The sequence below is a fragment of the Callospermophilus lateralis genome, chromosome 2 (assembly GCF_048772815.1).
Source record: "Callospermophilus lateralis isolate mCalLat2 chromosome 2, mCalLat2.hap1, whole genome shotgun sequence".
NCBI classification, from domain to species: domain Eukaryota; kingdom Metazoa; phylum Chordata; class Mammalia; order Rodentia; family Sciuridae; genus Callospermophilus; species Callospermophilus lateralis.
Genome location: NC_135306.1, coordinates 134,277,605 through 134,565,962, shown reverse-complemented (window position 1 = coordinate 134,565,962; position 288,358 = coordinate 134,277,605). Strand labels below are relative to the sequence as shown.

Below are 288,358 nucleotides of genomic sequence, written 5' to 3'. Positions count from 1 at the left end.
AAAGAATTCAGGATATACATGCTGCAGATGATCTGGAGTCTCAAGGAAGACATTAGACAGCAAAATCAGACAATGAAAGATCACTTCGACCACTTCGACAATGTATTACATAAACAAATCCAAGAAGCAAAAGATCAACTATACAGGGAGATAGAGGTAATAAAAAACAAACAAACAGAAATCCTAGAAATGCAGGAAGCAATAAACCAACTTAAAAACTCAATTGAGAATACTACCAGCAGAGTAGAACACTTAGAAGATAGAACATCAGACAATGAAGACAAAGTATTTCAACTTGAAAAGAACATAGACAGCTCAGCAAGACTGTTAAGAAATGAGCAGAACATCCAAGAAATATGGGATAATATAAAGAGACCAAACTTAAGAGTCATTGGGATACGGGAAGGTATAGAGGTCCAAACCAAAGGAATGAGCAATCTATTCAATGAAATAATATGAGAAAACTTCCCAGACTTGAAGAATGAGACAGAATCCCAAATCCTAGAAGCCTACAGGACGCCGAATGTGCAAAATCATAAGAGATCCACACCTAGACACATTATAATGAAGATGCCCAAATACAGAATAAGGAGAGAATTATAAAAGCTACAAGAGAAAGGAAGCAGATTACATTTAGGGGTAAACCAATCAGGATAACAGCTGATCTTTCAACACAGACTCTGAAAGCTAGAAGATCCTGGAATAAAATATTTCAAACACTGAAAGAAAATGGGTTCCAACCAAGAATCGTGTATCCAGAGAAATTAAGCTTCAGGATGGAAGATGAAATTAAAACCTTCCACGGTAAACAAAAGTTAAAAGAATTTGCAGCTAGAAAACCATGTCTTCAAAACATCCTCGGCAAAACATTACAGGAAGAGGAAATGGAAAATAACAATGAAAACCAACAGTGGGAGGTAGGACAGTAAAGGGGGGGAAAATAATCAAAAGGGAAAACAAATCATGTTTAGTAACATAAATAAACAAATATGGCTGGAAGAACAACCTATATCTCAATAATAACCCTAAATGTTAATGGCTTAAACGCACCAATTAAGAGACACAGGCTAGTAGAATGGATCACAAAACAAGACCCAACAATATTCTGCCTACAGGAGACACATTTGATAGGAAAAGACATACATAGACTGAAGGTGAAAGGTTGGGAAAAATCATATCACACATATGGACTTCGGAAACAAGCAGGAGTGTCCATACTCATATCAAATAAAATAGATTTCAAGCCAAAGGTAATCAAAAGGGATAAAGAGGGACACTACATACTGCTCAAGGGAACCATACACCAACAAGACATAACAATCATAAATATATATGCCCCAAACAATGGTGCAGCTATGTTCATCAAGCAAACTCTTCTCAAGTTTAAGAGTCTAATAGACCACCATACAATAATCATGGGAGACTTCAACACACCTCTCTCACCACTGGACAGATCTTCCAAACAAAAGTTAAATAAGGAAACTATAGAACTCAATAACACAATTAATATCCTAGACTTAATTGATATATATAGAATATACCACCCAACATCAAGCAGTTACACTTTTTTCTCAGCAGCACATGGATCCTTCTCAAAAATACATCATATATTATGTCACAGGGCAACTCTTAGACAATATAAAGGAGTAGAGATAATACCATGCATCTTATCTGATCATAATGGAATGAAACTGAAAATCAACGATAAAAGAAGGAAGGAAAAATCATGCATCACTTGGATAATGAACAATAGGTTACTGAATGATCAATGGGATATAGAAGACATCAAGGAGGAAATTAAAAAATTCTTAGAGATAAATGAAAACACAGACACAACATATCGGAATCTATGGGACACATTGAAAGCAGTTCTAAGAGGAAAATTCATTGCTTGGAGTTTATTCCTTAAAAAAAGAAAAAAACCAACAAATAAATGATCTCATACTTCATCTCAAAATCCTAGAAAAAGAAGAGCAAAACAACAGCAAAAGAAGTAGAAGGCAAGAAATAATTAAAATCAGAGCTGAAATTAATGAAATTGAAACAAAAGAAACAATTGAAAAGATTGACAAAACTAAAAGTTGGTTCTTTGAAAAAATAAATAAAATCGACAGACCCTTAGCCATGCTAACGAAGAGAACAAGAGAGATAAGTCAAATTACTAGCATATGGGATGAAAAAGGCAATATCACAACAGACACTTCAGAAATACAGAAGATAATCAGAAACTATTTTGAATCCTTATACTCCAATAAAATAGAAGATAGTGAAGGCATCGATAAATTTCTTAAGTCATATGACCTACCCAGATTGAGTCAGGATGTTATAGACAACCTAAACTGACCAAAATCAATTGAGGAAATAGAAGAAACCATCAAAAGACTACCAACTAAGAAAATCCCAGGACCGGATGGGTATACAGCAGAGTTTTACAAAACCTTTAAAGAGGAACTAATACCAATACTTTTCAAGCTATTTCAGGAAATAGAAAAAGAGGGAGAACTTCCAAATTCATTCTACGAGGCCAACATCACCCTGATTCCTAAACCAGACAAAGACACTTCAAAGAAAGAAAACTACAGACCAATATCTTTAATGAACCTAGATGCAAAAATCCTCAATAAAATTCTGGCGAATCAGATTCAAAAACATATCAAAAAAATTGTGCACCATGATCAAGTAGGATTCATCCCTGGGATGCAAGGCTGGTTCAATATATGGAAATCAATAAATGTTATTCACCACATCAATAGACTTAAAAATAAGAACCATATGATCATCTCGATAGATGCAGAAAAAGCATTCGACAAAGTACAGCATCCCTTTATGTTCAAAACGCTAGAAAAACTAGGGATAACAGGAACTTACCTCAACATTGTAAAAGCAATCTATGCTAAGCCTCAGGCTAGCATCATTCTGAATGAAGAAAAATTGAAGGCATTCCCTCTAAAATCTGCAACAAGACAGGGATGACCTCTCTCACCACTTCTGTTCAACATAGTTCTCGAATCACTGGCCAGAGCAATTAGACGAAAGAAATTAAAGGCATAAAAATAGGAAAAGAAGAACTCAAATTATCACTATTTGCAGATGACATGATTCTATACCTAGCAGACCCAAAAGGGTCTACAAAGAAACTATTAGAGCTAATAAATGAATTCAGCAAAGTGGCAGGATATAAAATCAACATGTATAAATCAAAGGCATTCCTGTATATCAGCGACAAATCCTCTGAAATGGAAATGAGGACAACCACTCCATTCACAATATCCTCAAAAAAAAAAAAAAATAATAAAATACTTGGGAATCAACCTAACAAAAGAGGTGAAAGACTTATACAATGAAAACCTCAGAACCCTAAAGAGAGAAATAGAAGAAGATCTTAGAAGATGGAAAAATATACCCTGTTCATGGATAGGTAGAACTAACATCATCAAAATGGCGATATTACCAAAAGTTCTCTATAGGTTTAATGCAATGCCAATCAAAATCCCAACGGCATTTCTTGTAGAAATAGATAAAGCAATCATGAAATTCATATGGAAAAATAAAAGACCCAGAATAGCAAAAGCAATTCTAAGCAGGAAGTGTGAATCAGGCCGTATAGCGATACCAGATTTCAAACTATACTACAGAGCTATAGTAACAAAAACAGCATAGTACTGGTACCAAAAGAGGCGGGTGGACAAATGGTACAGAATAGAGGACACAGAAACCAATCCACAAAACTACAACTATCTTATATTTGATAAAGGGGCTAAAAGCATGCAATGGAGGAAGGATAGCATCTTCAACAAATGGTGCTCGGAAAACTGGAAATCCATATGCAACAAAATGAAACTGAATCCCTTTCTCTCGTTATGCACAAAAGTTAACTCAAAATGGATCAAGGAGCTTGATATCAAATCAGAGACACGGCATCTGATAGAAGAAAAAGTTGGCTAAGATCTACATACTGTGGGGTCGGGCTCCAAATTCCTCAATAGGACACCCATAGCACAAGAGTTAATAACTAGAATCAACAAATGGGACTTACTCAAACTAAAATTTTTTTCTCAGCAAAAGAAACAATAAGAGAGGTAAATAGGGAGCCTACATCCTGGGAACAAATCTTTACTCCTCACACTTCAGATAGAGCCCTAATATCCAGAGTATACAAAGAACTCAAAAAATTAGACAACAAGATAACAAATAACCCAATCAACAAATGGGCCAAGGACCTGAACAGACACTTCTCAGAGGAGGACATACAATCAATCAACAAGTACTTGAAAAAATGCTCACCATCTCTAGCAGTCAGAGAAATGCAAGTCAAAACCACCCTAAGATACCATCTCACTCCAGTAAGATTGGCAGCCATATTGAAGTCAAACAACAACAAGTGCTGGCGAGGTTGTGGGGAAAAGGGTACACTTGTTCATTGTTGGTGGGACTGCAAATTGGTGCAGCCAATCTGGAAAGCAGTATGGAGATTTCTTGGAAAGCTGGGAATGGAATCACCATTTGACCCAGCTATTCCCCTTCTCGGTCTATTCCCTAAAGACCTAAAAAGAGCATGCTACAGGGACATTGCTACATCGATGTTCATAGCAGCACAATTCACAATAGCTAGACTGTGGAACCAACCTAGATGCCCTTCAATGGACGAATGGATAAAAAAAAAAGTGGCATTTATACACAATGGAGTATTACTCTGCATTAAAAAATGACAAAATCATAGAATTTGGAGGGAAATGGATGGCATTAGGGCAGATTATGCTAAGTGAAGCCAGCCAATCCCTAAAAAACAAATGCCAAATGTCTTCTTTGATATAAGGAGAGTAACTAAGAACAGAGTAGGGACAAAGAGCATGAGAAGAAGATTAACATTAAACAGGGATGAGAGGTGGGAGGGAAAGGGAGAGAGAAGGGAAATTGCATGGAAATGGAAGGAGACCCTCAGGGTTATACAAAATTACATACAAGAGGAAGCGAGGAGAAAGGGAAAAATAATACAAGGGGTAGATATGAACTGCAGTAGAGGGGGTAGAGAGAGAAGAGGGGAGGATAGGGGAGGGGAGGGGTGATAGTAAAGGATAGGAAAGGCAGCAGAATACAACAGACACTAGTATGGCAATATATAAATCAATGGAAGTGTAACTGATGTGATTCTGCAATCTGTATACGGGGTAAAAATGGGAGTTCATAACCCACTTGAATCAAAGTGTGAAATATGATATATCAAGAACTATGTAATGTTTTGAACAACCAACAATAAAAAAATAAAAATAAAAATAAAAAAAGAAAAAAAAAGAAAACAAATCTATACAAAAACAAAACTAACAAATATATATGAGAAAAGAGGCATTGGAAAAAGAATTAACTGTGTTTCATCTTAAACTTTTATTACATTATTACTATCCTGTATGGTGGCTACTAAATCTGCATTTTGCATATGATAAAACAGTTTTAGAGGTTGAGTGACTTGCTGAAAATCATATAACTTCAAAAGGCATTACTGAAATGTGGATCTGATTCCGTATCTGACATAGATTGTCTCCTGTGAATGACCAAGGTGATAGAGTCTCTTGGCATCAAATGTATTTGTTGGACCTCTTTTCAAAGAAACTATAAGGAGAAGGATGTGGTAGACATGTTGCGGTACTATTCACACTCATTTGCTGCCCAGCTGTGAGGGTGCCATTAGCTCTTAATTTGTCAGCAACTTCATGGTCTATTTTAGCTGCAGAGTTGCCTTCAGAATCTGAGGCAGATGCATCACAGCATGAGTTCTTCCTCTGCCAGATATTATTTCCTTTCCCTTCATTCTTTTCCCTTCATTTCATAGGTATTGATCCCTAATGAATCCCTTACACCCCAATCTAGAACACTGCATCTTCATCCAAAGAAACAATTTTATTACAGTTGATAACACAAGTGGCCCAAGTAAGCAGATAATGAGGGATTTGGGAGCTGGATAAAACACCACCTTTTTGGCAAGTGAATATCCCATTGGTCAGAATAGGTATAGTATAGATGGCCACTCTGACACTCTGATTCTTATGGTGGTGAATTGTGATGAGGTGCCAGTGAAAGGAAATGTACTGTGAATATAATGCATTAGGCTTTTGAGAGGTACGGAGGAAATGGTAGCTATAGAGATAATGACAATTATGTTATTGTATTATTGATGTGTTACAGAAAGATGATAAGAGCTGACTTGAGTAACATGCTATTGACAACCAGAAGGTCTTCCTGGTTTCATCAATGAAACACTTATTTCCATTAGCAATGGAATGGAGAAAGCCAAAGACCAATTCTAGAACTTAGCAGAATGGATACTCTTAAAAGACAAGTTAAGTGCACAACTAAAGGTTTCTTATGTCCAGTGGAGGGATCTGGTGGGCAAAAACCTATGACCCTAATATTTGGGAGAGGATTTCAGTGAGTATGCTTTCAAATACATTGATATGCTGCTGAAAAATTTTATCCTTCCTGATTGAGAGTTAGAATACCATGAGAAGTCTAATCCAAGGCAAAAATTCAATGCGTAATTTTTCAGGCCTATCTTAAGGGAATTACAAAGCTTTGCCTTTTGGAGAAAGCTGCACTAGTCTTTCCAGAGGTGGTGCACACAAGAACTCAGGCCAATGATGCTCAAACTCATATCTATATTTGAACCAAGGTACTTCCAGCAAGAATCCTTATGGGAGGGTTGCCAAAGAGTGCTTTGGCTTAGGTATTTTCTTAACTTTGAGTAAGTACCTATTCACTTCTAGCCTTTACCCCTCTTCCTATCTCCAGACCATATACCAGAAAGATGTAAAAGGCTTTTTTTTGTTGTTCAGTTTTTCTTGGCAATGAGATGATCCCCCATTCCCATTTACCCTATGTCCTCTTGACATCTATTGGGTGTTTTTTTGTGGGAAAAAAATTCAACATTGAAATGTCAGTGTCTCTCTGTTTCCCTTTTGCTTGGGCTAGAGCAGTAAATGAATAAAGTCTTCATTTTTCTACTTTCAGTGTGGCATATTGTTCTAATTGACCACTTTAATAGTTACTTGCATGACAAAATATATACGGTGAGCATTGGGTACAATCACATATAATAGAATCCTTGAAAAGTGAGAAGCTTCCCATGGAGCATTTGGCCAGCCTTGCCATGGCTCTTTCTTGAGTAATACTAATGGATTCTTTAGGAAAACTTCAGTTCTTTGGGAGATTGTCTATCTTTCCTTTTGACCCAATTCAGTAAACTCACTTAGTAGGTCAAAGTAAAATGTCCTAGAGTAGAATAGATGGACAGCTACAAAACTTTCCTTAACTTGTAGTAGCAGATGAAACCAGGATAGATTGCTAGGAAGCTTAGAGCAATTTCCCAATTAAAATTACTCAGTAGTAATCTCCCCATTACCCAAACTGGGAATGATATAGTTTGCAGTAGAGCAAGATTCCTAAATTAGTCCTTTAGCCTATGAGTTGATGGAAATTGTAGTTGGAAAGGCCAAGTGGATGTCCTTGAAATTCTTCTCCTTTTTAGCTAATAAGTAATTAAAAATAATATTCATTGTGGGAGATGATGAGGGTGGAAGTTTATGATTTAAGAATTAAAAGAATATAAGGATGATTAACCTTAGCATATCTAAGTTAAATTCACCAGAATGTCTCTTATAGAAACAGATCCTGAAAAGTAACTACAAACTATAAGTTCAACCAAGCAATAATCAAAAGTTTAGGTGCTGTAGCAGATATGAGTTCTTTACTAGAGCAGATCAATATTGCTTTAAAATGCCATCTCAGTGTCTGCTTCTAGAGAACCCAAATTACAACAAAGAGAGACTTGGTGATTTTTATTCTCATCTCATTGAAAGCCAATAGAGATATGGTATAGAGTTCTACAAAAATGTAAATGTGACTCTCAATCTTCTATAGCTTCCAGATGTTAGAACCAATTGAGAATATACATATATATATGTATATGTACATATAATATATATATATTATGTATATACACACATAGCACAATATGTTTATATGCATATACCTATATATAGAATAGAATACATGTATATAAATATATATTCAAGTAAATAAAATATACATTTACATATTCACATCCAGGGTTGCTATTATAAGCTGATTATTCATACCCTCTTTCTGGTCATTGTTACTTATGTAATACAGCATGTGTGAAGTATCAATACTAAGCTATCAGATAAACATGAATCTTAAGCAATTTACAAGGTATTGAGTTCATTATGCTTTCCTTCAACGTATTTTAGACTTATGTGTATGTTACATTATTGCTTGGTTGCATTTTCTTTATGATGTTAAAGAAAAAGTTAGGCTAACTCAAGATGCTTCCTGCCATCTGGGGGTCTAAGAATAACTGAACACTTAGAGGCTTTAAGAGGAAAACCAGAAGGGCTCTTATGTGCTAATCATAAAGGAATCTGACATCAGTCACTTATTTTTATGAATGAATATCTGAGCTGTAAGCATGGCAGATAACTTACATTTATTTCTTCAGTCAGAGTCATCCTGCCATTGCATTCTTTATCTAGAGAACTATGAACATTTTTCTACCTTGTAGAATAATTGTGTATTTTCCAGCATTTGGCTGTTTCATTACTGATACCTCTCAGTGTATTTCTGATTATCCTCCTTTGAACTGTTTGCCAGCAACAGTAAATAGGGCTGCTGCATAGGTGTGTCAATCTGAGGAAAGGGGTGCCTTTCTGTGTGATTCATTAGGCCAAAGATGGCACTTTTTTTTTGTTCACACAAAGGTGTTTTATATACTAATATTGACTTTACCCTTGAGTTGGTTCAAGCAATCAAATTGCTAGTTGACATTTATTTTTAATAATAAAAATAAATCAGGCTTTTATAATTTCTACTTGTAATTTGAGATAATATTATTTCAAAATGAGTAAAATCTTAAAAGCAAAATTTTAAAAGTCAGGTTTTCCTTTATTAATCTTTTCTTCTTTGAAATTTTACACTTTATTAGCTTATTTTTATGTGAAATATTAGCTCCTGATTTCATAGCTTCTTCATTGGGCCTTTCTAGACAATTCAAGCTCCAGTTACTAGTAATAACAGAATTATACAAGTAATTTACTCTTTTTCATGTAAATTACAAGCTCAAATGTACATTCATTAAAAAAACTTGTATATTCTAACCCTGAGGAAAGATAGTATCAATGATGTGGAACTTTGACAGGCAAAGGGAGAAGGAAATCTTATGTGTATTTTGTCATAAGGAAGTGACATCTGTCACTTTTTCACCCCTAAAAGCCCTTAAGCACCAGATCCAATATGGCATGAAAACAAAGGTTTTCATTTGTTAACATATAGAATAATGTCAGAATCTAGCACTTAAATATTGTGACATAATATAGTAAAGCCCTTTAAGCACTCTGCCTCAAACTTGAAAAAAAAATTAAATTTTCTAAATTATGTTTTCATTAGGTTTTTATTTCTCCTATAAAAACTATGCCTCAATGAAAAAAAGACTTTTCCTGCAATGTGTCAAAGGATCTGGGAAGTAGAAAACAGCATTTACTTAAAAAAAATTGTTATAAGAGTAAATTTAATTATATGAAATAATGTGTGTTTCAGGTATTATCCTTGGAACATAATTTATGCAGATTTAATATAACAAACAATTAAATTTTACTTTGTTTTCCTCTTGCCTTTTCTTTGACATTAAAAGTAGTCCATACCAATTTGAGAGATTGTCACTAAACAAAAGAAGCAAACATTTTTATTTTTTTCTATGGTACTTTTTCTGTTAAATCCAATATTTTAAAGCTTTCCAATGTTTTTAGAAATGCTTTCCAATATTTATTTATCATCAAATAACTTAAATTTAATGAATTATTGTAAAATCATACTCTAAGATAATAATAGAAGCAGAATGATGAATTGGTACTACTAGTTTTAGGAGTCTGAACCACTTTTGAGATGAGAAACGTCAACTATAATGGGAGAAATATGAATATTATATTGGCTATATAACCTGCTTATTATTTGCATGCATATGGATTAACATAATTCCATGTCAATATTGTTAATATTCAGGGCTGGAGTTGCAGTTCAGTGGTAGAGCGCTTGCCTAGCGTGTGGGAGGCACTGAGTTTGATCCTCAAAACCACAAAGATAAATAAATAAAATAAAGATATAGTGTCCATCTATAACTAAAAATACCTTTTAAAAAAAGAATGCATGAGGGTTTCACTCTCTCTACATACTCATTAGCATGTTAGTTTAAAAAATATTGTTAATATTCAAATCTATATTCAATGTATTTTAGTAATTTGTTGCATTAATATCACAAGTCAATCATATGTAAATCTTAAGAGTAAAGAGTTAAGATAAAGGTACACAAATTAAAAAGTAATTATTTTATTCTATCCAGAGAAAATATACACTAAAAACTAGGCATTTATTTCTCTTTGATCTGCTATAGAAAGGAGGTATTATAGCATCAGAAATCACAGCCTTTTGAGAGACGGAATGAGTGGGATTTTGAGTTTCAAATGAGGTGATGACTAGATACAGGCAGAACTGTGTGCTTATAATGAATGAACATGAAGGGAAGATTATGCTTTATCCCAGAAGATATGATTTTTTTTATGGAACCCATTCTGCCTTTTGCTATAACCAAACATAAAAAAGAAAAAAGTCATTACTCAGGCTTCTACATAATTCAATAAGTTGATTTGACTCTGGATGTTGCTTTGAGTGAGATCCCAATTTTAATCTCAGGAGTAAATGCAATATTTATTTATTTACTTATTTTCTTATGATTCTATTTTGTTTTTAAGGTTGAGAATTCATAATATTTATGTTTGTTTTTAATTCATGAAAAATATTTTAATAGTTTAATCTACAAGAATATTCTTTTTCCGAAACTTAATAAAAACTCTCATTTTCTGCTGATGGTAATGCCAAAAGGATACAGACACTTTTGAAGAAAGTTTGGTAGCTTATTAAATAAACCAGTCAAACCATATAATAATTGCATTGCTAAACCTTTAGTCAGATAATTTGAAAAATTATATCCACACAAAAACTTTCACACAAATGTTCAAATCACTTTTATTCATAATCAACAAAAATTGGACGCAACCAAGACAGCCTTCAGTGTGTGAATACATAAACAAAATGCGATAAATCCAAAAACTGTAATACTTTTTGGAAATAGACAAGAATATACTAGTGAGCCATGTAGAAACAAGCACGAACTCTGGAGACATTTTGCCAAATGAAAGAAATCAATCTGAAATTATAACTGTACAGTTCTATTTATATGTCATTCTAGAAAGGCAAAACTATAGTGATGGTAAATAGTAGCCACTAGGTATTTGGAAAGGGTTTGAATAGGTAAATTTCAGGTGTGTTTTTGTTTTGTTTTGTTTTTTAAAGGGTGCTTTAAATATTATAAAACTATTTTAAAGGGTGCTTTAACTATTGATACTATAATGGTGACATATATGACATCATGCATTCATTTAAACTAATAAAACCTTATAGCACAAAAGCTTATCTTTTTTAAAAAATATTCTAATTTGTTATATATGATGGCAGAATGCATTTTAATTCATATTACATATATGTAGAACAATTTTCATATCTCTGGTTGTACAGAGCGTAGAGTCACACCATTCGTGTCTTCATACATGTACTTAGAGTAATGATGTCCATCTTATTCCACTGCCTTTCCTACCCCATGCCCCTTCCCTTCCCTTTCCTCCCCTTTGCCCTATCTAGAGTTTTTCTATTCTTCACATGCTCCACCCCCATCCTGATTATGAATCATCATCCTTATATCAGAGAAAACATTAGGCAATTGTTTTATTTGGAATTGGCTTACTTCATTTAGCATTATATTCTCCAATTCCACCCATTTACCTGCAAATGCCATGTTTTTATTTTTTTAATACTGAATAATATTCCATTGTGTAAATATACCACATTTTCTTTATCCATTCATCTACTGAAGGGCATTTAGGTTTATTACACAGTTTAGCTATTGTGAAATGTGTTGCTATAAACATTGATGTGGCTGCATCCCTGTATTATGCTGTTTTTAAGTCTTTGGGATATAGACAGAGGAGTGGGATAGCTTTGATTTCCTTAATAAGACTCATATAGCACAAGAATTAAAATTAAGAATCAATAAGTGGGATGGATTCAAACTAAAATCTTTTCAGCAAAAGAAACAATCAGTGAGGTGAATAGAGAGCCTACAGAATGGGAGCAAATCTTTACCACAGGCACATCAGCTACAGCACTAATTTCTAGGATACATAAAGCACTCAAAAGTTTTTAACACCAAAAAACCAAATAACCCAATCAATAAGTGGGCCAAGGAACTGAACAGACACTTCTCAGAAGATAATATACAACCAACCAACAATATATGGAAAATGTTCAACATCTCTAGTAATTAGAGAAATTCCAATCAAAACTACTCTAAATTTTTATTTCACTACAGTCAGAATGTCAGCTATTAAAAATACAAACAACAAGGATGTGGATTGCTGGTGGGACTGCAAAATTTTGCAATTAATGTGGGAAGCAGTATGGAAATTCCTTGGAAAACTTGAAATGGAACCACCATTTGACCCAGCTATCCCACAAAAGCTTATCTTAATGTATATACATTATTTATAATGTATAGTGTAATGATGTATAACTAAATGTTTTAGAAAATTGGGGATTTCAGTATGTCATTCAAACTGGATTGGTCAGAGATATTCAGAAAAACAGAATCATTGGATGGAGAGCTACATAGATAAAGATTTATTTTGAGGAATTACTTGCTCACATGATTATGGAGGCTGAGATATCTCAAGATCTGCAGTCAGTAAGCTGAAGACTCAGGACAGTTGTTGGTGTAAATTGCAGTCTGAATCCAAAGACCTGAGTATTGGAGGAGCCAGTGGTCTAAGTTCTAGTAAAGAGGCCAGCAGGCTCAAGGTCAGAAATATGTTGATATTTCAATTGAATTGGAAAAGACCACATCTCTACTCAAATAATCAGTCAGAAGAAGTTCCCACTAACTCAGTTTTTTTTTTATTCTAATCACATCTTCTCAACTTATGCTGGAAAGACTGTGATACTTAGTCTACTAATTCAAATATTTATATCATCCAGAAATACCCTTCCTAATACAATCAGAGTAATGTTTGATGAAATGTTTGGCAGCCTGTGGCCTAATCAAATTGACACATAGAACAACAAAGTATTCATCCTTTATGTAAATTTATTTCAACTGGGGGTGCTGACAGTTGTGGTTAAAAGTATCATCAGTAGAGATAAAAGAAAATAATGGAATGTTATAAAGACAAAACTGTAATGTGTGTTTATATTTTTCTATAATTTAGTTAATAACATTTATTGATATCCTATTATATTCCAGGTACTTTACTCAGGGTTTACACGTATTTTCTTATTTTGTGATCCTCCCAACACTACCATGAGGTTATGTATAATTTCCTGAGGCTGCTGTAACAAACTCTTACAAATTTAGTTACCTACACCAACCAGGAGTTATTCTCTTGAGTTTCTGAGGATGGAAATCTGGAATCAAGGTATCAGCAGGGTCATACATCTTCTCTTCAGGCTCCAAGGGAGAGTTCTTCATTACCCACTTCTGTTTCTGGTGGCTTCAGGCACTCTGTGGCTGGTGTCTGCATAACTGGAATCTCTATTTCCATTTTCACATTTCTGTCCTCCTTTGCATCCTCTCGTCTTTTTCTTCTGTCTCTTATAGAGACATGTCATTGGATTTACAAATGAACTCACATTTATAGGTTCTAGAGGTTAGGGCATGGACATATCTTGTCATGGGCCACCATTTAACAGAAACAGTCCCATTTTATAAAGATAGAATCTAATTAAGTTTTAAAATTTGAAATAACTTCCCTAAGGTCACATAGGGAGGTGGTGACAGCATTATGATTTTTAGAGCCCAAACATGTAATCACTATTCTATATAACCTACAATCTAATTATCACTAAATTAACATTTGCTAACTAAATTAATTAATAGAGAAGGTGAAAGAAAAAAAAAAACACTTTGTGCTAGTTATTGGGGAGGCTTTTAGAAAATGTGGTGGATAATTCTTTCTTACAGGAGTGTGGTTGTAATCCCAAGGTGAGAACATGTTCTATTTTTTAGAAATACAAAAGGAAATAAAGCAAAGTGCCTAAAATTTATATTTGAATAAACCTGAATTCTCCTCCATTTTTCCATTCAGTTATTATTTATTTACTCAACTCATGGTAACTGATAAACCTGTATGCTATATACATTTCAACCCATAAAAAAACCAAAACAACAACAACAACAACAACAACAACAACAAAAACAGGGTGGTGAAGTAGCCAGGGGTTCTTAAACCAGTTTGTCTGAATTTGAATTCCAACTTTGTTACTTATGAGAGTTATTTAAAACTTATGTTTTAGTTTTTCATTTAAATAAAGGGGATAAAGGCAACACATAAAATTTTTGTGAGGATTAGATTAATGCACATAAAACATTGAGAAAGCACACAGTAAGTGCTTGCTATATGATTGCTATCATTACCCATTGAATGTGAGCTCCATGGGGGAAGGAATTTTTGTCTTTAATTTACCACTCCCTCCACAAAACATGGCACAGAAATGCTCAATTAATGTTTATTAAATGGAATAAAAGACTGTTTTGAATTATGTATATGCTATGTGCCCTGTGCTAGACATAGGTGATGGAAGGAGAATAAGATATCATCCTTGCTGTTTAGGGGCTTTCAGAAGTTTGAATCTTGCCTCTTCTACTTATGCCCTGCTCCTTATTACCTTTGCTCTTCATGTGCTTGTTGCTGGTGGTAACTCTCAAGCACATATAGTTAGATTATCCTCTGATAATAGAAAACACTCATTCTTCATAAAAGAAGATTAAAAAGAAAGACAGGGTGGATCTAGTTGCACAACTGAGAGTTCTTTTGGGTGGCTCCTACTTTCTCTGTGAAATACAAACATACATAGGTTAAAGGGGCTGATATGAAGAAGTGTTAGATACTGTTAGTCCTCCATAACACTCATGTGCTCCCATACTTCCTTTCTATATAGGTCCAGTGGTTAGATGCATTAAGGGATCTGCATTCTGGCCAGTGTAAATGTAAATGGACATGATATATTCTGAACCAGATAAACTTTTCATGAAGAAATCTCTTCTTTCTCTGAATTTCAATTGTTAAAAGATTTTGAGTATGTATAGGACATTGGGTTTGTTATTGAACTATTTCCAGAGTTTCAGATTCACTCTTTTGTGCACTGCTTTGTTATACCAGAGTGAGGTCTTGTCTTTGCCAAATGAGTATGTTAGGTTGTGCCCATTAGGGAATGTTAAATAGAGTCCAAAAGGGAGGAAGAAGGGAGAAAGGATTTCCTTTGAATTTTCTTTCTATTTCTGTTGGTGTTGCACTAATAATAGTGCCCCTTCACCTTAAGAGTAGTAGCAGTAGTAGTAGTAGTAGTAGTAGTTATTGTTAATCTCCAGTCTTTTTGGACACATCTCATTGTGGCTTTCAGAAGTAAGTGCAAATAATGACCTATCTCTGCTGTTTGAGTCCTAACTCCACACATCAAACTTCTAGGTTCTATAACTCTGACCTCTCACCTTTGGTCTCTAATCTAGGAACAGTTTGTATCCTGATGAGCAATCTTTGTTTCCTTAGGGTTCCGTTGTTTTTTTTTTTTTTTTTCAATTTTCCAACATTTATTTAACCTATTCCTTATAAGAGATTCTGGATCAGTTTCTAGTGCTGTTTATTTTGTTAGAATGGGGATTAGAAGAGTAAAATTTTGGATCTCTACCCAACGTGTGCAGGAGGAAACTGTGCAGGCATAGAGAAGGAGAAGAATGACTGGTCTGTGGCCACTGAACTACCAATGTGTGGTTTTCCTGGACTGCATCCATCTAGAGACAACATCGAGGACTGAGAAGACCATCACAAAGGTCCCTGTAGGCCTGGTTACACCTGGTGAGGTATTTGTAACCTGCAGGGACACTACAAGATTATAGGATAGAAACTGTAATACCTCAGATTCACACTGCTAGAGATGAAGACATATGAACAACATGAAAAAACAAGAGAAGAAAATGCCCCAAACAAACCAAGATGGTACAATAACAGAATCCATTGACAGCACAGTAGATGAAATGTCAAAGAAGGAGTTTAGAATATACATAAGTAAAATGATGTGTGAAACACAGAATAATAAAAGAGAGCAAATAAGGCAACAATTGATCACTTCAACAAAGAGATAAGAGAGCTAATACAGGTAGCAAAAGAGATACTCTAAAAAAAAAAAAGAAAGAAAGAAAACAGAAATCCTTGAAATAAAGGAGACAATAAACAAAATAAAAAATTTAATAGAAAGTATGACCAATAGACTAGATCAATTGGAAGACAAAACCCCAGGCAATGAAGACTAAATATATAATCTTGAAAATAAAGTTTACTGCACAATGAAGATGGAAGACACCGTGAATAGATTGTCCAAGAATTATGGGATCACATCAAAAGACTAAATCTAAGATTTATTGGGATAGAGGAAGGCACATAAATACAAACCAAAGGAATGCACAATCTCTTCAATGAAATAATATCAGAAAATTTTCCAAACATAAAGAATGAATTGGAACATGAAATACATGAGGCTTACAGGACATCAAATGCACAAAACTACAAAAGATCCACATCAAGGCACATTATAATGAAAATGCCTAGCATACAGAATAAGAACAGTATTTTAAAAGCCACAAGAGAAAAGTTTCAGACTATATACAGGGGAAAAGCAATTTGGATCTCAGCAAAATTCTCAAACCAGACCCTCAAAGCTAGGAGATCCTGGAACAACATAAACCAAGCTCTTAAAGAAAATGGATGCCAACCAAGAATCTTAAATCCAGAAAAACTAAGCTTCAGATTTGATGATGAAATAAAAACCTTCCATAATAAGCCAAGTTAAAAGAATTTACAATAAGAAAGCTTGCACTTGCTATTTTGCTAAGCTTGAACAGTCTTAGCAAAATATTTCACAAGGAGAAAATAAAAAACAATAAAAAACAGCAAAGGGAGAAACTGCATAAAGGAAAAGTCAATCAAAGGAGAAACCAAGTCAAGTTAAAACCAAAGGAGAGAGATAACTTAAATACTAAAATGTGTGAAGAAAAAGAAATATCACAATAGACACTATAGAAGTACAGAAGATAATTAGAAACTATTTGAAAACTCATACTCCAGTAAAATAAAAATTCAAAATAAAAAATTCTAGACAAATATCTAGAGGCATATGATCTGCCCAAACTAAATCAGAACATACACAATTTAAACAGATCAATTTCAAACAAGGAAATAGAAGAAACTATCAACAGCTTACCAACCAAGAAAAGCCTGGGACCAAACAGATTCTCAGCTGAGTTCTACAAGACTTTCAAAAAAGAATTAATACCAATACTCTTCAAAGAATCTCATAAAATTGAAAATGAGGTAACCCTACCAAATTCTTTCTATGAGGCTAGAATCACCCTGATTTTAAAACCAGACAAAGACACGTGAAAGAAAGAAAACTTCAGACCAATATCTCTGGTGAACATAGATGCAAAAATTGTCAATAAAATTCTGGTGAATTGTATACAAAAACATATTTAAAAAATAGTGCACCACAGTAAAGTGAGGTTCATCCCAGGGATGCAGGGTTGGTTCAATATACAGATGGTTGGTTCAATAAACATAATTCATCACAACAATAGACTTAAAGACAAGAATCATATGATTTTCTCAATAGATGCTGAGAAAGTATTTGACAAAATACAGCATTTCTTCATGTTCAAAACACTAGAAAAATTAGAGATAGTAAGAACATATCTCAACATTGTAAAAGCTATCTATGCTAACCCCAAGGCCAACATCATTCTAAAAGAAGAAAAATTAAAAGCATTCCTTCTAAAAACTGGAAGAAGACACCAATGTCCTCTGTCACCACCTCTATTCAACATAGTCCTTCAAACTCTAGCTAGAGCAGTCATATAGAGAGAAATTAAATGAATATACATAGGAAAACAAGAACTCAAATTATCGCTATTTGCTGATACTATGATTCTATATTTAGAAAGATCCAAAAATTTCACCAGAAAAATTCTAGAACTCATAAGTGAATTCAGCAAAGTAGCAGGATATAAAGTCAATACCCATAAATCAAATGCATTTCTATACATAAGTGATGAAGCCACTGAAAGAGAAATTAGGAAAAATACCCCATTCACAATAGCCTCAAAAAAATTAATATACTTGGGAATCAATGTAACAAAAGAAGTGAAAGACTTCTACAATGAAAACTACAGAACACTAAAGAAAGAAATTAAAGAAGACTTCAGAAGATGGAAAGATCTCCTATGATCTTGGATAGGTAGAATTAATATAGACAAAACAGTCATACTATCAAAACTGTTATACAGACTTTATGTAATTCCTATAAAAATTCCAATGACATTCTTCATAGAACTAGAAAAAGCAATTATGAAATTTATCTGGAAAAATAAGAGAACCAGAATAGCCAAGGCAGTCCTTAGCAAGAATAGTGAAATAGAAAGCATCACAATACCAGACCTTAAACTATAATACAGAGCAATAGTAACAAAAACAGCATGGTAATGGTGACAGAATAGACATGTAGACCAATGGTTCAAAATAGAAGACACAGAGACAAACCCACATAAATATAGTTATTTCATACTAGACAAAGGTGCCAAAAATATACATTGGAGAACAGATAACCTATTCAACAAATGGTGCTAAGAAAATTGGAAATCCATATGTAGCAGAATGAAATTGAACAGCTCTCTCTTGCCCTACACAAATATCAACTCAAAGTGGATCAAATACTTAGACACTGGAACTAAGACCCTACCCCTAATAGACAAAGTTGGCCCAAATCTTCACCATGTTGGCTCTGTAACTGACTTCCTAAAAAAGATTCCTAAATCGGAAGAAATAAAATTTTTTAAAAAATCAATGAATAGAATGGATTAAAACTAAAAAGCTTCTTCTAAGCAAAGGAAACAATCAATAGCATGATGAGAGAGCCTACAGAATTGGAAAAAATCTTTACCACATGAACCTCAGCACACTAATCTCCAGGATATATAAAGAACTCAAAAACTTAAAAAAAAAAAAAAAAAAAAAACAATCAATCAATGGGCTAAGGTACTGAACAGACACTTTACAAAAGAAGAAATATAATCAATCAACAAACATATGAAAAAATTTTCATCATCTCTAGTAATTAGAGAAATACAAATCAAAACTACTCTAAAATTTTATTTCACTCTAGTCATAATGGCAATTATCAAGAATACAAGCAAAAATAAATGTTGGTGAGGCTGTGGGGAAAAAGGTACATTCCTACATGGTTGGTGGACTGCAAATTGGTGCAGCCATTATTGAAAGCACATGGATATATCTCAGAAAACTTGGAATGGATCTACCATTTGACCCAGCTATCCCACTCCTCAGTTTATACCCAAGGGACTTAAAATTAGCATACTGTGATGCAGTCACATAAATGTTTATAGCAGCTCAATTCACATTAGCTAAACTATGGAATCAACCTACATGCCCTTCAACCAATGAATGGATAAAGAAAATGTGGTATATATGTACCATGGAATATTATTCAGCCTTAAAGAAGAATGAAATTATGGCATTTGTGTGTAAATGAATGGAACTGGAGAATATCATGCTAAGTGAAATAAACAAATCCCTAAAAACCAAAAGTTGAATGTTTTCTCTGATAAGGTGATTCGGATCCATAGTGTGGTGGCAGGGGTGGGGGATAGGGAAGAATGAAGAAACTTTGTTTTGTGTATAGGGGAGTGAGGTGGGGTTGTGGGGATGGGAAAGATGGTAGAAAGAGACAGTTATTATTATCCTATATACATGTTTGATTACATTAGTGGAGTGACTCTGAATCATGTATAGGCAGAGGAATGAGAAGTTGTACTACATTTGTGAAGTATATGTCAAAATGGTTTCTATTGTAAAATAAATAAATATTTAAAAGAAGAGTGAACTTTAAAAATGGTAAGGGCCCTATCTCTTGAATCACTGCTTGGACAAAAGTTGCTTTGGGCAGCCATTGTACATGGGCGTCCCATAACACTGATTAGGTTAAGTCTCTGAGTGCCTGATTTGAGAAGTAGAGAGATAGTGTTAAATGTTAGGTACAGAATGTGAAAGTTAATTAACTTAATGGTTGTACTAAGTTTTCCAGGTTCTGGTTAAATAATTCGAATTGCACTTTCCTACCAGAGTAGTACTTAGCTGTCCAGGTCAGTCACTGAGAAGGCAAGCGGATAAATTCATCAAAGTTTGAGTTTCTGCTTGTTAAATGGCATAGGAAGAAAAATGAGAAAAGGAAAAAGTAATGAAGTACAAAACAGTTTTTTTCTTGTGATCTTTTATTTGAAAATCAATATATATCCTTTATGGTGTATGTACATTTATTGGGAATTCCCTTCATGTGTGTGTGTGTGTGTGTGTGTGTGTGTGTGTGTTTAGTAGGGTCTTACTATATTGCCTAGATTGGTCTGAAACTCCTGAGCCCAGGGTCCTCCTAGTTTAGCCTCCTAAGTAATGGTATTTTAGGTATGTTCTACCACCCCATAAATTTTTTATACTTTTTAAATTTAGATTTCACTTGGTACACTTTGATAGTTGACAGGTTAGTAGATCTTACTAGTTTTTACATTTTTTAAAAATTAAAAATATATGTTAGATGGACCAGTTTAAAATATAAATACAAATATTAAAACATTGATCTGCCTGATCAATAATAAACTTTAAGAGTTTTTAAATAGCCTTGACTATTGTTTTGCAAGTCTGTATTTGTAAAACTTTTTTTATTTGGTTTGAAGAAATTTTAGATTTTGTTAGAGAAATACCCTACTTTGAATTGATTTTGATAAAACTGCATGGAATAATGTATACATACCAACAATTTACATTAATATGAAGAATATTAAAATACAGTTAAAATAGGAGCAATATCTGACAGATGTAGTAACCCTGGGAATATTTAATTTTACATTTCATATCAATCTGTACAGATACTATTCACAGGAGTTGAAATTTAGGTTATGTCAGTGAACCAGATGGAAGGGCATTTTTCTTTAGTCATGAGGCAAAGTTAAAAGTAAGACTGTTGGGGCTGGGGATGTGGCTCAAGCGGTAGCGCGCTCGCCTGGTGTGCGTGCGGCCCGGGTTCGATCCTCAGCACCACATACAAACAAAGATGTTGTGTCCGCCGAGAACTAAAAAATAAATATTAAAAAATTCTCTCTCTCTCTCTCTCTCTCTCTCTCTCTCTCTCTCTCCCACTCTCTCTTAAAAAAAAACAGTAAGACTGTCACAGAGTATGTCATCAGCCCATCACACCACAGACTCCAGTGAGAATTTTCATTATGCATAATGCAGGGCACCTAACCATTCTTATTTCACTTCTTTTCAATACATATCCAATTCAATGAGAAGAAATTCAGAACAAAATATGCTTTCCTTATGCCCTAGAGCATACCAATGTCAATTCAAAGTGATTATTATATTACAAGTTGGTAATATACTATGCATGTTTATATGAAAGATTCTATTACAGAATGCAGCCATAAAATAGATTTTCAACAAAACTACGCAAAAGAAAATATCAACAATATTGAAATGAAACGTTCATAAAATTCTGCCAACTATTGTGGCACTGACAGTTTTGACCCTTTTAAAAAAATCAATCATTTGCATCAGCTATATTTGGCACATGCAATAATGTACTGCAACTTTATATTTAATTGTGCAATAGGGTTAGAGTTCCTTGTAGCTTGTGTATATTGTAAATATCAAGAGTTTAGCATTTGTTTTAGTGACACAAAAGTTAACAAGCTAATAAAATATCTATGGGACAAACACCTCAATTTTTAAAAAAATTGCCGCAGTCCAGCTGCAACAAAATAACCAGGGGGTGACGAGCAACTTGTGTAGATTGATACAGCAGGAGTGGGAGCCATTTATTGTAGGACAGGAATGATATATATACATTACACCCAGCTTATCTTAATTAACATAAACTAGATACAGCAGTCAACCAATAAAGGAATCTCCACACTTAATGGATCCCTTGCGTTACTTCACAAACCACGCCTTCTGGCAAAATGCCAGGCGCCATCCTGACTTGTTTACAGACCCTAACATTTCCCTCTTTTGTTTAATTTAAATAACTACCATCGTGGTTTTTACACAAACACCATAAATAATCTGCTACAAGCAGAAGGGGAGGATACAAAATGCCACAATACCAAGCCAATTGATGGTTCCATGCAAGAAGCCCTTGGAAAAATTATACCAGCAATGACACTGTTAACAAAGATACCAAGTTACAATTTGTTGTAGATTACAGTTTGTTGTCTCAGTCCAGGTAAAGCAGTGTCTCAATAGATTAACTCATAGTTCAGGTAAATCACAGTCCAGGTAAATTCTGCAGGGAGCTAGCTTAAATCACAGTCCAGGTAAGTTCTGCAGGCAGCTAGCTTGATCCAAAGTCTCCTCCGGTTCTCAGAAACACTGGAAATTCTTCCACCCTCACACTGGAAATTCTTCCACCCTCGTCCTCATGGTCATTGGGATGAAGGCAGGAACTCTGGCAATGATGTTAAAGAATCCTGTAGTATTCCAGCAGGCACTAAGAAAACAACCTTCTGAACAATTTAGTACATTATCTCAAGGTTTTTTACATGTGAAATAAGCCTTAATAGTGCTCATTACCCATTAGCTTCCAGGTGTGGGAGAACCATTGTAGTTACTGGCCTTGGAAATGATCAAACTTCAGGGATGTGGGCTGTCTTCTGTCTGCAGCGTCCCAGGCAGCCCCAGATGGCCCCTGGGGAGTGTCCCGGATTCAAACTGCCACTGGGCACAGGGAGCAAGAGCCTGTGAGACTGTGCCTCCGGGTCAGGTTTGGATTTGGGCTCTAGAAGTGGCGTCTAGCTCAGGGAGGGGGGAGGTGCAGGGAAGAGCCTGCTGCCGCCACTTGGAAAGTCCTTGCTGCGCCATGACTGGCTCACACACGTGGCAGCCGCTGATTTGTTACCACACTCTGGTAACAAAAAGTATTCAGTAATAGCCTTTTGCTGCAACTTTTTTCCTGATAATCCATCGTCCTCTGAACTTTCTTCTTCTTTCTGACTAGAGTTCTTGGGCTTTTATCAACACATGCCCTAACTATTTTTGGTTCCATTGGGGTGCCTCTTTCCCTTATCAATTTACTTAACACCACTTCCATATTTTCATCACAAAGACAATACAATACACTGAGACAAAACAAGACACAAACATACTGCATCAGTCTTCTCCATTTTCTCAAAATGGCCATTTTTCCTCTCTCCCTATTGCCTAGGGAAGAGCAGATTTGCTCCTGTCCTATCTACGGATGGGCAGCTTTTTTTCGCCACTTACCCCTGAGTGTCCTGGGGCTCCGGTACAGGCCACCATCTGCCACAGTATGGCTGCAGCAAAATAACCGGAGGGGTGACGAGCAACTTGTGTAGTGGGAGTGGGAGCCGTTTATTGTAGGACAGGAGGGGTATATATACATTACACACAGCTTATCTTAATTAACATAAACTAGATACAGCAGTCAACCAATAAGGAATCTCCACACTTAATGGCTCGCTGGTGTTACTTCACAAACCACTCCCTCTGGCAAAATGCCAGGCGCCATCTTGACTTGTTTACAGACCCTAACAAAAAATATCAACTGGAAATTAGATATAGAGATGTGTGTGTATACATACTCTTTAGCACATGGATAGGAAACTTTCCTCCTTTTCTCATCATTGGCCTTTATTTGCAAATAAAAATAGAGCTAATTTGAACATCAAATAATCATTGACAGTTGGAATAATAATAACTAAAAGCATATATCTTCAACTTGTAATACCTTATATTTTAATTAATCTATTCATTTATTATTTCTATATACAATTAAATGTGTCTAATACCATAGTTTCTTTCTGATGTATGTTTGTACTCATTGCCTTATTTATCTACTCTCTTTTCAGTTACAATGTAACTTATTCTGAAACAATTTTTTACCATTGAAATTTTTAAAAGTCTCCTTTTTATTTTTTGGAGGACTGTAGGAGTATATTATAAAAAGAAGAACATGGATTGTTCTATAATTTTCATCTGTATTAAATGATTATTGCAGAATTTTTTATACCACTAAGCATCAGTGTGATTTAATCACCATGAATTATGTCCTTTTATCTATTATTTTAAGAACTTCTAGAATCCCATTGAGTAATAAAAAATGTCTATAATTTGCAAGGCTAATTTGTATCAGACAAGACATTTTATACATTATGAAATGTATAAAAAAGAGCTATAAAATAGACACTTTGTATACAATATTTTGAATTCTCCAGAATTCTCTTCAAAGTAATTTTTGTTCCATTTGGCATATAAAGAAGCAACAATAAACATATTGCCCATAATATTCTGCCTACTGTGCAACAGAACTGGACCACTTGCTCTTTTGTCTCCTGAATTCTTTAATATATACTGTCACTACTTTGTTCCAGGTAATAAATTTGACCTTTTCTTGTGAGAAGTTTATGTCTTAAATTGAATTTGTCTTTCATTCTGACCCATTTTAGGAGAATCTTTGAAACAGACTGGCTTTCCCAAACTTTAGTGGAATGTTTCCTTATAAGAACACTTGGCATGGGTCAATATTTCTACAGGTATGTGGTTCTCCTAGCAGGGATTTTGAAGCTAATAAATTTGAACTGCTTTAAATTCATAACCCGCCTGGCCACGCTACCCCTTCTGCCAGACTAGGCTAGTGGGCCACAAGTACCTTCAGAATACTCTTTAATACATAAAAAATGTAAATTGTTTCAGTTTTAATTATGTGGTGGCTAACACCAGTGGCAGGGCAGGGAAAGACAGAAAAAGTGAGAGATTGATTTGATTTATTAAGGCAAGATACTTTAAAATACAAATAATCTGGCATTCATCAAACCTGTGTATTCCCAAAGAAATGAGAAAAATTTATTTTGGTATTTTTTTTAGTATTCTGAAATTTTACAAAAAACTTGTGGCATCTTATAAAAAATGAGGCTCACATGTAACAAGAGCATTTAAATATTGGTTTTCAAGTGGCTTCTAATCCTGTGTCAAATCTTGACACCTTCTATTTCGTAGTGCTTGAAACTCCTTCATGAAATAGAGTCAAGGAATTGAATATAAGTGTCCTGCATAGTTGTTATTATCCCCTTGGATATTCATATGAAAACAACATATTATTCCATAGAAGTTTCTCAGAACCGTATGTTAACATTATAGTTACTCTCTACTCTTTGTGAACTGTGCCTTCCACACTGAGAGCTTTAAAGTCTTATTGAGTAGCCTCAGAAAAATGTTCATAAATGTGATTACCAGCAAAAGTGTGATGATTCTCTTGACCATTCTCACTTTTTCTCATTCTTTGAAATATTGAATATAGGAAGCCTGTATTTATTAACCTTTTCTACTCAATTTTAGTCTATTTAATCCAGGTCCACTGAAATTGGGATTAGAAAAACAAAGTTCTCTACTTTCTACCTGTGGGGTATTTGATTCCCAATGTATCAGTTTCTTCATCACTGGAGTGAAGACAGAAATATTAATGCTGCCCACCTTACAGGTTTAGTAGGCAGTCCAATGTAATGGTCAAATACAGACTTCTTAGAAATTTTACATATGTGACTTTGGCAAACTATTTAATGCATTTGAGCCACAGTCACTTTATCAAAATAAATAAATAAATAAAAATGTGTATCACCCTTGAGAAAAATCAAAATGAAATTTGTATAGTACTTAACAGAGAGCCTTTATAAACAGTAACATTTTTTATAAGTATATAATATGTAATCTTAATTTTTATAATTTATAACTGGATTATTTTTTTAAATTATGGCATTTAAACTCATGTATAAAAAAGAGCTATAAAATTAGTTGAATATTTCTGACAGATAAAGTAGATATGTAGTTGAGATATTGGTACTTCTGGATGAAGAAAATCTAAAGCAACCATCAAAAATGAAGTGGAAGAATTTGAGATTTTGGAAATGCATATGAAGTAGGGCACATAGGTGAAGAAGCTCATTTCACATTTGGATCTCAATAATATCTGTCATTTCAAGGATAGTATTGACAACTCCAAGGATCAGTTTGTGGATTAAATGAGATAATATACACCAGCATCCCTCATATTTTTGCCTTTTATTAGTGGCTCAATAAATGTTGTTGCTTTTGTCTATAAGTTGCTTGAGGGGAAAGACCATGACTTTTTCTCTTTACTTCTCAAACCCAGTGCCTTTACAGACTAGATGTTTAATACAGTTTCCTAGCAGTTGCAGTTTATTCACCACTAAATGGATTGTACTTGTTCAGACAGTATAGTTGATTTCTTTGTTCTATTCTATTTATTCAGTCAAGCCACACTAAGCAGCTACTGTGTGATGGGTATTGTGCTAAATATTAGATACTCTAAAATGAATATGTCAAAACAGAGTTCCCACCTTTGAGAAAGTAATAATAGCGTAGTATGAGAAATACATATCTACACAAATACTTGCAATATACTTGCAAACACTTCATGTTATAGATGGCTCTCTTGGGGCCATGATCATTTATTGTATTGTTGTTACTTTAATAGAGCTCCAAGTTGTTTGCTACTATTTAATATATGTATTATAACTTCTTGGCCCTTTTGACTTTGGCAGAATAGAAAGTAATGGTTAGTTTTGATTTATCTTTCTCATTTACAAACTCTATCTTTTCCCCACAGGCATTTTTATAAATATTTTTAGGAATAATTCAGATACACTATTTATTTTTTTTTGAGATACTGTTTTTCCAATTTGTAATAAAATGCCATAGACAAGCTTTTTTGGTATAAATGAACATTTTCTTAAGACTAATGCCTTGATTCATAATTATACAAATAATATTTGTGCCTAATATTCATATTGTATTTAAGCAATCCAAGCACAATTTCCTTTTGAAAATCGAAGTGCATAAAGTTTTATAATGTAATGCACTCATTCCCTGCCTCAACCTTCGCATTTCTCAAAATCTGCTTCTGAGGCAAATCTTGTCATGTCTTATTAGTTGCCTCTAATAATTTTCTCTGTATTTATAAGTAAAATGCTTGTTTTGTTTCTTAATTTATCAACTTAAAAATTACTTTCTGACTTCTTCCTTCAAAAGTTGAAGATTAAACTCTTGAATCCACACATGTTATGGTAGATGTCAGTTTAGTGCTTTAGCCTATAGTATTTGTGGACTCAGATTTTACACCTTGCTATGTTCACACACAAAAAACTATCATCCTTAACTGACTCTGAGGTTGTCCATATAGCTTGCTTTTACATGATATTCTGGCACAATTGGTGCAAGGAGAGGCTTGTAAAAGCATTGAGACAATTCTATATGACCTCTCTTGGATTCCTGCCAATTCCATGAGAATGAGTTAAATACAGCCTACTGAGAGATGAACGACTTTGTAAACTGAGTGGTGTGAGCTACATCCTTTTTTCAACCTTCAAGCTCTTAGATCATCAGACAACTGACTGAAGACATGAGTGAATCCATTTGTTAAAAGCAGAAAGGTTCCACCTACCTGTGTTAGCATAAAATGTTTTTAGAAATGTGTTTTGGGATGAAATATATTCCATCGTTTCACTCTCCAAATATGTTTTTATTAGATGATTTATTCTATCTCCTTCCTCTTCCCCCACCTTGTCTCCTGCTCTAACCCAAAATTGTTACTTTCTATATATGTGCTTCATTCTGGGACTTCTACTTTTTTGCCTTCCTAGATTTAATATTCTACCATTACCAGGAATCTATGAATTTTTATTTTTGATTCACTCCTTTGATTTGGAATTTGGAATTTCTGTCCATGTGTGCATGTGAGATATATACTCTGATAGCTCAAAAGTCCAGAATTATATTTATTATATATCAACTAACTTCTTATTTTGATTTCCTTAGTTGGAATTTTTTTCAAAAATATTTGAAAGCATTTTTTAAGAACTCATAAAGCTATTTAGACATCCTACTATTATTCTTAGTCTTATTTTTTTTCAATATAACATATAAAATTTAGATTTTTTTCCCTCTGGATTTATTCATTGTTCCATCCTTGAAAAAGGATGTACCTTCCTTTGAAAAAGTATCCATGGTGAAAGGTAGAATGGATTGATACCAACACGACAGCAAAAGTAGAATGTAGGTGCACAAAAGAGTAACAGAAAGGTAAAAATAAAGTTATTTTAAAAATATATAAAAGAAATACTTTTGTCACATACGGGTTAGAAATAACTTATTAAGCAAAATTTTAAAAGCATAAACTTTTACATAAAAATATTGATTTGCTGATGTCTCTTGTGGCTGCAGCGGCTGGAGGAGGGCCCTCAAAGCTGGCTCTCAGGACAGCCCGGGCCAGCTGTGCAGGGCAGGTGGGGGCGGCGCTGTTCTGCCTCAGGCTGCTTGGCCTTGAGCTGTACCTGGTGCCGGTGGCGGCTGCCTGATCTGGCTGGCCAAGGGGCTACTGCAGCCCGGGGCGTGGCAATTCTTTGCGGTCAGCACGCAGAGGCAGAGGCAGAGGCTCCTCTCACCTCTGGCCAAGTCAACAGTAAACGGAAACCTCCTACAGATTCCGACCCTGCTCCAAGGACCCGACCCCGCCAAACTGCTCCTGATAGGCAGCAACTTGGCGCAAGCCTGGCCCTCAGCAGTCTGCCGCCACACTTGTTGAAGCGTCCGGTTGCCACCTGCCCGCCTGCTCCTCGCTGTCCACGGCCCAGTGGGTCCAGACTTAACCCCGACTCCTCTCCTCTGATTCTCCAGGAGGCCTGTGCCCTGGGATGCCTTTGTAAAATAACCCCTTGAGGAAGCTATCCAATCCAGCAGGGCCAATATTCCTTGCTGGGGGTACTGCCCACAGTGTGCTAGAGTCGTTGTCACAAGAAGACTGAGCTCTCCTGGGAACTCACAGATGGTGTGTAACCCAGTCAAGGTGAAGATGGCCCCTCCGGATTGCAAGCTAACTCATTCTCCAATACCAGAGCGGTTAATAATGCAACACTGCCCTCACCATTAAGTAACGTCCAGACCCGTGTGCTGGGAGGGAGACTGTAACTGAACGTCCTCAAAGAGAGGAAGAATAGGATTGTGGAGGAGGAAAACCAAATATTTATTGGTGGTCAGGTGAATCAGAGAAGGCACTCTGATAGCAGTGGGAGTGGACCTTCAATTTTTGAGCTCCTGGGGACCAATGGAGTCCCTGCTTCTTTTGAGCCTAAGCCTGGGTCTCTAAAGAGAGGTCTTACTTCCCAGAGCTCAGAACACCACTTGAACAACCAATCACTTGCACCTCTTCTGTGGTCTCCCTGACAAGCTTGTGTACAGGTGGCATTCTTAGCTCCACCCTCAATGTTCCTATAGTTCTACCCTAGGCATCTTACAGATCTAGAAGAGGAGTGGTTTCACTGTCTCCCCCTTCTCTAGCCCAGCTTCCTCCTGCTCCCAGACACTTGGAGAAGCCAGCCAAGAAAACAAGAGGAGCCATGTCAGCATTCCAGTTCCTGGACTCCACTGGTGGTGGAGAAGGAGTCCCAGGGAGAGAGGGTTGTAGACATGACCCCTCGGAAGCAATAGAACTCATGGACTTCCCCATCTACACCTGGCAACTCTGGACAGTAGAAACAGAAGGTCCGGCTGCTACCCTCTAGACGAGCTGAACAGCTGACCTTGCCTCTACCTCCTCAGCTTGGTTATTCACTCACTGCTGAGGACCTTGACCTAGAAAAGAAAGCTTCGCTCCAGTGGTTCAACAAGGTCTTGGAGACAGGCTGATGTTCCTCCGACCTCCATCAATGAGAACCCACCGGCCACTCAGACTTCTTTCACTTTCACCCTGCCTGCTGTGTGTACTACTTCCCTCCAGCCTCAGGTGCCAACCACAAGCCTAAAAAAGATGCAGAGTCCCTCAGGCCATCCCTCCCAGAATCTGATGGAATGGCAACCACCATGGCCCCTTCATCTCTGAAGACACCCAGCTTTTTGGCCTCTCTTGGATCTTCATCACCAACCACTTTCTTGGGGCTGGCCCCTGCTTCCTTCACAGCACCTGCCACTGACACTAAGTCACCTCCATCCCTTCAAGCCCATACATCTGCCAAAGAGAAGTGGGGTGCCTGCCCTGTCCTCCACCCCCAAGCAAGCCATGCTGTTTGGCATGTCCAGCAGCTGCCCTCTGATCCTTCTCTGGCCTCCCCAGCTATGTCTTCAGATTCTCCCCTGTTCAAGCCCATTTTTGTGACACTACCTAAAAGTTAGAGCCAGAGCAAAGACCCCTTGCCATTCTGCCCCTTCATCACAGCCATGCTTCTTCCAACTCCATCTTCCCCAGAATGCCCAACACTGCCATCCCAACTTTTGTGACCTGGAGCCACCCACGTCTGTGCCCTTGCCTTCTCCCTTTTCCTTCAAGCCAACAACTGCTGCAACTGCTAATATAGCCCTAGCTGCTTGTTTCTTTTCTGGCCTGGCCACAGCCACCTCTGCCATGGCTTCTGCCACCACTGCCAGTGAGTTCACAAACTCTGCTTCCGCACCTGCTTTTTGCTTTGGGATCAGCAATGTGGCCAGCACTGGGAGCAGAATAACTGGCAGGCTCCCACCTCTCAACTCTTCCCCTTTGAGGCGCCCCCTGCCCCTGCTGCCAGCTTTTCCTCAGCCATGGGCTCTATATTCCAGTTTGGCAATCCCCCATGCCATTGTCCACAGCAGTCACCACCTTTGGCCAGTCCCTGTCTTGTGCTGTTGAGAGTGTTTGCTTTGGCAGCAGCAGCACTGATTACTTCAGTGGCTTCAGCAGCTCCCTGGCAAGCTCAGTCCCAGCCACCACCAACCAGCCCACACTGACTTTCAATAACATGACCACTCCTGCATTCAATATTCCCTTTGTCTGGAATGCCAAGCCCCCTGTCCCAGCATACCCATCAATCACCCCTTCATCCCTAGCCCATATTCAAGGCTGAGGATGGGCAGCAACAGAAGTCCTCCAAGCTAGGTCTTGCCCCAAACTTTGGCAGCTTGTTCACTTTTGGGAACTACATGGCCCCTGTCCCATCTGCAGTGCCAGCACCAGCATCTCCCCAGCTGGCTTTTGGCAGCTCAGCACAGTCAGTTTTTGGCTTGAAAACCATGGCCTTTGGCGCCCCTGCCAGCATGCAGCAAGCCTTTGGCAGCACTATGGCAGTTTTGGTGCAGCCACCACCTCTGGCTTGTGAGGTACCACCCAGACCACCTTCAGTGGCTCCAGTGTCTCAGTGTTTGGTCACTCAACTCCATTCCCTTTCATGTTCAGGGAATGAGCAGCCCAAGCTGCCAGTGGGGGCTTCGGGCTCAGTGTGGCTGCCCCAGAACCCAGCTCTACATCTGGGGCATTCAGTTTTGGAGCTGGACACAGTGATACCACAGGCACCACCACCCGCTTTGGGGGACAGGCCTTGAGTCAGAATGCTCTGGGTACACCCAACCATAGCACATCCTTTGGCCTCAAGGTGGCTGGCTCACCTGAGAGCAAACCTCTGTTTGAAGGCACCCCTTCACACCTACCTTTAGGCAGTGCTCTCCAACTGGTGGACTCTGCACAGTGGGCAGCAGCCTCTTCTTTGGGGCTTCCCTAATACCCACCCAAGTCTTTGTTGGAGTCAGGACTCTTGGATCAGCAGCTCCTTTATTTTCCTTTAGTATGGAATACAAGATCCCAGGGACTCCACCTCCACTGCAGGCCCAAAGGCAGCGCATCCACAAGAAATAGCCCCTGTCTTCCGTTTTCCTGCTCTTGCCAAAATCTGGACCTTAGCGCCTGCTAGGAAGTGTCTCTGACTCTTTGTGCTATAAAACAGAACTACCCTAGATCTCTGGCTTCAGCCACCAGGGTAGTGGTAGCAGTCCTGAGGCCCTTTCCCTTCTAGAGGAAGTGGGAGCCTCTGGGCAGGGCAGGCTGGGGAAGGCCAAAGCCCAATACCTGTACTTGAACAGTTGCACTGGTGAGGCTAGAGAACTAAAGAGACATTGTGAATACTGTCTGCTCACTTCCCTGACTCCTTTAGTGTGTCACTTAGTCAGGTGGCCTCCCTTCCCGCCTTTTCCCCTATAGTCATCCTTACCAGAGGGTGTGCAATTGCACTCACTTAAATCTCTGTTACATTTGGTGTGACTGGGGAAAATGGATTATCTTTAGGCTTTACCTGCTTGGTTAGTGTATGAGAAGTGGTTCTCTTTTTCTCACCCCTTTTGGGGACTCTTATTTCCCCATTGCTTGCTGCTTTGTCCCTTACTCCCCTACAGGATTTATTCCTTTTTAAATGAACTTGAATTTAGCTTCACCTTAGAGACTCCAGTAGGTGATGCTCCTGCTGCCTCCTTTCACCCTGCCAAGTCTGAGTGAAGTTTTGTCTTTTTCCCTCTTCCAATTTGGCCCCTATAAAGCTTTATGGCTCAAGACTGTTAGTCTGGCAGAGCCATGAGCAAAACCCATGCTCCAGGAGAAAAACTCATGCTTTCAGCTGCCTTCTCCAACTTTCTGGCTTCACTGGCTATTGTCTGCCTCCAAGATTTTATGCCCCACACCTTGTCCTGTGTTACTCTGTTTGAAGCCCATGTCTGTTGCTCTTTGAATAGAGTTTGGAGGAAGAATTGTGTGTGTGGCCACAAGCTGGTAGTGTCAGACTTAACTGTCTTAAGTCTCCCGGCCTGCCCAATCAAAATGGCACCACTTGAGGGCCACATTGCTGACGCCTGAGTTTTCCAGTGGTGTTTGGATTTTAAGGGATGGCAGCCCAGGGGATGGGGCCTTAGGGAAGCAAAGACCCTTTCCTACCACCATTTCTCTTCCACCATTTCTCTTCTACCTTCCTGACCTCACTAGGTAAGATGACCCCCCTCCCCCCATATGTCCAAACTATGCCAATGAACCCTTCCCTGAACTCTTGTACCTTAGTTCTTTCCCAAACAGGGCCTTCTCCAACCCTTCCCTTCCCTTTTCTCCCCTGGTTCCAAAACCACACTCCCCAGGGCCCAGTGCCTTGCTGCCATGCCCATCTTCTTTGGAAGAAGTATGAATGTGTTTGTCCAAATTAGAATAAAATATGTAAACATTTTTTTCACAAAATACAAATTCTTTTTTGTATTTAAATAAAAGCACTGATTTGCATTTCTTTGATGCTTAGTGATATTGAGCATTTTTTAAAATGTATTCATTAGTCATTTTTATATATTATTCTGGGCACTGTGTATTCAGTTGATTAGTCCTTTTTGAGTTGGATTTTTTGTTTGTTTTTGGTGATCTTAGAGTTCCATTTTTTTATTCTATGGATAAAACTTTTAATAATGTACAGCTCATTCTTCATTCTTGCATTAAAATAAAAGAGTTCCATTATTACAATTTATTTACATTTGCATAGTGAAGAGCTAAAGTGTCTAAGTGGCTATTTCACAGTCATTTCTAATAAAATGTACAAAAAACAAACAGAAGTACCAGGAATACAGGTTGGGGGCCTTTATGGCGTAAGAATGGGCTTGGGCTTAGTCTGTAATCTAGAATCCAGAGGTGCAGGATGCCCTATGGATCAGGGAGTGAAAAACCCAGCTTCAGTTTCTCCCTAACTTTCACTTAGGTTAACAGTGGTGGGTGTGGAAATTTCCCAAAAAACTACTGTCTTCCCCAGAGGTACAGGAGCTAGACTGCATGTGTGGTGACAGCAGAAAGGACCCCTGGGGAGTGTGTAAGTGGTTTCGGAGACACTGGGTAGATGTGTGTTGGCAGATCCCAAAGGCTAATTGAGACTTGGGGTACAGTAGCCTAAGTTCCATCACCACCTGTAACTACCACATTTCTGCTGCAGGGCAGATAAGAAGGACACAACAGAGGTGGGGAAATAAGGACCCCCGGATGACCCAACTGGTATTCAAGGAATATTTTTAGTGGCCAGTAAATTTGCCCAAGGATTAGAAGAAGATATCCTTTAATGCAAGAAAAAAAGCAATACATCAGGAAAATAAATGGAAAAAAACAGTAGCACAGGGAGACCAAGGACAGGGAGAAGGCTCTCCCTCCTCCCCAGGCTTTGGCCCAGAATTGCTGAGTTGGAGGCAGGTATGCTTTTTGGCTGCATACATAATGTAACTCCCCTGGGGCAGGAGGGGACCTCAGAATGAAAGTAGTGCTTTGGGATCCCACCTGTGGTTCTAAACCCCAGGCGTCACTACACACCAGTAGTCTCTCTTTGCAAAAGAGTTGGGATTTCCTTAGAGTTCCTTAAAATTCTGAATGTCAATACCTTTTTGGTTATACCATTTATAAATATTTTCTCCTATTTTGTAGATTGTCTCATTGTCTTGTTTCCTTTGCTGTGCAAAAACTTCTTAGTTTGATGTAATTCCATTTGTGTATTTTTACTTTTATTACCTCTACTTTTGGGGTCTAATCTGAAAAATCATTGCCTACACCAATGTCTTGAAGTGTCTTCCCTGTGTTTTCTTGTAGTAATTCAATATCTTCCCATTTAAGATGTATTCCTTTGACCCATTTTATTTTTTTAATGTGAAACCAGCCAAACACAGATGCATACCACATGTTATCACTCATTTATGGAACCCAATAAATCAACCTTATAGAACTGTAACAGAATAGTGACTCTATAGATGAGAAAGGGTAGGAGGAGGGAGGATAGAAAGAAATTCAGTAAGCTGCACAAAAACCATAGAATCACTCTTGGATATTTTTTAGTGCAGTAGGGTAATTATTGGCCAAGAAAACCTATAATGTATTTCAAAACGACTAGAAAAAAGATAAAATTCTCCAAACATAAAAATGATTAATGATTGAAGACACAGAAATCCTCGTTACCCTGATTCAGTTGACAACACATTTTATACTTGTATTGAATTACTTTAAAATGTACCCCATTAAGATATACAGATTTTTTTGAAGGTTTAATTTGGTTAAATTAGAAGTTTTTGTTCACTAAAAGATGCTATAGAAAAATTAATAGACGACACATGTGAATAAGATTTTTGTAATGTTCAAAAGGAAATGAAATCAGAATATCAAATATTTAAGAAGTCATGCATTCAACATGAAAAATCAGTAATATCATCAGGACAAGGGATAAGTTATGTGAAAAAGATTTAATGACAAAATAAAAATCTATAGACAGATTAAGAGATACTCAAAATTATTAGTAAAAAATTTGAATTTTACAACTTCAGTGCAATATTCCCTGCTGCTATTAGATCCTCCGAATTAAAAAGCTGAACAATGCTAAGTATACGTCAAGATTTTGTGGTACAGAATTATCACACCCTGATAATGTAAGTTCAGACTGTGTAGTCATGGAAGCAGTGAAGACAAATATACCAATACTATTTGATCCAGTAATGGTGGTCATTAGAGTGACAGGAATTCTAAATAGATTGATAGAGGCATGTAAAAACATGCTCATGGAAGAATATAGAAACAATGTTTACAGTGGTCCACAAGTGTAGCTGGATAAATAAAATGTGGGAGATGCTCAACATAGAATATTATGCATAAGGTAGAAGTAATAGATTGCATGTATATATTATTGCATATGTAAAATTTAGAAGCATAGTACTCAAGAGTTAAAAGAAATCAAGTTAAATATATAACAAAATAAACTTTTTATAAAACTATCTCATCTAACCTAATGTCATCTCATCTCTATCTCTCCATTATATGAACTCATTCCTTCTTATACCTGCAAAGAAATAGGTGCCTGTAACTAACAAATCACTTAGAGGCTTGGCATGACTTTTGATTCATCTCTTTTTCTAATGAAATTTAGATTATTAGTTATTGAACTTTTGATATGAACAATATTTACTTTTTGTATGCTTCATAAAATTTAATTTTATATTTGATGTTGCAATATACCCTAAACTAAGACCATGAAAATTTCAGTAAATATTTACTGAACATATATTATGTTCTAAGCACTATGGCAAATTCTGAGACTATAACAAAGAATAAGACAGGCAAAAAACTTGGCTTCTTGAAGGTTACATAATTTTTTTTGTGTGTGTGTGTGTGTTTTGGGAGGATATATAAATATTTACTCATGCTATGAATACTTTTGACTATTTACTTTGGTTTTGGCACTGGGATTATAATGAGAAAAAGTGACATGGTCCTTGCACACTGAGTTTGCATAATTAATTGTTTACAATTTTGCTTGATATTAGTGAAAGTAATCATCTCTTTCATGAGATCTTTTAGAATTTTATTGGTAATTTTGATATTTCACTTATATTTTTTTCTCTAGTTGTTTGTCTATTGAAACATATCTTGTGATAAACTTAATGTACATCTATCTTAGGTTGAGACTTGTCTGGACACATTTGGGTATGTTTGGTGGATTGTGGGCTGCTGCACAGCAAGTCTTTGAATACAATCTTAAAGATATTTGAGAAAGAGAAATCAGCTTAAATATGTAGAGAAACTCAGTCAAATAGACAAGCCACCAAACAAATATTAATTTGTCTTTTTATAAATTTTTAGACGCAGATTTGTATAATCACATGAGAATACAGGCTATAAGCATTTTTCATTCAAAAAATTGAGATATTGACTGAGGCATCCATAGGGTTTTTTTATTGTCAGGGTTCAAAGTATGTCATCAAGTGGGGGAGTCACTCTCCCCATGTCTAATCAGAACATAGGCTTTTGAAAAAGTTGTGGACTCTAGAGAACAGTTTGTCACAGAATTACACATTGAACATCAGCTGAAACAAAAATGGTATCCAGTGAGGGCCAGAAACTCCTTACTGGAAGCAGCTCAATGACAGTTCCCAGAGGCACTATGAGTCCATCTGTCCCTTCCTTCCTTAGCAGGGGTTACCACACTAAATGGTGCAGCATGGGAGGAGAGGAAGAACTTGGGCAGTGTCAAGTAGATTTAGACAGGATTTATTCCTAACTACATACAAAACATCCCAGGATACAGATTCTTCTTGTCTTCTGTCTAGTTTTGAAAAACTTGTTTAGAAGTTAGAAGTCCTTGATCAGCAGGTAGCAGGTAGAAGAACAAACAATTCTATAGATATATGAAGATTCTTATTTTTCCTTGTTGACTAAGGTTCATCAGTAGCAGCTTCTGGGAGTAGTACCAACTTTTCAATCTTCTACCATAGTATATACTAAGTATTCAAATAATTGTTAATGAGGGTATTTTCAAGGAAAAAAAGATTGGCTGTTTTGTAAAAATTTTAAGAAATACATAGAAAAATTTTTGAAAAGAGTATTTGATTTAATGTGAGGATTTGAAACTTTAAGAGAAAAACAAGACAAAGAGTTATCCTCCAGACAAGCCAAGGAAGTAGGTGACATTCTAACATAGTCTCCATGGAAATTTCAGAATTATACTATATATGGCTGCAAGTGAGTATTAGAATCATTAAACATAATAAATAAAGGAGAATACTCCTCCCATTTTATTCTAGGTCATAATTTCAGATCATAGTTTCAGTAAGTAGGATGGGCTTGTTTCAAATACATTTAATATAAGAAAAGAAAATTCATTTTGAGACAGAAGTAGTCAATATTGAGGTTGCACTGTGACACCTCAGAGGGTAAAGTATGGTGGCATTTTTTATAGGAGATAAAACTTTAAAGACTGAACTTCAAGTTCATAATGTCAAAAAGACAATAAATGACACCTTTCCTTAGAATAAAAGATTGAGGATTATAATAATTTTCATTATTTACTCCATAAGCAGTCTATTTGGCACTCTCCCTTTGTGTTTGATTGCCATGTTTCATGATTACAACCTGAGGAATGATGGTGCTATGTAGTAAGAGACAATAGGTAAATGTACTTTTTACCCTTTTCTTAAACAATAGCTATAATGTAACTGAAATTAATTTAGAAAACTTATTTTGAAACATACATGCATGTATTGTAAAGGTCAGGCGAGCGTCGGAGGAAGAGACCACCAAGAGACTATCTCATGCAAAGGGTTTATTGGGATTCCAGCATGCTGGGGCTCAGAGCTCACTTGAATAGTGCAAAGAGAGAGAGAGAGAGAGCCCTGAGAACAGCTTAAGCAGAGCTTATATACTTTCCTTGGAGAGGGCAGGGAGGGAAGTTACATTCTGCAGTTTGGCAGTTGGGGACAGCACATTCTGGGAACAAGATTAGCAAACAGTTCTTAAGATTTCAACAGTGTTTTGTTAAGCATACAGAAAAACGGAGTGACAAGTACCTGTTTTATTAACCTTTCATTATAAATGCAAGTGATGAGGTTTCAAGGCTTCTTTAACCTCAATGACATCTCTACAGAGAATCTGACTCTGAAAGTCATATCCCTTTTATTGAATCTTTATTTTACAATGAAACATCACTTCCTTGTAATATGATATTAGACAACCTTTTAAGCTAAAAATTGAGTGCTTATATAAGTCCTTATTCAGGTTCTTGTTTCAGAAAAAAAAATAAAGGAGGATAATTTGCAGGAGTTAGGAAAGTTAGGTAGTACAACACAGAGAATGAAATTAGGTCTTTAATGACTGGCAGCTAAACTCCATGAGATTTAGTAAAATGCCTACTGAATGTTAGAAAAATGTTTATAATGAAGGAAGAAATGGCATTTACTGAGGCAGCCTACATGATGATGGCATTGTAATTTAAGAACCAGTAAGAGGGGCTGGGATATAGCTCAGAGGGAGAATGCTTGCTTACCATGTGGGAAGTCAAAAGTTCAAAATGATCAGAGAGTGGGATGAACTTCAAGTTAACATTAACTAACTCCTATTCCCACAAAAAGGGCCTTTACAGAATATATAAGAAAGTCCTTCTGGCAAATATTAACAGAATTCTTGGCATGTTCCTTTAAAGAAAATAACATGGCCTAGATTTAACAGTTATCCTTATCACCTGGTAAAAAAATTCTTAATAGTAGTTATTCTTAAGATGCACATAATCTGAACTATACTCACAGTAGCCTGTCCATCATACATCTGCTTCTAAACTCACCATCACGACTGGCTTCTTAGATGTATGTGCTGTGCAATTGCACAGGGCCTTTGTTAGAAGGATTCCACACTTGGTTTAATGTTCAGCTGTTTTCATCCTGAAATTCTTAGTAATTTTTGAACAAGGAGCCCTGCATTTTTATTTGGCAATGGGCACTAAAAATTCCCTTTATCACTATTTATATTTATAAATTATATCCCCAGTTGGAAACCAGTAACTGCATACTCTCTTGAATTGCCAAGAATCTTTTAAAAAATTAGAAGAAGCAGAAAGTCTTGTTAGGACTGGCAGTATACTAATGATGAGATTTCATCACTTTATTCATTCTGGGTTAGTATCAAAAAATGGCACGACATTATGACCTCACATTCTCCTTAATAAGGATATCCTTTTCTCTCCCCTTTCCCATGTGATCAATCCCCCCCCTTTACATTCCATTTGTTTCATAGATAGTCTTAAGGTATGAGGATTTCATTCTTTCCTCTCCTCTAGGGCCATCTTTCTCTCTTGCCCTGCTTTATAGAAGCTTCACATATGATTTTAGCTATGAATTTCAAAATTCTAACTCTTTTATTCTTTAGAACAATTTAGCAAGAAACATTTTATTATACTTCAGTATGATTTTATGAATTTCTTGTTCTATGCTTACCTAAGCAGGTATTTATGTTTTCTCAGAAAGATGAGTCAGTTTTCTTTGAATCTCAATTTGTTCAAGGTGGTTAAATGAGTATTTTTCTCATTTTGCATTAATTCATTCGATATCTATATATCAATTGATCTATCATCTTTATATCCCTTCTCTTTCGTTGATCTGAAAATCATTTTTCTTATGGCCAACTTGTTATTGTTATCACTGAGTCTTTCAGATTATGTAATCTAATCCAATCTCCTCACCCTATGGATAGAAATGAGTTGACATAACCTGAAGAGAAATTAAGCATTCTTCTAAAGAAATTAATACCTGGGATGAAATCAGACATTGTTGCTTTTTATGACCATTCTACCTCTTTGTTGCTATTTTTACACAAAGACTTATTGTTTTTATTAAATGAGGGCAATAAAGAAGGCAGAAAGCTGAAATAGAAAATTTAAGTCTATACACACTACTGAAGTCCAAACCTCTTATGGTTTGGATCTGGAATGTATCTCAAAATCTCAAGTGTTCAGAGATGGGGCTTCTGGTTAAGTGGTTGGATCATGAGAGTTCTGACCTTAACATTGGACAAATCCATTAATGGACCACTGGGAGGTGGGATTTAGTTGGAGTAAGTAGATCACTAGGGACATGCTCTGGAAGAGTTTATCTTTTCTCTGTTCTACACTTTTCTCTTTCCTCTGCTTTCTGGCTGCCATCAATTGAGCAGCTGTCATCTACTGATGTCTCCACCATGATGTTCTGCTGTGCTTCTAGCCCAAAGCAATGGAGCTGGTCAACATGAAATGAAATCTCTGAAACTGTGAGTCAAATAACTCTTTTCTCCTATTGCTTTTCTCAGGTATTTATTATAGCAATGCAAAGGTGACTAAAACACATCTATCCTTCAAGTTTATACTTAAGTTTGAGTGCTCTCTAACCTTCATAGAGATTTATGTCTTCCTTTTCAATTCTCCAAGTTTGTTATTCTAAATACCTTTATATTAGTTAGGGGTATAATCACAAAGAAAACTACTGGTTATGCTTCAAAAGAAGCAAATAAATTTATTGGAATTATGTTATGAAGATCACATAAATGTTAGAGAATCAGGTTCATGTAGAAGACAAGAACTGTTGAATAGGAATGACTTCCCTATGGTATGAAGACTGGATTTTTTTTATTGGTGGGCATTTGTTACTACAAAATACCTTACTCTGTGCTGCTATACTCAATTCCACTGTAGCTTCAGTGAATTAACTCTAATTCTAAATGTTATATCAATACCCAGACCCTCAGATAACTCTCAGACCACACATTGCCATTCCAATTAAGCCTTTATTGCTGGCCAATGGCGGACACTCTACTCTGAAAGTGAGATAGTCAGAATGACATACCCCCTTCAGTTTGGCCTCATATTTAAGCCAAAAAAACAGAAAAGGGACATTTGGGGGTTTAGCCAATGAAATCAAGCCAAGTTACAGAAGTGATTTCAGTCAGGCGGAGGGAAGCTTAGCCAATCAAAATAAGCCCAGTTACCCCAGTTACAGAAATAGGAGTTTGCAGTTAGATAGTTCCTGTTCTTCCTCTTAGTACTGCTTTCATAGTGTCCCAGAGATTTTGATATATTGTGTCTATGTTCTCATTTACCTCTAAGAATTTTTTAATCTCCTCCTTGATGGGTCTTCTGTAACCCTTTGTTCATTCAGTAGCATATTGTTAAGTCTCCAGGTAATAGAGAAATTTTTATTTTTTATTTTGTTGTTGATTACCAATTTCATTCCATTATGATCTGATAGAATGCATAGCAGTATATCTACTTTTTTGTATTTGCTAAGAGTTGCTTTGTGGCATAGTATATGGTCTATTTTAGAGAAGGATCCATGTGCTGCTGAGAAGAAAGATTATTGGTTTGATGCAGTTTGAAATATTCTACACATGTCAGTTAAGTCTAAGTTATTGATTGTGTTATTGAGTGCTATAGTTTCTTTATTTAAATTTTGTTTGGAAGATCTATCCAGTGGTGAGAAAGGTGTGTTAAAGTCACCCAAGATTATTGTGTTGTGGTCAATTTGACTCTTAAACTTGAGAAGAGTTTGTTTGATGAATATAGTTGCACCATTGTTTGTTATTGGAACATATATATTAATGATTGTTATGTCTTGTTGGTGTATGGTTCCCTTGAATGTTTACATTTATCCCTTTTCATTAACTTTGGCTTGAAGTCTACTTTATTTGCTATGAGTATAGGAACCCCTGCTTGCTTCCACAGTCCATGTGAATGGTATGATTTTCCCCAACCTTTCACCTTCAGTCTGTGTATGTCTTTTCCTATCAGATGAGTCTCCTATAGGCAGCATATTGTTGGGTCATTTTTTTTTAATCCAATCTGCTAGTCTATGTCTTTTGATTACTGATTTTAAGCCATTAACATTTAGGGTTACTATTGAGACATGGTTTGTACTTCCAGCCATATTTGTTTATTTTTGTTATTTAACTTGACTTGGTTTTCCTCTTTGACAAACAAAAATAAGTATTGTAGAAGATGTGGGGAAAAAGTACACTCATACATTGTTGGTAGGACTGCAAATTGGTACAGCCAATATGGAAAGCAGGATGGAGATTCCTCGGAAATCTGGGAATGGAATCACCATTTGACCTAGCTATCCCTCTCCTCTAATACCCAAAGGACTTAAAAACAGCATACTACAGGGACACAGCCACATCAATGTTTGTAGTAGCACAATTCACAATAGCTAAACTGTGGAGTCAAACTAGATGCCCTTCAGTGGATGAATGGATTAAACAATGTGGCATATATACACAATGGAATTTTACTCAGCATTAAAAAAGAACAAAATCATAGCATTTGCAGGTAAATGGACGGCTATGAGAAGATAATGCTAAGTGAAGTCAGCCAATTCCAAAAAACCAAATGCTGCATGTTTTCTCTGATATATGTTTACCTGACTCATAGTGGGGTAGGGAAGTGGAGAGCATGGGAGGATTGGATGAATTCTAGATAGGGAAGAGGGGTGGGAAGGAAAGGGAGGGGGCAGGGGTTTAGTAAGGGTGGTGGAATGTGATGGATATCATCATTATCCAAAGTACATGTATGAAGACTCAAATTGGGTGTCAACATACTTTATGTATAAACAGATATGAAAAATTATGGTATATATGTGTAATAAGTATTGTAATGCAAAAAAAAAACACAAAGCACATGTATAAAAGCATGAATTAGTGTGAGCATACTCTGTATACAGAGATAAGAAAAATTGTACTCTATATGTGTAATAAGAATACTGCATGATAGATGTGATTCTGCAATCTGTACACTCAGAAAAATGAGAAATTATATCCCATCTGATTCAATGTATGATATGTCAAGGTCATTGTACTGTCATGTGTAACTAATTAAAACAAACAAACAAAAAAAGAATTGTAATGCATTCCGCTGTCATGTATTTTTTAAAAAATGAAACAGTAAAACTAAAAAAAAAAAAAAAGGATAGTTCTGTGTTCTTAAGGATTTCCACAAAAAAAGGAAAAAACAACTTGCCCCAGTCATGACCTTTCTAATTGTCATGGCTATTCCACAAAATGGAGTTACTAAACAAAATGGAGTCACTATAGTCAAGACTTCTATCTCATCATAAATAAGATTTTGCTTACTTCCTCAAGATTCCAATTCCTGGGTGGGAGCATCTACTTAGCTGTGGTAAAGTATTATGGCCATGCTCTAAGTTGTGCTAAGACTAGCCACTGAAAAAATATAACTATTGAACACTTGAATTGTGGTAGTTTGAACTGAAATGGACTATACATGCAAAATGCACAATAGATTTCAAAGACAGTCTGGAAATATAAAAACAATATAAAAGATATCAATAAAAAAGATCTCTACATAAAAATTTATGTGGATTGTATACTGCAATGACAATACTTAAATATAACATATTACTATTCTAATATTATGTTGATAATATCATTATAAAATTATATTAAGGTTATTTTAATCCTTGTGGCTTCTAGAAAATTTTAAATTACATATGTGATTCATATTTATAGTTCAATTTGTATTTCTATTAAATAGTGCTTTGTGTCCTCATGTTTTAATTCAAATATTATCATACCCCTTATGGGATTTTACCAAATAAAAAGAGGATTCACATTCATCCACAATCAGTTAAGCCAGTTTTTCATATTGTGGTTACTACCTATCTCTTTCTGGAGCGTGCAAAACCATTATACACAATTTTTATTATTTATATGAATCCTTCAATGTATGTTATAGTGTTGAAATCACTGATCTTCATTAAATGTTGCTGAATTTTCTGTTTATGTTTGTGACATTATAGGAAGACTTAAATATTTTAGAATCCATAATTGTAATAAATTACATACAACAATAAAATGAGCTCTTAGAATTTGAGAAATAGAAGTGTTATGACAAGGTAACATGTGTACTGTAATTACATCTGCATCTGTAGAAGAAGGTTGAGGAAAGAATGCCTGGTTTTCACAAGATACTTTCACTTATAATACAACCTATTATGCTTGACAGTCAGTCTTATGTAGAAGATCTTGTGTTCATTCTATAGATTGGCTAATGAGGAAGCTCACTAACTTTGTTAAGATTACTGTCTTAGTCCTCTTGTGCTGCCCTGACAAAACACCACTGATTGGGTAATTTGTAAACAATAGAAATTGATTACTCATAATTCTGGAGAGTGGGAAGTTCAAGATCAAGGTGCCATCAGTCTGCTGTCTGGTGAGGGCTGCTCTTGGAGTCTAGATATTGACTTGTTTTATATTCTCTGAAAGAGACAAGCACTGTGTCCTCCTGTGGCAGAAGGAAGGGATAAACTTCCTCTTCTGGCCCTTCCACAAGGTGTTAATCCATTCCTAAGGACAAAGACTCCATGGCCTAATTACATTCTAAAGACCCCACCTCTTTAAAATGTTGCATTTGGGATTAAATTTCAACATAAATTTTGGAGTGATATATTCAAATCATAGCAGTTACAGAAACCCTTCAATTGGCAAGACTAGATTTGAATCCAGTTTTGTCAGACTTTAGCTCAGGTCCTTTCCATTGAACTCTGTAACTCATAAGATGAAATTTAAATTTCTTATGTTCATTTTTTCATTCTTAAAATGTCTTAAACAGATTACCTTTGGGAAAAATATCTATAGTGATATCAAAGACTACATGAACATCACAAAGAAATTTTGCTGGGAAACATTTAACCAGAAATACTCTGTCTTCAGTTTTCTTGTAAACTGGTTTTAAATTAGGGATAAAATACATAAGGAAACATAATTTGAGTATTTTTGAGCCCTAATGCCTGAATATATCTTGAGATTTCTTGAAATTCTGAAACACAGCTGGGTAATGTATCTTGGCATAATTTATTTTTCTAAAGTCACTCACACCTGTTTCTATTTTCAATGCATTGGGTTTTTTGGATTTATTTTTCACAAAAAGCACTTATGCCGAGTCAGAATTCATCCTGCTCTAAATGAAGAAATCCCTAAGGTTCACAATGAATATGGCAACATAGCAATGGTTTGTGCTCTGATTAAAGCAAATTATTTTTATATGACATTCATTTAAACAGTATAATATTCATTTCATGTTCTGGAAGTAATTTTTAGTGAGGTTTTTGCCATCTCCATTAATGATGAAGTAATGGAGGATTCAGATGGAGATTTAAACATTTCTGGATTTAAATTTCTCATTAATATGGCATTTTAAAAACAGATAGCATTGTGCCCACGTATGGTGAGGGGAATTTCTTTTTCAGGCTATAAGATCATATTTCTGTGCTTGTAACACATAAGTGTAGTCATGTACTCCTATGATAGAAACTAAAATCTATTTTAGGGATCTTATAATTAAAACCAGTATTTTCCAAAGTATTCCATTACTAGTTAATATATTTTCTCTCTCAAGGGAAAAGTACAACAAAAACCTTAAGTGAACTTTTGTTGATTTAAATTGTTGGTTTGGAAGTAACAACAAAACCAATTCAAACTATTAAAACCTGAAAAAGATGATATCAACCGGAGATGCAAATCATCAGTTCATTTGCTTTTTCTCTCTCTGGCCTTTACTTATTACTCTTATGTTGAACATTCTCTCAGGACAACTTGCACACAAGTTGTAAGGTACACATTCTTGAGGTTAGCAACCAGAAAAGATAAAGGCTTCTTCCTCTTCCAACTCAAGACCGAAAATGCTATTGAAAATGCTATTGAAGAGCTTTGATGGACTCAGGTTGGGTCATAGGTCCACTATTAGATCAATGTTTGTGCATGAAATGTGGATACATGTTCCCATCTGTGACCAATAAGTAGAAAGAGACTTGAGCAGAATGAATGTCTGTGAAAATGATGTTAGAAGATAAAACTATAACAGGAATCAAAACATATGAAGTAACTTCTGTATCATAGGAAATCTCAGAATCTTTGATATTTTTAAATGAATTATAAATTTATAAACATGGAGAACATTTAATGCCATATTTTCCAAACATTTAAATTGAAATCAGAGGCACTCTACTACTGAGCTATATCCCAAGCCTCTTTTTAATTTATTATTAATTTCAAAACAGAATCTCACTAAGTTGTCAAGGCAGGCCTTGACCTTGTGATCCTCCTGCCTCAGTCTCTCAAGTAGGGAATTATTCATGAGCTACCACACCAAACTGGAAATTTTATTTTAATGGAAATTTGTGTGAGATTAGTATGTTACATGCCCACAGATTTAGTCACAGAACTAGTTTCTTTATTGAGCAAATCATCCCTTATGAGTTCCTGCTACTGAGTGGAGGGTCTGACTAGGGTATGTGTATATAGAGTAAGCATGTGGGTGTGGGTAAATTAAACTGTCAATCAAAAGTATCTCCTATTTTCTCACAGTTAAATAGTCTCCTTTAATAAGTTTGTCTCTCTGAGTGAAAGGTTCAATTAAATCACCTTCCTTTCTCTTCAAGTTGGCATCTGACTATATAGGCGTGGAGCTAGACGTATGGTCTCTTGGCAACAGGGTCTGAGCTTTCCCCTCTGGGTTCTTTTTCTTTCTTTCTTTCTTTTTTTTTCTTTTCTTTTTTTAAATTTTTTTATTAGCTACACACGATATTACAATGATCTTGGCAATTCACACATTTGAATCATTGGGGTATAATTTCTCATTTTTCTGATTGTACAGCTTGCAGAATCACACTAGTCATAGAGTCACCTATATACATACAGCAATCATAATGTCTATTCTATTCTGCTGCCCTTCCTATCCCCCCTACTCCTCCCCTCCCTTAACGTTTTATTTTGAGACATAGTCTTGCTAAGTTGCTTAGTGCCTTGCGCAGTTGCTGAGGCTGGCCTCAAACTTGAAATCTTCCTGCCTTAGCTTCCTAATTGCTGGGATTATAGGCATGCACTGACATGTGCAGCTTCCTCTGGATTCTTTTTTTTTTTTTAGTTGGACACAATATCTTTATTTTATTTTTATGTGGTGTTGAGGATCAAATCCAGTGCCTCACGCACACCAGACAAGCGTGCTACTACTTGAGCCACACCCCAACCTCCTCTGGATTCTTGACAGCCTCTTTTGTGGGGTGTCTACTATAGTGCCTCACTTCATTTCACTGGGGCTTGCTGAGGTATGGCTGCAACTTTAGATCTTAATATTTGGCCCTGTAGAAATTTCTTTCTTTTTCTAATTGGTGCTACCTCAGTTCTTTGTGCATATGATATCAAAATGTCTTTTTTTGAGTCCCTTGCCAAGGCTATCTATTCTATAATTATAAGTCACCTCTGCCTTTCCTATGGTCACTCTATGGGAGGAACTTTGGTTCTTATTCAGCTACTTTTCACATATTCCTCATCTTGCCCATCTTGGGACATCTGAGTAAATAGATCTGGAGCCATTTTTCACTACAGCAGAGTTGAAGATATTTGAGGAGTGTAGACTTTGGACTTCTTATTGTCAACTTTTCATTGTTGCTATCACATATCCTGGAGCTGTATCACTTACATCAGCATACGTTAATGCATCATCGCCTGTATCTCTTGTTTGTGTTCCTTATTTGAACCCCTCCTCCCTCCTAATTTCTCTCCACTAGCCTTCTTATTCATGCTTTCAATGCAGAATCAGCTCAAAAAGTTTAAGGATCATTTTCTTTTATTGAAAACTTAGTTCTCTATTCTGTTTTGAAATTTGGAGGGAATAATGTGAGATCTATGTATTGATTCAACCTAAAGGACTACTTTGTCTTAGGTAGAATTTACTTTTATCCTGAGGATACCAATGATATTGACTGAATGGTTTGGAGGGTACACAGTAACAGAAATTTATAATTCATAAAAGCATATATGAAAAATTTCAAAAGAATGTTATCATTGCTATAAATTAGTCATAGCACATACTTTGGGGTATGCTGACCTAGTCTAATCTATTAATCAACTAATGAGAAAAGACAGCTCAAGAGATATGCTTTGATTTTGCAATGTCAAACAAATCTTTAGAGGGTCAGGGCTAGAATTCAAATCTCCTATTGACAGATCTTCTTGTCCCCCACTTAACCTTTTTAATTTGTCTCTTGGATATGGTCCTTCATAACATATTGAATTAGTAGCATGAAGAGTTATTAACATCTTTGACCTTTCCAGAAGATTTAAAATGGAAGAGAGATGGAAATGAACACAGAGTGGAGAAGTTTTTTTTTCTAGATAATAGTAGACTTTATAGTATATATGATTTTATAGTAGTTGTGTTCAGATGTCCTTTTGTGCTTTGCTTTTATAAACTCAATCATTTCTCACACCAATCTAATGATTTAAAAACTATTATTGCTTCAACTTTCCAAATAAGCAAGTTGATGAACAACTTGATTTCTGTCACAAAGCAAGTGTGAAGTGAACCTAAGTTGTCTTGTTCTGGAACCCATGCTCTATTATTTGTATTTACTGCTTCTGACAGGGCTCTGGAGGAAACATCTAAGACTTCCTCTTCATTTAAGTTTTACATTTCTCAGGGATCTTCAGATCTAAATGAAGGTGAAATAAACAATGGCTATAATTACTTCGTTAATTCAATTTTGGGAGCATTTCCTACAGTTCAGATAGGGATCCAGTGAGTTGTAGTTCAACATTAGTTGGATTTCCTTTTATTTCATGCCCCATAATTTAAGCTATTTTTAATAAAATTGGATTTAGCAAGTAGTGATATTAAGGGAAAACTTAACTTCTAAAAATGTAAAGTATCAGCATTAGTTTATCATGTTATTTTAGAATGTCTAATATCATGGTTTAAGACCACCCCCCACCCCCACCAGACCCTAAGCTTTCTCACCTCAGTATCTCTATAATATTTGGTGGATAACAAGCAATGCTGTCAAAGGAATGGATGCAGTTGAGATTCTTCATTTGAGTATTGTAGCTTGAAAATTGCTCCTGACAACCACCACCAAGTAGATACCTGTCTGCAAACTTCTTGAATGCTGAATTTCCATTGTGATCAGGTGGTAAAGCTTAGGAAAACAAGTCAGATTTGAATCCTTAACATTTCAGCATAGGACTTTTCCAAGATATGAGCTCATCACCATTTTTCATCCAAAAATGGAAATCACCTTTCTCCTTGTGGTCCAATTCTTTACCCTCCCTTCCTCCTTCCCTTGCTGGTCCACCTTTCCTCTCTTTCTGCCTTCTTCCCTTCCTCTCTTCCTTTCTTCCTTCTTTTTCAATTTATATTTTTGGAAGAGTCATACAACAATGGAGGTAGAGAAACTATTTTAACAAATTATGAAATGTAATATGAGAAAAATATTGTTGTGTTACCCTGAAGACCTTGGATTTGGCAAACATGGCACAAATAACAGCACCACCTCTTATTTCCTATGCTTTTCTCCTGAATCTCATTATCTTCATCTGTAAAATGGAAATAATATCTCTTCCTAGGTTTCTCTGTGAATAAAATAGAGAAAATAACTGTCACATTAACTTTTACTGTTTCATAAGATTTTCTTTTATTTGGGAGAATAAGGATTTTCTTTGATTAAAGTGGAGTTATTGTTGATAGTGTAAAATTTTGAAGAAGTGAATAAAGTCTTAACTCTGATTTTTAAATAATGAGAATAAATGTAGATTATATCATTGAATTTATTAGACAACTTTCAATTTGGTAGCCCATATCATTAGAGCTTGTGTCTATTTTTCAAAATAACTCAAATGTTATTTGCGCTTTCAAGATTTTTTCTTTTTTTCTCATTTCTCAGTGTTAAGGGTAGGTTGTGAGTTTATTTTGGGTGCTTTACTGTTAGAATTTCTGTAAAATTTAAATAGTTGTATTTTAATGGGAAAATTGTAAGAAATTAGTGTGTCACAAATTCGGAACAGAAAATTACCATAACTATATGCATCTCAAATAGCTTACTATACCTAATTTAATAAATTCTTAAATATTTGCCTCTTCCTCAAGGTATATACCTATCATCATATCATATAATGTCAATTTTTTGTCATAATTATTTCAGTGTATTATCCTGACTAAAAATACTCGTATCTTGGCTGTACATTATCTCAATAGTGTTAGCTTCTTGAGATAGAAAACCATGTCCTCAGAAGGAGATTGCTCTTTTGAGTCATTTACTTCTATTATCTATTCACCAAAGTGGGTTGGATGGACCCTGCTGCATGTGTCCCTTTCTCTGTAACTACCTGTTTTTTTTTTTTCCTATTCAGTTCCATTTGTTTGAAGGGATATTTACTGAGTACCCACACATCATTTCTAGTGGTACAATCTGGGATAGGAATAAAAAGAAAATTCATGCCTTGGAAGATACTTCCATACAGTGAGAGAGATAAACAAGGGTTATTACTGTTCCATTGAGTTTTTTACATTGTTAAACTTGATTACTTACAAAGTTAGGCACATAGTAGGTGGTCAAATTTGGTGACAAATTACTTTATGTCTTTGTGTTTCAGAGTTTTCAGCTAGGAAGATAACAGAGTCTGCCTCATAGAGTTATGGTAAAGAATGAATCAGTTAAGTAAGTAAGCAACTGAACAGTGACACTTAATTAATCCTCAATAAATATGAGCTGTTATTTGATTATAGTACATACTGCAGTGCGTTTGAATGAGGAATATTAGCAGAGTGATGTTGGTCTGAATTGTGTGTTGGAGTAGGTGATAATTTTGCTTGGCATGGAAAATTAGGCACTAATCAAATAGGAGAATCAGGAAGTCATTTAGAAATGTGGATAAGAGAAGAATTGGCAAAGTTCAGGTTTTCTGAAAACATTAAATCACAAATAAGTTAAAAAAATTGTCATCAAATCTTCTAGTTCATAAGCGGAGTAGCCATTTGAACCCAGTAGTTTGATTCAAAAGCTCAGGCTCTTAATCTCTACTACATGACATCTTGTGTTATCTAGAAGAGTAAAGAAATGTGTAGTGTATACTGAATGACTTCAAAGCCAGTGGGGGTTGTATTGTGGTGAAGCAGATGTTAGGATTTGAAGGATAGAGGGGGAACTAATTAGAAGAACAGTTTTTGAATTGTCATCTTATTCTATAGGAGATGGGGATAAAATAGTGTTTTGCTAATGATATGATTGGTAACATTTGAGAATTAAACATATCTAGATTAATAGGTAGAAAAACAGGCCTAAAGTGGTGGGGTACAGAAGAAATAACAATAGAAAAACAGCTTATTTAGAAGAAAAAATGGAAACTTAAAGCTATCTTAAATCTTATGAAGATTTATTATGTAGAAAATGGTGGCCAGATGTTTTCCATCCCTAATGAGATACACCACAGGAAATTGCCTTAAATTGCATTAGGAGGATTGGATTCTATAAGAGAAATGTTAGATTTGAGAGTGGAAGGAGAAGAGTGGTTACAAAGGGAATGTGGTCCCCTTCACTCTTAGAGAAAGATTCCATATCTTAAAAGAAAGAAAGAAAGAAACAAAGAAACAAAAAAGGCAAAACAAATCCCACTTAATTTACAAAAATCTTTTAGGGGCTTCTATGAGGGTGGTCTACTAAACATTTTCCTGATAAAGGATATTCCAAAATCACCTTTAGTCAAAAGAATGAATTTCTTTAGAGGATAATTAAGCTTGAGATTGGGTAATTTAAGGAAGTTTTGGTATTCCTTTCCAAGAATTTTTTTTTAAGAACAGGATATTATTTCTGTGTGAAATGATTTACTTAACTTTCCCTAGAGATGCATCAATCATTTTGATGGGGACAGTCTTCTCAATAAATTTAATGTAGAAACTTTTAGCATCATTTTACATAGGAAAAACTAACATTTAATGACTTGGCATCAAAAGCAACTTGTATGTGGTAGAGCCAATACCTAAACTCCCAAAATTGGGGGATCCAGTGCTAAAACATTAAGTTAAGCTACACCTTGAATCAAACTACAGGCTTAGTTGTGGTTACAGGCAGGCCCAGCATCAGGAACACAGAGCAGATAATCAATTGGGCTATTCCAAAGAACCTGACTTCCCAAATAAAGCAGTCAATTCTTGTATAAGTCAGTAGTCTATTATCCTGATCTCTGAGATATTAAACAATATTCATTCATTCTGTTAACTATGGAAAAATGTGGAGCATATATTTATGTGCTAGGCCCTCTTCTAGGCGCTTGGATATAGCAAAGAATGAGGAAGGTTCTTGCCCTCATAGTGCTTAGAATTTAGAGATTATAAATAGGTAATAATAATGATTGCCAACATTTATTGACTCTGTTATATGTCCTAGACACTGTCCTCAGATTATATAACTTAATAGTATCCTATTAACCTTTTTGCTATTAGCTGAAACATGGAAAAGTTAAATAACTTAGCTTATATGAGACAGCCTGGTTGTCAACTTTATGCTTTAAATGATATTCTCATGCTAAAAATTTTGATTAATGTTGATCTTAAAAAGATTCAACTGCCAACTCCAACTCTATAACAAAGTAAAAACAGGGCAAAAAGAGAGCCAATGTTTTGGAAGAGCAAAAGATGTAGGCAATGTTAATTTTACATTGTCTTATTACAAAATTTGTTTGAGGAAGAGGATGTAGCTTGGTGATGCTTGCCTTGGAATATACCAAACCCTGGGTTTAGTCCCTAGCATTGCAGAAAAAAAAAGAAAAGAAAAGAAAATGCCTTTATAAGTTTGTACGTTGACAAACAAATTAAGGAATTAAAAACAAGGAAGAACTAGCCATGTGAAAATCTGCCTGAAGAGCTTTTGAGACAGAAAAATCAGCAATACCCAGAACCTGATGTGAGAGTGACCTCTTTACATTTACAGAATGCATTGCTAAGGTAGAATGATAGAAGAATGGCATGAAATGACACTAGAAAAAATTGCAGTGACCAAATCATGTTCTATTAAGGTAACGATTCTTTTATCTCTTCTAAAACAATGGACCAAAGCATTGGAGAGTTTTAAGCAAGAGCAGAGTGGGGTTGAGATTTTTAAATTTTTAAAAGATAAGTTTGGCTTTTTTGTGAAAAGAATACTGCTAGAATAATATTTTTAAAATAATACTGTTAGGAGTAAAAAGTAGAGGATCATTATTATCCAAAGTGCAGGTATGAATACACAAATTGGTGTGAATATACTTTGTATACAACCAGAGATGGGAAAAATTGTGCTCTATATGTGTAATAAGAATTGAATGCATTCTGCTGTCATATATAAATAAAAAGATAATGAATAAAGAAACTGTGATACACACACACAATGGAATATTACTCAGCATTAAAAGAGAATAAAATCATGGCATTTGCAGATAAATAGATGGAGTTGGAGAATATCATATTAAGCAAAGTAAGCCAATCCCCAAAAGCCAAAGTCTGAATATTCTCTCTGATAAGTGGATGCTGATCCATGATGGGGGAGGATGGAAAAAATGGAGGAACTTTGGGCAAAAGGGGAGACAGAAGGGGAAGGGGTATGGGGGTAGGAAAGATGGTGGAATGTGATGGACATTATTACCTTATGTATATATATTTTTTTAATTTTATTTTTTTATTGTTTATTCAAAACATTACAAAGATTGCAGAATCACATCGGTTACACATCCACATTTTTACATAATACCATAATAGTAACTGTTGTATTCTGCTACCTTTCCTATCCTCTACTATCCCCCCTCCCCTCCCCTCCTATCTTCTCTCTCTACCCCATCTACTGTAATTCATTTCTCTCCTTATTTTTTTCCCATTCCCCTCACAAACTCTTATATGTAATTTTGTATAACAATGAGGGTCTCCTTCCATTGCCAAGCAATTTCCCTTTTCTCTCCCTTTCCCTCCCACTTCATGACTCTGCTTAATGTTAATCTTTTCCTCCTGCTCTTCCTCCCTGCTCTGTTCTTGGTTGCTCTCATTATATCAAAGAAGACATTTGGCATTTGTTTTTTAGGGATTGGCTAGCTTCACTTAGCATAATCTGCTCTAGTGCCACCCATTTCCCTGCAAATTCCATGATTTTGTCATTTCTTAGTGCTGCATAGTACTCCATTGTGTATAAATGCCACATTTTTTTATCCATTCATCTATTGAGGGGCATCGGGGTTGGTTCCACAGTCTAGCTATTGTGAATTGTGCTGCTATGAACATCGATGTGGCAGTATCCCTGTAGTACGCTCTTTTGAGGTCTTCAGGGAATAGTCCGAGAAGGGCAATAGCTGGGTCAAATGGTGGTTCCATTCCCAGCTTTCCCAGGAATCTCTATACTGCTTTCCATATTGGCCTCACCATTTTGCAGTCCCACCAGCAATGTATAAGAGTACCCTTTTCCCCACATCCTCGCCAGCACTTGTTATTGTTCGACTTCATAATGGCTGCCAATCTTACTGGAGTGAGATGGTATCTTAGGGTGGTTTTGATTTGCATTTCTCTGACTGCTAGAGATGGTGAGCATTTTTTCATGTACTTGTTGATTGATTGTATGTCCTCCTCTGAGAAGTGTCTGTTCAGGTCTTTGGCCCATTTGTTGATTGGGTTATTTGTTTTCTTATTGTTTAATTTTTTGAGTTCTTTGTATACTCTGGATATTAGGGCTCTATCTGAAGTGTGAGGAGTAAAAATTTGTTCCCATGATGTAGGCTCCCTATTTACCTCTCTTATTGTTTCTCTTGCTGAGAAAAAACTTTTTAGTTTAAGTAAGTCCCATTTGTTGATTCTTGTTTTTAACTCTTGTGCTATGGGTGTCCTATTAAGGAATTTGGAGCCCGACCCCACAATATGTAGATCGGAGCCAACCTTTTCATCTATCAGAAGCATAGTCTCTGATTTGATATCAAGGTCCTTGATCCATTTTGAGTTAACTTTTGTGCATGGCGAGAGGAGGGGATTCAGTTTCATTTTATTGCATATGGATTTCCAGTTTTCCCAGCACCATTTGTTGAAGATGCTATCCTTCCTCCATTGCATGCTTTTAGCCCCTCTATCGAATACAAGATAGTTGTAATTTTGTGGATTGGTTTCTGTGTCCTCTATTCTATACCATTGGTCCACCCGCCTGTTTTGGTACCAGTACCATGCTGTTTTTGTTACTATTGCTTTGTAGTACAGTTTGAAATCTGGTATCGCTACACCTCCTGATTCACACTTCCTGCTTAGAATTGCTTTTGCTATTCTGGGTCTTTTATTTTTCCATATGATTTTCATGATTGCTTTATCTATTTCTACAAGAAATGCCGTTGGGATTTTGATTGGCATTGCATTGAACCTATAGAGAACTTTTGGTAATATTGCCATTTTGATGATGTTAGTTCTGCCTATCCATGAACAGGGTATATTTTTCCATCTTCTGAGATCTTCTTCTATTTCTCTCTTTAGGGTTCTGTAGTTTTCATTGTATAAGTCTTTCACCTCTTTTGTTAGGTTGATTCCCAAGTATTTTATTTTTTTTTGAGGATATTGTGAATGGGGTAGATGTCCTCATTTCCAGTTCAGAAGATTTGTCGCTGATATACAGGAATGCCTTTGATTTATGCGTGTTGATTTTATATCCAGCCACTTTGCTGAATTCATTTATTAGCTCTAGTAGTTTCTTTGTAGACCCTTTTGTGTCTTCTAGGTATAGGATCATATCATCTGCAAATAGTGATAATTTAAGTTCTTCTTTTCCTATTTTTATGCCTTTAATTTCTTTCGTCTGTCTAATTGCTCTGGCCAGTGTTTCGAGAACTATATTGAATAGAAGTGGTGAGAGAGGGCATCCCTGTCTTGTTCCAGATTTTAGAGGGAATGCCTTCAGTTTTTTTCCATTTAGAATGATGCTAGCCTGAGGCTTAGCATATATAGCTTTTATAATTTTGAGGTAAGTTCCTGTTATCCCTAGTTTTTCTAATGTTTTGAACATAAAGGGATGCTGTACTTTGTCGAATGCTTTTTCTGCATCCACCGAGATGATCATATGGTTCTTATCTTTAAGTCTATTGATGTGGTGAATAACGTTTATTGATTTCCGTATATTGAACCAGCCTTGCATCCCAGGGATGAATCCTACTTGATCATGGTGCACAATCTTTTTGATATGTTTTTGTATACGATTTGCCAGAATTTTATTGAGGATTTTTGCATCTAAATTCATTAGGGATATTGGTCTGTAGTTTTCTTTCTTTGAGGTGTCCTTCTCTGGTTTGGGAATCAGGGTGATATTGGCCTCATAGAATGAATTTGGGAGTTCTCCCTCTTTTTCTATCTCCTGAAATAGATTATGGAGTATTGGTATTAGTTCCTCTTTAAATGTTTTGAAAAACTCTGCTGTATATCCATCCGGTCCTGGGCTTTTCTTGGTTGGTAGTCTTTTGATGGCTTCTTCTATTTCCTCCCTTGATATTGATCTGTTTAGGTTGTTTATATCTTCCTGATTCAATCTGGGTAGTTCATATGTCTCAAGGAATTTATCTATGCCTTCACTATCTTCTATTTTATTAGAGTATAGGGTTTCAAAATAATTTCTAATTATCGTCTGTATTTCTGAATTGTCTGTTGTGATGTTGCCTTTTTCATCCCGTAAGCTAGTAATTTGGGTTCTCTCTCTTCTTCTCTTTATTAGTGTGGCTAGTGGTCTATCAATCTTATTTATTTTTTCAAAGAACCAACTTTTAGTTTTGTCAATTTTTTCGATTGTTTCTTTTGTTTCGATTTCATTGATTTCTGCTCTAATTTTAATTATTTCTTGCCTTCTACTGTATTTGCTGCTGATTTGTTCTTCTTTTTCTAAGGCTTTGAGGTGTAGTATGAGGTCATTTATTTGTTGGCTTTTCCTTCTTTTAAGGAATGAACTCCATGAAATGAATTTTCCTCTTAGTACTGCTTTCATAGTGTCCCAAAGATTTCGATATGTTGTTTCTGAGTTTTCGTTTACCTCTAAGAATTTTTTAATTTCCTCTTTGATGTCTTCTGTAACCCTTTGTTCATTCAGTAGCATATTGTTTAATCTCCATGTGATGTAGGGTTTTTCCTTTCTCATTTTATTATTGATTTCCAATTTCATTCCATTATGATCAGATAAAATGCATGGTAGTATCTCAACTCCTTTGTAATTGCTAAGCTTTGCCCTGTGACATAATATATGGTCTATTTTTGAGAAGGATCCATGTGCTGCTGAGAAGAAAGTGTATCCGCTTGATGTTGGGTGGTATATTCTGTATATATCAATTAAGTCTAAGTTATTTATTGTATTATTGAGCTCTATGGTTTCTTTATTCAATTTTTGTTTGGAAGATCTGTCCATTGGTGAGAGAGGTGTATTAAAATCTCCCATAATTATTGTGTTGTGGTCTATTAGACTCTTGAACTTGAGAAGAGTTTGTTTGATGAACGTAGCTGCACCATTGTTTGGGGCATATATATTAATGATCATCAAGTCTTGTTGGTGTATGGTTCCCTTGAGCAGTATGTATTGTCCTTGTTTATCCCTTTTGATTAACTTTGGCTTGAAGTCTATTTTATTTGATACAAGTATGGACACCCCTGCTTGCTTCCGGGGTCCGTATGAATGATATGATTTTTCCCAACCTTTCACCTTCAGTCTGTGTATGTCTTTTCCTATCAGATGAGTCTCCTGTAGGCAGCATATTGTTGGATCTTTTTTTTTAATCCATTCTACTAGCCTATGTCTTTTGATTGGTGTATTTAAGCCATTAACATTTAGGGTTACTATTGAGATATGGTTTGTATTTCCAGCCATATTTGGTTATGTATGATACTTAACATGATTAGTTTTTCCTCTATGCTTAGTTTTTCCTTTATTGTACTACCTCCCGTTGTTGGTTTTCATTGTTATTTTTCATTTCCTCTTCCTGTAATGTTTTGCCAAGGATGTTTTGAAGAGCTGGTTTTCTAGCTGCAAATTCTTTTAACTTTTGCTTATCGTGGAAGATTTTTATTTCATCTTCAATCCTGAAGCTTAATTTCGCTGGATACATGATTCTTGGTTGGAACCCTTTTTCTTTCAGCGTTTGAAATATGTTGTTCCAGGATCTTCTAGCTTTCAGAGTCTGTGTTGAAAGATCAGCAGTTATCCTGATTGGTTTACCCTTAAATGTAATCTGCTTCCTCTCTCTTGTGGCTTTTAAGATTCTCTCCTTATTCTGTATGTTGGGCATCTTCATTATTATATGTCTTGGTGTGGATCTCTTATGATTTTGTATATTCGGTGTCCTGTAGGCTTCTAGTATTTGGATTTCTTTTTCACTCTTTAAGTCTGGGAAGTTTTCTAGTATTATTTCATTGAATAGATTACTCATTCCCTTGGTTTGGACCTCTGTACCCTCTTGTATCCCAATAACTCTTAGGTTTGGTTTCTTGATGTTATCCCATAATTCTTGGATGTTCTGCTCATGATTTCTTAACATTCTCGCTGAGCTGTCTATGTTCTTTTCAAGTTGAAAAACTTTGTCTTCGTTGTCTGAAGTTCTATCTTCCAAGTGTTCTACTCTGCTGGTAATACTCTCATTTGAGTTTTTAATTTGGTTTATTGTTTCCTGCATTTCCAGGATTTCTGTTTGTTTGTTTTTTATATCCTCTATCTCCCTATAGAGTTGATCTTTTGCTTCTTGGATTTGTTTATGTAATTCATTGTCAAAGTGATTTTTCATTGTCTGAATTTGATGAATAATGTCTTCCTTGAGACTCCAGATCATCTGAAGCATGTATATCCTGAACTCTTTGTCTGACATTCCATCAGCTGCAGATATTACCTCATCTAATGTTGAATTGACCTGTATTGTTTGTGGTCCTTTCTTTCCTTGTCTTTTCATACTGCTCATGATTCTTTCTAGCTTTGTGAAACTGTTGAGCTAATGTTTTTCCCCTTATATATTTGTATTATTCTTGAATAGCTCCAATATCCCTCTTTTTCGGAGAAAGACAATGTTAACAGATCCCAATATCAACAGTACATTATCTAAGGACAAGTTTTCATTATTAATACATTTATAGTTAGATTCTAAGACTATAGATATTGGATTTAATTATTACTTAAGAATATATTCCTTAGTTTCATAAAAGGCGTACCATATCTGGTGGCATATAGAAAACTTAATTTCAGAAGAAGGATGTTATACTTAAAGAGAAAGGAGTGAGGGAATGAGGTTAAACTAACTTAGCACCTTTGGAGAACTCTAACCACTCGACTGGTAATTTATGGAAGAATGTATAGACTCAACCTCCTATTTAGATAGTTACCCTATGTATAGATAGCAAAAGTTAGGAGATTGAAAGTGGTATAGAGAGAATATGAATTAAAAAAAAAGAAAAGAAAAGAAATAACAAGGAAGAAAAGAGAAATAAGAGAAGGGAAAGGGAAGTAAGATAGAAATACAGAAAAAAAAATGGGGGGGAGGTGGGGTATATGCAATTCCTCTATATTATATTACTTTGGTAATTCAGTTGTTCATGCTCAGTTCTTGGTTTCACATATGCTGAAGTTGTGGAAGAGAGAGAAGAAAAGAGAAAGAGAGGGAAAAAAAAAAGTCTCTCAGAACACTGTTTTCCTTGCTTCCAGTAGGTGGCGTTGTCTATTCCTAGTTTGAGCCTCTGTATTCAGGGTGGTGGGTATAGCCAGTGTGAAGGGAAATGAGCTTCCACCTGTATCTTCCCTACTCTAGTCTCTGAGGTAGAAACCAGGTGCCTCTACAGTTGTTGTTTTGTGTTGATAGCTACAATCCCCAAAAGCTTGTGGGAAATATTTTGAGTTATCGCAGCTAAGGGTGGGGGAGTTGGAAACCGGGTACCTGGATCAGCCGCAACTGTGCTGGTAGCCACACCCACTTTGATGGGTTTTAAGGGTTGATGGGCTTCCTGGAGACTAGCGCTCGGGGCGGGACCGGACTTTCTCCTCTGGTCTGGCTGAGCGGCTGGCGCCTTCCTGCTCCGGTCTGGCTGGCGGCTGGCGCCTTCCTGCTACGGTCTGGCTGGGCGGCTGTCGCGGCTTCCTGCTCCGGTCTGGCTGGGTGGCTGTCGCGGCTTCCTGCTGCCTTATGTATATTTTTGACTGCACATAGGTGCAACACTACATCGAGTACAATCAGAGAAATAAAAAGTTGTGCTGTAAAAAAAAAAGAGTAGGAGCAAGAAGAGCAGGAATAAGTCCACTGAAGATACACAGGCAATAGATAATCATAACAGACCACTGTAACTAGTCATAATTTTACTGTACAGGTTTGGAGATAAAGTCAGCCCTTTATATCTGCGGATCCTACATCTGTGATTCAACAAACAAAATATCAAAAGTTTTTGAAAAAAATTTTGTCTGTATAGATATTTTTTCCTTATTCTCTTAATATAATACAATGACTACATAGCATTTACATTGTATTGAGCATTTTTAGTACTCTAGAGTTGATTTTGAAGTATTTGAGAGGATATGTTTAGGTTAAATATAAATTCAACATTTCAAACAAAGAAATTGAGCATCTGTGGATTTTAGTATCTTCAAAGGTTCATGGAACAAGTTCCCTGAGGATAGCAAGAAATGACTATATATAATTTCAGACACATGATTTTCATTGTGAGTAGCCAATGCCAAGTGTAAATTATTCCTAAACTTGGGAAAAGTAATTTACCAAACTTCCAACCTCAGTTTATTTTCCAACATGACCTTACAATGAAAGATAATTCTAATTTTCTTGTTCACTTTGGGAGATTCAAAGTGTCAATCCCACCTCTCATATCCTGATTTAAAATACCACTGCTAATTCAAAAATGTAGAGTAATAAAATACTTCTAGATATTTTACTTATCAATCAAGTACTACTAGATAATTCATATTAAAAGTTTCCAAAATGCCAACAAATAGATTATAAATTTGCATTTAAAGTTCTCTCAAAACTACCCCCTGCTCTGTCCTTTGAATCCCAAAACATGTCTCACCATAATTAATAAGATTAAGAGGATTATAGGTGTGATTATAGGAATGATTTGCATGTGGGATAACCAACTGAAATGGAGACCTTTCCTAAGCATGGGCAGCACCAACCAATAGGATGAATAAAAGTTGGAATAAAAATTGGAAGCAGCAGCTGGTGCAAGCTCCATTATTCTTGAAGGGGTTCTTGATTACTGCTTTGATCATCTGAGGAGATCAGACTCTTGCTTCTTTACTCTTCCAAAGTGGACTCTGACAGTTATTCTCCAGAAATCTTTGATCTTGAACTAGGGTAGCACCATTGAGCCTCTTGTTCTGGAGCTTCAGCCTTTTGGACTGTACAGCTACTGGTTCTTCCAGCTCTCCAGCCTGCAGACAGCCATTGGAGACTATCAAGCTTCTGGTAGCATAAGTTAACCTAATAAGTCCCCTTTTTAGAATTATACTTCCTGTTAATTCTGTTCCTCTCGAGAACCCTAACACATATGCTTTCTCTCATATGTGGAAGCTATAGTAAAATAAAGGAAAGGGGAAGAGAAAGATAGGATATCATAAAAAATTAGTAATTAGAACAATTAGTAATGTAGAAGAAGTAGACAGAGAAGCAGAATGGATGATTGTATAAGTTGAGTCAAGGAAGAATAAATTCTTAAAATTATATCATATGCATATGTAAGTATTTCACAGGAATTTTGCCTTTATATAATCAATTAAAAGAACCAACAAATATAAATAAATAGAGAAGCACAAGGAAATCTAATAGAGTAGATTCTAATGGAGTACATGAAGGAGAATGTGGGGAGGGGGGACAGGAGGAAAATGGGAGGGTAAAGAAAGAGGATCATGAACTGAAAACGAATTCTATGCATGTATGAGTTTGTTGGAATGAGCCCAATTCCTATGTATAACTATAGAGCTCTACTGAGATAAAAAAATAAAAATAAATGGGCAAAAACATGAACATACACTTAACTGGAGAGGAATTAAATGATCAAGAAGCAAATGAAAAGGTGTTAAACATCATAAACATTAGGAAAATAAGATGTAAAACCATGCTGAAATATTACTGTACACTTATCAGTATAATAGATAAGTACAAACTATGACTTCAAATGCTGCAATGATATAGAAGAATGCAATTACTTTGCTGATGGGGTGCAGAATGGTAGAGTCAGAAGTGGAAAAATTAAAGATGTTATATCTGTAATTACCTTGTAATTCAATAATTATACTTTTAGGTGTTTATTCCATAGAAATAAAAACTTATATTCATATAGATACCCATTCCATGATGTTTATAGGAGCTTTATTTGAAATAAGTCTAAATTGGAAACTACCTAGATATCCTTCTGTTGGTGAATGACACATGCATACTATAGATATTACAAACAATAACAAATGAACCATATTCTGCAGGCATAACTTACTATGTTTCACTTCATGTTATTGTGATTCATAGAATCTATTGTCTAACAAATAGCAAGTAAGCCTGTGGGCCCAGTTTTTCCAACAGTATGTACCCACTTTATGTCTGTCACAGTTTGATAACTCTCACAATTTTTCAAAGTTTTTCATAATTTCTTTATCTGTTATGGTGATCTCTGATCTTCAATGTTATTATTATGATTGTTTTGGGAGTTGTACACATATAAGATGGTGAACTTATTTGATAAGTTGCACACATATAAGATGGTGAACTTATTGTGTATGTTCTCACTGCTCCAACAATTAGCCTTTCCCTTATCTCTCTACCTCTCCTTGGGCTGTCCTTTTTCAACAGTATCGAAACTAGGCCTTTTTATAACTCTAAAATGGATTCTAAGTTCTATAGTGAAATGATGTATCACATGTCTCTCATTTTAAATAAAAAAACTAGAAAGCTGTGTGATGGTGTGTACTTTTATCTTAGCTATTTCATAGGCTGAAGCAGAAGGATAGTGTGTTTGAAGTCCATCTGGGCAATGTAGTGAAACCCTGTGCCCACAAATAAAACAAAAACAAAATAATAACAAAAACAACAATAAAAAACAAAACCCAAAAACCTTGAAGTGATAAAGCTTAGTGAGAAAGTATAGCTAGTCTTTCTGCATCTAGCCTTTCTGCATCTTAACTTTTCATAGAAAAGTTCTTGAAAAAATTAGCTGTTTCACAATATAAGCATGCAAGGCAATACAGCAAATACTAATGTAGAAGCTGCAGCAAGTTATCCAGAAAATCTAGCTAAGATAATTGAAGAAAGTAGCCACACTCACAAATAGATTTTCAGTGCAGACACAATAGCCTTTCATTGGAAGGAGCTGCCATCCAGGACTTTCATAGCCGGAGAGAAGAAATCACTTCAAAGCTTCAGAGGATGGGCTTTGTCCTGTGTTAGGGGCTAATGCAGCTAGTGATGTTAAATTGAAGCCAATGCTTCTTTACTATGCTTAAAATCATAGGCCTTTAAGAATCATACTAAGACTACTCCATCTGTGATCTGTAAATGGAGTGATAAAGCCTGAATGACAGTTCATTTATTTACAGCATGGTTTGATGAATGTATTAAGTCTACTATTGAGATCTGTGGCTCAGAAAAAAAGTTTGATTTCACAATAATACTGCTTATTGACAATCAGTCTAGTCACCCAAGAGCTTTGATGAAGATGTACAATGAGATTAATGTGTTTTTATGCTTGATAATACAACATCTATTCTGTAGTCCATTAATTGAAGAGTAATTTTTACCTTCAAATCTTATTATTTAAGAAACATATTTCATAAGGTTAAGTCTGCCACAGATGATCATTCCTGTGATAGATCTTGGCATTCAACTGAAAAATCTTCTGAAAAGAATTCACAATTATAGATGCCATTAAAAACATTCATGATCTGTGATAGAAGGTCAAAATATCAAACTTAGCAGAAATTTTGAAGAAGTTGATTCAACTCTAATGAATGACTTTGAAGGGTTCAAAACTTTAGTAGAGGAAGTAATTGCAGATGTGGCAGAAATAATGAGAGAACGAGAATTACAAGCGTAGCCTGAGGATGTGTATTATTTGCTATGATGTCATGATCAAACTTCAATGGGTAAAAAATTGCTTTGTATGGATAAGTCAAAGTAAAGAAAGTTGTTTCTGGAGATGAAATAAACTTCTGGTGAATGTGCTCTAAACATTGTTGAAATGACAAGAAAAGATTTAGAATATTACATGAACTTAGTTGATAAAGTAGTGGCAGAATGTTAGAGGACTGACTCCAATTTTGAAAGAAGTCTATATGGGTAATATGTTGCCAGAGAACACTGCATGATATAGAGAAATATTTCATGAACAAGTCAATCAATGTGGCAGGCTCCATTGTTGTCTTATTTTAAGAAATTTTCAAATTCACCCTTACCTTTGCAACTGCTGCCTTGATCAGTCAGCAGCCATCCAACACAGAGGCAAGACCTTCCATCAGCAAAGGCATTACAACTAATTGAAGGCTTAGATTATTTTTAGTATGCATAGCAATGAATTATTCTTATATTAAGGTATGTGCACTCCTACTTTATATGCAATGCTATTTATTGCATATTTAATAGACTTACAGTATAATGTAAACATAACTTTTATATGCACTGGGAAATGAAAATAGTGTGCAGCTCACTTTATTACTATATTCACATTATTGTTGTCATCTGAAATCAAACACAATTTATCTCCAAACTATGTCTGCGTTTCAAATGTATAAATAGCTTCACTTGTAATATATGGAGGAAAAATTGCCAACTTCCTTGACTAGCTCTAGAACTCTTATTTTGATAATATACTATTAAGTTAAAGGTGGATCAAATTTAAACTATTTAAATTTATTAATAGTTTTCTCTTTTCATAAAGTACTGATTAGCAGTTCTGAAATTAAATGTATCTTTTAAGACTTAGCTAATGAGCATATATTTTTGGATAGTGGTAGTAATATTTCTCACTGTTCAAAAAAGAATCGCAAATATGGAAGAAAAAATACTCAAATGAACTTCTGACATTTGATTGAAATTTGAGGTACAAATGTGAATCCTTAGATAGATAAAATAGTACTATTTTATTATTTAGAGATGGATATTTAGAGAGAGATACAAAGCACTCAGATTTTGAATTTTAAGTCCCAATCTCCACTAAAATTATCTAGCCTCATTGGAAACATGACTGATTCCAGAGTCAGGCCTAGAAGAGTTCATGATAAACCTAGAATATCTCTCTGTATGGGAAAGTAAGAAAGTATTGAAAAATATATATAGGAACATGTCAAAAAGCACAGATGTTGTTAAAATGGGATAGTGTTGGTAAAATCTAGGTTAGGTTGAATATCAAAATAAATATATTGATGGATTATAATTTACAGAAATTAGAATCCATTGTCCTTTATACAACAAAATGAATAAATGGTACATGTAGCTGTTTTGCTGTTGTAATGTTAAGAGCTTCCTGTGGTGTGTAGGAAGCCCATTGTCCAAAGTTTCTATTAAACAGACAAGCTTGAAGATTACAGCACTGGTGAAACATTAAAATTATCTTGCTATGCTCAGAATCATTTATCCCTGGGAGCCTGCATCTGAGACTCAAGATTAAAAACTGAATGGCTCTGTGGCTAGCATAGAACCCCAGATCGAATATAGCATCACCGTAGCAACTGGGCTATTTCAATTGGCACCTTTGCTTGGAGAATTTTCCCAGAGGGGCATCATCTCTATCACAGGACAGTTTCAAAACTGGTAATTCAGTCACTGCTTCTGGCGTCTCCCCCTTTTTTATTTTTAAATTAAAGTGATTGGCTATTATTTGAAGTTCTTGGATGTCTTCTCAAAAGGCGTGGCAACCCCTTTTTATAACACAAAAGAAAATTAGTAGCAAAAACATAATTCCAAAAATTTATTATACTGTTTTAACATGATAGCATATTTTAGTTGAGTATTTGTTTAGCAAGCCATGCAGAATTCACAGGATCATTCTGACTTTCTTGAATGTACTAAATGTGATTATGTAACACCATAAGATCCAGACCATAATTATTTCCTGCCAAATGTCCATTAGATGATTTTTAACTTTCTCCCAATACCATTGAGAAGCATTATACTTTACTGCTATAACACTAACATTTGTAGTTAGCATGGTAGCGAAGCCTCTGTCTGATTTTAATAGTGGCAAGTACATTTCCTATATTAATGACTATTGCTCCAAAGGAATTTAATTTAGTCTCTAACTTGTCATCAATATCTGCCTGGTTTTACAGGTTGGAAGTGTTCTGAGCCAAATCATTAAGAGAGTGAGCATTTTGAATGCTTTTGGATAAGGCTCTAGTGGAAGTCCTGGAAGAGACCAAAACAGATATCAAAGAGACTATTCCAAATACAGTAAGACCGAGAACATGCCAGTGTCTTCCTAACTGGGCATGAATCTGTTGTAGGGCTTAAATTCCAGTATCAGAATATCAGGGCTCTGAAATATTAGCTGTGGTCATAATAAAAGAGGGTTGATGTAACATAAGTACTTCCCATCTTCTATTTTACCTAGTAAGTAATGCAATTAGTCAGACAAATTATGTAATATTTTCCCCCTGTCCTGTTTACTTGTATGTTTACATAAATTGAAACCTAAGGGGATTTTACATAGGCCCACAGGTCATACTAGGGAGCCACTTGAAAGCTCTTGTTCTCAAGATTAGGTAGGAGGCCACCTGTAAAATTAATGAAATAAAGTGTGACTATTTACTAGTACCATAGATCTCTTTGTATGCCACCACCACTGAAGGTCAGAACATTACTTATAAATCCTCCAGGGGTCATGAATTTTTGATGTGACTGTCCCCTGTCAACTCTGTAAGACCAATACAAAATATATCTACTATTGCCATATACATTATGCCATACTAGCCAAATGTTGGCATACTTCATCCATTTAGGAAAGGCATCAATTCTCTAGTTGTGTGATTAGGACAGTAGGGTATTGGTGGATGCTCCATGAGAAACACAGTTATGTCATTGGGAATTCCCATTTTTATAATTGTCTGTATATACATTGTCACATTCCAAGGGCTACCTTAGGTCCCCCATGTGCTTTCTTAGATCCTCTGAGTCCACTTTTAAATAGCCAGTATATTCATTGTGGGACCAATATGTAGAAACACTCACACTATATCCAATATAATTATGAACAGGGGTAATACATTTATCTGAAAAGCCTTCCATCATGTGTATATCATTAGTAAATACTGAAATGGAGTCTCCAGTTCACCCAGCTAAGTGTACTAAAAGTGGATCTGGGAAGTAAGTCCAATAGGTTTCTCCATGAACCCTACTATTTATGAGTATATTAGACTGAAAGGAACTAGAGGCCACTAACACTCTATATATGATTTATTAAGAGAAAAACTATTAAACAAAAAATGAAAGTGGTATTTTGTATTTGTCTCAGTCTGGTGGGATAAAAATACTCTGAAGTAGGAACCAGGAAAACTAGAATCAAATATATTTATTTTTTCATTTGTTTTTTGTTGGCTAAAATAAAAGAAGCCATGAAGGACAAGTTGTCCAAAGCCTTTCTAACTCATCCACAAGAAACCAACTGAATGGAACATTTAATATTAGTTCCTTTTGACTATATTTACTAATAAAAGTGATTTGGAAATGAAAGCTTCTTGAGACATAATACATTTTTTTATTTTAAGAGTAATTTTATTATTGTATAAATATAGACAATAAAAAGCCAAAAACAAATTAAAATCTGAAATAGCAACTTAATATTTTGATTGAGAATTTTTGATCTTTTGTTCTATAAATGAACACTTAGTAACCCAATGATCCTAGGTACATTGGTGAACACCTCTAAACATTAATTTCCTTATTTTTTAGTGAAGATAATATCCCACACTTGGATAGTTTTGATATTTTAAAAAAGTGATGCACATAAAGCAACATATGAGTGTCTTCCACATCTTGAGTATTCAATAAATAGTATTTATTATTCCTAATATTAATGTGAGTACGTAAGTTTCATCCAACTTGGGAACTTATGTGGTGAGACCTGCAAAAAAATTGTGAGACAATGTACAACAGTATAAATACTTTAACTTTTTGGATATATTGGGGTATATGTTATCTTAAATATGTAGCTTGAGTTATGAAATTAAGAACATACATATTTACAGTGTTTTGTAGTTTTGCTTTTTTTAAAATGTGTGTTAATGGGTAAACAATTTATATTTATATTACACCAGCAGAGTTCAAGATTGCCTCTCTCAATTCTATGCACAAATACATATTGAATATTTACTATGTTCTAGGTCTCTTCTAAAAGTGAGAGTTTCAGAAATTGGCAAAACACACAAAATCCTTTGCATTTTTACAGTTTACTCACCACATGGAGTTTATGTTCTTGTGTTGACAAATAAATTCAAAAAATAAAAGAAATGGAGAAGGCATAGAAGAGAAATTATTCAATTTCAATGTGTTTGTCTTATTTGGATCTTGATTCAAACACATGAAATTTTAAAAATATTATGTATTATTGAAGTATATAACTTGATGTTATAAAATACATATATACATATATGTATAGTAAAATGGTTACCATAATGGGTAAATTAATTTGTAATCAAATGATTATAAATGAACATATCTGTCAATGCACATAGTTACCCAACCCTCCCCATGGCAAGAGCTGCTATAATCTACTCATTTAACAAAGTGCTGAATACAATTTACTATTACTAATTATGGTCTTCATGTTGTGCGTTAGATCTTTTGACTTATTCATCCTTATATTTCCTACTTTTCATACTTTGAATTAAAGTCATCATATTCACCTGCTTCACCAGCTATGACTCTGAAAAACTCCATATTTTTTCCTCTATCTGTATTTATTTTACTTTTTTCTTTTTCTTTAGATTTCACATTTAAGATTTTGAATTCTTTTCCTGTGACTGACTTATTTCACTTAGTACAATGCCTTTAAGTTCCATCCATATTATGGCAAATGGCAGGATTTCATTTTGTAGGAATGAATGATATTCCATTATGTGTATTGTGTATCTCCATAGTTTCTTCATCCATTCATCAATTGATAAATGTCTGAGTCAAGATGAGTAATGAGAATGTGCATGAGTTGGTAATTGCTGAACATGGGTGATAACTCCATGCAGTTCATGATATTTTGTCTATTTGAAAATTCTTCATAAAATCACTAAAAATTACAGCCATCAATTATTAAAAGTAATTGTTACTTTATTTTCCTTTGAATGCCATTAAACATAGATATTTTCTTCAATTATGAGCCATTTTTACTGATGTTTTCAGAAAATATATACACATTTATCACTATTACAAATCAGTATGTCTCATACAGCTATGCATTTTATTCTACATATCCTTATTTTTTAACAATTATAAAGATTTTAGTTTTTTCTCATCAATACTTACAGTAAAATTCAAGAATACATTTGGCAACTATTGGATATACAATCTTATATGTCTAGGACATGCTCAAATTTTTATTTCTGTTGTGTAGCCATCCTCTGGATATGCATGGACAAGCCTTTTGTTTTCTTATGATTTTCTAAACATATTTCTCAGCAAAAAGTCTAGTGAGAGAAAAGATTTCAGCATGTTCCTGAACATTGTTGGATTAAAATTGCTTTTCAACATCCTGAGGATTTATGCTTATACCTTTTGGGAACAAATTGTTCTGACTCATTGGCTAGTTCTACAAATTGCCAAAATGGTAGAGAAGACGTAAGTTAGGCTACTCTGGGCACCTGAGATACCATCATTTTTTCTTTTTCTTTTTTAACTACTGAATTTTGAGTTTAGTAAGAAGTTATTTTATTCACCATTTTAAAACCATACAATTAATTTCATACCTGAAAAATATGAGTGCTACATATTTTATCCCTTTTCTATGCACTTTTGCCAGGAAAATTCGAGTGAATGTATGTCCATTCATACACGAATCAAAAAAGGAGTAATTATGGTTATTGTAATGAAAAACAGTGGAAATAAAAATATGAACAAATTATGCCATTTCAATGTAAATTTTAAGAAAAGACAAAAGGGGAAAGGTATAGTTGTCAAGCAGCAAAACAGAAGCTGTGGAAACTGGATAGGAAGGACAATCTTCTATGTGAAAAGAGACTAGAGGCAGATAAATAATCTATCTTCTCATTCAGAGTCTGGATTTCTCCCTGTTTATGTAGAAGCAGGAATGAGATCTGATAATAGGAAAAAAATATTATTCATAACAGTAATAAGACTCAAAATTTATTGAGTGCTAATTATGAGCCCAGAATTAACTGTGTTATACATTTTCTATGACACAGAATTAACTGTGTCATACATTTTCTACTATAATTCTTATCCTGAGTACAATGTTCAGCAAGGACACGTACAACTCTGAGTCTTTTACTTGTGCTTTCCTAGTGCTCAGGGATCAGGCACAGGTAAAATCCCAGGGTTTGCTACTTTCCTCACTTTCAAGGTGACTGTGAGTGCTGTGTATATTCAAATACTTTTGAAAAACAGTTTCCAAGAGGCTACTCCAAACACCAAGAGAATTCCAAGGGAGGCAAAAAATAGGCAAACTTCTGAGCTAATCCCTCAGTGAAGTACCAGACAGGTAAAAATTCACAGCTATTATTAACAAGGCCCATAGGGGTTTGTAGACTTATAGGCAACATTACTATAGTACTCATTAAATTTAATCTGTAAATTTTGAATTTGCTATAATGTGCTATAATGAGCGGGTGTATCTAAAGTTAGACAATATATGATCCCCTTCCAGTGTATGCACTCTGAATTTTTCAGTAAGTGGATGCCATTATTATTATTATTATTATTATTATTATTATTATTTATGGAATAATGTGCTTTTTCTTCTCCAACAATACTATATTGAAGGCATAGAATGGAATACTTACTTCTGAGCAAGTTGATCTAGAGTTAACAGCTACTCTTATACATGACTAATTAACTAAAAAAGATACATATTGCTTCTGTTCATATCATTCTCATGTTCCTCATTATTATATTCATCAGCAGGACCAGATTTGCCTATCAGTTACTTAGTAGTGAATTCTGAGGGATAAGAATCAGTTACTATCCCCAAATACCACGCTACCAGCTTTGTCAAGATGTCTAACATATTCTTTGGGTTAAAGCACTAAAGACTTTCACCAAAGGTAAAAACAAGGTAAATTAATCATTTATATTCTTTCTTAGTCATAATTGCCAAGTTTGGCTAATATTCCTATTGACCATGGAGTTGACTATTAGAATATAAAAAAATGCCAATCCCTAAATCTTCAAAGATGAGTTGGAAATCTGAATAGAAGCACTTGTTTTTTTCATTCCAGTGGATCTAGGGTGTATTTACTGATAAAACACTGGGAGAGTGAGAGAATAGGAACTAGTGTATTTATTTTGGGTATGAAGGATTCAATACTTGAATTAAGAGCTTACACATTATTGGAAGAATGGAAAAACAAAGGGCAGAAAGCTAAACCTGAAAATCAGGGAACCAGACACCAAACGGATTGAATCAGTGGAAATAAAATCATTTAGTTCCGTTATATGCCATTTGCAGTTAGACATTCCTCTGAAACATATGTTCTGTATCCAGAGGGTCAGGGTTCAAATTCTGACTCCATTACATAGCCAATATACTATACTGGACAATTAAGTTTTGATTTTCTATCTTCCAAATTTTCTGATAATAGCCTACCATTTTGACACAGATATTGTGAAAATTAATATAGCATTAAAGCACTTGATTTTGTGCATAATGCACTAAAGACTCAATATCTACTGCCTAATATAGGACACAATTTAATAAATACTAATAAAAATAAATGAGATACTATTATTTTATACTATAGAAATATCTGAAGCATAAATCTTGGGGATGTTAACAATAAACTACTTTTATTAATTTTTCAAAAAGTGAATCTTTCCATACAACAAAATTAACATGAACTATAGTCACTCATTTAATGCCTTCAGCTCTGTGAAAAATATGTTCAGGTGTTCTAATGTTCAGGTACTTCTAATAAGTAAAATCCCTAGAACCAAGGTACACCTACTCCTGCTGCCTACCAGAATAGCTAAGTCAGCTGACATCAATATTGTGCAAATTTTAATAACAATCAGAGAGATTAATTACTCCTGTTGATTGAATCACACTACTGATGATCTTTCATTATTAAAAATATTTCAATCCTTAATTATACTATAAATGTAAATCAATAAATGTAAATTCTGTTCTTTTTAAAGGTATAATTTCTGTCTGAAGTGTAGATTTAAGAATTTCAAATCCATCAAAGCAACTTTTAATTAGTCAATTTATCAGAAAGAGATTCTGTAAAACAGTGTTTCTCTCTCTGGAGCACAGAGGACAGCCTCAAAGCACAATTTACATTTCTATATTCCCAAGTATATGATTCTACTTAGGCACTTATTTATTTTTTTAAAAATTAAGAACTTTTATTCTTCAAAGGGAACTACCAAGAAAGTGAAATATAACCCACAGAATAGGAAAGTATTCAAAAATCATATATATGATAATAGTCTAGCATCAAGAATTCATAAACTATTCTTACAACTGAACAATAAATAAATATTTAACCAATTTAAAATGGGGAAAGGATTTGAACAGACATTTTTCCAAAGAATATAGACAAATGGCCGATAAGCACTTGAAGAGATTCTCAATATTATTAGTCATCAGGGAAATGCAAATTAGAGTCACAATGAGATATCACTTTGTATGCATCAGGATGATTCTAGTCACAAAGACAGAATAAGTGCTGGGGAGATATGGAGAAATTGGCCCCTCCTCATAGTGTTGGTGGGAATGTTAATGATGCAGCTGCTTTGGAAAACAGATTGGACAATTCCTCAAAAAACTAAACATAGAGGTATCATATAAGACATCAGTTCCACTCCTGGTTATATACCCCACAGAACTGGAAACACAAATAATATCTGTACATGAATGTTTACAGCAGAATCATTATAGCCAGCCTAAAAGCCCATCAGTTCATGAATGGATAAGCAATAAACACAATATGATATATTCATACAATTGAATACTATTTGTACTTAGGCACTTATGTAATACAAACTAAATCTAATTTAATTAGCTAATTTTCTGTGGCAACTGATATTGTATAGGTAGCTAATATCCATGAATAAACCATAACTTATCATTTACTTCTCTATAATCAGTAAGATTCCATAGTATTGTTACTGTGTTAGTTTAGGTACCACACTAACTATTTCATTTTTTAAAATTCCAAACTTATAGAAGTAATAAAGGAATGAGATTAAGGGCTAGTATTATCTATGTACTTTATCATTTACTATCACAATTTCATACTCATTAGTTTTTAGATGCTATAGTTTTTGAAAACCTTTGTGGAAAACTAATTTCCTCTTGTTTTGTATAGATTCAGTATTTTTGGTTTTGGTAGCAAGAAGTATTTAAAATTAAAATGGTCCTACTTTTCAAAATGCATTTTCCAAAATGTTTGTAAGTAAATTGATTGTGTCTACATAGCACTGATATGCTTTTAATTCATTGGTGAAGAGTATTTGAACTATCTAATTTTCTATTAAATATGCAAATTTTGTTCTACATTCATTTTAAATATGGTTTTAGGTATTATAACAAAAATGCCATTATTTTAGGAAGTCATTATATAATGAATTATTATGTTTCCTTTAACAAATGTCATAAAATGATGTATAATAGAAGTAGTATTTCAGTCAGTGAATCAAATTTAAATATTTCATATTCTGATCCCAAAGTGCTAGTTACTGGAGACACCAAGTCATGAAAGTCATGTTCCATGTCATTAAGTTCCTCATATCCTAGTTGAGAAAACAAGTTTATAAATATGTTATGACAAAACTGGTGAGCAAACTTTAAGGTGGCCCTCATAATACTCACTACCTGGTGTTCCTATTCTTATAAACAAGTCCTGTGGCTTGTTTTTAACTGTAAAAAAATTACAAAGGTGACAGGCTATGACACCTGTGAATTCATCATTGTTATATAAATTACTTATTGCAACAAGGAATTTTTTTTTAAACCAGATATTGAATCCAGGGATGCTTAACCACTGAGCCACATCCCTAGCCCTTTTTTATTATTTTGAAACAGGGTTTCAATAAGTTGCTCAGGGCCTTTTAAGTTGCTGAGACTGACTTTGAACTCGCTGTCCTCCTGTCTCAGCCTCTCCAGCTGCTGGGATTACAGGCCAATGCCACCAGGCCCAGGCAAGACTTATTGTTTGCCCTTGTTTTTTTTTTTTTTTTTGCTGTTTAGCCACAATGAAGTTATGACAAAAGAGTGAGCTTAGAAGCAGAGTCTTCCCCACTGGACATCCAGATGAGAATCAAGGTCCTCTTGCCACCTTGATAATATTTTTTCATGGGCACCCAGCTAGGCTGTGCCCTGAATCCTGACCCATATAGACTGTTAGAAAATGTGTGACTTTTGAAGCTGCTAAATTTGTGGGAAATTGTTATGCAGCACATAACAAATTAACTAATTAATTTGTTAGATATCTTCATAAACAGCCTCTTATTGTTATAGGAGTCATAGCACTTGTACTGAAATCAGATTTTAGGATCAGAATTTCTGTAGAATGTGACACTGGAACTTAGACTAGATATATCAGATTTACATGATAGGAAACCATTAATATAATCTGAACCAAGAAACAGATGATCAGATTTATATGGAAAATTGACTTAGAACATGTAAACAAGTCAAAACCAATTCTAGCTTTAAGAACAAACATTGAAAAAATGAGAAACTACTGGTTCCTCCCTCTAACATCCCTCAATGTTCATTCACTCTAAGGACTTCCACAAGGTTCTTGCATCCTTGTTTGCAATCTACTTATTTACCTAGCACTCTAAGGGACTGTTAGTTTCCCATGGGCTTAAACCATGTCTTATTCACTTTTGTTTCTTCAGAGGCTATAATGGTACCTGAGATATGATTTATATTGGTGTATGATAAATTGTTATTGGCTGAATAGACCATTCAGGAATGACTCAGGGGAAGTTGAGAGTAAATTTAGAAAAGAGAGAAAGAGCAAGAATTTCTACAAAAACTTGAAACAAATTATAAAGCAGTTGATTTTTCTCCTTTGTATAAGACTGTAATAGAATGAGTATACTACTTTTATAATTTTATTTAAAACATTGTACCTTAAGCATGAAAAAGGGAAACAATAGGCACTAAGAAATTTCAAATCAAGCACAATGTATCCAACAAACTTTGAAGTTCATGATAGGAGGTAAATTATAAGGAAATCACAAATAGACCAGTGATAAAGAAATCTTCTAAAAATAAATTTTTATTATAAACTTCTGGGAAGTTGTTATAGTACATTTGAACCTTTTTCTATTTGAATAATATTCTTTGAAAACTCACATGACAAAGTCTCATTCTCCCTTACTCTTTTTTTTTGCAACTGCTCTGGTATAGTCCAGCCACTTTTCCTTTTGCATCTGTATTATTGCAATTGCATCCTGCCTGACACCCTCATGTAAAAACTGGAATAATATTTTGGAAAGATAATGGATTTTAAGTCAAACAGACACATTATTGAAGCTCAGCCCTCTATCTCTTGGTCAAATGGACTAATTCCTTTAAATTTCTCTTAATTTTTGAGAACATACTACCAATTTGTAAGAATTATCGATTATGTAACCTTTATATAACCTTAATTATAATAAATATAATCCCTGTACATTAATAATTGCTTCTGATTTTTCTCCAGTTAAGTCAATGCAAATGGAATAGGTAGATAATTCCCAAAAGGGACCCTTGGTAGCATAGGACAGAAGCAAGACTAGGATCTACTTAGGCTTCATCTATGATCTTGTCTATATTTTCTGGGTGACTTTGGCCATGTTATTTAATCTCTTTAAGATTAAATTTATTCATCTATAAAGTAGAGGTGTTGTGAGAATTTAATGATGAGAAATGAATGTTAAGGATCTTAACTGTAAGCCTGAACTAAGTATACACTAAATAAAAGCTTTGAGAATATCTGTGCAGTGATGTTTCTAAAATCTAATAAAGAGTAAGAAATGAAAAACTAGTTCATGACTTTAAGGAGTTTAAAAATTAAAGCAAAAGCAAGAGGGCTATGTCTAATTTTTCCTAAATATATTTTTAATCTTATTATACCTTTCCTTTAAAAATACTAAATATTCTTAAGAAACTATCAAGTACACATGAAGAACAGCTTTAAAACAAAAGTGACCAGAGAGTAAGCATACCAAAATGGGTCTTACACAGTTTATTCAATAAACTGATATGTGTTGAAATTCCCATGGATAGAAGCAAAGAGGCATCCTACGAAGGCATAGTCATTGGCTCCAGCAGCTTTTTCCCAGTCTCTTTGTCCTTGTAATAATATGACAGAGATTCTTATTTTGCAAGGTTTTTAATTGTGTTAAAAGATAGGACAAGTGACACCTACCAGTACTTCAATTCTAACTCATTTCTCCCACTCCTTGCCCTCCATAGAGAAGAGGGGTGCATCAGTCTAATGCAGTTTAATTATAGCCAATAAGATCATTCTGACCTTGTTGACATGAAAACAATCTTCTTCTAGCAATGAGAGTTCATGTTGAAAACTCTTGGGGAAAAAAATTGACATGAATCTTTAATTCTTCTTTAATTCTGAATCTTTAACCAACCAATCTCTTCTCTTGAATTTTGTCATTCTACTGATCTTTGTGTAATCTGATAATACAGTTGAGTTTCTCCATCTTTAAATATACAAACAACAATTTGGATGGAAATAATGTACAGTCAGCATTTAGTGAAATGCCTGGTATGTCCTTAATCAATATTTAAATAATAAAAATATAAAGAATTATATGCTTATGATACTATGCTAAGACCGCCAGCTATTAATTCTTTTGATATTCACCCATTAATACACATTTACCAATTATTTATTAAAATATTTCCACATGCTACACATTCTGGGTATTAAAGTTAGAGAATTGAGTAATTTATGCCTTCATGTGTCTTAAATTCTGATATAGAGGAGTAGATATAATTTTAACTGCAGTTAAAAAATAGAAACTTGTTTTTTTCAAAGCACATTTTTTTTCATGTAAAATGATGATTATATAGGTATATCTTCACTATTTTCTACAGATTGTGAAGTCGAATTGTTTCTCATAGACATTATAGAACAGAGAAACAGAATCATGCACATATCCAGCAAAATTTTTTTTGAGTAATTAGCAGATTGTGGGTGCTGAGCTGAGATGCTGAGAGTGCAAGATCTAATAACATGTATATTACCCTCAAGTTTTATGCAGATAGGTGGCCAAACAGTTTAATAAATTTTTATAAAATTATTCCTACCTTTGGCTAAGAACTCTCAATGCAACATGGTATGAGGGAGATTTGAATCATTTAAGTTAGTGTTCTTCTATGTTCAGTCAAGCACTGAACATATTAAATAATATGATTATTATTATTAATAATAATAGTATTAAATAATAAGACTAATAATGACCTTGTTATCTATAAAACATAATATTTAATATCTAGTTTATACCAACTACACTGAAGACAATCATGAAATGTGATAAAAGTTGTTTCCTTTCTTTCATATTAAAAAAATAGCATTATGGACTTCGAAAAAATTTTTGGCTATGGTTCAATCTAAACTAGTGCTGTAAATGGGTAAAAATGAGTATAAGGCATTCCACTATTGTCATGTATTAAAAAATAAATAAATAAAAATAAATAAACTTGTCAAAAGTCAGAAGTAAGCTTTCTATCATTACCATCATTAATTCTAAGAAGTTCTAGAAATGAAATTATACACATATGTAATTTTAAACTTCTTGACTATGGTAAATTTAAGAGCAATTTAACTGTCACAGCAGGAATCACAGATAATATAGAATAAAAGTATGAGAACAATGAGATACCATCATTACTGATAAGTACAGTCTAAAATTAGCTGATGTAGTGAATTCAAGCATGAATGCTCAGCTGTACCTTCTACCTTTGAGAATTGTTTACCATAATCCAGTTTCAGCGAGCTTATTATTAGCTATCACTTTTGCAAACTTTAGTCACTGTTGAGATGAATTTTTCTTGTATACTTCTGAAACTAGTTCTCTCATAATTTCATATTAAAAGATTGTATATATTTGTTGAATTATATATTTGTGAAAATAATTTACATGGTTTTAGTGTCCTTTATGTTAGTACATGATACACACAGTAGGTGTTCCAGAAAGATTTTGGAATCAGTGAAAAATGTTAGTTCTCTCACTAGAGATTGAACCCTGGGGGTGCTTTACCACTATGCTACATCTCTAGTCCTTTTTTCTGTTTTTATTCTTTCTTGTTCTTTTTAGTTTTGAGGCAAGATCTCACAAAGTTGCTGAGAGTAGCCTAAAATGTGTGATCGTCCAGCCTCAACCTTAATTTGTTACAATTGTAGGTGTGTCAGTGGATCTTGTCTTCTTTCACTGTTTATTATTATTATTATTATTATTATTATTATTATTATTATCATCATCATCATCATCATCATCATCATTTCACTATTTATTATTACTTTATATTTCTTTGTCTTTCATATTCCTATTGATCAACTCCTGCTCCATGGACCCCCAAAATTCTTACCTTGTTGAATAGTCAGTGGCAATTTAGATGGAATTAAGTGTTTTGTGCAACAATAAAGTGGTCACTTTTGCTTCAGGTAATAGTTAAAATTTAAGAACCCTCTTTAAGAAGAATGCACATATTCTTATATACACAATATTTGTTTATTTCCAAGTTCATCATTACATTAAAAAGTCATAAGTTTCTCTATATGTATGATATAAATTGTAATGCATTCTGCTGTCATACATAACAAATTAGAATAATAAAAAAACTAATGTGGTACTACTGTGTTCATTTAAATTATCCCAAGAGATGAGACTTATTAGAAAAATATGTAGCTTTTGAAGGGTTTTGCCTACAAATAGGTTATGAGGTTCATCATATTGGGATAATAGATTGTGAAAAATATGTAAATTTGGGGGGATTTTATAGGTTCAAAATGAGAAGGCAACAACAAGTGGAGGAGAAATTGAGTAAGTGGCTTAAGGTAGCAGAGTTATGTTTGGTAAAGACCCAGGGCTCTTATAATTCAATTTTATAATTCAATAACACAATGACAATGAGGTACAGTTTACATATTGTTTGTAGGATCAAATTCTGTCAATTCCCAGACAAATATTTCAAACTAATTTGTCATGAAGAATGCCTTCTGGAGTGAACTTTTATAAGTCACTGTGACTTAAGAAAGTTTATAAAATGGTTTTAAGTGATATTGAATTCTGCCACTTGCTCCAGAGGACTTGTAGCAACTTTCTGATCTTATTTTATCTCAATATTCTCATTTCTAAGTTTACAGTATTAATATTCAACAATAATACCTCACAGTGTTATAATAATTATAAGGAATTCAGTGCTAAAGCATGATTGTTCTACATAATGTTAGTTTGATAATTTGTACCTAAAGAAATCAGAAATGTGTTTTGTTTTTAATTTTGTGAGTGTCAAGCACAAATAATAAAATAATTTTTTCTTTTAGCCAGGTTCTTTGTACTCAAAGCAGAAATTGACTCTGCTGTTAGATGATGTATGATATGTAAGAAATACATTACCTATAGGCAAGTTCCCTTGAGGGTTTTTCTGAGAGACTAGGACAAGATCTCATACTCATTTTCAAGAAAGTACTATTTCATTATTAAAATAGTCCATAAATTGAATCAATTCAAAATCGCATAGAAGATTGATGTAACCTTAAAAATAAAGTGCTTCTTTGTGGAGGAGGATTAAATATTAGTTAAATTGTATAATACCTGCCACAAAAATAAGTGGGGTTACTAAACAAATAATTACATTTTAATTCAATATGCATCTCAGAGTTGAAATTAACTTTACATAAAAGAGGTTTATGGTATGGTATAAGATATGAAGGAAAAGTGAGGAAACCTTAAATGTTGTTTTCATTTCATCTCAACTAAAGAAGGAGACAGATGAAATCAAAGGCTTGCTTTGGTAACGTCTGCTCAATTTGAATGGCTAATGTATGGGAAGTTGGCTCAGACAGAACTGTGAACTGTTCAAGTACAAAAGCAAAAGGATCATGGACACAGGTAGCATTCTAAGAGGAGAAATCTGGAGGTGTTGATAAGAATGGAAGTACAGGAATTACTTACTTGTGGAAAATTAATAAATAAGGAGATATTATGAAGGTAATCTTAAAATGGCAAAAAAGTTATTTTCTTCTGAGATTTATAGTTTATTTATATTGACATCTTATTTGCTGTAGTTTTTGTTACTCTCTATGGACCCTTTTAGATTATATTTTTTGTGACTTTTAAGAGGTATAATATTATGTTTATGTTTATATTTTTATTGAAAAAATAAACAAAATTGACTATGCTGTTTGAATGTCTCTGAGGATTGGGCAGTTTATGCTTGGGCCCTTTTCCTGATTTATCACACTATTAGATGTAACAAAAGGGAAAATTATAGGACTGCTCCTGAGTTACAGGGCAAATATCTTGAAGCCTCCTGCAGGCAGGTATGTGGGAAAAGTTTTACTGAAACACTAAAATGATCCCACTCCTATAGATGGAATTGTGTGTAGTTTTTGATTCTATGTCATTATTTTTTCATTTCCAACAGGCAATATCAAAAGTACTTAAATGTCTCACACAATTATCATTATAGTCAAATTAGTTTTCTTTAAAAATATATGAAAAGATAAAAATAATTTTCCCAGTTAAGAATAGCCTTGGAAAACATCATATGAGACTTTAACATAATAGCAAATGTTTGATTTACTCTGGTGACGTGATGTGTCTGGTACCACACACACTCACCAGAGAAGATTGAGCGAAGTCCTTGATTCTTTCTTGTTCTGAAATACTGTTCATTCTTTGGACATATATTATAAAACTGGTCTATCTTTTAGAATGTTTATAAAGTATTTATGAAGTTGTGATAATACTTAAAGTCTTGTTACTCAGAACATGCCTAAATATTTCACTTGAAACACTTTAAAATCTCTCCAGGTTTATTTCATTAGAAATTAAAAGAGGGCTAGGAATATATCTCAATAGTAGGAACTTGCCTGGCATATGTGGGACCCAGTGTTCAGTCCCCAGTGCTGCCAAAAAAATTCATAAAAATATTTTTCTTGCTCCCTAATATTTCATAACACATGCTTTTATTTCCTCCTTAAAAATAGCTTTATTTTTTCCAGCAATAAAATAAAACTAATAAATCATAAAAATTAAAATAATAAAATGTATAAAATAAAGGTTATCACTCTAAGTACTTTGGTTATTATAGATTTAATCCTATGAATAATTAAATTAAAATATTTATATAAACCTTATTTTATATATACATATATTCTTAATATACACACACACTACACACACACACACACACTCACACACCCCATATATATTATTATTCTATCAAGGATATCTGGTCATACCAGTAAATAGAAATCTAGATTATGGATGTCTGATTTATAGTTTGCTGTAATAACTTACATATTCATTCACTTGTAGGGTGTATACTTAGGTTTTATCCCTCTTATTAGTATTGTGCAGTTGACTTTGATTATCAAACATATAACCACATTGTTTTTACCTGTATGCCTTTGGTTGAATTACAAGAAATAAAATTTCTAGGTCAAAAAATACATAATTTAAAATAAATTTTGATATAGAAATTCAGTATCTGAAGTAGCAATCAATACAGTATAAAAGCTCTCTCTAACATGTCTTGACTAAATTTTCTAAAAGATTTTGTTTTACTTTTGAATATCCAACATCTCAGTAGCATTGAAGATAATCATAATATGCCACATCAAAATATGGCACCTTAGATGGTAGAATGTGATGGACATCAGTATCCAAAGTACATGTATGAAGACACAAATTGGGGTCAACATACAACCAGAAATATTAAAAAAAAGATGCTGCATATATGTAACAAGAATTGTAATGCAGGGGCTGGGGATGTGGCTCAAGCTGTAGCACACAGCACTGGGTTCAACCCTCAGCACCACATACAAATAAAGATGTTATGTCCGCTAAAAACTAAAAAATAAATATTAAAAAAGTCTCTCTCTCTCTCTCTCTCTCTCTCTCTCTCTCTCTCTCTCTCTCTCTTTCTCTTTAAAAAAAAAGAATTGTAATGCATTCTGCTGTCATTTATTTTTTTTAAGTAAAAAAAATGGCACCTTAGTATTTGGGTTATTTGAAATTAAAAGGAATTGAGAAGCAGCAGTAAATCTCTGTCCTCTCTTTTCTTGCCTAAAAGAATGTAGATTTCTCTTTGTAAAGATGACAAAAATTTATGCTTGCAAAGGCATTCTCCCATATCAGGAAGACTGAAAAGAGCACCTAAGTTGATTCTGCATAACAGAAATTTGTTAAAAAATATTTTTTAGCTGTAGATGTACACACTACCTATTTAGTTTTTATGTGGTGCTGAGACTTACAAATGCTAGGCAAGCACTCTACCACTGAGCCACAACCCCAGCCCACATAATAGAAATTTTAAATGAGTCTTATTCACTGTATATTTTCTAGTCACTTTCACAATATTTATACCCTTTGTTAAAATGGTACCTAAGCTCTGAGAATATCCACTTTAGATTTTCACTTCTCTTCTGTGAAACCCCATGTACACAGATTAAAAATAAAATTTGTATGACATTATTGTTATTCTGCATTTTTTTTCTAATTTGTAGGCCTCAGATATTGTCATCAGAGGGTAAAGAATATATTTCCTCCTTTACAGCATAAAGTTCCTTGTGTGATGCCACAAGGTTAAATGAAGAATGGCAAAGCTGAAAAAAAAGTAAAGAGCTTTAAAAATAAAGTTCAAATTGAAAGTGTCTTGTTAGCTTATCTCAAGATAACTATTATTCCAGTGTACTACAAGATCTAAAGTTGATAATAGATAAGAAAGAAAATACTTTCCTCCTCCTTTCACTTGCTTTCTCCCTTGCTTTCTTTTTTTTCTTTTTTCTTTTTTTTTAAGTGTAGGCAGAGATGCAAAGTCTTTAATCCTGCTTTTTGGAACCCTTTGGACATTTGCAGTCATATATATATATATATATATATATATATATATATATATATATATATACAAATATCTTTATTTTATTTTATTTTTATGTTGGGCTGAAGATCAAACCCAATGCTTCACACATGCAGTTGAGCACGCTACCACTTGAGCCACATCCCCAGCCCTATATTGAAAACTATTCTTAAAAACACCTGAAATTTTTAGGTGCTGGATTTTAAAAAGACAAATTATGCATGCCTTTTTTTTCTCTAGAAGCTTACAACTGGTGCTATAAAAGCAGTGCAACAAAACAAACAACAACTTTAATAATAGATGCCTCCTTTACTGTATAACCTCATGGGTGGCAAAAAGGGTCATTCCATTGCAATGGTGTTTCCTGTGCAAAGAACAAAGGTTTTAGTGTCTGGCAGATGAGAGTTTGAAGTTGGCCTCATCCACTTGTCAGTCATCCAACCTGAGGAAAGTCTCTTAACTCTTGCTGAGCCTCATGATCCTCATTTGCAAAACAGGGAGAATGATACAATCTCTTAGACATTTTTTGAGAATAAAGTATGTTTAGAGACTGCAAATTTGTGCAGTCAATATGGAAGTCAGTATGGAGATTTCTTGGAAAATTTGGAATGGAATCACCATTTCCCTCTCCTTGGTCTATACCCAAAGGACTTAAAAACAGCATACTACAGGGACACAGCCACATCGATGTTTATACCAGCACAATTCACAATAGATAAACTGTGGAACCAACTTAGATGTCCTTCAATAGATGAATGGATAAACAAATGTGGCATATATACACAATGAAATATTAATCAGCAATAAAAAAAATAAAATCATGGCATTTGCAGGAAAATGGATGGAGTTAGAGAAGATAATGCTAAGTGAAGTTAGCCAATCCCCCAAAACCAAATGTCAATTGTTCTCTTTGATATAAGGAGGCTGATTCATAGTGGGATAAGGAGCAGGAGCATGGGTGGAATAGATGAACTCTAGATAGGGCAGAGGGGTTGGAGGGGAAGGGAGGGGGCATGGGATTATTAATGATGGTGGAATGTGATGATTATTATTATCCAAAGTTCAGGTATGAAGACATGAATTAGTGTGAATATACTGTGTATATAAACAGAGATATGAAAAATTGTGTTCTTTATGTGTAATAAGAATTATAATGCATTCCGCTGTCATATATAAATAAAAAAATTCAATAAATATAACTATAAAAAAGAGAACATCGCTTAGGGCCTTTTTTTGTATTTAGTAGATGCTATTTTATTCTTTAGTTTAGATATGTTTGAAATTCCCCAGAGAACACTGTAGAATGTTAGGAGTGGTGAGATTTGAAAGATTAAAAATGATTCTTTGTCTAAAAGTTAAAGGAACAGCCAAAACTAAACAAAACTTGGGGCTTCTAATAGGCAGTAATTTCAAGGAGTTAAAACAGTGACTAGTTCAGAGTCATACAAATTGAAAGTAAAAAAAACTCAGAGTACAATGCATATATATGATTAAGATTGATTTTTAGTAGTTATCATCTCATTTCAAAATTCACATTACCTTAGAGACAGATAACATCTTACTTCTAGTACTCAGTTATAATTTTGTGTTACTGTTTATAGACTCACTAAAATATTTCCTGAGTAGATAGTCAGAACTTTTATACTTGATGTTAAAGTTGGAAAATACTACATCCTTTGGAGGGAATGCCCTCAGAAAGAAGGATACATTTGAATTGTCAAAGGACTAAAGAAAAACCTTGTGGTAGACTCTTATCCTATGCTACTGCATTACTCTTTTCAAATCCTATAATAATAATGTGTATACCAGTGGCAATATGTCTCTTCTGAAGATAGTTTGAGGTTTAGTGAGAAAAATAATAATAAACAATAAAGCCAGCATTTCAAACCCACTGAGTTTCTCATCAAAACCCATGAATTTCCCATTATTTCATAATACTTTCAAGCCAAGATTGACAAACTAATGAACAGTTCTGTTGGAGGCAAACATTGCTGCTCCATCTAGGTTTAGTCCCTATTATAAAAGTTATATACGTTTATAAGAACCAGAAGAAGTCAGTAACTTAAGAAAGGATCACAGTCAAAAAAATAATTAAACCTAATGGTTAAGATGAGATATTGACCTTGACATCTATCAGAACAGACTTCCTTAAGTTTTGCTCTCTCCATTTTCCTTCATTCTCATTGTCTCCACCAGAGGCATATTAGTTTGGTTTTATACCTTTTAAAATTTTTATTTAGCCATATGTGCTTTATGAAACATATTCACCTCTTCTTGTCAGTTTCTCTGATCCCAAAGGCAATCCCCAAGTAAAATTAGAGGAGACTAAGTTTTTTTTTATTTTTTATTTTCTGGGATTGAAGTTACAGCACTAATTTTAGGTAGATTGGTGGAGAAGATGAAGGCAAACAGGGAGCTTAAGGGCATGGCACCATCATTGTGATGGCAATTTCTCTCCTGCATATGCTACCTACAGTAAGTCTTCATGGGTAAACTGAGCAAGAAGACGTCTGGGTAGGGCTTTTCATTTTAGGGCTTCCTGGACCAGTGTTTACTATATATTCAACTTTTCTGTAAAAATCTGTTTATTTTCTGATTACTTCTGTGGAATAAGTGCAGTCACCACGATCATCCACAATCAAAGGTTGAAGACATTTTTTTTTTCATATAAGGAGTACACAGAAAAGAAATCGTCCCCAACTTCAAGGAGTTTATTATAGAGTCAATCAATATCCATTCTTCCCTTATATACCTTGTGTCTTAGTGTATAGAACTGACATTTAGTGGGTGCTGTGGAAGGTTATGTCACTGTTCACCATGCAATCTGACTTAGTTGCTGTAATGCCACAGCATGTGAAGATTATAATGTGTTTTCCTGTTTAACCAAGAATAGCTATGTGACTTTCTGTAGTTCACAAAATTCTGGCAGACATGACATATCTCTTTCCAAAAACGACCTTAAGAAATAATATTTGGTTCACCAATCTCCCCCGCTCCAATCTTTCCCTCTTCCTCCCCCTGCTGGGAATCAAACCCAGGGGCTTGCTTATGCTACAGGAGTACTGTGGCACTGAGCTACATTTCTAGTCCCACCATTGTTCGCTTTTCTCTGCATTAAAGATCATGGAAGAATACATTGAGATAAAATCTCCATCAAATAGGTTCAATGGTAACAACATTAATCACACTTTTGATGAACTGGGATTGGACACAGGTGTGAGTAAAAGGTATGTATTTATTTTGTGTGTTACTGGGGATTGAACCCAGGGGTTGTGCTCTATCACTGAGCTATATCTCCATACATTTTATTTTATTTTTTCATTTTATGTTTTTGAGACAGGGTCTTGTTGTGTTACCTAGAATGCCTTCAAACTTGTGATTCCACTGCCTCACCCTCTGGAGTAGGTGAGATTACAAGCTTATACTCATGCCCAGAGTCAAAGGTATATTTTATTATTTTTAGACATTGAGCTTTCAGGCTTCTTATCATTGCAGCCTAACTTCACTAGTCCTGACTGACCAAGCACCTAATTAATATTTACTGATAAATAAAAAAGAATGAGCCAGTTTTCAAGGTCTAATAATATTAATTAACTTGTTATTTCCTATAGAAAGTTCAAAACTGAATACTGCATTTTTTGCAAAAATTGCAATCTACAATTAATATACTAATAAAAATAATTTATAAATTATAAGTATGCTATAAATAATAATTACACGTTGGGATCAGTGGAAGTTTCATTTATCAGCCACTAAAAGGGTCTAGAGAGTTCCACAATTAGAATGTGAAAATAAAGGTATTTATTTACTAATTGTTTAAATATTCACTAAGTGCCTACTGTGAACCACGCAATTTTTTCAACATTTCCTATTATTCAAAAATGTGGCATGTACATCTGCTGAGTGGTTATTTTTTTCTTTTTATACCTGGTCCTGGAAGGTTAATTCTACACTGTCATTTAAGGAAGAGATTGTATTTTTACCCATTCCATTTTTTCCCTTACCCATACAGGATAGATTCCTGCTGGGAGACATTTACACTTAAAGACACTCTGATTATTAAAGCATATTTGATAGTTTAAATGTTAGCTGAGAGAGTCATTAAAGTTTACATGTTCACTGATAAGGGCCAGCCAATTTACTCTGCAGAACAGAAGTTTATTAAACCAAGGAGTCAAGAAAAGTCAAAGGTAGTAGATCCCGAGGACAGATCGTTGGTTATGGGTATCTTGGGAATGGAAGGCTCTGGTCCTGAATGGAACAGAAGAAATGGAAGAACCAGCAGGAAGAAAATTGATAATTTAGACCAAATTTATTTAATTTGAATCTATTTAAGAATTTTCACATCCCAAACTGAATTCTATTGAGCTAATCAGAAAATCAGAATCAACTTTGCATGGGAATAATCGAAGTAAACAATTCTAGAAAAATTAGGAAGGTGAGATACATATGGTGGTTCTTTTGGATGTGACCTGGAAATCCCTTGGGCATCTACTGTTAGATGGTGTAGCAGGTCCTCCTTTGGCCTCCTTGTCTAGTTCCCCCTGAGCAGGCAAGCTTCCATGATTTTCCCTACAGCTGGGAGTGACACTGATATGATTACTAGATGTGGCTAACAATCTCTTCGCCAGGGAATTCACCAGAGAAGTTCTACCCACCCCTCTCAGTTCTTTTCAAATTTTACCTGTTACAAGTGTCTTTTCTGATGCCTTGAGCTTGATATCAAATTTTTATCAAATAATTATAAACTTTCAAATACCACTATTAATCTCATATATCCTTTACAATGGCACAGGAAGTACAAAAAGGGTAACTTTTTTGAGTTTGAGATAACCCTCAAGACTCAGCATAATTCTATAAACATTATTATTATTATCTGACCTTAATTTCTTGCTTGACATATGATGTTATAATTTTAAGGCTATGAGAAACATGGTTAAAGACATAGTACTTATTATTTGAAAAAGTGAAATTTATTCTGATGGTCAAAATTGAATTTAAAGTGATACTGGAAATCAATATTTTAAAATTCCAGTAATATGAACTATCAGAGAATTTTTTTATGATTTGAAAAGACATTGTATCTTCAGAAACAAAATTCTCATCATCCTCTAGAAAATTCTAATATTTTAGAATGGCTTTAGTCCATTTGTGAATGTTTTTGTTTATTTCCTTGAGTCTCTATACTTTTTTTTCCAGAGAATCAAACATGTAAGCCTTTCCATTAAAATTTAAAGTAACACTCAAAGACATATTGAAACCATTATTGTTTGGTCCCTGACAGTTGCTGTGGTCATGACTGATGTATTTGCTTATCTTGGTAACAGCAATCATGTTATTGAAGGACAACAATGATTTAAATACTCTAAACTGAAAATAACATGGTTAAAGCCATATTTAATGTTCATATGTGTTTTTATTTTATTTTATTATTTTTGGCATCTTGTGTACAGATCCATCTGTTAGATGACAGAGTGCCTCTATACAAAGTAGTATGCCGGTTTCATTGTGGCAATAATGCTAATTAAGAGTGGATCTCAGGAGACAAGCTGCCTAATGTTACAAGTACCATCTTCTTGTTGAATCTTATCTTTGTTTCTGGATTGCCCCACTGTGTATGTAAGCCTTCTTAAATCAATTCACTTCCTGTATTTTCTTTCTTTTTTCCTCTTTTTGCTAGGGAATGATTGCTTGGACATAGGCTATAAATACAAAATTAAGAGACATATTAAATGGCCAGACTTAAAGGATATTATAAGCAATGCACATTTGAAAGAAAATTATCAATGAAATCACATACATTTTAGAAAGATAATAAGTAATTTTACTTTAGGTTGCAACTTTTCTTCTTTTCCTTTCTTATTATCTTGGAATGCTTGCTACAAATGCAGAGCTCAAACATATATAAACAGAACAAGCTATTAAATGCATAAAGACATAGAGACAAATGAATAATCAATAATTTAAATCATTATAGGCACAAAATTGATCAACTGAAAATGCAACACACCAGAGATTAGATTCCTAGACTATAGGTTAAAAGGTCAGGAAGAAATTGAATGAGATGTCACTGACTTGGGGAAAGATAATCGTAAAGACTGCTTTAGACACTGACGGCTAAATAGTACTGAAATTACTCATTTATTTTAATGAGTTTTAGAAAGTCAATTGAAATCAGTATAGATTTATAAAGCATTTATTTGTGCTAGATTTAAGTCATGGGGAGCTCTGAGGAACAGATTAGAATAAACCTCATGATGGCCCTAAGGAACATATAAAGTAATGGGTTAAGTTTTAAAAAGAAGCTATTACTTTTGATACAAGATGGAATGGTATTTATGCTAAATAAATGGAAAAACATCTTCTGAAGGCATAAAGATTTCCTTCAGAAGAAATCTTTGGTATTGTTTCACCATGGAAGGTTTCAAAGAAAAGGTTGCAGAGGAGTCATGTCTAAAGAAACAGTGAATTTAGGGAAACAGCAAATACATGCAAATGGAGATTCTTGTTCACAGGATAGCTGTGAAGGTTCACATGCTTAGTGGCATGAATCACACTGAAGTCTTGGAGATTTTCTCAGAGGAGCATTGTGAGGGCAGTTGTGAACTTAGTGTGGGTAGTGGAGATTCAACATGTTAGTATAGACAGTTAATTTGTCACCAGCTGGAAAACCACATTGGACAGGTAAAACCTGAGTGACAGAATTGAGGTAGGAGACTGTTTTGGGTAGAAGAGTTATTGGAATAGAATTCCTCTTTTGTATTACCTGCTATCTTTAAGGTACACGTTTTTAAAGCCATCCACTTAAGTTTGTGTGAGCAGAATGCCGCAAAATGAAAAAGAAATATGAACATAAAATGCAAATTAACTAGACAAATAGATCTTAATAGAAGACTAAGAGTTGTAAATGTGATGCACAACCTCACATACTCATAGAATGAGAAAAAGAGAGAAGCTTTATATTAAATGTAAATGATAATGATATAAAATCAATATATGCACTTATATTTCTTGATATAATAGCCACTGGGTGTAATTATATTTTTTATACTTCTTAGAAGTAAATATATTGAATATACTAGAATTTTTCTATCTGACACTTTAGGAATGATTTACAGAAAATGCTTGTGGAAGAGGAGATATATTTTTTAAAACTTGGCAAAATAACTTATTTTTAAAAACCCAAGCACTCTAACAGTACAAATGAGGAAAAGGAAAATATAAGAGTAGGTAGCAGCTAGTCAGGGATTGAAAAGAGGTCTTTAAAACTTCTGTCTGCTTTTACCAAATTGTAGGTTAAAACTTGTCTGAATGATATCATTCTCTTAAAAGTGAATAAACTGCCTAAGAGAGTTTGTCTGAGCCAGAAGGTACCCAATAGAGACTGAAGTGGAAGAATTAGATAATAGATGTGCTTGCCTTGACAATGGGTAATTCTGTGAAAATTCAAGGTCTTCTACTATTGTTAATTAATAGCTTTATGAAATCCCACCTCAGTTTTCTTGCTATAGGCTTTGCTTTTTCTGCTTCTCTATTCTCATCTCAGGTAAGCCAAGTGTATTAGAATTTTATGCATGGTGGAGGTGTGTCCATGGAGAAGTCTATTTGGAGTAAGCAGATTTGATTTACAAGAAGCACAAATTGTATTATGCAAATGTTCTATTAAAATTGTCCTAAAATTGAATTTAAATTACACCTTTCCAACATGGAATTAGGCATTGAAAATAAGAAGAGGTCTGAAATGCACTGGGCACTGATAGCTCTTTGTGCTCCAGTTTTACAGCCAGAGGAAGTATTGGGTTGCAAAAGCATTTAGAGGACAGAATCAGATGAAAAAGTATCTAATATGAAATGAGTGGCTGAATGACCCTTAATAGCTAATACAACCTTTGAAAAGCATGTTTTTCTGTCCATATTTAGGTAATCTTATTGCATATTTAAATCACAATTACCTCATTGTATTGCTACAATGCTCCCCTCCCCTCCTTAGGAGGGCACTGTCCATATAGTAATGTAGAAATTTCTTTCTACTCTGCTGATGAGGCCCATTTAACTGGCTACCTAAAAAGTATCTTGTTTGTCTGAAGGTCATTACCTGCCTTATCTTTCTGGAGAATCTGCATTATTTAAGTTATAAGCCTCTTCATCATTATAATGTACAAATATAAAAGCACTGCATTTTAGGTGGAATTGACTATTATGAAAAGCTGTGATACTCTTTAAAAAATTTCAGTTTTTAAAGTCACTTAAATTATGCCAATTTTTAATTTTTATTGGTGCATTTTAATTATACATAATAGTAGAATTTTTTGTTATATTGGTACATGCACACATTGGGACAATATGATTTGGTCAGTTTTGTTCCCTACTACTTCCTTTTGCCCTCCCATCCTTCTTCTCCCTGGTGTATCTCCTCTACTTGTCTCGCTTCTATATTCATGAGACCTCCATTAATTTGTTTTTCCTTTTTTCTGTCTAGTTTCCACATATGAGAGAAAACATGATGACCCTTGACTTTCTGAGTTTGACTTATTTTGCTTATTGTGCTCTCAAATTCCAATAATTTTCCTTCAAATAATAAGTGAAATTATGCCAATATTCTTTTCAATTAGATATAGATATCATGCTTTTCTTAAAAAGAGGCAGTCTTTGGAGTATAGCCCCCATTTTTATCCTTTCTCTAGTTATCTCTGAATTTGTCTTTGCGGGCAACACAGCCAATGAAGTCCTCTCTGATATGTTGGGATATGAAAGGACACTTGCCATCATCTCTGTTTCTCCTGTAGCTGCCGGTGATTCTTATCTTCTATTGCTCAGGGATCTTATAATCAGCGTAACTATTGGGGAAGTCATGCATATATGGAGACTTTGATATGGGAAAATAGTGCAGGAATATCTCACATTCTACTACTCACCAAAGATGTTCATAACAGTTATAAAAAAGACATTTACTGACATCTGAAGGAATAAGGTCTTTATTAAATAACAAACTATTCAATTTCTTCTAGCATCAGGGAGTTTTGTCAAATAGGGACGTTGTTAGTTTAGTTGGTAACATCAGATCTTTATGGACATAATAATTTTATTCCTCAATTGAATTATTTTCTACCTTTATGCAATGGCAATAGTGCAAATAACTACATGCTGGTAAATGTGCAATTTCATTACTAGAGAGGAAGTTCCAGGTACTGTTCATTAACTTAGTTATTCAGAGTCATTCCAAGTTCCAGGCCCTGTTCAGGAACTATGCTTACAAAGATGAAGCACCTGTTCTCAAGAAGCTCAAGTTCCAATGAGGAAAAAAGATGCACACACAAATTATCATGTTGTATGAAATGATATATATATATATATATATATATATATATATATATATATATATATATATACTGTGAAGCATGGAAGAGTGCAACTTCCTGTTGTCTTTTACCTTTCCGCATCTATCATTTGTTCATCATCCATGCTCTCAAATTTTTCATCACTGACAGCTGTGCTAATTCTCTTGGTAGCTGCTCTCAGAGTGTTGCTGAGTAACTATAGGAAAAAAAACATCTTTGTAGGCACAACTGGGAGACTCTATTTTGATCAAAGAGATTGGACTTACTAATTTAAACATTTGAAGGACAATATAAAATACTTAGTATTCAAGAGTTCCTTTCAAAATATCTTGGCAACTTTACTGTCAAAGCTAACCAAGAATAAATGGTTATTCTTTTAACCATTTCCTTTCATATCTGTGTTCCTGCCTGACAGAATTGTCTCATTTTAGGATGCTGGTAAAGAGAAGGACCTCATGACTTGGGTGTGATTCTGGTCTGTTTCATAGCATAAAGAGTTGATCCTGGAATTTTCATGAGCATAGATGAGCTATAATAGAACAACACAATAATACACTCAAATGACAACTCAACAATGCAGTTACCATATTAACATTCCCTCCTTCCCTCTGCCATTTACAAACAAACATGCAAAAATTTTCTGATTTCTTGTGTCTCTTTGCAAATTTCTTCTAAGTAGAATGCCTGGTTCCTGACACTAGCTGTATTAACTGGCTAAAACTTTATTTTCTAGTCTAGAAGTAAACCTTCAAAGATTTTTGCCATGTAAATGTGTGTTTACATAGAGTCATAGATTCATGCAGTGGAGAAAGCAATGTGTTTTATTTCAGGTTCTAGTCATTTTGAGACTGTAGAGAAGAAAGAGAAGGGACCTTAACCTTAAGAGAGTTAAGTGAGGCATACAGTAATGTCTAAGAAGAGTAGGGAAGGCTGTTCCAAAGCCCTGTAGAACTCAAGAAGGCTTATGACTCTATCATTAGCTTCACAGTTTCCTATAGCAATGACACTGATTGGATAGTGCCCAATTGTCTTAGACTGCTAGTTTCAGTAGTGATCAACACTCTCCTTTTATGTATCCTGTTGGTTGTAGAGCTGACCATTTTTGAGATAAGCCAGGCTTTTGAGTGTGAACTACACCAAAAGTCTGAGGAGCGAGTATTCAGAGGCCTAATTGCAAAAGAGAGAGTAATTAGCTCTTTTAAATTTTACCAAGTCTACTCAAAACAGAGCATTGACTTCTAGTTCAAACCAAATATTATTTTCGACTTTCATCATCTAAATGACATCTACTACCTGTAATAATCTTGAGACTGAAAAATAAAAAAGCTCAGTATATTGCAAAGTAATGTTTTCATGAGGGAAATAGGAGGGCTGAACACACTATAGAGCGTGAATATATATGCATTTCCAGCACGTCTTTTCCATTTTGATGAAATAAATAAAATTGTAATACCTAAGATAATCTAAATTGTTTACCCTTTTCAGTTTGTTACAGTTTAGATGTGAGGTGTCCCTCAAAAGCTTATTCATGACACAATGCAAGATGGTTTAGAGGTGAAGTGATTGGGTTATACATTTTAAACTAATCATTGCATTAATCCTTTGATAAAAATTAACTGGGTGGTAACTACAGGCAAGTAGGGTGTGGCTAGAGGAGGTGACTAGATGGGGGCTTGTCCTTGGGTTTATTAAGTCTATGCTACTCATTACTCTAACTTGAATCAGTAATAGGAATAATGAGCAGCATAGACTTAATGGCTTGAAAACATAGTTGGGGCTATTACTTATTAGACATTTATAAACTGAATTTATATTTACATTTTTGAAAGCCATGTCTAAAATATCATAGTGTAACTATAAGAAAAAAATCTCTGGTAATTTCCATGTGATATAACTTTCCAAAACATGTCTCTAAATTAATTTTACCTGAGTCTATGAGTTTGTTTCTCCTCATCCCAAACTTCACACATTCTTTAAACTCCATCACTAAGTTTCCTCATGTCCAAAGTAGGAACACACACAAAAAATAATACTTAAATTTTAAGGATAATGTGAAGATTAAATTAAGGAAGTCAAGTGAAAATTATTCTGTGAACTGCACATTGAAATAAAAATGTATTTCTGTAATTTCTGTCATTGAAGTGTTAACATATTATAAGGCACACAAGGGACAAGTCTTATTTAGCAGCTGTCTTGTAACTCTTAAGTAAATTTATTTATCATGTGTTTATTGAGAAATTTATAGCCTCTAGAGAATTTTCTATGAGAGTGCTGCTTTTGAGAGATCATTTATTTTCTTTTATTTCTCTGGCTAGTTGAATTCTCCATAAACAAATAATGTCTGTGATTGGTTAGCTAAGAAGTAACCAAATTCTCCAGGGATTTGCTATATTATAGATTCAGTGCTTAGAAAATTTTAACTTAAAAGTGGAAAATAATCTTTACCTAGAGTTATCTCCTTCAAGTTCCTTCTTCAGAAGCGATTTCTATCTTGATATTTACCAAGCATTGTTGTCTTCTCTTCCTGCATATTTTTTCAGCTAAATTAAACTATATGTACCTTACTGCCATTTTGTTCTGGCATCTTGGTTTCTACATTTTAATTTTGATTGGTGGCAATGAAATGATACTAATAATTGTCTTAGTTTAAATGTTCTCAAATGGTATAATTGAGAATTTTTTTGTAATTTTACAATGAAACACTTTTTTTTGGTTTGCACTTGCACTTCAAATTTTCTTACAGATGTAAATAAAGCTTCATAATTGAGAATTTTTAATAGAAATTATGTTCATATCATTGAGAAATAGATTATCTACAGCAGGAATTAGTTTTAAAATAAGCATCCATTCTAAAGCTGCAGTTTTAGACAGTATTCTTCAAATATGAATGAAAAATGCTGAAGACAAAATATATTTTCTTAGAATAATTTTTTTTCTTTTTTGTTTTTTTTCCTTTTTATGCAGTATCTTAGCCTTTATAGTTCTTTAAGGATGTGACTTCACAATTATTACAAATATGTAGAGGGAACTATAATAGAAGTGGTGAGTATTTGAAATAAGGAAATGGCAGCATTACAAAATTTCGACAAATAGCAGATAAATTTATTTTACATTCTGTAAAGTAATAAGCTATGTTCAGCCACTTCTAGCATTAAATCCAAAACTTACCATCATGCCATGAGAATCCCTTTTGCTCTTCCTTTCTTTTGCTATAAAACCAGGATAAAATCTAAGTTTCATGGCAAATAGGCAATGCATATATTCAAGAGCAAGAAGTCTTTGATAGTGGTATTAAAGCACATATAAATTTATTTTTAATGAGTAAACAATCAGTATAAGACTTCCAATTTTACCTTGTTAACTCATTATTTCAGAATAATGTTCTCTGATTTTTACATTTAAACTATAAAGAAACAGACTGATAAGTCATTGGATTGGTCATGCTGTGCTAGAGAGTTTATTATAGAAACAGTTTGAAATAAAGGTGGGCAAGAAATGCCTTTTAGTAAGTCAAGAAAATATTTGGACAGATATTTTCTGAGAAAAGAGAATATCTATTATCAAGCAGAGTTGATTAATGATAGAAGTGAATGACTGTGCCTAACTAGATTATTACTCATAATTGTTCATAACATTTTTGCTGAGCATAATGGCACATAAAGTTATCTTTTTCCTTATAAAGTTTTGCTTTAAAGGTAAATTTTCACCTTAAAATACTTTTGGGATCCATAGATCAAAATCAAAACCTTTATATTTTGTTGTATTTTGTATAGAAAATAATTAAACTGCCATTTTCCACATGTTCTTTCGATATTATTTTTCACTAACATTTGCCTGTATTTTATGTAAAAATATTCTGAGGGCTCATAAATATAAGGGATGCGTATTGTATGTGATATTTCTTTGGAGATGAAGAAATTTTTAATAACCACTCATATTAGCTATTGCCATGGGTAATGATAAAAGAGGAAATGGAGGCAAGGATTATAGATGATCTTTTGAAAGAATTTTGTTGCAATGACAATAAGTCATTGTGTAATAATAATAAAATAGTAAATATAAAAATAAATATGTTAATTTATGCAGTAAGGTCATAATGGAGATGAAAACAAAAGAAATCCAATGTAAAGTTAGACTTTCAATAGATGGTGAAAAAAAATTGGGCATCTATATGCCAAACAATAAAAAAGAAGAAAATAACAAACTATAACTTGTACCATACAAAAAAAATCAATAGAAAATAGATCATAGATCTACATGTATCACATTAAAACTATAAACATTATACAAGAAAAATAGGAGAAAATCTTTGTGTGTTTGGCCAAAGCAAAGATTTGTTAGTACATCAAAAGCATGATTTATAAAAAGAAAATAAGATAATTAGATTCATGAAAGTTAACAAATCAAAGGGTAAAGAAACAAGCTCTGAGTCAGAGAACATCGTACACAACTCATATCAGATAATGTAGAATATATAGAAAACTCTCAAACACAAAGTCACATCCATGTACATAACTCTCAAATTCAATAACCAGAAATTAAAACAAAAAAAAATTACAAAAATGGGGCAAAAGCTTTGAATAGTCATTTTTCTAAGAAAGATACACAGAAAATAGACACATAGGAAAGGTGATCAACACATTAGCCATGGAGAAAATGTAAATTAAACCCAATAGACATTACAGCATACAAATTAGAAAAAAATAAGTGTATCTGACCAAACGAAGTACTAATAAAAGTAAAGAGCAAGTAGAACTCTTACATATTTTTTTGGTGGGAATACATAATGTCATAGACACTTCAGAAAAAATAGTTTGACAGTTTCTTATAGAGTTCAACATAGATTTATCATAAACCCTGGTCATCCTACCCCTAGTTATTTATCCCAGAAAATTCAAAAGTCATGATCTTTCAAAATCTGCATATGAATGTTTATGGAATTTTATTCCTAACAATCCCAAATTGGAAATAATCTGAATTTCTTCCTCTGGTGAATGGATAAAATATGGAATATTCATACAATAAAGTATTATTTAGCAATAAAAATGGAAAAAAGAAACTACTGGTATGCAACAACATGAATGAACCTTCAGTTATGGTGAGCAAAAGAAGCCCAAATCATTATAGTACACGGTATAATGATTCCATTTAAATGACATTTTAGAAAAAGCAAAAAAATAATAAAAAAAGTGTTTTGGTGGTCGAATTGTTCTTTCCATATTTTCATTACAGAGAGGTTTATATGGGTACCTAAGCATGAGGGGCACCCATACAACATTCTGTTCTTGCTCCAGGTTTCATTGAGTACCCTAATATTAGTAAATTCTGAAGAGGTGTTTTGAACCCAAGCAATTCTTTTATTTTAAGGAACAAGTACAGGGCAAACTTAGGTTAATAAACACATTAACCTGCCCCATTATGGGAATAAGAAATTAAAATCATATCTTCAATAGAGTCAGACAAAAAGAATAATCAAAGAGGACTCTTCAGTGAAAGTTTAGTTTCTCATCAAAACAAATATAACCCCTGGACAGAGAGCCACCAATGGTACCCTCTTTGGGAACCCTCCCATGTTGTGGGAGCTTTCTTGCTTGTTTCTGATAAATCTGCTATGAAATTCTCACCCTCTGGCATCTGTGTACTTCATTCTTCAGTTGTGTGAGACAAGAACCCTCCAGAGCTCACATGATCCTGTGTTACAATGTCATATGGAAAGCAAATAGTTGATAATAGAAAAGTTTGTCTTCACAGTTTTATTCTAGTTATTAAATATAAAAAAGAATGATAGAATGTTACTGTTTTCAACACTTGGTAGATCTGGTTATTTGTTGTTGAAGGCTTCTAACATAATACAAGGAGAATCCAACATGTATAATTGCCTCCTGAAGGAAGAGTGCACATCCCTTGTAAAGTTATCCTGCTATAAAAGAATTAAAAAGTTCAATAAATGTAATCACATCTTTATATCCAGCAACCAATTTATGAGAAATATGGAGAAAAGGAACATGTTAAACTATACCTTGCATGAACAATCAGCAAAATCCAGATTATGGGAAAATCTATAGTTTTTAAAAAATAAATAGTAAAATAAATAAAAACAAAGATGGAAGGGAAACTGTGATTCAAAAGAGAACAAAAGGACACATTAACCAAGTTTAATATATAAACCTTATTGAATTCTTATCAAATGGTTATAAAAATGATAATTAAGATACAATGGAAAAATTTCCCATTGACCAATTATTTCATATTATGATTATCTTTAAAAAAGTAATGACCTTTTCAGCACTGAAGCCAGTGAATAGTAAAATCTGGTATCAGGGGAACTTCCAATGGCAATCCTCCTGGTTAAGATTGTCCATATTCATGTGAATTTCTATTTGACTCTGCCAAAAAGGTCGCACACAGCACCAGAGATGGTGTAAACTGCTGTTGCCACCTAGTCACACAGACTCCCAGAGATGGTAGAGCTTCCCAAGATGCCAATCAATATGTGGACTGCAAGACAATATGAAGCAAGACTCCACCGCTAAAACCTTATCCCTGCCTTTGATGTACCCCCTTAAATAAACTATGGGAGCCATTTTTTTAGTTATTCAGCTCCAGCTCCAGTGTGGACTGAATCTATCAGATGCTCCATGCTTTTTAAAACTACAAAAAAAAAAAAAAAGCAATGGCATCAAAGTTTTTAAAATAAATTTTATCATTTGGAAATAGACAATTATTTGCAATTGAAATTATATGGTGCTCTGGTTTGCATCAAAACATTTTGGAAATGGAGAAAATGACTCTGGGATTCATGATAAATAAAATTGGCTATGAGCTGGTAAGCATAGGAGTTGAATGCAAGAGTTCCTTTATATTCTCCTGTCTCCTTTTGGATATGTTAAAATTTTTTCACAGTAAAACTAACTTGTAAAGGAAAAGGAAGAACAAAAAGAAAGGAGAGATACAGGAAGAAAGGATGGTGTTTGAGAAGCCACAATGATGTTTCACTTTATACATTCAGTATTTCAGGCAAAAAGGGATGGCCTAGTTTTCAGCTACTTTCCTAACCACTTCTCTGCCAGGCACTGGAGCCTTGATTGCCTTGAGACACAAGTCCGGGGTATGGTAGTAGAACGGGAGCTGGAGGAGACAGGGATATTTACTTTAGGCAACAGGCTGTGAATTCACTGGGACTGTTCTAGGAGCAGAGAAAAATTAATTAGTGTCAAAACTCTTCAAAGGCATTGTGCTTATTGTATTCACAAAAGAAAGTAACATTCTAAGCTAGATATTATCAATCTTCACTTTGCTATATTTTATTTTATTTCACAAGATTACTAGTAACATGCTCATTTCACCCATCCTGTTGTCAAATGACAAAGAACACCAAATTATATTTTATTATGTTAAATAAATCTTTGGATAGATCCTTTAGCAAAAATTTAGTTGTTCAATATTTATTAAGTATTTTTAAAAAGCTATGGAAACTATAGCAATGTACTTTCTATGGATGGTAAGAGACATGCAGAGACAGTTGTGCAGACTTTATCATTGGAGTTTGGGTTTCTTCCATCAATTTTTGCCCAGATTAAAAAAATTCAGATTAATTTATTGTAAGTAAATAAACAAAACAAAACAAAACAAGAATGAAGCAAAACCTTAAGAAGCTGGTTGAATGGAACTATTTCTAATATCTAACCTTGGGGAGACCGACATTACATGCAGACTTTTCTGAGTGTGCCCAGGGCACTTTGGTGATACTGGTTACAGTGCAATTTTTGGAGTCCCTACTGCTATCTTAATCAATTGTATGTCTTTGGGAAAGTTATTTAAATTCTTTGTCCTAACCTTTCCTCACCCGGTCATTAAAGCTACTGCAGGGCAATGAAAGGAGAAGCAAAGATTTTAGAGCTGGAAAATAACCTGATTTCCTCTCAAGGTCAAAAATGGCCTCTGTAATCGTGAAATTTATTTAGTGAGTATTCCCAGTTTTCTAGTTCCTTTTCACTTGCAGGAGAAATGAGACTCTTTGACAACAACAAAGGCAACTTCAAGATGATAAATGACTGAGATTCCAGTGTCATTCAGACAATCAAGGCTAACTAACTGGAATTCATTCAGCTGCTATTTCAGCTGACCAAACCAGAAACTAACCAGGTGTGCCTGTCTACTGTGCTGTCTCTACTGTACCTGCTCTGACTTTGCTAAAAGAAGAAATAGATAAAAAATATTAGCAACTAATTTTCAAAAGGTGTCTTAAAACTTGCAGCCTAATTTATAGACTAGAGCAGAATTAAAGAAGAAAAAGTCTCCTACCAAGGTATGTTCACACGTTTGTGTGTGTGTGTGTGTGTGTGTCTTTTGTTTGTTTTTTTGTGGTGCTGGGGATCAAACCCAGGGCCTTGTGCATGCAAGGCAAGAACTCTGCCAACTGAGCTAATTCCCAAGCCCAGTATATTCATATATTTATACTCTGAGTTGGATTGGTTTTGATATGAGTCCACACCTGACAGAAATGTCAATCACAAAAATGTTTCATCAATGCATGGATTCTTATTCAGAGACTTGCTAAGGCAGATTTGGCACCACCCTTTTCTTTTCTTTATTTTTTTTTCTGGGGGATGTGGGGTGGTTCTGGGGATTGAATTCAGGGGCCCTTGACCACTGAGCCAATCCTCAGCCCTATTTTGTATTTTTTATGTAGAGACAGGGTCTCATTGAGTTGCTTAGTGCCTCACCATTGAGAGGCTGGTTTTGAACTCGCAATCCTCCTGACTCACCCTTCGGAGCCTTTGGAATTACAAGAGTTCAGGCTGGCACCATCTTTTTGACCTGTATTTCATTAATATTGACAAAATACCTGCTTAAATTCCTTTCCCACTAACCACAATTGCACACATAGTAAAAGTGGTAATCACTGTGGGAAAGCATGAAATTTCCTTTCCTCTAAAAGAAAAGGCAGTGTTGTAAATTTTAAAAAGATGCTAATTAGTTGGTTAAAATTATAAATCATCAGAGTTAAAATGTTCTCTCTATCAGAAAAAAATGCAATTTGACATATGGTATTAAAAATATGCAAGGAAGGATTTTCCTGTGCTATTTTCTGCAGTTGGAGTTTGGATTTAGATTTTTTTGTGTGTGAATTTCCAAGTGTTTGAATTATGCAAGCTGGTTGACTAAGTGTCCTTAAACATTCAGAAGACAAGTTTTTTTCAGAGTATAATAAAAATAAATATTTTTGGAAATATATATAAAAATTTGCAGTTTCAATTTTCAGCAATTTGAGGAAATGTAAGAAACTATTTTAGTTAAATTTATATGTTTAGAGCTGTTTAATATAGAGATTGCTTGAGAACAACAAGAGAAAAAGAAGATAGAAAAGAAAAACACTAAGGTAAAAATAAGAAAAGTAATTTTTACGTTAAAAAACAATTCAAAGAATAACGCTAGATAAGTTTACATTTGGGTATTCATTCATCTTATTATAATTTTAAGCATGGATTAATTCTATTAGCATACACCTAATTTAGGAAATAACTGATGAACATCACAATAAGTATTTGCATGTTCTAAGAACATTTAGCACCTCTCAGTGAGGCCTATTCTATGGAAAGAAAGAATGATGAATAGAAATGTAATTCCCCATTACTAATTGTTATTTTTACAAAGCCTAAATTTAAAATAGTCACATAACATCTTACTTTAAAATAGCATTTCTAGCTGGGTGTGATGGCACATGCCTATAATTCCAGCGGCTCCAGAGGCTAATGCAGGAGGATCCAGACATTAAAGCCAACCTCAGCAAAAGTGAGGTGCTAAGCAACTTAATAAGACTCTGTCTCTAAATCAAATACAAAATAGGGCTGGGGATATGGCTCAGTGGTTGAGTGCCCCTGAGTTCAATCCCTGGTATTCCTTCTCCCCAAAAAAGAGTAGCATTTTTTTTAACCTCAGACTTTATATTAACTGGGTGTTCTTAGGGCTGTTAAGATGTCTTGGTATAAAGCATTTCTTTAATTAATCAGTCTTAGAAATTAGGGATCTGATTCAGATTAAAAGTAATTTTCCCCTTAATCTAAAGCCATTTCTTTGACTTCAACTTGCATATATAATCCAATTATAGCTTGTGTTTTTAGGTCATAAATATCTATTACCTATGGATTAAAAATTATATAAAGAACACCTGGTCAATTTTGTCTATAAAACACTTATTTTGGCCATGTTCTCTTAGCAATAATAATTGTAATGATGTTTACACTTCTGAATAAAAATGCATGTTCATTTTCCAGACTAAAGGGATTATTTCAACATCACTCAGGTCTTCACCTATTTTATCAAAGGGTAATATCTGTTCTGAGAATCGAATTCTCTAATCCATTTGGATTGTTTCCTTCACTCTCAGTTAAAACAAAACAAAACAAAAAACTCTTTCTTCTGTCTTTTTATTTTACTTTTAATCAAACCTGATTCAAAGATTTGGTTATATGATATTTTATTAAAATTGCATAGAATTTCCCTTAGCACATCTTCAATATTATATCATTTAGGTCTTTTTAGGTTGCATATGACAGAAAATTCAACTCAAACTGCTTTATCTAGCATGTTATTTTATTTTGGTTTACATAACCAAATACAAAGGTAGTATTGTGTTCAAAGGAGGCTAAGTAGAATTCAAGATATTCTAACAGAACCTAATGCTTCTCTATCAATTCTCTACTCATTTTTTTTAATGTGTACTTTCTTCTTAAGGAAGTGTTGACTAGTGGTCACACCAACTCTTGTCTATTCCATTTGATTCAAGTTCTTTAGAAGAGAGTATCTGCTTTTATGTTATTTTATTTTTCAAAGTATATTGCAAGCATATATGGAAATAAGTACATATTATCCCCCCCTTGATTATGCAAGTGGCAGCATAGAATACATACTGTTCTGAATCTTGCTTTCTGCAATAGCATTTCAAAATGCTACTGCTTACATTAAAACAATTCTTTTAGCAGAGTGTTAGCAATACTGTGCAGGAATGAAAGTTGCTTTAGCAGACTAGCATTGATTCCTAATAGATGACAACCTTTCTTTAAATATCATACATACAGGTCATGTATATGACAAATTCATTATGACAGCTTGTCCTGTTTGTTTTAACCATATTACAGAATGGTCTGAGCCTTAAAAAAATTATAGCTGGAGGTGAGTGAGTTCATACTGACAATTAGCACATCTTCAGGTGAAGTTGTGCTATAACATTTGCTGCAATGGAGTTTGAATTCTCAAAATATACACATGCTTCTTTAAAAATTTTTTTTAGTTGTTGATAGGCACAAAATTTATTTTGTTATGTGTTGCTTATGATCAAACTCAGTGCCTCACACACACTAGGCAACCACTCTACCACTTACCTACAACCTCAGTTCCCCATATTGTTTTAAATTGAGGCTTTCAAAACTTTGTTATCAATTATTTTCCCATTTATCAATTATTTTCCCATTTTTTAAGTCAGAGGAAATAGACTTATAGGATTTGTCTTCAGCACACATCTGTACTATATGCTTGCTGGAGGCTGGACCCTGCCTGGAATGTTATAAGGACTAACATGGGGAAGGGCACAGAGTGACATTTGTCCTCAAGCAATGGGCAGCCTAGTTATTTAATAAAATACCAAGAGATTTTTTAAAACCTGGGATAAGCTCTGGATAACTTCTTCAGTTCTATGCTCATTGGATTATGATGTAATATGTTAGAGTTGGAAAAGAATTTAGAAATGGCTTGGCCCAATCCCAGTTTTATTCCACAAGTTTTATCAAAACTCTCCTTGATCACAGCACTTTTTACTAGACTGCATATCCATCCTTGAAATAATTACTATAGCTGGAACATGAAGTATGGTTTTAGTTTAAGACAAAAATACCCCAATTCTGAGAGTTATGCTTCAGGTCAACTTCTCTGAAAATAACTAGACTGATAATATTAGAGTAGTAAATTCTCACTAGAAGTGAGAATGCATTTGTAAGCAAAATAACCAACACAGTTTCGGTACCACAATGAAAAATACAAATAACTGGGATGGAAGCAGACCTCAAATCATCAGCAAGCTTTTCTTTATTCCAAAACAGAGCCAATCAATCATATATGAGAGAGCTCATTTTTCAGGTAGGGAAATGGCCCCTGGGGTTACAGAAGGAGTCTTGAGTTTTACAGTTTACTGTAGGAATTACTTAAGGGTCTTCTCTCAGTATGGCAGCAGGGAGATTTTAGGTTTTACCTTGGGAACTATCCACGGCTGTCCCCTGCAATAGATTGCCCAAAGCACAGGACATTTATCTCCACTTTACTAGGAAGATCCCTCACAGTAGCCCTGGAGATGGGCATAACCCATTGGGAACTGGACAGCCAACCTTCTACCTTTTTTGGTGAAGAACATTCTAAGGAAAGCCTTTTGATGTTCACCGATTTAAGCAAGTGTGGTCTCCATTTTGCCCCTTTTTAGTGTGGAAACTCAATCTAGCCTGTCCCCGCCCCCACTTCTTGAAAATATTTTCCGTGTCCTGTGGTTTTTCATCATTCTACTTAGCTTTTATTTTGCAGTCAGCCCATTCCCCGAGGAGAACCCCATTTCCACCACCCAGCAGGGACGTGGGTGGGAGGTTACAATGAGGGTGAATTTATTATTGGAGACTGAGGCAGGATGTGTTGATTTCTGCAGTCAGGAAAGAAATTGTAAAAAGTCAGAAACTATTGTCATTGGGAAAATCTCAGAGCTTGGTATTCACTGCTGATCTTCCTTCCTCTGGAACCCATTGTGACTTAGAGCTTCACTATTTGCTTTTCTCCTTGCAGAACTCATCAGCAATAGGAATGGGTAAAAGTCCAGGGCCCAGCGTTTCAGTATCCATCTCCTCCCTTCAGGACCCATTGTGGTTGGGAAGGGATAAATGCCTGCTTTTGGTGGAGATGCTGGGAAAAACCCTGGAAGGGATGAAAGTTTGCTTTTACTCCCAGGACCCATTATTACTGGAAAAGGATTTACTGGGAGAGGTTCAATGTTTGGCTAATTTTCCTCCCTCTTCCCTAACCATGCTGTCTTTCCATTTTACCCGGGGCTGTCTTGTAGGAATATTATTTTCCATAACCCTTCCATGCTCATTTGTCAAGGAATGTTTATTCATAAAAGCTATATTGTATATATTTTATAAGCTATATTTTCATCATATTTCAATGTTTCATATTTTTATTTCTTAATTATGCGAAGGATATTTACAAAGAAGTTAAAAATGAATCTCACCATCATGTACATCCACAAGACACTAATTAAATTTTAAAAAATATCAGTTAAATAACATAAAGATTAGTAGATGGAAGGGAGCGGGGAGGCAAGGAGGTGAGGGAAAGGGGCAGTACTGGGGACTGAATTAGAACAAATTATATTCCATGCTTTTATAATTATGTCAAAATGAAGCCTATTGTCATGTATAACTAAAAGGGCCAATAAAAAGATTTTCACCATTAAAAAATAAACATAAAGGGGTGCTGTATTTTGTCATATGCTTTTTCTGCATCTATTGAGATGATCATATGATTCTTTAAGTATATTGATGTGATGAATTGAAACACTAGAAAAACTAGGGATAACAGGACCATATCTCAACATCGTAAAGGCTATCTATGCTAAGCCTCAGGCCAACATCATTCTAAATGGAGAAAAATTGAAGGCATTCTCTCACCACTTCTATTCAACATAGTTCTTGAAATACTGGTCAGAGCAATTAGACAGATGAAATAAATTAAAGGACTATGTATAGGCAAAGAAGAACTTAAATTAGCTCTATTTGCTGACAATATGATTCTATACCTAGAAGACCCAAAAGACTTCACAAGGAAAGTTCTGGAACTAATAAATGAATTCAGCAAAGTAGCAGGATATAAAATCAACACCCATAAATCAGAGGCATTTCTGTATATCAGTGACAAATCCTCTGAGAAGGAAATGAGGAAAACTACCCCATTCACAATATTCTCAAAAAAAAAAAAAGATACTTGGGAATCAACTTAACAAAAGAGGTGAAAGATCTATGCAATGGAAACTACAGAACACTAAAGAGAGAAATAAAAAAAAAGACCTTAGAAGATGGAAGAATCTACCTCACTCTTGGATAGGCAGAATTAATATTATCAAAATGACCATTCTACCAAAAGCACTAAACAGATTTAATGCAATTCCAATCAAAATCCCGATGGCATTCCTCAAAGAAATAGAAAAAGCAATCATGAAATTCATCTGGAAAAATAAGAGACCCATAATAGCTAAAGCAATCCTAATCAGGAAGAGTGAAGCAGGTGGTATTATTATACCAGACCTTAAACTATACTACTGAGCAACAAAAACAGCATGGTTGTGACATCAAAACAGGCCGGTAGACCAATAGTAAAGAATAGAAAACACAGAAACCAACCCACAAAGTTACAATTATCTTATACTGGACAAAGGTGCCAAAAACATGCATTGGAGAAAAGATAGCCTCTTCAACAAATGGTCCTGGGAAAACTGGAAATCCATATGCAACAAAATGAAATTAAACCCCTATCTCTCATCATGAACAAAACTCAACTCAAAATGTATCAAGAACCTAGAAATTAAACCAGAGACTCTGTGTTTATAGAAGAAAAAGTAGGCTCTAATCTTCATCATGTGGGATTAGGCCCCCACTTCCTTAATAAGACTTCTATAGTGCAAGAATTAAAACTAAGAATCAATAAGTGGGATGGACTCAAACTAAAACATTTCTTCTCAGCAAAAGAGATGATCTGTGAGGTGAACAGAGAGCCTACAACCTGGGAGCAAATTTTTACCCCTCGCACATCAGATAGAGCACTAATCTCTAGAGTATATAAAGAACTCAAAAAGCTAAACACCAAAAAAAGCAAATAACCCAATCAACAAATGGGCTAAGGACCTGAACAGACACTTCTCAGAAGAGGATGTACAATCAACCAATAAATATATGAATAAATGTTCATGATCACTAGCAATCAGAGAAATGCAAATCAAAACCACTCTAAGATATCATCTCAATCCAGTCAGAATGGCAGCTAGTATGAAGGCAAACGCCAATAAGTGTTGTAGAGGATGTGAGGGAGAAAGCTACACTCATACATTGCTGGTCAGACTGTAAACTGGTGCAGCCAATTTGGAAAGCAGTATGGAGATTACTTGGAAAACTGGGTATGGAACCACCATTTGACCCAGCTATTCCTCTCCTCAGACTATACCCAAAGGACTTAAAAACAGCATACTACAGGGACACAGCCACATAAATGTTTATAGCAGCACAATTCACAATAGGTAAACTGTGGAGCCAACCTAGATGTCCTTCAGTGGATAAATGGATAAAAAATGTGGCATATATACACAATGGAATTTTACTCAGCTTTAAAAAAGAACAAAACCATGGCATTTGCAGACAAATGGATGGCATTGGAGAAGATAATCCCCCCAAAACAAATACCTAATGTTTTTTCTGATATAGGGAGGTTGACTTATAGTGGGATAGGGAGAGAGACCATGGAGGAATAGATGAATTCAAGATAGGGAAGAGGGGTGGGAGGAAAAGGGAGGGGGGTTTAGGGGAGTAACAAGGATGGTGGAATGTAATGGTTGTCATTATACAAAGTACATGTATGAAGGCTTGAATTCGATGTCAACATACTTTATATACAAACAGAAATACAAAAAGCATGGTATTTATGTGTATTAAGATTTGTAATGCAATAAATAAATAAATAATATTACCTTAGATTAGGTAGAGGGAAGTGAAAGGAGGGGAAGGCAAGGATGTGGGGATAAGAAAAATAGTATAATGAAACAGACATTATTACTGTATGTATGAATGAATATTACTGTATGACCAATATTATTCTACAATATGTATAATCAGAAAAATGAGAAATTATATTTTACCTATGTATGATACATAAAAGTATATAAGTGCATTCTACTATCATGTATAACTAATTAAAACAAATTTAAAAAGTTAAAAAATTAAAAAATTAAAAAAAATTCAAGTGATGGAGTATATAGTCTGCTCAGGCTCTCATAAAAAATTTCATAGTCAGAATGGCTTAAATAGCAGAAACAAATATTCTCACAGCTCTGGAGTCTGAAAATTAGAGATTAAGGAGCCAGCAGGGCTGGTGTCTGAGAGGATTCTTCCTTTGGGTTGCATATGGCTGCCTTCTCTGTGTGTATACTTGGTCTTTCCTTGGTGCCTGTGTGGGATTGTTTGGGGTAGTCTACTCTCTGGTGTCTTTTCTTATGCTAATTCTATAAAACTCAAGTCTTACCCTTATGATCTCATTCAACCTCAAGAACTACCTTAGAGGCCCATACATGTAAATTTATTCCTTTAACATATGAAATTTGGGGGAATATAATCATTCAGCCCATAATATAAGATTTTTGCTTGGTCACCTATATAATCTATTTCCAGATTCATTATGTTTATTTTTTCACATTAAATGTAGTATGGTTTTAAAGAAGACAAATTCTGCAGCCAAGCAACTTTGCACTATCACTAACTAGTTTTTATTTCTTTAGTATCTTACTTCAGCATTTTACTTACTATTTCTTTACTCTAGTTTCCTTATCTGTAAATTGTTGATAGTAACAATACTTACCTCATTGGGTATAGAGGATTCGAAGGACATAAACTGTTTCCACCATGTGAAAAATGGTTAATAAGTGTTACTCTTCCTTCTTCTTCTCCTCTTTCTTCTCATTCTCCTATTCTTCTTTCTCCTTTTCATCTTCTTTCTCTCTTATTCATTTTATTATTATTAATTTGGAAACTACTATTTCTAGGGTTTTTTTTTTATTTTTTCTTGAGCTTTTCTTTACAGTGTAATATTTGTTTGATAGACTATTCAGGTAAAAGTATATTGTTTTACCAATGATGGTTTGAGTACAAAATAGCTCAACCTTATTAATTATATTTTTTTCAGGTATCCTTTTTTTATTACTTAATTTTTTTTGCCTAAACTATCATAGGCCAAGAAAGCTCAGTTTCAATCATTTTAGTAAAATAGAGCCATGAATTTCATGAATTTCTGGTAGCTTTTGCTTTATATTTTTTGATTCCACATATGGTGCCTGAAAGAATATGTTAGTTTTGGGGGCAAAGTGTTTAATAATCTACTACCTGTTCTCAGATAGATGCCTAGGGAGAAGAGATAGCCCTGTAAGTTCTCTTGTAAGTTCCTGGTAAGCAGATCTGACACACACAGTAATGTTATTGCTAATGAAGATAACTAAAGGGTCTTCTCTGTGAAATAATTTTAGTGCAATTAATACTTGTTGTGGTTGGCCAAATGGCTCTCCAAACATGCCCTTGTTTTAATACCTGGAATGTGCATATAGATTAAGCTACATGGCCAAAGGGACTTTGTACATGAAAATAAAGTTAAAATATGGTGATTATCCTGGACTATCTTCCTGAGTCCAATCTAACCACAACAGACCATAAAAACAGATAACTTTCTGTAGTTTTAAGTAGAGGACACAGAAAGAGGCAGAAATAATGTAGTGGAAGGGAAGGGGAGGGAGGATGTGGAAAGGGTCAGCCTCAGGGAGAGGCCTTTAAAGAAAACCTTAATTGGAGCCCATTACCTATCCTATCTTATTCAATAATACCTCTTTTTTATCACTAAACAGGGGGCTACTAATGCAATATTTATGTAAATTGGCTCTTTTTTAGTACATTAAATGTAAAACAAGTTTTGAATTTACTTTGATGTAAATGAAACGCTTTGGGACTATATTTATGTAGGGCATTGGCTTTTCTGATTCTTGGTTTCTCCAGGATCAGTCTCTTATGTGATATGCTTATCAGAAAAAAATGTGAAAAACCTGGGTCAAATTATTATTTCCAAAATAAATGCCAAAATGTTATCATCCCAGAAATAGTTTTTTTAATAGCTTCTGCCTTTTTAGCTTCTGAAAGAAGGTACTATAATTTAATAAAACAGATATTTCAAAAAAGTCTAATCAAATTCCAAAACACAGAAATGCCTAACGTTAGGGAGAACTTGACTTAGGCGACACTAGTTTGAAATATATTCTCTACTTTTGTACAACTGTCGCCTCAAGGTCACTCTGGCCCAGAAAAACCATTAGCCTGACATAAACTCCAGACAATACCATGTAAGGAGAATTGTTACCTAGGACTGAACTCCTGAGGAACACCCTGTCCTGTTGGACATGGAACAGGATCGACTATAAAGAATGGTGGTGAGAGTCACAAGAACACTTCAATGATAAACCCCTAGCAAGGGTCAAGCTGCAAAATTCCCTAGCCCCTCTGCTTCTCTATAATGTCCCTAGGCTGTAAGCTGAAGACAAGCTCCAGTCTCACTGGGAACCCCCTCCACAGGTTTATCCCAAATAAAACTGTTACTGTTGAGCAGCCTCTCCTCTTTCTTTGTTTCCTTCATTGGATTCTTTCCTTACACTTAAAATGCTTCATTGTTTTCTCCTTGCCTACAGGATATATTTTAAACTTTTATATATTTTCCAAAATGCTTTTCAAGATGATTTTTAACCAGTTCCTCAGTAACTCCTACTTTTGTATTTTAAAATTTCACCACCTGCGACTGCTCACCATTCCTTGTCATGCACTGTATGTCTCCCTGCCTTTATTAACGTTATTTTCTCTGTGTAGAATGCCCTTTTTCTTCTTTTTTAATGTGTGGTACAGTCATTTAGATACTTTTAAACACCAATACTATAAAGCCTTAACCAAATTTTTCTCCCCAAATGATTATTTTTATGCCTTTATCATACCTTTTCTCTTTTATGCACCCTCATTTCTCTTTTATGTACATGTTTGTTCTGTTCTCTTCACTCACTGCAAGATAGGACAAAAGCTATCTGTAGTCTATTTTGTTTCCCATCAAAAATAACAAGAGTCTGCACTTGATATATATTTAACAGCTATTCAATTAAAATTGCATGAATTAATGTTTTTTATGTTAACATTCTTTACTTGTTTCCCAGAAAACTAAATTCTTTTGATTGCATCAACAGTCTCTACTGCTTTAGCTTATCTTCCTTGCTTCTTAACTAATGAATGAATAATGTGGAGGGGGGATTTCATTACTTATCTCCTCCCTTGCTATGTCACACTGTGGGCTGTGTCCTGCTACTGAAGGTCATAACTCATGTTTTGTTGCTCATTGCTACAGGTACTTTATTTGATCTTTAGTACCTACTCCCTGTACTTGTCCCATCAAGCTTAGTGGTGATAAATTATTCCCTCATCGCTAGCCCAGGACACTGCACCTTCATTTGCTGCTCACACTTCTAAAATCACTTTATTACATTTCCCTAAATTACCTTAATTTTCTCAACTAACTCACATTTTGCTATATTGCCTGTATATGAATACTTCTTCAAACCCTGATAACAGTCACTGGATAGCCATCCTGCTCCTGTAAGTTTTAAAGGGATTGTATGAAAGCACTGAGACCTTGAGGTATGGTAAACACATATTTTGTCAGCTACATAAGAAATTTATGAATTTTAGGTCATAGAATTCTGTAAAGCTTTCTAGAGGAAGCATCCCTTGTCTCCTCCTACAGTTGGGTGAATCAGCTTCTCCAATTACACAAAATCATTTGGTGATCCTGTTTGGGAGAGTTACTTCACAGTGGCATGCCTACTTTTCAGGACATGGTCCCATCACCCTTCATTGCCACTCCATGCATAATGGTAAGACCAAATATATTTCAGATAGTAGCACATAAGTCCCGATATACAAAGTGGTAATGCTATACACTGAACAGTGTGAAAACCTTACTGACTTATCTCATTAGAAGTCTAGGGAGCTCATATGTGAATGGATTTTAAGAATGTAAGACTGAGGAAATGAAATATAGTTTGATGAGGCTGCATTAATTGATACTGGCACACTCATCCATAAAGAGGGATATAATATGCTGGTTCAAGGACCTTGAGGAGCCCTTAGTATTTATTATGTTTACCTTAAAAATTGTAGACACAGCAGGGATTTATTATCAATGATATTGAAATGATGGAAATTTCTTTCATAAGGTAGAATTTCATATGGTCTTTGATAATTTTTAATGAATCTATCATGTGCAACATGCTCTCTACTCTTTAACCATATCATCTGACAGGTCCCAGAAGGCAATCCCTTCACCAGAGTGTCAGAAAATACATTGAAAAAGGAAAGTCACATCTGTAAGTGCTCTTGGAGGCTGTCTTGTGTGGTTCAGAGCTGTCGGTGGAGGTCAGTGCAATACAATTACACTTCCTGACTTCAATGGGGATAATAAAATCCCAGGATGGAGAGGCTAGGTGGATCACTTACATCTAAAAGACACACTGGACAGAGTTGCCACAATAATCCCTACTGGGCTGGAGAGATCATGAAAATGTCTCACTCAAAGAGACCTCTCATAATTGCTGAATGATCACGTGTGTGTGTGTGTGTGTGTGTGTGTGTGTGTATAATTGAGGTAAGTTAGGTTTATATACAGCATAAATCAAAAGTAGTTCCCTGAAAGCCTCTATTCAAAACATTTTCATCAATTAATCAATATATAACCTTATTTTATGTTTCCATTTAAAGGCACTCTATTTAATACATACTGTTACTTCATTAACATTGAAATCATGCCCAATAGCACTATAATTCATACCCATATAAAGCTTTTCTTACACACTTATTTTCTGCATAAGGCATCATAATCTTCATATAATAATCTTCTTGAACCTAGAACTGGAGACTACATCATTCCTCAATGCTTTGAGGACATTATAAGCATCAAAATTGCCAACAAAAGCATAAAATTGTGGAAAACATGACACTAAATATATTGTGAAAAGGAAGCTTATTTATATATGAAAGCTGAAAAAAGAAGGCAAAAATTTACCTAGTTCAAAACAGCTAGGAATGCAGCCTTTGAGTAGCTCAAATTTTTGCTGCCATGAGCACATTGACAAATGACTGCAAAAGCCTTGTAAGTATTGTTTTAGTGGTTACAAATACATTTTTAGTGGGTAGGTAAATTTGCAAATAAAGAATTCATGAAAAATGAGGATCAACTACACACACACACACACACACACACACACACGCATGCACACATTATTTGAGGTCTAATGGGAAGTAAACTAATTCATTTTGCCATAGTTAGGATTCATAGCCTTTTTCCTAGTTCTCAGAACTAAGGCAGTTCATGTACCAGGGGTCCATTTGTTAAGGTAGAAGATAAGCGTATTTGAAGAAAATCACTGTAAGCTGTAACTCTTTAACTTTTCCCTGGAAGAATTTGTACCCATTTCATAGTGTGGCTATGCACCCATGAAAATGAAACGTCTAGAATTTTTAGGGCTCAATAGATATTCATTTTGAATGTATGCTAATCCCCAATGGCACTGTGATCAATCAGTCAAGCAAATGCTTATTAAGGTCAAGAGATGAATCCTAGACCAACTCTGTCTAACAGTTGGTCCAAAGGGATTGTGAATGCATCCTGTGATTATTTTCATTTCTAGAATGTATAGAAGAAATAGACATAAAGGAAAACTCACAGAACCCTTACATGGGTTTCTTGGCCCACATAGTGAAGGCAGTAATGATAGAAAAGGCCCAGAGGAAATACCTGGGCTTGTTTCCGCCTTAGCCAGGCTGTAAAGAAATAGCCCGATCCTGTGAGGTGAATGTATTATTTTTTGCCATTTTATAAGGTTTAAAAGATTCAGGGCTGAATAATCTTTCAAAATTCACATTCAACTCATCTGAAGATTAAGTAGATTCTCCCAGTTAATCAGGGTTAATGCCAATCACTGCTGGGTCTTAGCTGTGTTTTTATTATTAAATTATACCACAAAGCAAACAAACAATAAGTTCTGAAACCTGGGATACAGCAAATGGCCTAGAAAATGCTCCCCAAGACCTGTTAAAAATGATAATCATAATAATCAGGTTCATTCTACATATAAAACAAAATTACTTCACAATATCTCTACTATGTTAATTCTCATTTTTTGTCATAGCAAATTCTAGTAATATTTGCTCATCTTCATGTTTCAGAGAACATTGCTGGTACTAAAGATGGTGAGCAGAAGTGGTAACTACCTAGTTGCATTAGTAAGACAAAGGTATACCTGAGTACAGATGAAATTTGCAAGAATTTACAGCACTGCCATGATGATACAGCATTAGAGGTCTGGCAGCATGGTGCACTTTTGTACATCATGAGTCACATTAATGAATGCACAACCTCAAAACATGATAAGTGAGGGATACTTTTTGGTTGTGTTTTTGGGTTTTGAAAGCAACATGCATCATATTGTTTTATTTTTATTTTGTTTTTTGCTATGCCTTATTGGTAACAAGTAAGATTGAAAATTCTACTGTGGGTAGGGAGGAAGCAAAAAGTTTGAATCATATCAAGCTGTGATGCAAGCTTCATATAACTTGGGTCTTGGAGCTTAGCTTACCTAATAAAACTGAAAGTGCCTATGGCAGAGAGAAATGCTATATAAAATGTTCAGTAAACCAGAACAGGAAAATCAGGGTGCTGATTGTGAGGAATTTTCATATAAACCCAGGCCTTTTTTCATCAGTAACTATTTCATTTGAAAATCAGGTGGATATTCAATATCTCATGGTTACTAAATACTTAATCAAAACACAAAAGGCACCATGTGAGCTAAGGCATCACTAGACATTATATGACATACTGCATTATATGTAAGTTAAAAAAAATGGTATATTAAGTTTATGTCTTAGCAAGTGCAGAAAGTACAAATAACCACTTGAGCAGTGGCTTAGATTCTTGTGCTGCAGTGTACAGCTTTTATCTCAACCCATATCTATTGCCACATGGGTATTTCCCTGCAATTTCTGATATGCCAGCTCCAATTAGATGTAGATAGGCACTGTACCTATTCAAGGGTGGCCCAGAAAGCGGGTGGTGAAGGGTAGTCCTTTTTGTTTTATGTCTCTGTCTACTCTGTGTGAAGGAGGGATGACCCAAGATACTAATCTATATAAATTCAATAAAAAGTTAAGATAGGTTCATTAGTGACAGTAAAAACAGGATTAGAAAATTGATGATAACAATTTAATGAGTGATGTTTTGATGGCCATTTTGAAATAGGCAGAGAATGTCAAGATATTCATGTCTAATGTAAATGTCCATTTACTGTACATGTGTTCTGTGTATGTCAGAAAGCCTCTTTCTCTAACCACTCCACTTACTAATAAGTCTGTGTACAAAATACCATTATAACAGGGATAGAGGCTATGCATCTGTTTAAAAACATACATTTACTCTTATTAAGACTAATCTGACTTTGAAAATCGCTAAATCCCCAATCTGCCAAAGGCAGATGCTTGTGCTGAAGCTTTTATATATGGAGAAACCACTGACCAATAAGGCAGATTGTTTTGTTTGACCTTAACCTTCACAGATGGAGAATAGCAGGAGTATCAGAAATCAATATTGAGCCAGGCACAGTATTACATGCCTGTAACCTCAGCAACTCGGGAGGCTAAGGCAGGAGGACAGCAAGTTTAAAGCAAGCCTCAGCAACTTAGTGAGATCCTAAGCAACTTAGCACGACCCTGTCTCAAAAATTTAAAAAGTTTAAAAAGATTTTGGTATGTGGCTTGATGGTTAAGCACCCTGGGTTCAATCCCTGCGTTAAAAAAAAGAAAAGAAAGAAATTACTGTTGATAGATATAGGCATATATTCTATATTCACAATTTTTATCTTCTGTGGTTATGTCAGCAACACCATTTGTAGACCTAAAAATTTTTTATTCATTGTCATTGCATTCCATGCAACATCTCTTTGACCAAGGAACTTGTATTCTGAATAGCAAGGCAAAGACATCATAGCTACACAATTCACTATTTTTACAATTGAACCAGAAACAGTTGGATCAAATAGAACATTTTAATGGTCTCCTAGTATTCAGTTATAGTGTCAGCTTGTTAACCATTTCACTAAGTTTGTGATGCTGTCTCATAAGATTTAATACCTTTAACCAGTATTCAATATTTTTACGTATTGTAAATTCTGCCCTTAATTATATTATATAAGTCTGGGGATTGAGGTGACACCAGAAATAACACAAAGTTTGGAATATGTAGTACAAGGAAGTCTGATTATCGAATTAGAATTTATAAGAAGCTGCAGATGAAAGGATTGTGGAGGCTCTGTTTTGTTGCTTAGTATTCTCCATTTCCCATTTCCTCCTGTGGTCACTGACTCACATTTTCAGTTTCTGGGAGGAGTGTGTGCAGATTGCCATTCTGGACATCATTTGTGCACATGCAGATCCTTTCTTCACTCTTCACTCTGCTTTCTGCTCCAGAATGTGGTCTATATGGATCATATAAACTAGGAAGCTATTCCTCTCTCTTCCAATTGGGCTTGATAAATGAGTTATCAGCTGAGAGATTATAGAGTGAATATCTTCTAATATACTCTAAAGTAAATACACTCTATTTAAGTTAGAGTGCCAATACCCTGGGCTCTCTCTACAGAATCATTGGAAATTGACTGATTTCCCTTTCAGAATGTCACAGTTCTTTTCTGGTGGTCCTTGTTGCAGCTGCTGCCACTTGTCACATAACCATCTCTCTGGTCTATTGAGGCCTATAGGGGTAATATGTCTGTGGTTGCTCTCTTTGGGGGTACTTTGTCCTACCGTGTTGAGTTTTATAACCTTACCTACATCTTTATCAATAGTTTCTGTATTATATGCTTACGTTGTTCTCTTTGAGCATGCCAATTCATTTCTGAAGGGTCCCAAACTTGTTCCCTTATCAATATCTATAAAATAAAATCAGCATACAATAAAGAAAGATTGGAGATCCTTTATAGTGATTTTGTTTATACAAATAAATACTTTTTCAAACATTTTAATGCAAATTAAAATTTGACAATAAAATAGTAAGAAATTAAGTTTCAAATAATAAAACCTTTTTTATGGTGCTATTTTTCATATAGAGGCTTTTATCCTTATTTGTTTCTTAATGAATTTGGAAGAAGAAATGGTATAAATAATAAAATCCAAGGAGAAGCAAACTTTGGGGAATTATTGAGTCTGTCACTCAATGTACTTTGTTATCCATTTAATCTTTACCTCTTCTTTTTTTATATTCTAATTCTTGTGCTTCTCATTGCTTCTAATCTTTTTATTCCTTTTTTCCATTTTGTTGACTTTGCCTAAAGTTATGATTACACTGAGTTGAATTAAGTTCTTCCAATTAGTGCAATTATTTCAATTAGTATTTTGATCTTTTATGTATCTGATCACTGGTCCAGAAAATAGATATCTTTTATCTGATCAAAAAGGAGGTGTAGGGCTGTGGATGCAGTTCAGTGGTAGAATGCTTGCTTAGTGTTCATAGGCCCTGGATTCAATCCCCAAGACTGCAAAAGAAAAAAGATGGTGAGGAGGATGCAGAAGGCGATTTGTATTTCACCTAAATCATTTTCTTCTTTAATATTAGGGGTACTAAGATATAATTTCATAAATTTTATACTTTTCAAATGATAGAAAGAAAAACATTATACTGAAATATGAGATACAGAAAAACCAAATGGAATGATTATTTTCAACTATACTTATTTTTCATAGAGTTTTCAGAGTTTTAATCCATTATTATGGCACAATGAATTTGATTTTATGTTTTCCTTTTCTTCTTCCTCCCTGAAAAATATTATTTACTACATAAGTAAAATAAATCAATAGCAAAAAAGATCCATTTTTAAGCGACTGTAATCTTAGTGTGTCAAATTTATCATGTTATGAAAAATTTATATTCATTCTTCTTTCCATATTTTTGTTAAAAATATTATAGTTGTACATGATAGTGGAATTTGTTGCTATATATATTCATACATGCACACAATATAACAATATGATTTGGCCAATGTCATTCCCCAGTATTTCCTCTTTCCTTCCCCTCATCCCTCTCCCTGGTCCCTTTCTTCTACTCTACTGATCTCCCTTTGATTTTCATGACTCTCATGTATATTTATTCTTTATTAGAGCTTTTAGAGACAATAAATTTCTGAAAAATGCACAGGTTACATTCACTTAATCAATTAACCACAAATATTTTGAAGATAGATTGTAGCTTAGTTCAGATAATGGTGTTGTCTTTCTGCTACTATTTCCTGGTAGAGGCTGGGAAACAATGATGACATTTATTTCGGACAAGTGAATAACAACACTAGCAAGAGGAGTCTTATTGTGCTTACGACATCAGCTCACTTTATCTATTTAAATAAGACTTCAAGTTGTTTTATTCCTATTTTGAAAATTTAGAAAATGGGAACACAGGGAAAGTAAGAAGCCAGATTGAAAGTATACAATCCTATGATATAGGTCGGTAATGAAAACTTAATTATTGAAAAACTTAATTAATGAAAACTTAACATCTGAAAGATACACTCTACTCAAATGCGATAAGAATTATTTAACTGGGAGACTTGGAGGTGTCATTTCAGCCTTAACTTTCTCATATTCTAATTATCACCACACTCATACTAAGATATTTCCTTTTGCTGTGGTTGTACTTAAAGTGATGGGCATATTTATCATATGTACACTATCATTAAGTATGCCACTAATCTTAACTACCTATTATACTAAACTTACTGGTAACAATAAAATTTTTACTTTATACTATTCTTCTCAACTAAAGTAACAGTTAAATATTAGTTTTATGCCATGACTACTTTTTATATAGGGAAATCAAACAAGAAAATAAACAACATTAAATGGCTTAACAAATTGAAATTCCTAAAGAAAGTCACCAAAGCAATTAATATATGTATCTAAGTCAATGAAGACAATCATTTTATGGTATACCAGAATAAACAAGTGATTCAGCTAACTCATGGAAGAATAGATGTCAATTCTTCTAACCAGATAATTATGGTGCTGGCTCTCCAGAGTTGGTAGTTTTAAATTGAAACTGCAAAACAAACAAACAAACAACATTACAACAGTATGATTTTAACAATATACTTAGACTTTTAAATTAAGTATATTACCTCAGAGGTAATTTAATTCTTTATACTATATGTAAAAATATAGGCAATAGATATGTATGTAATTAAACTTAGAAACTTCAAACTTCAAACTTAAAATTTATCTACAAACAAGATATTTGTATAGTTGATATGGTTAAAATATGTTGATTATTGCCTTAGGTCATTTTATTAGGGAAAAAAGGATGTAAGAGGCAAGGAAAATGAGATCTAAGATAAACAAAGATATCAATATCCATCCATTCAGTTAAGTTAGATTTGAAATTTTCAGATTTGAAAATTCCTCTAACTTATCATTTACATATAATGTATTATGAGATAACTTTGCTCTCTTTCAGTGTATTTTTTATCTGATTTTGACCTTTCCACAACATTGTTCCAAAACATATCTTTCTAAATTATTTGATTTTTTCTTTTAAAAATTTCTGAAAAATTTTTTCAATATTTGGTGTTTTTATACTGCCTAATGATAGAAGGAACTCTTAGCATGTTGTTTGATGATTTCTGGTTTTACATCTGCCAGTAAAAATTGCACTAGATAAACTTAATTAGGCAAGAAACTTTATTCAAGACTTGCAAGAGAGAAAAAGTTCAGGACTTCAGTCAACTCCACTGATACAAAGGGCTGGAACATTTTTAAAAGCTTGCATTGGCTTGAGGAATCATAGAGCATTTGTGTTTGCTAATTGGACTTACCCAGAGGAAAAGTTACTTTCTCCTATCTTAATGAAGGGATCTACTTTTACAGTTCAGAAAGAAGCTGTTAAAGTTATACTCCTGTCCTCCCACAGAAACTAGAGCTAAGAATGCTATTCTCCTTAAGGAGGATTACCTACAGAGGGATGGCTCCTGGGTCATTGACACAAACATTGCTGAATTGAAAAGTGGCTAGAGATTTTTAAAAAATTTGCATCTCAAAGGATCAGAGAAAGAATTTACAACTACAGATTTAAATAAATGCTTTGAGAGAAGTTTGTCAAGTTCCCAGGTCAGGAAGCACTTCTGAAACTTCTTCAAGTTGATAAGAATGCGAAGGCTTTCTTGTCACCTCCAATCCCTAGCTTTCTCTAGTTATACTCAACTAGTTATGATTCTCTGAATGTGACACATACTGTCTTATTTGAATATCCAGATTTTTCAAAATCCTTTTCTTATGTAGAACCTATTCAAAAGCTCTCAACAGTTTTCTTTGCTTGTATGATATGGATACACTCTTCAACAAAGTCTATGAGCCTTTCCCACCTGCCCATAACTAGAGCTTTGGGTTGTCTCATAATGCTTTCCTGCAATGCTCTGCTCCACTACAGTGATATTGTTGAGGTTTGGGTCATTTTTAAAATCACCTTTGGAGTGCATTATATTTTCTTGTATCTGCCTTTGTACATACAATGCTCTTTATTGACTCTAAAATTTGCCTGATTAACTCCACCAATTTTAAGCAAGATTTCCTTAGGTTACATTTGGATACTAATTTATATGTTTTCATAAACTATCTTTTAAAAATATGCTACAGTTTGTAACTACATTTTAATTAAAGAGATAACATAAATCATTTGTCTCCTATATTAGATTGTGTAGTCAGGTCATTGTTGTGATCAAAATATATGACAAGTACAACTTCAAGGAGGAAAAGTTTATTTTGGGCACACAGTTTCAGAGTCCAGTCATGGTTGGCCAACTCCATTATTCTGTGCCTAGGGTGAGGCAAAATATCATGGCAGAAGAATCTAAAAGACAGAATCTGTTCAACTCATGGCAACTAGGAGGGAGAGAGATGGGAAGAAAGAGTGTGTGCATCAGAAGCTAGGGGCAAGAGATAATACCAAAGGGCACACTCCCAGTCATTTACTTCCTCTAGCCATGCCTTATCTCCTTACAGTTATCACCCAGTAGTCCATTTGGATTATTAATGATGAAGTAACATCTTTTATCATTGCCTAAAACCCCAAATATGAACCTTGCTGTATTTGGGATTATGCTTTAGGAGACATTTCTGAATCCAAATCATAACAGAGTCTAAGAGATCATGAGTTAAATATTTGCTAAAAATTTAATCTCCATTATATATTCCAGTCCTTAAAACAGTTTCCATGTCACCAAAACAAAACACAAGATGAATAAAAAATAAGAGTATGAATCCTTCCAAGATCAATTTGAATTCAATTTTCTTAAATTTTTCCTCCCTATTCAATGACAGAGTAAAGCATTACTCCATTTGAGTTCCTCCTAATCACTGTACATAAATTCAAACAATATCATTACATTGTATGATTATGTAGAGTCCAACCACTTTCATATATATATATATATATATATGCATATATATATATATATATAATTCATTTGTTCTAATCAGTTATACATGAAATTATATACAAATGAAGAACAATTTTTAAATTCTCTGTACACAAAGTAGGGTCTCATCATCTGTACAGTCATACATGTACCCAAGGTAATCTTGTCCAACTTATTCCACCATCTTGCCTATGCCTATGCTCCTTTCCTATCTTTCCCTCTCCTTTGCCCAATACAAAGTTTCTCCACTCATCCCATGCCCATCCCCATTAAGGTTTAGCATCCACTTATCAGAGAGAACATTTGGCCTTTGTTTTTTAGGATTGGCTTACTTTGCATATCATGATATTCTCCAACTCCATCCATTTACCTGCAATTGCCATAATTTTATTTTTCTTTAAGGCTGACTAATATTACATGGTGTATATATACCACAGTTTCTTTATCCATTCATCTATTTAAGGACCTCTAGGTTGATTCCACAGTTTGGCTATTGTGAATTGTGCAGCTATAAACATTGATGTGGCTGCATCACTGTAGTATGCTGTTTTTAAGTCCTTTGGGTATAGACTAAGGAGTGGGATATCTTTGTCAAATGGTGATTCTATTCCAAGTTTTTTAAGGCATTCCCATACTGCTTTCCAGATTAATTGAAATAATTTGCTGTCCCACCAGCAATGTATGAGTGTGCCTTTTCCCCCCACATCCTTGCCAACACTTATTGTTATTTGTATTCTTGAGAACTGCCATTCTGATTGGAGAGAAATAAAATCTTACAGTAGTTTTGATTTGCTTTTCTCTAATTACTAGAGATGTTGAACATTTTTTTCATATATTGGTTGATAAATTGTATATCTTTTCTGAGAAGTGTCTGTTCAGTTCCTTAGCTCATTTATTGATTTTTTTTTTTTTTTTGGTGTTAAGTTTTTTGAGTTTTTTTTTTTTTTTTTTTAATATTCCGGAGATTAGTGCTCTATCTGATGTGCGTGTGGTAAAAATTCACTCCCATACTGTAGTCTCTTCCTTCACCTCATTGATTGTTTCTTTTGCTGAGAAGAAGTTTTTAGTTTGAATTCATGCCATTTATGGATTCTTAATTTTTGCCCTTTAGAATTCTTAAGGAAGTCAGGACCTAATCTGACATGATGATTTGGGCCTAATTTCTCTTCTATTAGGTGCAGGGTCTCTGGTCTAATTCCTAAGTACTTGATCCACTTCGAGTAGAGTTTTGTGCATGGAGAGAGATAAGGGTTTAACTTCATTTTGCTACATATGGATTTCCAGTTTTCCAAGTACCATTTGTTAAAGAAGCTATCTTTTCTACGATGTATGTTTTGGTTGCCTTTTTCTAGTATGAGATAACCGTATTTATAAGGGTTTGTCTCTGTGTCTTCTATTCTGTACCTTTGGTCTACATGTCTGGTTTGGTGCCAAACGATGCCAATTTTGTTACTATGGCTCTGTATTATAGTTTAAGGTCTGGTGTTGTTATGCCTCCTGCTTCACTCTTCTTGCTAAGGATTGCTTTGGATATTCTGGGTCTCTTATTTTTCCAAATGAATTTCATGATTGCTTTTTCTATTTCTATGAGGAATGACATTGGGAGTTGGTATCAAATTGAATCTGAATAGCACTTTGGTAGTATGACCATTTTGACAACATTAAATCTGCCTATCCAAGAGCATGGAAGGTCTTTCCATCTTTAAAGGTCTTCTTCAATTTCTTTCTTTAGTGTTCTGTAGTTTTCCTTGTAGAGGTCTTTCATCTCTTTTGTTATATCGACTCCTAATTGTTTTACATTTTTTTGGAGACTATAGTGAATGGAATGGTTTTCTTAATTTCTCTCTTTTTTTAAGGATTCATTAGTGACGAATAGAAATGCATTTGATTTATGGGTATTGATTTTATATCTTGCTACTTTGCTGAATTAATTTATTAAATCTAAAGTTTTCTGGTGGAATTTTTTGGATCCTCTAAGTATAGAATCATGTCATCAGCAAATTATAATAGTTTCAGTTCTTCTTTTGCTATTCAAATCCCATTTAATTTGTTTTATCTGTCTAATTGCTCTGGTGAGTGTTTCAAGGACTATGTTAAATAGAAGTGGTGAAAGAGGGCATCTCTGTCTTGTTCCACGTTTTAGAGGGAATGTTTCCAATTTTTCTCCATTTAGAATAATAGGATTTTGGCTTAGCATAGATAGCTTTTACATTGTTGAGGTATATTCATACTATTCCTAATTTTTCTAGTGTTTTGAACATAAAAGTGTGCTGTATTTATCAAATGCTTTCTCTGCATATATTGATATAATCATATGATTCTTATTTTTGAGTCTATTAATGTGAATCATTTTTATTGATTTTTGTATGTTAAACTAACCTTGCATCCCTGGGATGAACCCCACTTGATCAAGTTGCACTATCTTTTTAATATTTTTTATGCAATTTGCCAGAGTTTTATTGAGAATTTTTGTGTCTATGTTCATCAGGGATATTGGTCTGAAATTTTCTTTCTTTGACGAGTCTTTTTCTGGCTTTGGTATTAGGGTGATACTAGCTTTGTAGAATGAGTTTGGAAGGGTTCCCTCCAGAATCCAACCTCATATACTAGATTATGAGTTGCTTGAAAATAAGAAAATAAGAACGTTTGACTTATTTATGTTATTTATATTAGTTCACCTGTTAGAGAAATCTCTAAAAAGCAGTTCAAGTAGAAGAAAAATGGTCAAGGATTTAATAGACATTTATTAAGCCCTTTGCCTAATGTTATTGTAACATAATATCTGTTGAGACTTATAAGCATTTCAAGAATTTTAAATAGTTTTTGTGTATGTTAGTTTTTATGATATGAAAATATTTGAAATTATAATACTTGTATTAAAATGAAGACTAAAGTATTGGTTGATATTTTCTCAGTGATACAAAAGAGAGAAATTTACACCATATTTATAACTTGGTGCACAAATATGTAGCAAACAAAATATCTGGGCAAAATTGCAAAGACCATAATTATATGCAGATCTAGATAATTTTTATTTCTTGTCATAATAATAGATTAGTGTTTGTTGTTGGTGGTTTAGTTAACAAAAAAAAAAAAAACAGGCAACAGAAAAGGGGAAATTGTTCATTTGTTTGCTTAATTTTTCAAGAATGTAAATTTTATTTCAATATTAATAATGACCTCAAATCTCCTAAAATGTATATTTTCTGAGACCATAAAATACCTTTGCAATGGAAAATTTAATTTTGTCACTTATATATGTTATAAATGGATTGGTTTAAAAATAATTATCTTGAAGATGAACTCTTTGTTATTACCAACATGCATTTATTTATCTACCTATCTACCTACTCATCCATTATCTATCTATCTATTACTTATATGCCTAATATGATTTTATTTGTGAGATATAACACTTTTCTTCTACATGAAAGAAAAGTAATACAAGACAACTATTCTAGATGAATGATGAAAATAATGACAACACCATGTTGACAGTATACAGTTTAATACAAAATAATAATGAATTAAAAATTTATTTTAAAACTGGACAAGTTTAGTAGTAATTAAGAAATGAGATATCATAAGACAGGATTAATTTCAGAAAAGTTTCTTAAAATATTTGAGCTAGATCCTGAAGCACTGGAGAAACATCTATATTTTAAATAAGTACTCATAATTAGTCTGACTAGAAAAAAAAAAAAAAACAAACTTCAAGTGTACCATGATTCTGGAGCATTGCTCCAGTGCAGCTAGAAGCATCCAGTGACTAATGTTTTGTGAGCAAAACATTAGAGAATTAACACATAAACAGCAGCACAGCCTTAAATTAATGTCATTTTAAGATACAAATTCAAGAATTATATTGTATGAGATAAGGATATTTCTGTATTGACTGGACTTTTCCATCATTGCTACAAAAACTGATAATAATATCATGTAGATGTGACTTTTAATTTGTCTCCCTTTCTTTCGTTTTGCTTTCTTATCAGCTTTCTCTTTCTTTTTGTAAAAATTTCTGTTTTTTTTAAGTGTAATTTTTTTTTCATTTTAATTACAAATGTATAAAATTGTGTAGAAAAACACAAAGATCAAAATAGCTGTAGAATTAAGGATGATCTATAATTATGCATTCCAAAGAACTTTGCTGTTTAGTGCATTTCCGTATAATTTTTTTATGTGTTGATTAAGGATATTTTCATATTTTCTGGCAACGAGGAAGATTGTTTATGTTATGATGATATAGCTTTTTTGATCATTGGCAGAGCGTTCACACAGAGACACACAGGTGTGTACATGCTTGCGCGTGCGCGCGCACGCGCGCGCGCACACACACACTGAATGAATTTTCTTCCTGTTTTCCTAGCTGTAGTGCTTTGTTTAGATGAACGAATTCTCCATGAGTATGTCAAGTCAATATCTGTCTTCTTTTGTCTCCAGTTCTTGGATATATGATGTCTAATTTTAAGTAGGAAGAAGGGGAAAGCTATGGCACAGTGGCTACTAAAAATGTTGTGCTCTTCCCTTGGATTTCTAACTGAGAGCTGTATCTTTTAGTTAAGGTAAGAAAATTGGGATAAGCAAAACCAAAGTCTATTTCTTTTCTTGGTTGTTGTTCTGGTCCTGGGGCTGAAGGATTCAAAAAGAAGCCAAAGTTTTGCCCCTAGAGTATATTCTCAATTGACACTGATGAATTGCTAACAGACCGGTTTAGTGCTAATGTTAAGTACTTCATTTAAGAATATGCCTAACAGGGCTGGGGATGTGGCTCAAGCGGTAGCGTGCTCGCCTGGCATGCGTGCAGCCCGGGTTAGATCCTCAGCACCACATACAAAGATGTTGTGTCCACAGAAAACTAAAAAATAAATATTAAAATTCTCTCTCTCTCTCTAAAAAAAAAAAAGCCTAACAATATTGCCACATGCCAAAAAGAAATGGTACATTAGGATTGTTCCTTTGTCATTATCTTAATGTAGATATGCTGTAGTTTTCCTTTTAATGAAGAATTAATTTAATAACTTGTTTTTTAAATTAACACACATATATTTTAAATATTAGAAGTCTTTTTGTTGTTCAAACCACATCAGTCATAATTTTAGAAAAAAAGAACTGTTCAAAAGAAATTTATATTGGTCTGAAAGGTTAGAATTTATGATGTTGTCTTAATCAGTTTCTAAGTATCTGGTAACTGTAGTTTCTTAAGAGAGAAAATAATCTCTGTAGGCAGGTGAGATACAACTGGAGAAAGTAGGTCACTGGTAGCATGCCCTTGGAAATGATATGTTGTCCCTGGTGTCTGTGTCTATGACTGTCTCTCTCTCTCTCTCTCTCTCTCTCTCTCTCTCTCTCTGTGTGTGTGTGTGTGTGTGTGTGTGTGTGAGACAGAGAGAGAGAGAGAGAGAGAGAGAGAGAGAGAGAGAGAGAGAAAGGAATGTGTGTGTGTGTGTCCTTCCTGGCTTCAATTAGTTGAGTAACTTTTCTCTGCCAGGCCTTCCTTCTGCTAAGATATTTTGATTTACCTCAAGCATAAATCAATGGAGTTGGCTGAGGATGTTCTGAACCTATGAAACTGTGAGGCCAAAATAAAATTTTCTTCTTCTAAGTGCTTGTCAAGTATTTTGGTAATAGTAATGAATAGCTAACTATCATACTACGTTTCTCTATCTGGCTTTCTGCCAAAGAGATTGACCAATATGGATTCAATGACTTCAGATTTCAGTTAACATTTACCAATGGGAGCATGGAAAGAGATCTAGATAAAGGAAAAAAGAATAGAATGGGCATATTTATTTCCTTAGTTATAAAAAATTCTAGATAAACTCATATAATTTATCATTGTATGAAGGATAAATCTTCTCTCTAGCGTATATAAAATTATATAATCACAGAATTCCAGATGTGATAAAATTTGAAACTAGAGTCCTTATAGTTGTAGTTCATTAAGATGAGCTCATACTGAAGTAGGGTGAGCATTAAATTCAATGTGATTATTGTCTTTATAAGAAGAAATGATACAGAGACAGAAAGAAAAGAAATTCAGAAAATAGGACTATAAGAAGATAGAGGTAGACATCGTATTGATGCGCATACATACCAAGGAAAACAAGAATTTCCCATAATTCCCAGAAGCTAGGAAGATGTAATGATGCATTCTCCCCTAAAACTGCAGAGAGAGCACACTTGTAGACACTTTAACTTCAGACTTCTCTCCTCTAAAACTGCAAAATAATGTTTCTGTTTTTTTTTAAGCCCCACTTTTCATGGCATATTTTTATGACAGCTCTAGAAAACACAAGGGCTATTTCCATCAGAATTCAGATGACTTCTTTTTTTCCCTTGGGATGTTGGGTCTAAGAATGATTATAGCTATATCTCTGATTTATATATTATCCCTTATAATTTCCTTTGATTTCTATGATTGTAGATTTGTCTAGTCATTTATAAGAAAATCCTCCTCAAATTATCTTCTTTCAAATATTCTACCTATTTCATAATGGAACCCTAATTATTAAGTAATATGTCTTACAAATGATGAGAAAGTAGTAATTGAATACACTTATGAGATTAGGTTGTTCCATAGTTGGAAGGAACAGAAGAATAATTACTTTGCCTAGAGAAAATAAGACATGTTGAATCTTTATCTCTGGTGGCAGCATGGTGTGAGGGAAGATAGAAGATCAGGCTTTGGAAAATCACATGGCTGTGACAATAAAATATCATGGCAGTAATAATGATAATCAAAACTGGGGAATCACATTGCTTTTTGGGGTTAGTCCTAGAAATCTTACTCAGGTAAAAAAAAAAGACAGCAGTAAAACTTTATTATCATGTAATTAAGAATATCTGCTCAAGACTTAGATTACATGGCAGGTTCAAAAGAATCTCTCTTCTATGAGGACCAAATCTAGGAACTGCAGGCCATATTTATGATCAGTTCTATCAGTTACCTTGCTCTGATGTATGAGTACTGTTGAAGAAGCAGGAGGAACTGGATACAGAGTCTTTACAATGTCCTCTCATGAAGGAGGCTGAGAAATTTGAACTTCATTTCCCTGAATGCCTTTGCTCCTGCAGGGAGTATCTTCCCTCTTTGAAGGAAGGGTATTAGGTAGCTAGGAGCACTTTGATGGTTGTTCTATGGTAGGAGAAACATTTCTTCTCAGGATCCATGCCAGGATCTCACATTATTTCTAGTCCCATCCTTATCACAGTTGCACCCATGTAATATTTTGTATTTATTAGTGGCTTCAGCCCTTGGAACTGACATTAATAGTTAATGTAGTGGGATAACTGAAGCCTGGATGCAGGAGTGACTTTTACTTAATAAGACTTAATGCCAGATATTCCTTCTTATGTTACAGAGAAAGGATCTGAAAGGTCTCAGATATGAGAGATCTCTGGTGATTTTCCTCTATTAATTAAACATAAAGGGAAAAATAAGGTCTGGGTCTGTGGCTCCATGGTAACGCATTTGCCTGGTATGAGTGAGGTACTAGGTTCGATTCTCAGCACCACATGTAAATAAATAAGAATAAAAGTCTATCAACCACTAAAAAATATATTTAAAAAAAAAGAAAAAGAAGGTGAAAACAGGTGCTACAATGAATCTTAATGCCACCATTTCAATAGGAAAAATAGAATCACAGAATAATAGAGCTTGGTGATATTGCTGAAATATCATCAGATGTAGAAGCAATTAATAAAATAAACTTATAAGAATTACAGGAAATAGGAGTGTTTTGGTACAACGAAGAGCTAAAAAGAAGTGGGGAAAGCCAGGGAATATTTTTCCTAGGACTTGAAACCTAAACAAGGAACTGTGCTGGAGTTTGCTGGACAGGATATTGGAACTGCCATGGAGCAGTAACTTATTTTTATCTTCCCTTCTCTCAATATTTGAGCCTGAATGATTATAGCTACTATTCCATTCATGTTCTTACTGTTGTATCTTGGAAAGTTGATTTTTTTTTGTCATTAATTTCACTGGTCCACAAATGGAGAGGAACTCTACCCAAAGAACTGTAGTTAATGGGTTATACTCAGAGACTTCCTCTGTACCAGGACCTGTCTAAATTCTGACCTCGTGCATGGGCTTCGAAAAAAATGCTATAAGGGAATGTGACTGTGACAGCTAGGAACCTTGGTAGGCAGTAAATTCATTTTGCCTCTGAGAAGGTTGGGAAGCACTGTGGGCTGGATGGAAGACTATGGCAGATAGTCAATATGATAAATCACAGTGGCTTCTACTTCTTGGTGGTCATCCCTTTGTGGTTTTGATTTTGAGAAACAGGGAGCCATGAGCAAGGTAGAGGAAGTGTATAAGAGTGAAAAGCAGTTGCCAGTTGAGAGATCTAGCAAGGAGATGAGGATCTCAGATTACAGCACCTGGAACTGAATTTTATAGACCACTTGAAAGAACCTGGAATCAGATTCTCAGCAACAGCCTCCAGAGAAGAGCTCAGGCTGCCAGGATCTTTATTTCGAATTGATGCTGAAACTAGCTGATCTACAATACTTTTAACTTACAGGACCATGACATGACAATTTGTATTTATTATCACTCTAAATTTGTGAGATTTTGTTACATCAGCAGTGGAAAACCACAACAATAATCTATAGAGAAGAAGGAGATAATAGGTGTAAAAGGACTGAAATTCTGTTTTAAGATAAAATCAAAATTTATTATATTGATAGATCAGTAAATACCATAAATTATCTAGATACATGGCAATAAATGGCAGAAAAAGATTAAGAAGTATATTAAAAGTAGGTGTTTCCAGAGATTAGAACTCAGGTAGGTTAGGAAGGTCTGGGGCTGAGGATTGCTTTTAGTATTATTTCATTTTAAATGTATGTGTATGTGTCACATCACTCACTTTTTGGAATGTTAATAGAGACATCTCTAAATATATTTGATGATTTTTATTTTTAGAACCTTTTTTCACTATTTTTTAGTTTAAAAAACTCAGTGATTTTTATTTTTATGACAAGAAAATAGTTTTAATGTTTACAATAACCAGACTGGAAAAAGTTACCTTCAAAACAATATAACAGTGCTTATTTTTGTATAAATATGCTAGAAATGGAGTATACATCCTGTTTTATATTTTTTCTACAATAGCTTATAATAAGATCTACTACCTAACATGGGTAACATGATAATTGCCAATACATATTCATTTAATAAATATTCAAAGACATCATTCTTATTTGAAGCACTCTTTCATGTACAATTAGAACTTGTACCTAATTGTATTTCTTTGAAGTACTTTTTAAAGTAACTTTTGTATTTGCCTTCTGATCTTTAACTCTTGCAATGTTTAATTTGTTATTATGAGCATCTCATTTTACAAGAGGAAAGATAGGGCCAGAAAGGTGAAAAAACCTTAACAAGAGGACACTAGAGCTAATCAGCTGAAGAGCTGAGATATGAATGCAAATGATCTGTCTGCAGTACTAGAGGTCATTCTGGTCTATCATGTGAAACATCCTGTTACTCAGAATTTGCAGCCTCACTACACTGCATTTTATTTTTAGTAATAAACTATATTACATAAAAATAATTGAAAATCTGGCTGATTCTTACATTATGGTCCTGATATTACCACACACACCCTTTGTCATAAATCATATACTCAACCCAACCAAAAACACTCACCCTAGTAATTTCTCCTTCCATTCTCCAAATATTTCTATCCTGGATCCATTAATAATGGTGACTTTTTATAGCAGTCTGTGAACTGGCAAACCATGAAAAGTACTAACATCAGATTTTTTTCTTGGTTGTTTTTTTATTTCATTTCCTCATTTCTTTTTTATGAGATTGGTTTATGTTATTTGATTTCTCATTAAATTTTATATTTGTGGGTTTATTTTATGATTTCTCTGATGTGCCAAGATTCCCTTTGCTGCAAGTGATAGTAAAAAGATGGATAACTTTGCAGAGACAGTTTATTTGATAAAAAATTTGTGTCTATATGCTTTTATACCAAGAGCATTCTGTTGTATTTATATTTATTGTTTCACGAGTAAACTAAGGATCTCTACATTCCAAATTCTATTTGAGTTCTTTTAAAACCATTCTTTATGTCATCTATGTACCAGCAAATAAAATTCAGATTTATAAATGCTTTTCATTTTAAATTTTACCATTTATGACTAGGGCTTTTATAAGTGAGCCATAATTTGTGGAACGTGGTAGAAACTAATTGGATCTCTTGGGATATTGTTAATTTTTTTTAATAAAACTAGAGTCATAATATTAACTCTCTATTCTTCAAAGGATTGTTGTGAGAATGCAAATATTAGAGAAAATATATGAAAATGAGAAAATTCTGATGTTATGCTTGTTCTTCTTTGTATTGGAACAGGCGTGAATGTAGTGATGATCATTTCTTCATGTGCAGTTCCCCAACATTCAATCAATTCTCTCTGGCTTTCTTTTCACCTGGTGGCCTTGGGAAGTGTTTGGTTTCATTTTATAACAATAAACATAATATTCACAGGGTTACAATAGTTTGTGACTCAATATTATAGAAACACAGGGGAATTTAAAAGATAGATTCTAGTGATTCAATGGTTCACTACAGCATAGTGAACTCCCATACAGACATTGAGTTACAGAAGAGAGTTTATTTATGGACCTTGAAGAATCTAGGTGAAAAAATAAAATGTTATGGACTTGCAACTTTACTATTTTTAAAATTTATGTAGCTGCTATGTGAGTAATAAAATTGAAATTAACATAAAAGTGCTCCATAATTCCTAGTAGTTTTTGTATTATATTTTCTCAAATAAATATAAAATAGATGATAAAATAATTTTGAATTAAAATATGGCATTTCTGCTTGTAAAAGAAATTCTTAACTTAGGAACCATGATCTCAAAAATGGTATATGATATGCATGTGTCTATATTTGATCATTTTTGTGGAGAATTCATCTGACCATTTTAATTGGATTCTTTTAAGTGCCATTATCTAGTAAAACTTGAAGTGCACTGTTCCTCAGTTTTGGAGCAGAAAAGCTATATGCTACCTAACTTTTTTTTTTTTTCACAATGCTTTTTACAGGGAAAAAAATCATAAGATTTACTAAAACTAAGTTAATAATGCTTCTTAGCACCAACACATGGAAAGTCAATCTTCAGTTCTCTACACATTAAACTTTGGAAGGATTATTGTTAAAGAACATCAAATATACAATGAGAGAGAGAGAGAGAGAGAGAGAGAGAACACGAGAGGGAGAGGGAGAGGGGGAGGGGAGGGGGAGGGGGAGGGAGAGAGAGAGATCGGTTGAGATAAAAAAAAATTTAATTAACACTACCAAAATTTATAATCCCAGTGTCCCAGCAGTACATAAACTGCTGGCTAATAATAAGGCTGTATTCTAATCTCAGCTCTAAAACAGGCATTTTCTATATTTTGGTTGCAAGAAACAGAAATTTAATTTTTCATATTTCAGGCCAAAGTGAAAATTTTCTTTAGATTTTGTATGATTCTAAAGTTTTTAAGAATACTGACATTTACTTATGTCTCAGAATAAATTTATATTGATATATATTTTGAATACAAAAATATGGTCATTCTACATTATTTGTTGTGACAGAATTCCATAACTATTAAGAAATTCAATTTGGTAAATTAAATATTATGGTTTAAATAGTCTATTTGTTCTATTAGTTACTGTATTAGCGTTCTCTAGAGGAACAGAACCAAGAGGATGTGTGTGTGTGTGTGTGTGTGTGTGTGTGTGTACAGTCAGGGGGAAAATAAGAAGATTTATGATTATAAAAAGGGATATATTAGATTGTCTTTCATAGCTAGAAACTGGATAGTCCCACAAGGGCTGTTTGCAGGGTAGAGAGCTGGAGGAACCAGTAGTTATGAAATCCAAGATGCTGAAGCCTTAGAACAAGAGGGATCAACAATGCTATCCCAATCAGGACAGAAGTCCTGGAAATTCCTGGAGAATCACTGGCAGAGTCTGCCTTGGAAAGTGAAGGAAATGGAGTCTGATGTCTTCAGGTGATCATACCTGCGATCAAGAACCCATTCAAGAATCAAGCTTGCATTTGCTATTGCTTCCATGTTCTTTCAACTTTTATTCTATCCAAGCCTCCAATCTATTGGACAGTGCTGCCCACACTTAGGGAGTAGCTCTACTTCAGATCACTATCCCACATGCCAGTCACTCCTAGAAACACTTTCATTGACATAATTGTATTAAGGCATTGCTTAATACAATCAGGTTGATACTTCAGATTAACCATCACAACTACTGTAAAGTGGTGCAGAAATTTCATTTGGTGTCGTGGATTTTTCTATTTTGCTTTATATATTTATTGTTTTATACTTCAAATATTTTGAAGTTCTGTTATATAATTATGGCTTTTTCTCATTGTGCTTCTATCATTTTTTAAATTTATGTGTTTTGAAATTCTCCTATTAGGTGCATAAATATTTAGGATTGGAATACACTTTTAAGAAATTAAAAACTTTTACCACTGTGAACTGATTCTCTTTATCCCTGGTATCATTCTTTCATCTGAAATTCAAGTTTCTTTTTTGCATAGTATGTCTTATATTTTCTGTTTATTTTGGCATATTTATTTCTCTGTATTTAAACCTGTTTTTCCAATAGAATAATTTTCTTTTCTTTTAGTATTTGCATGACACTCTCTGCTTAATTGTGTACTCGGACTATTTTGATTTGGAATTATAATGGATATGATTAAGTATTTACACCATTTTGCTCTTTACTTTTATTTGTTCATCTTCCTTTCATTTTTTTCTTCTGCCTTCTTTTAGGAAGATTTTAAGTGTGTATATGTGAGAGAGAGACACACAGAGAGAGGTTTCACTTCATCCTATTTTTTTGCTATATATAAATAAACAAAAATACTCATTTATGGTTTATTAAGTCTTCAATTTTATCATAGTTTACCTTTTAGTAGGATAACTTCACATATTATTTAAGGAGCTTTAAGACAGCATATTTCCAATTTCTGTTCTCTCTTTTGTTATATTGTAATACATTTTATTTTGCATTAATTATAAACCTACATTATTTTTAATTTTATCTTTAAAAATAAATTAATCTAAAGGAAGACAATAGAAAAATCATATGTACCCATGTATTTATCATTTTTGGGAGCCCTTTATTCTTTTATAGACCCTAATTCTGTGTTAGAATATTTTTCTTCCTGAAAGATGTCCTTTAAAATTTCTTGTGGTCATCAATGCTGGTAGTTAATTTCTTAGCCTATTTCTTCATACCTCTTTACTTACCCAAATTTGGGAGATATAGATGAGGCAATGAGCAGTGAAAAATTTATAGATGTGAATAAGAAATTTAAAAAAGAATAAAGATGTTTTTATATTAAGTAGTAGTCTATATCTATAAAAAGCAATTGGATGGAAAAACGTTAGAACAAAAACAAATGAACTATGCAGTATAAAACAAATATAGACAGACAACACAATAAAACCTTCTTTCTTTGAAAATATAAATGAAATTGACAAAAGTTAACTAGACTGGTCAATAAAAAATAAAATAAAATACTCAAATTTCCAAGATCAGAAATGAAATATGGAATAGCACATAAACCTTATGAAAAAGAATGATAACTATTATATACACCACTAATTAGACAAGTTAATGAACAAAAATTAAGTTAAAGTGAACCTAGAGCTAAATTTAAGAAATAAAACCTTTTTAGAAGAAAATATAAGAGCAAGTCTCCATAATATTTGATGAGGTAATGGTTTTTTAGGTGGAGCATTAAAAGAAAAACAGTAAGTTAGACTATATATGAATTAAACATTTTTGTGCTAAAAATTGATACAAACCAAAGAACAATACAAACAAAAAATGAAAGAAAGCATTTATAAATTATATATCTGACAATAAAATGATGTCAGAATGAAGTCTATGATACAAAGACAACAGAATGTAAAATGTAAATGTAAAAAATGTTTCTTCAAAAAGTTTGTATACACATGTCTCCAAAGAAGATATATTAATGGACAAAAGCATAGGAAAAAACATTCAACATTGTTAGCCATTAGGGAAATGCAAATCTACACCACAGTGAAATTTAAGTTTACACCCACTAGGATGACTCTAATAAAAAAGATAGAGGACAAAAAAGAGTTGCCAAATATGTGAGGAAATTGAAACCATTATACATATGTGGCTTGTGCAAATGTATAACAGTGCATTCACTTTGGAAACACTTTGACAGTTCCTCAAAATGTTAAAGATTGAGTTACCATATGACCTTGTAATTTCAATCCTAGGTATATTCTCAAGAGAAAAGAAAACACTCATCCATATGAAATCTCATACACAGACATTCATATCAGTGTTATTCATAATAGTCAAAAATGGAGACAACCCAAATGTCCATCAACAGATGAATGAATAAATGTGTTATATATACAAAATGATATTTATTTTGTAATGAAATAATAATATGTGCTATAGCATAGATAAACTTTGTTTTCTACAACTCCCTTTTTATAAAGTATCCACAATAGAAAAATATACAGAGAAATCAGCTTAGTGGATGCTTTAAAATAGAGTGAGGGGGTGGAATTAGATGGAAATAGCGTCCCTTTTTTGGGTTAATAAAATTTTTTTAAGTTTAGATGATGATGATAGTAACACAATGCTATGAATATGAAAAAAATAAGTTTACACATTAAATGGATCTGCTTCATGGTGTGTGAATCTTATTTTAATAAAGCTGTGTCTTGAATAGGAGTAAATAAAAGTTGAAATATTTTTCAGAGGTACTTTTGTGGAAAGAAGAAGCCATGGGGACCCATAATAAAACAGACAGGTTTTAAAAGTTCTTATTTAACTTTACTTTTGAATGAATTTTGTTGTTGAATATGGAATTTAGATTGAAAGTTTTTCTTATCAAAGATGATATACATCTCTCTTGCTTTTAATATCTCTACAAAGAAATTTACTATAATTTTTGATTTCATTGTCTTTGTAAGATGTGTTTATTTTTTTCAGATTAATTCAATTTGATTTCATTAATTTGGTTTGATCAAATATAAATTGCCTTGCTTTGGTTTTCTTCATGTTTTTCCCTTGTGGGGCTCATTGAAATTCTTGGAACTGTGGCCTTTCAGTTTTCATCAAATATGGAAAAATACCAATTATATTTCTTTAAATATTTTTTTTCATTCCATGCCTCTCTCTTTCTGGATCCAAATTATAATTATTTTATATTGCTTGAAGATGTCCCTGAGTTCATTAATCCTCTGTTTATTTTTTAGTATTTTTTCTCTTTTTTATTTTAGACAGTATCTATTGCTCTCTCTTCAAGTTCACTAATGTTGTGAGTCTTTAGTCTCTTTTTATTTCCATTAAGTCTATTTTCCATAATAGACATATTTTTCATTTCATGAAGTCCTTATTTACATTTTTCAGGTCTAAACTTACATGTTCAATTGCTTTCAATTCTTTGTTTGTTCCTACAATTATGTTTATACAACTAATTACTTCTTTTTTATAGGGGAAATGATTTTTTTTATTTGTTCTTTTTAGATATATATGACAGTAGATTTATTTTGACATACATTCCAATTACTTCTTTTACTTTACTCCTTGTTATAAAGCATCAAACATCTCTATTCTTTATGCCGTCACATGATATGCTTGATTCCCATTAACAGCTTTCACCCTTAACAATCCACTAAGATAAAGGAGGGAGGGTCTAATGTAATTCATTCTATCACTTATCTCTCAAGGAGAGATAATCTACCAAGTTAATTTCTAATAACTTGCTACATTTGTTTTATTTAATTCATCTTTACAGCATTACTTGTAGTTTTAAAAATTTTCACTTTTTATCAGAGTCCAAGTGTGAGGAAAAAAAGAGAGTTGGAATAAAGCATTTAAGTGTTGAAAGCAAAACTACAACAATGTTGAGTTATGTAGAGAAAATTATACTTCAGAAGTGAAGAAGAAATAATATTTTAAGCTTTCTGCATTACATCTTATGTTAGTTTTTTTCTGTGACCAAAATACCTGGTAAGAACAACTTATAGAAAGAAAAGTTTATTTTGAGCTCATTGTTTTAGAAGTTCAGTCAATGGTTGGCCACCTTCATTGCTTTGGGTCTGAAATGAGGCAGAACATCATGGTGAAGGAGTGTAGTAGGAGGAAGCTGTTTAGCCCAGAGCAAACTGGAAGCAGACAGATACATCAGGGATCCAGGGATGAGATATAGTCTAAGGCCACACTTGTAGTGACTTACTTCCTCTAGCTACACCTACCTATCCTTTCCACCTACTATTCCACTCTTAATCTATTAAATGTGTTGATCCACTGATGAGATTACAGTTCCCCTGATGCAATCATTGCCTAAAAGACCACTTGTCAATTTTACTGTTTTGGGGACCATGCTTTCAAAACATAAGATTTTGGGGGGATAAAGACATGAAAGATCTAAATCATAACATGTAAAGCAGAATAGTTTTAATTAGAAGATGGAGATAAATTAGATAAAATGTATGTTGTAATTCTAGGAGTTATTTAAAGAAACATAATTAAAATATTAAGAGATGGGACAAAATAGAATTATTTAAGAAGCTCAACTAAACCAGAAAAGGCAGAAAAAAAAACAAGCTTTGCGCAATAAATAGAAATCTATTACAGACATGACTGATATGAATCTAAATATATCAATATTTACTTTTAAAGTCAATCCTGGGGCTGGGGATGTGGCTCAAGCGGTAGCGTGCTCGCCTGGCATGTGTGCAGCCTGGGTTCGATCCTCAGCACCACATACAAACAAAGATGTTGTGTCCGCCGAAAACTAAAAAATAAATATTAAAACTCTCTCTCTCTCTCTCTCTCTCTCTCTCTCTCTCTCTCTCCCTCTCCCTCTCTCTCTCTCTCTTTAAAAAAATAAATAAATAAAGTCAATCCTGTAAGTGCACTAATTAAAAAACAGAAATTAGATCCACCCACACTGGCCTGAGCATGGCCCAGGTGCCCAGCAGGCCTGGTCCATCCCTTTCCCAGAGGGGCAGACACTTGCCAGAGCCTACCTAGCCTCTGGTGCAGAACCGCGCCTTCAATATCTGGTCTACTGGGGGTCCAGATCCAGCCCAGATGGCCCACACCAGCCCACTCAGGATCCAGACTCTCAGTAGGCTCTGTTCACCCCTCCCCTGATAGGACAGACACCACCAGAGCCTAGCCTTTGGCCCAGGTCCACCTTTTCCAACCAGCAGACTACTGTGGGAGGTCAAGCCCAGAAGCCCAGATCCACCCACACCTGCCTGTGCTGGAAACAGGTACACAGTAGGCCCAGTCCACCCTTCAGCAGTTGGGGCAGACACGAGACAGAGCCTAGTTTCTGGTGTAGGACTGCCCCTTCCCACTAACAGACTTACCACAGGAGGTCAAGACCAGCAGTCCAGATCTACCCACTCCAACTTAAGCAGAACCTAGATCCAGAATGCAGTAACATTCATTGAGGGACACCAGCAGGGGCTGAAAGCTCAACATCAAGGTGAGGTAGAGACAATCTGCAAGGGTACTACAAGAATATAAAAAAGAAACTGTAATATCTCAGATCCACACTGCAAGAAAGGAAGACACATAGACAACATGAAAAAACAAGGGAAGAAAGTGCTCCAAACAAACCAGGACACTATAATAACAGAACCCATGGAAAGCAAGTTGATGAAATGTCAGAGAAGGAGATCAGAAGGTTCATAATTAAAATGATCTGTGAATTAAAAAATGACCTAAATGAGCAAATACAGACAAAAAATGATCACTCCAACAATGGGATAAGAGAGCAAATACAGGTAGCAAAAGATTACTTGAAGAGACAGATACAGACTAAAAAAACAAAAACAAAAACAAAAAACCACAGTCAGAAATCCTTGAAATTAAGGATACAATAAATTTGATTTTATAAAACTCAATAGAAAGCATAACCAACTGACTAGATCACTTGGAAGAAAGAATATCAGATAATGAAGACAAAGTATACAATCTGGAAAATAAAGTTTACATAGTGAAGTAAGCTATAAACCATGAACAGAACATCCAAGAATTATGGGACAGCATCAAAAGACCAAATCTAAAGGTTATTGGGATAGAGGAAGGCACAGAGATTCAAACCAAAGGAATGAATGTACAATCTCTTCAATGAGATAATAGCAGAAAATTTCCCAAGCATGAAGAACAAATTGGAAAACCAAATACAAGAGGCTTACAGGACACCAAATGTACAAAATTACAACAGATCTACACCAAGGCCCATTATAATGAAAATGCCTAGCATACAGAATAAGGATATAATCTTAAAAGCCACAAGAGAGTGGAATTAGATCACATAAAGGGGGAGACCAATTTGTATTTCAGCAGATTTTTCAACCCAGATCCTCAAAGCCAGGAGATTGTGGAACAACATATACCAAGCTCTGAAAGAAAATGGATTCTGACCAAGAATCTTATATCCAGCAAAACTAAGCTTTGGATTTGATCACAAAACAAAAACATTCCATGATAAACAAAAGCTAAAGAATTCACAACTAGAGAGCTTGAACTAGAGAACATCCTCACCAAAATATTCCAAGAAAGGAAATAAAATCAATGATGAAAATCAGCAGAGGGAGGGATGACACTATAGGAAAACCTAATCAGAGGAGAAACCAAGTCACATTAAATTCCAAAAATAAGCAAAAATGGCTGGGAATACAAATCATGTCTCAATAATAACCCTGAATGTTCATGGCCTAAACTTACCAAGCAAAAGACATAGACTAACAGATTGGATCAAAAAAAAAAAAAAAAAAAGACCCAACAATATGGCTGCCTCCAAGAGACTCATAGAAAAAGACATCCATAGACTGAAGGTAAAGGATAGGGAAAAATCATACCACTCACATGGACTGTGGAAGCAAGCAGGAGTTTCCATTCTCATATCAAATGAAGTAGACTTCAAACTAAAGTCAATAAAAAAGGATAAAGAAGGACACTGCATACTGCTCAAGGGAACCATACATCAACAAGACTTAACAATTATAAATATATATGCCCCAAACAATGGAGCAGCTATGTTCATCAAACAAATTCTTCTCAAGTTCAAGAGTCAAATAGACAACGACACAGTAATTTTGGGTGACTTTAACACACCTCTTTCATCACTAGATATATCTTCCAGACAAAAGATGAACAAGAAACTGTAGAGTTCAATAATACAATCAATAATGTAGATTTAACTGACATATATAGAACATTTCATCCTTCAAAGAGAGAATTATACTTTCTTCTCAGCAGTATATGGATCCTTCTCTAAATTAGACCATATACTATATCACAAAGCAACTCTTAGCAAATGTAAAAAGTAGAGATACTACCCTGCATTCTATCAGATCTTAATGGAAAGAAATTAGAAATCAATGATAAAATAAGAAATGAAATCTCCGTTAACACCTGGAGACTAAATAATATGCTACTGAATGAACAGTGGGTTACAGAAGACATCAAGGAGGAGATTAAATAGGCTTTAGAGGTGAATGAGAACACAGATATGACATATCAAAATCTCTGGGACACTGTTAAAGCATTTCTAAGAGGAAAGTTCATTGCATGGAGTTTATTCCTTAAAAGAAGAAAAAGTCAACAAATAAATGACTTAATACTACATCTCAACGCCCTAGAAAAAGAAGAACAAATCAACACCAAAAGCATCAGAAGATAGAAAATAATTAAAATCATAGCTAAAATCAATGAAATTGAAACAAAAGAAACAATTGAAAAAATTGGCAGAACAAAAAGTTGGTTCTTTGAAAAAATAAATAAAATTGACAGACCTTTAGCCATGCTAATGAAGAGAAGGAGAGAGAAAACTCAAATCAGTAACATACACAATGAAAAAGGAAATATCACAACAGACACTACAGAAATACAGAAGATAATTAGAAATTATTTTGAAAACTTATACTACAATAAAATAGAAAATGTCAAAGGCATCAATAAATTTCTAGAGTCATATAATTTGCCCAAATTGAATCAGGATGATATACACAATTTAAACAGATTAATTTCAAGTGATGAACTAGCAGATGCCATCAAAAGTCTATCAACCAAGGAAAGCCCAGGACTGGATGGATACACAATCTTGTTCTACAAGACCTTTAAAGAAGAACTAATACCAATACTCTTCAGTTTATATCAGGAAATAGAAAAAGAGGCAGCACTTCCAAACTCATTCTATGAGGTCAATATCACTCTGATTCCAAAGCCAGGCAAAGACACACCAAAAAAAGAAAACTTCAGAGCAATATCTCTCATGAACATAGATGCAAAAACTCTCAACAAAATTCTACTGGGTGGGACTGCAAATTGGTGCAGCCAATATGGAAAGCAGTATGAAGATTTCTTGGAAAATTGGGAATGGAACCACCATTTGACCCAGCTCTCCCTCCCCTCATTCTATACCCAAAGGACTTAAAAACAGCATACTACAGGGACACATCAACATCAATGTTTATAGAAGCACAATTCACAATAGCTAAACTGTGCAGCCAACCAACATGCTCTTTGAAAGATGAATGGATAAAAAAATGTGGCATATATACACTATGGAATATTACTCAGCAATAAAAGAAAATAAAATCATGGCTGAAATGCAAGTAAATGGATGGAGTTAGAGAAGATAAAGTTAAGTGAATTTAGCCAATCCCCAAAACGCAAATGCCAAATGTTTTCTTTGATAATAGGAGGCTGATTCACAATAGGATAGGAGCAGGATCATAGGAGGAATACAAGAACTCTAGATAGGGCAGAGGGGTTGGAGGGAAAGGAAGGAGGCAGGGGGTTATTAATGATGGTGGAATGTGATGATCATTATTATCCAAAGTATAAGTATGAAGACACGAACTGGTGTGAATATACTGTGTATACAACCAGAGATATAAAAAATTGTGCTCTATATGTGTAAGAAAGAATTGTAATGCATTCTGCTGTCATAAATAAATAAATAAATAAATAATAAATAAAGAGAAATTTTCAGCATGAATAAAAATACATTACCTAACTCAATATTGTCCAAAAAGCCCACTTTCAATATATGGTTCTGATAGGTTCAAATTAAAGAAATGGAGAAATATATACCTTGGAGCTCTATTAGCTTTAAGAAAATTTTAGAACAAGGAAACACTTAAAATTAATAACTTAATGTAACACACCTAAGAAACCAGAGAAAAAAAGACTTATTTGCATCCTAAGTAAGCAGAATAAAAAAAAATAAAAAAATAAATTGATGAAGTTCAAAGTAGAAAAACAATAAAGAAAAATAACAAAAGCAAACCATATTTCTTTGAGAAGGACAATAAAATTAAAAATTTTTAACCAAATGAATACAGGAAAAGAAAGAATTCACACACACAGACACACACACAAAATAACAATGTCAGAAATGAAATAAGAATAATCAGGATTGATACTATGGGCATTATAAGGATGCAAAAGAATTACTGTGAACCATTTTTTAATTCAAATTTCAAAACAGATAAAATAAATCAATCCTTAAAAGGCAAAAACTACTAAGACTCACAATAAGAGAAATAGCACTTTATATCTAGTAAAGAAACTGAGTCAGTAACTAATAACTTTCCAAAGGAGAAATCATCAGTCCTAGATACTTTACTGGTGAATTCTTCTAGTTGTTAAATAAAGAAATACTACCAATTTACCACATATCTTACAAAATAAGTAGATGCTGAGGTAACAACAGTTACTGATTCTATGAGACTTCCATTACCCTAATACAGAAGTCAGATAAAAGCATTAAATGAGAATACTTCAGAACAATTTTTCTTAGGAAAACTAGGTATTGAAAAGCTGGTTCAATATTCTAAAATCAATCAACATAACCAACCACATCACGTGTTAAAGAATAGAATTTTATTTTTACATCAACTGATGCAGAAAAAGCATTTGACAAAATTACCACACCTTCACAATAAAATTCTCATAAAAGTACTTAAATTTAAAATATACAAAGAATGGCTAAAGCTTCAATAAGTAAACAATCAACCAATTAAAAATTGACAAAAGATTGAGCAGAGAACTCACAAAGATGTGCAGATGACAAATAAGCATATGAAAAAATATGTAGCAGCATTTCTCATTAGGAAATTAAATGAAATTAAAAGAGTAATAACAACACTAAGGCATTAATATATAACTATTAGAACGTCTAAGATCCAAAACCTGCTAGAGAGGATTCAAGGGGAATTCTCCTGGTAGTTGTCAAGTGGTATTGCCAACTTGGAAGTGAGATCAAAACCAAATCATTGTCTCATTGTAAAATCCAGCAATCATGTAGTAGATATTTACTCAACTGATGTGAAAAATTACATCCACAGAAAAATCTATATTGTAATGTTTGTGCAGTTTTATTCATAATCATCAAACCCCAAAAGCAACCAAAATGTCTTTTCAATAGAATAAACATACTATGATACAATCGTGCAACAGAAGGGCATTCAGTAATAAAAGCAAATGAACTTCAAGCCAAAAGAAGATATGGACAAATCTTAAATTTAGGTCATTAAACAAAAGAAATCTTTACAATTCTATATACTGTTTGAAATTGTATAATTCAGTTATATTTATTTCCAGAAAAGTTTAACATGTCAGTTGTTGATTGGATTTTAGTAGTAGGATGAGGTTGTGAGGGCTGAATAGGTGAAGCATGATTTTTTTAGGGCTGTTATCCTGTATATTACTGTACTGGCACATATGAAATATTAACCCTTTGTCAAAACCCATAGAACTTCATAATAAAAAGAAAATACTCTAATATTGAAAATTTAAGAATATCATAGAAGATGTCAAGGAATCCTAGGATGGAAATCAGAATGTGACAACAGGATCTAAGTATAGTACAAATATGTGGAACAACCTCATGGAATGGATCAGGGGAATAAATTGTCAATATACCTTTGAGAATGGGTGGAACCTGTGAGATTAAATATCAGGGAATTATACTAAAACTGTGCTCATCCAACATGTAGGAGGAAGATGGTAAAAATTCTAAGACAATTATATATGTATTCTGGAATCAAACAATTAAATGGATTGATGACCAATGGTTGGTGTCAGGTTTCTCCCTGGTAGAAGAGGAGTTTATAGATAACCAGGGAGGAATGTTGGAAGGATCCTATGTTGATGTGTTAACATTGAGGGCAACACTATGTTCTCCTACTTATCTTACTATTGATATAAATATTTATAAATAGAAATATATATACGTGGTGTGGGTGTACATGGATTAGTATGTACACATGGATTTACCTGCATGTCAGCAGAGAACATCTAGAAGAAAGAATTCCAGTGGCAATGAGTATACACTATTCTCCAACAAAAGGAAGAACTTCTTGGAGAGTGACCGATTATAGTTTTGGGGCAGAAATTTAAAAGAATTGCCTAGTCCATCTTGCCGCACTGTAAGGTCCATACTCAAACAGATATCCTAAAATGGAGATCCATCAAAGAGAAACAAGAGCCAAAGGAGAGAGCACCCAATAACTCAAAGCTGGAACAGCTTAAGAAAAAAAAATTATATTGAATTATAACTCAAAGTATAAATACCTATGAATTTATACTGATAAGAATAAATAATTGGATCCAACATGGCAACGGGCATGGAGAGATCAAGTCTCTGACCTCTTCAGCTGCGGGGGCATAGGGAGTTGTAAACTGTCTAAAGGCTGTTTGCTCAGGATCACTAGGCAATGCTGAGCTGACGTGGATCTGGGGCAAACAGTCTGGGCCTCTCAGAACACACACCAAGCCCGGATCAGCTGCATTCAAGCTCCTGTTCGCCTGCTTCTTGCAGCCAAACTGCTATGACTCAGCACTAACGACACCGCTGCAACAACTGGTTGGCCCTTCTGAACTTACGGAGGTAAAAGCCAACCAAGCCTTCATAGGCAGTGGCCACAGGATTGAAACAGGGCGTGGGAGAGACAGTCAGGACCCACCCGTTGCATTGGTCACCCAGCAAAGGGAACGAACTGTCACCATTTGCATGGGATACCACCATGGCAGAGAACTGACATCACCAAAACGCAGCGTAGGAGACGACTTCATTGAAACCAGCGGTGACAGGTGTGTAATCCCCTAGCCTTCCCTCTCCACACAGCGGGGAAAACTTAAGGGCCCCTCCCAGCTCTCCCGTGAGCGCGATAGCCAGACTGAGGGATTCAGGAGTGGCATGGGACTCGCAGCTCGGAACTCCTGGCTACCGCTCCCACAAGTGTTGACAACTGAGGTCTCTTGCACCAGCTATCGGGGGCGTGGCTACTGGAGGGCAAGCAAATTCGCTGGGGGTTCTCAGCCCCAAGCTCTACAAACTTAGGGTCTGAGGGAATGGCAAACAGGGAGAGGGTGCCCAGGCGTTCATAATAACAGGGATCCCAGGAGCACCAGATCTGGTGTGTAGCCAGTATTATGGTGAGCATCACCAGTGAGCGGGGCCTGGCTTGAGGATAAGCTGGGAAGTGACTAGACACAAGAGAAGGCCCTAGGCACTCAGGATTGTAGACCCGCCCAGTCTGGGAAGAGGAGCTGCTGCACAGTGATTGGTTCCCACCTATTGAGAGAAGCTTGGCCCAGTGGGCACAGCTCCACCTACTGGAAGAGAAGTTAATCAAACTCTAAGACTGCATTTATCAATTTTTTTTTAATTTGGGTTTTTTTTTCATTTTCATTTTATTTGTTGTTTTTTAATTTTTTTAAATTTTTTAATTTTATTATTTTTTAATTTTAATTTTATTATTATTATTATTATTATTATTATTTTAAAAATTTATTTTCTATTTTTTTCTTTTGTCTTTTCTTTTCTTTTCAATTTTCTTATTCCCCCTTCCTTGAATTCTACCTGCTTACTCTCATTCTCTTTAGTGACTACTTTCCTTCCCTTCTAATATCATTCCTCCCAAGCATCAAACAAATTTAAAAGAGTAAACAGTAACTCAGCAAACAGAACAAGAAGTAACATGAGCAGCATGAAAAAGCAAGGAAGAAAAGGAGTACAAACAATGCAGGACAGCCTAAATATTCAGGAGAACCTAGAGTCATCAGGAAAATGGTCATATAAAGAACTCAAGGAATACCTTAGACAAATGGAATGGAACCTTAAAGAGCATACAAGACAATAAATTCAAACAGTGAAAGAACACATTGAAAATGAATTACATAAACAGATAAAAGAAGAAGTTAAGCATCTTTATCAGGAGATAGAGATAATAAAAAAAATCAAGCAATAATTCTAGAAATTATAAACCAAATTAAAAACTCAAATGAGAGTATCACTAACAGAGTGGAGCAAGTAGAAGCCAGAATGTCAGATAATGAAGACAAAATATATCATCTTGAAAAGAGTCTAGCCAACTCAGAAAGGTTGGTAAAAAATCACGAGAAAAACATCCAAGAGATATGGGATAACATTAAAAAACCAAACTTACAAGTCATTGGGATAGAGGAAGGTATAGAGATTCAAACCAAGGGAAAGAGTAACCTCCTGAATGAAATAATTACAGAAAACTTTCCAGAAATAAAAAAGGAAACGGATATACAAATTGTAGATGCATACAGGACACCGAGCACACAAAATCACAGTAGACCAACGCCAAGACACATTTTTATGAAGATATCCAATATATAGAACAAAGAGAAAATATTAAAAGCTACAAGAGAAAGGAGGCAGATTACATTCAGGGATAAACCAATAAGGTTAACAACGGATTTCTCATCACAGACGCTGAAAGCGAGAAGATCCTGGAACAATGTATTTCAAACACTGAAAGACAATGGATGCCAACCAAGAATTCTGTATCCAGCAAAATTAAGCTTCAGGTATGACAATGAAATAAAAATCTTTCATGATAAACAAAAGCTAAAAGAATTTGCACCCAGAAAACCAGCATTGCAAAGCGACTTTAGCAAAAGACTACACGAGGAAGAAATGAAAAACAATAACCAAAACCATCAGTGAGGAGTGCCTCGGTAAAGACAGAAGGCGGGGGGAAAGCTAATCATGGAGAAAAAAACTAAATTTAAAAAAAAAGATAAATAATCAAACATGGCTGGATGTACAAACCATATATCAATATTAACTCTAAACATTAATGGCTTAAACTATCCAATAATGCGACATAGGCTGGTAACATGGATTAAAAAAAAATCACAATATCACAATCAATAACCTAGACTTAACTGACATATATAGAATATATCAACCATCATCAAGTGGATATACTTTTTTCTCGGCAGCACATGGATCCTTCTCAAAAATAGACAATATATTATCCCATAGGGCAACCCTCAGTAAATATAAAGGGGTGGAGATAATACCATGCATTTTATCTGATCATAATGGAATGAAACTGGAAATCAATGATAAAAGAAGGAAGGAAAAATCCTACATCACATGGAAAATGAACAATATGTTACTGAATGATCAATGGGTTACAGAAGACATAAAAGAGGAAATCAAAAAATTCTTAGAGATAAATGAAAATACAGACACAATATATCGGAATCTATGGGACACAATGAAAGCAGTTTTAAGAGGGAAATTCATCGCCTGGAGGTCATTCCTCAAAAAAAAAAGGAAAAATCAACAAATAAATGAGCTCACACTTAATCTCAAAGACCTAGAAAAGGAAGAGCAAAACAATAGCAAATGTAGCAGAAGGCAAGAAATAATTAAAATCAGAGCAAAAATCAACAAAATTGAAAGAAAAGAAACTATTAAAAAATTAACAAAACTAAAAGTTGTTTCTTTGAAAAAATAAATAAGATCGACAGACCCTTAGCCAAGCTAACAAAGAGAAAAAGAGAGAGAACTCAAATTACTAACATACGGGATGAAAAAGGCAATATCACAACAGATACTACAGAAATACACAAGACAATTAGAAACTATTTTGAAAACCTATATTCCAATAAAATAGAAGATAGTGAAGACATTGATAAATTTTTTAAGTCAAATGATTTGCCCAGACTGAGTCAGGAGGATACAAACAATTTGAACAGACCAATATCAATGGATGAAATAGAAGAAGCAATCAAAAGACTACCAACCAAGAAAAGCCCAGGACCGGATGGGTATACAGCGGAGTTTTACAAAACCTTTAAAGAAGAATTAATACCAATACTTTTCAAGTTTTTTCAGGAAATAGATAAAGAGGGAGCTCTTCCAAATTCATTCTATGAGGCCAACATCACCCTGATTCCAAAACCAGACAAAGACACCTCAAAGAAAGAAAACTAGAAACCAATATCTCTGATGAACCTAGATGCAAAAATCCTCAATAAAATTCTGGTGAATCGGATACAAAGGCACATCAAAAAAATTGTGCACCATGATCAAGTAGGATTCATCCCTGGGATGCAAGGATTATTCAATATATGAAAATCAATAAATGTTATTCACCACATCAATAGACTTAAAGATAAGAACCATATGATCATCTCGATAGACGCAGAAAAAGCATTCGACAAAGTACAGCATCCCTTTATGTTCAAAACATTAGAAAAACTAGGAATAACAGGAACTTACCTCGACATTGTAAAAGCTATCTATGCTAAGACTCAGGCTAGCATCATTCTGAATGGAGAAAAATTGAAGGCATTCCCTCTAAAATCTGGAACAAGACAGGGATGCCCTCTATCACCACTGCTATTCAATATAGTTCTCGAAACACTGGCCAGAGCAATTAGACAGACGAAAGAAATTAAAGGCATAAAAATAGGAAAATAAGAACTTAAATTATCACTATTTTCAGAGGACATGATTCTATACCTAGAAGACCCAAAAGGGTCTACAAAAAAACAACTAGAACTAATAAATGAATTCAGCAAAGTGGCAGGATATAAAATCAACACGCATAAATCAAAGGCATTTCTGTATATCAGCGACAAAACTTCTGAAATGGAAATGAGGAAAAACACCCCATTCACAATATCCTCAAAAAAAATAAAATAACTGGGAATCAACCTAACAAAAGAGGTGAAAGATTTATACAATGCAAACTACAGAACCCTAAAAAGAGAAGTAGAATAAGATCTTAGAAGATGGAAAAATATACCCTGTTCATGGATACGCAGAACTAACATCATCAAAATGGCGACATTACCAAAAGTTCTCTATAGGTTTAATACAATGCCAATCAAAATCCCAATGGCATTTCTTGTATAAATAGATAAATCAATCATGAAATTCATATGGAAAAATAAAAGACCCAGAATAGCAAAAGCAATTCTAAGCAGGAAGTGTGAATCAGGTGGTATAGCGATACCAGATTTCAAACTATATTACAGAGCAATAGTAAAAAAAAAAACAGCATGGTACTGGTACCAAAACAGGCAGGTGGATCAATGGTACAGAATAGAGGACACAGAGACTAATTCACAAAGTTACAACTATCTTATATTTGATAAAGGGGCTAAAAGCATGCAATGGAGGAAGGATAGCATCTTCAACAAATGGTGTTGGGAATACTGGAAATCCATATGCAACAAAATGAAACTGAATCCCTTCCTCTCACCATGCACAAAAGTTAACTCAAAATGGATCAAGGAGCTTGATATCAAATCAGAGACTCTGCATCTGATAGAAAAAAAGTCAGCTCCAATCTACATATTGTGGGATCGGGCTCCAAATTCCTTAATAGGACACCCATAGCACAAGAGTTAATAACAAGAATCAACAAATGGGACTTACTTAAACTAAAATGTTTTTTCTCAGCAAGAGAAACAATAAGAGAGGTAAATAGGGAGCCTACATCATGGAAACACATTTTTACTCCTCACACTTCAGATAGAGCCCTAATATCCAGAGTATACAAAGAACTCAAAAAATTAAACAATAAGATAACAAATAACCCAATCAACAAATGTGCCAAGGACCTGAACAGACACTTCTCAGAGGAGGACATACAATCAATCAACAAGTACATGAAAAATTGCTCACCATCTCTAGCAGTCAGAGAAATGCAATTCAAAACCACCCTAAGATACCATCTCACTCCAGTAAGATTGGCAGCCATTATGAAGTCAAACAACAATAAGTGCTGGCGAGGATGTGGGGAAAAGGGTACTCTTGTACATTGCTGGTGGGACTGCAAATTGGTGCTGCCAATTTGGAAAGCAGTATGGAGATTCCTGGGAAAGCTGGGAATGGAACCACCATTTGACCCAGCTATTGCCCTTCTCGGACTATTCCCTGAAGACCTTAAAAGAGCGTACTACAGGGATACTGCCACATTGATGTTCATAGCAACACAATTCACAATTGCTAGACTGTGGAACCAACCCCGATGCCCTTCAATAGATGAGTGGATAAAAAAAATGTGGCATTTATTCACCATGGAGTATTACGCAGCACTAAAAATGACAAAATCATGGAATTTGCAGGGAAATGGATGGCACTAGAGCAGATTATGCTTAGTGAAGCTAGCCAATCCCTAAGAAACAAATACCAAATATCTTCTTTGATATAATGAGAACAACTAAGAACAGAGCAGGGAGGAAGAACAGGAAGAAAAGATTAACATTAAACAGAGACATGAGGTGGGAGGGAAAGGGAGAGAAAAGGGAAATTGCATGGAAATGGAGGGAGACTCTCATTGTTATACAAATTTACATATAAGAGGTTGTGAGTGGAATGGGAAAATAAACAAGGACAGAAATGAATTACAGTAGATGGGGTAGAGGGAGAAGATGGGAGGGGAGGGGAAGGGGGATAGTAGAGGATAGGAAAGGTAGCAGAATACAACAGTCACTAATATGGCATTATGCAAAAATGTGGATGTGTAACCGATGTGATTCTGCAATCTGTATTTGGTATAAAAATGGGAGTTCATATCCCACTTGAATCTAATGTATAAAATATGATATGTCAAGAGCTCTGTAATGTTTTTTAACAACCAATAAAAAAAAGAATAAATAATTGAATAAGTGAAGAAATGAATAAATGAATAACTAAATAGCACTGGGGACCATTCTCTCTCTCTTGAAAAGAATTTTGAATAATTTATGTAGATACTACAATTTCAGGAAAATGAAATTTTTTTCTCTTCACTCCTCAAGTATGAACTGTACACAATGAATTCATTTTAAAAAACTATAGTGTACTAAAAAAAGAAAAAAATATATAATGTTACAGTGGAGAATTTTGCCAAACACTACCTCAGTCATGTCATTAGCTTAATATCATTAGTAGTAAGTCATATTGATAGAAAGTTCTTTTGGTATGATGTGATGCAGCACTGTATCTCTGTGGTCATCCCCAAAATGCATAATTCCAATCTAAACATGAGTAAAATACCATAGAATGCCAATTGTGGGACATTCTATAAAATATTTGAACATTCCTCCTCAAAAATATCAAATTATAAAAAATAAGGATGTCGAATTCTAAAATACTGTAACAATCAAGGGAAGATTAAAGAGAAACAACAATTAAATATAACAGGGTATCACAAATGTTCTTGTAAGATAAAAGTGATATTAGGAATAATCAAAGGAGTTATGAAGAATCAACTTTACTTAATAACAGTTTATCTGTTTGTTCACTAACCAATATATCATACTAATGTAAGATATTAATAAAAAGGAACTATGGTTCCGATATGGCAATACTGTGGACAATCTTTACTAGCTTTTGAAATTTAAGACTGTTCTAAAATAAAAACATTTTACTTAAAAAAAGGAAAGTAAACAAAACATATCAATCAAGGTATTAAGGAGCCAAATGTAAACCTTTAGGAAAGGATTCCCAGAGACTGTGGAAACCGAAGTATCTGAGGAAGAGTAGCTGTTATCAAGTAAGCAGGCATTGATAAGACACAAGGAGGATGCCATCTGATCTCTCTTTATCCACTTTGTTCCTGCAATCATATTCTGTTTCCACTGCAACATCAATTAATTTTCTCCATTCTGGAAAAGACCTTTAAACAGGTACATCTGCAGTATCTCTCAAAATAAAAATGTATGTACTTTCATTACATCATATATACTCTTCCTGACACTGCTGCTCAAGTCACTTTTTGGAATTTTACAAGGCTCAAAAATTGTCTGTAGTAGTGATTGTCTCCACTTTCTCCTTCCTGTGTTACACCCAGACTGCTTCACCCTCAGCGTGCCACTAAAAATACTGTTGTCAACTATGTCAGTGACTTTCAAATTACCCAATTAAAGGTTACTTACCTTCTTTAATCATAGCCAAATTCCCAGCAGCGTTTGACACAATCAACTTTTCTTCTTGAAACACTTCTGTAAGCTTTCATTTACCATACTTAGGTTTATTCTTTTCTTACCTTAATGGATATTCCACTTTAGACATTTTTTTCCTTTTTCTCCTTTCCTGTGAAGGCTCTAAATTTTGTAGTATATGAAGGCTCTATCTAATGTCCACAGTTCTTCATTATATACATTTTTCTTATATTATAGAGGAGAGACTGTAAGTTCCATCTTTACAAAAGTGACTTCTAAATATGAATTCCTAGATCTACCCTCTTCACTGGGCTATAGTCCTGCATGTTCCATACATATTCAACACCTCTATTCAACTAATATCCATTAATAATTCATCATGGCCAAATAGAACTGAATTAGCACCCTACTGACTTTTTTTCATTCTGTTTTCCCCACCTCAGTAAATAATACAACCCCTATCCCATTGTTCAAATCAACAAAAACACTAAGTTTAAAATTATTCTAAACAATAGCTACATTGTTCTAATTTTATTTGGAATCTGATCTCTCAACCTCCCTGCTATAACACCTTAATGCCAGTTGTGATCATCACTCAGATGGGACACTGTAAATGCCACTTAGTTACATTTAACTAGTTACCACACTTCTCTGTTTATCAATGTTCTATAGTATTTAAATAAAATTTTGTCAAAAATCCCTTCCCCATATATATTTGAAAAATCAGCATATTTCTTTGTGACTTCTGAAAGTCTGTGTAGAAATGTCATGCTCATTTTTTTTCTTTTCCTACTTAGTTTGTATACCTAGTAGCTTCTAAAACTCATTTAGAATTCAAAATGTTTTCTTTTCACAGTTGTTATTTTCTTTGACATATGCCACTGTGATATGGGAATAATCCCCATTCCATGTTTGTTTTAAAAATTGCATTTATACAAAGCATGCACAATTTTTTAGCAAATTTAAAGGCAATAGGAGAAAAATTTAAATGAAGCACAAGAATAATATTAGATCATGCAGTTTTTCAGTATCATTTGAGTATTGAGTATTCTCAGTGCTCAAATCTTCATGGTAATATTTTTCTCTACGCGCTACTTGCTGCCATGCCACCCAATCCTTTGTCTTCTCTCTTCTTTATCTATATAGTTACCTTCCTGATAATTTCTTATGGTGTTCAGCTTACACAAATCTTATTATACTGACTCTTTCCAAACTATGTACCTGTGTGCAGTGGAGGGTGGCAGGAAAAGGAGAGTACCCTGTATCTTTTCCATTTAAAGTAGCCTATCAAGATATTTTGCTATAACAGCCACTTACTCCAGAGGGGTATTTATGCAGAAAAGCAAGCTTTTTTTCTTTCTTTTTTTTTTAACTTGGATACACAGATATATATTCATAGCATTCTCTCAAAAGTTACCCTTTCGTTATGAAATAAATTTTTTATTTCTTAAAATAGACAATCTGATCCTAATAATTAGTTTTCAGACTTATTTTCTTTTAAATGTCCTTGTACACTTTATGCTATAAGTCAAATTGGTAAACTTCCTTAACCATATGAGAATCTCATGCCTTCGTGACTTACTTTGCATTGATCCATTTTGCTTGAAATATCCCTTCATAGTACACTTATTTGAAGAATTTATATTTTTTTAGAGAGAGAGAGGGAGAGAGAGAGAGAATCTTTTTTGTAAATGGACACAACACAATGTCTTTTTTATTTTTATGTGGTGCTGAGAATCAAACCCGGGTCGTGCATGTGCTAGGTAAACACTCTACGGCTGAGCCACAATCCCAGCCCAAATTTACATTTTAAGATACAAAATTCCTATTATCCTGTTTAGTGCCCAAGTAGAAATAAGCATTCCTTACTATGTTTTCAACTGTTTATTTATACCACCAAAGTGGACTACAGTCACTGATTTAGGAATCTTATTTTCCTCACTAGATTGTGTTTCCCTAGAGTATATTTCTTCTCTGTCCCCCAGCACCAAAGAATTCTGAATACAGAGTAAACATTTATTTTGACTCTCTAATTGTTTATTAATTCATGCTCATTTTGAATGTTGATACCATGGATTCATAAATGATCATGGGTTAGAGTTAGGGTTAGGGTTTGGCTCTCTATCCTTGACAGAAACATCTTCACAACTTCAGGTAGCAGTCCAGTCTTAGAGGAATCTAAGTTCAGATTTCATCCATGCTCCTTACTTAACCTTTGTCTTTTGGTAAGTTACTCAGTCTTTCTACCCCTAAATTTCTTCTCTACAAAATGGGTATCACAATAGTACAAACATTAGAGCTTCTTAAAACTATGTTTAGCATTATCTGGCAAATAGAAATACTCAATTAATTATCCCTTTTTTTGTTCAAAGAGGTCTGATCAAAAGTGGTCCTTAGAAAAAAAGAGCAAGCTGTGATCCAAGAGATCCAAGATGACCAACTAGAGGGAGGCTACATTCTTTGTCTCTCTGGGACTCAGGATTCAAGCAGACAAAATACTTCTCTGCAAGGCAGCCATTGCTGCTCACTGATCCTCTGCTGTTTAGCCCACATCCCCCTCTGTCTACCGCATATCACCCACCTTTTTAGTACAGATCACTGGCTGACTGCTGCCTATCATTCTCCATTTGCCAGTTTGCCTGCCTCTTGCCTGCTCATTGCCTACCATCCAAGTCCACGTGTGGGTTGCCTGCTGTTAACTGCAGACCGCCTGGAGACCACCAGCGGATCCTCCACAGCCTACTGCCTGCTGCTGTCAGGAAGTCTATTGTCACAATACCTGCAAGTTTGGTTTCATGTGGCCGTTGTTGCCATCTTGGGACACCAGCCAGGGCCTGCAGATTTGCCACCACCACCACCACCACTACCACCGCCATCTAGATAGCAGATAAAAAAAATTCTTAGAGGTAAGTTAGAACACCTATACAACATACAAAAATTTCTGGGACACGATCAACACAGTGCTAAGAGGAAAGTTCCTTGCATTGAGCTCATTCATTAAAAGAATAAAAAATCAACAAATAAATGACATAACATTACATCTCAAAGCCCTAGAAGAACAAATCAACATTAAATGTAGTAGAAGACAGGAAATAAATCACTAAGATCAGAGATGAAATTGAAATAAAAGAAATAATTGAAAAATTTGACAAAATGAAAAGTTGGTTCTTTGAAAACAATAAATTAAATTGATAAACACTTAGCCACACTAATGAAGAGAAGGAGAGAGAAAATACAAATTACAAAAATTCATGATGAAAAAGAAAATATCAAGACGGACACTAGTGAAATACAGAAGATAATCAGAAACTATTTTAAAAAATTATACTACAATAAAATAGAAAATCTCAAAGACATAGACAGATTTCTAGAGTCATATGACCTACCCAAACAGAATCAGGAGGACATACATAATTTAAACAGATCAGTTTAAAGCAATGAAATAGAAGACACCATCAAAAGCCTACCAACCACGAAAAGTCCAGGACCAGATAGATTCTCAGCTGAGTTCTATAAAACCTTCAAAGAAGAACTGACTAATACTCCTAAAATTATTCAATGAAATAGAAAAGGAGGGAACCCTTTTCCAAACTCATTCTATAAGGCTAGTATCACCCCGATACTCAAACCAGACAAAGACACATCAAGGAAAAAAAGTTCAGACAAATATACCCAATTAACATAGATGCAAAAAAATCTATAAAATTCAGACAAATAGCATAAAAAGCATATTAAAATATGGCACACTATTATCAAGTGGGGTTCATCCCAGGGATGCAAGGTTGGTTCACATATGGAAATAAATATATAAATAGACTTAAAGACAAGAATCATGATTATCTCAATAGATGCAGAAAAAGTATTTGAAAAAAATACAGCACCTTTTCATGTTCAAAACAGTAGAAAAACTAGGGATAGTAGGAACATACCTCAACATTGTAACAGCCATCTATGCTAAGCCCAACATCAGCATCATTCTAAATCATATAAATGAAAAAAAAATTGAAAGCATTTCCTCTTAAAACTGGAACAAGACAGGAATTCCCTCTTTCACCAATTTTATTCAATAGAGTCTTTGAAACTCTAGCCAGAGCAATCAGATACATGAATGAAATTAAAGAAATACAAATAGGAGAAGAACGCAAACTATCACTATGTGTGGATGACATGATTCTATATTTATAAGATCCAAAAATTTCCATCAGAAAACTTCTAGAACTAATAAATGAATACAGCAAAGTATTGCAGGTTGTAAAATCAATACCCATAAATCAACTGTCTTTCCATAATAAACACTGGATCCACTGAAGAGAAATTAGAAAAGTACCTCATTCACAGTAGCCTCTCTCTCTCTTTCTATAATACTTCGGAATCAATCTAGCAAAAGAGGTAAAAGGCCTCTACCATGAAAACTAGAGAAGTTATTCTAAATTTCAAAACTACTAAAGGAAGTAATTGAGGAAGATATTAGAAGGTAAAAAGATCTCCTATATGCTTGGATAGGCATAATTAATATAGGAAAAAAATGGTCACACTACCAAAAGCATTATACAGATTTAATGCAATTTCCTCTTAAAACCCCAATTACATCCTTCATAGAAATAAAAAAGCAATCATGAAATTCATTTTGAAAAATAAGAGACCCAGAATACCCAAAGCAATCCTTAGCAAGAAGAGTGAAGCAGGAAGCATCACAATACCAGGCTTTAAATTATCCTTCAGAGAAAGAGTAACAAAAATGACATGGTATTGGCACCAAAATAGATATGTAGACCAATGGTACAAAATAGAAGACACAGAGAAAAAACCATATACATAGTAATTTCATACTAGACAAAGGTGTCAAAAATATACATTGGAGAAAAGATAGCCTCTTTAACAAATGGATCTGGGAAAACTGGAAATCCATATGTAGCAAAATGAAACTAAACCTCTATCTCTCACCTTGCACAAAAATCATCTCAAACTAGATCAAAGACATAGGCTATAGAACAGAAACCCTACACCTAAAAGAAGAAAAAGTAAAAAGAAAGAGAGAGAAATGTGTCACAGTAAATTGGGTAGAGAGAGGTGATGGGAGGGGAGGGGAGGGGAGGGGAATAGGAAGGGCAGCAGAATACAACACACACTAGTATCATTATATGTATAAACATGGCTGTATAACCAATGTGATCTTGCAATCTGTACACGTGGAAAAATAAGAATTCATACCTCATTTGAATCAAATGTATAATATGTCAAGATCATTGTATTGTCTTGAGCAACTAATAAAAAACATTTTACATTTAAATTATATATAAAAAAGAAAAAGTAAAAAAGAAAAAGCTGACAAGCTTAGGACCTGAATTCTTTAACAAGAGCCTAAAGTACAAGAAGTAAAATTAAAAATCAATAAATGGGATGGATTCAAACTCAGAAGTTTCTTATCAGCAAAGGAAATAGTCAGTAACATGAAGAGAGAGCCTACAGAATGGGAAAAATCTCTTTACCACATGCACCTCAGATACACTACCAATCTCTAGATTATATAAAGAACTCAAAAAATTTAACACAAAAAAATCAAATAACTCAGTCAAAAATGGGTCAAGGAACTGAACAGCCACTTCACAAAAGAAGAAATACAATTGATCTACAAACATATGGAAAAATGTTTATCATCTCTAGCAATTGGAGAATTGCAAATCAAAACTATTCTAAAATTCCATCTCACTCCAGTCAGAATGGTAACTATCAGGAACAAGACACCTAAAATACAAGCAATAATAAGTGTTGGTGAAATGTGGGGAAAAGGTACATTAATATATTGTTGGTGGGACTGCAAATTGGTGCAAACACTTTGGAAAGCAGTATGAAGTTTCCTCAGAAAACTGGAAAAGAAACCACCATTTGACCTAGGTATGCCACTCTTTTGTTTATACCCAAAGTACTTAAACTTAGCATACTACAGTGATCCAGCCACATCAATGGTTATAGCAGCTCAATTCACAATAGCTAAGCTATGACCAACCTAAATGTCCTTTAACAGCTGAATGGATAAAGAAAATGTGGTTCATATACACAATGGAATATTAGTTATACTTAAAGAAGAAAGAAATTATAGCATATGTAAATAAATGGATGTAGAATTAGAGAACATTATGCCAAATGAAATAAGCCAATCCCCCAAAAGCCAAGGATGAATGTTTACTTTGATAAGCAGATGCTGATCCATAGTGGGGGATAGGGAAGAATGAAGGAACTTTGGATTGTGCAGAGGGGAGTGAGATGAGTGAGGGGGAAGGGTAGGGCGGTGCTGATGGGAAGGACAGTACAATATGATAGACATTATTACCCTACATGCATGTATGATTACACTACTGGTGAGACTGTGCACTATGTTCAGCCAGAGGAATGAGAAATTGTGCTCCATTTGTGTACAATGTGTCAAAATGCATTCTATTTTCATGTATAACTAATTAGAACCCCCACACAAAAAAAGAAGAAGGAGGAGGAGGAGGAAGAAGAGGAGGAGGAGGAAGAGGAGGAGGAGGGAAACCAGTAGAAGAGAAGAAGGGGATCAAGGGGGGAGAGGGGAAGGAAAGGAGAGGTATTGGTCAATGAAATTATTCAAATTATACAGTTTTCTTATATGCAAATATGAATATATTATAACAAATCCCACTGTTATTTATACTTACAAAGCACCAATAAACAAACAAACAAACAAAAAAGAGCAAGCTGCAATAATGAATGAATTAATGAATAAATAGGGGTTATGGGAAGAATGGCAGAATTTTGAACTGGTTGAGGGGAATGAGGGAAGGGGATGGGGCATGGGGGTATGAAAGATGGTGGAATGAAATACAGGCATCATTACCTTAGGTGCATGTATGATGGCATGAATGGTGTGACTCTATATCATGTAAAACCAGAGAAATGAAAATTTGTGCTCCATTTGTGCACAATGAATTGAATGCATTCTGTTGTCATGTATATATATATATATATAACAGAACAAATAAAAAAAGAAAAAAGGTGAAAATCTCTTAGAAGAGAGCACAATTCTGTGTATCAAACCAATCACCCCACATTGTCTATTTTCCAACTTTTTCCTTTCCCCCCAAACATATAATCTTCAAAACCCTAATAAACAGATATTTCTTCATTGAAGAATTTTTTCAGATAAGGCAATCAGAATTTTCATCCTTCTCTTCATGTTTTGACTTCTGAACACGTGTTTGTGAGAATAATTTAAAGAGAGTGTTCTGTTTCAGGGCTGGAATGGCACCTGTGTGAATTATGACCCATCACATTTTTTTAAAAAAATTATTGATGTCAGAAATATGGCAAATCTAAGAACTTTAGAATGTTTGCAGGAAAATATATGTGGGTTGCTGTGGTGTGGTATTTTTAGGAATTTGTAAAACATTGTGATGTTAATTATGGATTAGGTTTTGTAGGTTGTTTATTTTGTAACATTTTAGTCATCTCTTTTTAGGCCATAAATGGATGTTTGTTTTTCTAAATAAATTTTTATATAACTTGAAATATTTATTTCTATGATGAGAAACAATAGGTTTAAAATTCAATATTCTGTCTGTTGAAGCTTATTTTTGTTCTCAGATTTTCTGATAGGATATGTTTTCAGCTGTCACAAAATGTGTTCCATCTTTTTCATCTTCTGAATGAAAATTGTTAAATTATTTCAAGCTGCTCAGTAATTAAAAATAATTTGTTTACCAATTTGGGCACAGTTGATTCAGCCCAGAGCTTTCTTGAAATCAAATAATAAAAACCACCTAACAGGTTTTCAGCCAAAGGAGGAGAAAGGAAAATCAGACTTAAACTGTTGAAATATTCAGAAACTCTAGTTTTACTTCTGGATGCTAGGAGAGTTGCTTAATAAAACAATACCAGAATTATTTAAAAAATTAAAATTAGTATTTGAGACATTAATATTTATGTGAAATATTAAGATTCTGCATTAAAATATGAAAGAACATCTTCCAAGGAAATATTTGGTCCCAGACCTGCTCTCTTGAGGAAGTCTCTAAGACATTAGAACATTCTGGCTTATAAGAGTATCTTTACCTGGGGACCTTTGGCCACATAGATAGTTCATTCTAACAGTATGAATTAATTTGGGTGTGTTGGCCTGGCAGTATCAATTTAATTTGTGCAGGGGCTGGAGACTGAGTAAATTAGGATAGTTATGTAAGAAGCTATCCTTAAGTAACCCACCTCTTTCCAATAAAAACCTGGACACCAGGACTTGAGTGAGCTCTCCTGATTGGAAATACCTCATACATATTGTCATTTACTGCTGGTAAAAGTAAGTGCTATCTGCTTGAGTCCACTGGGAAAGAAAAGTTGAAAGCTTGCACCTGCTATCTCCTGGATTCTCTCTACATGAATCTTTTCTGCTCACAGTGTATCCTTCTGCTATAATAAAACATTTTTATTGGTTCTTTTTAGTTATTCATAGCAATGAAATCCTTTTCGACATAATTACAAAATCATGAAACATATCTTGTTTAACATGTTTTTGAAAACTGAATTCTTCTAGAGAATTATCAAAACTTAAGATAATCTTGGGAACATCCCCAAACTAAAGATTTGAATATGTATTCTCTAGTAGTCAGCAGTCACTCTGGCTTTTACAAACTCTGTTTTCATTTATTTATTTTTTTTTCAAGGATCTTTTTTGTAAACAAAGATGTTCTCTGAGGATTCAATTTTGTAACCTTGGCAAATGACATAAACTGAATATTCTACAGCTATTTATTGGGAGGCTGAGGATGTAGGTATGTGGTGGAGCATCTGCTTATCAAGGTCAAGGTCATTGGTTTGATCCTCTTCACCATGTAAAATTAAAGTTTTTTTGAATGAGTTGATGACAAGCTTACTCATCTTCATTCTATTATTTCCTTCTGTGTTAAGGAAGTAACAAGTCTTCAGATGTTCAGATGTTGTCATCTTTATCATTGCTCCATGTCAGATACCTACCTACTTTTCTCCTTCCCTTCAGATCAAAATTCCTCAGGAGAATTATTCTTGCATATTCTCCTAAACCAAGTTCAATCAACCTTCTTTTGTCTTTATCAATAGCCTGATTATCAATGATCTTCACATCATTGAATCATAGTAAATTCCCAGGTAGCATATTACTTGATGTGTCAGTGGTGCCTACCAGAATTAATCATTCCCTCCTTCTTCAAAGACTTTCTTCCTACTTTGCTTATTGGAAACTTGAAATCCTGGTTTTCTACCTATCTTTGGCTGATACTTCTTACAATCTTTTGTTATTTCTTTCCCTATCTTCTTATTCTCTAAACATTGGAGTACATCAGCCTTAGTTCTTGGAACTCTTGTTCATTTAAAAATATATACATATCTACAGTGATCTCATTCTTTCTTAAAATTCTTCAGTACTAGCTGGGCACAGTGACACAGGCCTGTGATCCCAGTAGCTGGGGAGCCTGAGGCAGGAGGATTGTAAGTTCAAAGCCAGCTTCAGCAAAGGCAAGTGCTAAGCAACTCAGTGAGACCCTGTCTCTAAATAAAATACAAAATAGGGCTGGGGATGTGGCTCAGTGGCCAAGTGTCCTTGATTTTAATCCCTAGTACAAAAAAAAAAGAAAGAAAAAGAAAAAAGAAAATCCTTCAATACTGTTCTATGCTGATTATTTAAACGTTGTATCTCCTCATATCTCTACCCTAAACTATGGACTAATATATCTAACCACTTACTTAAAAACTGCACTTGGTTATCTGATAGGAAATTCAAGCTTAAAATCTAATTTAAATATTCAAATGTTTAGTGTATGAAACTGAGATCCTTATATATTTCCCCACTTTTCTTCTTCCAGTGACTCCTCCATCTCTATAGTAACTACAAGCTTTCTCAGGTTCAAAACCATGAAGATTCCTTCAGTCCTTCTGTTCATCCTTTCCCCTTATCCAAACCATCAGGAAATCCTGTGAACTTCAGCTTCAAATATCTAGAGATGTAGCACTTCTTCCCATCCCAAAATTCACTCTTGTAGACCTAGACTAACCAACATTTACGTGCATAGTTACTATTAACCCCTCTTTGCCTTCCCTTCTTCCTCTATCCCTTCTGTATATTTCCTTGTTAACATACAATCAGAATTGTATTGAGGTAAGGTAAATGGGTCATTTTTTTTCTCCTCAGAACCCTCCAAGGGCTTAATGCCTCACTCAGAATTAAAGACAAGGGATTTCCAAAGGTCTGCAAGGCTCCATGCAACCTGTCCCATACCATCCTGCATTAGCTATTTGGTATTGCCTTCTACTTTTTTTTCTCTCTTTTCCTTATTCTAGTCACACAGTATTTATTGTTAAACAATCCAGGGACACTTCCTCAAATCTTTTTATTTACTGCCCCCCCTCATAATGTGGTTCCTCAAGTTATCTGAATGGCATATTCTTTTATGTCCATAGGACTTTACTCATATGTCCCCTTAGCATGTCTCCTTGCCACTCCAACCAAACAGCTCCCTCTGTGCTTCATCAATACCTCAGTGCTCAACTGTGACATTTATCACTATCTAACACATGATTAATAATATTAACTTATAATTTCTAGTGTATCCTTTTTCTCCACACTAGGATATAAGGTCTATGTGGCAGGATCTATATCTTCACTACCTAAAACAAAGTCTGGTTCATGGAGGTCATTTTGTAAGTTATTACTAAGTAATTTGCATGTAATTTGTTTAAAAAATAAGAGTACAGTTTTTACTAGTGAGTGAACTGAATAAATGTAAAGTGAAAAACACCTTAAAAATGTGAAATACACATGACTTTACAGTTCTCAATTACATTTACCAGAAGGATTAGTAACTTGAGCTATTTAGTCAAATTATACTTCTCTACCTGAATGACTGATATAATAATACAATTTAAAAAATTTCTGTGGTGATCAAATGACATAATTTATTTAAATAATTCTTTGTATTATGGTAGACATTCAATAATGTTGGTTCTCACTATCCTTGACTTGGAAGTATATGTGTCAGAATAGTTCACAAGGTAATGTCAACTAATGCAATGATGGCTTACACCTCATGTTAACTTGGAATGAGTATAATAGGTTTATAAAAATCAGAAAAACAACAAGACCTCTTCTGGAAACTTCATTTTCAAGGTAGAGAAAATTGAGAAGGCAAAAATTTGTGACAAATTGGATATACAATCCAAGCCTCCTGAGTCCCATGTAGGGTTCCTTGTAATCACAATAAAAATAAAAGAACAGAAACATGCATTTTGTCACCAATGTCTACATGAAAGAATGCTGTTTCCCAGAAGTCTTTAAGGTGTGGAGTTGAGTCATTACTGATACCAAGGCTACTAAGTGGCCATAGAGGATCTTTCGAAAACCTGAGGGAAGAAATAGTCTGAGACACAGACACTTCTGTTTTTCTCCAATTTTAAAATAAATTTGGACAGGCTGATGTGACCGTAAGGGAGAAATTCACTTGGCATTCAGTCTTTGGTACTCCAGGAAGAAACTCTAGCTGAGCATTAACTCAACAGTTTTGTAGCTGAGATAATCATAAGCCTGGGAACATGCTGAGCCAGGAAGCTGAGAGCAAACCATTTCCAATTTCTGAGAGCTACATTTGTCTTATAATGATCACAGTTGTCTCAGTGTCATTTCACTTAAAATACGGTACCTTTCCTGAATGGGGAAAGGTAGAACCAGCTGTGCAGACATGCCATCATCACTGCCTTGAATTGTGCAGTCAGGTTAACTGGTCAGGCTGTTCCTTTGGATTTGGCTATTTTAAAATGGAAAGAAATAGAAGGTAACTATAGCCCTATTGCCAGCTGTCTTGGAAAAGGTACAGTCAATCTTCTCTTTTGTACTTATCAGAAACACTAACAGTGTCACCTCAAGGGTGAGAATACCTTATTGCTTAGATGTAATCAGTATATCCTGAGGGTTGTGTGAAATGTAATACTTTTCTTAAGAAAATAAAAATATTCTAAAAATCTCATTTGCTTCTCCTCAATGGAAAGATTATTTCTTTTCTGTAACAGTAATATCTACCTATCACTGATGTAAATATGCATAACAATATTCCTAAGGTCCTAAACTCTTCATTTACTTAAAATACAAGTTAGAAAGATAAAAATAATCTCCAACAAAGTGCATAGTCCAGACCTCCTCCAATACCTATCCTGTCCTGTCAAATCCTAAATAGTACGACTATGGAAAAATTACATAAAAACTGTACATAACCAGGTGAATTATTAATTTTCCAATGTGGATTCTTAGAAATTTCTTCCAATTGCTATTATGAAAGAATTATACTGCTCTACAATTTTGCATAAGGAATGGCCTTGGCCCTATGCTTTCAATTAATTAAGAGAAACCATTCACATTTATGTAGAGACTCTGAAAGTGGAAGAATATTTGCATTGCCTTCTAAACTGCAGTTTGACTTATCTCTTTTTTTATTTCTTAGAATATTTTTTTATCCTTTATTGCAAAGAGGGGAATGAAAGGAGATGATAATATATTGAAATGTTTGTTACTTCAGCTCTTGAAATATGTTTTTCAAAAGTTTTATATGATGTCTTTGTTTTTAGTTATACCTATTCCAATGAGAAGCTTTTTCAGGTATTTAATTCCATTAGTATTTGGCAGAAATTTATAAGTATTCATCATAAATGAGGGTATTGGATTAAAAATCATAGCAGTTTAGACAAGCATTATTAAAAGTATATTACCATTGTATCCAGCCTGCCTCTGTTCTGCTCTCTGTGGTCATTTGATAATTCCCATGATTGTTTTTAAGAGATACATTGAGTCTTCAGGGATTCCAGGGCTCAAAGTTTAAATTAGCATTTCTGTAAATATGCCAGGCAGTACTTTTACAAGATTTCTGAATGCTGAATGTTACAACTTTCCCTCTACTCAGAATTGCCACTGGGTGGCAGAAAGCAGGCTGGGAAAGTAAAGAGATGGCTAAGTGAAATCAGAAAAAGTAATGACTCGAGATTTATTTGCACAACCACTCACTGATTGCTTTCTATGTACTTCTGTGTGCAATAAAAACACCATTTTTGTTCTCTTTTCAAGGAAAATTTCAACCCAATAACCTGTCAAGCTGTCCAAGGAAAGACTCAGAGTGTATGTAAATGCCAATTCTGAACTACACTAGCCACATGACCTATTTATAGCCTGTAATTATCTGATTTCATTAAACCCGTTTCGCAACCTGAAAATGGAGATAATTAAACCCTGCAGAGAAGGTAAATAATTAGTTTAAAATATATGTAAAAATACTTGAAATTTTTGTTTGCTTCACCTCCAACAGAGTGCAGATTATATATTTCAAAGCTCTTACCTGAAGTACCCAGAAATAGGGCCAACTGGGTAGGGAGGAAAAGAAACAGACATCATTCCATTCACTCTCATAGATTTCTTTAAGTGGAGAAAAGAACTTGGGGAATAATTTTTCTCACTGGAACTTGAAAGGGTCTCATATGAATGAGAAACAATCAAGGTAATATTCAAAAATTTTAAATCAGTTATATGACTGCGAGGCTTGGGTAAAGGAATTTACTTTGATTTGAATTAGTAACTGAAAGAAAAATCTATTTCAATTCTTCAGGTTTCTCTGGCATGGCAAGTTCTCTCATGCAGCTGCTGTTAGATTATGCTTTAGAAATCTATTCCTCTTTTAAATTGATTTGAATCAACAAATGATTTGTTAAATTATTTGAAATAACTCAAGCAAGTGCTTCCATAAAGGAGAATAGAATCTGCACTCATAAGAGGGCTGTTACTGTAATTAAGAAAGAGGCTTCATTCCACTGGAAAAATACTGATGTTTTGTTTTGGTTTTGGTTCAGTGAAAAGAAGGAAGTGAAGGAGGCCTCTCACTTCATCTGTGGTACCTTCTCAAAAAACAAAACAACAACAACAAAAACCCAAATCCACCTGCAAGACCATACCTACTTCTTTCTACAGCTAATTGAACTTCTTATGCATATAAGGTACAATAAAACCCCAAACTATTTACTTTCTTTCATGGTTCAGGTTTTTTTTTTTGTCTTTATTATTATTTAAAAGTTTAGTTGCTAGCTCATACAATAGGGTAGGAGCTTTACTCAAATGACATTCTCTGTTTTGATTTAGTTTTTAGTAAGAAATCCTACTGATTTTACTCATGTTTTTCCAGAGCTGGAAAATAATGGATGCTAAAAGAGAATAAGGAAGAGCTAAAAGAGAACAAAGAAACAGGCAAAGTTGGAAGACTTGAGTTTAGCCTAAGAATGGCTGACTCTTCTATCCTGTTCCTTCTTAGGAAATTCTGAATGAAGGGGGCTCCGAAATACTTGCTATGAACCTCAATGATTCATGATAAATACTGTTATCTTTTTGGAAGGGGTCAATCTCTGGGCAAGACTAATTCTGTCCTGAATTTTTAGTTTGTAAATGTGTGCTAAACAAAATTTGTAGAGTTCTATTACATGATTAATGGGTAGATATCTGAATAGAAGACAAAGGGAAAGAGGCATAAATAACACAGAAGAGATTCTCTTGAAACAGGAAAAATGATGTTTTTATTCCTGTTCTTCAGTAGGGGAAGGAAGTAAAGGGGAAGGGATTTAAGAGGGATTTGCTAACAGGAATATGTGAAGTCACAGATGACACTAAATTGAGGCAGTAGGCACAACTAAGAGTTAGCTAGAGAAGGAATCCAAGCCAATTGTCACACCAAGGGCAGAGTCATGGACAGAAACACAGGGAATAGAGCTTTGAGCAGAACATCCCATACAACCTTTCAAGACAGGTATCTGACCACAGTAAATTTCATAAGCTATTGACAGAGATTTATAAAAGTCCAGGACAAGATTAAGAATATTGCAGCGTGAGTCTGAACAAATTATTCTCTCTGATGTACTAGGTAAATTTTCTTACCACTTGCAGGAAGAGAGGTCTAGTGTAAGTTCTTCACATTTTACTTAGGACAGTTTTCTATGGGTCTGCTCTTGAGTATCACCAAATCTTCCAATTATTTGACATCCATTTGAACTTTAAATACAAGTAATTACCTTCATCTCTCTTGACATCTCTTGTGGAAAGTCCAGTAAAATCTTGCATGGGTCTAGGAAACACATATTGATCTAGTATTTTGCTTCAATGAATTGAAATTTTGCATTCTACAGTTATTCTCTTCTCCCTGTTCTTTATATACCAAACACTGAAAATCACCCCTTCAGCCAATTCAGAATTGAATTGGCTGAATCCGACCCAATAGTTTCATTAAATATTAAAGAACATTATATATTCTTACTCCTATGTGAGATGTAAATATTCAAACTCACAGAAATAGAAGTATAATGGGGGTTTATAGGAGTGGAGGGAATGTGAAATGCACAGATGTCCATATATCTACAGATTTAAAGTTTGAGTTGTGTAAGATGAATGAGCATGATGATTGAATATATAACATGCTGACTAGAGTTAACAATACTCTAGGACTTGAAGTTTGCTAAGAAGGTCCAAATGTTCTCACCACATGCATGCATAATGGTAATTGAGTGAGGTGCTGGATATATTGCTTATTATGTGATATTTTAAAATGTATACATCAAGTTGTACACCATATATATATATATATATATATATATATATATATATATATATAGTCAATTATATAATTGACTATATATATAGTCAATTATATTTCAATAAATTTGAAAAAAAGTAGATTATAGCACAAAAATGAACAGATCATCACTTAAAATTGAACTAGCAAGCAACTCAGATCTTTGGCCTCTTAGATATATCTGTGCCACAGGTGGTTTTTCCCACAGTTCTATTTTTCATGGCACAGCTTGATGCCTTTTTTATTTATCTGCTGTTTATCATTCATAGCCTTCATAGGTTTGTGATGCTACTAGCCTGTCCACTAAGCAGCAGTCCTACGTATTTTATTAAATGAACAACTATTTTTTTCCTGGTAATTCTGCTTCTCCCCTAGGATAATAATTATATTTTGAAAAGTTATTTTTACATTCTGATATAAAAGTTACACATAGAAAAGTATATATAGTTCTCAGGATACATGATGGATTTCAGATTGATTCATTCTTATTAAAGTCACAAGTTGTAAGATTGATATAATTGAACTGGGTCGAGATTCTGATACTAAGAATGAAAAAAAATTCATAAGCACCTTAGAGTTTTAAGAAAAACATTTTATAAAGCTTGTGAAGTCTTACATTTATTATTGTCATTGAGAGTTTTTTCTATGTCCTTGATTGCTGGGAGCCATTAGCCAAGTAGGTATGACAATTTCCTTGCCAGCATACCCCATGTTGCTTAGTGGTAGGACTCGTGGAAATAGGACATTTTGCAGTGACATTGCATGTAAGGTGACCTTGCTCTAGGACCAGGGCGGATCCGGGTTTAGGGCGTTCCCAGTTTAGGAAGGTTATTCCTGCTGGGAATAAGGCGTATCCTGCTGCCTGAGTTCCTCTTGAGTTCTCACGGGATTCAGACAGTATTTTTTGGGAGACAGAAGCCCAGTGGAGGTGTGGATTTGGGCAGAGAACGTGGATTTCCCCAGAACATGTTTTTAGACTGCCGGTGTGAGATCGGGAATAAAGAATTGCTGTTTGAATCTACAAAGCTGTGAGTGGTTCGTGATTTGTGCCCAGCCAGACTGCGGCACTTGATGGTAAGTTTTATGCATAAAATGTAAAATTTGTAACTTTTTAACATCTGAAATTAATATTTGCTTTATAGTCAAATTCAAAAATCTATTGATCTGTAAGCTTTTAGTTTTAACTTATACGTTTTGTTTTATCATTTTTTAAATAAATCTATCAAATTTTAACAATCATGTATAAGTTAGCCTTTATTGCAATTAAATTTTCTTAAAATCTTAAAATGCCTTTATAAATTTAACATAATCAATGTTTCTTTTTAAGTACTTCAAATGCTTACCAAGGAAAGACATTCTTAGTGCTTAAATAAGTTTAATGGATCTAAAGGATTAAATGTATAAGTGTGATACTTGTTATATTCCAATAATATAATCAAATGTAGTGACTATTTTATCTTTCACATTGAAATCAAAATAAATTAAAATAACTTAATTATAAAATAGCATTAAACTATTAAATACTGTAATATATATAAATTTTCTATTAAGCATTTGAGTCTCTTCATAATTATATATTTATTATATAAGCAGTGTTTATTAATGTGTATATTTGTACATGTACAGATTATTCTTTTTTGATGTTTAAATACTTTTTTGTATTTTATTTATTTTTATTGGGGTTTTATAGTTATACATAGTAGTTGGATTTATTCCTACAAATTCATACATTTCTGGAAATTGATTACAGTTTATGATCCCCTCCTTTTCCCTCACATGTTCCTTCTCCTCTCCCATTCTCTTTCCTCTACTCTACTTGATTTCCTTTCACTTGTCTATTAATTTATATTTAACTTGTTTCTTATATATGTTTTAAATTTCTGTTTATTTTTATTCTTTTCTCCCTTACATTTACTTTCTCTTTTAAATTTATATATGACAGCTCTAGAATGCATTACAATTCTTATTACACATATAGAGCACAATTTTTCATATCTCTTGTTGTATACAAAGTATATTCACACCAATTCCTGTCTTCATACATTACTCAGCAATAAAAGAGAATAAAATCATGACATTTGCAGGTAAATGGATGGAGTTAGAGAGGATAATGCTAAGTGAAGGTAGCCAATCCCAAAAAACCAAATGCCAAATGTTTTCTCTGATATAAGGAGGCTAATTCATAGTGGGATATGGAGAGGGAACATGTGAGGAACAGACAAACTCTAGATAGGGCAGAGGGGTTGGAGGGGAAGGGAGGGGGCATGGGGTTACTAATGATGATGGAATGTGATGGACATTATTATTCAAAGTAATTGGTTTCTTATATTATCCTATCCTTCCCCACCTCTTTCCTTTATTTTTCTCTAGTTTTGTCATATGAGAGAAAACATTTGACCTTTGAGTTTCTGAGTTTGGCTTATTTCACTTAGCATATTCTTCATTTCCATTCATTTACCATCAAATGCCATGATTTTATTTTTTATGACTGAATAGAAATCCATTTGAGATATAACATATCACAATTTCTTTATCCATTCATCTACTGATGAACATCTGGCTTGATTCCATAATTTAGCTATGGTGAATTGTGCTGCTTAAATACTGAGGTGACTGTATCCCTATAGAATGACAATTTTACATTTTTCGGGAAAATACCAAGGAGTGGGGTAGTTGGGACAAATTGGTGTTTTCACTTCTAGTTTTTCTAGCAATCTCCATACTACTTTCCAGAATGGTTGTATTAGTTTGTAGTTTCACCAACAATGTATAGGTGCATCTTTTCTTCCCCACAGCCTTGCCACCACTTTTTGTTGCTTTTATTCTTCGTCATTGCCATTCTGACTGTAGTGAGATGAAATCTTAGTGTAGTTTTTTTTTTATTTTCATCTTGCTAATTGCTAGAGATATTGAACATTTTTTTTCATATATTTGTTGGTCATTTGTGTTTCTTCTTTTGAGAAGTTTTGTTTAGTTCTTTTGTCCATTTATTGATTGGGTTATTTTCTGGGGGAGGGGTGTTTTTTTTTAAATTTTTTTTATTATTAGTTGTTCAAAACATTACAAAGCTCTTGACATATCATATTTCATACATTTGATTCAAGCAGATTATGAACTCCCATTTTTACCCCATATACATATTGCAGATTCACATCGGTTACACATCCACTTTTTTACATATTGCCATACTAGTGTCTATTGTATTCTGCTGCCTTTCCTATCCTCTACTATCCCCCCTCTCCTTCCCTCCCCTCCCATCTTCTCTCTCTACCCCATCTACTGTAATTCATTTCTCTCTTTTGTTTTTTTTCCCTTTCCCCTCACTTCCTCTTGTATGTAATTTTGTATAACAATGAGGGTCTCCTTCCTTTACTATGCAATTTCCCTTCTCTCTCTCTTTCCCTCCCTGCTCTCGTCCCTGTTTAATGGTGATCTTCTTCTTATGCTCTTCCTCCCTATTCTGTTCTTAGTTGCTCTCCTTATATCAAAAATGACATTTGGCATTTGTTTTTTAGGGATTGGCCTGCTTCACTTAGCATAATCTGCTCTAGTGCCCTCCATTTCCCTGAAAATGCCATGATTTTGTCATTTTTTAGTGCAGAGTAATACTCCATTGTGTATAAATGCCACATTTTTTTTTATCCATTCATCTATTAAAGGGCATCTAGGTTGGTTTCACAATCTAGCTATTGTGAATTGTGCTGCTATGAACATCGTTGTAGCAGTATCCCTATAGTACGCTCTTTTAAGGTCTTTAGGGAATAGTCCAAGAAGGAGAATAGCTGGGTCAAATGGTGGTTTCATTCCCAGCTTTTCAAGGAATCTCCATACTGCTTTCCAAATTGGCCGCACCAATTTGCAGTCCCACCAGCAATGTACAAGTGTACCCTTTTCCCCACATCCTCGCCAGCACTTGTTGTTTGACTTCATAATGGCTGCCAATCTTACTGGAGTGAGATGGTATCTTAGGGTGGTTTTGATTTGCATTTTTCTGACTGCTAGAGAAGGTGAGCATTTTTTCATGTACTTGTTGATTGATTGTATGTCCTCCTCTGAGAAGTGTCTGTTCAGGTCCTTGGCCCATTTGTTGATTGGGTTATTTGTTATCTTATTGTTGGGGGGGGTTGTTTGAGTTCTTTTTGTATTCTGGATATTAATCCCCTATCAGAGTAGGAGCTGGCCAAAATTGTCTCCAATTCTGTAGGCTTTCCAAGATCTTAATTGTTTTCTTTGCTATGCAGAAGCTATTTAGTTTGATGGCATCCCAGTTGTTAATTCTTGGTTTTATTTCTTTCCCTTTGGGGTCTTGTAAAGGAAGTTGGTGCCAGCACTTACATGATGAAGTGTTGACCCTATGTTTTCTTCTTGGTAGTAAACTTTCTGATCTAACTCCTAAGTCTTCAATCCATTTCTATTTGAGTTTGGTGCAGGGTGAGAGAGAGGGGTCTAATTTCATTTTACTACATATAGGTATCCAGATTTCCCAGCACCATTTGTTTAAAAGGCTGTCTTTTCTTCACAATTTATTTTTGGGGCTTTTCTCAAATACTAGATGTCTATAGGTATATGGATTTGTCTCTGTGTCTTCCATTCTGTTCTATTGGTCTTCATGACTGTTTTGATGCCAATACCATGTTGTTTTTGATACTAAAACTCTGTAGCATAATTTTAAATCAAATATTGTGATGCCTCCTGCTTTGCTTTTCTTGCTTTGGCTATTCGGGGCCTCTTATTCTTCTAAGTAAATTTAAGAATTGTTTTTTTTTCTAATTCTATGAAGAATATCATTGGTATTTTGATGGAGATTGCATTAAATCTGTATATTGCTTTTGGAAGTATGGCCATTTTCACAATATTGATCTAACCTATCCCAAATCATGAGATGTTTTTTCATCTACGGTGTTCTTCAATTTCTTTCATCAGTGTTCTATAATTTTCATTGTAGAACTCTTTTGCCTCCTTAGATTAATACCCAAATATTTAATTTTTTTAGGTTTTTGTGAATGGGATGGTTTTCCTAATATCTTCCTCAGCTGAGTCAATGTTGGAGTATAGACAAGTTATTGATTTTCGGGTGTTGATCTTATATACTGCTACTTTGCCAAAGTCATTTATTCATAAGCTCTAGTAGTCTTCTGGTGGACTTTTGGAAGTCTTCTAGATATAGGATCATATCATCACCAAAAAAAAAAAAAGATAATTTCTCTTATTCTTTACCTATTTGTATCACTTTAATTTCTCTTTCTTGCCTGATCACTCTGGCTAATGTTTCGAGGACTCTATTCAATAGGATTTGGGAGAGTGAACATCCTTTTCTTGTTCTTGATTTTAGAGAAAATGCTTCTAGTTTTTCTCCATTTAGTATGATGTTGGCTTTGAGTTTGTCATAAATGGCCTTTACAGTGTTGCAGTAAGTTCCTTTGATTCTTGGCCACTACCGTGTTGTGTTTTTTAACATAAATGGATGTTAGATTTTTATCAACAGCCTTTTCTGCATCTATTAAGATGATCATGTGATTTTTGTCCTTAATTCTGTTTACATTTATTGATTTTTGTATGTTGAACCAACCTTGCAGCCCTGGAATGAAACCCTATTGATCATGGTGTATTATCTTTTGATGTGTCTTTGAATCTTTGAATGTGGTTTTCTAATATTTAATTAAGGATTTTTGCATCTATGTTCATTAGGGATATTGATCTGCAGTTTTCTTTCCTTGATAAATCTTTGTCTGGTTTTGGTATCAGGCTTATAGTGACTTGATAAAATGTGTTTGGGTGTTCTTTCCTTTCTTCCTATTTTGTGGAATAATTTGAGAAAGATTGGTGTTAGTTCTTCTATAAAGTACTAGTAGAATTCAGCTGAGAATCCATCAGATCTTTAGCTTTTATTTTTTTGGAAGACTTGTAATAACTGTTTCAATTTCATTACTTGATATTGGACTGTGTAGGTTTTCTTATCTTCCTGATTCAATTTGGGCAGGTCATATGTATCTAGAAATCTGCCAGTATTTTCCAGTTTATTGGGGTATAAATTTTTAAAAAAGATTCTGGCAATCCTCTGTATTTCAGAAGGGTCAGTGGTGATTTTTCCTTTTTCATCTCTGATCTTGTTAATTTGTTTCTTCTCAATCTTTCTTTTGCTAATGGATTATAATATTATTTATCTTTTCAAAGAAGCAAGTCTTCATTGCATTGATCCTGTGTACTTTTTAATCAGTAATTTCATTGATTTTGGCTCTGCTCTCATTTTTTTTCTCATTTCTACTGGTTTTAAGGTTAGTTTGTTCTTTTTTCTAAGAGCTTGAGGTGGATCATAAGCTTATTTACTTGGAATCTCTCTAGTTCTTTAATACAGGCACCCAGTGCTATACATTTTCATATTTGAACTGCTTTCATACCGTCTCAGAGATTTTGATATATTTCTGTTCTTGTTTATTTCTAAGAATTTCTTAATTTCTATTCTCATTTCTTCTATGATACATTGTTTATATGAGAGTATTGTTCAATCTCCATGTGTTTATTTGCTTTTAATAATTTTTCTTGCTGTTAATTTCTAGATTCATTCCATTATGATCGTATAGAATACACACAAATATATATTGTATTTGCTAATATTTGCTTTGTGGCCTAGAACATGAACTATTTTGGAAAAAAAAGTTCCATGTATAGCTGAGAAGAAGGTAAATTCAATTGTTTTGAAGTGAAAAAATCTGTAAATGTCCTTTAAGTAAATTAGATTCATATTGTTATTTAGTTTGGAGATAACTTTATTGATTTTATGTTTTGATGACCTATCGATTGGTGATAAGATTGTATTGAAATTGCCTGATATTGTCATGTTGGGATCTATCTCATTACATGATTTAATGTCATGTAATTATGTAATGTGTTGACATTTGGGACAATTATATTTACTATGGTTATATATTCTTGTTGGATTGTTCCCTTAAGTATGATGTAGTGGCCTTCTTTGTCTCTTCTGATTAATTTTTGCTTAAAATTTGCTTGGTCAGATATAAGAATAGCCATTCTTGCTTATTTTCTTAGACCATATGCATGGGATATTTTGGGGGATCCTTTTATCTTCAGCCTGTGGATGTCTTTGCCAATAAGATGAGTCTCTTGTAAAAAGTATATTGTTGTGGGCTGGGATTGTTGCTAGAGTGCTCCCCTACCATGGGCAGGACCCGGGTTTGATCCTCAACACCACATAAAAATAAAGGCATTGTGTTGTGTCCATTTAAATCTAAAAAATATTTTTTTTAAAAAAAAGCGTATTATTGGACCTTGTTTTTTGACCCATACTGCTAAACTACATCATTTAGTTGGGGAGTTGAGATCATTAATATAAGTATTAGTACAGATATGTTTGTGGTTTCCTGCTATTTGTCTTTCTGTATTTTTATCCTGTCTTGATTCTGATTTAATGGATTATTCTTCTATTAAACTTCCTCAGTTTGGGAGTTTTAGGAATTTTTTTTATTCCTCTCTGTGCAGTTTATCTTTGAGTATTTTGGTTCTCCTGAGTTATTTTAGTTTATTCTTATTGTGGAAAAGTTTTATGTCTCCCTTCAAATTGAAACTGAGCTGTGTTGGGTATAGTAACCTTGAATAGTAGTTGTTTCCTTTTAAGATTGAGACTATCTCATTCCAGGTCCTTCTTGATTTTAGGGTCTAAGCTGAGACCTTTAAAAAATTATCTAAAAAGGCTCAGAAATAAGCCTTTTTAGTTTGCATCTAAATATGCCCTGGTGTTTCTCTCTTGTGGCTTTTAATATTGTTTCCTTATTTTCTTTGTTAGGGATTTTGATTATGATATGTTTTGAAGAGCTTCTTATTTGACTAGGTCTATTTGGAGTCCTGTAAATCTTTTGTACATGGTTATCTGTCTCGTTTATGATATGGAAAAAAAATTAGTAACTATTTCATTGAAAATGTTCTTTATGCCTTTAGTTTGATCTCCATGTTCTTGTCTATCTCAATGATTCTCAGGTTTTGTCTTTTAAGTTGTCCCAGAATTCTTGTATGTTTTGATCATGTTCTGTATTTTTTCCCTTTATTACTTTCTGTGTATTATATAGCCTGCCTTTAATGCCTGAAGTTCAGTCTTTAAGGGCTGAGGTTCTGTTTTCTAATTTAATCTTTTTAGTGATGCTTCTGACTGAGTTTTCAATTTGATTGATTGTGTCTTTCATTTCTAGGAGTTTTGCTTGATTTCTTTTTATTATTTCTATTTATTTATTAAAGTGGTCTTTGATCTCTTGCAATTGCTCTCTTAATTCCTTCCTTAGATCTTCTTTTAGTTCATTGAACATTTTAATAATCCATGTTTTATAATCTTTTGCTGGGCTTTCATCCACTCACTATCAGTGGGATGCTTTTTTGGGGAGATTGTGTATTGGGGGGCATTTGTTTGCCTGTTTTCTTAAGTGTTGGACTTGAACATCAATTGAGGTCAATCCCCCCCATCTCTCTCTCTCTCTCTATTTTTTTTTTTTTTTTGCACAATTTTTAAAAATTGTCTTTATTTGTTCCGGGACTTTTCTCCATTGTGGATGTATGCATAGATACTAAAGGTTAATTATTCTTAGGCTTAACACAAAACATTAAACTATAGGCTCTATATTTTTAACATGTAATAAATTAATTATTTTTTTCAAAATTTAAAAGATATTTGCCCACCAAGAAGCATTCATATAATTTTAAGTAATTCAGAGTTCTTTTCTCAAAGAATTTGAGTTCATAATGTCCAATCTACCAGATGTTCCATATCAACCAAAGATTTTGGAGGATACTTGAAATCTGGATAGTTTTCTCAGCTATATAAAGACACATGTAGTGAACACAAAATTTTGATATATGGTGTTCAAGTCTATACTTTCTCAATAATGTTCTTTTTCTAGGCTACATCTCCTGGATTTATGTAATGAATCCTTTATAAATAAATACTTTATAAAGATAGCTTGAGTCTCAAACCATTCTTAGTTTTTGTTCTTGTAAATGGTATTCATCTAGCTTTTTTATTTTCAACTGCTGATTCCATTCTGAATTATTCCCATCTGACAGTATCATAACTTTTACAATTTTTAAATATTTCCGACTTTATTCTGTATATTGTGTGCCTTAGTGCTACATTTTAAGGGCACTAAACCATGGTAATAACTATAACAAATGTAAACTGTGGATTATTATTGCTTTGTCTTAGTGGGTTATATATTGAACCAGAGATATGTGCTTACTATCTGTGTGTGTGTGTGTGTGTGTGTGTGTGTGTGTATCCCAGTGTGGAACTGTGGAACCATACTATTTATAGTTCTGCATGAATTAGTACTTTTTACAAATTCTGTAATTTCCTTGTGCATAGTTTAAATTTTCATATACACTTGTTAAGCTTATGGTATAAATTTCTAAGAGGAAAATTTATTGAGTGGTACATCCTGATAGCTAATCAGGATTTTTCCAGTCATCTTCTTGTTCTTGTCTGTGTACATGTCAAATTTTCACATATTTCTGCTCTTATTACATTTTATATATGCTACATATTATATTTTGTTTTAAAGTTCCCAAAACAGGAAGTAGCCTGTGCCTCTTTGGATATCTGAAAATATCTGGGTCTTAAGCATATTTGGGAGTATGACTGGCAGCTTAAGAGATACTTAAGAGATACGATATGCAATTACATTTGTTCCCTAGACATTTTTTTATGATGTATATGGTTTCAAAGCTGAAAGTTATAATAAACTGGCACAGAAATGCTAAACATTCTACTCACTTTTTAGCTTAAAATGTTGCTTATGTTTGGTTATAGGTTCTATGATATAAATAATTTCTTATCTATTTTGTTTCTTTATCAGATTCAACTTTATTAAATAAGAATTCTCAGTGTATTTGGTTGTGTTTCTTTCTGTAATATATTCAAAAGTAAGGACCATGGTGATACTTAAATAGTGGTTCTCAAACGATAGCTGGATCAATCTTACTTGGATGACTTGTTAAAATATGGAATGCTAGGGCTCAATCCAGAATTTCTAATTTAGTAGTTCTAGAATGGAGCCCCCAGATTTGTATTTCTGATGGCTTTCCAAGTATTGCTGATGGATAGTGCAAAGGACACATACTTAGAACTACTGTTCCCAGGAGTTGATAAGAAGGACAAAGGACACAAACTTAGAACTACTGTTCCCAGGAGTTGATAAGAAAAAAATTAAGATAGAATGATTATTTATTTTCATAATTTCTATTACCCTGTCCATTTACTCTTCATATTGAAGTGGGAATTTGATGGACATTTGTATGAAGCAATCCCAAAGGAAAGTGTCCCAAACAGGGAGCACATTAACTATAATTCAAGGAGGATTGTTTATTAACAAAGGATTGTTTATTTACAAAGGTGGGAAGTTTAGTGGAAGCCAAACTATTAACATCCGTTCTAAAACAATGAAGTGAAGAAGGGGATATTGGAATCTGGACACACAGAATGGTTTAGAAGTTCAATATTATGGTTTGAATTTGAGGTGTCTACCAAAAGCTCATGAGTGAGACAATGCAAGAATGTTCAGATTTGAAATGACTGGGTGATTAGGGTTGTAACCCAACCAGTGAACTAATCCCTAGAGGGGTTGACTGGGTAGTAAATGAAGGCAGAAAGGGTGTAGCTGAAGGAGATAGATCACTGGGAGCATGACTTTGGGGTTTGTGTTTGGTCCATGGTTAGTGGAGCTCTTTCACTGCATCCTGGTGGCCATGTCTGGAGCTGCTTTCCTCCACCAGACCTTTCTGCCATAATGTTCTGCCTCACCTTGGGCCCAGAGCTATCTGTGGACTGAGAACTCTGAAATTCTGAACCCAAATAAACTTTGCCTCCTCTTGTCAGGTCTTTTGGCCACAGAGATGAAAAGCTGACTAAAACATTCAATGACATTCAAGTAAAGAATTCAAGTAGCTTGAGGTGGCTTTATAACCTGGCAGCAAATCCCTCCTAACTACTAATAAAGAAGTCAAACCAAACCCCCAAAAGAAGTCTTTGGTTACTGTAATCCATAGAGGCACTCTATGTGCTTTACCTCCTAGAAAAGAATGTATTTATCAGATCAATGGCTCCATACCACTTATTGAAGATTGTATTAATGTTTTTCCAAAAACTTACCACATCCTGCATAACTGGGCCAGGTTATCCAGGGATGAGACTGGGTGTATCAAGTGGTAATATGATGGGAACCACCACTCCTGCATCAATTTCTTTAAGATGATACAATTCACTGTTATTACCATGATCATGCAGATTGTTTGTGATTTACTACATTGAGTAGAAGGAGCATTTTCAGATTTTCTTAGCCTCTACCACTATGATAGTTCTTATTCTATAGGTAAAGGAAGTAAAGTGAAATTTTTACCAACTAAAAGTATATATACTAAAATACTCAGCTACCAGAAAAGAAACACCAGGCTGTTCTATGCATGCTACTGATACACTGTGGGCTAGATATGAGCCTTTATTGTCTGCTTGCATAAGTCCTTACTCTTACATGAGTTTTGTGGTACTTTTTGGATCCTGGATCCCTGTGCCTAGCAGTCCTGGAGCACTATGAGTATTCATCTTTTCTCATAGTATGGTTACTGATTAAATGGCTGTATATCCCTTTTGGAAGGGATAGGAGAGTCACTACTGTATATATTTGCATGGTGCTTTCTCCCATGTAGCCTCTTTTTCAGTCAATGGGTTCCAAGTCATAAGAAGAAACTGGGAAAAACATCATTAATGCGATGGATGTCTACAGCTTCTGTATAATACAGCTTTGATTTATTTTTATTATAAAAATGGAGCAATATATTTTTGGCTGCCCTTCTATCTTGCCCTAAGAACCCTGTTCTATCAACAACCTCCTCAGCTCTCTTCAGGTTAGGACTCCTGACTGCCATCCAACTTTGTGCAAGTTTAACTCTCTGTAGGTTAAAAGAAAAAAAAAAAACCTTCTAAATGTCTTTCCTATAGCCTACAAACTAAATAATTAGAAGAAAATAAGAGTGTACATGAGAGACAGGTTTTACCTAATAGTGCTTTCAATCAAAGATGCTCACAACTAAACCTAGTAAAAGTTTCCATTAGTAATTCTCATATGGATCAAACCTTGATATGGCATTAAATCTTTGGTATGAACTTAAATATTCATAAATCTCTCTAAGCATTTTCTGGAAATCTGTTGGCTCGATTAGACGGTGAATTAACTAAGCTGACAAAGTCCATTCTTCAAAATGAGATGTAGAAGCTAAACCCAGATCTAAAAAGAAAATGAACTATGTGCCTTCCCTATAATGTGTTTTTTATTTTTTTCTAGATAATGAAAATTTATAGGGATAAAGTTTTTTTTCCTTAGAAATTTTCTATTTAAACAACTCATAACAATAAAAGTTCTCATATAATTCTAAATTACATAGTAGGCATAACCAAGTGAGAAAAATGTTGGAAATCATACTTCAAGTAGGAATTATAGCCAATTGAATTATCTCTGGATAATTTGTCTGAAATATTTTATTGCAGCTTTTCAATAAGTCAGCTCTAAAATCTTTAATATGTTCCTATTCATTCTGAACCTGTTTCTTCATTTGAAATAGGGCAGCAAATATCAGGTATTTTCTTTCTTTCTTTTCTTTCTTTTTTTTTTTTTTTACTTTGTGGTGCTTTCCCCTAAGTACAAGGCAATATGGCAGAGTGTGTGCTTGCTTGAATAGAAGAATTGACAGAGGAGCAAAAGCAACATAAATGAGTTGATCTGGGCTCTAACTGTGTGGACTCTAACTTTATTTCTCTAAACCTCAATTTCCTCACCTGGTAAGTGGAAAAAAACAAATGTAAGTATAAAATACAATAATTTACTTGGTATTATTTTTGACACATAGAAATGATCTGTAAGAGGAAAATGCTATTCAGCATAGTATTTGAGAGTGAAGACTGTAGAGTCAACTTCCAGGTTTATATCTTGATTCTTCTGTTTACCATCTGTATGACTTTAGGCATGACTTTAATGTCTGTGTAACTCACTTTCCATTCTTACTAAACAATTACAGTACACTATTTTCATCTGGTAACCACATCAAACATGAAGCAGAGTCCCTGGAGTGCAGTGGGTTTCTCAGTTGCAGGCTATTCTGGCAATGCACACGTGGCATCACAAGGAGTGTATGCATCCTGTGCTCTCAGCTCTCATCATCACCTTGAGACTCAGCTGGCCATTATTAAGAGGCTCTCTTTCTGACCATAATATCTCTTTGGATAGGTTGCTTGCTCATCTCTTAAAAGTTTTTATTTTGGGAAGGGATCATCTCCAACTTAATAAAACATCTTGGGTCCTTGCTTAGAAACACATATCAAATGATAGGAGTGTGTATAAAGTATTTCTAGATGCTTTTCCATTCTTAGTGTCTTCTATTTGATATTCAAGTCCACCTAGTTTTCTTTAAGATGTCTATTAGGAACTAGAAGGGAACTTTTCTGGCTAGTATATCTCTCTGAAAAATGTTTTTCATGTCTCTGCCCCACTTACTATCTCTTCAAGAGTTGCTGTTGTTCCTGGGGGAGTATACCACAAAGGCCATGGAGGCAGGAATCCATGAACAGAAAATTTATGAAGTGGTGGGAAGTGAAGGGGGAGGTTGAAATGGGAACATTCAGTATTTAGATTAAGGTTTTCTCAATTTTTATGGAGATCTTTTCCTACCACACCATAATTATTTACTAACTCTGGAGAAGTTATCTATTCTCTGTTGCCCTTTTCTGTTTTGTGTGCCACATGGGAATAGATAGATATAACTGTTCTCTCTGGTAAATAAGCTTTGTGGAATGAATAAGTTATATGTAATAGTGTTTTATAAAAGTTAAATGTGCCATCAAGTCTATTGTGATTTTTCTTACCAGTAGATTTATTGTAAGAGAATTAAAATGGAATTTTTGTAATCAGTTGAAGCAAATATTGTTATTTCCTTGTGGCCGTAGTGCAACCCCTTCCGTTGCATGAGACACATAAGTGTTTAAAACTGTCACAAAGAGGAAGTTGTTGTATTGGCACCCAAGAAACCTGGATTTGAGTCAAATTATTACTCAAAACATGTGTAACCTTTGACAGGTTTCTTAACCTCTTTAATGTTCAGTTATTCATGTATGAAATGGGGAAATGATAAAAATTTCTAAATACTATATTGAAGATTGATTATAAACATGATACTTGGTATAATACTCAAAATGGCAATGGCATTAGAATTAAAATGATAGTATCTATTAGTATCTATTCCTTGGTGTTGCAGGCAAGGTAAATGAAAACTACATGAAGTGGTGTGAACATATTTTCTATACAACTCTATATGTGTAACAAGAATTGTAATACATTCTGATGTCATTTATTTTAAAAATCAATAAAAAGGACAACTAATTTAGATTACCTTCATTTCTATGGAAGGATACATGTATTGAATCATAGAATCCTAAATCTCATCAGTGAAAGAACTCCAAGAGACCACTTAGTTCAACCTATATTCAGGCAAAAGAGGTGTCATTATTATTTCCATTCGGTTCATCAAGCAATTGAGGCCTGAAGATGGTGTGAGTTGGTTATATGTATATATGAAAAGGAGACTTGATCTATTCACCTGCCATTTAATGTAATGTTTCTCTCATTTCTTGACATCCTTTTAATTATGTAAATGAAGTGTCATTTTTCTCTTGGTAAATACTGGCATAATATAACAGTTAACTGTTTTATGATTTCTGAAATGGATTTTTAAGTGAGTATCCAGTTTCTAATGTGCCAGTTGATTATCACTTCTTCCTAGAGGTTTTGCTCTCCAAATAGAAAATCAGAAAGGTGTCATTGATGATCCAGTTCTAACATTGCAAATCCTTATAGATTTCAGCTGCTGTCACCTCTGCTACTCAATAAGAACTCTCTAAGTGATGCCACCAGGGGGAACTGGTTCCCTCCTCTCATTCAAGAAACATAAAGAAGTGCTAACATGGTGTCATGGATTAGGGCTTTTATTTACTTAACTTTGAAACCAGGATTTTAGCTAGAAGTGCTCTGAAAAGTTGACAGTTATATTTAGATAAGGATTACTAATTCTTTCTGGCTCAACTTCTAGTTGGACCATGCCATTTGTCTCATTTAGCTGTACCTCTGTAATTACTTGAAGAAAATGACTTCATGCTATTACAATTAACTATTAAATAGTCCTCATAATTTAATTTCAATAAAAGAGTATATGAAGGAATTATATTTACTTCAAGATTGATCAGGTTCTTTTCTGAGTGTTTTCCTCCATAGGTGGTAATATTAATTGTAATTGTGTAATAATTCACCTACTGACAAGAACCTATGTGTGCTGTTGGTAGAGTGCATATTGTAATGCTTACTTAGACAATAGTAAAGCTACCAGTTTAGCCAATAACAAAATTTTGAATATTGTTTTTATTATTAAATTTTTGTTATTTGGGGTTACTAGTTAACTTCTTTTATGGGAAACCTATAGCACAAAACATTAAGAAACTTTTTCTTGGCATGAAATTATGCTAAAAATATTTCCTAATCTATTTCTGCATAGTCATTTAAACTCTTTTTTTCTGCTTTCTGCACAATGAATGCATCTAGTTACTTTCTTTGTTTTGCATTGGAAACACTCCTTTTCTGCTACAAGATCCTCTGATTAACTTTAGCTTTCTTAGAAAGGTTTCACATAACAAAATATTTGTGATTATTATCACTTTTGCTTTCTTGACTTTGGACTCTGATACTATTATTCTAAACATATACTTGGTTGAATGGTTCATGTTATGTCTGTATATTTACCTTTTATAAAAAATGGAAATGTATGATCTAGTGAGTCAAAATATTGAAAAGCGGCATCTCTTTCATTGTCACAACTTTTATCAACAAGTCACTAAATTATCCTCATAATTTTCTGTAATAAATTTTCACTTTGCTTGGAGAATGTGCCTTTTCATGATTAAAATAAAAATTTGACCAAGAAAATGAAATTTGTCTTCTACAACCTAACTTCCTATTACATAACTCACTATTCTATACTCCTGAGTATCCTTGTCTCTGATCTTGAGTGAATATTTCTTAGGTATTTATTTCCTGTTGTATACGAAGCACCAATATAATTTTTTTTTCTTTTTTGGTACTGAAAATTTAACTCAGAGGCACTTGACCACTGAGCCACATCCCCAGCCCTATTTTGTGTTTTACTTAGAGGCAGAGTCTCACTTATTTGCTTAGTGCCTTGCCACTGAGATTACAATGTTCACCATCTCTGTGCCCAGCTCAAACATCAATTTTTATTTGAAGAAGTGCTTCCGTGGTTGAAAGTATTATTGTTACAGAGCACAATGGGATAGCAAAATAACTCTACTATTTGGATTCATTTACAAAGTACCTTTATTTACAAAATAGAGTATTAAATTAATAACAGTTTAAAACACTGAAAACAAAATATTTTATGAAAAATCAAAATACAATGCAAGACTATGTATCCTACATAAAATATTTGTAATAAAATTCCATAAATAAAAAACTGTATACTAATCAATTGAAAACAATTTGAACTATAAAGAAACATGAAATTATATGAGAAGCAATTTTAAAAGACAGTCTCAAGTACAAGCATATATAATTGATAGAAATGTGACATTTATTTAAACTAATTTTCAGCTACTGAACAATTTTCTTATTCTACTCCAGTCAGGGGATGATGAAAAGATAGTAATTAGTTAAGTCCAGATTTTTACTCTATTTAATAAGAAAACAATTTTTTTGTTTGATTATTTTAGGCTTTTTTTTTCTTCAGCTAGTTTTGTATTGATGATATGCTATCAATGGCTTATCCTTACTTCAGAAGGAAATCTTCTGGTTCATCTTTCTCTCCTTGAGTTTAGTCTTGGAAATGTGGAGATTTCAGAGCAGAAGTCTGTGTATCATTTTCATTATTGCCATTTTTATATTCATTTGTTCATAAAAATCTTTGAACTTGGATTAAGTATTGTCCCTTTAGAGAAATTGTACATTGTCAATAGTGATTTTCTTTCTCCTCTTGAAAGGTTAATAAAATAGGTACTTGTCACTCTGTTTTTCTGTATGCTTAACAAAACACTATTGAAATCTTAAGAACTGTTTGCTAATCTTGTTCCCAAAATGTGCTGTCCCCAACTGCGAACTGTTTGCTAATCTTGTTCCCAGAATGTGCTGTCCCCAACTGCCAAACTGCAGAATGTAACTTCCCTCCCTGCCCTCTCCAAGGAAAGTATATAAGCTCTGCTTAAGCTGTTCTGAGGGCTCTTTGCTCTATCTCTTTTTGCTCTAGTGAGCTCTGAGCCCCAGCATGCTGGTCCCCAAATAAACCCTTTGCTGTTGCATGAGACAGTCTCTTGGTGGTCTCTTCCTCCGACGCTCGCCCAACCTTTACACACTGAGGATAGTGTAGGCAAAAAGAATTCTTTCCAAATGAGTGTTCCTTTGATTTACATTGCCAATGTCATGTATGCCTTCCTGGGTATAACTGAAGAGGTAAATGATTAGAGGTTCGTTTCCAAAAATAATACCAAGTCAGTTAAAGTTAAAAAATGGAATTTCAATACATATAAACAGCATAGTATGTCATAAAGAAAAAAATTTTGTTGCAAATTATTAGAGGTTGTGTTCTTTCTCTTATTGTGATGTCACAGGAAGAGTGCACTTTTCCCTCTTCTCCCACTCTACCTAGGATGATTGACTTTAAGGAGTGATGTAAGGATTAAAAGGCAGTTGAAATTCACATTTTTGATGTTGTTAATATTTTTATATGGTGATGGATGATTGGTTACAGCATATGATTAATATGCTTTCATTTTTTTTTTTTTTGATACCAGGGATTGAACCAGTGGCACTTAACCACTAAGTCGCATCTCCAGCTCTTTTTATTTTTTATTTAGAGACAGGGTCTAACTAAGTTGCTTAGGGCCTTGATAAGTTGCTGAGACTGGCTTTGAATTTGTAATCCTCCTATCTCAGCCTCCCAAACTTTTGGAATTACAGGCTTGTGCCACCACACACACTTGCTAGATATTTCTTATTTTCTGCCAGATTTTCAAAATTGTCTATTAACTTTCCTGTTTTCTGAGGTTAGTGTCTCAGCCTTTTGTTGATTCTTTAAGCTCTCCCAAACTTTTCAATGTATTTGCTATTTATTTAAAGCAACATTGTCAGTTTTATGTAGCTTTTACATAAGAATTATGGATCATATTCTTCTATCCTTGTAACTTTTGCTAATATTTTAACACTCATGTCAATGGCCTTATTGGTTAGATTATTAGACAAGAGGAAAGGGATTAGGAGAAGGGAGAGAGGAGAATAAGGGGTAAATACAGGGGTTATAAAAGATCCAATGTGTTATATGAGTGTATGAATATGCTGTAATGAAAACCATTAATCTAATAATTGATATGCACTAATAAAAATAAATTTAAAAACTTCTTAAAGTGTGTCCTTCATTTTCAAATTGAATCCTGTTGATCCTTGCTCTGAATTTTCACTTATATAATTTATTCTCTTTACAACTTCTAAATATGCTTTGTTTTTAATAGATGATCAGTTTTTTACAATTTTATTTTCTTATAAGATTGTAAATGCCATCAGGGAATTTTTTTTTCTTTTGCTTATTTTTGCCCCATACACATTCAAAAGCCTCTTGTTTATGAGAGAAGATACAAATTGTTCAGGGTTCATGTTTTCAAATATATGAAGAAATTTAACAAAAAGGTTTTTAAAATACATAGTGTACTGAAAGAATGTATTCATTTCATTTTATTTTTAATATTAAGTTGTATGGTGAGTAAAAAGGTATTTATTATATTCTAGTTAGCATTTTATATGTTTCTTACATTTACTAACACAAGAAGAAAACCTACATGAAAAATATCACTGTTAGCAAGTTTTAAAATTTTTATCTTTTGTTCATTATGGTGTAATTTTTAGGTAACTAAATTAGTTTTTTATTTTGACTGAATGGCATGTCAAAAACCACCTTTTACTATTTATTGAAAGGTCACCTCAAATTATTGGCCTTGCATAAATTCTGTTCTATTGAGTAGAGCCTTCTTGCTCTATAAACTATTAAACAAAACAGTATAACATGCTCCCTAGGTTCATGGGTCTGAATTTTGTACCTTCTTATAAGAAAGGTAAAAAGTCTGAGGCCATGTTTTAGACTACATTTTAAATGTAAACATTCTCATATAATTTGAGTTACTTAAAAAAATTCTTTTTGGACCCATTTCTGATATTTTCTATCATGCTTTTTGGTTTAATAAAAGTGATAAATTAAATTTACTGGCAATTAAAGAAATGCAAAATAAAAAAGGAAAAAGTTGAAATTGCAGCCTACTTGTGAGCTTAACATTACAGTGCTAATTAGAGATATTTATTGTGTGCATGGGAAAATTTGTTTTCAATAAACACAACATCTCTTATCAAACCCTGCCTCATCACTGGAATGAACTTCTGATGATGTTTAAATTATTTATGTCGTGTTTGCAAATAATTTAATATCTTTAATTATGCCCCCCTTTGGGATATTTTGCACATATCCACTGCCCAAGTCATTCTGAATTCAGCCAAAAAAAAATTTAGTATCTGAAATAAGTTTGCATGATTTCTCAAGTAATAGCTGTATCTTACTACAACATCTGGCAGGGATATAATGGGAATTGGGCACCCAGAAATTTAGTGGGATAATAGTCGTCCCAAATGAGGTTGCCATCCTATATTTTCTTTGTTTTCATTTTCTAGCTTGATAAAAATTCTTGTGATTTTTATATGGTATCACACAAATATTACTGAGATGTTTGTTTTAGGTATTATGTACCAGGTTTCATGGACTACTGTAAGCTTAATCATGTTTCCAAAATACCTCCTTCATCAAGGCAGAAGCATTACATAGCCACCTGCATCCTAATTCTTGTTAAAACTTTTTTTCTTTATTTCTTGAAGGACAAATGACTCTCCATGTTCTACAAGTCCAAGATTTATTTATAATGAATGACACCTTTGAATAATGACAATGTCATTTATTTGTTAACCAGACCAGAAAGGCACTATTTCACTATTCACTGAAATCACCCACATAGATTTTTATTTCAGATTTATTGAGGGAAAATTGACAAATATATATATATTTCATATATATATATGAAATATATATGAAATGTATGAATGTGTATATACACACATACATATATTGACATATATGCATGTTTTCTTGTATGTATTTAGATGTGCATATAAATGTATATACAGATACCTGTAAATATATACATATGTAGTGTATACAAGTTTTATATTTTTGATGTTTTTATTTTGTATTACAATATGGTTCTTCCTGGCTTAAAATTTAAGTGCTATAACCCGATATATAAAATTAAAAAGCATTCTACATTTACCTACACTGTGTTGCCCTAGTTTTTAGAGGGGCATACTACTGTATCTTTTAATATTAGTATTTTATGGGTAATGACTATAAACCTAAAAGTTATAACATCTTTATTTTTTGACTTATCAGTATCATTTCATCAGACAATATATCTTGGCATATTACTATTGTAGTTGAAATGCAGTACAAGTATACTAACTAATAGCTTTATGTTCCTCTTCTTTCTCTGACACATTTTTTCCTTTTGTATGTTTTGTCCTTTTATTAGTTATGTTTTTAACAATAAAATTATATATGTCCCTATTTTTAGCACATAATTATTAAACAGTATCTACTAACTAACTCATGCAGACTCTTTTTTTCCTGACTTCCATTTTTGAGGTTCCAAGATCCTAGGACTTATGTTCAGTAATTAAAATGAATTCTTAAATGCTTAGTTGAGTATTCATTCTAAAGCCAGAAAATGAATAAAAATCATATTTTGATAAGGTAAAATGTAGCTTTGAATATACAACAATGATTTGCCCAAAGAAAGAAAATTTAATGTTTTGTTCAATTTGTGCCACTCAATGATTTTCTATATGCCTAGGTCAAATGAATTATTTCCTCTTGTATTCAAGAATTATCTCAAAAGTATGCCATATTTTCATTTATTTTATATTAGAAACATGCTTTTCTTGTATTTTTAAGATTTAAAAAATTAAAGCTTTCCTTTTGTTTGATTTTTGTTGATAAAGTAGATTAGCAAATGTCTTTTCTAATCAGTCTGTTGGTAAAACCCATTTTTATTTTTGAAGATGAGCTATGATATGAGCAGCCCTTTCTTCTAGTTCGAATCTACAGCTTTCTATATTTCCTGCATAGTTGTTATGATTTGAATATGAAGTGCCCCACAAAAGCTCACCTGTGAGACAGTGCAAGAAGGTTTGGAGGATGATTGGGCTATAACCTTAACCTAATCAGTTAATGAATCCCAGATAGGATTAACTAAGTGGTAACTGGAAGCAGGTGGACTGTGGCTGGAGGAAGTGGTTCACTGGGGGCGTGGCTTTGGGATATATCTGGCAAGTGGTGTCTCTAACTCTCTGCTGATGGTCGTGCGCGAGTTGCTTTCCTTTGACACACTCTTCTGTCACCTGTCCTGCCTCACCTTGTGCCCTGAGGAATGGAGCCAGCCACATATGGACTGAATCCTCTGAAACCGTAAGCTCATAGAAAAAACTTTCCTCTTTTATGGTTGTTCTGGTTGGGTCCTTTTACAAACAGCAGCAAAAAGCTGACTAAAACAGTTGTACTTTTTAATTTTTTTTTCTATTTTCTCTCGAGTTAGTTTCACCTATCTGGGATCCATTGTATTTTTAATCTTTGATATACTGACTTTTTTGTTTGAGTGTATTTTGGGGAAGTCTTTCTTGAAGAAAGCATGTGTATGAGACAGAAAATATCCGAATCTCTGGGATTTCCTTTCTTAATTGATGGTTGGATTGCGTTTGGAATTATAAATTCAACGCCATTTACTCTAGAACTTTGAATGCATTGCCCTGTTATCATCAAACACTTGATGTTAGTTGCAGGCAGTATGAGGCCAGTGTGAACTCTGGTTCCTCCACAGTTAACTTGCTAATTGTTTTCTGTTTTTAAGAGCCTGTATAATTTCTTTTTAAATTCGAAATGTTTGCCAAGGTATTTTTAGATTTAAGTTCTTCTTCCCATCCTATTTGATGCTTAGTGAATTGCTTAAACATAAAAATTATTTAAAATGTTTGAAATTATAGTCTACTATAATTTACTGTCTTTTCTCCCAAATTTTCTGTTTTTAAATTCATTAATGTCTATTAAATGGAATTTGGAATGCCTGTCAAATCCTTTGTTTTCCTTAATTTCTCTCATTTCCTGTCTTTAAATTCTAAGAGAGTTCATACTTATTTTATTCAAGATGAACAGTTTGATTTAAACCAGTGATTTTTATTAATGAGCCATTCTCTGGGATTTTTTCTTTCTTTCTTTCTTTTTTTTTTTGAACTTTAGAAGTCTTATTTAAAATTTCCAAGAAACTTCATTTTTTGTAAGTGTAATTTCAGTTTCTTTTGCAAGCTTTATTTTTTTTAATTAGACACACATGATAGTACAATGATCTTGACATATCATACATTTGAATCAGATGGGGTATAATTTCTCATTTTTCTGAGTGTATAGGTTGCAGAATCACATTGGAAATGCAGTAACATATATATATATATATATATATATATATATATATATATATATACATATTTTTAATTGATGAAATATCTTATGTTTATTCTTTAAATTGTTTCTAGTGTCTTTCTGCATCAGTTGTTTCATTTTTTCATTTTTATTTTCCTCTTGCAGTCTGTAAAGTTTCTTCAAATGTCTGATTTTTGGATGTCTGTTCATATTTATGAACAAGGAACTTGGTTGGTAAACACAGAGAGCTCACCTGCCTTCCTCTGAGGTCTTTTTTTCTCTGAGGTCCTCTCCCCTGGGTGGGAATGTTGGCTTGTTGAATAAATGTGGCACATCAGATGGTAGACATTTGTTTAGGGGAACCTAAGGTAGTGGTTCAGAACATGGAACTAGAACTAGATCAAATTTAAATTTCAGCTCTAATACTTACTAGCCGGTGTGAATTTATGTTACTCAATATTTATGTGTACCAGTTGCTTCATCTCTTAATAGTTTTTATCATAGTACATAGGGCTATTGTGAGGATTAAATGAATTAATTTATGTATGTAATTCAAGTGTAGAACATTATTTGGAGGCAAGGAATACCAAGAGTAGTCAGATAAGCTGGAAGACTTTTGCAAATGTGAAAATAAGAAGGGCTATATCATGTCAACATATTTTTTTCTCATGTAACCTGCATTGCCTTTTATCTCCCATTGCCTCCCATTATATGGTTTATGGAAGTTTAGATTCTTGATCTCTTTTACTTCTCTGTTAGGCTAAAGACTTACAGGCTAAAGATGCCCCATCTCTAGAAAGCAGTCATGAATTCATCCCTGGTGACAAACACTTGCTGTCTCATTCTCTATTTGGGGATGACTATAGGAGAGGGGCCACTGATTACCCTGATTATTGGCAGTATTTGACTATTCTCTGTAGTTGCAGAGTCTAAACTTCCCAAGGCTTCAAGCCAAGTATGAGAGAAAAGTTCCCATCTCTATCTGGTTATACTCCAGGCCTCAATCTCCCCCGCTATGTTTCTCAGACAATATGATCTCATCCTACTACAGGTGGCTCTGAAAACTTAATTTCTTGAATGTGAAAATGAGAGTGGTTTCCATTTCCAGAGTTGTTTATGTTAATGTGAACTTACACATTCCTACTATTATTGCATGGCTGAGGGGAGGAGGAAAAAATAGAAGTAAGTTCATTTTTCCAATTTCAAATCAAACTCATGCAAGGATATGACCTGAGACAAAATCAAAGTACCTTCCAAGACAAAGTGTAACATATTTAATATTTATTATTTTTTTTCAGTTTATAATGACACCCTCCCCAAAATGAAATATATTTGTTGACTCTTCATACTTTCCTTTTCACCACAGAAACACTTGTTTGAAGACATACCTTTCTGAAGTCATTGGAATAAAGTATAGGATACTTTGATGCCATTGTGAAATAACTTTAATTCTAAAAAGTGATATCTTAATTAAAGAAAAAAATATTTGAATGTTGTGATTGACTTGTGACTTGTAATACATTTCATCCTCTAAAGAAAATACTGTGGAAAGCTTATAAAGGAAGATACTATGAGAAAATTTTTAAATCTTAGATTTCAACCCCATAGGACAGGAAACATGACTCCTATATTAGATAAAATAAATACATAAATAATAATAATAATATTATAAATTAAAAAAATGAATTGGCCACTGAAAATGAAGATACAGAAGGTAGAGAGCAAGACATGTATTAGCAAAGTGAACTTTGCATTTTTTGTTCCACATGTTTGGTCGGCAAATATTGTTATAGCTGAATCTTAATAGTAAGTCAGTGGTATTAGGATATGACTGCCTTCCCACTCTGCATTGTGATAAAAATAAGTCAAAGTGATCCAATTTAAGTTCTCATTTTTTAAATCAAAGGCATTCCAGACACACTGAAAATTATTAAATGTTACAGAAGCATATAACAGCATATATTTATGTATATGTGTATGCATATAACACACACCATCTGTCACATCAATTTTGCTGTAGTGAACAATTATATGGCCATTAATTTGACATATTACAAAGAGAGAACTATGCAATATCTAGGATATGTATTCCTTCATGTAACCCTCTCTGTAGCACATACACATTGCCATTTAAAAACAAAATTACTGTTCCTGTGAAGTATTCAAATGAGATTAATTAATTTTTTAATGATGAGTTAATTGACCATTCCTGGTTGCAGAGAATTAATGGTGCTGGCCAAGCATAATATTCACCCAGTTATCTGGAGAAGTTTTTTCCAACAGCCCTGCTAACATAGAGTCTGAGTAAATGAAGAGACTGAGCAAAAGAAGCCTTCCCCTGTGCCCCACCCCCAACTACTTTCCTGAGTGTTGACCTTTAGAAACAAAGACTAAATAGGGGGATTTGTAAGTAAGGGGAGTTCAGGATGAATACAGAAAAAACATGCCCAATCGTATCAGGAGGTAGAATTTTATTGTACATATTGTATAAATGTGGACAAGCAGTTTAAGTGAAGATTATGAAAATAATTAAACAAAACATCAATATCCCCACATTATCTAAATTGGGGGAAGAACCTCAGATGTTAATTTTGGCAGATATTGTGAAATATTAAGACATATGAGTTTTAGAAGCAAAATGTTTCAAGTAAATAAGCATATTAAATGGACAAAGATCTTCATATGGTGAATTCAATTAGATTTTTAAAAACCCTATATTTGGTATGCCTAGAATCCATAATGGAACTGTGTTATTTTTGATAGAGTGCTTTCTCACCACCCAGGGAAATTTAGGTATCTTAGTGGTATCATTGTGTTTAAATAAGTTACATTTCTCATACATTGAGTCATTTGACAGAACTAAGCCTCAATGAGAATGAGAAATGGAGATGAAGAAGTAAAAGAAATTTTTGACAATTTACTAAGGTATGGATAAGGTACCTGACTTTACAATATCTCTTTCCCCTTTTCTCTCTTTCTCTCTCTCTCACACTCTCACTCTTTCTCTCTCACACACATACCAAACAAGAGCAGAAAATATTTAATTGTCTCTTTCTTCGCCTTTCCCTCCACCCTTCCTCCAACTAATATAAGATGACAATTCCTGACAAAAATTTTTATTTAGATTGACTAATCCTTTGTATTCTAGAGTAGGAAGCCTACAGTAAAGCTAGGGAAAGATAATTTTTTAAAATGAACAGCTCTATGAAGAATGTCATTTTGTGTGTAGGTGTTTAAGGAGCCTCTTCATGAGTAAGTATAGGTTGCATGAAGAGGAAAGCAAGTACTGCATCTTCCTGCTTTGAAAAAAAGTGACAAATCTTAAGAAAACAATTGTTCCAAATGTCTGAGAAATCTAAATGAGATTGGCATTTAACTCTAACAAAATAGGATGTGAATTATTTTTCTTATTATTGTCAGCATGTCTTGGAGGAATCCACTTAATAAGGGATTCAGGTTTTTAATTGCTTGAAATAGAGTATCTGTGGTTATCTATCATATTTTATTATATATGTCATTATCAACACATGGAAGAATTATACCTAATAAAGGTTTATTTGTGGACAGACAGTGGCAAAGTCATCATCCCACATTCTGAAATAATGTTTTCTTGGAGGTCATTAAATCTACATATGCAAGAGGTGCATTCTAAAAACTGTACTGCAGTTATCATGGAGCTCTGCCAATAATTTTTTAAAATAGCAAAAATAACAGATTCTTTTTGCTGAGAGCACACTTTGTTTCCAGTGCTGTGTAAAGTGTTTTAAATGCATCATCTCATTTAGTCTTCAAATTCACTCCTTTGAGGCAGGCATTATATTTGCCCCTCCTATTGATGAAATAGATCTGAAGAAGTTAGTAATTTGCCTAACTTTAGGCAGTCAGGAACAGGCAGGGTCAGAATTCACATCTATTAACCTGTCTCTTCAGTGCCTAGAGTCTGAATTATGACATAAAAGAATTTCTCAGTAAGTTTCGGACAGGTTATTTTACATGTTTTTCTAAAAGACATCGTGTTTTTATAGTTTATTATGGGTGAGTTCTCTGCTCTGTGAATTTTGCTGTATCAGTAAATCCCAAAGCCATATTGAGTCATCAATACAGAGGGAATATCTAAGAAGTTCCAGTTAAGTGATGGATTTTAAAGAGCTATCTGAAAAGAGGCAGGGTGACTATGCTTTCATAACAGGAGGCAACGCTGTTCTTTTTGAGTGAAGATTATAGAGAATAAAATCAAAGATCTTATATATAAAGAGAATGAAGAATATTTAAAGAAAAACTATAGACAAGAATTTAATAAAGTGCAATCTTTTGAAATTGCAACAAAAACAATGTTCCTTGTATCAAAATATCTTAGTATATTTTATGGTATCTCAATTTTCTAAGTTTATATAGAGTCAAATGCATATTCTGGTTACTATAGATTTGTAAGAATGTTTACATGTTTGTATAGTTAATATGCTTTGTATATAGTGCTTATATTTGTACATTATGTTTATGGTACATATTGCTGTATAGATCAATCTGATGTAGGATGAGTGTTGGTGTAATGTGAGTAGGCAGAATTCCTTTTTTTATTTTTTTAGCTATACATGGCATATATTTTTTCCAGATCCTGATCTTTTTGGAAATAAAATCAACAGAAGTGTTGTTACAATCATTCATATATGTATACAGTGTTAATATATTTATGATTGTGTATCTCTTATTCCAAGACTGTGTTGACAATTGAATCTTTTTTCTGGCTCCTAGTCCTTTTACACTGCATGTGTTTGCGTGCAGAATCTTTCAGCCTTCAACGAAGCTACTAAATTATAATGCTAACCAGATCTTAGTGTCTCTGACAGTGTCTCCTTTTGCAGACACAGAGCTCAGAATAGCAGTAATTTGCTAACTCCCTGTGACTGACTCACAGAATATTTGGCAGGGATGAAGAAAAGTGAGCAGGAGTAAGTGCTGTTGTGGAGAAAGCCCAGAGGGAAGAGCCCTTCCTCCATTACAGGAGGCATCATGCAAGAAAGTAGTCACTGAACTGTGTGCACACTGCATATTTAGGCAGCACTATCCATCTTTGAAAGAGAACCACCTTTTCTCTTTTGTTTAAGTGTGGGTTCACAGCTAATCTGTGTGAAGTCCTATAGCAAAAAAAAAAAAAAAAATGCTGGGCATATGACTGCATTCTATCATGTCACTAGAAGAGACACCAGCAGTGCCATCTGAGGAACGTGTACTTTAATGGAAATAAATTAAAATAGGAAAGTCTAATGTTTTAGGATGTGAATCAAAAGAATTACTTAACTCTTTGGAGTCAAAAATTACTATTTGGATATTTGACACTACAAAGTAGTAATGAGACTCTGTCCTTCCTACTATTATTTATAAACATTTGAGTCCCTATCAAATCTTTATTATTATTGTATGTTATTTAATACTATTCTGATCTCTCTGAATAATCCTGAGATTTAGTTATATTTCCACCATCTTATAGATAAGTTCACTGAGACTAAGAGTGATTAAGTAATTTTTTTTGAAATCAGAGTTTTCAAAGCAATGGAGATGGAATCTGTACTCAAAAGTGTCAATGCCCAGAACTGGCCACCTTTTATTATATCATTATTTCATTGCTAGAAAGAAACATGGCCAATTTTAATTTTGACTTATTGCTTGATTTTCCTGTAATAATCTCCCCTGTGCATTTCTTCTACCTGATATGACTACACTTTGGATAAATGTGTTGCATTTCTGAGTAAACATTTGCCACACTTTTAATTTAATAATCTAATATTGTGTACTAATATATATATATAATTAAGGGAATCCCAACCCTCCTAGTTTGAACCATACAAGACTTCATCTAACTTTGCTTCTAATATTTCAAAATTTAAAACTTTAGAGAAATATCAGTGTTTTTTTAATGATATAACACCAAAATTGAAATAAATAATATTTCATAAGTATGATTTATATTCCAGTGCCGCAGTCTGGCTGGGCACAATTCAGGAGCCACTTGTCAAAAGAAACTAACTTTATTTTTAGAACCACACACGCCAAACAAAACAGCTCCTCAGGAAAAAACCCTCAGAGCCCAACTGCCACCACCGGCTTCCCACAAGCCACACTCTCCACCCAGCCTCCACACCTCCCACAATCCTCTTGCTCTTGAGGCCGATTGGCTGGGTCACATGGGCGGAGCCAAAAAGTCCCCCAATGAGCAGCTCCGTGGCCTGAAAGGGCAGAGAAATAGCCCAATTAGCTTCAACGCAGAGGAGCCAATCAGCTAGATGTTGCTGGGGCCACTGTGAGCCAATCATCAGCTGGCAGTCTGAAAGTTTGCTGGGGCCCCTTCAGCTAGATGTTGCTGGGGCCGCTGTGAGTCAATCATCAGCTGGCAGGCTAAAAGTTTGCTGGGGCCCCTTCGGCTGTGGCTCTCAACATCTCCCCCTCTCTGTTTAAACAACAAGCATGTGGCTTAGGGACCGTGCCTGCCTTAGGTTGTCCAATAGTACATATGGTCCTTATCCGTTAACAGATGAGCTGACCTCAAGGCGTCAGCCTCCTGTCTTAAGTTGGTACCATTGTAATTGGATCTTACTAGTCACTGACTACCAGTCCAGTATACAGCCACACCTGTGTAGAGATCTTCGTACCAGCGGGAGGGGGGGGTGAGGGTCTTTGCCTCACCTCTGTTGGCCCCCAAATTTTAGCTGAATGATCATGACAAGCAGAAGGGAGGAAGATACACCAAGCCAATTGATGGCTCCTTTTGGAAAAATTGTACCACTGATGACACCATCAGCATAAATACCCCAACACTACCAGAAGTCGCTGCACCAACAGATAGTTCACAATGCATACAAGTGAGTTCACAATGCATACAAGTGATACACAGTCCAGGCAAGTTCTGCAAGCAGTTCAGTGACGGCTATTGCAGAAGCTGTAGATTGGTTTTATCTTTGTCTTCATGCACTGGGATGAAGATAGGAAGTCTGGCAATAATGGCTAAAGAAAAAATTATGTAACATTCCAGAAGGCACTAAAAGAAAACAATTTTCTTAATAATTTACATTATCTTTAAGAGAATTATTAAATATAATGAAAAGGAAAGGTGAAAGTAAACAAACAGATCTGTTAACCTCCTTTTTTTGTTCACATATTAAAACAATCCTTAACAGTTGTTTACCTAATTTAAATTAAACCATTTAAATCACATGAATAAAAAAAATTATTTGGATCCATTTTTTCATGAGCGCTCATCATATATGACATATGGACATACGTACATTCAAACACAAAACACAAGTGTGCACACATAATTCACACGACACATAACATAATAGTAAAGGCCTTATAACTTTTTACAGTTGAAATCTCCATTGCAATGTTTAAAAACTCTATTGTCAAAAAATAGAATTGATCAGCAAAACATTAACCTAGGTCTGTATGAGCTCAAAAAAACAAAATATGGGAAAGGGCAATAATAAAATAGATATTGAAAAAAGCATTCTGGTTCTGTCGCAGAGTAAGAATAATCAAACTGGAGTTCTGGATATCACATCTTCTTTTTGGTCTGTAGAAATCACTTTAGTTAATCTGTCTGGAATCCAAATCAGCTGCTCTTCTCCCTGTGGAAACACATAAACAGACCCCCGACTCCAGGCAATCACTGGGTCAGGATCTTTCCATTGTCCTGTTAGAATATTCTTCCAAAGTACCTTGGGCTTATGTACATTTTTTGGACACATATGCCTTTCCGCAGCACTAAGCCCTGATGAATCCAAATTTAAAAAGTTTAGAGTAAAAAGGGTTATTTTAAGTTTATCTTTGGGGAATATATACCCCTTCCCAATTCCTTCTTTTTGCTTTAATAAGTACATTTTAATAGTTTGATGAGCTCTTTCAACTATGCCTTGCCCCTGTGGATTGTATGGGATTCCTGTTATATGAGTAATGCCAAATGATGAGCAAAATTGTTTAAAAGAGGTTGAAGTATAACCAGGGGCATTATCTGTTTTTACCTGTTTTGGAAGGCCCACAGTGGCAAAATTTTGTAAGCAATGAGCTATACCATCTTTAGTTTTTTCTCCAGCATGAAGGGAGCCCATCAAAAATCCAGAAGAAGTATCAACTGTAATATGCAAATATTTCAATTTTCCAAATTCTGGCAAGTGTGTGACGTCCATCTGCCAAATATGGTTAGGTATCAGTCCTCTAGGATTGACTCCAAGATTAACTTGTGGTAAAAAGGTCACACAATTTTGACATTGTTTTATTATTTGTCTAGCTTGTTGCTTAGTTATTTTAAAATGCTTTTGTAAAGTATTAGCATTAACATGGAACTTTTCATGAAAATTTGTAGCTTCTTCTAGTGTAGAGAAAATATGTATGTCATGTGTAGTTTTATCTGCTAAATCATTGCCCAAATTAAGGGCTCCAGGCAATCCTGTATGTGCCCTGATATGTCCTATAAAGAATGGATCTTTTCTGTCCCAGATTAGACTGTGTATAGTGGAAAGAAAAGAGAAAACAGTAGAGGAAGGGGAAATCCTACCAGCATCTTCAAGGGATACTATAGCATTAACTATATACTGACTATCGGAAAATAAATTAAATACAGAATCTTTAAACATCACAAAAGCTTGTAATACTGCATTAAGCTCTACCTTTTGAGCTGATTGTTTGGGTACTAAAAATGTAAAAGTTTGATCAGGTGTAACTATAGCTGCTGTACCATTATTTGATCCATCAGTGAATATATTTGGAGCATTCCCGATAGGTGTTTTTCTTGTCATTTTTGGAAAAATTACAGGATGCGATGACCAAAAAGACAATAAAGGATTAGATGGTAAGTGGTTATCAAATGAAACATTAGATTTGCACATGATTATTGCCCAAGTATTTAACTCATTAGCTAACTCATCAATTTGATTCATAGTATATGGAGTAATAATTTTATTGGGAGAAATTCCAAACACTCCGTTTGCTGCTTTTATTCCTTTGAGTATTAATTGTCCTACAGCCTCAGGATACCTAGTAAGAATAGTGTTAGGAGAATAAGATAAATGTATCCATAATAATGGACCTTCTTGCCAAAATACTCCTGTAGGAATATTTTTTGTTGGTAGTACAATAAATAATAAAGGCAAACTTATATCAATTCTATCCAAATGCATATTTTCCATATATGTTTCAATGATTTTTAATGCCTTTCTTGCTTCAGGCGTTAACATGCGGGGTGAATTTGGATCTGATGGACCTTTTAGGATATCAAATAAAGGTCCCAACTCTCCTGTTGGTATACCTAGATAAGGCCTTATCCAATTTATGTCTCCTAATAACTTTTGAAAGTCATTAAGTGATTTGAGTTGATCTACTCGTATTTGAATTTTTGGTGGACAGACCATGGTTGAGGATAATAGAACTCCTAAATAATTAATTGGAAAATTTAATTGTACTTTATCTATTGCTATCTCTAGATTATAATTTTTTAATAAGTTTTTAAGTGTGGCATAACATTCTAGCAATGTGTTTTTAGCTTTGTGTACTAATAATACATCATCCATATAGTGAAATATTTGTAGTTCAGGATTTTGATTTCTAAGTGGCTGGATTGCTTTGTTAACATAAATTTGACACATAGTTGGGCTGTTAGCCATCCCTTGAGGGAGTACTTTCCATTCATATCTCTGATCAGGACCTTCATGATTCAGTGCAGGGATAGTAAATGCAAAACATGGACTATCCTTAGGATGAATTGGAATTGAAAAAAAACAATCTTTAATATCTATAACTAAAACATACCAAGTTTTTGGCAAAGCAGACAATTGAGGAATCCCCGATTGAGCAGGTCCCATAATAACCATCTCATTATTAATGGCTCTTAAATCTTGCAATAATCTCCATTTACCAGATTTCTTTTTGATGACAAAAATGGGAGTATTATGGGGAGATACAGAAGGTTGTATATGTCCTTCTGCTAATTGTTGTTTGACCAGATCATGGGCTGCTTGTATCTTTTCTTTAGTCAGGGGCCACTGAGGAACCCATACTGGTCTTTCTGATTTCCAAGTAATTTTTATTGTCTCAGTGGCCCTTTCTGAAAATCCAACCCATGTCTGTCTGTTCCTTGATCTATTTGTATTGGTGCTGCTATACCTTGTTTTTGTTTTTCTAATCTTTTTCCTTTCCTAAAACCTTGTCTAGTCATAATAGTGGGTGCATTTTGGTTGTTGTTATTTGTTAATGTCAAACCTGATTGATCTAGGACATCTCGTCCCCATAAATTTATAGGAAGATGATCCAATACATATGGCTGTATAGTTCCTTCACATCCTTCAGGATCCTTCCAATCTAATACCATTGCACTTCTATGGGGATTAGTCGCCACTCCTCGGCCTCGAAGCGTTTAAGTGGCTTGTTGTAATGGCCAATGTTTTGGCCATTCTTGAGGAGAGATGATGCTAAGGTCTGCACCTGTATCCAGTAGCCCATTAAATTCATGTCCTTGAATATTTAGTTTTAGCATGGGGCGAGAATCTAAATTTAAAGACAGCATAGCCCAATCTACACCTGTGGAGCCTAATCCCTTGGAACCTCTTTCTACAGCATGACTGGAAAATTTATCATGTAGGCTTGGTATTATTAGTAACTGTGCTATTCTATCTCCTGGTGAAATTACAGATATACCATTTGGAGAACAGGCTATAATTTTTATTTCACCTTTATAATCAGGATCAATTACCCCAGGACTTATCATAAGTCCTTTTAGAGTAGAAGAGCTGTGTCCCAATAATAAGCCTACTGTTCCTTTGAGAAGAGGTCCTTTTACCCCTGTGGGAATGATTTGAACTCCCATCTCTGGAGTTAGTACTGCTCTGGCGGAGGCGCAGATGTCCAACCCTGCGCTCCCTCTGGTTTGTCTGATGAGGGATCTGATGGAAAATGTGTCCTGGGCACTACCCTGATGGGGTTGCTGGGTTCCTCCAGTGCTCCGTATATTTGTGGTTTTGGGCCCCGGAGCATTGGGCCCCCTTGTCCATTTTTTGGCAATGGAGCCTGATGCCTTTCTCCATGATATCGTGGATAAACACTTGGTCTTTGTTTGTTTTTTGATAATGGAGTACCCTCTATGGTGGTTTGACAACGGCATTCATTAGCCCAATGTCTCCCTCTACGGCATCGTGGGCAAATACCCAGTATTCTACTCCTTTGATACCTAGTTTTGTTAAACCCTCCTCCTATGGGGCAATTCCTTTTAAAATGTCCTGTTTGTTCACAATTGTAGCATGTTCTTGGCTTGGCATCTAAAGCCTGTTTTACTGCAGCTGCCACAATTTGCCCTAGTTCATCATTGTCTCTGGCATCTAAAGCCTGTTTTACTGCAGTTGCCATGACTTGCTCTTGTTCATTAATGTCTCTACATAATTTAATATATGTGTTTAAATCTTCATGTTTTCATGGTCTAATGATATCTCTGCACCAATGATTTGCTTGGTCATAAGCCAGTTGTTTTATTAATGGCATTGCTTGTTCTGTATTCCCCAAAACTCTGGTAGCTGTTTGAATAAGCCTATCTATAAATTCAGCGTAAGATTTATTAGCTCCTTGTATTATCTTAGATAATTGACCTTGTAAACCTCCATGTCCTTGTAAAGTCTTCCATGCCTTAACTGCATCTACAGCAATTTGTAAATATACACCAGGATTATATGCAATTTGTTGCTGCTGATCCTCATAAGGTCCCTTTCCTAACAATATATCTAGATTTCTCTGAGGATAACCAGCTGCTGCATTTCGCCTAGCCGTCTCCTTGCAAAATTCCTCATTGGCAACCTTCCATAACAGGTATTGTCCTCCATTTAGCACAGCTTTGCACATATTAGCCCAATCTGCTGGCGTCATGTTCAAGTTGGTAATGGATTCGACCAAGCTTACAGTGAAGGGTGCTTGAGGACCATAGGTTGTTACAGCCTCTTTTAGCTGCTTCACTGTTTTGAAATTTAAAGTATGGTAAATTCGCTGCCCTCCTACCTCAAATACAGGACATGTTAATACTTGAGATCCTGTCTCAGGATCCGAACTATCAACTGTGGGGGTTGGGGGCCTCCCGGCATATGGAGGTGGCCTTGTCAGTTGGACACGTACGTCCTCTGGTGATAGAAAGGTGTTAGTAGCAGTCTCCTGTAGAGGTGGTGCTGTTGGTTGGACACTTAAGCCCTCTGGTGATAGAAAGGTGTTAGTAGCAGTCTCCTTTTGTAACTTTCCCCGTGATGGCTTTTTCTGCTTTACACTTTCTTTCTCTGTCTGACTACCTTGAGAGGCCTTCTCTTTTACTTGAATCTTTTCCTCTGTCTGACTAGTTCGAGAGACCTTCTCTTTTACTTGAATGTTTTCCTCTGTCTGACTAGTTTGAGAGACCTTCTTTTTTACTTGAATTTTTTTCTCTGTCTGACTAGCTCGAGAGACCTTCTCTTTTACTTGAATATTTCTACTATAACTATAATACAACCCAAGAAGATAAAGCCAAACAAAACCAAAACAGAGTGAAACAAAATTGGAACAACAGAAAATCATTATAGCCTTTCTATCCTCCTGAAATGTCCATCCGTCCTTTCTCCCTATCTGTTCCTCAGATGCGAGCGGTTTTTCTTCTATCTTACACATCTCCAGGGACAGGCAACTTAAATCAAAAGTGAAGCAAAACAAAAAAGGAAAATGGCTACCCATCCTCTCACCCTGCCCTCAGGGGCGAGCAGTTTACTTACCCTCAGTTGTTCCCCGTGCGAGCCACCAAATGCCGCATCTGGCTGGGCACAATTCAGGAGCCACTTGTCAAAAGAAACTAACTTTATTTTTAGAACCACACACGCCAAACAAAACAGCTCCTCAGGAAAAAACCCTCAGAGCCCAACTGCCACCACCGGCTTCCCACAAGCCACACTCTCCACCCAGCCTCCACACCTCCCACAATCCTCTTGCTCTTGAGGCTGATTGGCTGGGTCGCATGGGCGGAGCCAAAAAGTTCCCCAATGAGCAGCTCCGTGGCCTGAAAGGGCAGGGAAACAGCCCAATGAGCTTCACTGCAGAGGAGCCAATCAGCTAGATGTTGCTGGGGCCGCTGTGAGCCAATCATCAGCTGGCAGTCTGAAAGTTTGCTGGGGCCCCTTCAGCTAGATGTTGCTGGGGCCGCTATGAGCCAATCATCAGCTGGCAGTCTGAAAGTTTGCTGGGGCCCCTTCGGCTGTGGCTCTCAACATTCCAGCATATGGATGTTAATATACTTGAGCATCCCTTGAATAATGTACTTACTTGTCAACCCTAAGAGAAAAGGCACAAGTGGCGGGAAGGGAAGGAAAAAAGAGGAGAGGAGGAAAAGGGAGGAGAGGAGAGAGGAGAGAAGACAGGGAAAAGGAAATTCAACCCTGGGACTATGTGATCAAAAGAAACATTGAACATCAATTCACACATGAAACATTTTCAAATGTTATCCTGATGGTGAAATTAGCCTCAAGTGGGATTCATTAGATAGTGTTCTCTGTTTTCCAGATTTGACTTTTTAACCTCTCTTGTTTTTTTTTTTTTTTTTTTTTTTTTTGTTGTTGTTGTTGTTGTTTATTAAGACTCAGTTTCAGTGGGAATTGAGGCAAACTGCTTTGCTAACACGCTGCTCTTCTTGAGACAGGTAGCCTATCACACAAATCTCTGTGATCTTCAAAAGAAGAAAATAAAAAAACAAGAGAGAGAATACAAGGAAAGCATTTAGGGACTGCTAGAGTTTCATTAACTAGGCAAATTATTACTGAGAAATCATCCCAGTCAAAAGCTCAGGGTTATTCTTGTCAGAGGTATGCCTCAGTTTTTGAAATGTTCATTTCTTATCCTGTGAATTTCATAATAATAAAAGAAGTAGAAACGTATCTTTCAATGTGACAAGAATTTTGGAAACATTACTCCTTGAGAATTCTAAGCAAAATTATTAATAGTAAAATAAAACTCTTTTTCAGGATTTAAGTCCATGCTGTTTTTTCTTTAGTTAAATGCCATCCCAAATCCCCTTCTAAATCCATCTTATCTTGCAGCACCCTGCTATGCTAAAACCTTCAGCATGAAGCTTTTCTGATTTCTATGCTATCCTTGCCACTAGCCTGCTTTCACAAGACAGAATTAATTACAACTTCTCATTTCCTCCATGCAGTATGTAACTAGTTCTTTGGTTTAGTACTATTTAACTCTGCCTTGCATTATAGACAGTTGTGTCTGTAGTCTGTGTCAAAATCTATAGTCTTTGAAAGAATTTTTTATTAAACAAATTTTTAGCTATTAAATAAAAATATGGAAATTGTACATCATGCTTATGGGTACTATATGATGTTTCCATAAATGTATGCATTGTGTAGCATTATTTCTTTTTTCAATTGTATAACTTTTATTTCCAACTACTAAATAAATATCAAATAACATAAAATAAATAAACATTAATGAGTTATCATGATGTCTGTGTATATATGTGTATATATATGTAATGTGTAGTGTTTACATTATGTTAAACACATCTTCTCAAACATTTATCATTTCTTAATGGTAAAAATTTTCAAAATTCTTTCTTCTAGCTTTTTGAAATATACTTTATTTCATTATTATATATACTATATACTGTATTTCATTATTATATATAATATATACTGTATTTCATTACATTATTGTTACCTATAGTTACCTTACTGTACAATAACACATCAGAAGATTTGGTCCAAACTAACTGTGTCTTAGCATCCATTGGTCTTTTACCTGTTTCTCCTGCGCTTCCACTTCTCCCAGCCTCTGGTAACAATTATTTTGTGCTAGACTTCTGTGAGATTGATGTTTTGGATTCCACATGTGAACAAGATGATGTTAACTTTTTTTTTTTTTTTTTTTTTTTTTTGGTACTGGGGATTGAACTCAGGGCACTCAACCCCTGAGCCACATCCCCAGCCTTTTTTTTTTTATTTGTATTTTATTTAGAGACAGAGTCTCACTGAGTTGCATAGTGCCTCACTCTTGCTGAGGCTGGCTTTGAACTCACAATCTTTCTGCATCAGCCTCCTGAGCCACTGGGATTATGGGTGTGTGACACTGTGCCCATCATGTGTACTTATTTTTTTGTGCCTGGCTGTTTTCACTTAACATTATGATCTGCAGTTCTGTCTATGTTGTCTCAAATGACAACACGGGATAGTTGTATCATGTAGAGGCTTTAATTTTAATTTTTGAATTCTCCCACGCTTTTTCCTGTAATCACTATCCTAATTTATATTTCCACTCATAGTTTGCAAGCATTCCCTCTTCTCCAGGCCCTTATCAGAGCTTGTTTTATCTTTTGTCTTTTTGATAACATTCATTCTTACTGGGGTGAGGTGATGTTTCCAGGTTTTTATCTGCATTTCCATCATGATTTGTGATGTTGAATGTTGTTTCTTTTTGGTTATTTGTACTTATTCTTTTGAAATATATCTAGTTAGCCTATTGCTCACCTTTTAATCAAGCTTTATGCTCTTGAGCTTTTGGAGTTTCTTATCTATTCTGGATCTAACCCTTGTCAGATGGATAGTTTGTAAACAGGAAAAGTCCTGTTCTGTGTGTTGTCTTTTCACTGTCAATTATTTTCTTTGCTGTTCTGTGGGGTTTTTTTCTTTCTGCTAATTGACTAATGGCATACAGCAACACTATTGATTTTTGTCTATTAATTTCATATACTGTACCTTTGCTATATTTTATTTAGATTTGGATAGTTTTAGGTGAAATCTTTTTTTTCTGTACATAAGATCATGTCATCTGCAGTAACAATTTGACATCCTCTTTTCAAATTCAGATGTCTTTTCTTTCTTGATTTCTCTATATAGCACTTCTACTGTTAAATTGAATAACAGTGGCAAAAATTGGGCATATTTGTCTTGCTGAAGATCTTAGAAAGCTTTCTGCTTTTCCCCATTTAATTTGATATCAGCTGTTTGTTACGTATATCCTCTGTTGAGGTACACTTCTTCTATATGTCATTTGTTCAGTGTTCTTAACATGAAGAGATATTGAATTTTATCAAGTTTTATTTTATCAGATATAACTAGACTACTTCTACTTTCCTTTGGACTCCATTTGCATGGAATGTTTTATTCCATCCCTTTGCTTTTAGTCTATATATGTCTTTAGAGGTGAGATGAAATTCCTGCATATGATCTTTGTCCATTCTATTTATGGGATGTAGCATGTTTTCTGATTTGTGCATGTTGAGCCATCCTTGACTCCTCACAGTAAATCCTGCTTGATTGTGGTGAATAATTTCTTTCATGTTTTGTAGGACTTGGTTTCCTGGAATTTTGTTGAGGATTTTGCATCTATGTTCTTCAAAGAGATTGGACTATAGTCCCCTTCCTTTGTCTGGCTGTGGTATCAGGAATACTCGCCTTGTGGAATAAGTTTGAAGATCTCCCTCTTCATTATTTTATCACTACTTAAGGAGAAATGGTCTTATTCTTTCATGTTGTTGGGAGATGTTTTATTATCAATTCAATCTCAGTAATTGTATATTGGTCTATTCAAGTTGGCTCTTTCTTTGTGATTAGATCTTTTTAATTTTTTAAAATTTTTTTATTAGAGAGAGAAAGAGAGAGAGAGAATTTTTAAATATTTAGTTTTTAGTTTTCGGTGGACACAACATTTTTATTTTATTTTTATGTGATGCTGAGGATCGAACCTAGCACCCCACACATGCCAGGAGAGCGCATTACCGCTTGAGCCACATCCCCAGCCCTGTGATTAGATCTTGATAAGGTGTGTGGGTCCAGGAATTCTTCTACTTCTTCCAGACTGTTTGTTGCCATATAGTTCTAGGTAATCATCTAGTGATTCTTTGCATTTCTTTGGTTTTAGTTTCAATGTCTCACTTTTCATCTTTAATTTATTTGAAACCTTTTTTTTTTTTTGTTCTACTCTAAGGGTTTGTCAATTTTGTCTTTCCAAGAACAAGCTCTTCATTTCATTGATCTTTTGTTTTTATACTTTTTTGTCTCTGTTTCATTTATTTCTACTCTGATCTGTATTATTTCTTTCTGTCTACTAAATTTGGTTTTGTTCATTTTCCTAACTCCTTGAGCTAGGGTGCTTATCTGAGATCTTTCTGTTTTTTTTTTTATGTAGCCATGATTGCTGTACATTTCCTTCTTTGTACTGATTTTATCACATCCAATAGTTTTTGATGTTGTAGCTCCATTTTCATTTGTTTCAAGAGAATTTTAAAATTCCTTCCTGATATCTTACTTGATCAATTAGTCATTCAAGAATATCTTGTTTAATTTTCATGTATTTGTATAATAGTTTCTAAAGTTTCATTTTTTTGTTATGTTTTGTTTTTGGTCATTGTTATTGATTTCTACTTTTAGTGCACTATGGTCAGAAAAAATAATCAATATAATTTCAATTTTTTATAACTTTATTAAGACTTGTTTGTGGCTAGCATATTATCTATTCCAGAGAATGTCCCATGTGCTACTGAGATTAACAAGCAGGTAGCAGATGTTGAATGGAGTGTTCGGTAGCAATTATGTCTGTTGGTCTAGGATTCAGTTTAGCTCCAGTTTCTTTGTTGGTTTTCTGTCTGGATGTTCTATTCTTAACTGAAAGTGGGGTGTTAAAGTCTTCACCTATTATTGGATTGGAGTCTATCTCTTCCTTTTTGTCTATTAATACTTCTGTTACATGTTTAGGTGCTCTGATATTGGGAAAACATACCTTTAGAATTGCTATTTGTTTTTCTAACTGACTGGGCTCCTTTATTACTACATCTTCATTTTTCCTGTCTCTCGTGAATTATATTATATCAGATATAACTAGACTACTTCCACTTTCATTTGGACTCCATTTGCATGGAATGTTTTATTCCATCCCTTTGCTTTTAGTCTATATAAGTCTTTAGAGGTGAGATGAAATTCCTGCAAGCAACATAGAGCTGAGTGCTGTTATTTTTATTCAGTTACTTTTTCTTTCAATTAGAGAATTTAATCTATTGACATTTAAAGTAATCATCAGTAGGTAAAGCCTTACTGTCGCTATTTTGCAGCTTGTTTTCTAGCTTTGTTATGATTCCTTTCTTTTCTTTTACAGTCTTCTGCCACAGTCCAGCTGCAGCAAAATAACTGGGGGGTGACGAGCAACTTGTGTACATTGATACAGCTGGAGTGGGAGCCGTTTATTGTAGGACAGGAGTGGTATATATACATTCTACACAGCTTATCTTAATTAACATAAAATAGATACAGCAGTCAACCAATAAGAAATCTCCACACTTAATGGCTCGCTGGCGCCACCTCACAAACCACTCTCCCTGGCAAAATGCCAGGTGCCATCCTGACTTGTTTACAGACTCTAACATTTCCCCCTTTTGTTTAATTTAAATAACGACCATAGTAGTTTTTACACAAACACCATAAATAATCTGCTACAAGCAGAAGGGGAGGATACAAAATGCCACAATACCAAGCCAATTGATGGCTCCATGAAAGAAGCCCTTGGAAAAATTATACCAGCAATGACACCGTTAGCAAAGATACAGAGTTACAATTTGTTGTAGATTACAGTTTGTTTTGTCAGTCCAAGTAAAGCAGTGTCTCAATAGATTAACTCACAATCCAGGTAAATCACAGTCCAGGTAAGTTCTGCAGGCAGCTAGCTTAAATCATAGTCCAGGTAAGTTCTGCAGGCAGCTAGCTTGATCCGAAGTCTCGTCCGTTTCTCAGCCAAAGTCTCGTCCGGTTTTCAGCAACACTGGAAATTCTTCCACCCTCATTTTCACCGGCACTGGGACGAAGGCAGGAACTCCAGCAATGATGTTAAAGAAAATCCTGTAGTATTACAGCAGGCACTAAGAAAACAAACTTCTGGAAAATTTAGTACATTATCTCAAGGTTTTTACATTTTAAATAGACCTTAATGGCGCTCATTACTCATTAGCTTCCAGGTGTGGGAAAACCATTGTAGTTATTGGCCTTGGAAATGATCAAACTTCAGGGACATGGGCGTCTTCCGCCTGCAGCATCTCAGGCAGCCCCAGATGGCCCTGGGGAGAGTCCAGGGAGTGTTCCTGACTCAAACTGCCACTGGGCACAGGGAGCAAGAGCCTGCGAGACTGTGCCTCCAGGTCAGGTTTGGATTTGGGCTCTCACAGTGGCGTACTGCTCCCCGAACCTGGGGCGGGGAAGAGCTGGCTGCTGCTGCTTGGAAAGCCCTTGCTGCGCCATGACCAGCTTGCGCATGTGGCAGCCGCTGTTCCAATTCATATACCCTCTGGTAACGAAAAGTATTCAGTAATAGCCTTTTGCTGCAACTTTTTTCCTGATAATCCTTCCTCCTCTGAACTTTCTTCTTTCTGACTAGAGTTCCTGGGCTTCCATAAACACATGCCCTAACTGCTCTTGGTTCCACTGGGGTGCCTTCTTCCCTTAGTAATTTACTTAACACCCCTTCCATATTTTCGTCACAAAGACAATACAACATTTCAAGACAAAACAAGACACAAACATACTGTATCAATCTTCTTCATTTTCTCAAAATAGCCATTTTTCCTCTCGCCCTATCTGTCTAGGCATGAGCAGATTTGCTCCTGTCCTATCTATGGACGGGCAGCTTTTTTTCCTCACTTACCCCTGAGTGTCCCGGGGCTCCCCGTACAGGCCACCATCTGCCGCAGTCCGGCTGCAGGGGGGTGACGAGCAACTTGTGTACATTGATACAGCAGGAGTGGGAGCCGTTTATTGTAGGACAGGAGTGGTATATATACATTCCACACAGTTTATCTTAATTAACATAAAATAGATACAGCAGTCACCAATAAGAAATCTCCACACTTAATGGCTCGCTGGCGTCACCTCACAAACCACTCTCCCTGGCAAAATGCCAGGCGCCATCCTGACTTGTTTACAGACTCTAACAGTCTTTCTCTATGGTTAAGTGATTTACTATAGTAGTGTGTTTTCATTTCCTTACTGCTTTTTTTTTGGTATATGATTTTTGCTATGAGGTCCCCATGCAGCTTATGAAAAATATCTTGATTTTAAAAATTTTTCTTGAAATGATAACATCACAAACATAAGAACAAAAACAACAAAAAAGAAAATGTACAAATAAAACCCATTGCATTCTATTCCTCCTCTTTTACATAAAAAAAAATTCTTTTATATAACTCCACCTATAAGCATTGAATAGTGCAGTGTATTCACTTTTTCAAAGAACTTTTAAACTGAATTGAATGATAATTACTACCTTAATCTCAGGTTATTTCTATAAAGCATGGTTTGAAATAAGGGATTGAGTTTGTTTAGAAAATCTGGATGTTAAAGTTTTATGTTCTCATATGTTCAAAGCTACTTGACAAATTAGTGCTCAGACAACTTCCAAAGCTACCTTAGAAATTTTTTAGCTTTTTTCTAGGGATCTCAAAAGCTAGCAGTTTATGATACCTATATTTTCAATAGAACCCTATGACATTATGAATGAATGGTAAATTTGACAGTTAGTGGGTTTTGGCAAAGCAAATTAAAGTACTATATTAAGATATGCAAAGTAGATTATTTTATTCATATAAGAAATATATAGTGATCCTCAGTTGTACATAGTACACAAAATACTGTTTTTTGTTGTTGTTTTTGTTGTTGTTGTTGTTGACCTCTTCCATTAGATTATAAGCCTCAGGAAAGCAAGAATTTTTTTCTTGTTCACTTTTAAAATTCAATGCCTAACACAGGGATAAATGAAATTAACTCTTAATTGTCTTCCCTGATACTAACTAGCTGCAAGTTTTCTTAAAATAAAGAGCTGATTATATAATTTGTTTCTTTTGTATACATCAAAACAAGTATAGGACTAAAATATATAATGTTTTCTGCCTTTTCCTACAAAGATTTCTTTCTTTTGGGAACAGGGAAGCTCTCTGTAAAAAACAATAGTCCAACATCTTGACATGGCACTCAGGATACAAAATGGGATCCCAATTATTGCCCCAGATTCTCTCTCCTAAAATGTTGTCCTTTTAACATGATTCTAATTTGACTACTACAATCCCCAAAATAAGTTCTAATCTTTATTTTTCTGAGATTGGATGTACTTTCCCATCCCCAGAGTACCTTCTGATTTATCATCTGTATTCAAAAAAAATTATAATTATGCCTCAAATGTATTAGTAAAGTTATCAGTGCTGTAAAGCCACAGATTCCCCTAGAATTCATTTATTTTTTTCACTAAACTCTCATAAGAGAGTTTATGCTTCTTATAACATCTGTTTCTTCATATATTTTTGTTGGCCTCTTCCATTTAAAGACCATGAACTTGTTGAAGTCTATATACACTCTTATGGACACACACACTTTCCATTCTTAATCACCATTGTCTTGAATACTACTGGGTATGTGGTGAAACTTCATACATGTTTGAATTTCATTAAAGATGCATTACAATGTATTATATGCACATGATTAGCAAGATAGTTGACACTATAAGTGCTAATGGGTGATACCATAATAGTAATTAGCACTAAATTTGCATCAAACAAGTGAAAATTAGTAATAATAGCATGAATTAAAAAATAGTTTGTTAATTTTTTTGTACCCAGTTTTTTATGAAATAATTTACTTTCTCTAATTTATTTCTTCAACTCTTTTTATTAATCAACCAATAAGACATATATATATATATATATATATATATATATATATATATGCATTTATATCTTAAGTTCTTAATTTCCACAAAATCCATCAATTTAGAAAAATGAGTCTAAGTTTAAATGTTTTAATTGGCATTTTATAAATATTTTTTAAATGAATGACTGGATAAATTATTATTATGAAACTGTTATGTGACAAATCAGATGGTTAAAAGAGAAAATATTTTTGAAAATTTTAAGCTTTTAATTTTTCTTTCTTTTGTTTTTGTCTGTACTGGGAATAAAACCCAGGGCTTCATGAATGCTAGGCAATCAGTCTATCATTGAACCTCATCCTCAGCTGTAAAATTTGTTGTGGTTTAAATTTTTCTGGGAATGTTTTGCAAAAATGTGATCTAAGATGGTTTATGATAGCAATCCAACTTGGTTTGGACATTTCAAAGGGGAAAAATACTTATAGCATAGCTCATTAAAAGTCATGAAATGGATTATGCAGATTACTTTATGGTATTAGAAAATTCTCAAAATAATAAAACTTTAAATATTTTATAGTCAATGACAAGAACTTTGTTTGTATAAAGGTGTAATTTACAATGCTAAGTGAAAAAAGAACAAAACTGTAGGCATTGTCCTACCTAATCTCAAAATGCACTACAAATTTATAGTAATCAGAAAATCATGGTACTGACATAAAACTAGATGGTATAGACTGCCTAGAAATTAATCCATTTAACATTATTCCCTCAAAACAGGCAACAAAAGCTGAATTAAATAAGTAGGACTCCTTAAAAATAGATAATTTCTTGCTAGGTGTTGTGACACGCATTTGTAATAAAAGATACTTGGCTCTCAAATTTGAGGCCTGCCTGGGTGACTTAGCAAGAAAATTATTGGAGCTAAGGATGTAATTCAGGTAGAATGCTTCTGGGTTCAATTCCTAATTGCAGAAGAACAAAACTAGAAGGCTTCTGCATAGCAAAGTAATCAATCAATGAGGTAGAGTCAAACACAAAATTATTAAGGATAAATTGAAGTCTTTCACAAATGCTTCTCATAAATTTTTGTGGAACACAATATATCTAAAAATATCAACCCCTATCATGATATGCAAATATTCAATTTGAGGTGTATCAGCTACAATGTAGAAGGCTAAAATTCTGAAAACTCTGGAAGAAATCATGTGATATTTTGGAGAAGGCAAATAGTCTTAAACAGGACAAAAAATAAAAATATTATAAAATTAGTAAACTAGATAACCCAAATTAAAAATCATATCATAAAACAAATTTGTTTAAAAATGGATAGGTAAATGAGAGATTGAAGAAAAATATTCTCAACATATATAAAAATAGTTCACAGTTGAAAATTTGCATATAAACCTGTGTATCAACTAAAAATTATACTTGATAAAAATTAATAAATACTTGATCAGATACTTTATAAAGTATTAATAAAAAGAGTATTTATTAGTAATCATAAGAATGAAAATTAAGATCTGTGTGATATCATACGATATCTGTGCAATATATCTTCCAGGAAGGCACACTTTAAAGAAATGAAGATACAACACAAAATAAAATTAAACCCTGATGTCACTAAATGTTGGTTCATTATTTTGTGATATGAATTCATGTGATAAAACTGGGATCATTATATATTGGTGGGTGAGAGTGGAGGCTAAATGGTATATCGATTTGGAAAATTATTGATTGTTTCTTATAAAGTTGTACATACCTAACAATCCAACAGTTCCTATTGTGTGAATTTTCTCTTGATAAGTGAAAATATATGTCAAAAAAAAAACACATAGTTACAAATTTTCATAGCAACTTTATTCAAATTATAAAGAAAGAAGAAAATGGACCAAATGCCAATCAATAAGGTAATAAAAGAACACCAAGATGCATATGCATAAGAGAATAGTATCAGCAAAGAAAAGGGATGGAACTCTAATACACATGGCAATATGGATGTATTCATGTCTCAAACAATGATGAGCAAGGTAACTCATATACAAAAGAATACATAAGTGGTGATTTTAGCCTTTTTAATTCTAGAATAAGTAACACTAATCTATGGTAATTAGTATCCAATGATGTCTGTTTCTGGAGGGGACAGTTATTGGGCAGAGGAGTGAGGGAACTCCCTTCTGATATAAATGCTCTGTATTTTGAATACTTGTGTGCATTTTCTAACTTACTAAGCTTTCTTTATAATCTATTCATTTTGATGCATACAGATTATACTTAAGGAAAACATGAAATTCTACAGATATTACATATTTTTCTTATGTTTAAAAACACTTGGATTTAAAAATCTTTATTATGAACAGAAGCCTACTTATCATACATATGGATCTCTTGATCTACATCAATTTAGCTACATCAGTAAGTCTGATTTTTCACGTAATTTTGTGTTTCTTAATTAGAGACCATAAGTTATTGAAAGTGTAAAAAAAATCATTAGAAGATTGATTAGAAAGTCTGTAATTCTGGCATGTGTCACCTCAAGAAGAATCTTTTCTTTCAAATTAACTTGAAATGTAATGCCTAAAGTTCTTGAATATCTGTTTTGCTGCTGTTACTTTTCAACTTATTTTTTAATCAAAATAATATGTACATATTTTTAAAGAAATTACTTAATTCTAAAGAATTCTATGAAAAGTATCAATCTCTTGGTCATGGCTTCTGTCCCCCAAAATATATGTGCATTGCTACTTGAACTCTCTACTCCCGATATTATTGTCTAGCATCTTCTTCCTATGGAAGTTGAGTGACTCCTTCATGAATACATACTGTCCTAACTTCTGCTTTTCCCCTCCTCTCAGTATTTTCTAATAACTTTTTATTTAATGAAGCAATTGCCAGAACTTAGGATGTTATAAATATCCAAATATTTTTCACCAATGAATAATTTCGTTATCTAATTATTTTGGCTTATTCTTCAGTGCATTTTATTTTTATTGGCTTAGTTTGTTGCACTGTGGCTTGAATTCCACACAGTACACTTCAAAATGTATTTGAATAACTGGAACTATGTTCTTTATAGTGTTTGATAATATGTGTTAATAGTTTAATATTATATGTAAATGTTTTAACTTCCATTCTCTCACCCTTTTCACCCTTCCCCTTTTTCTCATAGCTCCTTGTCTTGCAGCAGAAAATCAGGGAAGATTGCTCTTGATGTGTGGAGCACCACTTTTGTCCTGGGAGATCCTTTCCATTCTCCTTTGTTGGCTTCTATTTCATGACCTCATATTTTTTTTCTCATCCTCTTTCACCACTCTTCTATTCTCTTTGTCCTTAAATTAAACTATTTCTTTCCTTTGATTTCACTTAGATCTGAGAGATGGAAGAATAATAAGCACTTGTGTTCATTATGCCATGTTTAAACAAACTTTCTGAGAATATACTTTTTATTGTTTTCTTTCATTGTTTCTTTGATAAGACACCATTTCTATGAAGAAATGGACAAAGAATTTTGTTTTAGGGACACATAACCCAATATTCACATGTGAAAAATGCCAATTAATTAAATTATTGAGTCAAAGTAAACAGAAATTCCCTTCATCTCCAATAAGCTGTATGCTGTCCTGAATTCACTTTACTTGTGCTCAATATCACACTGTTAGTACTTATCAAGGCAATTACTGTTAACTAAAGTTTCCAAAAAAGATGACCTATCTGGATTACAAAGAAATACCTATGATTAAAAGTATTTAGACACTTGCCAGCTACATAAACATGAGCATATTCTCAACTTATGATATTTAAAATGGGACTAAAAATGACTATTATATTATTTTGAAGAGATGGAATGATTTGCAGCAAATGCACATGGAAAAACTAGTTCTTTCCTTTTTTTTCTTTTTTGGCAAAAAGAGATGTGTAAGGACCAAAACTTAGACAGTAGATAGGGTTCATTTGCTGTATGCAGAGGGTACAAGTAATGATTTTGGTAGTTTGATAATCAAAAAGGAAATAAGTAGGCACCAGTTCCAGGACTTAAGGGAAGTTTTAAGGGTACTGGTATCAACTTCTTGGCTGTGTGTCATGACTGACAACTAATATAACTGCAGTGAGAAAAGTGAAATGTATTTTATTTATTTGCATTACATTAAATGATGCTGACCAACAGTAATTTTGAAATATGTGATGTTTCAATATGGATATATTATCATCAATCTCTTTTTTATAAATGAATACAGAGTCTTGTGGTACTTAGCAATTAAATAGTTAAATGATAAAATCTACAAATGATATTGAATCATAGAATACTCAATGATAGTACAAAGGAAGGGTTGTAACATCCATATCTTTTTATATTGTAGGAAAAATATTTTTGAGCTTAGATCATTGTAAAGAAGCAGTAGATATAACACCATTCCCCATTCTGCCAAAATTAAAGCAGAGATGCAGAAGGGGAAGCAGTTTCTCAGAGCATAAATAGTGGTTTAATGCTCAATGACAGGAAGACCACTTGGAGGGACATAGAATGAGTAGTATCAAAACTTTGCAAAGTTCAAATATATCTGATAAAGGCTCTAAATTAAAAGTAAAAGTACAAGCAATTGCAAATGTTTCAGGCATTATACACAAATAATGGTAAGCACCATGATGCATGGAGACATGCATATCAGAGATTTTTTAAGCCATCATTGCAAGAAAAAATACATAAAACAAGACCAACAAAATGTGGGCAGTATAAAGAGGAGGTAAAGTAGAACCAAATAAATACTGACCTATTCTCTTATTCTAAGTCTCATGAATTCCTTGGAGGAAGAAAAGTATAGGTATTTTAAAATTCTCTCATACACTATTTTAAATTATTCTATACAATTTTATATAATTTAGTTGTATGAAAAATGGTACAATTATCTCTTCTTGGAGGTTAAATATTCTTAACTCATTCTCATGTCTTTTTTCATATATTTCTGAGATAGTGTTCAAGTGAGATGTCTGTACTATATGGGTAATATGTCTACTTGCATACATAGACTCTGATACCCAAGTGGGAAAAATAGGTGAGTCTCCTCTATAACAAAATCCTACTGTGATGATTTACTTCTAACTGGATGTGCTTGAGCTTGCACGTACATAATTTATGTTTGATTTTTAGAGCTAGAGTTAACCTCAAATTTAGAAATCTATCTAACATGATGGTCAGAAATCTCAGATTGGAGAATCTCACACAGGTGATGCTTATTTGCTACTTATTGATAGAAATGTTAGCGATTATAAGATTAGTCTGAATTTCTGTGCTAAAAATCTGCAATGAATTCACAGCTGAAACAGAATTGTTGTTAAGAGTCAGAGGTATGGACAGAACCAGAATATAGTGACAGAAGTATTGCCAGATCCTAAGAAAGTTAAATAGAATTTGTATCTGGAATAGCTAGAAATTATTTCTGAAAACCATAGAATCAAAAGACTGGAGATAGACCTATGTAAAATTAGGGCAGGAAAAAATGACACAGTGAACCTGTCTCAAGAGTTGGCTGGCATCCACATTTTTCTTAAATCAGATAGCAAATATGTGTTATAAGATATTTCAAACTCATTGTAAGATACATCACTTACCACCCAGAAAGTTGTCTATTTAAAAATAAATAAATAAATAAATGTTGACCAGGATGTAGAGAAATCTGTACTCATGTGGATGCTGATGGAAATGTAAAATGGAATCATTGTTGTGGTAAATGTTACAATGATTCCTCAGAAAATTAAATATAAAATTATCATATGAACCAGGAGCTACACTTCTGGGAATATATCAAACAGAAAGAAAGCAGAGGCTCAGAGATATTTGTACAATCATGTTCATAGCAGCATTATTTATAATAGTCAAAAGGTGTAAGCAACCCAAATGTTCATCATTGGATAAACAGATTAACAAAATGTATTATATAGATAAAATAGAATGTAATTTATCTCCAAAAGGAAGGAAAATTCAGACATACACTACAATATATGAATGAACCTCAATGACATCATGCTAAATGAAATAAGCTGGTAACAATAAGTTATAAAATTATACTATCAAAATAAACATTTTTATGAGTCCATCTACATGAAATAACTAGATAGCTCAAATTCATAGAGACATAAAGTAAAGTGATGGCTTTCAGGAACTAGGGGCAGGAAAGCACTGGGATTTCATGTTTAATGGATATATAGCTTCAGTTTGGGAAGATGAAAAAGTTCTGGAGATGAATAGTAAGTATGGTTGCACAGCTCATAAAGGTCCTTAATGCAAGAGAACTGTACACAAAAATGATTAAACTAGTAAATTTTATGTTCTGTATATTTTACCATAAGAAAAAAAGAAGTAAAACATTATCAACATTCTCTCCAAAACAAAGAAACAAACAAACAAAAAGTTGATGTAAGTGTGTAAACATGAGTTACAATACATATTTTTATATTTTAAATCATGTAACAGCATTATGATTTCATGTACTGAAGAATATATCTATGCTATAATGAGTGTATACTTATAAGTAGAAGAAACTATATGGGTGCATATATAAAAGTAAATAAATTTTATTAATCTTACTATAAATATCCAAAAAATAGACAATAATGATTTAAAAAAGAGAATTAAAATAATATTAATGGCAGAGAGTATGGAAAATTCGTTTTTACATGGAAGTCCTTTCCCTCACATATGCTTGTACTGCAATTACTTGGTACCAGGCACTGTCCAGTTTCAGCAGGAAGCAAACCTCCATGTTTGGGACAACTCCACCAGCCAATTTATGTAATTATGGAGAAATGTCTGGTTATAATAAAAGTATGAAGGGAAGCCTTGTTCATAGTATACACTTGATGGGAAATGTTGGTAAGTATAAGAACCTAAGGGAAGATAGTAAGGAACAAGCAATGGCAATACCAACACTGCTGATCTAGGGCATCTCTGATCTGTTAATGTCTTAGCTTACAAGGACCTACTTTACTTTGCTTTTAAGAAGCCAGTATTGGTCATTGCCTGACCATTTAAGTGGCCCTGAGAAAAATACAAAACGTCTCTAGTTCAACATTCTCACCTGCCTGGTAATCTAACCTCTCCCAAATCACCATACACATGCTTTCCACTTAAAAACGGCCTTGTTCTTAGTAGTAATAAGCTATTATCCTAAGTGTGTACAGTGTGAGGAATATCCTAAAGAAGTTTGAACACACATACACACACACACACACACACAAAAAAAAAATCTGGTCTACAGTAAGCATTCTGGTAACACTACAGTAAGATGTGCCTAACTCTGCATTCTGGAGTTTGTGCTCCTGAGATTGGCAATCTCATCAGTAGCCAGAGGAAAAACATTTACAGAAGTAATTTCATCAGTACCCAGAGGAAAAACATTTGCAGGACTGATATTCATTACAGAATAGCTTAACCTAGATGCCGACAGAGTGCAGTTCGCATGCCTAAGATTGTGAACAAATATAAAGCAGATACCAAGATGAATGCACTGGTCAGAGAAAAGTCCCAGGACTGGGGTCAGTACAGCTGCATGGAGAAATTAAGGTAAAGTGATAAGCATTATTTAATATATTCATTTATTCTTTACATTCATTTATTAAGTGGTTTATCTTTGGCAACAAAGATGTGAACAGGATGAACAAGTCCCCTGTAGTCAAGGAGCTCACTGTACAGTGTCTTGGACCATCTCCAGTGGATATAACCAGGCATTTTGCTCTTATCCTTTTTTTATAGATAAAAGGGTTGAGGTAGCAAAAGAGATCTGCTGATTGTCAAACTATATGTTTTGTCCCTTCTTCTTGGCATTAAAGTGATGTGGAAGAAGAGAGAAAGGAAGAGAGGACATTTTGTAAGTCCTTTTAATCCTCATTGTGTAGGATCTTTCCTTGGTACCTCCCTTGCTAGTTAGTATAATCAGTATGACCACATCAACAAATGGGGCAGAGTCAGAAGCACAGTCCCCACTTACATCCATCCTGAATACTGAGAAATCTGCTGAAACAGATCCTTCTCAGGCATAGGGGTGAAGTCATGAAGGCAAAGAACAAAACATACAAAAATGGCGCATAAACTCATACAGCTTTTATCCTAAAATTAAATTCATTTTCTTTTTCTAAGAGCTGAATGTCGTCAAAAAATTGAATCTTGTGACTATAAATCTCTAAAATATTTTAGAAAGGTATTTAATTTATTTCCTTCACATGATAAAACTCAAATATCACCAACTTCTCCATTCTATCTTCTGTCAAAAGTCTCTCAATTTCTGAGTTTCTCAGTACTAACTAAAACTGTAGTGGTCCCCCTTAGCCACAGGACATAGTTCTAGAACCCTCAATGGAAGCTTGAAATCACAAAAAGTATCAAATCATATACACATTTTTTATGCACATATATATATATATATATATAACAAAGTATAATTTATTATTAATATTACTGTACCTAATTTATAACCAATAATACAGTGAAACAATTTTTTATATACTTAATAAAAATAGATGAATGTGGTCTTTCTCCATTTTTCAAAATATCCTACTGTATTTTATTCACCCTTCTTGTTGATCACAGAAAGTAAAACTGTGGGCAAGGAGGTGAGTACCAAAATCCTAATGGAATCCAGTCTTCTCTGCCTGGAAGCCCTTCTTGTTCCTCTATAGCTGCCTCCTCCATGACCACCAGTGACCTGCCTTCATTGTACAATGCCTCCCTCCACTGATTGCCTCTGTTCCTACTTCACCATGACATCAGGTACACTGATCCTTCTGTTTTTCCACAGAAGGCATGAAAACATATTTTGCTTTGTGAAAAGATTTACTCATGGCTTAGAAATAATAGGAATATAACTAAAAAAACTCACATACAACTGCTATTCAAAAGCCCATGAGCTTAAGCCTGAGCTCAGAGTCCTGCATGAGGTTGGCTTCTTCTCTAGCCTCTTGAAAATCTTTCATTGAAGGGATCAAGTCATTTTCACGAATGCTCTTGCACCTCCACCAATTAACTTTAGGCCCATCTATTTTATTTTAATTAACTGATGAATTATTTTTGTGGTGCTAGAAACCAAACCCAGGGCTTTGTGCATGCTAGGCAAGTGTTTTACCACTGAGCTACATCCCCAGCCCCTAGGACCACAGAGACCTAAAGAGAGGGCATACCTTTCTTCCCCTCAGTTTAAGAGCCAGCTCTCGTATGTAGAATTCACAACTTTCTGGAATGAAAATGGTGAAGTCTTAAAAGAAGGATACAACACTCTTCCTGGCAAGTGTGGCTTCACAAGCTCTAGAGGAAAGAGATGAGAGTGCAATCGAGTATTTATCACTCTAAAACTTCAATCACAAAGCACCAAGATTTTGACCTTACAGTATATATTTCATAATTCCAAAACCCATCTTGAGGGGTAACATTGAGTAAGGCTAAAGGAATTGGTAGTTAAAATGCTCATTTGAATCCTTGTTTAAGCTAACTAGTTCACATATATGATCCTAGAAACAAATAATTTTCAGTTACAAGAAAATTTAAATCCATAGTTTTGAAAATAAAAAAAAATTAAATGTGTAGACATATAATACACCTAATATACTCAAATTACCTTTTAAAATTGCACATTTGTAACTGGTGGCAGTGGGTGATTACACAGGTTTACATATTTTCTTTGCCAACAATAAGAAAATATTTGTCTTATATCTTAAGAATTAGGAGGCTGAGAATTCAATACCTTTTAGTATCAAGAAAGTCACTGTCTCAGAATAAATTTCATTCTTCCATCTAAAAACTTTTTTGCAACCACTTCAACAGGAACATCCTCATCCCCAAGCATTAGCACTCTGTCTAGCCTGCTTTGAATGACTTGATCATATAGTATTCCCACACACCCACAACAATTACACAATTTTCTTACCCCACTACCATCTCTGTTATGCTCTTTCCTGGAAACAGAAAGCTTCTGAACTTATATTTACTCATAGAAAATTAAAGCAAGTGATGGTTGAAATAAATGGTTCAAGGTTTCACAACCAGAAAGTAATAGCATCATTATCTGATGTCTGCTGATTTCAAATTCAGTGATTTTTATCCACTTGAATTTCCTTTTTAAGGCTTGGATTCATATTTCAATTATAACTCAAATTTTCATTATCTCAGTTCCATACATGTAAATACAGACACTCTTAAAGGTTAAATGACTTGCCAAAATTCATATGGATGGCAATAATTCAAATGAAGTGCATGTACTTGCAAACATATTCTTTTAAAAACCATGAATATTTTTGAAAGTTAGCCTGATTAGGAGAAAATCATTGGATCTTAGGATAGATTTAATCCTCCCAGCCAGTACTTGGGTAAGACCCATGGTTTTGACCTCATGAGTGTAGCACTCAAAGCAAATGACATGATCAATTCAGTTTTGCATTGATCATGACTGGTGTGAAGCTGATATCAATTTATATTGAGCCAAAATCATTCACAGAGATTTCTTATTAGTAGGGTGACCTTATGATATATCATCCAAATTGGGACGATTTTGAAAGTGAAGTGTTGCTATTAATAACAATGCTGGAACCACAGAATTAACTGGAACTGTCCTGAGCAAACATGAATGCATGGTTAACCTTCAAGTAGCCTATGAATAATGGCTATTGGCTTATGCTTAATGACACTGCTTTCTGTAAGGAAAATATATGGTCCTTCAGGGTCCAAAAAATGAAACAGCATTCACATTATGAAAGCAGACATTCCCTAGAATGTTTCATCAAATAAGTTTTGTTTACAGAAAGGGCAGGCTTCATATTTTAATCATAAATACCTTTATTCATTCTTAATCCCTTGAATAACAGAAAGCTCCTGAAATGTGTTTTAATAATACATGTTTTCATGTAACTTCAGTCTCCTTACTGCCCCATTTATCTGGTCAGTGAAATCATAATGCTTGCCTTGTTGAACTGTGAATAGATTCTTCTAGCCTGTCTACAGTTCTTTGCTTACTAATTTCTCTTTGCCAGTGGCCTGCAGAGCAGAGCCCTGATTTCAAATGCTATCTCCAAAGAGAATGGCCGTGGGAGGCCAATGGAATCTACCAAGGAAAGCATATTGGAAGGATGTTTAAAAAAATTATAATGGCCTGTCTTGATTTTGATGCTAATCTCATATTAAGTCCCTACAGCGTTTCTTGAAAATAATGGCATGGAAATGACTTAAAGGAATTTTGCTCTCCCTAGGACTGCCTCTTCTTTGTTAATATATTTATTAATACTGTGCATGTAGGATTTATTAAACTGTTTTAAAATATTAAGCTGAAAATATTGGTCTGTCAATTAATGGAAAACTTGAACAGCAGGCAACTTTTATTCCAATGTTTATATCACTGTTTCTTTTATTCAAGTTTAGCCTCAGGCAAAATAGTGGAGTCAGCAAGACTTCTCTTTTACACACAGCTTACATCTTTCAGTGCCTGTCTCTACCGTTTTGTATCTTCCAGGGCTCATTACTATTACCTATTACTCCAAGGTCTTGGACTCTCTGCACCATCTAGTGATAATTTTATTAGTTGTAGCTGAGAGAAGCCTAATACACTCCTTTTTCTAAGGTCTTCACATTTTTATTGCAGATGTAAAGTTGCCCCTCTAATACACAATGTTTAAGCAAAGTGAAATGAATCTGAATGGTGAAATTTTAGAAACTGTAATATACAATCCCAATACACAGTATAAAACCCTTTTAGAAGCTGTTATACAATGGAAACAATCTTTTCCCATTAAAAAGAAATGTGTTAACTTGTGAGTATTGATGATGTTGATATCAGATGGAAATCACAGGGGGAACTGAGATGGCTTTGCACTGAGGGATGAATACACACACATACATACCCTGTATTCATCAAAAGCAAATTTAAGAAACAGAAACTATAGATTAGCCATTATTGTGGGTCACTAAAGGGCAGAGGGTATGTTTTCTATTTTCTTTCTGGCTTTGCCTCTGGTCCAACTGGTAAATGTAATTGACTCAGATATTTTTTTTTTCTTTGCTTGCTTTTTGTTTGTTATTTTGGTAGAATAAGAGAAGAAATGAAGCAAGGAGAAACCGGAGGAAGTTAGGGAAGAAAAAAAACATCTGGTATTTAAACACAAACCTGTGCTTATCGTAACAAGATCTTCCTGTATGTTGAACATAGTGGATTTTTTTCCCTTCTACTGTGTACCTCTTTTTTTTTTAACATGTCATCATATACTTATGGAAGAAGTCAGGATTGCACCTGACCACAGAAAGGAGGCTATCTACTAAAAATTAATGTGTTCTTCTCATCCTGAGCTTTCCAGGTAAATAACATAAGTAGCTTTTCTTTTGTTTATCTGCTTCAATCCTGAGATCTTGAACTTTTTTTTAATTTATTTTTATTGGTTGTTCAAAACATTACAAGGCTCATGACATATTATCTTTCATACATTTGATTCAGAGATCTTGAAATTTTGATCATAATTTTTCCGATGAAAGAAGTCCAAAACTTACAAAGAAATATTCTAAACAAGTTTTTGATATGCCAATGTTCCAATGTCATTCAGACAGTAGTTGGTTCCCAAATATTGGTTGAATGAATAAATACCTAATAGAGGGTTGTCAAAAGTGTGCTAACCATTCATTCTTTTCACTCCTATTTCAAGATATTTGCTAGGATACTTATTTTCTACCTTCTTGAAGTAAATGTGCTCACATGATTTACTTTGGTCAATCAAATGTGAACTGAAGTAACATGTATCACTGTATGAAAGCCATCTTTAAGATTCACCATGTGTTCTCTGTTTACCACAATACAACAGAAAATGTCAGATATTCTTTGGTGGGAAACATATCCATTTGTGTTCCTGAATCTGTATTATGCATAACAGTCAAATTGCAATGAAGATGTATTGTAAAACATTCATCAGATTAAGCTGCTGAAGATATTTATTAGTGGAGCATAATCTAGTCTATTCCAACAGTCCCATAGATTCTCAAAAGATACCAAAGTTGACCCTGCCTCCAGTGGGACCATCAACTCACCTCTAGCTGGGCCTGAGAGGAAATGACATTCCTGCTAGGATGAGATGCTCCAGCAATTCAATTCTAATTTTCCTCAGATTTCATCTGTAATATCTTCTTTATGTCATTTGTAAGAAAAGAAGGAAGGAAGGACAGAGAGTGAAAGAGAAGGAGAGGGGCAGGAGAGAGAAACTTTATTGTGCATTATATCTTACATGTTTACCATATTCACATTATTTGATTTTTTACAGCAACCCTGTACAAAATAATGTGGTGCATATTTTTTAAATAATTATTTTAGAAGAGTTTTAGCATTACAGAAAACTTACAAAGATAATAGAGTTCCTATATATCTCTCATGCAGTTCCTCCTGTTATTATCAGCTTATATTTGTATAATATAATTGTTATAATTAAAGAACTATTACTGATATATGATTAATGAAAATCCATACTTTTTCATGATTTTCTTAGTTTTTTTGGGGGGATGGGTACTGGGATTGAACTCAGACGTACTCCACCACTAAGCCATATCCCCAGCCCTATTTTGTATTTTATTTAGAGACAAAGTCTCACTGAGTTGCTTAGCACCTTGCTTTTTCTAAAGCTGGCTTTGAACTCACATACTCCAGCCTCAGCATCCTGATGTACTGGGATTACAGATGTGCTTTCTTTTTTTTCTGCTGTGGTGCAAGGCTTCCTGCATGCTAGGCACTGAGTTACATCCCCAGTCCTCATCATGTTATTTCAAGAGTGTTTGCTACAACATGATTTATCTCTATTAATGATGACCTTAATTACCCAATTGAGATGATTTTTGTTAGGTTTCTCCATTATGAAGTTACTTTTTCTTCCCTTTCCATTCTGTTCTCTTGTGAAAGGTATTACTATTTATAGTCAAAAGGTTATATTCTACCCTCTTCAAGTCACAGCCTATATATACAATTTTTGGAATTTTTCTGCATAGCAGATTAGTCTGTTTTCTCTCATTCAGTTTTTTATTCAATCACTTAATTTACACCAGCATAAAAGTTGACAAAGTGGTGCACACCTGTAATCCCAGCAATTCCAAAGCCCAAGGCAGGAAGATCACAATTTGAAGTCATGCCTTGGCAACTTAGCAAGGCTGTGTCTCAAAATAAAAATTAAAAGGGCTAGGGACATAGCTCAGGGATAAACTGACCCTGGTTTTATTCCCAGTGCCAAAAAATATTATCTCAGTATAATAACATAATAGGTAGTGCCAGAGTAGCAATCCATTACTGTTCTATTTGTGAGTGTACGTGTTTATGTTGAGCATTTTCTGGCAATTGCAAGATGATCTAGTCTAATCTTGTGCATTTCTTTCCCCATTTCTAGAATCAATTATTTCTCCAAGGATCTTTGATTTCTTTCATTGAATAATGGTTCTACAAATAAGATCTGAGTGGTAGATATGTTTATAGCTACTGGAAAGTCACTAATGCTAGGTCATCTCACTGAGTGCAGCAAGGAAATACAGTAGTTTTGTCTTATCTTTGGAAAGTACATTCCAATCCTCTCCAGTGTGTATCTGAAACTGGATACTACTGAACCATATAAATATACTATGTTTTTTTTTCCTATACATGCATGCCTATGATAAAGTTTAATTTATAAATTAGGTAAAGTAAGATATTAACATCAAATAATAATAATTACAACAATATATAAATGCAATAAATTTATAAGAATGTGATCTCTCCCTTTTGCTTTTTCTCTCAAAATGTTTTACTGTAGTTGCTGCAGTCCGGCTGCAGCAAAATAACTGGGGGGTGACGAGCAACTTGTGTACATTGATACAGCTGGAGTGGGAGCCGTTTATTGTAGGACAGGAGGGGTATATATACATTACACACAGCTTATCTTAATTAACATAAACTAGATACAGCAGTCAACCAATAAGGAATCTCCACACTTAATGGCTCACTGGCGTTACTTCACAAACCACTCCCTCTGGCAAAATGCCAGGCGCCATCTTGACTTGTTTACAGACCTTAACATGTAGTGTACTCTACTTCTTATGATGATATAAGATGGTACCATGTCTTTGGGGAGAGACACAGTGTGGTGAATGACACAGGCACGTGATGAGGTGTTTGACTACTATGTGAGGGTTACCTGAACACCAACCCTGTGATTTCAGATCAGTCAACTAAATAACTCAAACAGCTGCTATGTGAGAAGCAGGCAAGTGGGCTCATATCTATTTGTCCTGGATATGGAGGACAAAGGGATGATTCACATCCTGGGTGGGACACAGCAGAACAGCATGAGATTTCATCTTGCTACTTACCAGCATGCAATTCAAAACTTAGGAATTGTCCACATCTGAAATCTTCCATGTAATATTCATAGACTGCACTTGATGGCCGGTAACTGAAACTCTGGAAAGCAAAACCATGAATAAGAAAGTGAAACTGCATATGTCTGTAAATGAATTCATTTATATATTCATACCTATGAATAATTCTATAACCATCTACAAAATCTACATTAAGCTCAACAAGTGCCTATAGTAATGTCTCCAACTCTAATTATCACAGGAATCATTTTAGATCTTTTCACTTGCTTGTCTGTAATCTCTCCATCCAACCAGGAGAAATCTGGTTCTCAACATGATACTTGTTTTTAATCTTGTTTTATAGACATAGGCAGTCACATTTACAGAAATATTATGCCTTGCCTAAGGTCTGTAAGTGGTACACATCAGCTTTCAACCCAAAGCACACTCAGGTTTTAAATCCAAATCCAATGCTCTGGAGGTCTTTATTCTACAACCATGTACTTCAGGATTTGTCAGTATTACATGTGGTTTGAGAGAGTGCCTCTGCTATTATCTCTAACTACTGAAAGTAAAAATAAAAATACAATCTTATAATAGATATATAGAAGACTGTGTATGTTTACACACACACACACACCCACGCACACACGCACACACACATACACGGTACTTGGTCATAACAAAAGAATATTGTTGAGCTGGTACATTCAGCCACTCTTCTAGAAACTAGGGAAGCATTTGAACAAAGCAAAACAAAACAAAACAAAATTCTGCCATCATTCTTAGTTATACAGCATGTTCTGAGTTAACATGTGCTAAAGAGAAAACAGAAGAGAATGGATTTAGTTTTAATTTATTATGGCGATTCCTGTTCAGCATTGTTGAACTAACTTATAAAGAATACTGCCTCATTAACATCATTTTTTTCTCTTTAGCTTCCATTTAGTAATAATATTCATGAGATCAGACTCTTGCTTAATTTTCTGTGCATTGAGAAATTTTGATACTGTGTTTCTTTTTAAAGCTAACCTATGTTATTTACACTTTCTGTCTGTATGATAAACAGATATTTTAGTTTTACTTTTCTGGAAGGTTGTCAAAGCTCTTTTGTCTTGGTCTGTACAAGAAGAGATCGGTTTTATTGTGATTGTGATCTCTTTCTCATTCTAGTGGAATTTTTGTATAAATTTCCTGAGTATCTTTAAATTGTTATATACACAGCTGTCAGTCTGGCATGACTTAAAGCAATTTTAGCTGGAGGCAAAAAGACTAACCTTTGGAGATCTCTTTAAGCTCTGGGTTAATATTTTTTAAAAAATTGATGTTGTGGTGGAATATTTTTAGGTGGAAGCAAATTCCCTTCCTTAGAGTTTATCAAGTTCAGTTTAGGGATTTAGGCATCAGCCCTGGTTGAATAGAACCTGAAGAAGAAAGAATATTCTATTAATCTGTAATTCTTCTAATTTTTGTTAGAGAATGAGCATGCCTAGAGCAAACAATATTTCCTTTCTGGCTTGTTTCCACATTTCCATAGCCAGGATTTTGCAGCAATATCTTTGCTCCATTCTTGACTTCAAATTAGTCTTCTTAAACATAACTACGCTCATGGCATATGCTCCCTTGTTGAAAAGTCATATAGCTCTTCATTTCCAAGATTTTGACCTCACTTGAATTCAGAGTAGGTATTTTTCTTTTGCCCTATAATCGCCATATTATTCATATGATTTTAAAGAGTTGTTTAAATTGTCATTTCACTGTATCCAAACTTTCCAACTTCAAATTTTCCTATGCTTTAAATAATGCTGTTACCTCCACCTAAAATTGTTTTCTCCTTCTGTTGCTTAGATATGTCTTACCTCTCTCAGAATAGCCAAAGTCTCATTTCCTCCTTGAAGAGCTCCTTACTGCTATGAGCTCATTGAATTTCTTTAAAATAGTCATAGAATTTAAAGCCCGTTATGTCACATATATATACCTAGTGAAACTATCTATGTCTATAGTTGGCGTGTGTTACATAACTGGTGCTTATATTCTGCTATCTAGTGTTTTATCTTATTCTACATATAGCAGTATTCTCTTCCCAACTGTATCGTAAACTTGTTCCAAGTTCTATGCCTTCTAATTCTTAATCTTTACATTGCCTTATGAACAGCTAAGAGCATGACACTCAATACAGATGATCCCTAAATAGAAAGCATCTGACTTGCAAATGATCTTCACATATTAGCCAAAGCCATTCCTTTGGCTTTCACTTACCAGGACCTGTTCATTTAATTCTGTGGATGAAAAAGCTAGTATGAAAAAAGAATGCTAGAGTTTTAGAGAATATCTGGGTCACAGATTTAAGAAACAAGTAAATTATCCCAAGTTATTACATAATAAAGACTCTTGGACTAGAGTGCATATGTGGTAGTTTCACACTCTTTTTTTCTTGATATTAGTGGAAGAACTATAAATTTTAGAGTTTAAAAGACTGGTAAATAAATCCCAGACTGAGCCTTTAGTAGTGCATGTTTTTTAGCCAATTGCTCTTGCAAGGCATGGCATCATGAACACTGAAATCAGAAGATAGTAATGCCTACATATTGTTTCTAATTATTATATAAAGTCTAATTATTATATAATAGTCTTCCTAGTTTTAGTCTGTATAACATTTCACTGTAGAGACTGGAAAATAATAAAAGGTACTGAAATTAATACAGTATATTTATTTTATCCTTCATACTTTATAAGTGAGCATCTGAAGCAGAGAGAGCTGAAATGACTTGGTCAAGCACATGAAACTAGGTAGCAGTACCATTCAGAAAGCAAACCAGGTGTCCTGCCTCCAGGATCGTGCTTTTACTGCAGGCTGTGTTTTTTCTACCACATTTCTCAAGATTCTTCTTCACTATTGCCTACTTCTTCCACTCTACCCTCTTGTAGAATGTTGATCAATATCTTCCCACAGTGCGATAGTATATAGATGAAGGATCCTCATCTCCACGATTGCCTTTTGTGCTCCTGGCTCTGGATTTGATGTTGTTTCAGAACAGTTTTCATTACTGAGTTGGGAATCTCATTAAAATAACAGAATAAATACTATAAAGCATTAAAAGCAAGATAAGAGAAAAACATTTACACTAATAATAGGGTCATTGATATAATTATCTCACAGCAGCTCACATCAAATAATTTTTAGAATAAAACCCATGAATACAAAATAAATACTTCTCATGATTGTGCTTTCTTAACTAATAAAATCCAGGATTAAACTGTGCTTGGTACAAATCTAAGGTTACAGTGATCTTTTGTCAGCTATTGTTTATATAGAAGTATTTAATGAGAGTTTTAGAAATTATTTTGGTAGAAATAAAACATTTCAAAAAAAGGTAGTAGAGTTTAAATTATAGAGAGGAATATGTAAACAGGATGGATGGCACACCTAGGATTATTATAACGGGACTCTCAGAAGCCTAGACACCAAGACCAGAACTTACTGTACACAGATCCTGCAGAGGCCCATTCTGTGCATCAGGGTAAAAGCAGAATCCATGCTTTAATGTTTGTTACTATTTTAAGTTTATGATTCATGCCTCCTGGTATCCTGTAGCACCTTTCTTAGCAAGTTTCTACTGTCCTGTGTGTTCTTGCTATTTTTACATGTAGCACACCTCACTACCTTAAAAGGTTTTCTCTTCCTCTACCCTCAGGTTTGTTACTGATATTTGCTAATGCATTCATTGGTATGACTGAGGAAATGCAATACAGATTGAGAGGTTACCTCAGTTTTTCTAAGATATCACTTTAATCCTAAAAATAGATATTTCATAGATTATGACAAACAATGTCTAACATGGATGACCCTTTTATTCTCCTTCAATGTGAATGGCATTTGTGTGGGCATGTGAGTTGAATTTGCATCTTCTATTCATCATACACAAAGTAGGTAATATCTAAACCTGTTATAGAGGAAATGGCTAAATAAAATCATTACTCATTACCAAACTATAATTCAAGACTCTCCACTTTGCTTTCACTGTAATAGTAGTAGGAGGTGGAGACTTTGCAGAGGTGATTAGATAAGGCAGCGCCCTCATAATTGAGATTAGTGCCCTCATAAAAAGAGATTATGTAGAGAGCTTCCTTGTCCTTCCAGCAAGCAAGGACACAGCCAGAGGTGCTGTCTTAGGAACCAAGAAGTGAGATCTCACCAGACACAGAATTTTCTAGAGCCTCGATTTTTTAAAATACTTTTTTAAGTTGTAGATGGACAGAGTACCTTTATTTTATGTATTTATTTTTATGTGGTGCTGAGGATCAAACCCAGGGCCTCACACATGCCAGGCAAGCACTCCACCACTGAGCCACAAACCAGCCCAGAGAGCCTTGATCTTGGACTTCTCAGCTTTCAGAACTATAAGAACTAAATTTCTGTTTTATCAATTACCCAGTATAGTATTTTGTTAAAGCAGTCTGAATAGACTGACAATAGTGATCCTCAAAAAACATGTAACAATGAATAAAAACATTTCAATGTTTTTTGATAAGCAAAGTAAAAAACAGAGGAAAAATCTAATGAGGCATAATGGAGAGCTTGCTAGATTTGCTCAGTCATCTGCTAATGAATCTCGATCTATTATTTACTATTTGTGAGAATTTCAACAAAGCACCAAACGTTTCTAAACTCAATTTCTCCCTTATTGGTAAAGAGGGATGGCCGCCTTTGATGACTAAATGACGTCAAGAACAGGAATTGCCATAGCAGGCATGTAACTTACTGTAGTTCACTCTGTTCATCCTTGAATCATTAAGCTATCATTATAGAGGCAGAAAGTCTGAAGCCTGTCTAACCCTGTGTTCTCTCTAACCATGACTCGTTCTCATTCATTTATACCTGCTCTTATTTTAAAAAATCATCATTTTAACTCCTAAACTTCTAGAATTATAACAAACATATGGAAATGTGATAAAAATCCTCATATTTCATCTTACTCCAGTTAGAATGGCAATTATCAAGAATATAAGCAATAATAAGTGTTGGTGAGGATGTGGAGAAAAAGGTACACTCATACATTGCTGATGGGAAGGCAAATTGATGAAACCATTATGAAAAGTGGTATGGAGATTCCTCAAAAACCTTGGAATGGAACCACCAATTGACCCATCTATCCCACTTCTCAGTTTATACCCAAATGACTTAAAATTAGCATATTACTATGATTCCGCCACATCAATGTTTATAGCACCTCAATTCACAATAGCTAGACTACCGAACCAAACTAGCTTCCTTTCAACAGATGAATGAGTTTTTCAAATGTGATAAACACACACAAACACACACACACACACACACACACACACACACACACACACACAATTGAATATTACTCAGTCTTTAAAAAAAATGAAATGATTGTGTTTGCCAGTAAATGGATGGAGCTGGAGAATATCATGCTAAATGAAATAAGCCAATCCCCAAAATCCAAAAGCCCAATGTTTCCTCTGACTTGAGGATGCTAGTTCACAATGGGGGGTGGGAGGGAGGGCATTAGGGAAAAAAAATAGAGTTACTTTAGATTCGATGGAAGGGAGTGAAGGGAGGGGAGAGTGTGGGGGGAGGAAGGATAATAGAATGAATTAGACATTATTACCCTATGTGCATATGTAACTGTATGACTGGTGAGATATATATCAAGAAGAATGAGAAATTAGACCCATTATATATGATACATCAAAGTTCATTCTACTGTCATGTATAATAAATTAAAATAAATTTTTAACTTTTTTTTCTTTTTTATATTATTAGTTGTCTAAAACATTACAAAGCTCTTGACATATCATATTTCATACATTTGATTCAAGCAGATTATGAACTCCCATTTTTACCCCATATACATATTGCAGATTCACATCGGTTACACATCCACTTTTTTACATACTACCATACTAGTGTCTGTTGTATTCTGCTGCCCTTCCTATCCTCTACTATCCCCCCTCCCCTCCCCTCCCCTCCCCTCCCCTCCCCTCCCATCTTCTCTCTCTACCCCATCTACTGTAATTCAGTTCTCTCTTGTTTTTCCCCCTTTCCCCTCACTTCCTCTTATATGTAATTTTGTATAACAATGAGGATCTCCCTCCTTTACCATGCAATTTCCCTTCTCTCTCTCTTTCCCTCCCCTCTCTCGTCCCTGTTTAATGGTGATCTTCTTCTCATGCTCTTCCTCCCTATTCTGTTCTTAGTTGCTCTCCTTATATCAAATATAACATTTGGCATTTGTTTTTTATGGATTGGCTAACTTCACTTAGCATAATCTGCTCTAGTGCCATCCATTTCTCTGCAAATTCCATGATTTTGTCACTTTTTAGTGCAGAGTAATACTCCATTGTGTGTAAATGCCACATTTTTTTAATCCATTCATCTATTGAAGGGCATCTAGGTTAGTTCCACCGTCTAGCTACTGTGAATTGTGCTGCTATGAACATCGTTGTAGCAGTGTCCCTATAGTACGCTCTTTTAAGGTCTTTAGGGAATAGACCGAGAAGGGGAATAGCTGGGTCAAATGGTAGTTCCATTCCCAGCTTTCCCAGGAATCTCCATACTGATTTCCAAATTGGCAACACCAATTTGCAGTCCCACCAGCAATGTACAAGTGTACCCTTTTCCTTACATCCTTGCCAGCACTTGTTGTTGTTTGACTTCAGAATGGCTGCCAATCTTACTGGAGTGAGATGGTATCTTAGGATGGTTTTGATTTGCATTTCTCTGACTGCTAGAGATGGTGAGCATTTTTTCATGTACTTATTGATTGATTGTATGTCCTCCTCTGAGAAGTGTCTGTTCAGGTCCTTGGCCCATTTGTTGATTGGGTTATTTGTTATCTTATTGTTTAATTTTTTGAGTTCTTTGTATACTCTGGATATTAGAGCTCTATCTGACGTGTGAGGAGTAAAACTTTGTTCCCAGGATGTAGGCTCCCTATTTACCTCTCTTATTGTTTCTCTTGCTGATAAAAATCATTTTAGTTTAAGTAAGTTCCATTTGTTTATTCTGGTTGTTAACTTTTGGGCTATGGGTGTCCTATTAAGGAATTTGGAGCCCGACCCCATGATATGTAGATCAGAGCTAACTTTTTCTTCTATGCAGAGTCTTTGATTTGATATCAAGCTCTTTGATCCGAGTTAATTTTTGTGCATGGCGAGAGAAAGGGATTCAGCTTCATTTTGTTGCATATGGATTTCCAGTTTTCCCAGCACCATTTGTTGAAGATGCTATCCTTCCTCCATTGCATGCTTTTAGCCCCTGTATCAAATATAAGAAAGTTGTAATTTTGTGGATTGGTCTCTGTGTCCTCTATTCTGTACCATTGGTCCACCAGCCTGTATTGGTACCAGTACCATGCTGTTTTTGTTACTATTGCTCTGTAGTACACTTTGAAATCTGGTATCGCTATACCTCCAGATTCACACTTCCTGCTTGGAATTGCTTTTGCTATTCTGGGTCTTTTGTTTTTCCATATGAATTTCATGATTGCTTTATCTATTTCTACAAGAAATGCCATTGGGATTTTGATTGGGGTTTGATTGCATTAAACCTATAGAGAACTTTTGGTAATATCGCCATTTTGATAATGTTAGTTCTGCGTATCCATGAACAGGGTATATTTTTCCATCTTCTAAGATCTTCTTCTATTTCTCTCTTTAGGGTTCTGTAGTTTTCATTGTATAAATCTTTCACCTCTTTTGTTAGGTTGATTCCCAAGTATTTTATTTTTTTTTGAAGATATTGTGAATAGGGTGTTTTTCCTCAATTCCATTTCAGAAGTTTTGTCGCTGATATACAGAAATGCCTTTGATTTATGTGTGCTGATTTTATATCCTGCCACTATGCTGAATTCATTTATTAGGTCTAGTAGTTTCTTTGTAGACCCTTTTGGGTCTTCTAGGTATAGAATCATCTCATCTGCAAATAGTGATATTTAAGTTCTTCTTTTCCTATTTTTATGCCTTTAATTTCTTTTGTCTGTCTAATTGCTCTGGCCAGTGTTTTTAGAACTATATTGAATAGAAGTGGTGATAGAGAGCATTCCTATCTTGTTCCAGATTTTAGAGGGTATGCCTTCAATTTTTCTCCATTCAGAATGATGCTAGCCTGAGGCTTAGCATAGATAGCTTTTACAATGTTGAGGTAAGTTCCTGTTATCCCTGGTTTTTCTAATGTTTTGAACATAAAGGGATACTGTACTTTGTCAAATGCTTTTTCTGCATCTATCGAGATGATCATATGGTTCTTATCTTTAAGTCTATTGATGTGGTGAATAAAGTTTATTGATTTTCGTATATTGAACCAGACTTGCATCCCAGGGATGAATCCTACTTGATCATGGTGCACAATTTTTTTGATGTGTTTTTGTATCCGATTCGACAGAAGTTTATTGAGGATTTTTGCATCTAGGTTCATTAGAGATATTGGTCTGTAGTTTTCTTTCTTTGAGGTGTCTTTGTCTGGTTTCAGAATCAGGGTGATGTTGGCCTCATAGAATGAATTTGGAAGAGCTCCCTCTTTTTCTATTTCCTGAAATAACTTGAAAAGTATTAGTATTAATTCTTCTTTAAAGGTTTTGTAAAACTCCACTGTATACCCATCCGGTCCTGGTCTTTTCTTGGTTGGTAGTCTTTTGATTGCTTCTTCTATTTCATCCATTGATATTGGTCTGTTCAAATTGTGTGTATTCTCCTGACTCAGTCTGGGCAAATCATATGACTTAAGAAATTTATCGATGTCTTCACTATCTTCTATTTTATTGGAATATAGGGTTTCAAAATAATTTCTAATTGTCTTCTGTATTTCTGTAGCATCTGTTGGATATTGCCTTTTTCATCCCGTATGTTAGTAATTTGAGTTCTCTCTCTTCTTCTCTTCATTAGCATAGCTAAGGGTCTGTTGATCTTATTTATTTTTTCAAAGAACCAACTTTTAATTTTGTCAATTTTTTCAATAGTTTCTTTTGTTTCAATTTCATTGATTTCCACTCTGATTTTAATCATTTCTTGCCTTCTGCTACATTTGCTGTTGTTTTGCTCTTCCTTTTCTAGGGCTTTGCGATGAAGTTTGAGCTCATTTATTTGTTGGTTTTTCCTTTTTTTTTTTTGAGGAATGACCTCCAGGTGATGATTTTCCCTCTTAAAACTGCTTTCATTGTGTCCCATAGATTCCAATATGTTGTGTCTGTATTTTCATTTATCTCTAAGAATTTTTTGATTTCCTCCTTTATGTCTTCTGTAACCCAATGATCATTGTAACATATTGTTCATTTTCCATGTGATGTAGGATTTTTCCTTCCTTCTTTTATCATTGATTTCCAGTTTCATTCCATTATGATCAGATAAAATGCATGGTATTATCTCCACCCCTTTATATTTACTGAGGGTTGCCCTATGGCATAATATATGATCTATTTTTGAGAAGGATCCATGTGCTGCTGAGAAAAAAGTATATCCACTTGAGGATGGTTGATATATTCTATATATGTCAGTTAAGTCTAGATTATTGATTGTGATATTGAGTTCTATAGTTTCTTTTCTTTATTCAACTTTTGTTTGGAGGATCTGTCCAACGGTGAGAGAGGTGTGTTGAAGTCACCCATAATTATTGTGTTGTGGTCTGTTTGATTCTTGAACTTGAGGAGAGTTTATTTTATGAACATCGCAGCACGATTATTTGGTGCATAAATATTGATAATTGTTATGTCTTGTTGGTGAATGGTTCCTTTTAACAGTATATAATGTCCTTCCTTATCCCTTTTGATTAACTTAGTCTTGAAGTCGATTTTATTCGATATGAGGATTTTGCTTGCTTCTGAGGACCGTGTGAGTGGTATATTTTTTCCCAACCTTTCACTTTCAGCCTGTGTATGTCTTTTCCAATTAGATGTGTCTCCTGGAGGAAGCATATTGTTGGATTTGTTTTTTTAATCCATGTTACCAGCCTATGTCGCTTTATTGGAGAGTTTAAGCCATTAACGTTTAGAGTTACTATCGATATATGGTTTGTACTTCCAGTCATGTTTGATTATTTATCTTTTTTTAAAATTTGGTTTGTTTTTCCATGATTAGCTTTCCCCCTGCCCTCTGGTTTTACTGAGGTACTTCCCACTGTTGGTTTTGATTATTGTTTTTCATTTCTTCCTCGTGTAGTGTTTTGCTGAAGATGCTTTGCAATGCTGGTTTTCTGGCTGCAAATTCTTTTAACTTTTGTTTATCATGAAAGATTTTTGTTTCATTGTCATAACTGAAGCTTAATTTTGATGGATACAAAATTCTTGGTTGGCATCCATTGTCTTTCAGTGTTTGAAATACGCTGTTCCAGGATCTTCTTACTTTCAGCGTCTGTGATGAAAAATCCGTTGTTAACCTTATTGGTTTACCCCTGAATGTAATCTGCCTCCTTTCCCTTGTAGCTTTTAATATTTTCTCTTTATTCTGTATATTGGATATCTTCATAACAATGTGTCTTGGCATTGGTCTACTGTGATTTTGTATGCTCAGTGTCCTGTATGTATCTACAATTTTTACATCCGTTTCCTTTTTTATTTCTGGAAATTTTTCTATAATTATTTTATTCAGTAGGTTGCTCATTCCCTTGGTTTGAACCTCTATACCTTCCTGTATCCCGATGACTTTTAACTTGGGTTTTTTTATGTTATCCCATATCTCTTGGATGTTTTTCTCGTGATTTTTTACCAGCCTTTCTGAGTTGGCTAGACTCTTTTCAAGATGATATATTTTGTCTTCATTATCTGACGTTCTGGCTTCTACTTGCTCCACTCTGTTAGTGATACTCTCATTTCAGTTTTTAATTTGGTTTATAGTTTCCTTCATTTCTATAATTATTGTTTTTTTTTATAATCTCTATCTCCTGATAAAGATGCTTATTTGCTTTTTTTATCTGTTAATGTAATTCATTTTCAATGTGTTCTTTCAGTGTTTGAATTTACTGTCTCATATCCTCTTTAAGATTCCATTCCATCTGTCTAAGGTATTCCTTGAGTTCTTTATTTGACCATTTTTCTGATGCCTCTAGGTCCTCCTGAATATTTAGGTTGTCCTGCATTTCTTCCTTGCTTTTTCATGCTGCTCATGTTACTTCTGGTTCTGTTTGACTGCTGAGTTACTGTTTACTCCTATAAATTTATTTGGTTTTGTGTGTCTCTGGGGTCTCTCTTTTGTGATGGGAGACTCTGACTAGAGATGATGAGTTTTGTTGCACTTTAAAGCAAATTCATTAGTTTCCTAAACTGTTTATGGATTCTGATGGCATAAAGCGGTCTGCAGTTTGGTCTTGGGACTTATATTTAGGTCGAATGATGTGATGGTATTGAGGTTGGTATCTCTTGGCAACCTTGGACAGTTGCTTGACTGACGAGGGATATTAACAGGAGAATGGTCTACAGTATTTGGGGGTAGATAGGGACTTGGTTAGCACTATATAATGCCTCGGAACATTGACCTATACATATTTAGTAAACTACACATAAACAGCGTCTTGATGCTTGGGAGGAAAGATATTAGAAGGGAAGGGAAGAAGTCACTAAAGAGAATGAGAGTAAACAGGTAGAATTTAAGGAAGGGGGAATAAGGAAATTGAAAAGAAATGAAAAGACAAAAGAAAAAAATAGAAAAGAAATAAAGAAAAAAATTTAAAAAATAATCAAAAAATAAAAATAATAAAAAGAATATTTTAAAAAATAAAAACATAAAAAAAAATTTAAAAAAATTTTAAAAATGCAGTTTTAGAGTTTGATTAACTTCTCTTCCAGTAGGTGGAGCTGTGCCCACTGGGCCAAGCTTCTCCTCTCAATATGCGGGACCCAATCACTGTGCAGGAGCTCCTCCTCCCCGACTGGGTGGGTCTCCAATCCTGAGTGCCTAGGGCCTTTTCTTGTGTCTAGTCACTTCCCCACTTTTCCTCCAGCCAGGCCCCGCTCACCGGTGACGCTAACCACAATACTGGCTACACGCCAGATCTGCTGCTCCTGGGAGTCCTATTTTCTTGAATGACTGGGCACACTCTCCCTGTTTGCCATTCCCTCAGACCCTAAGGTTGTGGAGTGTGGGGCTGAGAACCCTCAGCATATTTTGCCTGCCCTCCAGTAGCCATGCCCCCGGTAGCTGGTGCAAGAGACCTCAGTTGTCAGCACTGGTGGGAGTGGTAGCCGCGGGTCCTGCGCCGCTCCTGATTTCCTACGTCTGACTATAGCACTCACAGGAGAGCTGGGAGGGGCCCTTGAGGTTTCCCCGCTGGGTGGAGAGGGAAGGCTAGGGGGTTACATGTCTGTTGCCGCAGGTTTCAATGAAGTTATCTCCTCTACCGCATTCTGGTGATGTTAATTCTCTGCCATGGTGGTATCCCATGTGAATGGCGACAGTTTGTTCCCTTTGCCGGGTGACCCATGAACGTCTGGGTCCTGACTGGCTCTCCCAAGCCCCGTCTCAATACTGTGGCCACTGCCTATGAAGGCTTGGTTAGTATTAACCTCCACAGGTTCAGAAAGGCCGACCAGTTGTTTCAGTGGGATCGTTTAGTGCTGAGTCACAGCGGTTTGTCTGTGAGACGTAGGCGAATGGGAGCCTGAATTCAGCTGATCCGGGCTCAGTGTGTGTTCTGAGAGGAGCAGATTGTTTGCCCCAAATCCACGTTAGTTCAGCATTGCCTAGTGATCCTGAGCAAACAGCATTTAGACAGTTTAAGACACCCTATGCCCGCGCAGCTGAAGAGGTCAGATACTTGATCTCTCCGCGCCCGCCACCATGTTGGATCCATAAATTTTTAACTTAATAAAAAATATATATCTAGAACAAAAAACATTATGTATAGTACATATGTATATGTACAAGTCGAATGAATTGTAGAGTTAGTAGTGGGGTGAACTCAGTTCAAGAGGCAGGAAATCATCAGAACCCAAGTTTCCTGCATACTTCTCTCACGTCATGATACCCCTCCCCAGCAGAAACCTCTACCCTAAACTTATGTATTCAATTTCTCACTTTCATTTACAGTTTTACATGTTTATCTAATTTTACGTGCATGCATTTGTGTGTATATATCTCTGCACATGAGGCTATCACTAATTTTGTAATGATTCAGGCTAATATTCTCTTGAATGTGGCTTTTCCTCCTTTGTCTCTAAAACCAACCTTATTATAGGTGTAGTTTATTCATTTCAATTATCATATGGTATTTCCTGAAATATGCATGCCCATATTTACTTCTTAGTATAATTGCATTGGTTGCTTTCAGTTTAGAACTACTATAAACAGTGTTGCTATGATGATTCTTGTACACGATGTATCTGTGCAAAAAATCACATTTTTCCATAATAAATAAATTAAGGTGGAATTGTAGAGTATAATATATGCATATATTCATGTTTATTTGATCCTGAAATTGTATTTTCCAAAGTATTTATTGCAATGTATTTTTTTGTATTTTTTATTAATTCTTTATGGTTATACATGATATTAGAGTTCATTCTGACATAATTATAAACACATGGAATATAAATTGTTGCATTTGTTCCAGTATTTCCCCTTTCCCCTCCCTCTTCCCTTTCCTTGTCACTTCCCTCTACTATACCGATCTTTCTGCTATTTATTTATCTCGTGGGGATTCATAAAGGTAAGATTCACTATGGTATATTCATACATGCAAACAGGAAAGTTACGTCAAATTTGTTCCACCATTTTTCCCTCTTTCCAACCCTCCTCCCCACCAAACCCCTTCCTCTACCTTCATTGATCTCTCTTCTATTTTGATAGAATCTCTTTCCCTGGTCCTTATTTTAAACTACCTTCCATATATCAGAGAAAACATTTGACCTCCGACTTTCTCTGAGTCTGGCTTATTTTCTCTTAGTATGATGGTTTCCTGTTCTATCTATTTACTGGCAAAGGTCAAAATTTCATTCTTCTTTATGGCTTAATACTCCATTCCACATATATATCACATTTCCATTATCCATTCACTTGCTGACAGACCCCCTAGATTGGATGCATAGTTTGGCTATTGTGAATTGTGGCTCTATAAACATTGATTTGGTGGCAATCTTATAGTATGCTGATTTTAGAACTTTTGACTATATACCAAAAAGTGGAGTAGCTGGATCATATGGTAGTTCCATTCCTAATTTTTTGAGGAATCTCCATACTTCTTTCCATACTGGATGCACTAATTTTCAGTCCTATCAACAGTAAATAAGGGAACATTTTCCTCTACATCTTCACCAACATTTATTATTATTTTTATTATTGATAATTGCCATTCTGACTGGAGTGAGATGAAATCTTTTTGATTTTCATTACCCTGACTGCTAGAGTTGTTGAACATTTTTTCATATAATTGTTGGATAATTATACTTTTTTGAGAAGTATCTGTTAATTCTTTTGCACATTATAGATTATAAGTTAGGTTATTATTTTGGGGGGGTTTAGTGTTAGGTTTATAAATGAGTTTTTTATATATATTCTGGATATTATTTCCCTGAGAAGCAGGTGGCAATAATCTCCCATTCTGTAGGCTCATTCTTCATTCTCATAATTGTTTCTTTCACTGTGCAGACAATTTTTAATTTGATACCATTCCACCTATGATTTTTGTCTTTACTTCTTGTGGTTTGGAAATCTTTTTAAGGAAGTCAGTTTTTATACCATCATGCTGGAGTGTTGTGCTTATATTTTCTTCTAGCACTTGTAAGGTTTCTGATCTTATTCCTAGATATTTGGTTCACTTTAAGTTGGCTTTTGTGCAGGGTGAGAGATAGGAATCTAGTTTCATTCTTCTATATCCAGTTATCTCCACCATTTGTTAAAAAGGTTTTTTCTCCAATGTATGTTTTTGGTCCCTTTGTCATTTGATTGTATCTTTGTGGGTTTGTCTATTTGTCTTTTATTCCATTGATCTTCATGTCTAATTTGGTATCAGTATCATGCTGTTGTTGTTTCTGTTGGATAGTTCTGCAGTACAATTTGAGATCCAGTATTATGATGCCTCTAGTGTTGCTCTTCATGCTCAGCATTGCTTGCAGTGCACTCTTATCAACAGTATATTCATGTTTCTGCTACTCAAAATCCAGTATTTAAAATTTTCACAATTCATGGTTTTATGATGGCCATTTAAATTTTTTAATTCTTTTTAGTTATATACAATAGTAGAATGGATTTTGACATATCATGCATACATAGACTATAACTTCCCATTTCTGTGGTTGTGCATGATGTAAAGTTATACTGGTTGTGTATATATGAACATAGGAGAGTTAAGTCCAATTCATTCTACTGTCTTTCCCATTCCCATCACCCTTCCCTTTCCCCAACTCCCCCCGTCCAATCTGGTCAACCTTCACTCCTGTATCCCCACTGCCTATTGTGAGTCAGTAGATGATGGCCATTTTTGAACTTGATTTTCTATTGCACTGTATTTTAAAATCATTTCTTTTATTACCTTTCTGTGATCTTAAATGTATATTTTTCTGATGACATATAAGTTTGAGTAGGTTTCTGCAAGTTTACTATCTGGATTTCCTTTTTTGTGAAGTACTGATTATCTTTTCTTATTGATCTTCAGGAGATATTTATGCATTGTAGATCTAAAATTTTTATAGCTTATATATGGTACAAATATTTATTTCCACTTGCTAGCTTGAATTTTAACTAAGTAAATGATATATTTTAATTAAAAAGTACCTTAGTTATAATGTGGTCTACTTGATTAATTCTTTTACAGGTAAATTTTTTAAATTTTTGTTTTTTAATAAATCATTTTCTACTCAAATGACATAAAACTTTTGTTCTCTGTTATCTTCTAAGGTATGATTTTTCATTTTACCTTTAAGGTTACTCTGTAGTATTTGAGATATTTGTATATGGAGAAGGTAAAATTCCCAAAGTATATTTATTTTTTCAACTCTCCAAGTATCCCATGTCTTTATGAAAAAATACCACATTTTCTATCCATTCCTTAATGCCAAATTTTTCATAACTTAAATGTCTATAATTATGCTCCATATTTGGATGTACTATTTTATTTATTTATTTGTTTGTTTGTTTATTTATTTATATTTTTTTATATTTACCTATCTCCAGGGTTACTGTCTCACTGTAGCTTTCTGATAAGTCATCATAGTTCAATTAAGTTACTCACCCCTCTGTTTTTCTTAGTAGTCACTGTTCTTGGTCCTTTGATAATATACTCATTTAAGAGTAATTGTCAATTTCTACTGTAAAATACCTGCTATAATTTTCATTAAGCTCATTTTGAATCTATAGACCAATTTAGAGAGAATTGACATTTTATAATATGTAAGGACATATGATAAAGTATGTCCTATTCATAAGTCTACATCATTTTTTAAATTATATTATTTTAATTATTCCAGAGATGGTGTGTGTGTGCGTGTGTGTGTGTGTGTGTATACAGAGAAAGAGAGAGAGAGAGAAATAAAGATAGATAAATCTATACCACCAAATCTGATATCAGTATGATTTTATAAATTAAATCTGTTGAAAATAATATTTTAACTTTTTTCTTTTATATTTAAAAAACTGAATTTAATTTATTTAATTTGGAAAGATTCATAAACTTGGCTGGCATTTTGAATTTTAAAATGCACAATCATATGAATACCAAATATTCAATTTCAAAACTTATTTTTCCTTACTTAAAGTACTGGTTAGGGTTGTAACAATGTTGATAAGTCATGGTGATAGCAGACAACTTGTCTTATTTGTCATATTTCAGAGAAAGCTTTAAAAATTTCTATGCCCATTATATGCGAGTGTGTGCATTTACACAAACAGCCTATGATTATTTTTGCAGATTCTGTAATTCAAATATTTATTTGTACAAATTTATTTGTATCTCCAAAAGACATGCTTTCTATGCTTTTTTGGTTATTCACATATATGCACAGAATTGTATAAACCTTGAACTGCCCAACATGCATGTTCTCAGCTGAGGTTGAACTAGATGATTCTGTCTTCTTGTTGGAGTTTTCACACTGTAAGCAATGTTGTTTTTGTAGTCTGTGCTGTTATTTTACATTTTTTGTGATACCTCTGTTTAATAGATCCACCAGGTGCTGAAGTGCTGTCTCATATTTCTAAGCACAAGAAGGCTGTGATGTGCCTCCCAGAGAAAATGATGTTTATTCGATAGGTTTTGTTGAGCCTGAATTATAGTGCTGCCTGTGACTTCATTGTTAAATTATTAAAAACATATTTATTAAGATGTCTATAAACATTTATTTTCTATTTGTATTGTGCTGATGCTAAGTATGGGTTACATACATTGCCCCTCTCAATGATTAGCAATGACAATGGTGCATATTCTGCATTTCTTGTAGTATCCTTGTAGGGTCTGAGGACCAATGCTATAGTAGCTGGAAAAAAAAAATATTTGGGAAGTGTTCCCCCTTTCGTATTCTGTGTATCAATCATGGCTGAGGGAGCTGTATTTTTCCATTAATAAGCAAACTTTATATTCCCATACTTTGCATACTTCCAGAGACACACATACATACCACTTTTCTCCAATGTAAAAAATCTGCTTGTCTTGGAACATAGTATATATACAGAAAAATCAACGAGACTGTACAGCTTTGCTTTTCAAAGATAAGCATCATCGACCCTTTATTATACTTTCTTTGTTCATTTGTTACACATTGATTTTAATTTCATTAAATTATGCTCTCTTCTATAACTTCCTTCCACTTTCTTTGAGACTATCTTGCTTTAACTTTCTTTTATCTTGGACTAATTCTTTGCTTCATTAAGTTTTGTACAATAAAAGCCTTTAAATTATTAAGTTTTCTTTAAGTACCCTTTTAGTGCACCCCTCACATTTTTGACATACGGTATTGCCATTATTACTTAGTCAAAATATTTTCTCAATTCCATTGTAGTCCGAGAGCTAATACTTCCCTCAGAGGCCTTAGTATAAGTACAGCTGTTTTCATAGGTTCATATTAGACTTCTAGCCTCTAGAATTATGGGAGAATAAATTTCTGTTGTTTTAGAACACCAACTTTATCATTCTTTGTTAGGGACCTCTAGGAAACATTTAACTAATAATTTGACTTTTGGGACCTCACATATTCCAGGGTGCTCACACCCTACTGACCTTTCCTAAATTTACTTGGCTGGTCCTTCCTCTTACCTTGATGTCTTGACATTGATGTTTGTGCTGGGCCTTCTCCACAACATTCATCTCCTTAGTGATTTCACGCACTCCCATGCCTTTAGAAAAGCATGTGATAACTCTCAAATGTGCATTTCCAGCATGAAGTACGCTTTAGCCTCAAGTCTTCCTGTGACCAGCTGCCTATTTTGCATCTTCCCTTGTATTCTAGTAGACACCTCAAATTCAGTATGATTTACAAACAGTAAACAATGACAACAACAGAACCTGCCCTTTCTCACTCCCACAACCTACTTTATAGCCTTACCTTTATCATCTCTGGTTAAGAACGCCATTCTTCTACTTGCTCATCCAAGGACATAGATCTCATTTTTTTTAGTCCTCAGGAAATACCATAAACTTTATGTTCAGAATTTTTCTGGAACCCAATTACTGCCCTTCACCTGCTCTGCACCATTGTTATTCAGTGGTGTTATTGCTATGGCCTCCAAACTGCCTTCCTGCATCTGCTCTTGCTTTTCAGCCTCCAGTCTATTTGAATACATTAGAGAAAGTGATCCTCTTCAAATATAGATTTGACTGTATTGTCCCTGATGACATAAATATCCCCTGGCTCTTTCATCCGGAGCAAAAATCAAACGGCATGTTAAAGCCTGCGGGCCATGTGCAGTCTGACCTCCACTCTCTTTTTGTCTACTCTAAACAATTGGATTGCTACCAAATTGGGCTCCTTGTTCCTGAAATACTGAACATGTTCTTCCTTCTAGGACTTTGCATTATTTATTTTCTGGACCTAAAATGCTTTTCTTACAAATATTTTCACAACCTCATTTTCTTTCATATTTGTAAATAGTTATTAGGTGTTAGGCACTCTCAAACAATATAATGATATAATAAAAATATTGTAGCACTATTAATTGAGCAATTTATACCCTTTCTCCCACATAAATATGTATATATTTACATATATTTACCCCTACATGTATAATCTCACTTAATCTTTATCACAATTCTAAATTAGGTATTGTTCCCAATTTAAAGACTAGGAAATGGAGGTTAAGAAGTTAATTACATTCTTTAAGTTCACACAAGTAATTATTAGAAGATTTGAACCACTGTTTGTTTAAAAGCAATTCTATTACTGAGGAACACTGCCTCAAAGTTTATAGACAGGAAGGAATAAAAAAACTACCTCAGTGATTTAACAATTGACTGTTAAAAATACTATAGTATTTGCATACATTTTTAAGAAAGCAAAGTATAAACTTTAGCTATGTGTTAGGGTTATTTACAAAAATTCCTACTTTAGGAACCATGAACAGACTCCCAATATAAAGGCAGAAGTTCTCAAAGCAAAAGGAGGATGGAAATTAAGTCATAACAGATTAAAAAAGAACACCTAACATGCAGAAGAGCTTAAGATGAATTCCTCAAGGTGAAAAGCTTTGTTTAATACATATAACATGTTATATCTATTATTTGAATGTTCAAAAAAAAAGAGAAAAGTTCTGGAAGAGCAGGGAATTTCAGTATTAGCTATAGCTTACTAACTAATGTTGTTGGGGGCTTATTTACACTGTAGTAAGTACTTTACAAGGATCATGCCATTTAAATCCCCCAAGAATCAAAGAAAGCAGAAATCTTCATGAAGGTTATTTTAAAGATGAGGTATCTGCACCACAGCAATATTACAGGTACTAAGATTATGAAAGTCACTAAGGTCACACTGCTATTGAGATGATGAAATTGTTACTAAGTAGCAAATTTCTCACTCCAACGTACAAATTCTCAACTACTTTTTAATATACATAACTCTTCCTACAGTTCCCAGGAGGGCTCAGTGCTAAGTGAGAGGTATACTGGTTTTTTGTTTGTTTCTTTGTTTTTTCTTTACTTTCTTGGGCAATTGCTTGCTTTCTTAGGCCTTTGGGAATTAGGTTGTGGGAAGATGGCTTACATTGAGCTAATCAGAGCTTTCATCCAGTTTGGTTTATTTAATTTAAACAAGTGATTAAGTGTTAAATATGAGTTTAGAATGTATTTATCTCAGAGTTGTGGAAATTTTTAGTGTCCACTGTTCACTGTTGCTGGCAGTGGCAGCAATGTCATTGAGATTCCACAGCTGAGTGGGAGAAGCACAGGAGGCAGCATCTGGTGACAGCATGGGTGTGGCCCGCACCATCTGCTGTCCAGTAATGCAAGTTCTCTGGTCTGTTTCTGAGCTTAATTTAGTTGTGGTTCTGACAGCATGCTTGTTACCTTTTATATTTTCATTTTTTGTTGTTTATTTATTTACTTATTGTGTGTATATATTTGAGGGTTTGTTTTTAGAGACTTCTGAGTTTCATTTTCTGATATTCCCATCCATTAATTTTATGTACTTTCTTTCTTTCTTATCTTATTTTACTTATTTATTTTTATGTGGTGCTGAGGATCAAACTCAGTGCCTCATGTGTTCGAGGCAAGTGCTCTACCACTGAGCCACAACACCAGCCCCCTCCATGTACTTTCTTAGAGCCACCTATCAAATTATTATTATTATTATTATTATTATTATTATTATACTTTAATTAGCCAGACCTTTTAAAATTTGGGAATGAGAATTCATACTTTAGGCTTGAAATTCCTTGAAAGTTATCCATATGTATTACATACATATCCTTTAAATGAATTTAAGCAGCAGTAAGTCAGACAGAACTTCATTATAAATATGTAGAAGTAATTTTTATAAAACTTCTACAAACAGCAATGATTTTGTTGATTTTTCCATCTGAATTTCCATACTGACAGCACAAAAGAATTTTATTTAGGTCAGAGTGGTCAATGATTTAAGGCTTAGGATATTAAATATTTAATAGTTTGCAAATTTATTCTACTTCTGAGCAAGCATCTTTATTGATCATAAGCATTACAATAAGAGTTAGAGTATAAAAAATGCATGTAGTCAGAGAAATGGTGTGCTTAGGGACACTTAAATTATTGTAGACCTTTTCAGAAGTCATATGGTTTTGTATTAGATGGAAATGCAGTGATAAAATATTGTGATGAAAAGTTTAACCCAGCTGTACTAGAAGTGTACAACAAATGAAGAAGAAAACAGAATTGCTTACAAAATTGTCTAAGGATAAAAGTAAAGATTAGAAACAGTAATTTAGTTAGATAATCCTTATCATTCCTTTTAATATGATGAAGGAAGGGTCTAGTTATTATTTCCACAAACCCACGAGGCTATACTAAGTTTTCTTCCTGTATCCATATTCTGAGACACATACCCTTTGTACCATTTGAAACATAATGAATTTGTGGCTGGCATGCTGATTCAAGATCAAGTTTTGGAGCTTATACAACAGCAATTAAACATTATTTTTTATGGTTTACTTAAGACTGAACTCATTTCACTGATCTATTATAATATAATTTTTATTTCTGCTAAGAAAGGAGTAGGCAGTGTATTTATTGTTCTACAGTAATATCAACAACCTAGTCTAATTTACAGAGAAAACTCAGTAGTTGATATTCAATTGCACTTATAACACTGATTATTGAATGGGTGCTGTACTCAGAGGGTAAGATAAAGAAAAAGAAACAGCTTCTTTCTTTCTTTTTGTGTTTTGCACCAATGTCTTTCAGCTGAAAGAACACTCTCTTTATCAGATATTACAAAGTCTACTTCAGGTGAAGCCAAGGTTTTGAACTCATTTTTTCCTTTTCTTTTCCTGGTCAGAAGTGTAGGAGGAAAAGTGATCTCCTTTGATTTTTTTTTTATAGATTCATTTTCTATTTCCTCTCATGGGCTTTTGCTTTCTGTTTCAAGTTCCATAGAGAGTTGTGTAGGGGAGGAAAAGAGATGAGAGAAAAAGGAGAGCCTTCCTCCTTAACTATTGCTGATTTTTACAGTTGAATATATCTGCCTTTTGCAAGCAACAACATAGATCTTTGTTTTATTTGGAAATCCTCTGTAAAAGTTTCTTATATCTTTCCTCTCTGAGAAACTGCTTGAGCAACTCACCAGATGCCTATGCTTTCCTTGTTAATTCCTTTAACGTAAGCAGTGCACCATGTATGGCTTCTTTCTACTGAAGAACCCATTTCTAAAGGCCCTACAGTCCTATTTCTTTTTGTGTTTCATGATATTCATGGTATTCACTCACAGGAGAAACTACACACCCCAAATTTATCTTTTCAATCTACTGCCAATGAAGTCTCCAGGAAGCCTCCAGGTTTTATTGTTCATTGAATTTATATTCAAAAAATCTTGGGGGTACCTGTCTAATTCTCTCAAGAACACATGCTAATTCTGACTAGGTATATAGCGCTGGCACACAAATCTCTGCTGTAGACAGTGGAGAGTGAAATGCCCATGTTTTGTCTTGCAAACAGCCTTGGTATTTATGATCTTATTTCTGGGATCCCCTTTCATTTAGCTAGGGCAAGGAAAGAATCACTACTCTACTTTTGTCCACTATAGGAATTGTTCACTATTTTCTAGGAAGACATCTAAGCATATTGTATGTTGGCATCTCAAAGAGATCCAGTAACAAATGTCTTTGTTCCTTGAGTGAGTTGTGAATCAATTGAAAAATACAACAGAGAACCAGGAAAATAAGTATCAAAATTAAACCCTTTATGAATGACAAAACCAAAGGTTAAATGATAAAGCTTGATGTAGGGACTAGATGGCTCCTTCTAATACCTTACTTTGAGCCTTGTAAACAAACTGATGTACTAATCCAGATCAGAGAGTCTGGGCCTGTCAATATATGATGCTGTTCCCTAGAGGGTAGAAGAGGATGTTGTTCCTAGAGTGCATGCCCCTCTCCCAGAGGAAGAGGCATAGGAACTGAGCTCAGTATCTTGAATTAGGAAAAAAAGCAGGGAAAGGTCAGGATGAGGCAGCAACTGGGTGTGCTCTTGAAAGGAATCATCAAAACAAGGGGAAACATTTTCCTTAATGACAAATTAATTTCTTTGTGTCAAATGACATCAAGAAAAACTTAGCAATTTATCTTTAGAATAGCATATGGCATTTTAGAATTATGCACATGATACCCTGTTAGTACAAAACATCTATTCTAAATTGTGAGTGAAGGTAAAAAGATTGTAATATTTAACCATATTATAATTATTTAAAGAATTAAAAGTTAAAACAATATAATTATTTGTTTTATTTCGGGCATATCTTATAGATGAAAAACTAAAGCTCAGACAGAATAGTTTCCCAAATCTCAACACACAGAATTCAAATTTGGATTAGTCTGATTTCAAATTCCACATTTTTTAAAAATGATGCTTCTACTGATTCCTAAAGAAAAAGGCCAGATAGGAGTAATTAACTAGAGTGGGAAAGTAGGGAAGAAAACTACCCTGGGGGCGGGGGAGTTTACTTTAACTTTCAACTTTTATTATGCACCAAACAAATGTAAAATTTACTGGTGAGAAATAGGGTTCAATAAGGTACAGCAATAGTACTTTTACTGGAATTATGTATTAAGTGTAAATAATTTTGTTGGTTTACACGGTCATTTCCATTCATTTATCTATTATCTACTGTTGCTTCCTTTTGCAACTAAAGAGTTGAGATCAAGATTGTATGAATTATAATGTCAAAAAATATTGTCCTATGGTGCTTCACAGAAAAAATTTCCTGGCTCCTTGTTTAAAACAATGTATATTCATTATTTATCTCAGTTCATTGGGTTAACTGGATAGTTCTTATGAACTTGGTAGTTCATCCAGGGTTGCATGGACAAGGATAGTCTCCTGCATGGTATTCAGCAGTAGAAGGATGGTTCATTTCTGGAAAGTTTTCAGCTGGGCAGGCTAATCTGTCCCCACTTCCCCCCACCCCACCAATGGTCTCAAGCCTTTAAAGAGGAGCAGGAGAAGGTAAGTACCAAGGTATACACATATGTTACGTATGTTAATCCTATTTAATCATAAACATAATTTATATCCTTCATGTCAATTTCACATCAGTCAAAGCAAGGGAAAGGCATGGAGTGAGTACTCTGACAGGGAGCCTTGGGCTCCACACAGAATGGGAAGACCATGGCCTTTCAGGGTTCATCAGTAGTGCTTATGATCCAAGCATAGTTCAGATAACTCGAGAGTACTGCTTTCATAATTGTTGTCCTGAATTATGGTATATCTTATTCCCCATGCCCCCACCCCCGGACTTTGAATCAGATGATGGAATCCTATAGTTAGATAGATAGATAGATAAATAAATAAATACAGAACAAAACAGTGTGTTTGTTTGTTTGTTTCCCAGAAAGAATGTTTCAGATAGGTGTTGTTCAACAACTCAGCACTTTCCAAAAAATATGTCACAAATATATTTGAAATGTGCCAAGATATAGAACCCCTTAAGATGATGTAACCCAGACAGGACCTGGGCAACCAGAACTCTTTTTTTTTTTAGAGAGAGAGAGAGAGAATTTTTTAATATTTATTTTTTAGTTTTTCAGCAGGCACAACATTTGTTTGTATGTGGTGCTGAGGATCGAACCCAGGCCGCACGCATGCCAGGCGAGCGCACTACCACCTGAGCCACATCCCCAGCCCACAACCAGGACTCTTGGTTGGTTACCTCTGGCCTGTTTCTCAGTTTACGATAACAATTTCACAACTATTGTCATGTTCCATGTGTGCCTTGTCATGGGAAGGGATAGATTTTACCGACTTGGTGATTTTGCTTACTTTCTCTCTCAATTGAATTCTCCAAAGCTGAAGAGCTTTCAAGACCAGACTTTTCTAAGTATAATTTTCACACTTGACTTCTGGTAGCATTTCTAATATTTACCATCATTTAAACATTTTCTACTTAGTGTGTTCTTAATCGTTTCAATTACATATTTCACAGCTATATTTAAACCAATTTTTTTCTGCAAGGAAAATGTAAGTATGAAATAAATAAGAACATTTCTTATCCTTTCCTCTGTTTCTATTATGATACTTATTGTAGTATTTGGCACAGGGTAAATATTTAATGATTTCTTTAACAGAGTAAAAATAGTATAATTGAATGGAACTAATGTTGGAAATGGGATGGAAGACTAGAAAATTTTCAGGTACCAAGGAGTATCTGTAAAGAAAACATAAGATACTTGCATTAATTTGGTTAACAGTATGTCTTTAAACAATTTTAAGTTGTATAATAAAATGTATGAGTGTCTAAAAAATAAGCAAACAAATGAAACTCCTCAAGTTCTCATATTGTAACACAGTGGCTATCAAATTCCTCTGGGATTCCTTGGATCTCGGTTTAGAAGATGATGCTCAATGGTTGAACTATTCTAGTAGGACATTCTTCCACATGCTAGCTGTTAGGTTGATTTCTGGTTTACTATGGAAAGGCTCATTGTTCAGAGGTGACTCTGTGACACAGAAGGCATTGCATCTCATCTCAATCAAATTAACATCAGATCATTTACTGCTGATTATCTTATTTTTCTACCACTATCAATCAAGTTTTTCTGAGGTTTGCTCATGCTTTAACAATTCGTATTTCACAGTTGTGATTTTATGGCTATGAAATATAATATCCAAATGCCTACACTATATGATCTTAAAACTGAAGGAGAGCTGAAAAATGACTCAGATCTGAGGCTAGGGCTACATTACTTTGCTTGAGAAGATCATATGTGCACACAGTTTTTGAAGCATGAAGAAGACAAAGCAATTCTCTATCCTCAGTTAGGAAGACACATAAACTGAGCAAGCTCTGGGTAGGAAAAATACCCATGGTGAAGAAATCAGCACTGATTTGGGAAATGTTGGAACTTTTCCTTCTCTGTTATTTTTTTTTTTTTTAAGACAAGGTCTTACTCAGTTGCTTAGTGCCTCACTTTTGCTAAGGCTGGCTTTGAACTAGCGATCCTCCTGCCTCAGCCTTCCAAGCTACTGGGATTTGCAGAGCCGATGAGGCAATTATGAGTCAGTCTATGTGAAGGATTTCAGGGCACTGTGAGAAGGAAGGTGACAAAGGAGTTGGGCCAATGCATGAAGGAATTCGCCTCTGCCTTCACCTCCTGTGGTTCATGTGTGCCTCACTGCTCCTGGCTCCTTCTCTGTTCTTATTGTTTGCCTTTGTCTGGAAGCCTGGACAGGTGTGTTATCTTCTCTATGTTATGAGATAGCATAGCTAGTGTGATGCTAGTAATCCTTCTGTAATAGGTATTTTTTTGTTATATAAATGGAGTATAATTTCTCATTTTTCTGATTGTACATGATGTAGAATCACACCAGTTATGCAGTCATTTATGTACATAGGGTAATAATATCAGATTCATTTTAATATCCTTCCTACCCCTATAACCCTCCCCTCCCTTTACTTCCCTCTACCTAATCCAAAGTAACTCTATTCTTCCCCAGCCACTGGTCCCCCGTTGTGAATTAGCATCCACATATCAGATAAAACATTTGGCCTTTGGCTTTGGGGGATTGGCTCATTTCACTTAGCATGATATTCTCCAGCTCCATCCATTTACTGACAAAGGCCATAATTTCATTTTTTTTCTTTTTCAAGTCTGAGTAATATTCCATACCATATGATTCTTAACTTGGGCTCATACACATAAATTCAATACATCAGAGGAATCCTTAGAACTATATGCACAATTTTATGCATAATTTTTGGTGGTGTTTATGTATTTTTGTTAAAAAAGAGTTTATGTACTATGTTGAAGTGTCTAAATAGATAAAGAACACAACCACAAAGATGCTATCCAACATAAATATAATGTAAAATGCAAATGCAAACCACATATGCTATTTTACATTTTTCTAGTTGTCACATGGTAAAAGCAGAAAAAATAAGTGGTAAAATTAATTTTAATAATTATTTTACTTCAATATGTCTAAAATAATTTCAATATATAATCTATAAAATTATTAATATGTTGTTTTCCTATGAAGTTCTAAATCTTATTATGTATTTTATAGTCAAATGTCAGATGCTCATTATCTCAGTCTCTTTCCACTGTAGATGTAATTTCATGATTTTCATGAAATCCACAAACTTTCAGGATGTCATAATTCTCTCTCTCTCTCTCTCTCTCTCTCTCTTTCTCCCCCCCCGCTCCCCCTCTCTCCCCCCATTTCTCTCTCTCTTTTTGCTTCTTGCTCTTCTTCTTCTCTTCCTCCTGTTATCCTTTCTTACTTTCCTCATTGTTGACCCCACTTACTTAAGTCATCCATTAATTCAATAAATACTTTTAAAATTCTATTCAAGATAAGACCAGAAAGACTAGTTCCTTGTAACATAACATGACTGGGTTACTGCTCTCAGTGGCAATTATGAGTCAGTCTATGTGAAGGATTTCAGGGCATCCTGAGAAGGAAGGTGACAAAGGAGTTAAGCAAGTGCATGAAGGAATTCTCCTCTTCCTTCACCTCCGGTGTTTCCTGTGTGGCCAACTTTTCATGTGTGAAGGTGTCCTATGGAACAGATGTATCATTAAAATATTTGCATAAGGAAATATACTTCCTTTATGTAAAACAAACAAATAAAACTAAAAAATGTGCAAATAAACAAAACTTCTGAAAGACTTCTGGTTTCCAAGTAAGAAAAGTGAGTTGGTACTGATACAGGAAACTCCCCTGCCCCATCCCCATGCCAATCCCTCTTTACAAGTGAATCACTCCTCCTACTTAGTCTTTTAATTGTACCTCTAGTTTGGCGACCTTTTTGGATGTTGAGCTTTTCTTACCAAGAAAGCTTTCCAAACCATTCATTGTTCAAAAGTCCAGAGAACTCTCTATGTTCTATATCTTTTATTAAGTAATTTAATCAGCAAACATTTATTTAGTGTCTAGTATGTTCCTACTGTTGTAAGAATAATCACATTACTCAGATGTATATTTCATATTTCTTATTGTAGATATTAAAATATCTACACTTTATGGCCCACTGAGTGTGGTTCAAATGTCTTCAACTATCTGAGAGAAAAAAAGAAAAGTCATAGCTCGTCATTTACCTACTGTGGGCAAAAATAACCAAAACGGCTTCAGCACTATTATGAAAGCACAACTAACCAAGATGAAAGCAGACTACAAAGGGATCAGCCAGCTTTCCTCTATTCTGTGGCAGAATCAATCAATCAGGCCCTGGAGGGGCTCACTTTCTAGGCAGAAAAATGGCCCCGCTACAAAAAGGGTTTGAATTTTATTGCATACAATGAGGTGGTTCAATCATTGAAGAATGAAGATATGCTGATCAGACACTCAAGAAACTAGTTGTGAAGGTTAAAAATTTAACTCAGGAGGGAAATTGTAAAAAATTTGAAACTCATCATTTCTGGGAGGAGATAGGAGCTCAGAGCCAGGACCTCACTGCTTATCTCTGAGATGCATTGTTACCCAAAGCTTCACTATTTACTTTTACTCCCTCCAGGACTCATCCACAAAGTCCAGGGTTCAGTTCTCAATATTTATCTCCTCCTTTCAGGATCCATTGTTGTTGAGAGGGGTTGAATATCTGCCTTTTTCCCTTGAGGTTCATTATTATTGGAAAATAACTTACTAGGAGGGGTTTAGTTTCTTCTTTCCTCCTCCCTTATCCACAAGGTCAGACAGTTTTGGGGGGTTGAGGGGTTGTCATTTTCCATATCATTCATCTGCAATTTTCTGGTGTCTTTTTCTGAAATTTTGGGGTATAGGATTGCAGAAAATGTACTACATACTTGTGGAATTTTGTAAGTACCAACTATGTAAATAAAAACACAAATGTATATTTGTGCAACAGTTTATTTCATCATCTTGTGGTACAGAACAATGTCACCTGTTTTTCATTATGTCATTTATAATAAGAAACTCCCATTTGCCAATTTTAATACTTCTGCTTTGCCTATTATGTTTTCCCTTTCTATAATAATTTTAATACTGCAAATGTCTCATCATATTGAATACTTTTTGCTACTCTTGCCTTGTTGTTGAATTGGAAGTTTTTGCCAATCTCCTCTTGGAGAGGTCATAACTTTTTTCAAAGTGGTTGCTTCAGAACAGCTTCCTGAACCCCTACCACAGAAACCTGATATGCATGTGACAGTCTTTATTTTCAAACTGAAATTACTGTAACAAATTGTTACAATCTCTTGTTCTAGGGAGTACATCTTGAGACTAAATTTCCTTCGACCTTGAACTACTTCCAAATTAATTTATTATTAAAAAAAACAAACAAACCACTACACCAAACCTGAATGTATCTTTTTGTACACACACACACACACACACACACACACACACCCCACCTGGTCAATAGGATAAATAGAGGCCACATTTGTGTTGCCACTTAACCAAAAAAACAAAACAAAACATGATGCAATTGTTTGTAAGATTAGTTATTTGGAAACAAAGAAAAATGAGAGACAAAGGAATGTTGCACATGCCCCAGGTTATTAATAGGAGTGTTTAGGTATGAACACCTGCAGAGAGCATTCAGATGGATCACACTGACTCTTTAAGATCAGGGGACAGAACTGAGAGTCCAGGAAGAACAAACTGCTTAGAGGTCTCAGGATACAACTGCACATGGGCATTTCTGAAATCTATAGAGGAATCTCCTCAAGTGTTCAGCTGAGTTTTGACCAGCTCCTCCATGTGAGGAATTTTCTTGAAAGTCTGGGAAGGAGGTACATCAGACTCTGATTGTTAGAGGAAATGGTTGCCTAGTACTTAAACAGGGCTGCAAAAACTGCTTGCTCCAAACAGACTTAAAAAAAAAAATATATGTTTCATGAGGCATTGGGTACAGAACACACAAGGTTTTGCTTCAGTAATGACAGGGAATTTAACCCTACAGTAAATGTCACACTCCTCCTGCCTTATAAAAATTAAGACATCAAACTCTTTTCCAATGGCATACATGAGTTTCCGAATAAAACATCTGAACACTTACAGGATTAAAAATATGTTTTTAATAAGGCAGAATTCTTAATGTCTTACATGCAATTTAAAGAATTACTCAATAAATAAGAAAACAAAACCCTTAACTCAGGCAAAACCAAACAAAAACCGAGTCAGATGTTAGAAGATGAACTTATTAAAATAGTTTAATATAACATGAAGTAGTTTTAGGACACAGAAGGTATGAAAAAGACACAAATCAAACTCTACAGCTGAGGATTAAATTTTATGCAATGAAAAGTGTACCAATAGGAATAATAATAAAAATAGACATTATAAAGTAAAAATATGAGTAAGACTAAAAACATAGAAATCACCCAAAATGAAACAAAAAGAAAATGAAATTTTAAAAAAGCATTATAGAAATCATCAGTGACCAGTAGGAAAACTCAGTCAGATGCATGTGAAGTTGGGGTTCTGGATAGTCAGAATAAAAGGGGTGGACAGCACAATCCTGCTAGAGATTATAGGCAAAGGTTTTTCAAATTCAGTGAAAACCAACAGATCTGAGAAGCTCCATGAACCCAGATTTTTTAAAAATAACAAACATTGTCTCGCAGGTATGTAATAATTAAAATGCTCAAAACAGAGATCAGGAAAAGTCTTAAAAGGAGACATGGTGAAAACTAAACATGATGTGGATGGAGGGACAAAAATAAGGTGACCGCAGTTTTCTTGTTGGAAACATTATATTCAGAGACACAGTAGTTATTCAAAACATTGAAGAAAAAAAAATCCTAAACTGTCAGCTTTAAGTACTTTATACAGTGTAAATATCTTTTAAAAACAAAGGAAATATAATTGCTTTAAATATTTCCTGTGCATTGAGATGTTCCCATCTCCTTTCTGTTTAGAAACTTTCCAGTAGTTATTCTTATAGAAAGGATACATTTGTGATGAAATCAGTATTTCCCTTTATCTGAGAATATGTGATTCTGACTGAAGAATTTTGGGGGGACATTTAAATTTTGCTTAACATAACTTGAAAAATGGTACAGCATACTATCAGCTTACCTTTCTGTTCTTTCTCTACTTTCTTAATTTGGATGGCCAGTGGTTTTATATATTTCTTCTTACTAACTGGCATTTAAAGTTATAAAGTTTCTGTAAGACTGATATACCTGCTAACTCTTAAGTTTAATATATTGCACTTTATTTATCTTTAATTAAAATACTTTCCAAATGTTGCTGAGTGCAGTGGCACACACCTGTAATCCCAGCTGCTTGGGAGCCTGAGGCAGGAGGATTGTGAGTTCAAAGCCAGCCTCAGCAAAAGCAAGATGCTAAGCAACTAAGTGAGACCCTATCTCTCTTAAAAAAAAAAAAAAATAGGGCTGGGGATGCAGCTCAGTGGTTGAGTACCTCTGAGCTCAATCCCCAAATGTCCCCTGTGAATTTTTATATTTGTACGTATATCTTGTGTAGAATTGTAGAATTGTTAGGTGTAATGTCCATATATTCTAGGATATTTTAGACATTTTGGAGTTACTAATTATCACTCTAATCATTATGATCTGAAAATAAATTCTGTGTTATTTTTATCGTTTAATTTCTTGAGATTTATTATCATCCAGTAAGGGACTATCTCATGGTTATTCCAAAGTATAACTGAAGGTGCATCATCTAGATTTCTCTGAATTCCCAGACTTCCAGTCACTGCCTATACCTATCAAAACTGGATGCTTCAAAGTCATTCTCTGTGGCTCTCTGGATTGCTCTCAGTCCTAACCAGCTTCAGCCTTGTGCTGCTTGCCTGAAGGGCTCTCTCAGATCTTGCTTTGTCTTTGGTCTTTGGTGTACTACGTACCTGCACTCAGTAAAAGCCTTGAGAAAAAGACTTGGCTGAGTGTAGGTTTTCTTTATTGATTTGGGCCCATTGGGTCCCTGTGACTTCATTTCTCATTCTACCTGATCTTTTAATTAGTGAGGGAGTAGAATACTTGCCACTTCCTAAATTTTCATAAGAAGTGAAAGTTATCCCCTTGAATATTTTTAGATTTTAATGTGATTCATGTCTTCTAAGAAAACATTTATCTTCAACCAGAGTCACAATCTCCTCCATTATTGTTCCCTTTATGACAATACTTGGAAAAATATGATGTAATGATTTATTCACACTTGGCTCTTCCACTTAACCATATGCTTTTCCAGGTTAGGCTCAGTATTTATTCATCTTTTAAACCATAGTGTATAATACAGTATGTGGACCATCTGTTATTTTCTCTTTTTTTTCTTTCTTCTTTTTTTTCTATGAATACTGGAGTTGAGAAAATAATAATGTAGCTGCCAATGTCTTAAAAATTGAAATTTCATTTTCTGAAATTGAACTTGGTGAAAACTGACATACCAAATGAGTTTGCTTTGTTTATGAGCGAAACAAATAATTAGCTAATTTATGCTAATGTTGGACTATTAGGGAATAGACTTTTTAATGAACTCAAGTTTTTGTATTGACTTTTTTTTTAAAGGAATGATTAGGAGATTTTGAAACATTCAATTCAAGATCTTAGTGACTTTTAATGTTGTCTCTGGCCAATGAACTAACTCTTCATTCATAAATGAGATAATAAAACTTACTTTGCTAATGATTTTTAAAGCATCTCAGGGTCTATAAAATTAAAGAAATTTGATGACACAGAAAATGTTTTAGAAGTTAAAATATCTTATTCTTATCTCTTCTTTCATGCACTTTTTATTTGTTTTCTTGTTTGTAAAATATCAATCAGTTCTTTCTATTCTTTTTTTTAATATTTATTTTTGAGGTGTAGATGGACACAACACAATGCCTTTATTTTTATGTGGTGCTGAGGACCGAACCTGGGTCCTGCCTGTGCTAGGCGATCCCTCTACCACTGAGCCACAATCCCAGCCCCATTCTTTCTGTCCTTTTAATGACCCCTTACAACAGTGTGGTGATGAAAGTTCATTTTTTTCTGAAGGCTCCATATTTTCTATTAGTAATGGCTGTCAAATGTTAACCTACTACTTGAGTCCCTGATTCAAATGTGGTTCGTAGTGGCAATAATTTTTTGTCAGCTGGTTTTTCTTGTTTAAACAATGGTAGCGATACTAATCCTGTCTGTAAAACAGAAGAAATTTACTACTTTTAGTCCAATCTTTTGCCTCAGTTGTATTTATTATAAGTCTTCTTAATTCATGAAAACAATTCTCAACTTTGTTCTTCATTCTAGCTAGCAACTCTATTTCTGAGCCTTTTCTTTGATTTTCAATGTTATTTTATTCTGAGTAGTCATTTCCTCCCAAATAAATTGTGTATTGATTATTAATATTGTGCCAGAAGAACAGAGATTCAATCACTAAACCCTAAATCCAAATTTATGGCCTTGATATTTTTTTGCAGGATGTGTGAAACATTCATTTGAAGAATATTTTTTTTTTCATTTTTAGTGTTTTATGCATTTAAAATTAGGGATATAGCAACATACTAGACATGTTATTTTTTTGTTTTCTCAACTGCTATATACTTAAGAAGAGTGTTTTTTCTTTGAGTTTACACAAACAAACAAAATAAAACATAAACAAAATAAAACACAATAACAAAATGTAGTGTAAATGAAGTATAAAGGCAAATGAAGTGAAAACACATTGTGGTAGCTTAGAAGACTGTGGAGAGGAGTTATTTTTCATGCACTGTTAATTTTCATAAAAAATCAGTTCTAACTTTCCTACCTACTGGTGGGTCCTTAGATAATAAAAGCTGCCTTAGTCTTATTGAGAAATATTTATTTCAGACAGATCTCAACAATTTCTAACCTTCTAAAAATAATAAACAGTGTATACTTTGCCCAAGAGAAATAATGTTAGTAGCATAGTGTTTTAGTCAGCTTTTTCACTGCTGTGACTAAAAGATCTGACTAGAATAAATGTAGAGAAGGAAAAGTTTATTTTGGGGCTCAAGGTTTCAGAGGTCTCAGTCCATACACCACTCACTCCATTCCTTGGGGCTTAAGGCTAAGCAGAACATTGTAATGGAAGGGTGTGGCAGAGGGAAGTAGCTCACATGATAATCAGGAAGCAGAAAGACTTCACTTGCCAGATAAAAATAAATATATCCCAAAGGCATGCTCCCAATGCCTGCCTCCTCCAGCCACAGCCTACCATCCTTCAGTTACCACTCAGTTAATGACATGAGGTGACTAATTTACTGATTAGGTCAAGGTCTGGCAACCCAATCATTTATTCTCTAAACCATCTTGCATTGTCTCACACATGAGCTTTGGGGGGATACCTCACCTTCAAACCATAACCCATAGATGAAATGGAGATTTCTGGAAAAAAATATTTTCGAATGAGGCATAAACTTCACAAGTTCTAGTTTGTACCAATCCCAGATATTCTAACTATATACTTCAAAAAAGAATAGATTTTTAAAATTTCATAGAACATTTGAATAGTAAATTACGATTTATAGATTAATCTTTTCTACTTCTTAGTCATTCAACGTTCATGCTGTGATTGAGAATATAATTAAAAATTTTATATTACTTAAAAACACTCTGGTCAACAACTATGATATAATTCTGAGTTTTAAAAATAGATTAAAGAGGTAAAATAAATTGTTGATCTCTTAATAATGGTCAAAAACAATCAAAATATGTGTAATATTGTTATCAAATACCTATTGATGCCCAAGGAAAGTTTCATGCAGAGAGAAATTTTTTTTTACTGAAAGATATAAAATCACACACATGGAAAATATTTATTGAGTAAAAAGTACTATGATATTAGAGATTGGTATAATATATTGAAATGAAAATAAGCAAAATGGCACATATAATGGCAATAAAATGGTCTGAGAGAAGAAAAACATTTAAAACCTAAAATGTAATTAAAATAGACTGTCTGTTTTAAAATACATATTTCATCGTAGATTCAAATGCATCTAGTTTAGAACCTCAGATGCAGCTTTTGATTGCATAATACAGAAATTTCAATGTTTGCATTCTTAGATCAAGTATACTTTATTATTATAAAAAGTAAGGTTTATCTCCTTTTAAAGTATGGAAATTTAAACCGGACATTGTGGTGCATGCCTGTAATCCCAGTGGTTCAAGAGGCTGAGGTGGGAGGATTGAGAGTTCAAAGCTAGCCTCAGCAATTTAGCAAGGTGCTAAGCAACTTAGTGAGATACCATCTCTAAATAAGCCCCAAAAAATAGATATATTTTTAAAAAAACATGGAAATATAGACACTAGAAATGGAGAATCTATTATCTTGGATATTCTATTATGTATTCAATTATGTATTGAGATTTAGATACTTTCTTATTCCGTTTTATGTGACTCTGTAGCTGGGTAAATAACTTTACATCCATTTTGTAAAACAATAATCAAAATCTACATTTTAGTAATAGGCCCATATGGGATAATATAATACTTATAATAGCATTGTCTTAAGATGTAGTTATTTTACTTTCTTTCTAATTAAAAAAAACCTCAAATTTGCCAGAGTAACCGCCTTTCTGATTTACCCCAAATAGAACAACATGTCTGTGAACTATATAATCAGAATCAAACAAAGAATTGTCATAAAATTTTAAGGCCTTATTTATAAAATTTATACTGTTATCTCTGACTAGAACTCTCTGAACTGAATTGCATGAAGATACTAACCAGCACATTAAATGTTTAAGTGAAGAAAAAGCATGTTATTGTGGTAGCAGAATAATGGCTCCCAAACATGTCCATATCCCCAGAACCATGAATATAGTAGGTTACATGGCAAAGGTGAATTAAGTCCTAATAGCTGGACATGAAAGGTAACGATTATCCTCCATTATCTGAGTTGGCTCTAGGAAATCACAAGATTCCTTTTTAAGTGGGAGGGGGAGAGTGAAAAGTAAAACCAAAGAGACAGCCCCTTGAGAAGAACTTGGCCTGGCATTGGTAACAAAATGGAAGAGGGGACATGAGTGAAAGTATACAGTCAGTCTCCAGAAGCTGGGATCAGTCAAGGAGATGAACTCCCTAGTGCTTCAAGAAGTGCAGGCTTGCTGCCAACTTTTGTTCTTCAGCTGCATATTCTGACTTTCAGAAGTAAAAGGTAAATTTGTACTTTTTCAAGCTGCTAAAGTTGTGGTGATTTGTTATAGCAGTTATAGGCAGCTACTTAAGTTTGACATTTTGAGTGGAACAGTTGTTTGCAGTACAAAATTGCCTAGTACATTTTGAAAATTAGCAAAATGTTTATTAAATTCTAACTTGTCTTTGGTTATGATACCTGATTAAGAGGAGATCCTAACTATTGCACTTTTTATTTATTTCTTCTTTTGGTACTGGGGATTGAACCTAGGGGTACCTAACCACTGAGCAACATTTCCAGCTTTTTAATTTAACTTTATTTTTTCATTTTCAGATAGGGTTTAAATGCCACCATACTATTAAATCATTTCAAAGCATAAAGAAGGAAAGTATAGTCCATCATCTGCCAATGCTTCTGGTCAGTCAACAGTTTCTCAGAATGGTATACTGCTCTTGTCATACCTTTTTCCTATATTAATACCCTTGGTGATAAATTGACCCATTCCCAGTCTCTTTGTAAACTCACACTTCTTGATGTTCTCATCTGGAGGATTTTTTTAATTTAAATTTTTAGAGGCATTGCTGATTTTCTCAATGACTGGAACAAAACTGGAATTTACTGATCAAAACTCAGGAATATAACTCTAATATTCTAGACAGTTTTGTACAACAAAGAACTCTTCCATTCAAAATGTTAATAACATTCTTGTTGAGAAATCCTGAAATATTTCTCTCTTCCTTCTTTTGTACCTAGTCCCTATTTATTCTGAAGATAATTAGCTCTATGTTAGTATTATTTTAGCCTTTGCTCATAATTTCCCTCCAGATTGGAGAAATGTTGCTCCAATTAAGACTCTGAGAGGGATTTTTGTTATTGTTGTTGTTGATTTTGATTGAAGGTTTTTCTCAGGCTCTCTAGTCATGTGTTTGGTGATCTTATATTCTATTTGGTGAGTTTTATTCATTTTTAGGACCAAGCCTACTTACCTTCTTTCTTTGGTAATGTTCTAGTGAGGCTGAGCAGGTAGTCCTGAGCTTTCTTAAACTTCCCTTTTATAAAGCAGCCTATTATATGTCCATTTTGGAGGAGAAAATGCTGTTCATATTTTTTACCCCACACTTCATGTATAAGTATTTTTAAATTTTTTATTTTCAGTTGGTCTTTGGGAAAGGCATTTTTGTAAGGCATTTGTAAGGCATTTTGACTCCCTTTTACTCTTTTACCTAGAAGAGGACTGCCCCAACTTTTGGTGGTGATGGAAATTTCAGTAGTCTACACTTTCCAATATGGCAGACAATACATCCCTATACTTGAAAGTGGCTAGTATGACTAAGGAAATTAATTTTAAATTTTAATTGGTTTAAATTGATATGCAAATTTAAAGCTACATTTAGCTAATGGATGCAATATCAGAGGATACCAACTTGAGATCAGAATTCTTTCCAACATAGCATTCCAGAAAGTTACTTTAAATCAAGTGGAATTTGTACATGAAATAAAAATCTAGCTGTTATGCAATGTTAGTCTGCTGAGCTGACAAACATAACACAAATTAGGTGGCCTAAACAATAGATACATATTTTTTTTTTTACGGTTCTGAAGATGGGGAATTCTAAGATCAAGGTGCTTGTCAATTTTATTTTTGGCCTGGTTTCTCTTCTTGGATTTCTTATTAATGTCCTCAAGAAACAGAGAAAAACAAGCCTCTCTGGATGTGTCTTCATATAAGGGCATAAATCCTATCAAATGATGGTCCCACTGTTAGGATTTACCCCATCTAAATTTAATTACTTTCTTACTCCACTTAGAGTCATATTGGGAATTACAGTTTTCACATATGAATCTCAGGGGAACAGAACAGAAATAGTATCATTCATTATTGTACACTTTTTAGTTTTATATTCTGCTTACAGTATCTGATATCTTAAAAGAAGTTCAATGGTAGTTTTTTACTGAACAACTCTACATATAATGGTAATTTTAATTTAATAAACTCTCAATAGGCTTCATAGAAAAATCTGTACTTCATCACAAAAGGACCTATGTTTTCTTTTAACAAATTCTTCAATTGATTTCCCTGATATAAACCATTGACCCAACTATTGTCAACTAAACATAAATGAAAAATTGAACTATATCCTAGCAATTTGAGGCATATAATATTATTTTACAAAATGATTTCCCATTTTTTAAATTAATTCAGCAAATACTCACTGAACACTAATTATGTCACAGGAGGTTCTGGTTTGTTATCTCCAAGTGGCTATTGGAAACCTGTTTTAACAGTTCAGAGTAAATATTATCAGTCAGGTGGCCTGGTTCTAGTAATTATTCATTGCTCAATCAATCTTCTATCATTCTCTTTCTTTAATGGTTGGAAATTTTCCAAGTTCCTCTTGTCTTTACATAAGCATGATCTGATCATACTGTGCAACTTAATTTGTACTAGTAGTAGAGTTTCCCTGTTTCTAAAAGCTGCTTCAATCTAAGCTATCATAGTGCTCACCCAGTGGTTTATCTTGAGATAAAAATAAAGTTTCCTTGAAGCACTACAATCACACTTTTGTTCATGTGTCTAATTTTCTGTCTTTCTTGATCTTCCCTTTCTCTAATTTTGTTTCTCTCCCCATGTAGCTTTGAGAGAAGGGGATGTTTCATAATATCTGTTAGTACTGTTTTTCTTAAGTAGAGCCAAGGAGGGTCAAATAAAAATATCTACTCCTTTCTTCAGTCACTAGAATTTCCCTCCTTGTTTTTCTTCTTTATTTCACTGAGATATATGTTGCTGATTTTCTTTGCTTTTGCTAATTATGTCGGGCCTGAAAAACACCATTCTGCAAATTAAGATATTTCAAGCAATGGAAGAGAGTGGTCATAATTTAATTTTTTTTCCTGTACTAAGATAAAGACTTTAAGAATTTAGTATACTTTTTGGCACACAGTTCACATTCAATAAATGTCAGTTTCCTTCCTTTCCCTGACCTTCAACAGAAAGCCTTTTGTAGAACATTCTGTGGTGAAATGCATTTGCACACACAAAGAGTCATACTTTCTCAACTTCCTGCATTAATAACTATGTGTTCAATAACAATTAACCTCAGCTATGGGCAAGACATTAGAAATACAACTGATGAGTAGCTGTGGTTATGTCTGAAGATTTGATACTGTACATATTGAACTTTCAATAGTTTCATGCAGAAATACTCAGACTTTGACATAAAAGAGATGAGGGAAAACTCTATTTGGCACTGAATGAAGGATGCCAGAGTAAGGAAGAACCAGAATGAGATAGAGAGAACTCCCTGTAACTGTTTATCAGTCCCTATCACCAATCCAAGAGCAAACATCATATTCAAGGGAACCAAATTAAAGACAAGCAGTACATAATATGAGAGTTTCTAGGAGATGCTTTTTCTTAACTCCAGTTGGGTAGTTTTATAGGTTATGATGTATTCTAGTCATTTTCAGGGATGCTAAATAAAGGAGAAAGCTTCGGTTTAAGAGGGATGCCTTGTGAAACACTCCTGCTGCAGCTAGAAAATAGTATGGAAACCAGGAAACAGAGACATAAGCAAAATGTCAGTAAGTTGACTCGTTCTTTCCACATGAGTCAGAACCAGAGAACCTAATACCAATAACCAGTTGTTATGGTTTGTGTTTCCTAAAAGCTCCTGTGTGAGATAGTGTAAGAAAATTTAGAGATAAAATGATTGTTATAAAGGTTTAACCTAATTAGTGCATTAATCCTGATAGGGATTATCTTGGTGATAACAATAGGTAGGTAGGGTTTGGAGGAAGTGGGTCCTTGAGGTGTGCCTTTGGGTTTATAATTTGTCCTTGCTGAAGAGAGTTCTGTCTCTGCTTCTTGGTGGACATTTTCTGACCTGCTTTCCTCTACCACACACTTCTACCATGATGGTCTAACTCACTTCGAGCTCCAAGGAGCCAGCTATCTAGAGACTGAGGCCTCAGAATCTGTAAGCCCCCAAATAAACTTTTCCTTTTCTAATTGTTCTTGTCATGTCTTTCGATTACAACAGTGAAAAAGATAACTAAAACACCTGTCATTTCAAACTCCATTTCAATCCAGACTCCTTTATAGTACTAGAATCGAACATATATTGCCATTAAGTATATTTCTCATAATTTTAAGTGCTTGACAAGAATGAGCCCACTGGTAGCTTCTGAGAGGAGCACTAAATTGGAAGCACTGTCAAGACTGTGGGCCAACAGATTCATAGTACCCTGCTGCAGTCATTCTCAAACTTCAGAGCATATCACAATCACCTAGGGACCTTGTCAAATCAGAAACTGCCAGACCTAGCCCTAGAATATCAGATTCATCAGGGTTAGGGAATGATCTGGAACTTTCAGGTAGTTTTACCAAGTTTAGCAAATATAATTGTGATTAAATTTGAATTTCAAATAAAAAAAGAAAAAAAAATTAGAGTGTATTTAATTTAATATTTAGAATATGCTCATACTAAAACTTGGTCATAATTATCTGAATTAAAATTTAATTGTGTCCGTTGCATTTCACCAGGAAACACCATTCATATGGAATATTGATGAACCATTCTTATTTAAGTTGATAGGTGCTAGAAGTTCCATCTAGAACCCACTGTAGATTTATTTGTTATTAATAAAGTGATTCACACACATATACATAGTATGCTCTTAAAATGTAAGTTTTAATTGAAGTGTCAGTGGATAATTAAGTTCACATTTTAAAAGAGCTACTTGAATATTTTGAAGTAATTACAAATAACATTTTTATTTTTTATTTTTTGTCAAAGTACTAGGGATAGAACCCAGGACCTCACTCATGGAAAGCATGTGCTGTACCCCAGAGCTATAGCCACAGCCTTTTTTATTTCTTATTTTGAGACAGGGTCTTGTTAAATTATTCAAGCTGACTTTGAACTTAAGCTATTCCTGCCTCAGCTGCCTGCATAACTGGATTACAGGCAGGCACCACCACTGTACCTAACTACAAAGGAAATTCTTAAAACATAATTCCATATTATTTATTGCTCTGTGCTCTTTAATTACATGGAAACTAAAAAAGGACTGAGAGTTGAAAATTGGATGAAAATTTTTATAAAATGTATTTTTGGAAAAAGTTTTTCATGAATCTACTCTAAGATGGAAAGGTGAAGCATTCTACCTCCAACTGAAGGCAAAGAAGAAGAATTTCAAGAATAAAGGACTCAGCACATTGGGGTTGAATTTGGGGTATGATTTAACTTCAAATTATTTCATAAAAGGGAAGAGTTCAGATGTGTCTCTCTTCTGAATTCAGTAGAAAGGAGTTTTGCAGAGACACTATATAGAGATGTGTGGATACTCAGTAGATGACTTACACTTATATGAAAATTAGTAAGGACAATGGATGGGTCAGTGAATTGCTTGATTGAGTAGCAATGAACTGACTGCATTTCCCTGTATGAACTCTGAGTCTGTTAGAGCAAAGAATGTGCCAAAGTATTCCATAATCTAGATATAGGCCATGAATTGGTAAAGTTGGCACAGGGTATATATGATTTTATTCAATAAAATAAAACCTGGGGAACTGAATAAGCCTCATAAGGAATAAGTTCAAGACAATACCCGATGCCCTGAGAGGGAGAAAGTAATAACTAACTAACTAGATGAAAGAGAACAGCATTTACTCTGAACTCAGACTAATTAAAGGTCTTCCTAGTTTTCAACACTTTCCAGACACAGGAAGCATCAATCCATGATCACCTGCTGAAATCCATTAAGTAAAAATGCTTTTACTTCTCTTGTTACTCTTTCTATTATTGTTCAAACTTGAAGGAGTTGAAAAAATCACTGTTAGCAAGTTGGGAAGGTTGGCTAAATTTAGAAGTACTTCATTTCTTTAAGTGCAGAAAGCCCAAGCAAGGAGAGTAGAGAAGCTGCCATTTGTAGGTAATTGAACTCTGACTTTATTACTAGCATATTACAAATAATAAATCAAAATCATGACTTGAAGTGACTACAGTGTATTTTATTCCATATGATGAACTGGACCAATCATGAGGCTACTAAAATTTTTATCTAGAATCAATGAGAGAAATGTTACCCTAAATTAAATATAAAGTGAGAATGTTCTTTGTGTGATATATTTTTTAAATAACCTTTATAGTTAAGAATAGTTTCACATTAAACTGAAATTTTTAAATATAATAAGAAAGTTTCCATAAAATCATCACCTAGTTTCAAATTATCAGCATCCTAAATTATAATTAATAATCCGATATTTGTATATAGTTAACTAAAATCCATGCTTTATTCAGATTTTTTTAGTTTATACAAAATATCCTTTTTGTGTTCCAGGATCCCACTAGGATATTATATTATAGTTAATCATCCTATCTTCCTTGCATACTCTTGGGTATGATATTTCTTAGCTTTTCCTTGTTTTTGATGATCTTGACAGGTTTGAGGACTATTGTTCAGGTATTTTGTAAAACAACTTTCACTTGGGGCCTATCTGATGTTTGTAGCATAATTATATTGTGTTTATAGATTTTGATGAGGAATACCACAGAGACAAAGACACTTTATTCACATTATATCAAGGATACATGCTACCAATATGAATGATCACTGCTAATGCTGACCTTCCTCAATGCTCTGAAGTAGTGCTTATTAGCTTTCTCCACCATAAGGTTCCCCTTTCCCTCCTCCTTGTCTTGGGGAGTAGTTAATACATACACTTTCTGTTGTAAGTAGAGATTAGAGTGAATGGTACTTATTAAGGTCTTTCACAAACCTTACTGTATTTTAAAATTATTGATTCTGAGTTAAATGATTCATTGACCTAAATCCTTCATGCCTTCAAAGGAGTCTTTTGAAACTCTTGTATAATAAGGGTGAAATCTTACAAGTGAAATATTTTTCTGTCTGGTGAGAGAATTCTTCCAGCATATTCTGTAAACATGTGCTTTAGAATAGATTTTATGATCCAATTCATGACATTCAAACTGAGGACTTGGTCTTAGTTGTATAGTAATTTTATATAGTACTTTGTCAAGAGTTTTTCTGTTTTTAAAAATAAAGGTGATCTTTTGGTATTAATTGTATCCTCAAGAGTGTTTAATAATTAGCATTGATTTTAGCATATCATGTCTCTGACCAATTCTCCATGTATTCCTAGTTCTTACTTCTAAACAATTTAAGTCTTAACTTGAACATTGAGTTTTAGAGCATATTAGCTGTTGATACTGGTAATGAAAAACCTTAATACTTCACATATCCAAAAATGCTTTCTCACACTTCTTGAGCTATCAGTGACAGTTGCTTTTTGTATTCATTTTCTACAAATTTTCAATATTTCCTCTAGGCCATATTTCCTGGAAAACAGGCCATGACCTTATATCCTACCAGAGTTGTCAATAGGGTTTAGGGAAAAAACCCTAGCTATTCATGAAGGTGAAATATCAAAGTGTAATTGTCTGAAATGAACAGGCATTTAAATCCTGAACACATTTCCAAAAAAATAGAAACCAACAAAATTAAAGCAGATGATCAAATTTTAAAGAGACTTAAACACATTCCAAGATTGTTAATTGCTTAAAATTTTTATAGATGTTTTATACTGCGAGTACCTTTATCAGATAACTTTCTTATTAATTTAAGAATTAGACTGTCTAGATTATTGAAAAAGCAAGTTGACAGAGAGAAAAGATACCTTTGAATCACCTGCAAAACAAGTGCTTATTGAGTTTGTTTGCTAATTTCTTTCACCAGGTTTAACTATTTTGAGTTTAAGATTATTTTCAAATATGGAAGAACAAACCATTATGACAATATCAGATTTGTCATTATTTGCCTAAGTCCACAATATTTTATAAGCATCTCTAATTAGGAAGGAAAAGTTGCTGAGATAGATTAAACAGATTGTAAAATACTAAATGGAGTTTCTCTCTTTTCCTCTTATAGTATATTAAATACTAGAATGCATTTTTGTTTGGGGGAAAAATAATAAAAAAGGGAAAATTTTGATATGAATCATGTATGTAAAATACTGACCTCATGGCAATGGACACAATGTGGATCTTCAAGAAATAAATTTCTCTAAAAGGTAACTTACAATATATTGCTCCAAATCATAGACTTTGATGTCTATAATTACATGTTTATACATTTCTAAAGGCTGAAATGATTATTATTCTTCAAACCCATACTCTTAATGCTTTTTTGTCTCTGTATATAGTGTATATAAAAATGTACACTGGAATAAGAGAAAGAAAAACCAAGGAAAAGGTGAGGGAAAAAGGAAGAGATTGATTCTTGTAGTAGATAAACGATTCTTGTAGCCAAAAATTATCCTGAGAATGTGTTTTGAATTTCTGAGTACTTGACTTAAATTATTACTGTAATTTGCCTTAGATTAATTTGCATGGCTCCTTTACCTATTATCAAATACTTAGTATAATAGTTGTTAAATAATTTAAAATAACATTTATGATACTAAAATTGTTTTATATACATGAAATATTCAATATTCATAAACATTCAACAAACATTCATTTAACTCTCCTACATACCAAGCATCACACTAGATGTGAAGGTGTGAAGGGGAATACTTTAAACAGTCTTTCTAAGAGCATTTAACGGTGGGGGGAATGAAATTAAACCAAAACACAAATATAATTCAGTTATAATTATAGTATGTTTCCAGCAATATGGACATTAAGCAGGGTGTTCTAAGTCCTGTAACAGAGAGAAACAATGTATTTAGATTGTGAAGAGGATGATCCAGGAAATAATCCTTGAGGGAATAACATCTACATTTAGAAATTAAGGTAAGGAATCATTATCCAGGAAATGGGATGGAAGAAACGAGGTGGTGTTTCTCCCAGGTAGAATAAATACTTCCCTGAAGAAGGGAGATATACTTATGGTCCAAAACAAAAACAGTGTTTTTGGAAATTAGAAGAGTATACAGAGGTATAGTCCTAAAAAATATACTATTTCTTCTAAAATAATTGCAATATTTAAAATAAAAACAAATTGAAAATGCAAAAATATTCAGTCATTTCAAGTATAAATTTGTGCTGTTTAGGTGCTGTATATGTGATATTAAAAGTTTTTATAAATATTAAAACAAACAAAATAAGCTGCCATAGAAGCACACACCTGTATCCCAGCCATGAGACAAGCTGAGGCAGGAGGACTGTAAGTTCAAAGTCACCCTCAGCAATAGCGAGGCACTAAGGAACTCAATGAGACCCTGTCTCTAAGTAAAATACAAAAAAGTGCTAAGGATGTGGCTCAGTGTTGAATCCCCCTGAATTCCATCTCTGGTACCCCCCAAGCTCTCCCCAAAACAAAATCTGTACCCATTAAGCAATTCCTCCCCACTCTTTCCTCTCCTCAGTTTCCGGTTTTTTGTTTTGTTGTTGTTGAATTGTAAGAGTTCTTTATATATTATGGATACCAGGTTCTTATTAGATATGATGGGCACTAATATACTCTCTGCCTCTGTGGAATTATGTATCCTGAATGTTTTATATAAATAGAATAATATGATATGTGACCGTTTGTATCTGGTGGCTTCTTTTACTTAACAAAGTTTCCAAGGTTTATCTGCAAAAATAAAAAAAAAAGTTTAGTTTCCAAAAGCATCCTTAATAGGTTGTTATTAGACCCATTTTCAGAGAGAGCATCTGAAACTTGGAAGAGTTTAAGTTGCCAGAACCAGTCAGCTAGTAGGTTAGACATTTTCACCCAACTATAACTAAATCCAGTGTTTATTTTCTTCCCACTTGATCATGTTTCTTTTCCTCTCTTCAGTCATTCATGAAGTACAACTGCTTTCTGATTTTTTCCCTATGAATTCAACTCTCTTGACACTCTGGATTATTGCATAAATGTCTCCTTCTATCCTTTCTGCTTGCAACTTACCTCCCCTACATAATTAGGAAAAGATAATATGTGAAGTCTTCTAGTGGTGGATTTTAACTGAAATTGTTTTTGATGGATTAATACTATATGATTACAGACCAGCAGGAAAAAAAATGTTAAAGGAGTATAGTAAGTGAAGACAGAGAGTTTTTTCCGGGACCCCAACTTTCTGGAATCATTTGATTTTTTTTCCAACCTCCATACTTCAGGACCTGATAAGCTTAAGGGTCAAGGATTCATCTCAGTTTTTTTTTTTTGTCACCTATCTCAATTTTCCTTAAAAGGAAAAAGTATATGAACAAATATCATAGTCAAGGTGGTGTCCAAGTACTTGTATGATTTTTAGCTTTACCAGAGTACTGGCAGATAAGTTCTTTTGTTGAGGAAAGAGAGGAATTCTCCTTTATTTCTGTGAAATTCCTCTACAAAATAATCCATTATTGATGTAACTGCTACCTGCCCATTAAAGTGAGTTTATTGTCATATTTTTTCAATCAAAATGAGCTCTACTAAGAATGATTGGATAATTATACCTTTCTATAGTAAACATTGATCAAAACAAAACACAAAGCCTTACTTTTCACTGCATGATTAAGGAGAAATGTATATTTACAGACTCTAGGCTGACCAACATATAATTAAGAAAATGAATTAATTATAAGATCTATTTTTATTTCAAGTCATGCTACCAAAATAGTTTGTAGGAACATGGAAAAGCTCATTCTTTGGAAACAGTCTAGTACTTTTATATGCTCATATTTTTACTGAATTTTCTTTGAAGTTAAAAAAAGATGTCAAGTGATATTATATTTGGAAATAAAGGAGAAAGAATGGAGATGAATTCTTGTCCATTCGATTTTTCTCAACCTATATTTGTTAAGAAAGCTCTGGGTTGATGTTTTTTCAGGTACATAACATTCTACATAAGCAATTTGACAATGCTTTAATACTACAGTGGAAAATAGACCTTTTTATACAGTACTCTTGCTTCAGTTTCTACATTTGAGAAATGAAGTTAACTTTCTGAGTCAGTTTAGTAATATGTGACCAATAAGCAAAAAGGAATTCTAAATATTTTCTCTATCTAAAATATAAATTATAAAGGCAAGAGGATGTAAATTTCTAAACAGTATAAATATTTTAAATTAAGAGAGTTATTTTAAACTCTCTTTATCACTGGATTTATCAGGAAGAACAACTTTATTTTCTTTCTGTTTTCTGATCAGAAAGAAAATTAAATAATTGGATATAAGTCGGTTCTATCATAGTGCTTGTTTCCTATATGAGAATATCAGAATCTCAAACTAGGGTATATAAGCAACTATTTATTTCTAATTTATAAACTAATTTATATAAAAGTTACTAATTTATATAAATTAAATCATTATAGTTATGCCTTAAACTGAAGTGGTTTAATTGAAAATAATAAAATTATAGGAAAAGAATACTGTCCCATAAAAGACAATACCTGTAGTTGCCCTTGCTTTCATAGAATAATCCCCTAAAGAATCAGTTGCAGCCTGTGCTCAACCTTTTTATTTTCTTTGGCAATGGGCCTTGCATCACTTCCCTTAGGAGACTCCACTTCCTTTGGGAGACACTGCATGAACAGACAGAAGGTTTTCCCACAGAAGGTTTTCTTTATTGTGTTTTCAGCTGGCAAGTGGGCTCGCACTAAATTTTGAATCTGAGTTTCACTCAGAGGTGAGTCACACCTAATAGAGGTGTGACTTTCAGAAGAGATAATTCAGTTTTACTTAGAAGGCAAAAAACAAACAAATGAACAACAAACTGCCAAAAGGCACATTCAAGAGAAGGTCTCGTGAAAATTTTATAGGAGGCAACTCCAGCCACCAGCTCCATGACATCAATGAAAGTGAGATCCTGATGCAGGGAGCAATACTTTGAAACATGTATCTAGGAAATAATTGAACATTTTTTTCTTCAGCTTTGACAGTAGATGTAGCTACATTATCACCCATATACTGCTACAAATTAGCTCTCAATATGTTTTCTATATATAGGCCTTGTCTTCTTAAATAGCTATTAATGGGTGCCATTCCTACTGAACTGAATTCTTTCTATAATACTAGCCAGTCAGTTTGTCTCAGACTTTGGTACTCTTCCTGGAAGCTTCTTTATTTCTTTGGGGACTTCTAATAAGTTAGGGCTAATCTTAGAGGAAAAGCACAGATAAATAAAATTGATTAAACATCCAAGGTAACTTCCATTTGCTGAGTACTTCCTATGGGATAAACACATTTAAAAATTGATCTCAAATTTTCATGGCAACTATATGAGAAAGGTATTAATCATTCTATTTTTACTGTGAAGGAAGTATGCCAGGAATAAATAGCCAGGGTATGATATAACTGAGATATGATTCTGAAGTCTATTCTTTCCATTAGTCACAGGATGTCTTTCTAATAAAAATTCTTATTTTGGAAGTGAGCAGAAAACACACAGCTGACAACTAGTTATTAAATCATAGTTCTTTATCAGAAACAGAGCATCACAAAATAAGAGTCTTTCTTTTTTCTTTAAGAATGCAATAAATCCCAGCATAGTAGCTTTCATATGTAATCCCAGCTATTTGGGAGGCTGAGGCAGGAGGATCACAAATTTGAGTCCAGCTTGGTGAACTCAGCCATACTTTGTCTCTTAAAAAAAAAAGAAAGCAATAGGAAAATAAATCACTGAAATTGTGGCAAACCACTATCTTTTCAAGGTTTCTAAAAGCCTCAGTTCCTCATCTGTAAGACAGATAAATGCATATGTCTCAGAATTGTTACAAGATAAATGTGTGTAGCTGCTCATCCCAGAGTTTATCACAGGAAAATAACCACACATTCAAATATAGACTGGTCTAGTGGGCATCAGTGTAGCACTGTTTGGATGTGAATACTACAACCTACTTAAGCGCTCTGTTTCTTAGCTTTCATATCTGTAAGAAATATTTAATAGTAACACTTACTTGATAGGCCTATTGTAAGGAAAATATTAGTTTGCAAATATAAAATTTATAGAAAATTCTTAGCTCATATAAGAGATCACAATATGAGCTATTAGTAAGTAATCAGTTGCTACATCTAGATTTTGAACTCTTTCTTAGTGTCAAGCTTTTTTGTTTTGTTGTAGGGCTCATATAATATATATTTGCTTGTTTTCTTTTACTTGTCTTCTCTCCATTTCTGTTCAGAAGCTATTTTGTTTGTTTTTCCCATAGTGCTATGTTGTGTTTATTGTGTATACATACTAGGTTTTAAGATCTGAACTAACAGATCAAGGGGAAAGTATTTGCCTGACTGTACAGGCTGCCTCACTCCACAGTTAGCATAAAATCTTAAGCACTGCTTGTGGAATCTGAATGAGTCTCGTTTTCTCCTTCTCCTCTCAGCTGATTTGATATCAGCTTTCTCTCTCTCTTAAAAAAAAATGCAGAATCTCTACATTTACAAATTCACAGAACAGAAAACCCCACTACTATGTAAATTTAAATTTAACCTTCATATGGATTTGCTACTATTCTTTTTTTTTTTTTTTGTCTTCTTTAAGATGGAGGCAGAGAGAGGCTTTCTTTTAATTTCCCTCCAGACTTCTCAATAGCATTTAGACAAAAAGGCAAGCAAGCCATGTCCTCACTGTTAGGCATGCTTATTCTTTGCTTTCTATTCCTCTCTATTAGCAGCTTCATACATTAGACTTTTCTGAATTTTTGCAAAATAAAATATATTCTACTATCTCCATGGGGTATTGACAAATTTTGGTATTGCTGCCCACCCCACAAAATATTTGCTTTCTTTACTTTTCTCAGTGTGAGGGAATAATAGAAATAATTAGAAAATATTTCAATGTAATACATAAGTCCTGGTGTCCGCAAAGTCTGATTTTTTATAACACTGTTCAAGTTCTCACTGTTGAAATGCTCAAGAGAGGCTAGTGGCACAAGAGTAGGGACCTGGTCCAAGTGGGATGGTGGAAGTGGTGGTGGTGGTGGTGGTGGTTGTTTCTTCCACAAGAAGTACTTGGAATGAGATTTTTACACAATCAGAAGGAATATTAATAATTAAGCAAAATCAAAACCAAGTAAACTGCCTGGTCTATATGTAATTTATGTGGGTCAAATTCTACTTTTGTCTGGAGTAAAATCTTGCCACATTTATACTAGAGAAAACAGTTCTTGGGTTAATTTCACACTTCTGTCACTAGATGGGAAATAAGTTAAAATTATCTTAAACTTTTATTTCCTACTTAATTGTACTTCTCTAAATTAGAGAAGAAAATGTTTTTTCTATCCATAAGCATGAAATAAATGGCACTTTAGAAGCTGCTAGTTCACTATCCTAATAGAGAGCAGCTTTTATTATTAAGACGCACCAGGTTAAAAATAATCTTCATTGTACATAGATTCAATACCACAGCTGTTGTAAAACTACATCTTAAAATTAAAGTCATTTAAGGTATTCTTATTTGAATGTTTAAAGTGGGTTGCAATTTGTGAGGCAGAAATCAAATGTGATTTGTTTCAGTTACCTTCAAAAAGACCCTTATTTAAGCATATTAAATAAAATCATCATTGTACTTGTTACCTTAAATAAAGACTGGGAATCTTGAGTTCTTTATATTTTGATGTATTTGTAAGAGTTGTATTTGAGACATATCACATTTACTGTGCTTGCTGCTAGATGTCACTGTTGTTTCAATGTTTTTCAACCATGTGATACTTTCTTGTACTTTAAGAAAGGAATCTCACGGATGGTTACTCTTGTTGGTCAGCACAACTCATCAAAAGAAAAACTAAATATTATCTTTATTACAAAAAGTAAATTACTACATACTCAGAGTACACATTAGCTTTAATTTCATTAGCTTAAATTTTAAGATTTCCTAATGACATGTTTTCTGGTATTGATTCTCAGCATGGCTCCAGGTATTAGAGGGACAGGGATCAACAATTTTGACTGTTTTCAAAGCTAGATAAGAATTTCAGGAAATATTAAAAACAAATCTTTACTTTTCTAAATCTAGAAATTCCTATTTATTTAAAAAATACCCCAATATCTTTATATTTCTTTGATTGACTTTCATGTACATATAATTAAATTCATTGTTTCTCCCTTATCCTTACATCACTTCTCATGGAACTTTCATAGGTTATTAAATATGTTGCTATGACATAGCTTATAGAGGTGGCTGCAGCTCCCTCTAGCTGAAATTCATTTATGTTACCACTCCTCAAGAGAGGATAATGTGATTATTACTTTGGGAGATAAATAAATATCAATACAGTTTTCCATATTTATGAGGAGAAATTGGTCCTGCTAAATAAAAGTTGCACGTATTTTATTTGAACACTCTCTATTAACTTTAACCTGAAATCACTTGATTTCATTGTCCTGTTAAACAACATGCTACTTACTTATATGGTAATGAAAACAGTCATTTTGAGTTCATAGCATCATCCCATAAAAAACAGCACATTATTAAGCCAAAATAGATTTTTTATTAAAAAACAATTATGAACAGTCATCAAAGTCCCATGGTGTGGGGGAAAAAGAAAGAAACACTATAGTATAGTTCAAGAATACATTATAATTTAAGACAAAACAGTAATGATAACTCACATATTTCTCAACAAGGTGTAGAGTCCTTATTTCTTCTAATTTGGAGTGTGGAACCTGTCAGGATTTTCTTTTGACTTGTCACACAAAATACATTATTAAGTATTTCACTTATGTAAAGCAATGTAAAATGGTCTCTTCACAATGAAATGGGGTAATATGATTCAGGAATAATCTAAAATGACAGTTCAGCATAATGTGATTTAATGTGTGGCTGGAGTTTCAGAGTATGAACAGTTTCACAGGAAATAATCCAAGAGTAGTGAGAGAGAGATCTTTTTTGTTTTTTCTAAATTAAGCAATTGTGAACTTGCAGCTGTGATTTTATTTTTCATGAGTTTGTTGATTGAGAGCAATTTAGTGATACAAGTCAAATTATTTTAGGGTGTATTCTTTCAAAACATTTTTAATCCATGCTTGATTTTCTAAATGTATTTTCACTTTAACTAATGTATACAATTGCACGTATTTGTGGGGTATAATGTGACATTTTTTACATTTATGTAATGTGTAATGATGAGATCAGAGTTTTGGGCACTTCTATCATCTTAGACATATGTTATTTCCTTGTGTTGGGAATATTTACAATCTTCTTATCTACCTATTTTGAAACATCTAATTACTTGTTGTCAGCCATCATTGTCCTGCTGTATGGTAGGGCATTAGAAGTTATTCCTTGTACCCAGCTGTGCCCTTTATGCAATAATCATCCTCTATTTACCCTACCCAGACTCCACTAACCATTATTGGATTCTCTAATTCTATGAGATCAATTTTTAGCTTCCACAGACAAATGAGACTATGAGGTATGTATCTTTCTGTGTTTGACTTATTTAACTTAGCATAATGCCCTCCAATTCCACCCATGTTGCTGCATAAGACAGACTTTTGTTCTTTCTGTCACTAAATAATATTCCATTGTGTACATATAGCCTGTTTTCTTTATGTAGTCATTCATTGAGACTTATGTTGTTTCCTTTTCAAGGCTATTATAAATTGTGTTGCAATAAATTGGAAAAGCAGATGTTTCTTTGATACTGTGATTTCATTTGCTTTCATATATACCGAGAAATGGATGATGGATCATATGGCAGTTCTATTTTGAGGTTTTTGAAAACTTTCATATGTTTTCCTTATAACCATTCATGTTTTTAATAACACAAATATGTAGATCACCAGAAAGCAAACGTATTTATGCTGACCTCTATTTCAATATATGCATTTAACATATTAAACAAAACAACATTCCTTACTTTGCTAAGGCCTAGTATGATGTGCTTATTCTAGAAGATACATAAATCAATGTCTGTCTCAGCCTTTTGATTGGAATAAAAGAGCTGACCAGAGAAAGAGACCTAAGCTTAGGAGCTGGTTCAGTTTACCACAGAGAGGCAGAAAGCAAAAAAATCAATACGTGACTTGTGAAGGGGTTTCTTGCCCTCACCCCCGACTTTTAAACAGTATAATCAATGACCAGAAATCTGAAATTCCAGTATTTTCATCTTTTGGTTGTGAGAAAAAGGAAATGCAAAGTCCTGTGTTTATGTTAACATAAAATATAAGTCATGAGACATGATACATGGGATCATATTACTGATCTAGCATAATCACAACTTCTATTTTGATCATGATTCTCAAAGATATTTCATGGAAGAAGAAGACTCTTTTTTCCCACTATACTCTAAAACACTTCTTAAATTTTCTTACTCACATTCTAAAAGACTTACATATAGTTATATTCTTTTCTCTTGGGTATAGAAGAATTGTGCCTTGGTTACATTCACTACACAAAAGAATTAAAAAAAAAAACAGAAAAGAAAAAAATCTCAGAAGCTGTACTTAGAAAGCATTACTGTCTTAATTTTCAAGCTTTCATAAAATGCATTATAGTCATTGAATTTAAACTGATGACAAATTAAACATAAAAATGCTTTTGGATTTAAATAAAAAAGCATTCTCTATTTTTAAAAAATTTTAAGAATTTTATCAGACATAACACTTGATTTCTCTTGAGCTTTCCTTTTTTACTTGTGTTTGTGTGTGTGTGTGTGTGTGTGTGTGTGTGTGAGAGAGAGAGAGAGAGAGAGAGAAAGAGAGAGAGAGAGAGAGAGAGAGAGGTAGAGAGAGAGAGAGAGATGGGGATTGAACTAAGCACCTTGTGCATGTTAAGCATGTGCTGTATCACTGAGGTATAATACCCCAGTCCTAACTATCCTCTCTTTAACAATTAACTTTCTCCTTTTGGCAATTCTCCCCACCCTGTATCACATTTAAATTATAAGGCCATTTTTAACAAGAAAATATATGCAAAAATTCATGTAATTATATTTGCTTTTATTTTTAATACTAATAGTCAGATACATCTTGTTAGGGGAATAATATATTAATATATCCCTGATTGAACTACATTTTCATAGAGGAAGGACTAATTTGATTCAGATTACCTTCTAATACATATATTAAACATGCTTCATTTTTTGTTTGTTTCTAAGAATTTTCATCTATTTTTATATGGTTTCTTCTTGGGTATAATATTGTGGTTTAACTTAATTGTTAGTTAAGGACTTTGAAATATGGCAGAACATTCTGGTTCTTACTCTAAATGAACTGGGGCAGATTGTTTAACCATTTGATCTAGCTACACTTTTCACAATGAGGAATAGAGTGGAATTCTAGGTATTTTATTTCTTGGACTATAAGATAACTGGGAAAGGACTATGTGGCCAAACTTGGGTGGTGATGAATCAGTTCAAAACAAGGAAATAGAATTGAATAAACATGAAAGTGGCCTTAAACATATTGATCCAAAGAAAAGGACATATATGTGGCCAAACCATTGATTTTTATTGATAATCCACACAGGGCATTCTATAGTATGGATCTCCCAAGAGTCCCCAAAGGCTCATGTGTTAAAGACTTGGACCCCGGGATGGGACTGCTGGGGGATGGTGGAAACTTTGAGAGGAGGAATTTTGTGAGAAAACCTTAGGTCATTGGGGAATGGCTTCAAAGGAGGTTGTGGGACCCTGACCCTTTCTTTTTTCTCTTTTTGCTTCCTGGCCATCAGGTGACCAGTTTGCTCACCACATGCTTCCCTGCCATTACCATCTTGCACAGCCCGAAGGCCTAATGGCAATGGGTCTGCCTGATCACAGCCCAGAACCTCTAAAATTGTGAGCCAAAATAAATCTTTTCACTTTAAGTCGATTATCACAGTTATTTCATTAAGGTAATAAAAATCTGACAAACATGGTAGCTAATGGAAATTTATAGCCGAAGAACTTGAAAAAGGCAAAAACTATTATGACATGAAGTTGCCTTTTTTAAAGAAACACTTTTATCAAACAGACATGTTGTCATATGGGTAGCAAACTATGATTACATTGATCATATTCTTTTGTCAAGTCTTTTGATACCAGCACAACTCAGAAAGATTTCCTTAATGATGTAGATATTTTGAATAATCTTTTCAGAAAACTTTTGTGTCATAAATAAAACTTCAAGTAATCACGTGTCAGTAGCAAATATTCTAGTGCTTATAAACTCCTGTATGTGACACATGATGCTTTTGAACTTTATAATACATGGATAGCTCACAAATAATTTTTATTCTTTTTTACTTGGGTTTACCCTTCAAAGTCACCTCAAAAGTCTTCTCTTCCAGGGTCCTCTCTTTAACCCATTTCCTTGCCCTCAAGCTGAATCGAATGCTCAATATTGGTCAGAAACTTTAGGTACAGACCCTATAAACACTCTAGATTATTGTGATTTTTATTGTTAGGATTTCTTTATAATTTTGTCTTCAGGTCTTTTTCAAGAGTGGCCATAAGCTAAGATAGCCACTCTAGGAAGGTCCCAACCCAGGGAAACTTAGGTTCAGATGTGTTGGTCAGAAGAGACACACGAGGAAATGAAACCAAAATGTATGAACAGTAGAAATTCCCTCCAGATTTCAGAGAGAATTTTGGTGCCCTGCAATGGTCAGGGGCAATGTGAAGTCTGGAGGCATCAGGGAACTCAGCTAGCAGATGGAGTCCAAGAGAGAGGACCTAAGTGACCCCACCTTTATTAAGGTGCAGATGATGTCTTTTAGGATTTCCCTTGGGGTAATGGATTGGCTAAGTTAAAGAAAACTTACAAAGTGTGCCTGGTGTGAACCTCCTTGGTACTTTCATAGGCAGCAGCTGTCGGGTGCGTTGGGTGAGTGGGACAAGGAAAAGACAGATTATATCATAAGCAACACAACAAGAAGACAATTTAGCCAAGTCAGAGGTCATAGGATATGACTGAGTTTTAAACACCTATGTCAAAACTAAAGATGGATGCTGAGGCAACCACTATATTAAATAATTTTATAACAATAATAAAAACAGAAATAATCTATTAAGTGTTATTAACAGCTTGTGGTGTTAGGCAATATTTACTAGGAAGGCTTAAGAAAAGAATTCTGAGCTAAACTGCCAGGAAAACTTTCTAGACCACAGCTCAAAACAAGGTCAAAGGAACTTTGCCTCCCCCATGACTTGATGACCCAAGAAATGGCTATTGTGACCATGAAGTCTAGTACAAGCCACCTCTGCCATAACTGTGTGGTGGCCACAGCCATAAGTCAAGTTGCATTGTTGAAAAGCATTTAGCACTCAAACTACATAGTCTGTTGATGTACATCATCATAAATAGAAATTTTCTGTACTCTGCCTCTCTTCTCAAAGAATCTGTTTTTTTTTTTTTCCAGATTTGATGTAGCCTAATGATGAAGTAAAAATTTCAGGCTTTGATGTATTCCAGCCTCCCTATCTTTTTGGTAGAGAATAGAACACCAAAAATGTAACCACAGAATCTGCCAGTGCTTCTTCACTGTATTCACTAGAAATTGATGTAAAACACTCCTTGCATAGGATTACAACCCTACTGCAGAGTGTCTGTAATTTTTAATCAGTTTATATCAGAAGTTCATGCCTCAGTATTGTTATGATCTCAAAATAAATACATAAGAATACTTCAGTGTAGTGTAATCCATACAATAGGGATTCTGAAAATAACTGAAATTATGACCCTGCCCTCCTACTTACATATCTACCAATCTGGACTGCAGATTCTTCCAGGATAGTGGCTATATCTTTATTTTTTCAGTACTTATTAGAGTATATGGCACATATTATGTGAACAATGAATTTTGATAGAAGAAAGATTATAAAGTGCAAATAAATGCATTCCATTTAGATTCCTTAGAGATTAAGGCTATGGGAATCAATAGTTTAATTTTTCTGGACCCCTTTGGTGAGCACTCCTTCGGAATAATGGGAGCTGATAACCCATTTGAATCAAATGTATGGAAGATGATATGCCATGAGCTTTGTAATGTTTTGAACAACCAATAAAAAAAAATATTTAAAAAAAAAGAGATTAAGGCTATGGGTTTTCTGAATGTATTTGATTTCTTGAAAATACTTCAATTTTAAGGAATTAGGACAGTTTGCATAGATAATGATATCAAATTTCCTTGATCTCATGTATTTGCAGTCAACTAAAAAATGAAGTTGTTAATAAGTATGCACTTTTCAAATATTAAGAACATTAAAAATCATGGGATACTTTTTTGCTAGTTCACATGTAGTATAATCAGTAATTTTAAGGAATGTTTTAAACGTATTAATCAGCAAATACATTTATCTCCACATATTTTGGAGTCTATTTTCTGAAAACAAATTTAGTCTGTTAGATGCCTTATTATTTACTATTTATAAGTCAAATGAAACATAACTTTCTTGTAATACTATGTATATATCTTCTTTATGAGACTAGGTGGGGAAGATTTTTCAGTTGATGCTATGGATCTAAACTTATAAAATAAATGAAAAATAAAATACTATTTATAAATTCCCTTACCAAATATTTTGGATTTTTCCAAGCTATTACTTGTTTTCTAAATTTTATTTTTTTGTAAATAAGTATGTTCAGATAAATATCCATTCAAGCCTTTTAGAGTTGAAAAGGACCTTTAACTGTCTGCTGAAGTCTCATCCTTAGAAATGAAGTCCCTGTGTGCAATTCCTGTCAGGTAATTGTGCAGTCTCTGATGGAGAATCTTTTTCATAACATCCAAGAAGGGAACCTATTATCTCACAATGCAATCTGATTTTCCACAAAATTCTAATTTTTACAAAACCCTTTCTTAAAAGACAAACAAATCTGTTTTAATTGTCCTCAAACTTATTGGTGTTATTTCAGAACTTTTTATTTAAATTATTACTATTACTTCTTAAGTAAAAGTTTTGAAATAATTTACCAAACCTCCAAATATTGCATTTATTATTTTTACATTTGAAAGAGGCTTCCAGTTTATCCAGATTGGTTTTCTATGTCCATAAATTATACAGTAAATATATTAAATGTCTACTGAAGTTTTATTTTTTACCTACTCCCCATCTTCCTGATCCAATATATTCATTGTCACATTTCAGGCTAGGGAACATTTTTCTCTACTAAGAATCCTGCCCTTCAGGGTTTTTGTTTGGGAAGTTTCTTTTAGGTCTACCACACATCTACACATTAGCTCACAAGTGCGCTACGCCATGTATGTAAGAATTAGACATTCTTTCAGTCATCTTTGTGAAAGAAATCTATTTAATGTTTTTAAAAATGAGGCAACACCCCTTCTTCACTGGCACAATAGGGCCTTATTCCCTGGGGCACATTCTCTTACTTTGCCACCATTACTGGGCAGAGGTGGTGGCCATGTTCAGGCATCAGAGGTTTTCTTCCAGGCTCTTTTTCTCTTGGAAGGAAATCATTCATGGGTGGTATGAGGCAATAAGGGGTGAAAAAAATCTCTAATTTTCTAGAAACAACACCAGAAGAAAAGAACTTTGGAAACCAGATAGTGGAGTGTGGGACATGGAGAGAAGAGAGCTTGAGAAGGGATCCTTCAAATCACCGTATTCAGTTCTGAACTCACCAAAAAGCTTCAGAGGCTTGATGTGAATTAGCAGTGGCCCCGTAAATGTTTGAGATTTGATCAATAGTGAGGGTCACTGTATATGTCTCAGGATGGCACATGGGAGGTTCATACGGAGCAAAAGTCAAAATAATACTACAAAGGACTTGTAAACTAAAATAATATAGAATAAGTTCCTTATAAAGACCAAGTTGGAAATTGTGATCTGAATCCAACAGGATTTATCTGATAAAAAAAGAAAATAATATAATCTGCAAAATTTTATCATTTAGTTTCCATGAAAAAAAAAACACCCTCAAAATGTAGTATTCAAATGGCTCAGTATGCAATCCAAAATTATTTAACATAATAAAAACCAGAAAAACAAAAACAACTTTCAAGGTGGAGAAATTAACAGATTCCAATAAACAAATGACTTATGTGTTAGATTTTTCAGGATATGATTTTTTTTTTTTTTAAAATAGAGTCTCTCTATGTTGCCCAGATTGGCTTTGAGTTTGCCTCAGCCTCTCCCAAGTGCTGGTCTAAAAGGACAAAGATTTTAAAATAGCCATTAAAACAATACTCCAAGAATGAGTGAAAACATTCTTGCAATGAATGAAAACAGAATTTTTTTCTTAAAAGTAATTAAAACAATAAAAGGAAAAAATGGGAAATTTATCACTGAGAAGTATGAGAATAATAATAAGAACATTTCCTCTACAGATTCAATGACAGAAAAGAAATGATGGAGAAATAACTAATGAATTTAAAGGCAGGCCAAAAGAAATTATCTGACCTGAATAACATGGCACCTCAAACAACTATTAGACATTATCAAAAGGTCTAACCTTTGTCTAATTGGAGTCTGAGTCAGAGAGAAAATTTTATGTTAAAAAATGTTTAAAGATTAAATGATTCAAATTCTCAATTGGTAAAAAACAAAAACAAACACAAAACCACACAAATTAAAAAGTCCAACAAGCTCAATAAATCCAAAAGTATAAATTCTATATCTAGAATCAGACTCCTAGGTACCAATGATAAGAAATATAGAGACAGAAAGAATTCAAA

General features: G+C 34.3%; 1 pseudogene; it reads left to right on the top strand.

Annotated features, from left to right (window-relative positions):
* Positions 1-29,015: 29,015 nt before the first annotated feature.
* On the top strand, positions 29,016-31,965 carry LOC143387910 (nuclear envelope pore membrane protein POM 121 pseudogene; annotated as a pseudogene).
* Positions 31,966-288,358: the final 256,393 nt, after the last annotated feature.